The sequence below is a fragment of the Sturnira hondurensis genome, unplaced genomic scaffold, assembly GCF_014824575.4.
Source record: "Sturnira hondurensis isolate 20B ecotype Veracruz unplaced genomic scaffold, ASM1482457v3 Scaffold0019216, whole genome shotgun sequence".
In the NCBI taxonomy this organism is placed as follows: domain Eukaryota; kingdom Metazoa; phylum Chordata; class Mammalia; order Chiroptera; family Phyllostomidae; genus Sturnira; species Sturnira hondurensis.
Genome location: NW_028091847.1, coordinates 904,751 through 1,148,543, shown reverse-complemented (window position 1 = coordinate 1,148,543; position 243,793 = coordinate 904,751). Strand labels below are relative to the sequence as shown.

Here is a 243,793-nt window from a genome sequence, read left to right as displayed (position 1 = left end):
CATAACAAATTATCACAAATTAATGGGTTAAAACAATGCAAATGTGCTACCTTACAACCTGTAGATCAGAAATCCAGCACAGGTCTAACTGGGCTGAAGCCAAGGTGTCTCAGGGCTGTGTCCTGTTCTGGAGGCTCCTGAGGAGAATTTGCTTCCTTGCCTGTTGCAACTTCAGGTAGCCTCCTTCCTCCATCTGCGGGAGCTAGCAAGAGTAAGTCCAGTCCTCACTTTGCCTCTCTCTGACCACAGCTGGGAAAGGTTGGCTCCTTTTAGAGGATTCCTGTGACCACTTTACACCCATCTGGATAATCTCTCCATCTCAAACCCTTAACCTTAATCACATTTGCAAAGTCTCTTTTGTCATGCAAGGTAACACATTCACAGATTCTGGTGAGAAGGGCATGCACATCTTTGGGAGGAATGGGTGATTATATTGCCCATTACAGAGAATCACCAGGAATAGTGAAGGAGCTAAACTAGATACAGAGAACCAGACAAAGAAGAATTGAGATGATCCTAAAATTTCATGTCTAGGACAGAATGAGATAATGTTTGTTAAATGATTAATGCACTAAGTACATAATAAATGGTTTTTGCATTGAAGGCTAATGCTACAAATTACAGACATGTACTAGCTCAGAAGGGAAAGAAGCTTAGGGAGGTAGGGGATGAAAGGGGATGAGGCAGCATGACATTTTGCTGGCAAAGGACAGAATTATGGATCCAAGTTCTCACTTTACATCAGATTGGCAGGTGGTTTAAATGTCAGGAAGCACTAAATTTAATAAGACCTCTGATTCTCCTAAGTCGTAAGAATTGGGGACAGTGGGGGCGATGGGAGACTGCAGCAGAGAAGCAAATTTCTGGCCTTTTTTTCTGGTCATGACCACACAATGTACAGATTCTGAGGGACTGGGGAAAACTTTTATCAAAGGAAGAAAGCAAGACTTTCTGAAGCTCAGAGGACTATTGGTTTTTTGTTTTGTTTTGTTTTCCAGGAACGTATGGGAACAAAATCCCCTCTGAAGCCAAAGCCCAGCCATTAGGGATTATTGAGATTTTTTTCAGGCTTTCCCAATGATCTTCCTTAAATTTGTCTCTTTGAACATGTTGAAATGGACCTTTAAGAAGTTGCTGATCAGCGGTTATCAAGCAGGAGTTAGGTTAACAAGCCCTCCCACCTCCCTCACGGGGTGGTAGCTCCCGAGGCCACAGTCAATGTGTATCTGCACAAACCTGATCCAGCAGCAGCCAGGGAGGGAACAAAGTTTAGTCTGTGAAGAAATAGGTGGCTTGCCGGTAGTTTCCTGCTGTCTGATCAGACTTCAGCTTGCTGTGGTGTGAGTAGTTTTGGTTTTAAAAATTTACAATATTTGAATACAAAAAGGGTAGTAGGAATACATTCCATCTGCCTGGCCCTAAATCTTGTATACTAGACCTACTTTAAAGTTTCGGCATTTCACAAGCAGTTTATGTTAAACGATGAAAAGGAAAAGGCTATGACTTTTTTTAGCAAGTGTTATTCTAAAACAGGTCCTGTGTGCATAAGATGCTTTCTTTTTAATGTCTTTGGTTGGGTGAAGTTGCCTACAGTCGGAAAATGAAAGTGGTAGAGGTCTGGTGCCCAGAGACTGGTGATCTCTGAGCGGGACTTTGCCTTCTCCCTGGTGGTCTTCCAGGCGCGTCTCCTTTGGTGTAGGTTCCTGATCGCAAATATTGAGTAGTCTCTCGGGTAATTCAGCTGAAGCTGAATTACAAGCTGATGTGCAAATAAATGAAATAAATGAGAACAAAGTAGCACTTTAACACTATGTAATAAGACATTCGGGTCCTAGATGTAAGAGCAGCAGAACGTATTCTCAAAGGGAGGAATTTTGTGGAATAGATGGAAATGGCAAGCAACCTTAGAAATTTCACGTAACTTCAGAGAAACCAGTTTTTAAGATGTTGACATATGTACTAATTTTCTAGTAGTACAGTATGTAAAATAATTTCATAATTAGAATTGCTTTATTCCTGTTTGTATCTCTGTGTTGAGATTAGGATTCCAGGAACTACACAAGCACTGACTGACTTTATTGAGTGCAGCTTTGAGAATGTTAAGGTTGCATTTGGTATTGAGAGGTTGGTATTTTCTATTTCCCTTTTGTCACAATGTATTAAAAAAACAACTCCTGGTACTCCACAATTTTATGACTTTGAATATAGAAACAAAGTTTGATGTTGTTAAGATATAAAAATTATAAAGGCTGCCTGTTGGCCAGTAGCTTTTCAAATCAGCTCAGGAAGTTCTGAGGAGAGAGATTGTTTGTGTAGAAGTGCAGTGGATTTCCCCTCCCCTCTGTCTTCGTCTCAGACCTCAGGGACATTCAGTCTATTTCTCTAGCCTGCCTTTTATTCCTGCTGGACTGAGTGGGAGCCCAGATGATGGTGTTGGGCCCCAGCTGACCCTCAATGGAATGGAAGTGCATGGCCCTCGGTCCTAAGCAGGCTTTAGGACTATGTGTGTACGCATGTTTTAATTTATTGATTGTAGAGAGAGAGGACGGGAGAGAGAGAGAAATGTCAATTTGTTGTTCCACTTGGTTATTCATTTATTGACTGATTCTTTCATGTGCCTTAACTGGGGATTGAACCCTCGACCTTGGCATAGGAGGATGGCACTGTAATCAGCTGAGCTACCCAGCCAGGACATCAAGGACTATAATAATGTGAAACTTTATTCATCCTTAGATTGATGCATTTCAGTGATTTTAGGTTCCTGAGCTGATTAACTTCCCCAACTCAATAGCCTCTGCTGGGCTAGACTAGGTTACTCATTCAGTTATTGGTTCATGGGGCAGACGTCGGGGGCTGGGAGTTCTGGGAAAGGAGCCAGCACAGTAGGGGAGACTGCTGCCCTGGAAGCAGCTGTTTCCTAACCAGATTTAAAATATTTCAGAGTTTTAACAACCTGGAAGGCCATACAGGTGTGTACTGGCTGAATCTTAACCAAGACCCTTTCAGATTTTTTTTGAAAACTTCCAATAGTTGCCTCTAACATCCAAACCCTTGTCCATGCCCTTCCGATCATTTGCTTAACATCATTGCCTAGTGTTACCCTCCTCGCTCAGTTTGCTTCAGGTACACAGGTGTTTCGTTGTTTCTGGGGGACATTAAGCTTGTTCCTGCGTCCAGTCCTTCGCTGCCTAGAAACTCTTCCCCTGCATTGTATTTCTCCCTTCCCTCCATTCAGCTCACTACACAAATGCCTCTTCCCTGGAGACACCACTACCCACTTCCACCACATTTTCCTTTTCATTTACCCTGACATACTTCTTTTAAAAAGAAAAATAGCCACCTGACATTATTTAACTTATTTTATTCAATATATGTACAGTCTTCCCCACTAAAATATAATTTCTGTGAGGGTAAGAATTTCTTTGACCAAAATAAAAAATACAATGTTTGCACCATGATCATGGACTATTAAACTCAAAATTGTTAAGATGCCAGTTCTCCCTAAATTAATCTATATATCCAATGCAATCCCCATCAAAATGCCAACAGGAATTTTTGAAGAAACTGTCAAATGATTCTAGAATTTATCTGGAAATGCAACTGATGTGAAATAGCTAAAAGAATCTTGAAAAGAAACAGGTGGGTGATTTGTAATATGTGACTTTAAGACTTAACTGTAAAGCTACAATAATCAAGTGTTGCCCTAAGAAGAGACAGACAGGGCAGTGGAACAGAATGGTGCGTCCAGAAACAGACCCACACATAGATTAACTGATTTTTTTTTATCAAAGTGCCGAATAGATTCAATGGGAAAATAAGTCTTTTTAAACATGTTGTTGGAAAAAGAATGGATTTTCTTATTAAAAAAAAGAATCTTCACACCTTTTTACTTCATACAAAAAATTGAATAGATGTCGATTGTAGATCTAAACACAAAACTGAGGACCAGAAAGCTAGAAAACAAAGAAGAAAATATCTGTGTACTCTCGAGGTATGTGAAGATCTCTTGAGCAGGAGCACTAACCATAAAAGTAAGTCAAATCAAATGAGCTATGTACTTACTGTAAGACTTCTCAAGACTCTTCACATGTTAATATTTCCAGTAAGAGGGTCATGCAGCATTTCCCAGAGTGCATGGCTGTTGCATCCTATTTTTATCTGGAGCATTCAACTAAATGCAGGAGTGAGTATACAATACTTGGAGAAGTGTTGCTTCGGTTGTCTCCTCAAAACATGCCATTTTTGAGAGATGGAATAAGTTAATGACCAGTTTCTCCCTCTTAGTGGGAATTAATGTTATAGCATCCATTTCAACAACTGGAGTAGCCCTGGCTGGTGTAGCTCAGTGGAGGGAGCGTGGGCTGAAACAGAGGATCGTGGTTCGATTCCCAGTCAGGGCACATGCCTGGGTTGCAGGCCAGTTCCCAGCAGGGGATGTACGAGAGCCAACCATACATTGTTATTTCTCTCCCTCTCTCCTTCCCTTCCCCTATACAGATGAATAAATAAAATCTTTAAAAAAAAACAACTGGAGTAAAGAAACCAACTCTTCCAAAAGAATTGTGATCATTCCCCACTCCAGATTGATTGGTCAGCTAGCCAACTGTTGCAGTTGTTACTTACTAGTAGGATCCTAGGCCAGTGTCACATTAGATTGGGATTTGTCATAGTAAGAGGAATAAAGAGTGATTAAAGGTGCAAAGCATTTTGCATTTCCCATGCTGTGGGGTCCAGATACTTGAGAGGCTTGCTCTGCCCTACTCCCCCCATGCTGGTCCAACTCTAAGCCGCTAGCCCCTTGCTTCTCTCAGATTGCTCATCTCTCATAGTTCTCCCAGTTACTAATTGCTTGAATACCTCCTGCTTTTCTTTTTATCCTCACCCAAGGACATGCTTATTAACTTTAGAGAGAGGGGCAGGGAAGGAGTGAGAGAGGGAGAGGGAGAGGGAGAGAAATGTGAGAAACATCCATCAGTTGCCCCTTGCACACACCCCAGGTATGTGGCCTGACCAGGAATTGAACCGTGACCTTTAGGTTTACAAGATGGCACTCCAATAAACTGAGCCACCTGCCAGCGCTGAAGGCCTCTTTTCTGTGGCATTCCTAGCATTCCTAGTCTCTGACTCATAGTTTATTGCCCAAATCAGATTCCTCTTCTTGCTGTTCCTGCCCTCAAACCAATTGTTACAGAATATGAGTTGTCACATGAGAAATAGGAGGGAAAATAACCCAGGAAAAGTGAATGGAAGCTCAAGCCAGAATTCATCTAAACCAGAATTTGGCCCACTTCTCCCGTTCAGATGTTAGGAAGAAGTCAAAATGGTATGTAATACCAGTAGAAATAGATAAAGAAAGCTTAAGGGAGTGTCCCTACATTATCTCTGGGTTGGATTTTAAAAATTGACCTACTGTAATAGATAGTAGTTTCATGAATGTGAAAAGCTGATAACCAGACATGGAAATGTCACCTGAATAGAGCTTCCTAGAAAGACTGTACATGACTAGATGTTACAGGAAGCTTTAATTTTAGATCTTCCACTAATTTGCTTTGTAATAGTATGTAAATGTATTCTTTTAAAGAGAAAAATTGTTGACCTCCCCTCTTTGCAAAGAAAAATGATGCGTGTGTGTCTGTGTGTGTGTGCACACACCTGCATGCACACCGGGCTTTGTCTAGGCACTTTCCCACCCACTGTCTCCCTGAACCCCTCCGTCCACGTCTCACCGTCCCCATCTGGGAGGTGAGAGAACATCTCACCCCGCCTTCCTCACAGGACCACACATGTAGCCATAACCAGATAATGAAATATACTACTTTCAGCATCACTCTAGAATTTAGGGAATAAATCATGAATGCCACATTGAGAGAGGCATAACACTGTTTCCATAGCAACATTATGGGATGGAGCCTGGTAAAATTTATTTCAAAATACTTTTGCAATACAAACTTAGCAGAAACAATTTACACTGGATGTTTCACAGACAGCAAAGACTCCTGGGAAGCATAGAACAACCTTTTTCTCCTTCTCAATAAATGTAACAAAGTAAACACACACTTTGCAGTACTTTGTGGCACACCTTACCAAAGGAAAATGGGCAAGAGAGAGACTGAGACAAATAAATAGGGGCAGGACAATGACAGAGATGAAAATAAAAAGAATTTTACATTAGAAATTCAAAACCATTTTTCAGCCTGTATTAAGATAGGATAAACAGAAGGATGAGAAGTCCTACAGCCAGGTCCCTGGGGCATGGGGGACAAATGGATTGATGCTTCTATAACTCGATTACTCATTAACCTGGATCTGGGAGCTGAAAGACACCTGATGTCTTTTTAAAGCAGCCTGTTCCTTTACTATAACCAGAATGGAAGGTTTGAGAGTCACTGGACCCCACATCTAGATTGTCTTTCCAGTGTTCTTAGAGCTTTCAGAATTTTATAAGGTGATGGAGGTGGGGGCCACTGGCTACCACCTGTCTAGGAAATGACAGGCTTTCCTCCCTGAAGTTCCCTGAAAAAACTGGGGCATCATAAACTGGCAAAGCAACTCAGGAAAGAAAGACCATAAACAGTTACTAGTTGAAAAAGCCTGCCTATATCATCTATTATCTAGAAAAGGATAAGATAAAGTCTAGAGGAACAGACATGAAAAATTTGCTTATGTGCCTGCTTTGAGAAACTAAAAGAGAAAGTAATTTTGCCAGAACTTTCTGCAATTGAAAGGTTTAATAATAATGTGTTCAAACAATACACTTAAGAAATCATTCATGACACACAGTAGAAGCAGTAAGTGGCAAATTGGAAATCACTAGCTTACAGGTGGATGTCAGTAATGCTGGTTCACCAGCTAAAGTAAACGAAAACCTTACAACCCAGTAGCCAAGTTACCTTCACTCAATAACATGGCCCTTATGCCCAAGTGAAGTCTAATATATATAATTTCTAGCATTTTCTTTTGATTCTTTTTTTATTTTTTCCATCTCTGTGGTCAAATTCTCCATTTGGTCCAGTTCCTCTTTTCTACTAGATTTAACAGAGGGTGTCATTGTGGTGGCAGTTACAAGAATCCACATAGCTGAACTGTTTAAAGCAAAAATAGTGACAGTGCACAACAGAGTTAAAAGCATATAAATAAGTAAAACACATAACAAGAGCAAAAAAGCTGGGAATTAAGTTGTATAATACAATGAGGTAGACTGTCATGAGTTAAAGTGACAAAATGTAACATTGGAAACAGTGGTCCTCAGATTGCCGCCTGAGCAGCAGCAACAGCAGCAACACCTGGGCTCTTGCTAGGGGTGAGATGCCCTGGCTCTGCTGCAGACCCCTCTGAATCTGAAACCCTGGGGGTGTGGGCATGGCACAGCAGTCTTTCTGTGATTCTGATGCACACTGAAATTTAAGAACCAGCACTTTAGAGCAAAGGATGGGGAACTTTTCCTGTAAAGGGCCAGATGAGCATTTTAGGCTTTGTGGACCACATGGTCTCTGTAACAATTACTTAACTCTGCCATTGTAGAGTAGCCATGGGCAATACATAGAACACAGTGTGGCTGTCTTCTAATAAAGTGTTATTTATGAAAAAAGCAACAATCTGGATTTAGCCCCTGCGCGGTCATTAGTACTCGCATGCACACATATGTGTACACATTTGCAGCTAAAATGCCCAATGGAAACATAGTGCAATATTAAAAGTATGGACAGTCCTCACTTTGCAGAGTAATGGGGGGCCATAAAAAAGATGTAAGTGGAAATCATGCAAAGCCTTTTTAATATCAAGGGGAGAAATTATGATTTTCCATGACCTTTAAAATATTTTTGTCAACATTTTGGGGGGGAAGGAGGGTGTTGTATTGACTGGTTAGGGTAACCCATGAACTTCCTAGAGTTATAGAAATGTTCTAGGTCTGGCTTGGGGTGGTCACTGCATGGACTTGTAGAGCTGTTGATTCGTTAAACTAAACACTTAAGACCCGTGCATTATGTATGTAAACTATATGTCAATTGAAGTCTTTTTTTTTAAGTACAAAATAATGGTCTGGAATAAAATCTGCCATTCACATTAGGTGATGTCTTTACCGCAGATAAAATCAGGTGAGTTATGGCAAGTAAATATAAATTCTTCAGGAAGAGAGGTGGGGAAGAAAGTCTAGGCGGTGGCAACATTTTAACACCTGGGAGGAGGTATGGGAAAGAGTGAAGTTTGGAACACTGCTCTGTGTGAAGGGAAACTATCAAAAGATTTCATCAGGGAGTGGAAAATCAGACTGTATTTTAGATAGGTCACTCCTATATGAACTGAAGGAGAAAGGTTTGAAACAGGGAGATCTGTTTAGAGGCTGTTGTTACAGTACAGATGGGAGCTGAAAAGAAACTAAGGCAAAGACTCTGGGATTCAGGAGTAGGGAGTAAACTGCAATAACATTTAGGTGGGATCAATTGGATCCGATGACTAGACTTAGTAAAATATTAGCAAACAATTGTAAGCCTGGCACTAATTGTTTGACCTCGTTCACCCTTTACAATAACCACGTGGCTGGGTAGAGTTGATCATCTCCATCTCACAGATAATGCTGGGTCATTTGCCCAACATCATACAGCCTGAAAGTAGCAGAGCCTCGGTTTATAATGTACAATTTCTTAGTAATAAATTGCAGACATTTTAAGATAATTTATGTCCAAAATTGCTAACATAAAAAGAGGAAAACAATAGTGGAAGACTAATTTCATGACCAAGTCAAGAAATACCCAATCCAGCCTCCTGCGTTCCTGCAGCACTGGGTTAAAATTATCCTGGTCCAAAGAGGCTTATCCACATTTAAGAATTTACAGGAAGAAAGTTCTGTAACTTTGTTTAATCAACAAATGTTTCTTGAACAGCTATGGATCTAAGTACTCTGCTAGATGCTGAGGAAACAGGAATGAATATAACACAGTTATTCACTTCAAGCAGCTTAGGATTTTAATGTAGAATACAAACTTATGTCCTTGTTATTACTACTCAGATGTGCCAGAACCATGCACAGGGCGCAGTGGAAACATACAGAAAGGGCCTTCCACAGATTTGAGGGAGTCCACAGGGGCTTCTGAGGAAGGAGTATTTGAACAGAATCTTAAAAGATAAGTAGAGGCAAGGAAGAGGTGACAAGCACTTGAGGGAGAGGCGACAGCAAGGGCAGACACCCCGCAGGTTAGGAGAACAAGCAGTTCACTTTGAGAAGAGCCTGGAGCAAGGGCTGGCAGGAAATGAGGGCAGAGAAGTGGGTGGATCACAGCAGAATGGCTTTATGTGCCAACCTAAGGAGTTGTACTTTGCCCTGAGGGTTACAGGGCACTTCCCTACACATTTCAGGGCTTACGTACATGAGTGAGTATCCGCTCCTCTTATAAGGATACTAGTCATCAGATCAGGGCCCACCATATCCAGTATGACCTCATATTAACTTAATTACTTCTACTAAGACCCTATTTCTAAATAAGATCACCTTCCTAGGTTACAGCTGGTTATGAATTTTGAGGGAATGCAATAGTGGGTCACGGTGGGTGTTCCCCACAAAATTCACATTTACCTGGAACTTCAGAAGGTGACCTTATTTGGAAATAGGGTCTTTGTAGATGTAATTACTTACGTTAATATGAGGTCGTGCTGGATAGGGCGTGTTCTGAATCCAATGCCTGGTGTCCTTGTAAGAAGAGGAGAGGACACGCAGAGAGCTACATAGAGAACAAGGCCAGGATTATATACATAGAGACAGAGGCAGGGACTGGTGTGAAGCAGGTGCAAGCCAAGAAGTGCCAAGAACTGTCAGAAAACACTGGAAATAAAAAAGAGGCAAAGAAGGATTCTTCCCTAGAGCCTTCAGAGGGAGAATGGCCCTATTGACACCTTGACTTTGGACTTCTAGTCTCAAGAACTGTGAGGGAATAAATTTCTGTTGCTGTAAGCCACCCAGTTTACATAATTTGTTACAGTAGCCTGAGGAAACTAGTGCAATATTTAAACCACATTCTGCTTTCTGTATGTTAAGCCCATTGTAGTGGTTTTAAGATATGTCTACAAATTTTTTTATTCTTCCCCCCAAGAGGTAGAGACTAATTCCTCCCCCCTGGAGTACTGACTGACTTCTGGTGAGTAGCATGTAGGGGAAATGAGGGCAAGCAGCTTTGGAGACCAGGCAGGGGCTGGCAAACTACAATCTGTGGTCTGACTGCCTGTTTTTATAAATAAAATTGTATTGGAACATACCATGCTCATTTGTTTACATATTTATTGTACATGACTGTTTTTGCACTGAAACAACTGAGGTGAGTAGCATGCAAGCCTTTATTGACATGGAAAGCCATTATTTGTGATCTAGCCCTTTAAGTAAGTTTGCAGATCCCTGAACTAGGTCATAAAATGCACTGCAGGTTTCTGCTTGCTCTTAACTTGCTCTGGGGAAACCCAGCTGCCTTGTCACGAGGAAGCTCAGATGGTCCCGATGAAAGGCCCGCAGGGCAGGGAACTTCGGCCTCCTGCGCACAGCTATGTAAGTGAACACTCTTAGAAGTTAAGCTTTTGGATGACTGCACCCTGGTCAACAGTCTGACCACAGCGTCATGAGAGACCCTGAGCCCACAAGCTGGTCAGTGTGTCTTATCTACGTCACACGCTTTTGCTATTTTAGAAACAGACTGGGAAAGGAGACCTTTATACTCAATATAATGAAACTCCTAGATGACTAGACAAGACTTTTAGGAAACAGAGGATATTGGAAGGCAAGGGCTCTATCTTCTATAGCTTTCATAATTCTCTTTTCTAACATAGCACTGAGTATCATCATTGCCAGTTAGTGCATTGCCAGTGATTTTGACTGTCACTGACAAAATAATTAGGTTTCTAAACCATGCTTATTTGAGTCATCAGGTAGACTGTTTATTTAATAAATACTCATTACTAGTTATTATTATGTTAATCACTATTTTTATATAAAAAAGGAATATTTAAGTATGTCATTATAATCTTTACTAGGTATGCCTCAAGGGTGTTAGTTGCTTTCTATAAAAATGAACCAAATTGAAGCCCTGGCTGGTGTAGCTCAGTGGATTGAACGTGGGCCTGCGAACCACATGACCACGGTTCGATTCCCAGTCAGGGCACATGCCTGGGTTGCAGGCTGGTCCCTGCAGGCTAGTTCCCAGCAGGGGCTGCACGAGAGGCAACCATACATTGATATTTCTCTCCTTCTCTTCTTCCCTTCCCCTCTAAAGATAAATAAATAAATCTTTTAAAAAATGGACCAAATTGTCTCTAATTGGGATGGCGTTATGTTCTGTGGTTGTTCTATTGCTGCATAGCAACAGTATGACAAACTTAGTGGCTTAAAACAACACATATTTACTACCTCAATTTCTGAGGGTTAGGAATCCAAACATGGTCCAGCTGGGCCATCTACCTAGGGCCTTACAAGTTACTCAACAAGGTGCTGGCCAGGGCTAGCCTCTCACCTGGAAGCTCCACTGGGGAGCTCACATGGTTGTTGACAGCATTTGGTTCCTTGTGGTTGTAAGACTGAGAGCATCCATTCTTTTGTTTCTCAGTTGTGTGGCCTATTAGCCAGCGGCTGCACTCAGCTCACAGAGGCCACCCAAATGTCAGTGCCATATGGGGTCCCTCCACATGGCACTCGCTTCCTCGGGCCTGGCAAGGGAGGGACTCCAGTGAGACAGGCACTAGGGGGTTGTACAACATCCTCACATGATCGTGTGCGTATGATCACCTACATCCCAGCCCCTTTATGGTCCTCTGTTGTTTAGAAGCAGCCTCACTCACACTCAAGGGGCTGGGTCACACAGGGTGTGCTCACTGGGAGGTGGGATTACAGGAGCCGCCTCGAGCGTATGTCTGCCACAGGGGTCTTGGAGGTCATGCAGACAGGGTTCTTGGAGACCATGCAAACCCTCTGTGCAGGGTAGAATTAATGCTCTGTCAAAGATTTCTGTAGCTAAAAAGGGGGTATGATGTGTTGTTCTGGGTGGTTTTTCCTCCTCCATAGTGCAAATGCATGACACCCAGGAGGGTGTTGGAAGTATTCCCTTTAGGAATATTGTAATGTCCCCATTCAGGTTTGTTTTAAATAATTACATGATGAAATCTTTATAACTAGATCCTTTTTTGCAAATTTTTGTTTACTTGTTTAGAATAAATTCCTTGAAGCTGAATTTTGGATCAAAGGATGCTCACATTTTAAGACTACTGATACCTTTTGTCAAATGTACTTCAAAAAAGTTACAATCATTATTGAACCTTCAGCAGTGTACAAGAGTGTTTCCCAAACCCGTTCCAGAGCAGTAGATCACAATGTAAAACAGCAGGCTGAGCGCTTTGCAAAGAGAAACTGGTATCTCATTGTGTTGTGATTTGCATTTCTTTGATGCTGACTTGCATGTTTTTATTGGCTATTACATTTTTTGTGTGTGAACTTCTTGTTCACAAAGCTTTTCTCGGCCCCCCTCACTACTGCCATTATCTGTATGTTTATCTCCCTTGATAATTTTAGAACTCACAGTTGTTCAAATTAGTGAAAGTCTATTTTGTACTTCATTGTTCCGGTAGCTCTGAGTTGGGTTTTTCTTGACACAAAGGATAAACTGATTTTTGCACATGAGACAGACTAGAGAAAAAATATATATATAAGATAAAAATGACATGATGTGATATAGAAAATGACCAATGATATATGATAATGATGTCAAACTGTAACTTGACAAAGCCACTTAGTACTGTTCTGTGTAGCTTATTTACTCTCTTTCTGCACCATTTCCTTACTGGTCATCATTCAGGACCCTGGAATAACTGGTAGCTTGATTAAAAATACAGAATAATGACATTGATCTGTCTACTTCTCTGACTTACCAATTATTCTATGACACTTTCTCTTTTAAGTTTTCAAGCTTATTTTTCAAGTGTTCAGTAGGTGGCAGCAGCAGAAAACATTCTTTCCTTTGGCTCAAATGTAATCAGTCGTTTACGGGGGCAGAAGGGGGGTCGGGGGCAGAAGGGGGGTCGATAGCATAAAGCAGGGTTCCCTACCTGTGAAAAGCTTAGTCATGGAGGCTGCTCCAGAAATGGAAATTCAGCATGAAACTTGTGAATATTTATAGCCCAGCTAAGAAGTAAGCTCCAACAAATACTCTTCTTGGGAAAATGGATTTTATTTTTCAAATGTTGCAATGTTCATTAGTCATGGATGTTGTGTGTTTTAGCATTTTTCTGGAATGTTGCGCTCTCCCCCTACCTCATTTTATGTTGGTAGTGAAAGCTACTTCAAGACACCAGCCCCTTTTCCAGAGGATTGGTCTTTCGAATGAGGACCATTTCATACAGGGCCTTCAGTGACTTACCAGACTGAAAAGACATGCTAAGAAAATGTGGCTTTTTGAGACCACCATTTTCATTATGGGTGGTCTTCAATGAGGCTTCATTTTGCTCCTTTTAAAATTCAGGGCCAATACGTATCTCAAGAGTTTTTGTAATAATTGTCTTTAGACCATAATATTCCCTCTAAAGTTGGATAAGCATGGTCTGTAGTCCATTCACAACAGGGTCGAGCACACCTGCTTTTGTTTGCAAACTGCAGTGACTGTTGGGTGGTCTGCACCACAGGCCCGGGGGGAGGCTGTAAGATAGACCTAAGGGTTGTGGGTTTTGAGGGGAAAGGGGAACATTTGCTGCTGGGCCCATTGCAGGCTAGTGATGATTTCGATGACAGGAAGACCAGATTGTTCTGAACAACCAGAGGCTACAGAGAAAACATGAAACTGTGCGCACTGGCTTTCTTTTCTGCCCTTTCTTAGGATTACCTCAGAATGGAGAAGAACAGATTAGGACACAGGAACAGAGTGCAGGTGGTCTGGAGTGGATGTTCCTACTCCAAAGATTAAGGGGTTGGTGGTGGTGGGAGGAGTCTAAAGCGTTCTCTCACCCTCAGTTCCAGCCCAGCTCAAAGTCTGTGTGTGAACATGTATTAAGAAAGGAAAATTGCCAGTGCCAGACTGCATGGTCCTTCAGGGACTATGTGTTTGTCACCAGATCTCAGCTCCGCTCCAGCACACACCGAGTGCCCAGCAGGTTTGTGTGGGTGAATGAATGGAGTTAACTACCTTGTAGTGACCCTCTCCTCTCGTTCTTTCCTTTCACATTTTCCTAAAGCTGTGCTTTCTTCATCTTCTTCACAGCAGGCTGTGTGCCTACAACCAGGCATGCATTACGCCTCCTCTCAACAGGCTACAACAGCTCAGAAGAGGAGTTTCTGCTAGAGGATGGCTGTGCAGACCACCACTAGGGAAGAGAGATCTAGTCGAAAGGCTTTGGGGTGATTTTTAAAAGATTAAAGCATTAAAACTTGCTAGGCTAAAGAAAAAGAAGGAATTTGATGAGAATTAAAAATATACTCCCAGGCCCTGGTAGGTTGACTAGAGCACTTAAACATTGATCCAAGTATTCTCAAACTGTGTGTTCTGAGTTTCCAAAGCACTTGCTATCGGGAAGTGATCTGCTTCCGTAACACTTTTGTGACCATTTCCACTTGAAGGTTATTGGATCTCTGATTGCCTGGGCCTGTTCTTGTGAGGTTGTCCTTAGTTTGATAGCCCCATATACTGGTGCTAGTATTTTCTCTTGTGTTAGATTGCAGATACTTTTGAGACGAAACATGTGATTTTAAAAATTCTTGTTGGCTGTCCTTGAGAACTGAGGACAGTGTTCTGTGCCCAGGCGTCCTGAGTAAATCTTGACTGTGTCACAGAGAGAAAGAGGCAGGGTTCGTGGTCACTGCTGGCGCACGGGTACACAGGATGAGGTCAGACAAACACGCAGGAGACTTGGGACCGAGTCCTAGCTCTGCCGCAAATTCCGAGACTGTGGACAAATCTCTTAACCTCAGTTTCTTCATATGTGAAAAGAAAAGAAGACGGTAGATTTGAATTTTAAGGTTTCTCCCAGGTCCTTGATTCTCAGGGTCAGTATTTCTTCTCAGGATGTCTGAAACAATATTGCTTATTGATCTCATTTAGAAAACAACCAGATACCACCTACCAACAAGGTGTACTAGCTGGGCTACAAACTAGGCAGCAGTAACCGAGTCTCAAAAAAGTTGGTGGCTCACAAAGGGAAGAATGTTATTACAGCCTTCACAGACAGGCCTAACATAGGCAGGTATTCCAGGACAGACGGATAACTCCAATTTTCTAGACCAGCCGAAGCCCAAGGCTATGTCTGTTTTGTTTCTCTGCTATTGCCTGGGGCATGGTCATCTCCTGCCTGCTGGAAGCTGACTCAGCACGGGAAGGAGGAGTGGGAGTCCAGGACAAGCAGCTTCATTTCCAAGGACACTTGGGAGTTTCTGCCATCACTTCCGTTCACATCCCATTGTCTACAACTTAGTCTCATGTCACATCTACAGCCAGGAGAACAGAAAAGTCTTTAGCAGCACGGCATGCACCCACCTAAAGCTTGAAGAGTGAGTAGGGGTAAGGATTCCATAACGAAAAGGAAAGAGAGATTGGATACGGGGGACAGCCTTCGTCACTATGCCTTCTATGATGATTTTAAGTTGCTGAAACAACTTTTACTGTTCCTTATGTTTTCTTATCTAATGGTAGCGCTGAGATCAGGATCTGTAATTTATGCCTATATGTATACCCCATAGCACATATCAAGGCATCTTCAACATAGATGCCACTCAATGACATACGTCTGTTTAATTTATATACTGGCTGTTCAGGGCATCTAAGTAACTAGTATACTCAGCACACTCCCTCCTACTCCCTGCTCTATCTACATATTGTGTGTTCAGTGAATGTTATGGGTAAAACTTTTATTCTCAACCCAGTTGAGGAGACTAGATCAGAACCTATGAAGTAATGGCACTTAAGAATATATATTATAAAGTGACTGATGTGGGGCAGGTTGCGACTCATAGCAGCTACTATCTTTTACTACTACTCGTAGAGGCCTCCTCGGGGGCGGCATCACCGACTGTAACAGAAACCCAAGTGCTTTCCCGTGCGGCAGCATCATTTGGTGTTAAGTGTACTCCCTGGTCATATAATTAATTATATTTATGAGTAAACTTTGAAACAGATCTTCCCCCTAGAGATTTTTGGTTTCTGTCTCTCAGTTTCCTTTTTGGTGTTAATAATACAAAGCCAATGGAGTGCCAAGTGTGAATCTATACAGTATGGGCCTATTTACAAATAGTCACAGGGCTCGTTTTGAAAACAGGCCACAGTTTACTGACTCAGTTTTAACATCGCATCAATTCTGGACCCCAGTTCTTTAGCGGTGGCACACGTACACTGTGACCCGAAACTGGAATGAAGAGCCCTGTATGTGCCTTACCAGTTTTCCATTCGATACAGACAGCCTCCAAAGAATTGTCCTTGACCTCTCACATCCAGTCCCCTTCAAGGTCCAATTCCAGTTTACCTCCTTTCATAACTATACGACTGTAACCACTTAGCCCCAAAGATCATTCTATCAGAAAAAGCAGAAGACTTAATTCAAGCCCTGGGAAGAAGTGAAGCATAAAAACAGGGTGTGTTTGTATAAGGACAAGCCTTTATTCCCCTTACAAACATGCCAACTTGTCACAAACAAGCAAACGGCCAGAACATGCCGTTGGTCATCGGTACCAGGAACAGTGGCTTCCAGCCTGTATTCAGCCTTACCCCACATTCCCGGAGCTATTACTTGTCCTCAATTCCAGGCATCTTTGTTGTTCGTACATTTTTCTCGAAGGAACTTAGATTTTTTTCACTAAGGGACAAGTTTTTTTTCCTGTTAAGGACTTGCTCTTCTCTCTAAATATCAACAGAGGGCAGCAGAGGGCACCACCAGGTAGCCTCACCTGTAGGTCTCAAACTGAGGCAGTCCCCATCCCCTGGTTCCTAGGAAGACAGATGCCTGGGAGATTTTGTTTTAACCTATGACAAAGACAGGAGCTATTACAGGCATGGGGAGTGCTAAACCCTTTGCATTATGTAGAAAAATCCTGTGCAAGGAAGAATGTCCTTACTCCCAGATGTCACAACTTCCTTCTAGTACTGCTGTCCAACCTTAAGTAAAACACTCCTGCCTACCTTGCTCATTCAGCGTTCTCACCGTTTTGTATCCGCCTCACCGATGCTATGATGCCCAGAACTGGCCTCCTCATCTTCATGTTGTCACTTCTTAAATTCACTTTTAATGTGTAGTCTTTGGATGGTTATAGACAGATCTTTAACTGGGGGAGGGCCATGGGTAGTGGGTAGAATTTAAAAGAACAGTAGTTTCCCTTTATCCACAGTTTTGTTTTCTGTGGTTTCAGTTACCTGCAGTTAACTGTGGTCTGAAAATATTAAATGGAAAGTTTCAGAAATAAACAGTTTGTAAGTTCTAAATTGTGCACCATTCTAGGGAGTGTGATGAGATTTCTTGCTGACCAGCTCTCCGTCCTGCCCAGGGCATGAATCATCCTTTTGTCCAGCGTCTCCACCATGTATGCTGCCTGCCCACTGATCACGCAGTAGCTGACTGGGTTATCAGATTGGCTGTCTCGGTGTTGCAGCGCTTGTGTCCAAGTGCCCATCATCTTACCTAATCACGGACCCAAGGCACAAGAGTGTGATGCCGGCAATTCGGAAATGCCAAAGAAAAATCATAAAATGCCTCCTTGTAGTGAAAAGGTGCGTGTGTGCAGGAAAAAACATGGCACACGTAGGGTCTGGCGGTATCTGTGATTTCAGACACCCACGAGGCATCTTGGAACATGTCCCCTGGGCATAAGGGAGGACTGCTGTAGAGTCAGTAGGTGACAGAGTGGGTGACAGAGTGTACACAGAGGTAGATTTGATGCTTCCTGAGTTTGATGTCTCAGCTATAATGTGGAGCTAACACCTACCCTGTTTTAAACTACTTTGCAAATTGTAAAGTGAAATACAAGATTGTCTGCAAAAGTATGTCTAGGACCAGATTTGTTTCCAATCATTATTTCTGGAATTTAGATATCTGAAACTCCAAAAGAACACAACTGGATAAAGAAGACATTTTAGCACAAAAGTCCTGATATATAATATGGGACATAAAAACAATAAGAAACAGATATGTGTTAAATATATATACTATAGAATTTTAAAACTTTTGTACCACGACTCACAGTAAGAAATACAGCTTTCACAGTGTCGCATTACCTACACACATACAGCAAGTTTCCTGAAATGATACACCACCTCACCACACAGGACACACCATTTTCTATTCTGTTCTGTTTAATCTCATTTAGTAAATGATGGTCATGACCCACTAAGTCAATTTCACAGCCCACAAATGGGTAGCAACTGCAGTTTGAAAAGTACTTCCTTAAAAATTGTTTCATGAGCCCTTGCTGGTGTGGCTCAGTGGACTGAGTGCTGGCCTACAAACCAAATGGTTGCGGATTTGATTCCCAGTCAGGGCACATGCCTGGGTTGCGGGCCAGGTCCCCAGTAGGGGACATATGAGAGGCAACCACACACTGATGTTTCTTTCCCTCTCTTTCTTCCTCCCTTCCCTTCTGTAAAAATAAATAAATAAAATATTTTTTAAAAATTGTTTCATGACTTTAGAGTCTACTAAAGATTGTATTTTCTATCATTCTTTTAAGTCTATCAAATTTTTGTTCATCTTAAAATGGAAAAAGTATATTACACAAAGGGATGGGAACACATTTGTTATACTTAATAGTTCTCACACTGAAAATTATTATTTGTGATGCTTAGTCTTTGCACCTTAAAATATCAAAAAGCATCATGCAATAATTCTTAAAAGTATATTAACATTTTTAGATGAATTTGTTCTTTGAACAATTTTAAGCGGCTTTATTGAGGTGAACTTTATATACAATGAGTCTCACATATATAAACTGTATAATTTGATGTGTTTTGCTGTAAGCATATGCCCATACACTCATCACCAAAATCAAGATAACCGACATGGGCAGCACCCAGAAGCTTCTCTGGGCCCTTTGTTTTCCCTCTCTGCCACCAGCCCCTTTGCTGGCCACCGTTCTATGATTTCTGTCACAGTGCATTAGTTTTTATTTCCTAGTGTTTTCTATAGATGGTATCATAGAGTACACACTGTTTTATGTGGCTTTTTTTGCTCAGTGTAATTTCTTTGAGATTCATCAGTGTTGCAGCATGCATCAATAGTACATTCTTTTTCATTGCTGGGGAGTATTTCCACTGTATGGATTTACTGTTTATTCATTCACTTCTGTTTTTCATTTTGGGGCTATTGCAAAGCAAGCTGCTGTGAACATTTGTGTACAAGTCTTCATTTGGGCGCACACTTTCCTTCCCTTTGTGTGAATTATCTAGAAGTGAAATGACCACATCATATGGTAGGTGTATGTTTAACATCTTAAGACACACTGGCTATGCTAAACAGCTTCTGTTGAAGGAGAAGCTGGGACAATTCTTTTGAAAAGACTCACAAGGTCCTTGCCTTCCTACTGCCACACCTCCAGTTCGCCTTGTTCCTGCACACGGTGCCCCTGGAGTGCCTCCTGCTGAGGAGGTGACAGTGGCCTTTGTTCTGCAAATTTATGAAATTATGATGGATTAAAACCCAAGACTAAATTAAGACCTTTATGGCCCCAAATGCTGAAAAAGACCTTTAGCCCAAATATTTAGTCAAAAACATTGAAACGATGCTGAGTATATAATACATATAATGAGGTTTGTTAAATTCTTATTTCCCCCACAGTAACAACTTCTATGCTTTGAAACAAATGCATCAAATCTCTGCCTTTATCAAAAATGAACATTCCAGGTGTCTCCTTTTTCCTGGAGTTCTGCACACATGCGTGGTCTGCCTGGGTGGTCATAAACAATTGAATTTATAAAACAGATTCTAACACACTGCCTTTTCATTTGACTATTGGTGTCCTTTCCACTGTCATAGATCACACTGCCAGGCTGTGCACTTCGCAGAGGCTGTGGGTCATACCCTTAAAATGGCCTCCTCTAATAAGTACTGTAGCATAAGTTTTTAAACAGTGATTATACATATAACTCTGAAAATATATCCAATTGTTTTAATATTTCTTGTGTAACACTCCCAGTTAAATTATCTTTTTTCTTACAAGCAGACTGGTAGAATAAAAGCCTAGGTTCTAGAGACTAAAGACTGCTGCCTTTGTTTAAACTGGTTTTGTAACTTCGAGTTGTTTAGCCTTTTTGTGCCTCACATTCCTCATATTTTTTAAAAATATACTTTATTGATTATACCATTACAGTTGTCCCATTTCCCCTCCTTCATTCCCTTCCACCCTGCCCACCCCTCCCACCCATAATCCCCCCTTTAGTTCATGTCCATGTGTCATAAGTTCTTTAGTTTCTACATTTCCCATACTATTCTTGCCCTCCCCCTGTCTATTTTCTACCTACCATCTATGCTACTTATTCTCTGTACCTTCTCCCCTCTTCTCCTCCTCCCACTCCCCTGTTGCTAACCCTTCATGTGATCTCCATTTCTGTGGTTCTGTTCCTGTTCTCATTGTTTGCTTAGTTTGCTTTTGTTTTAGGTGTGGTTGTTAGTTAATTGTGAGTTTGCTGTCTTTTTACTGTTCATATTTTTCATCTTCTTTTTCTTAGATAAGTCCCTTTAACATTTCATATAATAAGGGTTTGGTAATGATGAACTCCTTGAATTTGACCTTATCTGAGAAGCACTTTATCTGCCCTTCCATTCTAAATGAAAGCTTGGCTGGATAGACCAATCTTGAATGTAGGTCCTTGCCTTTCATGACTTGGAATACTTCTTCCCAGTTCCTTCTTGCCTATAAGGTCTCTTTTGAGAAATTAGTTGACAGTCTAATGGGAACTCCTTCTAAGGTGACTGTCCCCTTATCTCTTGCTGCTTCTAGGATTCTCTCCTTCATTTTTATCTTGGCTAATGTAATTATGATGTGCCTTAGTGTGTTCCTCCTTGGGTCCAACTTCTTTGGGACTCTCTGAGCTTCCTGGATTTCCTGGAAGTCTATTTTCTTTGCCAGATTGGGGAAGTTCTCCTTCATTATTTGTTCAAATACATTTTCCACTTGTTGCTCTTGCTCTTCCCCTTCTGGTACCCCCTATAATTTGGATGTTGAAACATTTAAAGATGTCCTGAAGGTTACTAAGCCCCTCTTCATTTGTTTGAATTCTTGTTTCTTCATTCTTTTCTGTTTGGTTGTTTCTTTCTTCCTGGTCCACTCCATTGATTTGAGTCCCAATTTCCTTCCCATCATTATTGGTTCCCTGCACATTTTCCTTCATTTCACTTAGCGTAGCCTTCATTTTTTCATCTAATTTGCAACCAAAATCAACCAATTCTGTGAGCATCCAGTGCTTTAAACTGTGCATCTGATAGGTTGGCTATCTCTTGGTCACTTAAAAGTATTGGCTCTGGGGCTTTGATCTGTTCTTCTGTTTGAGCCTTTTTTTTGGTCTGGTCACAGCGCTTGTCACATAGTGAGGGGTGGAGCCTTAGGTGTTCACCAGGGTGGGGCAACCCAGTCACTGGGTTGTGATACTGTATGTGAGGACAGGGTCAGAGAGGGAACAATGATGCCTGCTTCGCTCTCTCTCAAATTTCAGTCCCTTCTGCTGCTTCCCACAAGCAAATTGGGCACTTCTGGTACAGGTTTCCAGGTGGTGGACCTGTATACATTCTAGGACCCTGTGGGTCTCTCCAACAAACTCCTGTGAGGCTGGGAGTCTCTCCCGGTGCCTCAACCCCCACAGGTATTTTCAATCAGTATTTTGAGGCTTTATTTCCCAGTTCTGGGGCCCTGGGTTATGCGATCTGTCTCGTTCCCTGTTTTCGCCTAGTTTATCTGCACACAAATGTATGACCATGGTCAGCCAGCTGCCTTGCACACCTCACTGGGTCTACTCATTGCCTTCCCACACTTGGGGTCTGCCAACCAATACCTCCCCGCCCCGGGTCCACCTGCCACTGCTTTTTCCTGCTACGTCCCCTCTCCACCAGCCGCCAACTCTGCCCCTCTTACCGGTCTGGATGAATGGTTGTTGGACTTCTGTACATTTCAATTTTCTGTCAGTTCTGGTTGTTTTTTTGTTTCTAAATCTTTGTTGTCCTTAATTTTGGTTGTGCGAGGAGGCACAGTATGTCTACCTAGGCCTCCATCTTGGCTGGAAGTCCACATTCCTCATATTAAAGAGGGAATTAAAATACCTACCTCAAGTCATTGTGTATGTTAAATGAGATATGTATATAGGGCTCTTAGCACAATGCTTGACATATAGTACAAATAGGTAGCAGTCACTGACTTTAAAATATCAAAGCTAGAGCTTGTTGAAAGTTACTGGCTCTTAAGAATGTTGAAACATTTGAGGATGACAATGACAATAATGATGTATAAACAGTATCTGATATTTAGAAAACAGAATTCAAAAGATAATATACCAATGGATTGAAATTATTAATGTCGGAGAATGAGCTCTCATAGCAATGTGATCGTAGTTGGGGTGTCCTGAACATGATAGAAGAGGATCAGTTAATGACATCGAGTTTACAGGGCTCTTTTGGATGCAAGTTAATGTAACTCTATATCAAACTGGTTTTAGTCCCCTCAAGAGGAAGTTGGAGGGAAGGGATTGATTGGCTTATGTACTTGGCAACTCCAGCAGAGTAACTAGCTTCAGATATTACTGAAATTAGGTGCTCAGTTACTATTGCCAGGAATCTGTCTTTTTCTCTTTATCTGTCAAGTCTGACTTCCTCTTTTCTGTGTAAGGATAAAGTTGGCGGCTCTCTGCTTACATCATACAGAGCATCCTGATTAGGCAGATGTGCTCCCCCACCTCCAACAGTTGTAGCAAACATCCTGGGAATGACTTGGGTAAATCTCATTTGCTGGTTGGGGTCACGTGTCTATCATTTCACTCATCATATGACCAAGCAGGTGAGTTGGCCAGCCTTGGGCCACATGGTCCCTCTTGGAGCCCTAGCTTCAGGTCAGGTTGGCATCATCTGAACCACTTGGAATGCAAGTTGGGGAGAGACAACTTCCCAGATGAAAAAGATGCAGGGGCAGATTGGAAAAAAAAGGGCATATGTCTACTATTCCCATGTTTTGACCCACCAATTATGCTGCCTGCACTCTGAGGCTAAAGTGGAAATGCCAAGTTGTCTCTGGCTAAAGAAGAGGAAAATCAAAGCAGGATCAGAGGAATAGAAATTAGATGGCTTAGTTTTTTTTATGATCTTTCAAAAAGTAGTACAAATTCTATGGGAATGAGTAAAACAATATATAAAGTTTCCTTTTATTCTTTCAATATGTAAAGTGCCTTTATGAACTCAAGATATTATTTTTCGTCTCCCAAAGGTTTAGTTTCTGGTACCATGCCAGCATTTGTATATTATGAGTGGCATATGTCTGGAATGTTAAATATTTTATTAACTGAGAAATCCATTAGCTTTTTATTTGTTTTAGTGCATTTTCATTATTGATCACAGAAGAATTCTTACATCCCTCATTTTTAGTCATTCTTTTGACAGGGATAACACACTAAAACTTCATTAAGCTTAATATTAAGATTTATTCTAAATAATATAAAATACCTCTAAGCAATTGCTTTTCTCCAGCTGACTGTATGTTTTATTATCCTTTGATTTAAAAAATTGAATACTCCTCTTAACCCATGATATTCTTTAAAACTTGCTGTAATTGTGTGTACCATTAGGGTTTTATTTTATCATGAAGGATGATTATATAATTTACCAATGTGAGACTTGTATTTTTTAAAAGTTAGTAGATATATATTTAGTATAGCTTTTTATTTGTAGTCCATCTTTTCAAAAGGGATTTGAAGTGCTTATCAAAAAGTATATGTACAATAAGGCAAACAAAAAGGAAATCAAACCTGAAATAAGGATAAAACAACAAATATACTAAATATACCCCAAATAAATACCCCTAAAATAAAGGATAGATAGATAGATAGACAGACAGGCAGACAAGGATAAAGTTGGCTCTGAACTTCTCAGAAGCAGGGACAAAAAAAGGGAAATTCAGATGACAGTGTTGTCATCTAAAAGGTAGATGTCTAATAAGACATTTTTGTTCTTTTCTTCAAGAACAAAAATCTTTTCCCTGGTAGTAAGTCCTAAAATGAATTCTTCCTGTGAATTTCTTACATGGGAGATATCATGCAGGATAATGGACAACACAGAAGCAGTATGACTGTTCCTTATAACAACTCTTGAAAAAAGCAAACCATGACATTAAGATGTGAGTAACTCAATGTCCGTGGTTCTGCTAAGGGCACTGGGCTAATGGTAGGTAGGTAGCTTGCAGCTGCCTGATGATCTCTCTTGATACAAAGATAGATTTTTAGTGATATTTACAAGAATGTTTTTCTTTAGATGTTTCTGAAAAATCACTTTCTCAGATAGGCATTTCGTAGGAGCTGGACAGCAACACCAACAGAAAATTGAAGTAACAGTCTACTGAGGTCTTTGAATATTGAGGTTTGAATGTTGAATATTGAAACCATTGACTAAGGATCCATATGCTTTGAAAACGGGGGAAGGTAGGGTTAATACTCTGCTATGGAAGTGGGAAATTCTGACCCATGCCCCGTGTTGTAGGTAGTTCTCTATATTAGTTCATATTATTATATACAAACTCCATGTTTACATTGAAAAATTTAGCTTTCTTTTTTATTAATTGATTTGTTTAGTTTTCATAAAGGGAGATTTTGGTCAAGTAGTTTTTCTTGAAGGTTTCCCCCACTCTGCTTCAGAACCTCATAGAGTATTCCTGAACCTCCCACAGAAAATGATTTGGATAAGCTTTTTCTGGGAGGATGTGCCACTAACATGTATTTTTTTTAAATTTCTTGCAAGGATCCGTTTAAGCTTTATTAGAACCAAAATAAAGATGTATTCTCTTCTGTAGCTTTTATTCTTGAATCTGTACAGTTGAACTTTTTCTTGTTGAGAGAGTAGAAGGGCACATAGTGTTTGAATAATAGCAACAAAACAGAAACTGCTACCAGTATCCTTTACTGAGTATCTTCTATATGCAGGTATTATGCTAGACTCTTTACATGTGTTACTTTATTTAACTTTCACAAGTAGGCAGAGCCCATTATTATCCTCACTTTATTTTTTTAAGATTTTATTTGTTTATTTTTAGAGAGGGAGGGAGGGAAGGTGAAAGAGAGGAAGAGAAACATTAATGTGTGGTTGCCTCTCATGCACCCCACCCCCACCAAGGACCTGGCCCACAACACGATCACATGCCCTGACTGGGAATTGAACCAGCGGCCTTTTGGTTCATAGGTCTGCACTCAATCCAGTGAGCCATACCAGCCAGGGCTCCTCATTTTAATAATGAGAAAATGAAACTCAAGTTTCCTTGCACTTATATGACTTACATCAGTATTTGAATGCAAGTCTTTGCGGGCTTTTAACCACACAGTGATGACCGTGAAGGAAATCTGAATCTTAGTGCACTGGCATTTGAGGTCATTATATTATTTCTTTATCCTAGTGCTTCTAACAAAACTCCTACAAGCTCGTAATACTTTGGACTTCTCTTAGATTCTGGTTTAAATAAGTTATTTTTCTTTAAAAAATGACTTTTCTAAAAATAAAATCCCAACCTAGAATAGCCCATATTTTTATAGCAGAATAATTGCACTTTAACTTCTTTTTTTTAATTTATTGATTATGCTATTGCTGTTGTCCCAATTTTCCCCCTCTGCCCTCCTCCACCCAGCACCCACCACTCCCTCAGGCAACCCCCACACCATTGTTCATGTCCACAGGTCCTGTGTATAAGTTCTTTGGCTACTTTATTTCCTATACTGTACTTTATATCCTCACAGCTATTCTGTACTTCTTAATCCCCTCACCTCTTCACCCAATTCCCCTCACTCTCCTCCCATCTGGCAACTGTCAAAATGTTCACCTTATTCATGATTCTGTCTCTGTTTTTCTTATTTGCTTAGTTTGTTTTTTAGATTCAATTGTTGATAGATATGTATTTATTGCCATTTTATTCATAGTTTTTATCTTATTTCTTTTCTTAACTCTCTTTAACATTTCATATAATAATGGTTTGGTGATGATGAACTCCTTTACTTTTTTCTTGTCTGGGAAGCTCTTTATCTGCCCTTCAATTCTAAATGATATCTTTGCTGGGTAGAGCAATCTTGGCTGTAGGTCCTTGCTTTTCATGATGTTGGATATTTCTCACCAATCTCTTCTAGCTTGCAATCAGCCAGGCTAGACTGATTGAGAAATCAGCTAACAGTCTTATAGGACATACCCTGTAGGTAACTAACTTCTTTTGTCTTTCTGCTTTTAAGATCCTCTATCTTTAACCTTTGGCATTTTAATTATAATGAGTCTTAGAGTAGGCCTCTTTGCATCCATCTTGTTTGGACTCTCTGTGCTTTCTGGATTTGCGTGTCTATTTTCTTCACCTAATTAGGGAAGTTTTCTTTCATTATTTTTTCACATAGATTTCTAATTTCTTGCTCTTTCTCTTCTCCTTCACACACCCCATATGATGGGAATGTTGGAATGCTTGAAGTTGTCCCAGAGACTGCTTACACTATCCTCATTTTTTTTCTTATTTCTTCTCATTATTCTTATTGGTGGTTTTTGCTTCTTTACATTTCAAATCATTGATTTCATTCTTGGCTTTATCCACTGTCCTGTTGTTTCCCTGTAAATTGTTCTTTTATTTCAATTAGTGAATCCTTTGTCCTCGCTGTATCTTTTTTATGCTGTTGAGGCCCCCACTAAGTTCCTGGAGCATCCTTCTACCCAGTGTTTTGAAGTATTCATCTGATAGATTGCGTATTTCCATTTTATTTAGCTCTTTTTCTGGAGTTTTGATCTGTCCTTTCATTGGGCCATGTTTCTTTACCTTCTCATTTTGGCAGCCTCTCTTTGTTTCTATGTCTTACACAGAGCTGCTATGACTCTGTGTCTCTGTAGTGTGGCAATGTAGTAGATGTCCTGTATGGTCCAGTGGCACAGCCTACCCTACCACCCGAGGTTGGTACTCAAAATATGCCCTTCATGTGGGCTGAGTGCATCCCCCCTCTTGTAGTTGAGCCTTGTTTGCTGTTGGCATATCAATGGAGAGCTTTACATAGGCCAGCCAGCTGCAGAGACTGGTTGTGACCATGGACAACTAACCTCTACCCTCTGTGGAGGATCAGCAGTGCAGGAGCAGGGTGGTGGTGCTCTGACGTGGTCTGTAGCTGTCCACTGGGTATGTAGGCTCTGGAGTTTCCTGGGTGGTGCAGGCCAAGGTCAGCCCCCACCTGTGTTTCTTCCTGGGCCTCCCTGCCTGGGCCATAAAGCAATCCAAGATGGCTGCCACTTGTGCTGTGCTTGGAGATTTCCAGGCAAAGCCAAGCTGTGTATCTGGGTCGGTTGCTGCTAGTGCCAGGCCTGGGGCCACTTAGCAAGAAATATGGGTCTTGGGGCTCACTAAGGCCAGCCATTGCTTGTTTGATAGGATTTAGGAAGTTGTGAAGCATGAGCCAAAAAACACCATTTATATAGAAAATTCTCTATTGACAGCTTGGGTGGGCCCGTAAATTGGGTGAGACAGAGTCTCAGGGGATCTTCAGGGCAGGGCAAACAGTGTTGGCCCAGTTGACAGAGTGTCAGATATGGCACCACTGCTGGCTCTGTGGCTCTGTGTGGGTGGGGGTTTAAACAAGGGACAGTGGCCTCTGCCTGTCTTTCTGTCTGGGAGATAGCTGTCCCCCAGCTCTTGCCTGGATGTCAGACACTTCAGTTTCTCCTTGTATGCTATTGGTGCCTTTCAGATTGCTACTGTAGTGGTAGAACTCAGAGGGAGTGCGTCTGCGTGAGCTCATGTGTGGGTTTATTAAGGGGAACTACTTGGGACTCCAGAATTCCTTCCACCAATTCAGTTTCTGCTGCTTTTTTGTAGCTAGAAGTTATGGGAACATATCTTCGTGGCACTGAAACCCTGGGTTGGGGGGCCTGGTGTTGTCCTGAAGCTCCTCACTCCTGAGATATCCCTCCTGAATTTTTACTCATTGCACATGGATGTGGAACCAGCCTGTTCCGTATCTTCATCCTTCATACCAGTCTGGATGGGTATGGTTTCTTTAATTCTATTGTCGTTAGACTTCCATTCAATCAATTTCTGATGTTTCTGAGTGATGGCTGTTGTATAATTTAGTTGTAATTTTTGATGTGATTGTGTGAGGAAGTGAGCCGTGTTTACCTATGCCGCCATCTTGACCAGAAGTCCCCTAACTTCTTAGGGATTTTTTTTTCTAATAATGGGTTTTTCTTTAAGATTTTATTTATTTATTTATTTATTTCTAGAGAGTGTCAGGAAGAAAGAGAACAAGAGAGACATCGTTGTGACAAAGGAACATCAGTGGGTTGCCTCTTTCAATGGAGACCAACCTGCAACCCATGCAGGTGCTCCCCACCTGGAATCTAACCGGCAACCCCTTGCTTTGCAGGACAACATCCAACAAACTGAGCCACACTCAGTTTGGTCAGGGCTCTACTATCTTCTTTGGAGTGAGATCGCAGTCATCTTCGAGTCATTATTGAAAATTAAACAGTTTTGTTTGGTTCTTTAAAGGGCTTAGTCACCTTGATAGTGACTTTGTAGTCTTCCACTCTTAGCCTGCCCACATGCTGAAATAAAAAATGGCTTGTGGTGATGAGACTTGGCTTAATATATCTCAAGTTGCTGTGTCCCATATGGTAGCCACCAGCCACATGTGACTATTTATTTTTAACTCTGCATCTGATAGGTTGGCTATCTCTTCATCGCTTAGTTATATTTTTTCTGCCGCTTTGATCTGTTCTTTCATTTGGGCCATATATTTTTGTCTCCTATTTATTTTTAAATTTAAGTTAATTAAAATTAAATGAAATTTAAAATTCAGTTCCTGACACATGCTAGTCAAATGCTAGGTAGCCACATGTGGCTACTCTATTAGACAGTGCAAATAATGGAGCATTTCCATCATCACGGGAAGTTTCCCAGCAGGGCTGCTGTGGAATGTATATTTTCATGGCCCCCTCTCCTTGCCTTCCTCCATCCCTAAAACAGCAACAGCTTCTTCCAAGAATTACTTCTGAAGCTTTTGAAATTTGGAGAGACAACTTACCTTCCCAATGATATTTGACATGGAGAAAGTTTTGTTGGCCCAGGTGTTTCTGCGGTACAGGGAAGCATGCTAAGCAACACTGAGTTCAGCTTACTAAAATGGCAAGTCCATAGAACCAACTAGGTTTTATTTGACAGATTACAGATTGAGTCAATGTTAGGTGGCAGATATTTGAAGCATTTATAGACTGTTTTGTTGATTTGCTTCAGAGACTCCCCTGATCCCTGGTGAACTTATTCTTCCTAATGATGTTGCCATCAAACCTTACAGCAAATGTAAGCTTCTGTAACAGATTAGCCATATTATTGACATGTTCCACAAAGAGGTTACTGCCTTCTATGAGTTAGTGTGTATTATTTTGGAAGAAAAAATATTTTTTGTTAATCTGATTCTTTTAGTATATCCTGGTTGTTTTGAATGCTGTTAAAAGAAACAGAGATGGGTTTTTTTATTGTCTTTTCATTCGTGGGTTCTAAAATAATCTGGGTACATGGACATATTGATATAGGCCACCATGGTACACTCGGGCCTATGAAGAACATACCAGTACTGCATTGGTCTTGAGCTCTCCCATCTTACATGGGTACAATTCTTTGGTCTATTTTTTTCCATTGTAATATTCCACAATAAGGTCCTGTAGAAATTTATTCAATATGTCATTTGCCAATGATATTCTATTGTTTTAGTATATAAAACAGTACACTGAACATATTTGTTCTGTGTGCAATAATCCTGGAAAGTTTTCTTTTTTTCAAATGAGCTAAGCAGTGGGAAATACTTACTAGTGTAGGGTTTGAACTCACCATGAGAAGTGGCAAGTGCTTTTCTTCCCTCAGCTGTACAAATAACTTGACTGAGCGAACAGGTCACTGTTCAGAATGTTCCTGGTCACTGAGCACTTCATATCTGAGGCCTTATGTTAACCACTACTGTTCAATTCTGAAGGACTTAATACCATTTCTCATGTTCAAACATGTTGTGATCAGTATTAGTAAACTATTTTTAATTACAAACCAAAGTGATGGGATACAAGGGCAGTAAATTATATTAATATCCGCTTTTGTATAATTTTGAACTTCTTTAAATAGTAATGTTCTGAGTTCATTGTGTTTGTGCTATTGAGTTGTATGCGTTCCTTATATATTTTAGAAATTCACCCCTTATCAGATACATGGTTTGCAAATATTTCCTCCCTTTGTAGTGCCCTTTTCATTCTGATTGTTTCCTTTGCTGTGCAGAAGCTTTTTACTTTGATGTAGCCCCATGTGTATATATTTGTTTTTGTTGCCTGTGCTTTTGGTGTTACATCAAAAAAAATCACTGCCATGACCAATGTGAAAGATGGGCAAAGAAGTTGAACAGACATTTCTTCAAAGAAGATATACAAATGGCCAACATGTATATGAAAATATGCCCAACATCATTAATTATCAAGAAAATGCAAATCAGCCCTGGCCAGTGTGGCTCATCCGCAAAGTTAAAGGTCACTGGTTTGATTCCCAGTCAGAACACATGCCTATATTGTGGGTTCAGTCCCCAGTCGGGAGGCATACAAGAAGCAAAGATCAATGTTTCTCTCTCACTTCAATGTTTCTCTCCTCCTCTTTCTCCCTCCCTTTTCCTCTCTCTAAAAATAAATATTTTTAAAAATGCAAATCAAAACTACAATAAGATATCACCTCATACTTTTTAGGTTAACTGTTTTTTAAAAATAAAAGATAAGTGTTAGCAAGGCTGTGGAGAAACTGGAACCCTTGTACACCCTTGCTGGCAAGGTTGTTGGAAATGTAAATGGTGTAGCAGCTATGGAAACAGTATGGAGTTTCCTCATAAAATTAAAACTAGAACTGCCATGTGATCCAACTATCTCACTTCTGGGTATATATTCAAAAGAGTTGAATTCGGGATCTTGAAGGGACATCTATACTCCCACATTCATTGCAGCATTATTCCCAATAACTAAGACATGAAAATAACCCCAGTGTCCATGACAGATGATAGATAAAGAAAATGTGGGATATACACACCAAGCAGTATTACTCAGTCTTTAAAAAGAAGGAAATACTGCCATTTGTGACAACATGGATGAACCTGGAAGATATTATGTTAAGTGAAATAAGCCACTCACAAAAAGACAAATACTGCATGATTCTACTTATATGAGAGATTGTAGAGCCGAACTCATAGAAACAGAGAATGCGATAGTGGCTGCCAAGGCCTGGGGAAGAGGAAATGGGGAGTTGTTTGTTACTCAATGGGTGTAAAATTTCAGTTATGCAAGATGAGTAGGTTCTAAAGACATGCTGTACACATAGCGACTGTAGTTGACAATACAATATTGTACTGTGTGCAGTACTTCAAAATTTGCTAAATTTGCTAACGTAGATCTCATATTAGGTGTTCTTACTATCAAAACCAAAACAAAAACCCCCACAAAGGAACAGAAGGAAACACTTGGAGATGTTGGATATGTCCCCTACCTTCACTATGGTGACAGTATCACAGGTGTTTGCATGTCTCCCAACTCATCAAGTTGTACACATTAAACATGTACAGTTCTTTGTATATCAATTACACCTTAAAAAGCTGTTAAAGTTTATTTTAATTTTTAAAAATGTCGTGAGCTCTCTGAGTGAATTTAATACAGTTGTTTTTGCTGTTGATAATAATGCATCTTACTAAAATCAAAATTTTCCCTAAGATTAATTAAGAGCTTTTTGGGAGCTGTGTCTTAGTTTAGTATCAGAAGTTTAATAAACGAATGAGGAAATGCCCTGCCTTATTTAAAGGTAGCAATACATTACTCTTCCACACCCACTTTTGAAGCATTACAAGATCAGCGAGATGATATTGTTCTACAAAACAATTACATTTATGTAATATTGTCTTATTGTTTATTTCCTTCATCACTAGGTTATTTCCTTACTATTTTGTTTTGACAAGTCTTGGTGTGCATGGCAAACCTGTCCCTTGGTCATCAGTTTTGGAAACTATTTCCCTTTGATTAAAAAAAAATCACATCAGATCAGGCACGTTGCTGAACACCAGGAAAAGCATTCAGGAAAACACCTCCAAGGATTAAAGCTGTCATTTCTATGTGCATTTTTGGTAGCACTGATTCCACTGAAATGCTATTTTGGTCCCCTCATTCAATAGCAATAATAATGTTTCGTGACTATAACAGCTTGAAACACACACCCGACTCCCACAGCGCGCGCGCACGCGCCTGCACACACACACACACACACACACCCCACCCCCCACCCCCCCTCTTCTCAAGCTGCCAGCCGGTCGGTCTGGAGGTCGGGGCGGACACCTGATTGGCGGGCTCTGTTTATTCTGTGACCAGATTCCTTCTAAAAGGAGGCAGGCCTTGCCTGCCTCAAGCCTATTGGCCGGAATTGCTCCGGACCCACCCTTTCTTTTTCAAGGCACACACCACAGCGAAGTCTGTGCGGAATCCTAAACCAGCCCAATTTACATCCATTCATGAATCTGTGACGTCAGCAAGCCTCCGGGCTCCTCTGCGGTGGGCTGTTGGATTGTGTGGGTGGAATCCCCCTCCCCCTTATTTTTCTAATCCTGCAAGGCTTTTTAAATTAACCTTTCGTCCTTTCAAAGCAAGAAAATGGAACGGCATGTGTAGGAATTCTTCATTGTTGTGAGTATCGCACTCCTTTTTTCTGTTCCCTCAGCATGTATTTCACTAGGACAGATGGAGAATGTATTTGTGATCTGAGTTGATTAGAAAGCTGGTATTATTGAGGGAGACCAGGTGAGAGAGACAGACAGACAGAAACCTGAAACCCCGTTACAGCTAGGAGCCTCTGGGACTGACAGCTGGTTTTCCTTGGCTTGTCTGCCTGCTAGACGTGGACATTTTTCTTTTATGGTTCTGCACGTTACCCCTGGATGCTGGTCTGACTTTCCTGGAAAGGAGTTTTATTTCTCTGAGAGATGATGATGTGGATTGCATCGGAGGAAACCCCCGGAACTGATACCAGAAAGGTGCTGGGAAAAGCCCAGCCAGCCAGAAGGAGCAGGCTCTATCCTGCCGAGCCCTTGTCTTCCTGCTGTCCTTTCTGTGGTTTCTCACCCTTCACCTTGCTTTTGTTTCGTAATCGTGTGGCAGCCAATACCTTGGGGTTGGGGTTGCAGTTTGGGGGAGATGAATACTTGTCCATCCATTCTCCCCACGAGCTTTTACTATGGGAGCTGTAGAGGTGTAGTTATATGTGTTTGCAGCTCTTCATGTCACTCTGTACACTTTATTTGTATTTTCAAAAACCTGAAAGCCTACGCCAGAGGCAAAACGGGAATTATCCTTAAATTCTGATTTTTATGTCCCCTGAATGAAAACTAAGATGTGGTTTCCTAATACATTCCATAATTATGTAGAAAAGCACGTGACTGTTTTTCTAAGAGAATGAAAATAGTTTATTCTGCAGTGTTTGGGAAACATGGAAAAGTTCTGACATGTTTAGTGTATTAAGTTGGTTTGATAGTTTGCTTGGAGTTTTAACAAAAAGTTAGTGTTTGTGACTGAATTTGTTTTCCAAGGCTCTGGTTTATTCTGGTGAAAATTGTGATAGTAAAGAGGAGAGATGTGACACTGTGACCTGTTCTGCCTCTGGGCAGCTCCTCAACCCACAGTTTAATAGAATTTTCCAACTGCCTCACTTAGAGCGATTTGTGTCCTAGTCTGTAGCATGTATCTGGTTGTACCTTCTAGTGAGGGGGAGCAAAATGCCTGTTATTTCTTATATTTCTTATCATCTAGCTTTGTTGTGCTTACCTTGTATAATCAGTACTTAGTTTTGAGAATTTCATATTTCTAATCTTTTCTCATGAAACCAGGCTTCTACATTATGGCTCTACTGATATCTTTTGAATGTTTTTATTAATGAATTTTCCAACTGTAAACTCATTTCATGTCAAAATTACCTGAGGATTTAGAATTCTCTTTTCTTCCTAATGTTGGCATTTCCCTCACTCATTTTTTTCTGAGTGCATTTAAACTCACTAGTGTTACAGAAAGGAAAACTGCTGCCTGATTCTGAACCAGATCTTTGTCCTATTTCAGCCAACTATGGTTTTACATTTTGCTATTTTTTATGTGCTGGGTTGAACTAATGGCATAGTCCCCTATATTTGTAAAACACCTAGACTTATTTAAATTTTTTTGTGTGTGTATCTTCAGAGACTTTGTTGTGAGTAGCAATTTCAAAGTTATTTTAAATTACTGAAATCTCCTAGATCACTGTTGATCAGACCTGTTTTTTTTATGTACATTTTGCCAAGAGAGAGCTTTATTTCCATGCAAGAAATACAGTCTGCACTATGGATTTAGTAAAGTAAAACTATCCCTTTAAGACCAAGAGTGACTATAGAATCTCCTTCTCTCTCCACTCCTAGTGGCTGTATTCTAGATTATATTTATTTTCATGTATAGTGTACTTGTAGGGGAAAAAACAATAACTCTTAATTGTTTAATATCAAACAATAAAATCCTGTGTATCAGTAACTGTCAATAGATGGCTTTCTGTTTAAAAATTGAAGCTGCTCCAGAAGTAGGAATTAATTTATTTAGTAAACAAAGTCAGTCAAACCAGAGCCATGTCCTGGGGAACTGTCAAAAGAATGGTTCCTAAAGGCCGGAGGCCACATCCACTGGTGTCTGACGAAACAGCCGAGCTTTGGACGGCAGAACCAGTCAGTTTGGTTTGCGAGGCTACCCACCCTCCCTCTAGTGCTACAGCTGAATTAATTACTTGAAGCGTTCACATGTATTGAGATAGACTAGATGATCAGTTCTGCCAGGTGGCAGCCTGACTCTTAAAATTTTAATTAAAATAAACAATGTTCCCCCAACAATACTTTTTGACTTAAAAAAATTAAAGATAACACATTTCTGCTCTGCGTTGGGTATTATTCCTTAAGGAGATGGGGGAGAGAAAGGTTATGATGAGATGCCGTCTTTACCCCTGAGGACTCTAGCAGGGAAGTCACCACACAAGATAATGGTGTTGTGGTTCAGAAGCTGGTGCCTGTACTGTAAATGGACTTTAGAATTACCTGGGGAACAGATGCTAGTTCTCGCTCTCTCTCTTTTTCTCCCTTCCTCCCTCCCTCCCTCCCTCCCTCTTTCTCTCTCTCTCCTCTTCAGTGGTTTTTAGTGTGTTCAGAGTTGTTCAGCCCTCACCACAATCAATTTTAGGACGTTTTCATCACTGCAGGAGGAAAACTATACCCATCAGCGGTCCCTCATTTCCCCTCACCACCCCCAGCCCTAGGCAACCAGTAATCTTTCTTCTCTATACACAGATTTGCCTATTCAGATCATTTCGTATCAGTGAAATCATACAAGATACGGGGTTTTGTGACTAGCTCTCTTCACTTAGTGTGAGGTTTTCAAAGTTCATCCATGTTGTGCAATACATTGGGGCTTCATTCCTCTCTGTCACTGACTAACTCTTATTAATTGTACAAATATACCACATTTTTAAAAAACATTTTTATTTATCTATTTTTACAGATAGGGGAAGAGAAGGAGAAAGAGTGGGAGAGAAACATTAATGTATGGTTGCCTCTCATGTGTCCCCTACTGGGGACCTGGCCTGCAACCCAGGCGTGTGCCCTGACTGGGAATTGAACCAGTGACCCTTTGCTTCACAGGCCCTTGCTCAATCACTGAGCTACACCAGCCAGGGCCAAATATACCACATTTTATTTATCCATTCAACTGATGGACAATGGACATTTGAATTGTTTTCACTTTTGGCTGTTATGAATAATACTGCTATGCAAATTTATGAACACATTTTTGTGTGAAGATATGTTTTTTATTTCTCTTGGTTATATTCCTAGAAGTGGAATTGCTGGGTCATATGATAACTTTATGTTTAACATTTTCAGGAAATTTTCCAAAACCAGCAATGAGGGTTTCCATTTCTCCACATCCTCATCAACATGTTACTATCATTTTGATCAGAGCCATCTCAGTGAATTTGAAGTGGTAACTCCTGTGGCTTTGGTTTACATTTCCCTAATGGCTGATGACACTGAGCATCTTTTCATGTATTTCTTGGCCATCTGTATTTCTTCTTTGAAGAAATGTCCATTAAAAAAAAGAAAGAAAGAAATGTCCATTCACATCTTTTGCCCATGTGAAAACTTAGGTTATTTATCTTTTGAGATTGAGATTAAGTGTACTTTATATAATCTGGATACGAGTTCTTTACCAAATATATGGCTTGCAAATATTTTATTTTGCTCTGCGGGTTGTCTTTTCACTTTCTTGATATTGTTTGCAGCACAAAATTTTTAATTTTCATGAAGTTCAATCTATCTTGTGCTTTTGTTATCTTGTGCTTCTCAGGTCTAAGAAGGCTTTGCCTAAGGCAGGGTTATGAAGATTCACTCCTGGGTTTGTTTGTTTTTTCCTAAGAGTTTTATAGTTTTAACTCTTACATTTGAGTCTATGACCCATTATGAGTTCATTTTTGTTTATGGGTTCAATTTCGTTGAAGGAGTATATCCACTCACTTCCAGCGATATTTGTTGAAAAGACTGGTCTTTCCCCTCCCCATCAATTGAATTGTCTTGTCATCCTATCACAGAACTTAAAAAAAATACTTTATGCTGTGTTCCCACCTCCAGAGATTCCTGTGTAATTGGTCTTTGATGGGCCCAGACATCTGCATTTTTTAAAGCTCCTCAGATGATTCTAATGTGCAGTCAGAGTTAAAAACAATATATGGCCATGGGCTCAATGGATTGACCACCGGTCTGCTATCCAAAAGATCACCGGCTCGATTCCCAGTCAGGGCACCTGCCTGGGTTGCAGGCCAGATCCCCAATGGGGAGCATGGGAGAGGCAACCACACATTCATGTTTCTCCGCCTCTCTTTCTCCATCCCCCTCTCTCTAAAAATAAGTAAATAAAATATTTTTTAAAAACTATTGGTATGGACAAAGGGTTAGTCTTAGAAAAGAAGATAGAGGATGAGTGAAGACATAGAATTCTGATACAGAAATGAGAGGAGAGTTAAGATTCACACCAGAAAGCATGAATTTCCTTACTAAGTAGCTGTTAGTCATTTTCAAAGAGTGGAGGCATCACTGGGAGTTAGTGAAATGTGTTGAATTAAAGGAAGAGAAGGTGCTAACATTTATTAAGCACATTCTACATGCCTATAAATCTGCTAAGAGCTTTCACCTACATTATTTCATTGAAGACATAATCCTCATGAATGTGAAGTAGGAATTCTTACCCCCATTTCACAGATGAGAAAACCGGTTCATAAAGGGTCTGACTCAGCCAAGGATACCAGGTAGTGCATATGATGCCCGATTTTCAAATTCAGCTCTAATTCCTCATCCCATTCGTTTTCTTCTGTTTACCGTGGATATTGAGCATTGAGTTCTACCAAGAATTGTTATTGGTCCAGTCCAGCATGAATCTTAGATCTTCTCTAGCAATGCACTGGACTGGACAAACAGTAAGATAAGTTTGATGGTGGGGGTAATATAGGGATAAATGTTGGCATAGTAGGGACAGTGGAAGAGCGTGGGGGTAAAAGAAGATTATCATGGACACCACCTCATCATGGATCTAACCAAATGTGGCTGTACCCTGCCCAGCAGCTGGCAGGAAAAATTCTAAGAGGTGGAGGGCCAATAGAGTAGGCATGCAATGATAAAAGGGAATGGTTTCCAAACCATGATGGAAAAGAAGATATATCAAGTAGAATTTGCAGGTGTAAAAGTGTTGACACTTATTTCAGCAACAAGTATTTATTGAGCATTTACTATGTGTTTTAGGTACTGGGTACACAGCAGTAGAAAAAACAAAAAAAATTGTTGCCCTCTTGGGCTTATTTTATTGGGGAAGACAAATAATGAATAAGTAAATTATGTATAGACAAGTGATAAATGTTAAGGAGAAAAATGAAAGTGGGAGGGGAATAGAGAGTACGGGGGGGGGGGCAAAGTCCAAACGGGGCTTTTTCATCGTAGGGTCTTTGTACAGATATATCAAGTAGATAAAGAACCCTCCAAGTGAGGGGATGGTTGCTTGACCAAGTCGGGTACTGTGGATACATAGAGTATCTTCTAATTACTAAAACGCCAAGTTAATATTCAGTATTAGCTTTTTATTTACCACTTTATAACCCATGCCTGGCAGAGTAGACACTCAAACATTTGTTTATTGTGTGGTGCCATCTTTTTGGATTAGTGAGTTTTCTGCTGGGTAGAGGCCAGGTCAGGGGCAGTGCTTGGGAGACTTTTTAAACTCTGCTTGCTGCCCTATTCAGGCAGATTTTTCTAAGTACGTGTGTGTGCCTGTGGGGATGTCCTTCATCATGTCACCACTGAGAGGGTCACTGCATAGTGAGTGACAGTTGTCACTAGAACAACTAGAATGAGGAGCATTTGTCTAGTTCCCAGATGAATCGGCAGAGAACCACCAGTATAAGCTATACAGAAGACACTTAAATTTCCTTTGCTTTTTACATGTTAGCAGGAGATTCACATGTACCACCTTTAATAAAGGGTAAAATTATAACAAAGTTTTTAATAATGAAGTTCTATTATGCAAACATTAACCTGCTTTCTTTCTTTACCTACATGTCATCTGTTTACCTTCTGTAAGGCATAATTATGATGCAATGAGAAAAGAATTGGCCTATGACTCTAAGGGGCTATGTAGAAGTCTCAAGTTGGAACACAATTTTCTCAACTTTTAAAAAAATTTTTCTCAGCTTTGGTTTTAAGATATGAAATGAAAAATTTGTTTTTTTAAAGATATTATTTATTTTTTTAAAGAGAGAGGGGAAGGGAGAGAGAAAGAGAGGGAGGGAAACATCATTTGGCTGCCTCTTGCACACCTCCAGCTGGGGACTCGGCCCACAACCCAGGCATGAGTCTTGACAGGTAATCTAACCGGTGACCTTTTGGTTTGCAGTCTGGCACTCAATCCACCGAGCCACACCAGCCAGGGCTGAAAAAATTGTTCTTAATGATCTCAAATATCTTTTCTAACTCCAAAATGGTAGGGTTCCTGGAATCTGGCTATTACCAAGATCAATAGACAAGTGACCATCTCTAAGACAATTTGGTTAAAATCTATCTTTACTCCAGAGTCTTTCATAGTACCTTTGTAGAGGTTCAACCCCCATGGGATGTTGCCATAGTTAATGAGGTGGAGAAAGTGTCAGAAGTGTCGGGAGATATCTGGGTGAGACATAAATAGTTAAATCATTCTCACATTTGAGAATGTGAGAGGGATTTCCTCCTAAGCAGGAAATAGAGTCCTGATGGGGTCTGACCTTGCCATCTTTAAGCATGCCCATTGTAAATGTCATCTGTCTTGGCCATTGTTCTTTGCAGTCAAGAGAAAGCTTTCATTAGATGAGTGATTTGGGAGTCTGGGCTAATGTGTGATGTGGGGACAGATAATTTATCTGATAACATCAGTTTGGTTGTATGCTGTAGCCTCTTCCTTAATAGCACCAATAAAAATGGCTTTTATTGGTGCTATTAAAAAAGAAACAAAATTCATCATATTGACTCTTTCTGTTCATCTTGTATTACTCTGATCATTCTCTACCTCAGGCCAAATCATGGCAAAGGATGCAGTAAATGAGAAAATGAAGACCCATTGAATCCATAAATATGTATAACCAGTGTTTGAAAAAAATAAGATTGTGTTATTTTACGTGAGAGTTGCTAGCTTTGGAAAATTATTCTTTTCAGAATTCTCAAAATAACAATTTGTTGATAAATTGTTATTCTGAGTTTGCAGATTTTGTAAAAGAAAAATATAAATTAAAAAATATCACAAAACAGAAAACTTCTTTTTCAGTTTTGTGTCCATCAGTCTAGAATTTTCCTTATATCCTTTTTTTATTTGTGTAAACAGGCAAGCAGAGAGGGCTAATGCTAGTCCTAACATCTACAATAATTTCATACAGTGGTTCCATTTAGTATTAATACTTACATATATAGCAGTGTGCTAAAAAGCATCTTGCCAAAAGCAATCATGTATTTCAGGGCAATACTAAGAGAATGTGTAGTAACTGTGCAATTTTAACTGTTTAAAAATTTTAAAGAAGAACAATTCAGGACTTCCCACTGACAGACGGTAATTTCCAGTGTGTGTATTTGTACTGTGAATTCTTGGGCTGGTGATAATAGTAGAACTGAACAGTACTGGGAGGATATGTGAGTGAAATTCTAGATTCCCAGGGTGAAGAGCTTAGGAAGTAGTCAAAGACAAAGCACTGGAGAAAGGTGCTGGAAAGAAAGGGAGGCAGAGCCCAGGGAGACTGGCTGCGCTGATGGCTCCCAGGTTCAGGCAGGTGGCAGCCAGGACAGCAGCTTGCACCTTCAACCAAAGAAAGTGGATCTGGGACCCAGACTGAAAAAGACTCTTTTCCAGTCAGTCCTAAGGAGGGCTGTCACAGTTGCTATTACAAAAGAGGGCTCAATTTGCAAAATAAGCCCACTGAGGCTTCTTACTACCCCCGAGGCACTGTGCCTGCATTTCTAGTAGCTGGCCCGCCTGCCTTTGATGGGACACATCAGGCTATTTGCAGGCATGGATAATTGAGATCAAGCCCACCAAAATACAAAGCCAGGATTGCTTTTTCCAGGAAAAATAATCTTTCCATGAAAGTGAGATTAAGCATTTCACTAATTACTGTCCAATTGTTTCCTCTCATATAATAAATTCAAATGCATATGTACACTAAAAAGAAACAGACGTAACATACCTTTGGATATCTCTAAGTCACTACTTTCTAGATCTGAATTACGGCCTCATTAAAAACCTTTGCTAAGCACAGAAGCTCCTGGGAAATACCCACCTGATATTGCAGCTGCTAGGGTCAAGAGCCAATTTGAAAAGCAATTGTACTGTTTTGCCAGGTTCTCCCTCCTCTCCTCTCAGCCTCCCCGCCTATTTCTGGCCATTTTTGAACAGAATTCCTTCCATCTGTTTGTCTAATCAAAAATAACTGAACATTTGCTTTGTACTGCTTGTGTTAATTATCAAAGCAGGGCCCTAATCTCATTCTTAAATATTCTCAGGGACTTGGAGACCAGAGATTTTTTTTTTGAAAAAGAAAAACAATCACATAATCCTTTGTGTTTTCTGTAATGATCTTTTTTCCAATCAGGGCTTCTGGCACAACACATTGAAACAGCATTCACTCCCCATTACCTGTTCTCCTTTGACCAAATGGTTATCTACATTGAGAAATTGATAAGGATTTCTTTAACTGAATTTTATACCTTTGATACTGGCTTTTGTTAGCATCAAACTGCCTTTGCCTCAGCTTGTTTTATAAATAGGCTTTCTCTTTTCCCTGCTGTTTGAAAGGCCACGGAATAGATGTAAAAACAAAAATCAGCTAGCCAACCAAATTCTAAAAGCTTTGGACCAAGTCTGGAAAATAAAGAGACATGACCCAGAGAGCCTCATTATTAATGCAGAGCAAAAGGGTCCCTAAGGTAAGGAAAAGGAGGTCACTATAAAAGAAAATGTCTTATTATTATGAAAATCACTTGCCAAGTTCCTAATGGATATGAACCTTAACATGCTTGACCTGAAATGCATATGATTTGTAGTCAGAAATGTCTTTACTTGGGAAAATAGTTATGCACTGGAATTGACTATGTGCTGGACTGGAAGGTTCAAGGTGAGGAAACTTAGTCTCAAGGCTTCCTCTTCTAAGAGAAATCACCTCCAGTTCATTCCTGGGTGGTCACAGCCAGAGATTTGCCAAAGACCAGGAAACTAAGCTTTGGGGTCTTATTTTGAGACCTATTCTTTCATTGCTGTATATTATCACAGGAAACTGAGCAATTAAAGTAATGAATAAATAAATGTTTCTTTGACACTTTCTACCAAAGCCAGTTCTTCAGATTCTCTTATTTTGTATACAATTCATAAAACCTAACACATTTATGAAAACCTACTCAATAAGAATTTTTTCAGATACCTTAGCAGTAGATTGTTTTATAGAGTATTTCTAAATAGCAAAAGAGAAAACATTTTCCTTTCTCAGTTGACCTATCTCTACTGGCCTCCTCCCTTCCCCAACCATGACTTGGTCCAACAACTCTGACTGGCTAACCTACCTCCATAAAACCTGGCCCTATTCAGTGAGGACTTCTTTTGATAAACTGTATAACTCAATTACTTTTTCCCCTCCCATCTACAAAAAAAAGATGCGTTAGCAGTTTAAAAATATAAATTCTGCGAAAGACCCAGGGACAAGCTTAGGCAGTGATTCTTAAACTGTGATACCGGGACCAGGAGCGCCAGCCTCCCCTAGAGACTGCTCAGAAATGCGAATCCTCAGGTCCCACCTGAGAAGTTCTCCAGGTGGGGCCCAGGCACCTGCTTCAACAAGCTGGCTAGGTGACGCTGATGCACACGAAAGGTTGAATGTGCTTGATTTATAGCAGAGCTTCTCAGACTTGTAATGTACATAGGAAACGCTTGAGGATTTCATTAAAAACCAGATTCTGATTCACTCAGGCTGGGATAATTTTGCCAGCATCTGATTCACTCCCAGGTAGTGAAGATGCTACTGGTCCTCAGACCACACTTTGCAAGGAGCAAGAGTCTGAAGGCTTGGCACAAGGCACTCCGAGAACTACTGCATTAAGTAGGCTCTATCAAAATTCCAACTATCCCAGCCCTGGCTGGTGTGGCTCATGAGCATTGCCCCCTAACCAAAAGGTTGCGGGTTTGATTCCTGATCAGGGCATATACATACATACATACATACATATACATACCTAGGTTGAAGACTCTGTCCCTGGTATGAGATCAATTAATGTTTTTCTCTCGCATCGATGTGTTTCTCTCTCTCTCTTACTGCCTCTCTAAAAAGCAATGAAAAAAAATGCCCTGTCCAAAAATAAATAAATAAAATCTTTTTTAAAAAAAGAAAAGAAAAATAGAATTCCTGTCCACAAACACTCCCAGTCAGCTTAGAGACTGATTCCTACACACACAATGCTATCACAGAACTGTGGTTCTCAATCTTTTTGGTGGCAGGACCAAAAAAGTTATGGAAGGCTCACCCAAGGCCTTTGTTTATATGAGTTGTGTATTCTATATTTACCATAGTCAAAATAAAAACTAAGGAAAATATTAAATACGATTTATGTTTTAATAAAACCATTGCACATTAACATAAAGGACTTTTTAATGAAAAATAACTGTAGTTTCCAAAGCTCAGACTTGAGGAAACAAGCACTAGGAAAAAGGGTTTTTGCAAGTTTCTTCAGTGACTGACACAATAAATTAGATGACAGCTAGATTCTCCTCTCTGCTTCTGCTTTCAATCTATTGTGGCGTCCAGTGGCATATAGTAACCACTGGGAAATTTCAGTGTGTACTTGTGAGAGAGTGTAGAAAAACAGGAAAATAATGTCTTTTGATTTAAAACATTTCTTTGTCTTTTTTTTTCTTTTTCAAATGAGTCTGTTTAACTCCAGACCATACAGAATTCGGGACAGAACAAAGACAGGATTCTGGCCTGGGTTTCTCTGCCCTCACAGCTAAGGTTGAAACAGCAGAGTGAGAAGAACTAAAGAGATGAACCACTGCATGATTATTATTAATATTTTTACAAAAGCATGTTCTTAAATATACGACAGGCTGTAAAACAACACTTCCTTCTAGCTATAGGTGGCAAGAGACAGTGCATCAGGGAATGCGTGTGTTCAAACAGGAGGAATGAAGGGTCACCACTGCCCCAGGCACAAGGAACAGCTCAGTGTTTGCCAGGTTTCTTAATTCCACCATGACCAGGGCCCTTCCCTGCAGCCTTCGCTTTTAGCTTCTCGAGTTTCTTCTGCTCCTCTTTTTGCTTCTGCTCAAATGCCTCATCTTCCTCATCCATTCCTTGGGCTGCCTTGGGGACTTCTTCTTGGCACCTTTGTGGCTGGACATGGCACCTCTGTATTTTTTTTTCAGAAGGATTTTTAAATTAAATTTATTGGGGTGACATTGGTTAATAAGGTCATATAGGTTTAAGTGTGCATTTCTATGGTACATGATCAGTGTATTGCATTGAGTGCTCACCCCCCAAAGTCAAATTAGCCTCTGTCCCTGTGTATTTGGCCCCCATTACCCTCTACTACTCAAACCACCCCCTTCCCTCTGGTCACCACCACAGTTTTCTCCTCTGGGGTCGCTGAGTCACCTGGTAACTCTCATCTTCATTTTCTGAGGAACCTCCATACTGTTTTCCATAGTGGCTGTGCCAGTTTACGTTCCCAGCAGCTGTGAATGAGGGTCCCTTTTTCTCCACAACATCTTATTACAAAAATAGCTCTGACCTCACAGACCCCCTTGAAGGTCCCAGGGACCCCCAGCAGTGCCCAGAGCACTGAGCTCCGCTGCATTGGATGTGAGTGTGAAGAAGATTAGCTAACCTCTGTATTGTGCTCACAGATGACATCTGCCGTTGTGCCAGACACTGTTTGTAGTGATTTGTGTACGCAAACCTCACAACTCTTTGAGGAAGGTGCTGTTAATTCGCCTAATTTGCAGATGACACCAAAGCACAAAGAGGGTAAATTCCTCCAAGCAGAGCCAGCACGTGGTTTCAGATAGTCTGGCTGCGGGGTCGAACTCTGCTCTGCGCCGCTGTGCTGCTTCCCTACCTGGGCACTGAGTTAGATTTCATAGAGAAGACAATGCTTTTCTTCAGGGAGAGGCAGTAGGGGTTCTTTTAGGCAATCTTGGGAGAACACTTCCTGTTGCTAAATATAGAGCAGGATTTTATTATCAGGAAACTTTACAGCCTTCTAGTTTCTTCTCAGGCGCTGTGCATTCAGATTTTTTTCCTTTCTCCCAACTGCATCAACAAGACTGAGCTGTGCACCCCCGGCTGCCCAGGGTTCCAACAGCAGCTGCCAGTTAATGCAGCTTCAAGGCTAACGAACAGGATTTCCCTCCATTTTTATTGTGATAAAACATAAATAACACGAAGTTTACCATTCTAGCCATCTCGCAGCGCACACTCCCGTGGCACTGTGTACGTTTGTGTGGTCCTGCAGCCAGCACGTCATCCACCTCCAGAACCTGGATGTTTTCCCCAACTGAGCTGCTGTCCCCATTGAGAAATACATCTCCGTTCCCCACCCCCTCCCCCAGTCACTGTCAATGAACACTACTTTCTGTCTCTGTGAATTTGACTCTAGGTGCCTCATATTAGTGAAATCATTTGACATTTGTTCTTTTGTGACTGACTTATTTCATTTAGCATAGTGTCTTCAAAGTTCATCCATGTTATGTGTCAAAATCTCCTTTTTAAAGCTGAACAATGAAGTCAAGGCTTTGATGGTTAAGAATAAATCATAAACACATGGTCTAAAGAAATAGTTAATTAAAAGAGAAAAGGAATGTAAAGCACTATAGAATTTAAAGAAAGTAACATAAACCTATAATATATTGCTTTGATGCCTTATTGCAAAGCTATTTTCAACCATTGCCCTAAAAGTCATACTGTTCTCTGGGCAGAAAGAATTCAGGAGGAGATAAGAAAGAGAAAGTGGCCCTGGGCCGGAGCTGGACCGCTGTGTATACTGTAGCCAGGTCTCATGACGGTGGCCTTCCTTCCCTCTCTCCTGCACTCCCTGCTCCCATTCCCTTTGCCCCATCCCAGAGACAGTGAAACAAAACGCTCTTTCTAGGAATGGCCACCTTATGGAACTGTCCACAGTTTCACGAGCAGATGAGTTGAATATTTTACTCCAACTCTGTCACATAAAAGCCCAAAGAAACTGATGTGCACTTTGTTTGAGCCTAACTGGTGCCTCTTTTGTGAGGGAGAGGGTGGGGGAGCGCTTGTGGGTCAGGGTCCTTGAGAGGGGTTTGTAGACGACAGTTTCTGTTGTTATCCTGGGACCATGCAGAGAACTCAGTTTTCAGAATGTTCTCGAATGATGAAAATGTGCCGGAGTGAGCACTGGGTGTAGTGGTGAAGAACCTAGTCATGGCACTGCCTTCACAGAGTGTGCAGACTATAGAGGAGACAGTTAAAGACAGTTGTAATATGGTGATATGTGCTCTTAGGGGAGGGCTGGTTAGGGAGGGTGAAGGAACACAGGCAGCTAGTGGGGGACATAAAACCAAGCATCTAACTCAGACTGGAGGGATCCAAGAAGGCTTCCTGCAGAAAGTGATTGCACACATGAACCCTAACAACAAGCAAGAGTTGGGTGGAAAGAGCTGTGCAGACTGTGTGGCAAGCCCAGAGGACTGCACGTGCTGAATTCCAGAGGTGAGAGAGAGAGAGAGAGCAGTGCATCCAGAGAAGTGAAAAATTCTGGTTGCTGAATTGCAGGGCTGTATCAAACATGAGGCTGGGGAAGCAAAGCATACCTAGAGGGCTTGAACCACTAGGAACCGCTTGAACCACAAGTCCCTGGGACTTGACTCTAGGAGCAGATTTTATAAAGTTGAGCAGTGTGTTCAGAATTACATGCTAGGAAAAGCACTCTGGCTACGGAGAGAATGGGATAGGATGGAGAGACTAGCAATAGGGGATTGCTAAAATAATGGAGACAAAGATAATGAACTGTGTTAGAAAGGATTATTGTGATGGAGAGAAGTGCACAAATTAAACATGTACTCAGAATACTACAGGATGCTTTTTAAAGGATAAAATAATAATTCATACATACAAAATGAGTAGGTGTCCACAATTTTATTTAACTCATTAATTAATGAGGGAACCAGTAAAATGTTATAAGAAAAATTCAGAGAACACATGTATATATAGGCAACAGAGAATGCTGAAATGAATGTGCAAAACCAGTCAGTATCCAGAGGGCATTAATAATTCATGGCGTTTCACCAGATACAATTCATTTGCATTTCTACAGTCAAGAATCAGTTGCATTACTAGTGTATTGCAATTTTCAGAATTGCAAATATCTCGAAAACAAGGAAAGCCTCATATATAGTGGGAATGGTGTGGTAGGCAAGGACGCTCAGCAATCTTTTTTGCCTATTTCAGTCTTCGGCAATATTCCCTGACAAGAAAATATCCACAGGATTTTGGTAATTGGTTGGACGTGGTGGTGGTGAGCATGGAGAAAAAGACAGAAATGTCAACTGTAACCATTCATTCAAGGAAACTGGGGGAACAATTGGCCAAGATTTTGAAGATGAAACAGAAGGGTACAATGGGCAAGTTTTGGAGGGGAGGTATAATAGGAGATGGGGCCAGGGAAGGGATGCACAGATAAATACAGGCTGGCCGCTCTAAACCAGAGATGCTTATATCATGGGCAGTAACAAAGGAGGACAGGAATGTGACGCAAGGTGGGATTAGCTGGAGACCAGGTCTGCAGGGTTATTCCCAGTAGTCCTCTGATCTATAGTGCCAGTGTTAGGGCTCTTCATTTAGCCTGTGTCCCTCTGTGCACGTGTCCCTAACACCTGCTTGCTTGGAGTAAAAGCCTAAAGAATGATGTTGATTAAGAATGCACCTGGCTGGTGTAGCTCAGTGGATTGAGTGCGGGCCTGCGAACCAGACGATCGCGGTTCGATTCCCAGTCAGGGCACATGTCTGGGTTGCAGGCCAGTTCCCTGCAGGGGCTAGTTCCCAGCAGGGGATGCACGAGAAGCAACCATACATTGATGTTTCTCTTCCTCTCTCCTTCCCTTCCCCTTTAAAGATAAATAAATAAAATATAAAAAAAAAAGAATGCAGAAGGTGATTTTGATGTAACTAAATTGTTTTAAAGAAAATACACTCTGAGGGTGGAGAAACCTGTCTTGTGTATCTCTCTATGCCTTGGATACCTAGCATAACTTCAAGTAATTATATTTGATAATGAAAGACTAATGTATTGGATTATGGCCTAAAAGAGTTCACAGGCTTACCCCAAATCATAGAGCTGCCTAAGCAAGGATTCTAGGATTCATACTCAATTCTTCTGACATTAAAGCTCACGTCACGAGGATGACTGACTTACATTACAACATCTTGTGGAATTTTCAGCCTAGCAGTTATTAGGAAAGATGAAAAGGTATCTTTTATTTTTTTTAATTTATCATGTTTCCAGTAACTAAATATAACTGCAAAATTTAGATATACTCTTTCTAAGGAGAGATAACTTTCAAAAAGGACCTAGTTTGAATCAGATGGACTTGACAAGCCATCTACTAACTATATAAACTTGGACAAGTTATTTAACCTCTGTGAGCCTCAGCTTTCTCCTCTATGAAGTGATGATAATATTCACCTCTGTGAAGGTATGAAGATTAATTGAGATGAAGCATATAAAAAAGTATAAGCATAACTGATGCTTTAACAGACACTGGCATTTTTTTTCTTCTAAGGCTTAAAGCTTTTGTACACTCACTTTATCCCAAATCCACCTTTATTTGAACATGACTATATTTAGCACTGAGCTCTTTTGCTTAATTCTTGATCAATCTAAACTTAGCTCTTTGAATATAATTTCTGTAGAAAGATCTTTATTTCTTGATATGTTTATCACCTATTGCAAGTACTTCACTTTTCTCTCTTTCTTCCCAGTATACTGGCTTTACTCTTTCTTCTTAGTTCACTAAGCTTTGCCATTACCCACTTTCTGAGTCACATTGCTGAATTATAACTCAAATTGCTTTTGGTTTGTTACAGTTTTTTAGGTCCCATTTATTATTTCTCAGGTACAACAGGCATTTCTAATTTAACATCTATTTCTAATTCAGCTTTCAAAATACCATTATAATTCAAGATCATTGTGGTTTTCCTTTTTTTAAAGAATTTGCTGAAAGTCCATGCACTATTACATTCCTCTGACATTTCTGGAATATATGCAAATATATTGAAATCATAAATGGAGAGACACATCCTGTCAGACCTCTTGTGGTAACAGTATTTAAGGGAGTTTAAAGTGATACAATAAGGACTTAATCGGTTTCCCACTGTTGAGGAAAGGGAACGTTACTAAATTGTGTTAAACCTGACTTTTCCTCAGAGAAGGGTCAATACCTGCTCAGCCAACCTCACATGGTGATTATGAGACTCAAGTCAGATTAAAATATATGGACTTACTGTGGAAACCCGGTATATAAATGTAAGATAACACAATGGTTATTGTTATTTACACTCTCATTATATGTCCCTAAGAATGCAGGCCAGCAGAGCGCACCACACAGGAAGTGTCTGCGTGCCCCCAACAAAGGACAGCGGATTGTGATTTCTCCCCTCCTTCTGTTCATTTTTCTGACTGGCAATCAGAAGGCTTTCTGTGATGAAACCCTATATGTTCACTTTGCAGTGACTAAAGGCATTCAGACCTTTTCATTGCTGGGTGTTGTGTTTGCAGAGTTATTTACACCACCTAGCAACCTGGCCCAAGACAAACAGTCCCTACCAGCCACACTGTGACTTGCTATACCTGTCATTGCCCTGTTAATGTAACAGCAAACATTTGCTGTATCTAGAAGACGGCGTTGTCCTCCCCCTTGTTCACTGTTACGTTCATTTCTTGACCTGTTTTATGGTCTGTGGAAGTAATCTGTAAAATGAGAAACTCTTACGTAGGAGAAGGCATTTGGTTCAGTCATCTTTACCACAGCAGGAGTCTTATAATCTTTCTGACGGAGAGAGCATTTTCAGTAATGGGAGAGCTAATCAGTTTTGAGGGATCCTTTTCTATTGTTAGACTGTTCTGATTCCTTATAGTCACAGGATGTTTTTTTAGTCATTAAAAAGGACCTTAGGTCTCCAGCTGGGGGACCTAAAGAAATACATCACATCAAAAGAAATACATCGATGTTTCTTTCCCTCTTTCTCTCTCCTTTCCCCTCTCTCTGAATGAATGAATGAAATCTTTTTTTAAAAAAAACAAGGGCCTTAGAAACCATTAGTTTTGCCCTGGCTAGTGTGTCTCAGTGGATTGAGTGCTGGCCTGTGAACCAAAGGATCACGGTTCGATTCCCAGTCAGGGCACACGCCTGAGTTGCAGGGGAGGTCCCAGCAGGGGACACACGAGAGGCAACCATACATTGGTATTTCTCCCCCTCTCTCCTTCCCTTCCCTTCTAAAGATAAATAAAATCATAAAAACAGAAACCTTTAGTTTCTTAGAAACCATTAGTTTCAGTTTGCAGATGAGGAAATTGAGGCCCAGAGAAGTAAGGTGACTTGTCCGCGGCCAAATGGCCCATTTGTGACACAGCTGGGACTCCTGACTCCTGGTAGCTTATTTCTAAGTCATTACACTGCAGAATTACTGAAGTCCAATGTGTTGAATGGCTATTATGCAGTATAGAAATGCTTTAGTGTGCAGCATACTTTAGCCTAGCAAATATTTATGTTGTGTTACGAACTTATTTTTATTTTGGTGGAGAAAATTTAAATCTTTTTTAAAATTATGTACAATTAGCTCCTTAAAACTTCGTGAAAAATACCCTGCTTTAGAAAGTGTTTTTCCTTTGCTTTCCTTCTTTGGGGAGGAAGAAATCATCAGTGTGATTCTTACCATACATCTAAGTCATATGGCCAAAAAGACAAAAACACCTTTTCTGCCTGACATGAGTGAATGAATTTGTGGAGCGGCCTGGAGCCAGAGCTCTTTAATATTCCCGTCAGGCTTTGGTCCCAGGCCTGTCAGTGGCAGCGCAGATGAGACTGGGGTAGAGCCTGCCCATATGCCAGGGGACTTGGAAAGGTCGCCTGGCCTCTGCCTGCCTTCTGGAAGGGCTGCCCTTATAGGGAATCTGGAGCCTTTTGTCTTGTAAAATCGCTTGCTGGAAGCAGTAGGGTCACCCCTTGCCTCGTGTGTGTGTGCATGTGTGCGTGCATGTGTGTCCGAGCGGGGGGAGTAGTGAAGAGGAAGACACCACACTGGTTGGCTATTGGTGGGAGATGCTCAGATGCCGAGCAACTCTGCGAGGGGTTGAGGTGTGTGGGCAGCCGGAGGGGCGGCAGGAGTCTGAATTGGTGCCATCAAGAGAGCTGTCTCTTCTGAGAAAGAACCAAGAGCTTTAGAAAGAAGGCTTGGTACGGCTTTGACCCTGTGATCTGATGGGCTGGGCTTAACATCTTTCAGTTTTAGTTCAATATTTATTTCAGGCTTATCAGAGGCACCAGCAAGAAAGACGTCTTCTCTAAATTTCAGACCTTTGGCCTCTTACCCTTGTAAAGAGATGACCAGACTCCTTTCCCCAAAGCACCAAGCCTCATCAGCTGTTGCCATCTATTTATTAACCTGTGTCCCTATATTATAAGCAGGTATCATTGCTTGTCTGCATTTCTGTTTGTAGCTATCTCCCCTGTTAGACTTGTGTTCTAAGGAACAGGAACTTTATTTAAAAAATCATGACATATGTAAGGCATACCAAAAGATAAAGAGGGTGCCATCTTCATACTTTTATATTTCCGTGTGGCTTCTGAGAAGCACTGCACAGCACCTGGCATGCAGCAGGCGCTCGGGAAAGGTTGTTCAGTTGCAGCACTAACTTCCTTCCTTCCTATACACGTGCAGTCACCCTTTCTTCCTATCCCTGGCAGCCTATGTGGAGCCAAAATCACTTTCTCTGGGGGCCTAAGCCCTTGGGGTCACAGCCCATACACTCTGATATTCATGGAAATGGTAGCTGTTCTGCAAGGCCTTTGGAGCAGTGGTGCCCACACTAGACAGTTCTACTTGTTCATGGCGTTAGAACTCAGGAGTGGCCAAGTGTTCTATTCAGAAGACTTAAATTTGAAATAAAGGGAGGAAACAAAATAATGGTATAAATAGGTAACAGGAATGTGAATGTGGCTTTAAATGGTAGAATTAGTTTGTTATCTGTGTTCGCTGTTGCACCCTTTAGTCATGACTGATTTTCTGAAGAGAAGCAAAAAGTGGCTCCTGGAAGACGGAGGGGTTGGGAGGGAGGGACACTATGGGGACGGGAAAGGACAGGAGGAGGTTATTCGTGCATGTGGGAAGGGAGAGGGGAGGGAACCTGATGGTGGATTCAGAGGGTTGTAAAAGAGACAAAGGAAAACAACAAACATACCCCTTAATAATACTGACCACCAACCTAAGAGTAAAGTAAGTAGGTAAAATGTATAACTCTCCTGATGTGAGTGTAATAACTGAGTGAAACTTTCCCTCACATTTGTCTCCCCAACAACATAGTCCTTTGTCCCAGTTTTAGTGGAACTACTTCCTTATTCCGTTCCAAACCACCTTTCCTGATAGAGTGTATTTGAAACTGGAAACCGCAGCCGGCTCTCTCCCCACTGTGGCTCCCTAGGTGCCCCTGCTCTGCTTCGATTAGTGGTAGCATCTTGTCATCTCCACTGGAAAACTCTCCCCGACCATCACATCCAGTCAGCGACTATATCTGATCAATTCTGCCTTCTATTTCTCAGATTCTTTCCATCCTCTGTATCAAAGCTTTTTTCTGACCTCCATCCATCTATAGTCTATTCTTAGACAGAATTATCTTTCAAATCTAACATGTCACTTCCTTTCACCTCTCCATACTTCTCTACCCATAGCAGCAAAGAAAGTCCTCTAATCTACCTTTCTAGCCCAATTATTTACATCCCTCATCACCTCCTATCAGCTCTGCAGACATTTCTCTCTCTTCCCAAAGAACCACATGATTTCTTTCACACCCCTATGCATTTGTGCAGCATCTTCCTCTTCCTTATACCCCTTTTCTATTCATCCTGGACAGCAATTTCCCCTTCCATGGACTTCAGAAATGTGTACCCATTTCCCCTAGAGAGCTTCTGATACACAGTAATCACTTATTTGTATGTTTCTCCTCTAATAGATTGTGAACTCCTCCAGAGCAGGAGTCCACTGTTTTGTTCATTTTTGCATCATTTTTATTGCTTAACACAGAGCCAGTACTTTTGGAGATTAGTTAAGCATTTATTGAATAAGTGAACAAACTGAATAGAAAATATCTGATAAGCAACCACCTTCCTCACAGATATGGGAGTTTTTAGTCTTGTGATTTCAGTAACACATCGGATGACTGCCTTTCTCACATGGCTGTGGTGGGAACTGGTGTGAGAATTTCTATAAAAGTCTTTGAATATCTAAGAAGATGTGTCAGGCCTAAGCTCTAGGTCTTTAAGCAGCATACAAAAAAAAAAAACCAAACAATTGTTTTAGCTTTTCTGACTTGTATTCTCTTTCTAAGGATAATCCCAGGTGCCCACTAAGGCTCTTCATGTAAAAGCCTCAAAAAGTATCCTAACTGAATTTTCCTTTCAGCTTGTAATTTTCTGACTATTTTTATAAACTTGATCCTCTGCATTGTTTTCCTTCTGAATAGGACCATTCCTGTCTTCTGTCTCCTTTTCACCTGGGTATGCCGTCCTTACAATGCTCACATTTGGAGGAAGCAGCCCAAAGCAGCTAAACTTTCAGTAAGAGGCGAGGAGAGTAAGCAGCCCCTAGGGCAGTGTCTGGGCCGTGCAACTTCACCCAAGCACATGCGTGCCAACTCACACAGCTTCTCGCTAGGTTAACATCTCAGTTTTCATTCTATGGTCAGTAACGTCACCTTTTACTTTTCAAAACATTAAGAATAGATGAAGCAGCTCTAAACCTGTTGTTTGTCCTTTCTTCCTTTTGCCCAGAGCTTCTTGAATCATAATGTCCCTTCTAGTTGCCAATATTTAAAGTGTGAGAATTTTCCCTCAAAGTTCCTGGGTTCAGAAATTGGGTGTGGGGCTTTGGATGCAGGGATGGGGTGGGGTGGCTCCTGAGAGTTCCTTTTGAAAATCTGACAGCAGAGTCCCTCGCCTGGGCTGGAGCTACCCTGTTCCTCTGTCCCTTCTATGGACAGCTGCACTGATAGATGGATTCTCCTAGGGGAGTTTCATGGATCAGCCCTCCGTCCATTACCATGGAGAGGATTATAATTTGCAGCCCAGATGGTGACTGACTACCCCACCACTCCCTATTTATTTTAGTAAAGTGGCAGAGGTATTCACTATTAAATTGCTTCCCTCTTTTTAAAAGAACTGATGTTATTTTCCAAGGGCTCTACATAAAAATAAATACTTATAAAAACACTGAAAAAATAAGTTTCATCAGAATGTGGAAAACATTGCGCATTATTAAAAAAACACATGGTCACACTTATTTTTCTTGGTCTACCTCTGTGTGGAAATGAGGCTTTCAGGCACAAATTCTGGTCAGATTGCTGAGTTTTCATAGGAGAATCTTCACAGGAGGGTGTCAGCATGCCCTTCTTCTTGGTTGACTATGAAAGCTTATGGGTGTACGTCTTACATGCATGCCAGGCTCCTGCCAATAGAACTTAACAATTCTTAGCTACTCAAAATTTTTTGGAAAGCTTGAATGTGATAAATAGTGGTCAAGGAAGATTTCCTGAAGGAGGTGTAGTCCCTGTCCTTCTGGATTAAATCAGACTTTCAAAGAGCTGCTATTTTACTTAGAATCTCTTACTGTAAGTATTTCTTTTCTGGAATATTTGGGAACCTTACCCTGTATGGAGAGGTACTCTAAACACCCTCCTGGGAAAGATGCTACTGTATTTTCTGGGCGGGTATTGTTGAGCCTATTTTACCGTTTTCTATGGTTCAGCAGAAGATACTGGCCTCTCAGGCCTTAGTATGAGTAAAAACTGTTTCTGCTGCGCAATGGGTGTGCTTTTATCTTACTTGAAAATTAATTGTGTCTTTTGGTCCACACGGATTCTGGTCCAAATTTGTAGACCATCTTTAACAGTTGTTGGCATGCAAATTATTTTTGTCCACTGATTTTTACCTTCGGTTTTCTGTTTTGTTTTTGGCATTTTATTCCTATTTTCCCTTTACCTATTTGCCTCTCATACTGTGTGCGTTTTTGTGAACGGCCTCAGGTGCTTTTTAGGACAAAGTCCATGTGTCTGTCTCCTAATATGTATTTGTTTAATGAAATTAATTTAAGAAACTGAGCTTATTATAGTCAGTCTCAAATAAAACCATTATATTATGACTTTTGAATTCTGTGTTTTTGAACCCTTAGTATCTTTAAGAGCTCCGCAATGTGAACTCTGGACGCATTGATTAGACAGGATGTAGAGGCCAGATGACGCCTAGAAGTCTTACTGTGTAATTTAATCCTGGGTGCTGTGTTGTTTGGCTTCGCTGGACACCGAGTGTGCATATGTAATTATGTGCGCATGTGTAAAAAGCCCAACCCTGATAGGAAAGAGAGGGAGGCACATCATTAGCAGAGATTAGATTTGTCTCTCCAGCTGGGCAATGTGACTCTGAATTCCAAGGGCTTCCCCAGTGTAAATTATGAGAGACTCAGCTGCTGTTCAGTTCCCCTCTGGCTGAACTGCTTGTGCTAATGCTGTTAAGCTGTGGCTCAAGAGGCAAAATGTCCTGATATATCTTACAGATATATCTTATTCATATAAAAAGAAAAACCTTTCTCCTTCTCAGATTCACACGAAAGTGATACATAGTCTTCCCAAGTCAAAAATAAAAGGCAAAATGGAAAAAAACACAAACTGCATGGCAAACTTGAGCTGCACATACAGTACTTTGAAAATTGTTAGTAGACTAAATTAATTTCCACTCTGCTAAGGCAAGTAGGAGTAACCTAATCCTAAGAGTTTAATTCGGATCAGTTGAGAGTATCTGACGTTAGGTCTGCTGCTGTCCTGGAATTGGTGAAGTCTAAGCAAATCAACCCCACCTGGCACTCTGAACCAACTCCAGGGTCAGGGCCACAAGAGGGTCTTATCTGAAGTTCTCCAGCAGCAACAGTGCACTGATATGAAAACATGCAGCTTTTTAATATTGCATGAAGACAAGGCTTAGCATGCCATACATATCAATTGGTTGAGTAGCATTCACAGCTACAGTAAATGATCCGTTTCAGTTTTTCTGTTGACATGGCTATGTGTGTGTTGTACTCAAATCCAATTCACAAAGGTGTGGTGTCTTTTATATGATTTTATTGCCTAATATAGCCAACTTGTTGACATAGATAAGCCAAATGGTCAGTTTACCAACTGAATAAATTGGTCAGAGAGAATAAATTAAATGCACAAATAATATAGGAACTGTAATTAAGTGATTGTTTTAAATGTTTTTTTAAGCCATTAACATTTTTTTCTTACTAAGCCTATTAACAAGCAATGAAATTGTCTGACCTAAGTGGAGTTTTCCTTTGCTTTTCCTTTGGAGAATATTTTAATAGGATGGGAAATGGTGCTATTTCCTGTAGAACAGGAAACCAGATAGCAGTGGGGTCATCACCTGTTCAGTCCTCAGGACTGTAAACCTACACAGTACCTAGTCACTCCGTCACCATCAATATCGGCAGCGGCCATAGCAGTTATGCTTACACTCTGCATAAATAGCAGCCCAAGTAATCTATCAATTTAAGATTAAATAATGGATGTGATTGAGAATTTATTACTTATCTCCTATTTGTGAAGATTTTAGGAAGAGGGGAGATTTTATTTTATTTTTTTATTATTTTATTGTTGTTCATGGACAGTCATTTGCATTTACCCCCCATCACTTCCCCCGCCACCCCAGCCATCCCCACCAAGAGGGGAGATTTTAAATACAAAAGATTAAGGAGAGACACCTGCAGTAGAGATGGAGGCATAGGTAGGCACGCTTCGCCTCCTTGTACAACCACAGAAAGAATTACAGCTAGATCTCAAAGCAAATAACACCCAGAACCATCAGAAAAGTGAGCTGTATGGAAGTATGACAACCAAGAATTTAAAGAAGCCACATTCATCCAGATGGGTAGGAGGGGCAGAGTCATAGAGATGGGCAGAGAGGGGAGGAAACATGGAGTGGTGCAGAGAGCTGGTGGCTGCAAAAGAATGGAAGGTCCCACATTTACATGCAGTAGATTAAAATCAGAAAAGATACCGTGGGAGTGAGTGATCCCGGACCACACAGCTCAGAGTTCCAGTGCCAGGAATATAAATCCCCGTAACTTCTAGCTCTAAAAACCAGCGGGAATTGGAGCGGTGGAAGAAACTGCTGGATTTTCAGGAGACTCCATTAAAAGGGACTGCATGGACTTAGAACATATACAAATGCACCCACTCTGGGATTCACCACCAGGGCAACAGCTGGAAGAGTGCCAATGTCATACAGGAAGTGGACGAAGCAACTGGAAACAGGGTGAGCACTGGGAAAAACCTCCAGAAGCCAGACAGCAACAGTCCCTTCTCTAAGCCATCCCCCCACACAGAGCCACGAAGCAGTGAAGTGTGTTGCCCTGCCCTGGCAATTACATAAGGCTCCACCCCACACATTTACAGGTGCCTTTTCTACATAGGCCACGCTACTAAGACAGGGAATCAAAGCAGCTCTACCTAATACACAGAAACAAACAGGGAGGCTACCATTGAGGAGACAAAGAAATATGGCCCAAATGAAAGAACAAGACAAAACCCCAGCAAAAGAGCTAAACAAAATGGAGACAACAAACCTATCAGATGCAAAATTAAAAACACTGATGATCAGGATATTCAAAGAACTCATTGAGTACGGCAACAACAAAGGGAAGAAATGAGGTTTACACTCAGTGAAATAAAGAAAAATCTACAGGGAACTGTCAGTGGAGGGGAGGATGCCAGGATTCAAATCAACAACTTGGAACATAAGGGAGAAGTAAGCATTCAAGCAGAACAGAAAAATGAAATGAGAATTCAGAAAAAATAAGGGTTGTATAAGGACCCTCTGGGACATCTCCAAATGTACCGACATCCAAATCATAGGAATGCCAAAAGGAAAAGAGGAAAAGCAAGAAATTGAAAACTTATTTGAAAAAATAATGAAAGAAAACTTACCTAATTTGGCAAAGGAAATAGACATACAAATCCAAGAAGCACAGAGAGTGCCAAACAAGTTGGACCCAAAGAGGACCACACCAAGACATCATGATTACAATGCCAAAAGTTAAAGAGAAGATCTTAAAAACAGCAAGAGAAAAGGAATTACCTGTGAAGGAGTTCCCATAAGACTAGCAGCTGATTTCTCAAAAGAAACTGTAGGCAAGAAGGGACTGGCAAGAAGTATTCCAGGGGTGTCAAACTCATTTTCACCAGGGGCCATGTCAGCCTCATGGCTGCCTTCAAAGGGCCAAAATAATTTTAGGACTGTATAAATGTAACCACTCCTTAACTGTTAAGGAATTGAAATTATATTCAGCTCTTTGAAGGCAACCACAAGACTGATGTGGCCCCTGGTGAAAATGAATTTGACACCCCTAAGTGGTGAAAAGCAAGGACCTACAACCTAGATTGCTCTTCCCAGCAAAGCTATCACTTAGAATGGAAAGGCAGCCCTGGCTGGTGTAGCTCAGTGGATTGAGCACAGGCCTGCGAACCACATGACCGCGGTTTGATTCCCAGTCAGGGCACATGCCTGGGTTGCAGGCCAGTTCCCTGCAGGCCAACTCCCAGCAGGGGACGGACGAAAGGCAACCATACATTGATGTCTCTCTCCCTCTCTCCTTCCCCTCTAAAGATAAATAAATAAATAATTAATTTTAAAAAAAAATGGAAAGGCAGATTAAGTGCTTCTCAGACAAGGGGAAGCTAAGGGAGTTTGTCATCACCAAGCCATTGTTACATGAAATGTTAAAGGGACTTATTTAAGAAAAAGAAGATCAAAACTATTAAAATTAAAATGGCAATGAATTCACAATTATCAGCAAATGAATCTAAAGAAACAAACTAAGCAAACAACCAAAACAGAAACAGAATCAATAGACATGGAGATCATTTGAAAGGTTATCAGTTGGGAGGGAGAAGGGGGAAAATGGAGGAAGAGGTGCAGGGATTAAGAAGCATAATTGGTGCTGTGGCTCCTGCAGCTCAGTGGATTGAGCGCTGGCCTACGAAACAGAGTCACCGGTTCGATTCCCAGTCAAGGCACATGCCGGGGTTGCAGACCAGGTCCCCAGTAGGGAGAACATGAAAGGCAACCACACATTGATGTTTCTCTCCTTCTCTTTCTCCATCCCTTCCCCTCTCTCTAAAAATAAATAAATAAGCCTTTAAAAAATATATATGTATAGTTTCAAGAAAAGATTAAGGAGAGAGAGCCTGAATTTTCCATGAGCAGAAGAATGGCACTGTAAAAACAGGTGAAAGAGGTAGCACTTCTCTAAAAAGCACTCTCTTCTCATTATCATCGTGAGTGAAGGCAGAAAGGAAACGCACTGGTTGGAATGGGTTAAATTCTGGGGGTAAAATGGTGGAAAAAATTCACATTGGAATGTGAGAAGTGCTTTACACATATCAGACTGTAGAAATTAAGTGGATTATCATTAAAATTTAGTGCTGGTGCCCTAGCCGGGTGTCTCAGTTGGTTGGAGCATTGTCTTGTAACCAAAATGTTGCGGGTTTGATTCATATACGTAGGTTGACAGGGCACATTTGTAGGTTGTTGGTTGATCCTGGTCCTGGTCCTGGTCCTGATCCTGGGGTTGCGGAAATCTACAGCCCCAGTCAGGATGCTCACAACCCCTGGTCCGGGTTGTACAGGAGGCAACCCACCAATGCTTTTCTCTCATCCATGTTTCTCTGTCTTCCTTCCTCTCTCCCTTCCTCTCTCTCCAAAAAGCAATGAAAAAGAGATGTCCTCAGGGGAGAATTTAAGAAGAAAAAAAGAGCTGACAACAAAGCCAGTTTAGTGGGTGTGTAACCTGTGCTGCAGCACAAGATCCTGTGTTGGTTCTAATGCTCTGCTGTCTCTCTCTTGAAATTCTTAACAGTTCTTGAACAAAGGACCTTGTATTTTTATTTCATACTAGGCTTGCACATTTTGTAGCCAGTCCTACTGACAGTATATAAAATTGCCATAAGCCCTCAGATGGTGTTGCCATCACCAGCAATGAATCTCCACCTTTGAGTGTTTCCTGTGGCATGCCCCCTCCGTTTTTTCACTCCTCACCTGAGGATATGGTTTGTTGATTTGATTTTTAAAAAGATGTCTGAAGACTACTTCTCTTGGCTTTTAAAAAAATATTTTTGTATGTTTATTAATTTTAAAGAGAGAGGAAGGGAGATAGAGATGAAAGAAAGAAAGAAAGAGAGAGAGAGAGAGAGAGAAGAAAGAAAGAGAGAGAGAGAGAGAGAAAGAAAAACATCAATTGCCTGCCTCCCATAGCACCCCAACAGGGGACCAAACCTGCAGCCTAGGTGTGTGCCCTGACTGGGGAACTGAACCCACAACCAGTTGGTGTGTGGGACGATGCACCAACCAATTGAGACACAGTGGCTAGGGCTGTTGATTTGATTGTTAGAGAGAGGGGGAGAGAGGGAGAGGGAAACATCCATTGGTTGCTTCCCATACACACACAACCGGGGATGGAACTTGCAACCTTTTTTTTCCCCCTGTAGGCGGGACAATTCTTCCAACTAAGCCACCCAGTCAGAGCAGCATGCCCCTTTAAGCTCAAAGACAAGCATGTTTACTCCACCCGGGGTACTGTTAGATTTGTAGAGTTGGCTCTGAAGAATGTGTTTGTGCCGATCAATGACTTAAGGAAAACTCTGCCTTAATTTTATGCCCCAAACAATGCTATTTTGCTAATAAGATATATATGCATGATTTAATGTAATAGAATGATTTCAGGAACTACATATTCTGCTCATTCCAATAACTGTAATCTTAAACAAGTTTTCTGATCATTGCATAAGTAATGAATAGTTTTTATGAAGCCAAATTCTTCTGCTCGTAGGAAAAAAGAGACCTGTTAGCCCAGCATTCCCACTCTTCCATGATGTGACACCACCCTACAGTCACAGCTGTCCTCATCACTGCCCTCCACGCACCTTATGTTCCAACCACTCCAGACTGCTTGCTGTTTCTGGAAAATGCCATTTTTTCTTGCCTTTCATTCTTTTCTTTTGAAATTATTTTTTATAAATATGGATGCCTTAGTCCAAATACCACCCTTGCCTCCACTGTCCTCCACTCTTTCCCCACTGGTGTGACTCTTGTTGATCCTTCAAGGTCCTGCTTTGTTGCTCAAATGTCTCTCCCTCTATGAGGTTTTCCCCTGATATTCTCAATTACAGTTACTATATTTTGCTGTGCATAATGAGCACCTTTGCCCAAATTTTTGAGGAAAAAATAAGGATGCACATTAAACATGGGTATAATGATTACATACCATGGGTATAATAATCCCGTGTGTAATGCACACAAAAACATGGGTGTGTATTATACACGGCAAAATACAGTAGTTACTGCCCTCTCTCCTCTGCCATGGCTCATGCAGCTCTTAAAGGCTTACTTAATTCTGCTTTGCACTTAGTTCTGTTTACTTGACTGTCTGTTGCGCACTCCTTGAGCACAGGTCTGTCACCCACAGCATCGTTACACAATATCTGGCGCATGCTCAGTGCATGTGTACTGAGTATCTTTGTCTATCATGGCTGCTGTAAGCAAATACCACAGACTGGGTAGCTTATAAACAACAGAAATCTATTGCTCACAGTTCTGGGAGCTGGAAGTCTGACATCAGGGTGCCACCATGGTTGAATGAGGCCTTCTTCTGGGTCTTAGGCTTCTCCTTGTATTCGCACGTAGCAGGAGGGCAAGGGATCTCTCTGGAGCTTCTTTGTATAAGAGCACTAATCCCATTTATAGGGACCCTCTTCTCATGACCGAAGTACCTCTCAAAGACCCCACCTACTGATACCATCCCCTGTGGGGGTTGAGATTTCAACATATGAATTTGGGGGAGACACAAACATTTAGATGATGGCAGTGAGTGGATTGGGCAGTGAGTTAACTAGACAACTCTAGTCATCTTGTATGTTTAAAGAACTTGGTTGTAATTCCCTAAAAGGGAACAACCAGTTAACAGCAGTTGATCTTATTGGAAATAGTTCTGACTTTGAGAATTGTTTGCTGAAGAGAGAAATAATAAAAACAAAGCTGTTACTGGGAATGAGGCCCCCTAGAACTGTGTAACGTTGTGATCCCGGCTGAAGGAGTAGTGAGAGTCCAGTAGCAGCAGAGTTAAGAAAGACTGGAGGGCCCTTGTTTAGTCAGGGAAAATGACCTGAAACAGTTTGCAGTCAGAAAAACAGGAAGCCTAGGGTACCACTTGACTCTCAATTTAGCCATCTTGAGCCAGCAATTTAGCTTTCAAATTTTGTTTTTGTAGCACCTTCCCTTAATTAAATTATAATGCCATGTCAAGAAAAGGTTTGAAAGAAAGCCAGTAGCATGGTAGGCCTATTTAGGAGTATGCCAAATACATTTTCTATTCTTCCACTTTGACTCTGAAATGAAAGCTAGCTACTGAGGAATTTTAGTCTTTTCTTTTGATCCTGCCTAGGCCGTGTGAGCAAAACAGAGAATAAACCAGAGTCAGAATCTGAATCTGCTGGGGTTGAAAAATCGACTTTTGTTTGAGCTTCTCTGTGACCACAGCCAATCATGACTTTAATGTTGTCCCATGGGATTAGTATATGTAAACTGAAGGAAAAGAGTCACCAGTTCCAACCAGTCACTGGTACAGCGGGTGGTCCATCCTAGGGTTACCGCCATTTCAGTGAGTATGAGACCATTTAGTGCCCTGTGTGTAGGGACGGGCCCTGTGATTCCTCAAAGCTAATTAATGATTCATTTTCATATTTTAAATTTTGGTGCTCAATCTGTGTCTAGTGAGGTTGAATGGATGCCCCATTTCAAAACCCACTCTCACTAATGAATCCACTTGTTTTTATGGTGGCAAGTAAAAAAGCACTCTGTGGAAAAATCTGTCAAATAAAAGTTGGAACTTATAGAGTGGGGTGGGATCAACCCAGAAGAGATGTTGGGTATGTTCCCACAAGTTTGTATACAGTAAAATGAAGGTTAAAAATGAATACTGAAAGCATGCCTGGAGAGGAAAGAACATTTTAAATGGTAAGAGAAACACTAGAGATGTTATGAGAAGGGCTCTTTGATGTTCCCCAGTAGGTGAGAGAAAAGATCCATGAGCTGTCATGTGTTTGCAAGCCCTCAGGATACAAGTAATGTTTCGTTCCTTAACCACTTTCAGCCAGCAGACCCTGGACCTTTACCTCAACCTTTAACTCAGCCCTGGTTCTGGCATGAGAACCTCTAGAGATAGCTTGTAGATTCCAAGGATATGTAACCTTGACTGTGCTAAACTCTTACCTCGTTTTATGGGTTGGCCAAAAAGTTTGTTTGGCCCTGGCTGGTGTGGCTCAATAGATTGAACGCTGACCTGCAGACCAAAGGGTTGCCAGTTCAGTTCCCAGTCAGGGCACATGCCGGAGTTGCAGGCCAGGTCCCCAGTACGGGGCACGTGAGAGGCAACCACACATTGATGTTTCTCTCCTTCTCTTTCTCCCTCCCTTCCCCTCTCTCTAAAAAGAAAATAAAACAAAATAAAAATGTTTTAAAAAATAGTAGGTTAAACCTTAAAAGTTTGGGTTTTTTCCTGCACAATGGTTCTAGTAGTGCTTAGGTCTCATTAACTTGGTTTGAAACAATTTTGTTAGTTTCTATTGTGACAGCTTTCATTATCACTGTGCATTTAAAAACATTAAAATTGGTGAATTTTTGTACAGTTGTTTTAATATTGAAGATGGAAGAAAATAAGCAGCATTTTGGCATATTATGCTTTATTATTTCAAGAATGGTAAAAACACAACTGAAAGAGACAAAAAGATTTGTGCAGTGTGTGGAGAAGGTGCTGTGAATGATCAAACGTGTCAAAGTGGTTGTGAAATTTCTTAGTACTATTGACATTTCAGCCAAATAATTCTTTGCTGTGGGGCTGTCTTGTGCATTGGAAAATGTTTAGCAGCACCCCTGGCCTCTACACTCTAGAAGCCAATAGCAGGAGATAACCAACATGCTCAAATATCCAAATCAAAAAGTTATTGGTGAAAATGAAAAATGTGTCTTTTATTTTACGGGAAAAACTAAATGGACTTTTTGGCCAACCCAATATTCTCTAGATTCATGTTTGTTAATTTTCATTTACACACACCCAGAGGTATCTCTGACTCAAAAGCCATTAAGGTTATAAATACAAAATGAATTCCAATGTATACCTAAATGAAATTTTTTATTAGTCAGGTTTTTGTGTTTTTGAATATGTTTTATTGGTTATGCTATTACCATTGTTCCATTTCCCTCTCTTCATTCCCCTCCACCCTGCACACCCTTTCCCACCCACATTCCCCCCTTTAGTTCATGTCCACGTGCTATAAGTTCTTTAGCTTCTACATTTCCCATACTATTCTTGCCCTCCTCCTGTCTATTTTCTACCTGCCATCTATGCTACTTATTCTCTGTACCTTTTCCCCCTCTCTCCTCCTCCCACTCCCCTGCTGCTAACCCTCCATGTGATCTCCATTTCTTTGGTTCTGTTCCTGTTCTCGTTTGCTTAGTTTGTTTTTGTTTTTGTTTTTGTTTGGTGTGGTTGTTAATAATTGTGAGTTTGCTGTCATTTTACTATATATGTTTTTATCTTCTTTTTCTTAGATAAGTCCCTTTAACATTTCATATAATAAGGGCTTGGTGAAGATGAACTCCTTGAACTTGACCTTCTCTGAGAAGCACTTTATCTGCCCTTCCATTCTAAATAAAAGCTTGGCTGGATAGAGCAATCTTGGATGTAGGTCCTTACCTTTCATGATTTGAAATACTTCTTTCCAGCCCCTTCTTGCCTGCAAGGTCCCTTTTGAGAAATCCGCTCACAGTCTGGTGGGAACTCTTTTGTAGGTGACTGTCCCTTTATCTCTTGCTGCTTCTAGGATTCTCTCCTTCATTTTAATCTTGGCTAATGTAATTATGATGTGCCTTGGTGTGTTCCTCCTTGGGTCCAACTTCTTTGGAACTCTATGAACTTCCTGGATTTCCTAGAAGTCTATTTCCTTTGAGAGATTGGGGAAGTTCTCCTTCATTATTTGTTCAAACAAATTTTCCACTTGTTGCTATTCCTCTTCCCCTTCTGGTACCCCTATAATTCAGATGTTGGAACATTTAAAGTTATCCTGGAGGTTCCTAAGCCTCTCCTCACTTTTTTGAATTCTTGTTTCTTCAGTCTTTTCTGTTTGGTTGTTTGTTTCTTCCTTCTGGTCCATTCCATTGATTTGAGTCCCAGTTTTCTTCCCATCACTATTGGTTCCCTGTGCATTTTCCTTCATTTCACTTAGTGTAACCTTCATTTTTTCATCTAATCTGCAACCAAATTCACCAGCGTTTTGAACTCTACATCTGATACGTTGGCTATCATTTTGTTGCTTAGTTGTATTTGCTGTGGAGCTTTGATCTGTTCTTCACTTGGGCCATATTTATTTTGCATCATTGTTCCCTCTCAGACCCCACCCCCACATACAGCATCACAACCCAGTGACTGGGTTGACCTGCCCTGGTGAACACCTGGTGAAGGCTCCACCCCTCACTAGGTAACAGGTGTGACAAGACAAAAAGAAATAAATAAACAAAATTTTTTATCTGTAAATAATGCGGTTACATTTTAACAAAGCGTACCACAACTTAGAGAACTAAATGGGCTTTGTCTTTATCAAGGGCATCCTAGTAAAAGTGTCAGGAAAAGTATCCGTGTTCTTGGAACACTGATAGTTTTGAAAGAGCTGGTCCGAACTTCTAGCCAAGATGGGGGCGTAGGTAGACACACTGTGCCTCCTTGCACAACCAAAATAAAGACAACAACAATTTAGAAACAAAAAAAGAAAAACAACCAATACTGATAGAAAATTGAACTGTATGGAAGGCCAACAACCAAGGAGTTAAAATAGAAACATTCATCTAGACCGGGATTAAACCTGCAACCTTTGTGTATCTGGACGACATTCTCACCAATTGAGTTACCTGACCAAGGCAAAATTTTTCATCAGAATTACTTCAACATTGCTGAGAACATCAACAAGAAATTATTTTCTGGAGACAGCCATTTGCCTGAGAAGAAAAGAGGGGGCTGCCCCGATGAGGGAAGAGAGATCAGAGCTGTGTGAAGGAGATGACCTGACGGCACTAACTCACAAGATGTAGCATCCGCCTTGATCGGCATCACTGGTTCCAAGAATCCATCAGAAGGAAGAAACAGGGAGGTGAGAGGAGAAGAGAAAAGAGAACTGTAACAGATAAAAGTAAGCTCTTCTAGAAAGAATTTTATTGCCAAGTCATTCCCTCGGGGAACGAAGTCTGAGAAGTCTGAAACACACTTTCCTCTTTCCTTCTGTTGTTTTTTTCCTATTCTCTATGAATACAAAAAAATCTGTTAGTTTTGTGTTGAAAACAAAACACATTTCTTTTTCTTGAGTACTCTATAATTGTAGAAGAATGTCTATCATTTGCACCCCACAATTTTGAGAGTATTTTTGAAGACAGCGATATATTCTGGCTCTTTAAGAACAAAACAATTCAATTTAAAAATCACTGAGTGACAGCAATCAAGTTCTGAAGTGATGCAGTTTTCTTCTGCGCACGTTTGAAATGTCATAGCAAACCAACATATAGCGGGTTGTTATGGCAACTGGGGTACCAGAGTTTATAACGTCACTGTAATTAATGTTATCCAAATGTTATTAATCTTTCAACATCACTCACATTCTCTGAAGGGACAGCAAGCAGCCCTGGCTCTCCTAGGATTTTTCAATAGTGTAATCTGTTGCAGCTTTATTCGCATTTACTTTATTTTCAAACAGGTGTTACTTTGACTTTGCTTTAGTGAAATTAGCTACTCCTATCCTTAGTCTATTTTGGCTGCTGTTCTTTGATAAAACTTACAATGAAATTGAAAAAAAGGATTACAGTGAAATAACAGAACAATGCCTAAAGATGAAAAAATTTAAATGTGGAGAACCTAAGAAAATATTAAGGTTTTGCAAACAGAAAAAAAAAGAAGAAAGAGCCTGTCCAGGTCATTCTACCATTGCCTAGGAGAGCCTGAGGACTCTGCCTTCAGAACACCTTTGGCAGATCTCAGTATTAGAGATGGGGGACAAAAAGCTCAGGTTGGTCCCCTGTCCCCCCACCCTGCCTGTGGTAACTGTTGTACTGTTTTCTGTGTTTGCGGTTTTGTCTTTTCTATAAGCAGGTTTCATTCAAATGGAATCATACAGTATGTAGCCTTTGTGTTTGGCATTTTTCTCTTACCATTGCACTTTCAAGAGTCGTCCCTGTTGCTGAGGCTACAACCTTGTAGTCTCACTTGCCTTCTTGCTGTCATGTTAGTGGAAGTTGGTAGGGGAACAGAGGAACCTTGGATAAAATGTTGATGTTCAATCTACCATGTTTAACTAGAAATCTTATTTAACAATTTTAGAAAATAAATCAGCAAATGTTAGTACAGAGTGAAGTCTTCCAATTCTGCAGCTGAAATTAAACTTATTTGAGGTGCCAAGAAGACAGAGAAACCATTAGAAGATTAGGGAGTCTTGTTTATAGTAAACACTCAATAAAATGCCTGTTAGTTTGATTTGAATCTACAACCCCAAAAGAGAGTGTTATGTTATCTCCAGTGTACAAATGAGGTATTTATGTAACTTGTGGAAGACTTCACAGCTGGGACACGGCAGAGTTAGGGCTCAAATCAAAGAGGTCTTTCTGACTTGAAATCCCAGATTCTTTCCCGTAACAACACATCATGAGCATAATGCAATCACCATGGGGGAACAACTATTTATACTGTATTGAGCTTCATTACTGCCAGGTTCACTACAGTTCTGGGAGGAAATTTGGCATAATGGTTGGTTATTCCCAACGAGATTTGCTCAGTACGCTGCGCATGGCCAGCTCACTAACATGTTGGGCATCACCAGAAGGGCTTTCCTCTCTTTAGCCCACAACCAGGGAGCAGTGACATTCAGAGCAAAGTTCTGGGAAAGAGGATCTGAAGTTGGATCAGCAAGAACAACTCAAATGGTTCGAGAGATGTATGTCCTATCTCAGGGGTGCAGCCTGGAACTTTTAAAGACCCACTGGTGTTAAAGGAAAAAGCTGATATATATAAAATTGTTGTGTACAAATTCTGGAGTTCCAGGCTTTAAGAATATCAGATGAAATTTGAAAGTGTTGCAGAATAAACTTTTTTAAATGTTACTTTTAAATTTTGAAAAAGCATTTTTTTTACCTCAGTTCATTAATTGATGGGATTAATGTTGGGTTCCATGCTAGATGTTGGGAGAAACAGCACTAAGATAGTTTCCACCTTCAGCAAGCTTCTCCTCTAGTGACACATGTGCTGTAGAGATAATTTACAAATCAAATGTTGGTGATAAAATAAAGGCATTAAGGTTTAATATAAGTTCAAAACAAGAATAACCCTTTAATGCACTGTGAAGAGAAGCAAGTTATGTTTATGTTATATCCATTCCTTTTGGAAGTAGAAGTTGCAGAAAACAATGATACCCCCTCCAAAGCTATTGTCTGAGGCAGGGTATCACTCCAAGGACCTCTGTCACTTCATAGGTTCTTCAGGTGCAGTTGTCTCTGCTTGTCCTCACTTTAAGGGTATTGTGACTGCAGTTTGCACTATGCTTTTAAAAACAGCCAGACATTATATACATAAACTTGTAAACAGTTATTCAGAACCAGACAATTAGGAGAAAAAACATTCTCACACCACCAGAATAGACATCATAAAGCCCATGTACCCACCCTCAGGGTTCATTTGCGAGAAGATTCTTCAGGCCTTGGTACAAGACCTTTGAACAAGCTTATCTGGTTTCCGAGTCCGGGACAAAGTATAAGGGCATATTCATTATTCAAGCCGATTTACTGACAGATATGAGAAGTGATGGCTAATGAGTCAACTAGTGGCTGTATACCAGACACTGAGACAGAAGGAAATTCAAATTAACTAAACAAGTACAATAATAAAAATTATTAGCATTTCAAAAGGATTTTGCAAACAGATTTATCAGTGTTACTCCAAGTGGTCACTTTTATCAGTGGGAAATTTTAAATGTTAGCTTTTTAAATAATTTATATGCAACTCTTTAGGAACACATGTACTGAAAACTTATGTGCTTGTAATGAGTTACAATTATAATTTCTGAAAGGAAGCAGCTAAATATGTCTTTAAATTCCATCCTCCGTAATAGTAATCTTTTTGTATTGAGATACTCATGCTGTTTTCTATCACAAATAGTTTGTTATTCTGCATTTATTTTTCTTTTTATTAGAACTGTCTTGTACATTTACAGTTTTTAACACTTAGAATAAATATTTAATATTAATTGATGTTCTCTTGTCATCCTCATTTTGGAGTGAAAGGACGTATCAAGGACCCTTTAGTAGTCTGCAAATTTCAGCTGTATATTGGGAGTAGAAATGGAAACTATACCAATGAATAATTAAATAATGGGTTTGGATTACTCTCTAGCACAAAGTCACATTCACATTCCAAAACAGCAACAAGAGGTGAGAAAATTATTGATCTTTGTCAATTTCAAATTCCTATTCTGGGTAAAACTCAAAATGTTCATCATACGTTTTCTAGACTATCATCTTGATTAAATCATTACCTTAAAGAATTAACACTTAGGGCCCTGGCTGATGTGGCTCAGTGGATTGAGTGCTGGCCTGTGAACAAAAGGGTCGCTAGTTTGATTTCCAGTCAGGGCACGTGCCTGGGTTGCAGGCTAGGTCCCCAGAGGCGGACCACACATTGATGTTTCTTTCCTTCTCTTTCTCCTTCCCTTCCCATCTCTCTAAAGATAAATAAAAAGAAAAATACAATTAAATCTTTTTTAAAAAAATTGAAACTTATGGCCCTGGCCAGGTAACTCAGAGCATTGAGGTTTGTCCTGAGAGGCCCAGGTTGTGGGTTTGATCTCCTATCAGGGCACATACAAGAACCATGAATGCACAGATAAGTGGAACAATGAATTGATGTCTCTCTCTCTTTCTCTTTCAAATCAATTAAAAATTATTTTTAAATTAAAACTCAGGACTGCTTCTGTGAACAAAAACAACACTAAGGAGAATTGTAAAAATCTAAAGCAATAGAATCTTTCACTAACATGGTTTTAATCACTTCACTATAAAAATTGGACATTGTATTCAAGCAAAGTGTAACCAGAGACATTGAAATTAAGAACAAACTGACAGTGACCAGAGGGGAGGTGGGGAGGATGATGGGAAGAAAAGGGGGAAAGGTTTTCAGGAACAACTATGAAGGACAGATGGACAAAACCAAGGGCAGGGGGTGGGGTCAAGGGAGGGAGGTGGGGATGACTGGGGTGGAGGGGAGTGATAGGGGAAAAATGCAGACTACTGTACTAAAACAACAATAAAAAATAAAATAAAAATAAAAATTGGACATTGGATCCAGAGTCTAGAGTTCCTTGCTCCTCCTGGAGTTTTCTTCCTGGTTTTCTGTAATATAGTCTTCTCTGGGAAATAACAAGAAGTATTGGTAATTTGGCAGAAAATTCTGGTCCTGTTTCTTCTTTCCTCCATTAGTCTTCCCCTATTTTTTTTAATATATTTTATTGATTATAGCATTACTGTTGTTCTATTGCCCCCCTTCATTCCCCTTCACCCGCATACTCCCTCCCCCACCATTCTCCCCCCCTTAGTTTATAACCACGTGTCTCAAGTTCTTTAGATTTTGTATTTCTCCCACTATTCTCGCCCTCCCCCCTATCTATTTTCTACCTACCATCTATGCTATTTTCTGTGCCTTCTCCCCCCTTCTCTTCCTCCCACCCCCCCGTTGCTAACCCTCCATGTGTTCTTCATTTCTATGGTTCCACTCCTGATCTAGCTGTCCTCTTGGTTTGCTTTTGTTTTAGGTGTGGTTGTTAATAACTGTGTGTTTGCTGTCCTTTCACTGTTAATATTTTTCATCTTCTTTTTCTTATATAAGTCCCTTTAGCATTTCATATAATAAGGGCTTGGTGATGATGAACTCCTTGAACTTGACCTTATCTGAGAAGCACTTTATCTGTCCTTCCATTCTAAATGAAAGTTTTGCTGGATAAAGCAATCTTGGCTGTAGGTCTTTGGATTTCATGACTTGGAATACTTCTTTCCAGCCCCTTCTTGCCTGTAAGGTCTCTTTTGAGAAATCCGCTGACAGTCTGATGGGTACTCCTTTGTAGGTGACTGTCCCCTTATCCCTTGCTGCTTCTAGGATTCTCTCCTTCATTTTGGTCTTGGCTAATGTAATTATGATGTGCCTTGGTGTGTTCCTTCTTGGGTCCAACTTCTTTGGCACTCTCTGAGCTTCCTGGATTTCCTGGAAGTCTATTTCCTTTGCCAGACTGGGGAAGTTCTCCTTTATTATTTGTTCAAATAAGTTTTCCACTCATGGCTGTTTCTTTCCCCCTTCTGGTACCCCTATAATCCGGATGTTGGAACGTTTAAAGATGTCCTGGAGGTTCCTAAGCCTCTCCTCATTTTTTTGAATTCTCATTTCTTCATTCCTTTCTGGTGGGATGTTTTGTTCTTCCTTCTGGTCCATTCCATTGATTTGAGTCCCCATTTCCTTTCCATCGCTATTGGTTTCCTGGACATCTCCCTTCACTTCAATTAGTTTAGCCTTCATATGTTCCTCTAATTTGTGACTATAATCAACCAGTTCTGTGAGCATCCTGATAAATAGTGTCTTGAATTGTGCTTCTGAGAGGCTGGCAATTTCTCGGTTGCTTAGAGTTATTGGCTCTGGGATTTTGAGTTCTTCTTGCGCCCTCTTTTGGGCTGTTCGTGCCTGTTCCATAGCAGGATCAGAGCCCTAAAGTGTTCACTAGAACAGGGCAACTAAGTCGCTGGGTTGTGACAGTGTATGTGAGGGCGGGGTCAAAGAGGGACAATGGCTTCCTGTCTGCCGCCTGCCGCCACGTCCCCCACCAGCGCCGCAGCCACCACCATCACCAGGCCCACGCATTTCATTCCACTGCACGCGAGTGTGCCACCGCTGTCAGCCCTCCACTACTGGGTTCGCCCCCTGGGGCCTGCGTGGTCCGTCTCACTGTGCGCAAATGTGCGACCGCGGTCAATCTGCCCCACACCCCGACTGGTTCCTGGCTGCCTGCGTGCCTAGGTCGGGAGATCTGTCCCGCCCGACCCTGCTCCGCTGCTGGCTCCGCCTCTCTTACCGTCCCCATTGAACGGTTCGTAGTTGTCAGACTTCCGTATAATTCAGTTTTCTGGTCTTTGGGTGTGTCCTTGTTCTCCAAACCTTTGTTGTATTCAAACTTGGTTGTGGGAGAAGGCACAGTGTTTCCACCTATGCTTCCATCTTGGCGGAAGTCCTTCTCTTCCCCTAGTTTTTTTGCCTTTCACCTACACTAAGACTGTGATTAGGAGCTTCAAGGAAGTATAATTGTGAGCATAGCAAAAATCCAATTGCAGTTTAAAAATTCTCCATAAACAACTGTTAAAACTACTTAGGTATTTGAAAATCATTCCTTAGGCTCTTTCTGATGATTTTAGGTACCTGGTGATAGCCCCTTGGAAAATCCTTTTTTAAAAATCACTGTTTTACCTGGCTGGTGTGACTCAGTGGGTTGAGTGCCGACCTGTGAACCAAAGGGTCACCTGTTCAATTCCCAGTCAGGGCACCTTCCTGGGTTGTGGACCAGGTCCCCAGAAGGGGGTGCACGGGAAGCAGCCATACATTTATGTTTCTCTCCCTCTCTTTCTGCTTCCCTTCCCATCTCTAAAAGTAAATAAATAAAATCTCTGCTTTAATTTGGTCCTGACAGACCATCATTAGAATGAGCTGTGCTTAAATCATTTCATCTACAGGCATTACTGAAATTTGGTACTAGTAAACTTGTTAGTTTAAAGGAGGCTATGAAGCTCTAGGCATTTAGCTCTTCCCCACGTACAAAGGGAAGCCACCGTTTTTATTAATCTTCACAGCAACAAAAAATGTGTTGATATGAATAAAGCAAGTACAGCTGTGTTGTCCAAAAGGACTTTATCTAATGATGGAAAGGTTGTACTGTGCCCTGCCCAGTATGTTTGCCACTAGCCACACGTGGCTACAGCGCACTTGAAGCATACTGGTGCATCTGAGAAACTGAATTTTTTATTTTGTTCAATGTTAATTAATTTTAACTTACAAAGTCACCTATGACTAGAAGTTACCATATTGGACAATCTAGGTATAGGGTTTAATGTTAAAACAGAGTGAAGTAAAACCTACAAAAAGCAGGCATATTTTAGAATTCTCCACGTATTTTTATTTGTTGCTAGGAATTTTTACTTTTTATCCTAAGTATAGAACTGAAGTTCAAGGTAAGATGTGAGCCTAGTCCATATTTTTCTTAGACCTTTCTTAATTAAGTGGAAGCCCATTATAATACTGACCGTAGAGTGTTGTGACCGAGAGTCCTGGCTGGGACTTAGCCTCAGCCTCTGGAAGGGGAGTGGAACTGGGTTCAACTCCTGTCTTTACCACTGAGGAGTTGTAGGCCAGTTATTTAAACTCTGTACCCCAATTTCTTTAGTAATCAGGGGTAATAATAGTGCCTTCTCAAAGGAATGGTATGAGGATTAGAGAAGTTACATAAGAAAAGTGTTACATTACAGCAGTGAGTGGCAATAATGTCAGTAAATGTTAGCCATGTTATTTATGTGTTCCTTATCACATTGCTGTGTGTGTGGCACACACATGTAAAATTCTCCCATCCAAAAAGTAGATTGCTTCATATTATATCAGGTCCCGTACTAGGTGCTGAGGCAGGATAGGAAGGAAAAGAAGAGGGATAAGAGGTTCAGAGATAAATAATAGTTGGATTCTACTCCTAGTAAATTTATAAACTCATGAGAACGAGTTATTTCTCTTGAAATATAGAAGTCAGGACTCACTCCTTGCTCCTTCCCATTCTAACAATCTATAATTCCTTCACTCCTAAGCAACACCTGAAAAAACCATGCAAGATGGCTGAAGGACCCTTGGTACCTACTTGCTTGCAAAGTACATGTAGGACTTGCCCAGGAACAGTCTAGGCTATGCAGCTTTGTGGGAAATTCCAGATATATCACTGGAAGTCTGTTACTGATGCTCTTCAGTAGCTCTATTATACTAAGCTGGCAATGAATTACTTGGTTTTAATGTATGTAGTATATAACATAAGTGCAGAATAGATTCTATTCATATCTCTACTTGAGTAATATTTTACCATCCAACTCCATAATCCAAATACTGACAATTAATTTAATGGGGGAAAAAAAACTTCCATAACATAACTTCATTCAAAACTATTTTCACTGCTCTCTCATTTACTTAGAGTTATGAACAGTACAGAGTCACCCAATTCTGCTTAAGAAGTATGCTTACATCATCACCTCATGGCAGGCATATATTTTAATAGTAATAGTTAGCATCAAGATACTACATCATAGCTTAAAAAGCACTTTCACATCAATTAGCTCATTGAACACTCACATGAATCTCATGCGGAAACCCATTTTTCAGAACCCATGTGTGGCACGCTGCCTCCACACAAGTATGTAATCATAATATGGATGTCACTTACTTTTCATTGCTGAGCTGCTTTTTTGCAACATATTACATGATATTGATGACCTCATGGATGACCTAAGTGTAATAAACAGTACTTTAAATATTCAGGGGGAAAATATTCCCCCATATTTCAGCCTAGGCAAAAAGAACAGATTGTCCAATGGATACCAAACTGCTAGAGAACCTATGACAGACACCAGACTTCAAGTTTTCTTACCAAACCCAGAAATCCAGAAGCCAGAAATAGACCTCTTAGCAGCTGAGGCTCAGCTCTGCAGTTGCATTTCCAGATTCAGCCGTTACGTCTCTGCCTTCAGCAGCAGGATCTCCACGGGTGGAGTGCTTAGGGCCAGGTCCACTTTCTGGCTCTTCCTCTGTCGTGAGTTTCATTCTCTTAGCCATGATTGTTCCACCACTTTTCCTGTGTGAATATGGTTCTTACTAGTAGAAAAGATAAAAGCAAAATAGGAGTCAATGTTTGTTTCCTCATTATCATCTGGTTTTTATTCATTTTTCTTTTCATTTTGAATTTATAATCATTCTTAAACATGTTTGCAAACCTCAGCACACACTGATAATTAGGTTTTCCAACAATATCCTTAACATCTCATATCATTTGCAAATGCAAATGCAGGTATATATGCAAATGCAGGTAAATTGGCTCATTAGTATATATGTTTAAAACAAAGATTTGGATCAAAAATTTCTGATTAAATAAGTAGTACATACTAATAAGAGAAATTTAGGAAAATAGACAAAATTTAAAAGAACAGTAATAACCATTGTTGACCATTTAAACTAGTTTTTCTATTTTCTTATAGTGCTTATATAATTATTTTTATACTTATTAATATTTGTATATATAAGTGCAATATGTCTGTATTTTATTTTTTAAGACATTTTTTTAAAAGATTTTATTTATTTATCTTAGAGGGGAAGGGAAGGAGAGAGAGAGAGACAAATATCAATGTATGGTTGCATCTCATGCATCCCCTGCCGGGAACCAGAAACTGGCCTGCAACCCAGGCATGTGCCCAAACTGGGAATCGAATCATGATCGTGAGGTTCAAAGGCCCGCGCTCAATCCACTGAGCTACACCAGCCAGGGCTTTTAAGACATTTTAAGTGAATTTATTTAGTTACCAACTTTCTTCATATGGCAAGTCAGACATTGGTCAGGAAATGTTGATTCTGTTCTGGAATATTAACACTAAAAGTAGTTCACAGCATGGGGCAGAAATAGGTTTACACTTGTTCCTATATAAAATAACACAATAATTAACAAATAATAATAATACAAAAATAAACTTTGTGTTTCACGTACTTGCAACTGTAAGCCTACTTTTGTCCCACTATGTATATTATTTATTGTAGGTTAACCTTTATTTATAGAGGTTATAGAGAAATCATTTCCTTGGTCAAGAAATATGTTTAGCCTTTGATATAAGTCATATTTGAAGCCTCACAAGTTTCTATTTCTTGATAAGCTTATAGTTAAAACTCTTAAAATGAAGCATCTTTACTTTATTTTAAAGCCTACATTTTAAACTTACTTTAATTTTAATCATGGTTGTATTTATTTATAAGTATCAGTACTCAGAAGGTGATCCATCAACAAGGAGAATTTGCCTTTTTGTCATTTTTATTTTTTGCTGGCTCCAGTTTACTTCAGTATTATTAAACATTCATAGTCTTAAACAAAAATATAGTTATATGGTAAGCACTGAATCAACATTTTTGAATGAATGATTGTTGAGTGAAATGTTATAAAAATATGAGATGAGATAGGCAAGTGGATTTGGTTGATGTGAGGTTATTATTATCCTTTTTAAAAAAAAGATTTTACTTATATATATTTTAGAGAGAAGGGAAGGGAGAAAGAGAGGAAGAGAAACATGTATGTACTTATCACACACCCCCAACTGGGGACTTTGCCCACAACCCAGGCATGTGCCCTGGCTGGGGATTCAACCAACGACCTTTGGTTTGCAGGCCAGTGCTCAGCGCACTGAGCCACACCAGCCAGGGCATTACGCTTTCAAATAGAAGTGTTAGCAGATGCCTCAGAGTTATGAGAGCCGGTTAGGGGTAAAAGAGTGACTGTAGGCCATTCTCTTGATCTGATTTTAAATCATGTACAGTACTTATAACTTAATTTCATTAAAAAGCTATCGATTTTTTTCAAAATTCAAATCAAGATCTCGTGACAGACTCAATCCTGGAAAGATAATTTTGTGTTATTACTATGAACAAGTAACTTAATCCTAGTTTTAAGATGGGAGTGATGCTCTAATGGCAGAAATCTTTACTGTGCTCTAAGTACTACTGTAAGAATTTTAAAGAAATGACCAAAAGATTAGTGTGGCAGGGCTATGTTTATTTTAAGGCAAGAACATCCCAAATGAAGAGAAGACACCTTGGCCCTGGCTGGTGTGGCTCAGTTGGTTGGAGCATCGTCCCATAGACCTAAGGAGCACAGGTTTGATTCCCGGTCAGGGCACATACCCAGGTTGTGTGTTCTGTCCTCCTCTGGGACATGTGTGAGAAGGCCGCCAACCAATGACTGTCTCTCTCTCCCTCTCTCTCCCCCTCCCCCCTCCTTCTCTCTTTCTAAAAAAAAAGCAATAAAAATAAGTCCTCAGGTGAGGATTAAAAAAAAAGAAGACAGCTTGGGAAGCACCTATCATCAATCAAGAAATCTTAGCAATAATGCTTAAGTTAACATTTTATTTCATTTTAATCATACTGAAAAGTTTATCTAGGGGGGGAATTTTCCAAAATTCTTGATTTACTCATGTTTCTAATATAATCTATTATAAAATTATTCTCAATTAGCAATATTGGAAATTTGTGTTACATGATAAACACAAGAATTTGAAGGCCATATGGCCACACTGCCTCTGCCATTCCTCTTTCTCTCTGTGCCGATCCATCTTGGCACGAAGCCCAGGTAATTTCCAGAATTTGGCAGTGCCCTGGCAAGTGCACAGCTGCTGCTGTCTCCAACTCTTGCCTACTAATTTTGCATACGCCACTTCCTCCTCTTGGTGCTGAGAAAGTCACAGGGTGTGGGGGGTGAGCCTAGAGGGCAGATCCTGTGGTCTGGGCAGGTTTGGAGCCCCTGGGGTGGTGAGGAGAGGTGGGCAGCAGGTCACCACACCTGCAGCCCTGCCCACCTTGCCTCTTTACCCCTCTGCTCTTCCTCATCTTTTTCCATTTGATTCTCAATGTTTAAAAAGTTTGCCTCATCCCCTTTTTGTCCCCTCCTAATAAATACTGGCTTTGAATCTTCATGAATTAAAAGATCCAGTCAGCGCCCCTGAGGGTACCAGAGCTAAATGTGGGCAGGGAGAGAGGACCTGAAAGGGCAGAGACAGGCAGTGGTGGGGGGGCTGCTTGCCTTCCCTTGGCTCCCACGTGCCAGCTCCTTCACTGTGCAGTGGCGGAGTGGGTGTGCGCCACACGCAGGTAAAATCGAGATATTTTTATCCTCCCGCACTCTTCTTAAATGAGGCATCAGCAGATCATATTTGAATATAGTCATGGTGATGATTTCTTTTCTTTTGTTTTGATGTCTCTCCATCTCCCTGCCTTTGTTGGTTGAGAGTGACTTGGTGCTCCCTGAGCAGAGGCAAGCCTCTTTATGCACACCCCGAGGGGTCCCTCGCCTCCGCCCACTTCTGGAGGAGGGCTCAGTCACCAGTGGCCGTGTGGCCTTCCGCTGCTCTGTCGACAGGGGCAGGGTCACCCCTCTGGGTAGGTGAGTGCCCCTGCTTCCTGGGGAGGAGCTTTAGTTCTAGAGTAACACTGTGAATTACTGTTGCTTTTGTCATCAGTGGTCAGGTTATCGTGGCTATTTGTTTCTCTTATCTGAGTAAATGATCAGACTAGGGGGAGAACGTGGGGTGAGGAAGAAAACTCATCCCAGATCTGCCACTAAGTAGTTGTTATATTGAGCAAGCCTGTACTATCTCTGAGATTTGCTTCTTATATGTAAAACAAGCCAGTTGCATTTTATTCCTTGAAGGTCCTGTTATTCCTTGATCTCTTCAATGTCAAATTGAAAGTGATGACCATGCTGAAGCTCTCTTCTTCGGACTCATTCCCAGGCCCAATGGGAACAGGTCCACTTTGTGTGCAGCTCTTAGAAATGGGAAGAGATTACAAAACAAACACATGTTTTTCTAGCTTTTTGTGTATGAGCTCATTCCAATATGATGTCATCAGGGAGAAACTCAGGATAAAAATGAACAGAAATTTACCAAGAATTCATATAAAGTCCTACAGTTTGATTCAAAGAAACAAATTGCACAAATAGGTGTTTGGCTGAAATTCACATATACATTTGGGTATTTGCATTATCCTCAGGTCTACTGTGAGCCAAGAGCATAATGGACGCCCTGTGCCGTATAGGATAACCACGAGTCCCCACGGCAAAGGCAGACTGGAAGGAACTGCTGAGGCAGTGGCCAGGCCAGACAGTCTGATGTCAGCAGTCTTCAGAGAGATCAAAGGCAGAGCAAGGTTGGAGAGGCCAAAGGCAAGACACAGCTCAAGGTTGTGGCAGGAGATCAGCAAGAAAGCAAAATGAGGGAGTTGGTAACGTCAAAGCTTAGAGATAAACACAAATGATGGAAGTGGGGAGGGTGGGGCCAGAGGAATGGGGGTCCATTCCGCAAACAGGTATTGCTGTACCAGATGAATCCAGTTTTTCTTTTTCTTTCTTTCTTTCCCCTTTTTACCAACCTTATATTCCCAGGCAGCTGTGCCGTCCCTAAATTTCTCCTTGACGCAGAATTTAAGTTACTTAACCCCTTACATGGCCTGGTTGTTTCTGCTTTTCCACCTCTCCGCTTCTGCTAACGAATGCTCTTTCTTGTTCCTCCCTGACTTCCTTCTTTCCCTCTGAAACATACCTTTTTTTTAAAGGTTCATCTTAAGTCTTGCTTCTTTCCTTCAGCCCAAGTTAACTACTCCTACCTCCATTATTGATTCTCTTCTTATGGCTCTATGTAACAGAACGTGGCACATTTCTCACGGTCGGGGGGCGGGGCGGGGGGAGGCTGGCGGCAGTCAGGAGGTGATGCCCTGGGTGTAATTATTAACTCCTTAACTAGTTTGTAAGCATTGAGAGGAATGAGCTGTGTCTTACACACTCTGCGTGGTACATGAGAGAATTGGGGAATAAGCAAAAATAGCCTGGCCTTCAACCCTGGCTGGGTAGTGTTTAGCACATACCTGTCTGTAGGCCTTCGAGTCCTTCCCTGAAAAACAGGATAATGGTTCCATGCTCTGGCTTCCACACACAGGGGAGCAAACGTCTAGATCAAGATCAGAGATAACAGTACTTTTTAACCTATGAAGCACTCTAGGAAAGGAACAGGTTATTGTAAGAGGTGCCATCATGTTGTCTCCTGGGAGTAGATGCTCTCCTACAGCATGACTTGTCATCGCTACAGGGCAGCGCGCCACGTGCATACCCACGGCTGTTTACGCCATTGCTGCAGCGCTTTCATGATCACAAACAGGAGCGCAGTAGTGCTATGACTGCGGAAAGGGTGATCTCACGTCCTCCTCCTGTCTCCCCAGGTTTCCGAGCCCTGTCCCACGTCAGATCTCCGTTCGAATAGTGCTCTGAGTGCCGTCTCAGCACCACGGGCACACTCATGGCACAATGGCCGGCCCTCAGGAGCACCTGAGCTGCTCCTCCTCCCCGCGCGGGCCCCTGAGTGAAAGCAAAACCTTCAGTGGACCACGAGATGAGCTCGCCCCGGTGGGGAGCCACCCGTCGCCCAAGCTCCCTAAGGACCAGCCAGAGAAGGGGGCGGCGCAAACAGAGCTAGCGGAGGGCGTGCACAGCCCCGCGGCCACCACAGTGTTGACAAGCGTGAGCGAGGACTCCAGGGACCAGTTTGAGAACAGCGTCCTTCAGCTGAGGGAACAAGATGAATCCGACGTGGCTGTGTCGCAGGGGAACGGCAACACTGCAGGTGGAGAGGCCATGAGCGGAACCGATGACGTCAAGATTCAGTTCAGCAGCTCCAGCAGTGGCGGCGGTGGCGGGTTTCTTGAAGGCCTGTTCGGATGCTTAAAGCCGGTGTGGAATATCATTGGGAAGGCATATTCCACTGATTACAAGTTACAGCAGCAAGGTAAGCGATAGCATGAACCCGACGATACTTCTTGGACGAGCATGCCATCGTCTTTAACTGAATGACCTTTGACCTCTGGGGGAAAATGAATACCTGCATCAATTTCCCATAGACCTTCTGAGTGGAACAGATGCATATCCAGTTGGGGTGGTTTTGGTCGAAGCCCACGTTTTATGGTTATCCAGTCCAGCGGTGTCCAAAGTAGAATACAGATAAGACAAATCCATGCTGTTATAAGGAAGAAAATGTTGGAGCTTCTGTTTCTTTTATACCATCATTTTAAATTTCTATTTTTGTGCATATTTTATATATAGCTGGTATTTTAATAAAGTCATGTAAATATTCTCTAATTAATAAATCACATAATATTTGCAATTTAAAATTTTTTCTAATTGAATGTTTATATAATCAAAAACTCTGATGGCCTCCAGGCTAACCCAAAACCAGGCAGAAGCCACGTGGTACTGCCCAGTGATTGCAGGCCTGCCTTGGGTTGCAGGGAAAGGGGTTTTTTCTTACAGTCAAAGCGCAGAAAGTTCACATTTTGAGGAAAGACAAAGTATCTTACCATTCTGGAGGAGTATTATTATTTTTAGGTCCCACTGCTTTTAAAAAAGTAAATTTTTAACTCTCATCATTGTGTAACTGTAAATTTCTATATCCCAATTCAAGCATTGTGATTTTGAAGTAACAAGAACACCACAGGGCCCTACTGTTCTTTCTAACTTCATTTATATTCTTTAAAAAAAGTTTTACTTCTGAAAACAAAAGTAATATACGTAGAAAATTTGGAAAATATAGGTAAGTCCCTCCAAAAAAGTTAAAATAATCTGTGATCTCCAGTGTCCTGAGAAAAACCACCATTCATGTTTTTGGTATATATCATGTTAGTTTCTTTGTATGTATACGTGTGCCCTTAAAGAAGTCATACTGTTTTCCACTTCATAATATGAATATTTCCCATATCCTCAAATATACTTCATCAGCATCCTTTGTAATGGCTGCATAGTATTAAATTGTGTGAACAGGCCAGTATTTATTTAAGGAATCTTCTGTTTCTCCACAATCTGTTGGTTGTGTGTAGTGATTATAAGCCACACTTCAGTGAACATCTGTCTGTTACTTAATTTCTGCTCAGACCTTTGCTTATCCCTTTGGGTAAATTCCGAGGAGACGGATGCTTGGGTTCACAGGGTTTGTTGCTGGTAAGGCCTTTGATCTTTGTAGCCTTGTGAAAGGGAATCAGTTGTTATGAGAGCTCTCACTTTTTAATTTTGGAAAGGAAAAATATGGGCCAGAAGTAAGGTTCTGTTTTATTTATTTTATAACTGAATGTTGGACTCCATAGCCCTCCCTTAAAAATATATTTATCTCTTTTTATCAGGACCATTCACACTTCTCCACCACAGCCAGTCGACACTGGTTACCATTAACCACTTTCTCATACATTCTGTTTTCCCATTTGTGAAATACTTACCCTAAACCAATACCACCCTCTCCCTCTATACCTCTTATCCAAAGGTACATTGGGATTCACTGGTGGATATCTGCCAATTCCAGGTGTACTTTTCAGGATTTGTCAGCCACGGTGTCCCTTCCAGCTACACGCAGAAATTCTTTGTCAGTACCTGTACTTTGCCTGTCTGCCTCTCCATCTGGTTCTCTCTTTTTCACACACATACACCCATATACTCTGCACATCCCACCTTTTCTCCACTTCCATGATCTTAAGGCTTCAAGGGAATTAAAAATTATTCCTTGTCACACAAAGCTTGAGGACTCCTATATTGAGCAGTCTTATTATTTCTTGAACTGGGAATAAAGATAAGCATAAAGCGGAAAATAAAAATGACTTGTCATCCCACAATCCAGAGATAACCACCCTTAATTTATTATTTTTTAAAAGTTCCCTCTTCTCTGCTTAGACACAAAACCTACACATATCTGCTTATGTGATAAACTACATTTGGTTTTTAGGATCTTAACTTGTCCAGTCTGTCAACTATTTTGGTGGTAATTTGAAGGTCTCAGGATCTAAACACAGCATTGAGGTTCGGACACATAAAAGGAGTAAAAGACATGTTCTGTGTTTGTGAAAAGGAGCCTTGAAATTTTTATATTGTTCTATAAACTCCTATTTGATTTGTCTTGCATTCAGCTGTGTGACTTGCAGAAAGGCTTGTTGCAAGAATAAAAAAGCGACAGGCCTGGTCAGCGCAAGCTTACAAGGATGCAACAGCAGCAGCTTAATTCTTCAGCAGGCGACAAGACATCCCATTGTGGGCTGGTGCTGTGTGGGCTGTAAAGGAGATTTGCTCGCAGCCAGAACCTAGGTGTGGATTTTTCCTTGTCAGCTCTGGGATCAGGGAGATAATCTTTAATCCTGGATTACAGTCAACCAAAGGATAGCACATGTAGCAGATGTACCCCAGCATTTAGTATTTATGAGGAAATGTCACTAGATTTAAAAAATTTTTAAGGTCTTCATCTCCCATTTGGTTTGTTGGTAGTAAAGTCGTAAAGTAAAATAGTACTATGTGTAACTGAGATCTTTTGTCTCCAAATAGTTCCCAGTCTCAAAGCAAACGTCAACATTGGCATGTTTGAATAAACAAAGGAGAATTTATGCATTATAGCGGGTAGGCATGTGGCTCTTTCATCATCTTAAGAATCATGGTGGATATTGGAATTAAGATAGTAGTCATAGTGATGAATCAGAGAGAAGCTAGAAGCTGGGGAGGAGTACCAATGGGACAGATGTAAGAGCAGCAGAAAGTCTGGGACTAACCCTGGAGGGAACACAGCCAGTTGTCACTATTATGAGGTTAATGATCTCATTCATCAATTTCTCCTAATTCTTTGGTCCTCAGGCCAGCACTCAACCCACTGAGCCACACCAGCCAGGGCTCTCATAATTCTTATTGCTGTTTATTTTTCCCTGCCATTTTTCTGATCCTTGACTCCTTACTAGATATTGACAGGGACATTGGGACAGGACGAGAAAATGAAATCGCATCCATCAGCTTTACTTCTGGTAATCAGTTCTAGTAACAAGGTTGATTCAAAGGTGGTGGAAGTATTACTTTATTTTATACTGTGTTTTTGCATTACCAGTGCTATCCCCTGTGTTTTTGCATAGATAATTATGACTTGGTCAAGTAACACAGGTAGGAGCTGCTGTTGGCAGAGGACTATTTCATTCCTTATATCCTCAACCTTTGGTTTCCGAGTGCCAAATTTGTGTTTTAATAATTCATTTATTTCTCATTTTATGAAAACACTTAATAAATGGCATTGTTTATTTAAAATATAGTAAATTGCAATGTAAGCATTATTAAATGACAGGAAAAGAAAGGGTTATTTAACAAATTTTTGTAATCACTAAATAGCAATATGGAAAAAATTAATTTAAATCAGTTCTCACATCATACACCAAAATAAACTCAAGATGGATGTAAAGGCTAATTTTTTTTAAAAATCAACTATAGATCAACTCTTAGAAGATAGAGTAGCCAGTAGAAGAAATTACAAAGGAAATTTCAGCAACCACAAAAATATTTTTTTTTAAAAATAATAAAATTAAAAGAAAAAATCTTTTTTAAAAAAGAAATACTCTTCATATTTTCAAATAGAAAGGAACCTCCTTCAAATTTGTGAGAACTACAAGACTCTACTGGAAAAGTAGACAACAGATAAATTTGACAATTTATACAAAGCAGATGTGAGCATTAAACAAATGTAAAGAAAATATTCTTCATCACTGGCAATTAAAGTAGTACAAACTTATAAAACATTGTTTTATACCTGGATAAATTAGCCCAAAAAAATAATTGGCAATATTCACGGCTGGCAAAGTTGCTATAAAAGAGACACACACACACACACACACACACACACTGCTGCTGTCAGCAAAAACTGGCGGAAACCTTTTGAATAACAATGCAGCATACCTACCCAGAGCCAGGAAGCTGAACTCTTAAACCTAAAGATTGAGTTTGAGGAAATAATATAAAGAAAGAAAAAGTATTTAAACTTCAAATTTAAATTACCAGACAAAAAGATAGAAACACATAAGTACCAAAAAATGATACAGTAAACAATTAGTAAAGCTTATAACAAAAACTATATAAATACACGAGGAATACATAATGCATGAAAAAGAAAAATTATACATCACATGCAACTTTTACATAACTGTAGACATATGAACAAAGACTAAAAGAGAAGATAAAACTGAGTTTGGGAAGGGATATCAGATAAAATGAGTGTTTTTCTGATATTTTCTAATGTTTCTAGTATTTAACAGTAAGTAAAGATTGAGTAGATAAGGAAAAAAGACACCCAAAGATTGTGTAATTTTAATAGTTATTGTTATAAAAATTGGGGTAACTTGGACTACTATGAAGTTATTCAGAGAAATATTACCACTTATATTCTTACATTTTTATTTTGTTTTAGAGAGGGGGAAGGGAAGAAAAAAAGAGAGGCAGAGAAACTTTGATTGGTTGCCTTCTGCCTTCCCCAGTCAGGGCGCCCCGGGCATATACCCTGACCAGGAATCGACCTGCAACGTCTTGGCTTGTGGGACACCGTCCAACCAACTGAGCTATGCTAACTGGGGTGACCCAGTTGTGTTCTTGCCCCACATCCTGTAATAGTACCTTATTCCACCCTCGGAGTGGTCAAAATGACACTGTGTTGAGCTCTTCACTGGACCCCGAATAGTAAACTCTCTTGGCATATGCCATCAGTGTCTGCACCCTGTGTGTGCAGACGAATAAGCCCAGGGGGACGAAAGGGAGACTGCCTGAGACACTTAATGCTTGTCAGTCATTAGAAGCCATAAAGATACTGAAAACAGTCAAGTCTACAACATACTGCTTCCTCCCATATCTCACTGGATATTACTTGTTTCTCTGGTGATTTCTTTTTCATGAGTTATTTGTACTTTAGAGAGATTTTCTTTGATAGAGCATATAATCCCTTTCAGTAGAGCAGAAACCTTTAATACTGCTGAATGGGATGAATGTCATGATATAAATGACCCTCACTATCATTTTTTCTGCTCTATGTGGTTATATTTTGAAGGTTGTGTTTTAACCATTGTGATGACAAGCCACATCTTATTAAGAGTCTACAGAATTTCTTTTAAAGTAGAGAAAATTAAAGAAGAGGGAAATGTAGTTCCCTTCTAAATACTGCTGAACTCTTTCTGCCCTTACTTCATGTGGTAAATGGTGAGTTGAAGCTACCTCAAATCTACCTTGTGCAGTGTTCTGCAAATACCAGATCCAGCAAGAATTTCTCATAACCTTTAACATTGTTATCATCTGCTCCTCATTCCACAGGGCTCCTAGCTCTTTGATGTTCATTTCTTACCAGTTTAGTGATAATGCACGGCTGAAAGGGGGACAAGGAAAAGGATCAGTGGATTATATTCTTCTTTCTTAAGTTTCACAAGGTCAAAGCACATATTGATTGAATTTTTGAAGTGCTTTATTTTAAATAGCATGTAATTCATTAGAAAAGTAATATACATGTATGGTTAAAAATTTTAAAAACAGAAAAGGATAAAGAGCAATATGAATCACTAATAAAACCACCACTTAGAAATGACCTGTTACATTTTTGGTACAAAAAAGGAGTCAAACTCTAAAAGAAAGAGAAACTGGAAAATATTGGATCTGGATGAGTAAATGCATCATGACTAATGACATTACCCATTAATTCAGGAGAGGCAATGTGGTATAGTGGAGAAAGTGCTGTCCCTGGAATCAGCTATTTCTGGAGTTCTGCCACTTACCATCTATATGGCCTTGGGTAACTTACCTAACCACCCTGTGTCTCAGTTTTGTCATCATTAAGTAAACATAGTAAGGCTGAACTTGTAGGGTTGTCGTAAGGATTAAACACATGAGACATGTAAAGCACTATGCTAGCATCTGGCATATAATAACTAATAAATAAAAGGTAAATACTAATACAGGTGTTATGCATAATTAGGTACTCTGGGAGAGTGTCATTGCAAATTCATTCAGCAAGGATTAATTGACCATCTGATGACAAATTCAAAGAAAAACAGAACAACATCTACCATGGGTGACGGGGCAGGAGAGTGGTGTAGAGACCAATAGGGGAATCAAGTGGATGTGCAAGCTTGAAGCGAGGAGGTGGGTGTGTCAGTATATGTTTTGTTTGGAGGAGAGTATACTGGAGATCTCTGATCTGCTTGATTTTACTGGCTAAAAATTGATACAAACTAATACATGGGCATACCTGATCTACAGAACCAAGGCCCACAGAAAGGGTCTGTCTTTTGATGAGTTACAGGTAGGAAACAAAGGGTAGAGGTCATTTGGGGTGATGTGAAGTTGGTACCTTCAGAGTGGCCTTGTAGAGTGATCCCTAAGCAAATACCAAGACCCTTTTAAGCTTGTTTCTCACTTGTGTGCCTAGATACTTGGGAAGTGCCATTTGAGGAGATCTCAGAGCTGCAGTGGCTGGGTAGTGGAGCCCAGGGAGCTGTCTTCCTGGGCAAGTTCCGAGCGGAGGAGGTGGCCATCAAGAAAGTGAGAGAGCAGAATGAGACGGATATCAAGCATTTGAGGAAGTTGAAGCACCCTAACATCATCGCTTTCAAGTAGGTCAAGGCTTTTTTTTTAAGAAATAGATTTTCTTTCCCTTAATAAATACAGATAAATTCCTGCTTTGAAAGACATGTTAAGAACATGCTATATACTAAGGACTGTGCTAGGTGCTTTGGTAGGATACCAAAGAACTATTAAATTAGAATCATGTCTTAAGAGTTTATAGTCTAGAAGTTCTTTTTCAACCAGAGGATGCCCTGCTTGGAAGGGATGCAGATGGGACAGAGAGGGGGAAAGTGGATTCCTGCCAAGCAGTCAGATCTGCTGCGTCAACCTTATTTACCAGTAAGATGACAAAGGTCACCTCCAGGTAACCTGAACATCTTAAAATCCGGTTAAGGAAACAAAGCTAACATCTAAGTGATCAGAGAACAATTAGTCCCTGTGTCATAGACATGCTTTTTATCAGCTCTATTAGCATCCCTTCTTAAATATAAGCTTGTAATAACAGGTACCTTCAAAATATTTCTCCCTGCCTCATTGTTTGCTAGGTCATTTTTCAAGTGATTGCAAACACTCAGCTTTCTAGATGTAATGATACAGGGTTATCGATGATAGTAAGTTATGTGCTAATTTATTTCACAAAGTAGTCATTTTCAAGATCTTTATAGTTTAGAGTATTATTTTCACAATATTGGTGGAGTTCCCTAGCAAAAGGGGGCACACTCAAAGGTAAATTTTGGAGTCACCAGATTTGGCAGTGCTGAGCTCTTAATGTGTGCAATCTTTTTTTTTAATTTAATTCTTGTTCAAGTACAGTTTTCTGTCTTATATTGCCAGCCCTGCCCCCACGCCCAGTGCTCCCCACCTCCCTCCCATTTCCGCCCCCCACCTTAGTTATTGTCCATGTGTCCTTTATACTTGTTCATGTGAGTCCTTCTCCTTTTCCCCTGTGACTCTCTCCCCTCTCCCCAAATGTGTGCAATCTTTACTGTTGTGATTCCCCTCTCTTACCAGCCTTCACATTTGCTCTGGGCTTGAACAAATGAATGGTGAGTGGCATTAGGGAATGGAAGAACAGGAAAGATAGTCTTTAGGTAGGATGAGGGTGTAGAAACTAGTACTTCTTTATGTATATATACAGCATGACCAGTAAGGCTACAGTTATAAGTGGAATAACTTACAAATCCCCCTCTCTAAATTGGAAGGAACTTCTCCCAGCCCCCAAGAGGAGATCCTTTCTTAATAAAATGCTCATTATAAACCTAATGTGTAATGTGATCATTTTTCATTGGAACCACATCCCCAAAGTAAGGAATAGAAATCTTAGGTACAGATTTTATAGAATGAGTTTAAATGAGTATTAAGGCTAGGTCTTGATTCCTAAGCAAGACCCCTCATGGAAAGAGAAAGAAGAGAAGCATTTAACTGGGAGGCTAAACGAAATGCTGGGATTTATTTCCTTTGGGAGGAACATCCTCGCAGAGCAGGTGGGACAGACTGTCAGCTGCCGTAGGGGCTCCATCCCTGGTTGCCCTGCTTGGGCCAAGAGGATGTGAGGCTAAAACAAATGCTCCAGAGGCCAATTCTGATCTTTCCAAAGATGATCATTTCAGAAGGCAATAGGAGGGTTATTTTTAAGCAGACTACCAGACACTCACTGCTTTCTCTCATTTTACCCCCCTGAGAGGATCTTCACTCCCTGTATGCTACACTGTCCTAAATGGAAGGAAGGGCCATCCACTTAACTTTCATTTAGTTACCACTTCCATTTTGAAGCTTCAATCACTAGGCTGCTGGGTTGGAGACACAGAACATTCCACAGCTTAGCCTGGCCTTTTGGCCTCCTGACATGAAACAGGCTGTCTCTCAGGTCAGAGGGCTTCCCAGGTAGAATTGTGTCCTCAAAGGATGGGTATGAGATGCTTTATTTTTCCTTCCTTTCTTTCGCTTCTCCATTTTTCTTTGCAGTCCTTTCCCCTACCTCACCCTCTGACCCACCTGCCTGCATATGCCCTTTTCAGCATATTGGACAAATATTGCCATGTTGGCGCCCAACTCTTAGGCTGCAGATGCTTGAATAGTCTTTACCTCTACATGGAAAACAATAGTGATACTGTGTCCCTGGCCCATCACACCACACTCTTGGCCATTGTGCAGTGTTGTGTTTGCAGCCATCTGTGCCATGTGTTGCTTGGCCAATGAATCATTCAGGACCGTCTGGAAGACATAAAGGCAAGATTAGATTATAGTACGTCTCTCTGTATACTGCTTGTTTGTGCTTACAGCTTCTTTTGAAGTAAGAACCATGTGCAAAGGGAAAGAGCAAGGAAAGAATACTGTATTCTTTTTTCTTCCAATTTTTAAGCAATCTTTTAAGAAAGCTCAGCCTGACTCTTCCTAATGGAATTGAGTGCCAAGGGGAAGAAAAGGTAGCAATTAGAAGTGATTATGGAGTTGTTATTTATAGCTAGTAAGAAGTCTTGTCATAGTACGGGGCTGATGGAATGATTGCTCCTCATTCATCAGTCAGAGAGGATGAAAAGTGCCTAACATGTCACTGCTAGACCCCTTCTGCCCATATTTGTGTGACAAGTTAAGACATACTAGAACAGGATACTGAATAGCTTCAAACAAATATTTATTTTTATATTCTTAAGCATATTACATTATTCCTGCCTTACTCACTGTTTCTCTGTAATGAAAATTAACTTGTCTCTGCTGTTGCCAGACACTCGTGCTCCACTGAGGTTTCCTGAAAGTCAAGTAACAGAAAACCTGAAAAAAGTTTTTCAGTAAAAACCAAGATGAGAATTCTAAGTAGCTTAGAAAATGAGGAAGAGTAATAGAAAGAGCTTCATAGCATTTGACAGGCACATCAAAGCAGGAAAAATGAAGGCTAGTTATTTGATTTCTTTATAACCTGCTAGTGTGATAAGATTTGCACATGATCACAAGCCATCATGGCCTCATCACTTACACCAGCCCAAGAGATGAAGGCCATGAAGTGAGAGCTGACTAAAGGACTTTAGCTGGGTGTCTTGTAGGTAGACAACTCTAAAAGTTTTATAGGAAGGCATACATACCATTAAGGATGTCACACAGAGAATTGCATATGGCCATTTTTCTTCTCTTTGCTCATTCTCAGAAACAAACTGTCAATTAGAGTTAATATGGTTATTCCCACTTTATAAGGTAACAGTATTAATGTAGGAATTCCCAACATGCTTGTCTATACTGATGTTAAAGAGGTAAAAGAGAGGTGGTGTGGGGTACTGAGTGGAGAGAGCATGGCTTTGAAGTTAAACGTACTAGATTTGAATACCAGTTCTATCACTAATTAGCAATCTGATCTAGAGCAAGTCACTACCCCTCTCTGAACATTACCTGTGAAAATGAAAAAGGAAATATTTATCTTACAGTGGTTTGGAGCAGACTAAATCAGACAAATAAACATGTCAATATTCCTGGCAAATAGAAGATGTTCTATCATGTTACTGCCCCTTCTCCTACCCTTGGCTTCTGCACATGTTCGTAGGAAGGCTTTATCAGCAAAAGAAAGTGAAGGTGAAGTTAAGAACCGTTTATCATGGACTTGCTGGGAACATCCGGGCCTTGTGGTAGATAAAAAAGAACGTGAAGACCTCTCCCTTCGAGGAGCCTGTAATCTGTATCAAAAGGGAAAAATCACATATAAGAAGCTGATGGCTGCTATGTAGCACTGACCTGTAGAGAAGAGAAAGACATTTTGGACTGGAATAATCAGGACAGGCTACGTGCAAGATGTAGGAACTGATGGAAACACAGGCTGCATAGATATATAACACACTGTGTCATGTTGTTTTTATTCTAAACAGCAGTGTTTTTTAAAGACTATATAATATAGAAGTTTCTATCTTTGATCCTGAGTCGTTAGTTGTCTTAAATTTGAGGAATATAAAAGTTAACAAAGAAAGAGTAATGCAAATAAAGAGTAGCAAAAAAGAGTAATATTTTATTTAAATTCTCTCTTTCTGCACGCTATGTTAAAACCCTCTATTTAATTCTAAAAGGAAGATATTTATAGTATTATTAACAATCTAAAACAACATAATATCCAGCCAATACAGAGCCTCATGAAAGGACGTTCTTTGTCTCAGGATGGAACGGTCCCACGGAAAAAGCACCAGATACAGCATTAGCATATGAATACCTAAAGTGAGCAAAACAAACCAAAATGGTCTATATGTATAATAGAAAAACCTGTAGACAAGAGGGTTTTTAATGCTAATTTAAGAATCAGAAGTGAACACACAGTAAAATATACAGATGATGTGTCACAGAATTATGTACCTTAAACTTATGTAATTTTATTAGCCAATGTCATCCCAATAAATACAATTTAAAAAATTATGTCATCAAAAAGAATCAGGAAAGATGATCTCTCTATATATTTTAAATAATTTCAATAGAGAATTGGTCCTGATTAAATTTATGAAGTATTCCTAAAATATAACTACGTATACACGTATGTTTGTTTCTGTGTGTGGACTGCATTTACAGTCACGTTTGTGTCTCCCTGACAGGGGTGTGTGTACTCAGGCCCCGTGCTATTGCATCATCATGGAGTACTGCGCCCACGGGCAGCTCTACGAGGTGTTACGGGCTGGCAGGAAGGTCACGCCTCGATTGCTAGTGGACTGGTCCACGGGAATTGCAAGTGGAATGAATTATTTGCACCTTCACAAAATTATTCATCGTGATCTCAAGTCACCCAAGTGAGTAATGGAGCTAATTTTTCAGCCACTTTGTTTTATTGCTTTGAAATAAGGAATTCCATCGCCCACAGCTGAGGTTTTCAGACATTGTACTTTTGGTTCAGTTTAAATCAGCACAATGGGTGGTGCTATTCACATACCTTTTGGATTATTGCGACCTACGTACTTATCTGTATGGCAGATATGTTCAGGCACCTGACACTGGTTTTCCCATTTTGTTGCTTTTTAATTGTGCAATTATGAAACAATTCACTATCTGGAGCACTCACCTTCTATCATTTTGAATGATTAATGCCAAGTTTCCTCACTTCAAGCCTCATCGATTTGTTGTTTTCCTATGTGTTTAAAAAAAAGCCATTTTTAATAAATGAATATCAGAAATATATTTAATACAATCAGATAAAAGTGAATAAATAAACAAACAGAGAAAATAAAAATATTAAAACTAAAACTTCACAAAATATATGACTCTGTATTGTTGTTAGAGGTAGACTATATAGTTGTCTTCAGAGTTTTTAGGGTCTAAACAAAGAGGAAGGAAGGAAGGAAAGAAGGAAGGGAGGGAGGGAGGGAAGGAAGGAAGGAAGAGAGAGAGAAAGAGAGGAAGGAAGACTTACAAGGTTCATAGTGTCCATAAGAAAAATACAAACTGATTATTTAAGAGAAGCAAGCTGTTTCTAGTAATCTCTGTTATCAAAATAATTCCTTGGCTACTAATAACCACTTTAAGAAGAGTGTTTATTCAGGTCCTCAAATTGTACAAAGAAAAGAAAGGAGTTGATAAAATGGTATATTTCATCCCTGACTTGTGTGGCTCAGTGGATTGAGTGCTGTGAACCCAAAGGTCACCAGTTCGATTCCCAGTCAGGGTACATGCTTGGGTTACAGGCTGGGTTCCTGGTTGGGGTTGTTTCTCTCTCCTTCTCCCTCCCTTACCCCCTAAAAGTAAATAAATAAACTCTTTTAAAAAATTGTTTATTTCAATGTAGCTCCTATTTTTAAACATTATTTTTATTATTTCTCATCACATTTGGTTTGGAGAACCAGAAAATAATTAATCTTTTCTCAAAAATATATTTACATGTGCTTTTATGATTTACGGCATATTTTTATATCCATTATCACACCTGCTTTGATCTTGGTGAAAACTGTATGGAATAGATGTGGCAAGTATTATTACTCTTATTTTACATAGAAAAACTAGGGCTCAGAGCCTAAAGTCATGGAGCTAAAACTGAACTCAGAACTTTGAGACCAAAGACCACTGCTTCCTATACCATTGTGTGAAGGCGAGGGATTCACAAGGAGTCCTGCCTCTTCTCCATGGAAGACACAAATCAATCCTTGATCATAAACTTCAGTGAGTTCTTATTTATCACCGTAGTTCTCAATGATGTTTATTATAATCAGCAGCTCACTGAGCAGCCTCCCTCTTGCTTTACTTGCAAATGACTTTATTATATAGTGTCTATTCCTTCTGTCTACAGTCTTAACCCAACCTGTTGCTTTTATCATCCACTATGTATACATAAAATACTTGCCAAAGGCCTCTTTGAATGCTCTTCTTTTTTTTATTTTTTCTAAGATTTTATTTATTTATCTTTAGAGAGGAAGAGAAGGAGAGAAATATCAAGGTATGGTTGCCTCTTGTGAGTCCCCTGCTTGGACCTGGCCTACAACCCAGGCATGTGCCCTGACTGGGAATCAAACTGCAATCACGTGATTCACAGGCCCGAGCTCAATCCACTGAGCTACACCAGCCAGGGCATGAATGCTCTTCTTTTGAATCACTTTATTCTCCTTGAGAACTAATTGTAGAGGAAGACATCAGGAGATTTTAGAGGTGTAGAAGTCCCGTGCTACTCTCTTTAACTCCTGTCTTGGAGAGAATAGAAGTTGGTTACCCAGTGAGCTTCTCCCTCTGTTATCAATACCCGCCCGAACCCCAGGCAGGCTGGTTCTCCCTGGGTTCCCAGCTAACTGGGAAAAAACAAAGATTAGTCTGGCTTGCTGTGGAGAGAGATTTTATTACCTACATGAAATATTTAAGCCATATGATCTTTGTCTCAGAGAAGATTTCAGAAAAGTTCTAACATCATGTCTCCTCTAGTCTGCTCCCATGTCCGCTCCCTCATGTCATGCCCACGGGTCCCACAGTGAGCAGCACCGGAGACGCAGGAGGGAACGTTCCAGTGGTTTTTTTTCCTCTACGGGCTTATCACCTTTTCTGAATGTCATAGTTTATGATACCATCAGTTCTCCAATTATCTCAAATTCCTCATAATATTTTAATCCTCATGCATTTTCGCCAAGACTAACACCATTAAATCAAAATTCCTAAATTGTGTGAATTTTAATAACAGGTGCAAAACCAGGGCCTGGATGTGGATGAAGGTGTTCTAACGCAATTGTAAACACTGAGCTGTTTGGTAAACAGCTATTTGACGTTGGCGGGAGGGAAGTCTCTGGTTCAAACAAGAAGGGAGGAGACAGACTGGGAAGTTTCCTATTTTCTCACTGCCTTGATTCTGATACTACTGGAATATTAAGACTTCTTCTTGTTGAAAGTAGGTCTCTAGATCATTAAGCCTCTGAAACCCTAAAGCAGTGACATTCTGAAGTTCTAAATAGCCTGTTTCAAGAGAAGTCCGTCTAGTGTGTGAGGATGTTAACTTGTTGGATTTGACTGGTTCCAGGGTGTATTCATCTTTAAAGCTAGTTTGTCCCCAGTCACATTTCAGATAACGTCCGTGAAAATTAAAACGTAAGTTGTGTGGAATCTGCTTAAGGTTAAATTTATTCCTGCTTGTCCTCATCAACATTACTGGAATCCTAAGATACTTATCGCCTTTTAATGTAACGACTCCTGAGTATCACGGTCCCATGCATGATTTCAGCTGGGCATCATTTAAACAGCGTTTTTTCCAAAATGTTTTCCTAGTGGGTTGTCTGAGGCTGGCAGGGTGGAAACCAATATTTATTGAGCATGGGTGTTTTACTTATCTCGTTAATTCAAACAAAAATTCTACGAGGCCATTATTACAGGCGCATATCCCTTATCCAAAACTCTTGGAGTCAGGTGATTTCAAGAAGGTAACTGGGTATTACCTTACACACCCCCAGCAAAGACCAGGGCACACCCTATAATCAGCTGCATTCATGTGTCTGTAGCAAAACCTATGATGGTCATACAAAGTTGATAAATAAAGTCAGTTTGCTTTATACATATAAAAAGTTTGTATACACTGTTTTCAGAGCATTTTGCAATTTTGAATTGTGGATGAGATGGTATGAACTGAATTGTCTCCATCTTATAGATGAGAAAATTAGCTTAGAAGAAGTGAGTTGGTAAAGCTCACACAATGGTGGAGCAGGACAAAACCAGGTGTAAAAGCCTACTGTTCTGTGCTGCCTCATGAGTATGAATGGTGATGTTTCTAGTGTGTTGCTAATGTCCTAGTAATATGGGAACTGGTGAGCTGAATTCTACCAGGTAGGGGGCAGCAAACTCTTCGGTTGCCAATTTGAGTCATGTGTTTTCATTAATACTAACGACCTGGATATTCTCTTATTTCTTTTTAAAGTGTTTTAGTGACTCACACAGATGCAGTAAAGATTTCAGATTTTGGTACCTCTAAGGAACTCAGCGATAAAAGTACCAAGATGTCCTTCGCTGGCACAGTCGCATGGATGGCACCAGAGGTGATACGAAATGAACCCGTCTCGGAAAAAGTCGATATATGGTGAGCAGCACCATCTGTGCAAAGTAGAAAGTCTGTTCCCTCTATCAACACCTCTACTCCCTCGAATATTCTTTCTTGTTACTCACTTCTGGGTGATTGCAGTCTCCCATTAGCTGAGGTGCTACCCAGTACAATGATAACCTGGTGAGAAGGGTTGAGATAGGAATTAGGGTGACTGTCCATTCGGCAAATCTTCAGTTTTGGGGACCCTCAGAGACCATGTTGAACTTTCTGGAAAATAGAAAGTTTACTTTAAGTAACCATCTAGTATAAAAGTTTTCCTGAAATACATTATATAATTCTCACCTCCTTAAAGAAAATACTTTAAACAAAGTTCACCTGTCCTTGGTAACTCAGACCATCGTTGGTACATCAGTGACTTACTGATGTGATCCACTTATGTGCTTCAGACCTGTTACAGCTGTACAGTACGGTTTGCCCTTTTATTGAACAGCCCCATGGGCTGTGCTTTGTGGTTGTCGTTGTCATCGTCATTGTTGTTGTTATTGACCTTTTTTAATCTGTATCTATTTTTCCTCCAAATATTTGCTATGAACAGTGTATTTTTCTGTAGCTCGCTTTTCTTACATTCTTAAAATTGACTACCAATAACTTTAGGCTTAAAATCAAAATAGTAGCATATATTAAAGTTTCGTGTGACACCAAAATAAATAAGATAAAGAAGAAATGTGGGATCTACTTTTGATTTGGGTGATTATTACAAATGTGCCCTCTTTAGGGATTATGCCAATTTATGTTCCCAACAGAAATACGTAGTTCTCAGTTTCCCAACAAACTTTTAGATTTTAGAACTTTTAGATTTTTGCCAACCATGTAGGTAAAAAAAAGCTATCTTTGGTGAAATTTAACCTTAAATTACTTTTCTTACAAGTAGCGTTGTTATTTTTCATGTTTACAAACCATTTGTAATTTCTTATTTGTGAACTGTTCTTATTCTTTGCTAAGTTTTCTGATCTCTACCATTATCAATTATAAAAGTATATTATATATTGAGAAGATTAGCTTTTCTGTATTTGAATTACAGATACCTTTTACATTTTGTTATTTTGCTTATGGTGGAGATTTTTTCTATGCCTAATTTTTTTAATACAGTTTAGCTTATCATTCTCATCTTTTAAGCCTTCTGTATTTCATAATTTAAAATACCTTCAACACTCTAAGGATTTTTTAAAATTTTCCATGTATTTTTTCAGGATTTTTATGGTTTCATTTTTTATATCTAAACCTTTTTTATATTTAAATCTTTGATTCATTGGGAATTCATCTTTATATAGATGACATATACATTTAACTGTCTGCTCAGTTGTCCCAAGAACATTTATTGAATAATCAATTTCTCCCCACTGGTTTGAGATGTCACTTTTGTCAAAGACACAGTTCCTGTGTGTATTTGTTTTATTCCTGGATTTCTGTTTCATTCCATTAGTCTGGCTGTCTCTCCATGCACCAGCGTTAACTACGGCAGCCTTATAAAATGTCTTAATGTTTAGTAGGTATTGTTGGTTACCTGTCATTGACTTCCTTTTTTAGAGTTTTCCTGGCTGTTTCCGTTTTTCTTATAGCAGTATTAGAATTTTAAAACTGGGTACATTTGATTAAAAATTAATAAAGAACTACAATACAAACCAGTCATTCTGAAATGCCCTCTGTGGTGTTCCCGGCACCGCCGCAGGTCCTTCGGTGTGGTGCTGTGGGAGTTGCTGACCGGAGAGATCCCCTACAAAGATGTAGACTCTTCAGCCATCATTTGGGGTGTCGGGAGCAACAGTCTGCACCTTCCGGTTCCTTCCACTTGCCCTGATGGATTCAAAATCCTTATGAAACAAACATGGTAAGAAATGCATTTCTCCCAATATTCTCTTTTACTTTCCTCCCCAAAACTATATTCGAAACTTCTCTAAAACTGCAGAGAAGTCTCCCATGTGTATTGGGAGTGAATCACCTGGTAGCATAAAGACAAGGAGTCTTGGAATTATTTATAAATGAAGAATGTAGTACTCCTCAAAATAGTAGACCTTAGTAAATGATAGCTATTATTACTTTACCAGTCCTAAGGGATTATTGTCAAACAGGTCACTGATCCTAGAGATTTTTATTTCATCAGCACTGCCTGAGCTATAGCCACACATGGAGTCAAAAATGTTTTTCACAAAGTAGAATGAAGCCCTGGCCAGGTAGCTCAGTTGGTTAGAGCATCATCCCTATACACTAAGGTTGCGGTTCTGATCCCAGGTCAGGGAACACACAAGAAAGCAACCAATGAATACATAAGTAAGTGGAACAACAAAGTAATGTTTCCCTCTTTAAAATCAATGAAAAAATAAATAAAGTAGAATAAAATCTTTATCCTCCTGGATATAACTTCTGAAATTCACAAGCTGCCTCTTTTTACTTTTAGGCAAAGTAAACCTCGCAACCGACCTTCGTTTCGGCAGACGCTCATGCATTTAGACATCGCGTCCGCAGATGTCCTTGCCACGCCACAGGAAACTTACTTCAAGTCTCAGGTAAGTCTGGAAACTCTCTACCAGGTGCCGCTGAACAGACAGACAGGGAACTCTCTCTGAGAAAAGGTAATTCTTAGAAGAGGGCAATTCTGATTCTTATAACAATTATATAATTCCTTTCATTGTGAAACGATAACTATGATATCTCATGCATATGACATTTTGGAGTTTTTGAGCACATACACTATTATCTCATTTGAAAAGCACATGTATCAGAATCTGATCTTTATGTGGGTTCTGGTGAAACTGTTGAGAGGAAAAGAAGATATGAAAACACTATAATGTACACATACTTGAATTAGAATTATTATTGAACTTCATGAAAATATTAGTCTTTGAAGTAGAAAAACTAAAGTACAGAGTAGGGAAGTTAAATACCAGAAAGGGCCCATGATGGAATTAGGCCCAGAGAGAATTTTTTCTCTAACTTTATATGTCAGTAGTACTGATTAAAATGTTATTTAATGTATCTGTTAGCTTGTACTGCATGACAAACCAATCTAAAACGTATGGCTTAAAGCAATAAGCTTTTGTTGAGCTCACAATTTAGTGAGTTGGGAATTCAGGCAAAGTGGTTCTTCTGCTGGCTCTGGGCTCACTCACATGTCTGCAGTCAGTCGCCAGGTCAGCTGGGAGGCTGTCAGGTTCCAGATGGCCTCGTTCACAAGTCTGCCTGGCTGGTAGCTAGAGCACCTCAGTCCTCCTCCACATGGCCTGGCCAACCCAGATGGAGAAACAGACATCACCTCTTTATGAGACAATCTACCATAGCAGATTGTAAGCTTGGGTGCAGAGAAAGAAAGAAGAGGTGACTGTTAAATTAAAATACTATGAATTGTCATAAGGATTGGTGGTCCAGTCCTGGTTGGTGTGGCTCAGTGGGTTGGAGTATCATTCTGTTAACTGGAAGGGCCCCGATTAGATTCCAGGTCAGGGCACATGCTTAGGTTTAAGGTTTGATTCCCAGTCAGGGCGTATGTGGGGAAGCAGCCAATGTTTCTCTCACTCATCCATCACTGGTTTCTCTCTCTCTCTCTCTCTCTCTCTCTTCCTTCCCCTCTGTTTCAAATGAGAATAAAATTAAAACCTTTTCAAAATTATTTTAAAGAGGTTGTGGGTCCCACAAACATCAATATGGACTGGGAGCTGTGGGAGATAGATGTATGTGAGGCCCATATTCCTGCCAGACCCAGCAACAGCAGAAGGAGGTAAATGGGATGAAACTATGGCTTTTGAAGTAAATGTGATGATCCTGAATTATAGCTTTGTGCCTGCAAGATTTCACAATAGTATTACCTAATTGCTCATCACATAGCTTTGTCTCACTCATGTTACTGTGCTTCTAAATGAATTTTTTTAAGATGAATTGCATCTCCACATTATTTTCCCATGTCACTTTAAAGATTAATCCTCAGAGAAGACATTTTATTACCAATTGGTGTTTCAGTCTCCTTACATAGCCCCCCATCTGTGGTGGGTGATGAGTTTACCTACCAGGAAAGTCTGTGTTGGGAAGAGGACTGAACTGGGGAGGGAATTATCCTGGAAGTTAAACAAGTCCTCCAATATGCTTTAGTGCCGGTCTCGACCCAAGGCTCAGAGAACGGGCTTCACAGGGATCTGATAAACATTGAGACGCTCTGCCCGTCGACACTGGGAATATCTACAAAGCCCCATGGTTCTGGCAGTGTCTGGAGAATGATGTATCAGAGACTGCTGATACATCAGCAGTGTCGCCCGAAGCTCCAGCGTGCTTTCTGTGAGCCACAGCCTTATCTCTCCCCACAGCTGTGTCTTTAGATATTTAGTCAGACTTGCCCTTATAGTTTTTAGTGTTTCTGAGGAATTACTATGTAAGTAGTAAAGTGTTTGATCTTAGAGGAAATAAGAGGATGTAGGGGGCTAACTTCATACCATTTCCTGTGTTCTTTGATATACATTCAGAAAACTCCCTTTGAGCTATTAAAACTATTGCCTAACTATTCAAATACATGTAGGTATGGTACCAGAGAAGAAATCTCAAATAACTTCTGTTAGTATTCAGAAAAAAACCTAGGTTCTTTTGTGACATCAGAGAGAATAACAGTGAGTACTCTCTAGGAAATCTTTCAAACCATAGGATGTGGCTGCAATCACAGCTTTGCTTCCTTTACAATGAAATACACATATCACAATTTTGAAAGGTAGTTTTTATGAGCATACTAAGTCACAGCTATTGAGATAGTATAACTATATATACTTAGAAAACTGAAGTTCTAAGCAGATTTTACTTGAGTGCTCCCAGAGTGTCACTTCTTAGCCAGCACATGTCCTGAGCCCCCACCACATACGAAGCACTATATAGTGCAACTAAGCACACACGGTCAGTATCCTCCTTGTACACATTCCTTTTTTAAAAAAATATTTATTTATTTTCAGAGAGAGGAGAAGGGAAGGAGAAAGGGAGGGAGAGACTGGAGAGACCCAGTGTGTGGTTGCTTCTCTCATGGCCCACACTGGGGACCTGGCCTGCATCCCAGGCATGTACCCTGACTGGGAATCGAACCAGCAACCCTTTGGTTTATAACCTGCACTTAGCCCACTGAGCTACACCAGCCAGGGCTTCACACTCACTTTTATCAACACATGCAGTACTGAAACTGAACTCAGAAAAGGTTCTTTCAGAGGAAGAATATGAAAGGGAGCAGAAGGGAAGAAAGAGAGGGGAAACACTTAGTACATTGGACATCTTCTAATAATCATTAAGTTTTCCACATTTTTCTCCCAAAGTAAAATTTTACCCCTCCTTGAATAGCCCCAAATCTGCTATCTTCGATAGTTACTAGAATTAGATCTTGAGTCCAAACCCCTGTCCTGTGATCGTGGATAACACGAAATTCTCTAAACCTCAGCTTACTCATCTAAACAATGAAGATAATCACATCTTTCCTTCCTTGTGGATCAAGTGAGACAATAAAAATGCAAGTGTGAATGCAACTTCCGGTCGAGATGAAGGTGAACACAACTCGCCTCCTCGCACGACCACAGCTAAATCGCAGAGCAAATATCACTCAGAACTCTAAGAAAATCAAGATGTATGGAAGCCCGACAACAAAGAAATTAAAGAAACCACATTCATCCGGACAGGTAGCAGGGACGAAGGGACAGAGGGGCGGAGAGGTAGAGATGTGCAACCAGCTGATCCCAAACTCTCCTGTGGCAGATACAAAACAGAGGTGTATCTCAGAGGCAAGAGATCCCAGCCCCACACCAGACCAACCAGCCCAGGGTTTCAGTGCCAGGAAGATAAGTCCCCAAAACTTCTGGCTATAAAAACCAGTGGGGGTTGAGTTTGTGGAATAAACTGCAGGATTCTCAGGCCTCTCTCTTAAAGAGCCTTTCACTGCACACAGACATACTCAGACTCACTCCCTCTGGGCTCCAGCACCAGGACAGCACCTTGAAGGACACCAGTGGCATACAGGGGTGAACTAAAGTGTCTGGCATCAGGGCAACGGTTGGGGGACAGCCTCCTCACAGACAGAACTGCAGACAGTAGCCATTATAGCTTTTCTGAGCTCTCCCCCACATAGAGTCACAGTGCTGCAGCACCATATCCGAATCTCCATCAACCTGGCTCCCATGGTAAGCCCCACCCTATTACCGAAGGGTCCACCCCATCCAACTCACGGGCCTACCCAAGCTGGTAACAGTCCTTTTCCATATGAAGGGCTGGGATAGAAATAGGCTTCAGATATTCCTAAATCCACTCAAACAAGCAATAGCAGAGCCAAGCCCCCATACCTCTTATTGAGTAGCCCCAGGCCCGGACTAGAAGCTGTCTGCAGATCACTTTATAATTTATGCCAAAAGGCCCCAGTCAGAACACAAGTGGAGGCTGACCTTGCCCGGCACCACCCAGGAAACTCCAGAGCCTGAACCCCTGGTAGACAGTTACAGACCACACTGGAGCATCACTCAATTACCTCCATAAGCCATGGAGGGAGGTGGTTGCTGGCCAGGGATCAGAGTTAGTCCTATAGCTGTCTTTACTGGATAAATCCCTTGCATTGACCTGCTGGCAGCAATCAAGACTCATCTACATGAGAAGAGAGTACTCAGTCCACATGGAGGGTACACCTAGAGTACACAGCTTGGGAGATGGGGAGGCTGTGCCACTGGCCCCTGCTACATTAGGCCACACTACCAAGACACAGAGTCAAAGCAGCTCTAGCTAATACACAGAAACAAACACAGGGAGGCTGCCAAAATAAGACAGTAACATGGCCCAAGTGGAAGAACAGATCAAAACTCCATAAATAGAACTAAACAAAATGGAGATAATCAATCCATCAAATGCAGAATTTAAAACACTGGTTATGAGGATATTCAAGGAACTCAGTGAATACTTCAACAGCATAAAAAAAGGCCCAGGCAGAAATGAAGAATATACTAATTGAAATAAAGAACAGCCCTGGCTGCTGTGGCTCAGCAGATTGAGTGCAGGCCTGAGAACCGAAGGGTCACAGTTCGATTCCCAATCAGGGTACGTGCCTGGCTTGCAGGCCAGGTACCCAGGTGGGGGTGTGGGAGAGGCAACCACACATTGATGTTTCTCTCCCTGTCTTTCTCCTTCCCTTCCCCCCTCTCTCTAAAAATATATAAATAAAATCTTTTTTAAAAAGAAGGAAAGAAAGAACAATTAGGGAATCAACAGTGAAGTGGATTAAGCCAAGAATCAAATCAATGACTTGGAATATAAGGAAGAAAAAGACATCCAATCAGTACAGCAAGAAGAAAAAAGGATCCAAAAAATTGAGGATAATGTAAGGAGCCTCAAGGACAACTTCAAACATTCCAACATTTGCATCATAAGAGTGCCAGAAGGAGAAGAAAAAGAGCAAGAAATTGGAAATTTATTTGAAAAAAACAATAAAAGAAAACTTTCCTAATTTGGTGAAAGAAATAGACATGCAAGTTCAGGAATCAGAGAGAGTCCCAAATAAGTTGGGCCCAAAGAGGATCACACCAAGACACATCATAATTAAAATGCCAAAGGTAAAAAAGAAAGACAGAATCTTAAAAGCAACAAGAGAAAAACAGATAATTATCTACAAAGGAGTTTCCATCACACTGTCAGCTGATTTCACAAAAGAAACTTTGCAGGCAAAAAGATACTGGCAAGAAGTATTCAAAGTGATGAAAAGCAAGAACCTACAACCTAGCTCATTCTATCCAAAAAGGTATCATTTAGAATCAAAGGGCTTCCCAGACAAGGTAAAGCTAAAGGAGTTCATCATCATTAGTATATGAGATGTTAAAGGATATATAAGAAAAAGAAGAAGATCAAAACTATGAACACTAAAATGCAGTAAACATATAACTATCAACAACTGAATCTAAAAAATGAAATAATCAAATAAGCAGAACAGAAACAGAATCATAAATATAGAGAACATTAGGATGGTGACCAGTGTAGGGGGGTCTGGAGAAATGGGGGAAAAGGTAAAGGGATTAAGAAGTACAAATTAGCAGTTACAGGATAGGCAGGGGGGTGTTAAGAGCAAGTATAGGAAACGGAGTTGCCAAAGAACCTATATGCACACCCCACGAATGTGAACTTAGGAGGGGGGTCCCTGGAGGGAGTCGAGGGTGCTGGGTGGAGGAGGGCAAAGGGGGAAAATTGAGACAACTGTAATGGCATAAGCAATAAAAAAATGCAAGTGTATTGTAAACTGTAGAGAACTTCCCACAAAGCTACAAAAATTAAGCTGCCTTTGGCTCTGGCTGGTATGGCTCAGTGGATTGAGCACTAGCCTGTGAACTGAAGGGTCACTGGTTCAATCCCAGTCAGGACATATGACTGGGTTACAGGCCAGGTCCCCAGTATGGGGTGCATGACAGGCAACCACACACTGATGTTTCTCTCTCCCCTCCCCTCTCTCTAAAAGTAGATAAATTTTTAGAAAATTTTTGAGCCTCCTCTGGGTTGTTAACATTCTAGGTGATTTTTCTGGCGAACTCCTGAGATGTATAAGATACAGCTAGGGAATAACTCCTAATCATTGTGGTTTGACTTTATGCCACCCAGGGGGAAAAGAACTGGTCATTTAGCACATGGTTTAGCTTTGCTATAGCTGAGTCGTACACCTGAGGCCTCTCACCTCCTCCTGCTGCCGACAAAAATCTTCTCAGCATCAGTTATCAATCAATGTTTGCTGGACACTGGCCTCCACCTCCCACCAAAACTGTCAGTCAGGAGGGCTGCCCAAGCCCAGCCTCAGAGAAAAGCTTCATGCATCTGTCTCTCACCAACAGCACATGTGTAAAGATGCAGCATATATAGCACAGGTGAACAAAGCAACCAATTTCGGTACAGTGTGAGATTCTGCCAAAGCTCTTGCTTCCCTCTTAGACAGTAACCCAGTTCTCCAAGTAGGCAATTATCGCTCCTGATATTCAATTACATTTAATACAAGTCTTTAGAAACCATTTCATTTTTTTATCTTTATTATGTTTTTTTCCATTTCCATTTAAGTCCTCTTATACTCCTCTTGCCGCCTCCCACCCCTCAGCAATCACCACACTGTTGTCCATGTCCATCAGTCCTTTTTTATTTGGGGATGGAGGGACCAAGCAGAAAAGGAAATAGGAACCATTTTAGCTTGGTCACAGACCCCAGCTGCTAGGTGGGTTATGTAACTTTCCAGAATTCTAGTTCTCTTTTGAGTGCCTCTGACCACCCAGAAATTCGGGGCAGTTGCAGGCACTAAGCTCACTGTAGGGGTGGACTGTGCTGCCTCGGGAGAACCTGGTCATGAGCAGGTAGGTGCTCCGGCAGAGGCTGGGCACTTGCCTGGGAGACAGGAAACAGGACTCTGTGCCAATCGAGAGTCGGGCTTATAACATCAATCTTTTCTGACCCCAAATCTATGATTTACTGCTACTTAGTCCCCAAAACTGAGCTTTTTCCTCAAGCAAGGCTGGAACTCACTCTTTTTTTTTAAGTAAAATATATATAATATAAAATTTGCCATTTAACCATCTTAAGTGTACAGTACAGTAGCATTAATTACATTCACAATGTTATGAAACTACACTATATTTTAAAATTTTTTGTCACCCCATTAAGCAATAACTTCTCATTCCCTCCTCCCCACAGTTCCTAGTGATCTGTTCTGCTTTCTGCCTCTATGTCAGAACTTCATATGACTGAACACTATTCTGTTGAATGAGTATACCTGCATTTTGTTTGTTTGTTTTTTAAGATTTTATTTATTTATTTATCTTTAGAGAGAAGGGAAGGAGAGAAGGAGAGAGATATCAATGTATGGTTGCCTCTCATGAGTCTCCTGCTGGGAACTGGCCTGCAACCCAGGCATGTGCCCTGACTGGGAATCGAACCGCAATCGTGTGGTTCGCAGGCCCGCACTCAATCACTGAGCTACACCAGCCAGGGCATATACCCACATTTTGTTTATCCATTCTTCTGTTAATTCAACTTCACTTCAACACCTATATATATTTCTTAATTTTACTTATTTATCTTTAGAGAGAGGGGAAGGGAGGAAGAAAGAGAGGGAGAGAAACATCAATGTGTGGTTGCCTCTTGCACAGCCCCTACTGGGGACCTGGCCCTAAACCCAGGCATGTGCCCTCACTGGGAATTAAACATGCGACCCTTTGGTTCACAGCCCATGCTCAATCCACTGAGCTACACCAGCCAGGGCTTATTTTGACACCTATAATATGGGAGAAAAAGGAAGCGAGGTTTGGGTACTAGAGCTTCAATTCTACTGACTGAATAACTGGAAGGCTGGAGAAGACAAAAACCTAAGTCCTTACCTGGGACTTAAAGAGGATCTCATTAGTGGTGGTAACTCAAGTTTCACTGGATTTTCCCCTTACCTGCCTACACAGGATGTAAGTACCTTGTGAAAGTACCGCTACTTCCTCCTTCCCCTCCCCACATGTATTTTGAGGGAAATCCCCATAAACAGTAGGGTCTCAGCCTCAAATTAACAACATCTGCTCTGCTTTCCACTGACTCTGCTAGACACAGCAGTCGCCCGCCTGGCATCTGTTGGGTGTTACTTTATTGAATGGCACTGTCTTCTAAAAGCCTGCAGTCCCCAGATGTCATCCACTGGGTGCTGCCTGTCCTGAAGGCACCCACTGGGAGCCGTCATTTCCTGCTGTAACCAAAGCTCTGGACTTCACTCGATTCCAAAGCTGCATGTTGTTCTGTTGGCATGATGAACTCTTCCTTTCCCCGTTGAGTTACACTTCATTAAAGTAACAGAGCAGCGCTGCTTATGGCAACACATTACAGCACGTGTGACAAACACAAGGCCCAAGGGCCGAATGTGGCCCTCCACCTTGTTTTATCTGGCCCGGCACCTTGTTTCCACCAGCAGCAGTGCTGAGCTCTCGCTTAACTGTTAGGGAGTAGTTAGTTATATTTATACAGTCCTAAAATTACATTTGGCCCTTTGACGGCAACTGTGAGGCTGACGTAGCCCCCCGTGAAAATGAGTTTGACACCCCTGTGTTTCAGGTATTTTAGTGAAACAATGGAAAATGCCTCTCCTCTCCGATGATGGTCAAGTTCATGCAGGACTCCTCCTTCCTGTGTGACTGTGTTCTCCCAGAGGTTCTTCAGTCTCTGAGCAGATTGGCTTCAGATATGCCCACACATGTCTGAATTGCAGATTAAGTGCCATTTGGGACTCCTATTACGTAAAGAGTCTATGTGATGGAACTCCAAAATTAACATCTACCAGTAACACGATACCTTTGGGGAAAACATTATTAATCAGTACCTGCTGCTTTCCCACACATCCTGTTCCCTCTTCACAGGAGGGAACTTCTTTTTGGAAATTCATTTTCTTAATAGGTTTCAATCATCAGAAGGCTCTCTCTGAGTTTCCCAAACCGGTAAGCTAAATATTAGGAGGTTTATTTCCCCCAGAATTAAAAAAAAAAATCCCTGATATTTGATTTCTCACCACCAGAGGGAGTTATTCCTTTTCCTGATTCCTTTAAATATTGCCCTGAAATCCAGAGTTTCTTTGTGCAAAAGAGGACACTTTAAGACCCAAATTTGACCTTCCTGCTTACCTTTTTTTTTTGGTCTAAAACTCTTTTTTTTTCCCTAAAGATTTTATTTATTTATCTTTAGAGGGGAAGGAGAGAGGGAGAGAAACATCAATGTATGGTTGCCTTTCGTGCGCCCCCTGCTGGGAGTTGGCCTGCAAGGAACTGGCCTGCAACCCAGGCATGTGCCCTGACTGGGAATCGAACCACTATCCTCTGGTTCACAGGCTTGTGCTCAATCCACTGAGCTAAACCAGCCAGGGCTTGGTCTAACAACTCTTGAGTGTCAGTCTTTAACCTCTTGAAGCTCAATACTCTTCCTCCTTCATGACTTTGATCTAACGACTGAAAGAACAGCATTGCCTGGGGCTCAAAGGCTCAGACCCTGTTGCAGACTCAACAATGGGCACCACACCCCAGATCTCTGCCTTCTGACTCGCTGTGTGGCAGGGCTGGTGCCCGGAAGTCAGCTGATGACAGAAATGTTTCTCCAATGGTCAGTCAACAGATATATATGTGAAAATGGATAAGCAGGATAATCACTTTCTAAATAATTACAATTTCCCCTACAGAAATAAATGAGAAATGGCCCTGGCTGGTGTGGCTCAGTGGATTGAGTGCCCACCCATAAACCAAAAGGTCCCCAGTTCTATTCCCAGTCAGAGCACATGCCTGGCTTGTAGGCCAGGTCCCCAGTTGGGGGTGTGAGAGAGGCACGTGTATGTTTCTCTCCCTTTCTTTCTCCCTCCCTCCCCCTATCTCTAAAAGCAAATAAAACTTTTTTTAAAAAAGTAAAATAAATTAGAAATGGCAAATTTGGAGAGAAACCTTCTGTAATTTCACAATTACCTAAGAGTAACTTCTTCAATGATCTAGAGAGATCATTTTCAACAGGAATCTAAATGTAATAGAATAGCTCAGAGAAAGATCGTACAATTAGAAACATTTAATGACAGATCTAGCCTTTGCTGGGTTAATTACATTAATCTCATTAGCTCCCTGAGATGGTAGTCGGTACGTAATTTGAGGAAATATATCCTTTAGCTTTTTTCTAGGGACTACCTATATGGACTACCTTCCTGCAGATGTTTTCCTGTCCCCTAAAATTTTGATAAAATTCTTCTTGAAATTCCATGCCCTGTGGAAAGACCAGTGTCATAACACTCCTGTGAATTACTACAGATTTCAAATTTCAAGGCCACACCAGCTCTGCCTTCCTCAAATGCTTGGCCCCTGTCCCTGCCATGCTGCGGTTGTCCCCTTACTGATGTCCTGTCATTGACCCAAACATGCAGTTCGGCACCTATCCTTGATTTCTAAGAAAGCAAGGACACTCATCCAAAGTCAGAGTGAATGTCAAGAGACTTAACTAAAGCTTTAGAAAACCGGAAGAGCCTTACAGTTTGAACAACTTAAATCACATATTAGACATCTTTTCTGTCCCGAGAATTTTGTCAGCCTCTAAATTATTCAGCCGTGCTACTTGTCTTCCTCCTCCTTCTTCTCTCTTTGTGTCCATTCCCTCATTCCCAAACCCACGAATAATTCCCTGTATTTTTATTTCCATCACCTGCTATACATATTGCTTGGGGTCTTCTACTCCAAATATTTCTTCAAGATATTTTCATATACAAAACCTAAGAGGAATCAGTTGTAAAGATATTCTCACTGGCACGTACTTGTACCACATGGGTATCAGAGCCAGGCGTTCTCAGACACCAGCCTGACTTCCAGAGGTGGTAGCTGGTGTGCTGGCCGTGATGTTTCTGGTAGCCTGTACTGCAAGGAAACTGGAAAAGAGGCAGCATCCCATGTTGGACCAAATACAGAAAATGGGGTGTGCAGATACATCTTCATAAGATATTTTGCTATCGAGTAGTATTAATTGAATATCTATTCTAGAAATTTCTTCAGAAGAAGTATGCAGAAGAAAAAAAGTCTCGTACATGATCCTGTGGCTATATCAGGGATTGAAAGTCCTAGATTATTAACGAAGTCTGATTTGTGCTCACTCAGGCTGAATGGAGAGAAGAAGTAAAGAAACACTTTGAGAAGATCAAAAGTGAAGGGACTTGCATACACCGATTAGATGAAGAACTGATTAGAAGGCGCAGAGAAGAGCTCAGGTCAGCTGACCTCTCCCCCACCGCTCCTCCTGCCCAGGTCCTCAGAGGTTAGCCGGAGCTGAATCACCGGCTCACTTCCCACACCCCTTTCACTGTGCCGTTCATTGTTGTTCTCTTTAAAATTTACCCTGAGATTTAGCCCTCTTTTTTATTACTGTCTTACCCTCTCCCCCCAACTCCGTTATCCTCCTTTATTATATCTCTGCAACAGAGATTTCCGGTGCAATGCTGTTTGTTCATTTGGCCCCTGTTCAAGGTGACACAGATGGCCAGATATTGATAAGATGTAGTCCCTGGTCTCGAGATGCTTTCGATCTTTTAAGGGATACAGACGTGTCCATAGATAAGCCCTATAATCACACAGGACCCGTGCCGTGCGTAAGGATAACGGAGTGATTGTGGCGTCAGCTCTAACCACATATTTCCATTAACAGTGAGTTGTCCTGTGTTCTTCTTAAGGCATTGCCAACACCACGCAAAGGCTACAAATTATACTCCATTCGTAGTCACATTTTATCTGTGACCCTCCTGGCTGTTCTGTATGGCTGGATATGGCCTTGTAGGATAAACCAGATGAAAAGCTTAAACTTTCCATCTCCCACTCCAGCTTGGCTTAGTCCTTGCATGGACCAGGGAGCCTTTCACCTAGAGAGCCCTCGGGCAAATGCTTTTGAGATAAGCCATCCGGTTCTCATTTCCTTAGAGCTGCTGACTTCAGTCGATTTCACCGATCCTGTGTTTTCTTTGCCAGGCATGCTTTGGATATCCGCGAACACTACGAGAGAAAACTTGAGCGGGCTAATAATTTATACATGGAGCTGAGCGCCATCCTGCTGCAGCTGGAAATGCGGGAGAAGGAGCTCATCAGGTGCGTATCCAGACCACCGTCTGCCCGTGTCGATGTAGTCTCCGCGCCGGCATGTCGCTGCTGCCCAGAACTTGCGGATGTTTTATTCATTCACCCAACATGCCTCCGGGGATGTGCCCCCCACGCGTCCCTGCCCCTGGGGAGGAGTTGCCACGGAGCTGGTTCTCGGGGAACATCACTTGAGAGATACTTGCAGCTTCACCCTGCTGAATGGCTCAGAGAAAGAGTCCTCATTTCATGAACAGCTTGATGTAGATGCGTGGGGGCTAATCCCCCCTGGGGAAGTGAGGTGGCTTCTGCAAGTGGTTTAAGGTATTCCTGAGAATGGCAAGAAAATTGCAGGGACTTGGCCGAAACAGCAGCTACTGAATTAAGTAGGACTCCCACGCCGCTCATGTGGTGTGTTGCGGAAGGGGAGTCGGTCTCTGAGTGCATCTGTGAGCTTCAGGGGAAAATACGGTTATGTTAGTTTCAATTTAGTATCTTTTTTTCCCCTTTTTAACCTGGATGGCAGCCTTGTTATTCAAATAGCCAGTGTCTGGTAAGTGTGGCCAGAGTCTGTGGGTGGAATCAGCCTGTGAAACAGTCTGCCCATCTTTTCTGAATGTGGTGACTGAGATGGCCTGTTCCTCTCATTCCGCAGACGTGAGCAAGCAGTGGAAAAGAAGTATCCTGGGACCTACAAACGGCACCCTGTCCGTCCAATAATCCACCCCAATGCCATGGAGAAGCTCATGAAAAGGAAAGGCGTGCCTCACAAACCGGGGATGCAGACCAAACGGTGAGACGCTTGTGCTGACCCGATACTTCCATAAATGGGAAAAATTCCCCCTGAAAATAGCCAATCAGATGACAGTGGGTGTGGCCTCTCTATCTGGTCATGAGCACACTTGCCTCTGGGTAAAACAAAGTGGGAAGGTGAGAGAAAGTGTGTCGTGGACCCTAGAAATCCCTGTTTTACTGTCTAAGGCATAGACATTTAGTACCTTAGCATGAAATAGTGAGAAGAGAAATAAACCAGGAGCCAGCAGACCTGGGTTTAAGTCCTGGCTCTGCCGGCGATGAGCTGTGTGTTTCGGGTCCTGTCACTTGTCCTCTTTTCACCCCATGAGTAAAATGGTACAAGTATAGCACACGAGATTCCTTTTTCTTTTTTTAACCCCTAATGCACAGAATTGGGTTACTTATAATTCTTGATTCATGCAACATTGGTCCGTGCATGAGCCACTTTTATTTATTCATTTAGCTCTTCTTAATAATGTGCCTATAAATCTACCACTGAAAATGAAAGCAGAGACTGTAGAGGCTTTTTGTTTGTTTTTTTGTTTCCTTTCTGCTTCGCGAAGTTGCATGACATCCTTGTGCAGGAGCCGTGCTCATCTCCGACTGTTCCGACTTCAGTGTACATGCTGCCGAAGCGAGCGCCAAAGCCAGGACTTTGACAGTGACCTATATACATGGTTCCCCTCATTCCACTCTTGCATGGGCCTCGTGTGAGGTTTAAATAAGACAGTATATGAAATCACCTTATACAGGCTCAAGAAGTGGGGGTTTTTAATAGTCTTTTTTTATTATAACACATTTTCCTACATAGTTGCCCCTCCCTTGAACAACATGGAGATTAGGGGTGCTGACCACCTGCTCAGTGGGAAATCCATGTGTAACCTACTTCAGCCCACTGCCAACTCGGATTCTCCACCACAGATCTGAAGCACTGTGTAACCTTAAATGCTCTTCCAATCATTACAAGTTCTGCAAGAGCCCCATTCCTCTCCAATAATGGACAGTTGACTCTCTCCTAGTTAAATTAAGGTAAAGGGAAAAAAATGCCCCTACATCAGAATTCCAGTGCCCTCTGGGGAGATCAGAGGAGAGAAACTGTCCGCCATCCCCGCCTACACTGCAGTGTGTGTTTGCTTAAGCCCTGGAAAGAAGAGAGTCCAGTTACAGGCCTGCCAAACGCATCACAGCTGAGTGTAGGCCAGCAAGATACTCTAAGAGAAGCATCTTCGCATAAGAGAAGCTTGGAATGGGGAAAGAACTGCTCCTTGGTGTCTTAAGACTTAGAGTCAGTTTATGAGTTCTGCCCTTTACTTGCTTTGTGGTGAACACAAGACAACCAACCTCTCTGATTCTTTGACACCTTTCTCTGTAAAATGGATATAGTGTAGTGGGAAACAAGTGGTTTGTATACTGCCTAGAGCAGGGGTGTCAAACTCATTTTCACCAGGGGCCACATCAGTCTTGCGGTTGCCTTCAAAGGGCTGACTGTAATGTTAGGACTGTATGAATGTAACCACTCCATAACAGTTAAGTGAGAGCTTGGCGCTGCCCCTGGGTAGAAACAAGGTGCCCGGCCGGATAAAACAAGGTGGAAGGCCGGATTTGGCCCACAGGCCTTGTGTCTGCCACCTGTGATTTAGGAACAGGATGGTACAGGGTCATACCTCCTGAGACCTTCTCTTGCTGGCTCTGCTCCCCGCCTGGGCTCTCTCCTGTTTTCCTGTCCTCTGGCCCCACCCCTGTGTCTCCCTGTCCCTGAAACTCTGAGTCCCGAGCATGATCAAGACCCCCTGTTAGTGTTCTTCACATACAAAGGTGAACGTGACGTAGTCCCAGCCCTCAGTAAGACTATGTCTACCCCGAACTCTTTCCTTTGTGATGTCTTGAATCCAGTTCCGTCATCAGACAGACTTCTGACCTCGCTGGCTTACTGGCACCAAGCTGAGAGTTGATACTATGAGGAAGAGATCAAGAAACCTGTAGGGCAGAATTAGAATTTCGAGGGGATTCGGTACCTCAGCCAATGAGGCACAGGATGAAATCCAGAAGGTGTAAAGGGAATCTTCTATCAGTGGACTTCTAGGTTGTTTAAATTCCTGCTATTCTGAGCAACACAGTATCTTCAAACATAGATTTTTGTGGACATCCATTATCTTTATTGGATGAATCCCTGTATATGACCACAGACTGAAATGGTGTGTGTATTTTAAGGCTTGTGATATAGTTCCCCAAACTTTAATATGTTTTTGCATGTTTAAAACTAACCTGTCTGTTTGCACAGGCCAGATCTGTTGAGGTCTGAAGGTATCCCCAGCATGGAGGTGGCTCCCATTGCATCCCCTCTGTCTGGAAGCCCCAAAACGTCCACCTCAAGCAGCAAGAGCCGATACCGGAGCAAACCACGCCACCGCCGAGGGAATAGCAGGGGCAGCCATAATGACTTCGCAGCAATCTTGAAAAACCAGCCAGCCCAGGAAAACTCACCCCACCCCACTCATCTACACCAAGCTCAGTCCCAACTCCCTGCTCTGCAGCAGCAATACCAGCAACCCCCTCCTGCAACTTCTCAGAGCCACCACCCCAGGCTCAATACGCACGGACAGGACATCGCAACCTGCGCCAACAACCTGAGGTATTTTGGCCCCGCGGCAGCCCTGCGGAGCCCCCTCAGCAACCATGCTCAAAGACAGATGCCCGGCTCTAGCCCTGACCTCATCTCCACCGCCATGGCAGCAGATTGCTGGAGAAGCTCTGAGCCGGACAAGGGCCAGGCCGGCCCCTGGGGCTGTTGTCAGGCTGACCCTTATGACCCCTGCGCACATTGCAGGCCAGAACAGTGTGGGTCCTCGGACGTTCCCTTTGCTGAGCCAGCGGGGAGGAGCCCCGACCTTTTCAAGTCACCAGCACACAGTCTCCTCTCAGAAAATGCCCAAGGTTCTGAGAAAATGGAAGAAAACGAATTCAATGGCCGTAGGTCTGCTTCATCCCTTGGTGTCCCTCATCATGTCACCCCGCCAGTGCTACCTCGAAAAGCAAGGCCCCTTCAAAAGGTAGGCAGTCATGGCAGCGGTGTGCACCGCTGCCTTCGTGGCTGTCAGAGTCCATCATGGGATGCGCTCTATCCAACGGACATGGGAGTGTACGGTTTGTAAAAGGATGAGCTCACAGAAGCTTAAACAGACGCTTCTTTTATTTCAAACACTTGCTTTTCACACTGCTTAAGTGGTGAACTTATGAATACCCTTGGGGAACTACCAAACCAATGGACTGATTGGCATGTACGTAACTTGTAAGTAGATAAATAACCACGTGTTAGGAACATGCAATCAGAATAGTTTGAAAACCACTACTCTGACCTAGTCCTGAGGGGTGTTGCAAGAAGAAAGGGTCCCACCATGAAATAGGTTTGGTCAACACAGTATTCTCTCCCCCTTCTGGGAGGTTCTTAGTGTTCATTAACAAATGCTAGACTCTGAGGAACCGTGTAGTAACCTTGTTTAATCCAGCAACTCCCTCACCTGTTCGACCGTTCTGCCTTTTAAAGATATCCATCCATCTCCCATAGAACTAACTTTCTTCACAATGTATTTTGGAAAACATTGTCTTAATTAATAACCATCAGGAGCTAGTAAGTTCTCAGTCACTGAAACCTTTTCCTCGCCTGCTTGCCCACTGGCCGCCTGGGGCCTCTTAGCTGCAGGGCAGTCCACCACCGTGGTTATGCCCACCAGCTTGGGAGTCAGACAGACCTGAGTTCAAAGCTTAGTTCAAAGGCTTTTCCACTTAGCACTTCTACAAACGTTAGTGTCCTTGCCCCTAAAATGGGCTGCTAACAGTGGGCCCTGCCTCACTGGCCGTTGTGAGGATTAAATGAGTTAATACACATGAAGCATTTAGAACAGGGCCTGGTGCATAGCAAACTTTTAAGAAACGTGAGCTCATCTTGCTAGTGAGTTAAAAATAAGATTGTGCATGAAAAGTATTTAGCACGCGGTAGATAACCACTCAATTCTAAGTATTGCTTCATGTCATCATCATTATTCAGCAGGTGTTTATTTGAAGGCATGAAAGCGTTTAGAATGTAATTGAGGATGTTTTGGTCAACTAGACGTTGAACAGAAAAGACGTTGACGCTGAGGGCTACTGTCTTGGAACTGTATTTCCTCCGCCACAAAAAGTGCTGCTGCTGACTGAGTGGTCGGAAAATCGAGTTGTGTTTCGGGGGGCGCACTGGATCTGGGCTAATCCAGTCTCTGCGCCCCCCGACCCATGTGACCGGTAACATGGATATTTTTGGTAACAATGTCATTGAGATGTAATTCACATACCAAACAGTTCTTCCATTAAATTATACAACTCAGTTCTTTTTATTCAGACTTGTACAACCTTTACCACAACTAATTTTAGAGGATTTTTGTCAGCCTAGAAAGAAACCCTGCACCCCTTAGCAATCACCCATTCCCTGGTCCCTCCCAAGTAACATGTATCTTTGAACCATTCTGATTCCATTTTGATGCCACTGATGGGTCTGCAGGCCACAGAGCACACACCTTCCATATCTGGTCTCGTTGGACCCGTCCTCCCGGAGAGCAGGCCACCTTCTCTCCACTGGCCTGTACTCCCACGTGTACTTCTGGGGGGAGGGGCTCATCTCAGCAGTCAGGCTGTCTCCATCCCTGTCTTTGCTACTCAGAAAGCACGTCAGGATACAAAGTGGGTAAGAGTGAAGGTGTTTTAGAACTGACTTTCAAAGTAAATTATCCTCAATCTTTGCTACAGTTACTTGGACTCAATCACCCACCTCATAAGGGATTGTAGCAATCCAGTGCATCGAGGCACTGTGGTTAAGGACGGTGGGTCCCAATGGGGCTGTTCCCGGGCACTTGAAGAAAAACAGAATCTTCCCTGTGAGGGAAGATCATCTGCTCAGCCGAGACACTTACCCAGGCTTCCAGACTAACCATAGTGTCCCGACAATCACAAGGCCTCAGCTGTCCCTTACCCCGCCAACCCGCTGACTCAGTAATGCACTAAACACCCACTTTGTATGCAGCGTCGTATTAATGGCAGAGTGAAGCGTGCAATACAGCACAATACAGGCTGATGGTCAAATGATGTATGTCTTAGTAGTGGAGATGGTACAAAGGTAATAACTGTATCAGTGAAAAAGTGATTGGTACATAAAAGAGCTTTGAACAATTGAAAGATCCATTCTTGGTGCAGTTTCTATGACAAAGCCTGGAACTATTAGTGACAATGGTTACCTGAGACTGCCCCAGTGTCCAGGACCTCTTCCCCCACTTCCCCTCCCTGTCACTCACCTCCCTGAGGGAGAAGATCATGTTTATTTCAGTTCTATATGTCTTCCAGCATCAAGTGCAGGGCCTGTCATCATGGACACCCAAGAAAAGTTGCTAAAGAGCGAGTAGAGATGCATATATTTAACGGTGACACTCAGGAAGCCACTATGCAGTGCCTTTTGATGATTTCATCTTTGCAAGGACTGTGTGTGTGTGAGAGAGAGAGAGGAATGAAACTCTTTTCTCCTGTTTTCCTTAGAGTGGAGATGAGTCCTCAGAAGAGGAAGAAGGGGAAGTGGACAGTGAAGTTGAGTTTCCACGAAGACAGAGGTAAAACCATCAAACACACGCGATTGCTCTCAGTGTAATCGGGAAACCCAGTTTGCCGCACTTCCTGTTACACTGCATGTCACTTTCGAACAGCCACCTTGGAAGGAAACTTGAACTCACCTTGTTTATGGTTTCCCTTGCTGCTGTGCACAGCCAGGCCCAGCTTATCAGAATTCACTCCGTGGGAATTTCAAGATGAGCATAAATGCAGATTCATGGTTATAACTGAGAATACAGTGGGCAGTTTATGAGGGAGGGCCATGTGTTTTATGGATAATTTTATTGGTTTCTAGTGTGCCTCTCTGAATTAATTTGCTCAGGCTGCCATAACAAAATACCATAGACTAGGTGGCTTAAACAATACAAATTTATTTATCACAGTTCTGGAGGCTGGGAAGCCCAAGATCAAGGTTCTTGGTGAGAACTCTCTTCCTGGCTTGCAGAGAACAGTCTTCTTAATGTGTCCTTACATGTTTGGGAGGGGGAGGGGATAAGGAGGAATAAAAGAGATATCTTCTTCTTTTTTTAATTATATTTTATTGATCATGCTATTACAGTTGTCCTGATTTTTCTCCTTTTGCCCCCCCCCAGGGCCCCCAGCTCCCTCAGGCAATCCCCACACCTTGTTCATGTCCATGGGTCACCAGTGTGAGGTCTTTGGCTACTCCATTTCCTAAACTGAACTTGACGTCCCTATGGCTATTCTGTAACTACTGATTTGTACTTCTTTTTTTTAAAGATTTTATTTATTTATCTTTAGAGGGGAAGGGAGGGAGAGAGGGAGAGAAATGTCAATGTATGGTTGCTTCTCATGTGTCCCCTGCTGGGAACTGGCCTACAACCCAGGCATGTGCCCTGACTGGGAATTGAACCGCAATACTCTGGTTCTCAGGCTGGTGCTCAATCCACTGAGCTACACCAGCCAGGGCTATACTTCTTTTTTGAATCTTTTTAAAAATATATTTTATTGATTATGCCATTACAGTTGTCCCATTTCCCCCCTTCATTTCCCTCCACCCTGCACACCCCCTCCCTCCACCATTCACCCCCTTTAGTTTATGTCCACGTGTCACAAGTTCTTTAGATTCTCTATTTCCCACACTATTCTTGTCCTGCCCCCTATTTTCTACCTACCATCTATGCTACTTATTCTCTGTACCTTCTCCCCCCTTCTCCTCCTCCCACTCCCCTGTTGCTAACCCTCCATGTGATCTCCATTTCTATGGTTCTGCTCCTGATCTAACTGTCCTCTTAGTTTGCTTTTGTTCTAGGTGTGATTGTTAATAACTGTGAGTTTTCTGTCCTTTCACTGTTCATATTTTTTGTTTTCTTTTTCTTAAATAAGTCCCTCTAACATTTTATATAATAAGGGCTTGGTGATGATGAACTCCTTCAGTTTTACCTTGACTGGGAAGCACTTTATCTGCCCTTCCATTCTAAATGAAAGCTTTGCTGGATAGAGCAATCTTGGATGTAGGTCTTTGGATTTCATGACTTGGAATACTTCTTTCCAGCCCCTTCTTGTCTGTAAGGTCTCTTTTGAGAAATCCGCTGACAGTCTGATGGGAACTCCTTTGTAGGTGACTGTCCCCTTATCTCTTGCTGCTTCTAGGATTCTCTCCTTCATTCTTATCTTGGCTAATATAATTATGATGTGCCTTGGTGTGTTTCTCCTTGGGTCCAACTTCTTTGGCACTCTCTGAGCTTCCTGGACTTCCTGGAAGTCTATTTCCTTTGCCAGATTCAGGAAGTTCTCCTTTATTATTTGTTCAAATAAGTTTTCCACTTGCTCTTCCTCTTCCCCTTCTGGTACTCCTATAATTCAGATGTTGGAGGGTTTAAAGATATCCTGGAGGTTCCTAAGCCTCTCCTCATTTTCTTGAATTCTTGTTTCTTCATTCTTTTCTGTTTGGTCATTTTTTTTCTTCCTTTTGGTCCACTCCCTTGATTTGAGTCCCAGTTTCCTTTCCATCACTATTGGTTTCCTGTGCATTTCCCTTCATTTCAATTAGTTTAGCCTTCATTTGTTCCTCTAATTTGTGACTAAAATCTACCAGTTCTGTGAGCATCCTGATCACCAGTATTTTGAACTGTGCATCTGATAGGTTGGCTATTTCTTGGTCGCTTAGAGTTATCGGCTCTGAGGCTTTGAGTTCTTGAGCCATATTTTGGACTGTTCGCACCTGTTACGTATGAGGGGCAGAGCCCTAGGTGTTCACCAGGGCAGGGCAACTCAGTTGCTGGGTTGTGACGCTATATGTGGGAGCGGGGTCAGAGAGGGGCAACGGTGGTCCCCTCTGCTGCTTCCCGCTGCTGGGGCCTGTGCAGTCTGTCTCACTGCTTGCTCCTTCACTGGTTTATCTGCGTGCATTTGCTATGTGACCGTGGTCAGTCTGCTGCCTTGCGCCCTCACTGGGTCCGCCTGTTGCTACCCCACACCTGGGATCCACCCACGGCTGCCTGTGCACCTGGGTAGGGAGATCTTTCTTGCCCGACCCTGCTCCACTGCTGGCTCCACCCCTCTTACCGGTCTGGTTGAATAGTTCATTGTTGTCGGACTTCTGTATAGTTCAATTTTCTGTGTTTTGGCTGCTGAAACTTTGTTGACTTTAAACTTGGTTGTGCAAGGGGGCACAGTGTTTCCACCGATGCCTCCATCTTGGCAGAAGTCTGATTTGTACTTCTTAATCCCCTCACCTCTTCACCCGTTCTCCCCACACCCCCTGCATCTGTCAACCATCTGGTAACTAACTTCTTGCTGCTTGTAAGAGTCTCTCTTTATCTTTATCTGTCAGTCCCTGGCACTCAGTCCCTTTGGCCTTTTAATTATGGTGTGTCTTGGAATGGCCCTCTTTTCATCTGTCATAGTTGGGAGTCTCTGTTTCCTGGATTTTCATGTCTATTTCTTTTGCCAAATTACAGAAGTTTTCTTTCACTGATTTTTCAGATAGACTTTCAATTTCTTGCTCTTTCTCTTCTCCTTCTGGCACCCCTATGAGGCATGTGTTGGACCTCTTGAAGCTATCCCAGGGCTGTTTATACTGTCCTCATTTGGGGGTCTTGTTATTCTGATTAGCTGTTTTTTGCTTTCTTGTGCTCAAAATCATTAATTTGATTCTCAGCTTCATCCACTCTACTGTTGTTTCCCTGTAAATGTTCTTTATTTTAATTAGTGTATCCTTTCTTTCTGACAGGGTCTTTTTTATGCTCCTGAGGTCCTCACTAGGTTCCTTGAGCATCCCTATAACCAGTGTTTTAAACTCTGCATCTGAGAGATTGCTTACCTCCATTTCCTTTAGCTCTTTTTCTGGAGTTTTGATCTGTTCTTTCATTTGGGCCATGTTTCTCCTCATTTTGGCAGCCTCCCTATGTCTGCTTCTACGTATTAGGTAGAGCATCTTTGACTCCACGTCTTGTTAGTGTGGCCTAATGTAGTAGGTGTGTCCTGTAGGGTCCAGCGGCACAGCCTCCTGTATCACCCAAGCTGGTTACTCTCGAGTTGTGCCCTTTATGTGTTCTGAGTACACCTTCCTTTTGTAGGTGAGCCTTGGTTGCTGTCGGCAGGTCAGTGGGAGAGATTTGCCCAGGCCAGTCAGCTGCAAGGACTGGCTGTGACCACTTACCTCTAACCTCTCCCCTCCATGGAGGACCAGCTGTGCAGGGGCAGGGTGGTGGTGCTCTGACGTGGTCTGTAGCTGCCCACTGAGTGTGCTGGCCCTGAAATTTCCTGGTTGTTGGAAGCCAAAGTTAACCCCCATCTTAGTTTTGCCTGGGGCACCCTGCCTGAGCTTAAAGCAACCTGAGATGGCTGCTACTTGTGCTGGGCTTGGAGATTCCCAGGTGAAGCCAAGCTGTGAATCTATCTGGCTGCTGCTAGGACTCACCAAAGCCAGCTGTTACTTGTTTGATAGGATTTAGGAGCCAAAACCAGCCATTCTTCTGGAAAAGCAGCTTGTGTGGGATAAGTTGAGTGGGTTAGAGCCTTTGGAGATCTCCAGGGTGGGTCACACAGTGTCCACCATGTTGATGGAGTCTCAGATATGGCGCCATCTTACCAGCTCTGTGCGGGAGGTGGTTTAGCAAAGGGACAGTGGCTTTTGCTCACCTTGATGCCAGACACCAGTTTCTCCCTGTGTACCACTGGTGCCTTTCAAGCTGCTACCCCAGTACTAGAGCTCAGAGGGAGTGAGTCTGAGTAGGTCAGTCCGTGTGTGGGCTCTTTAAGAGGAACTACTTGGGGCTTTAGCAGTTTCTTCCACCGACTCAATCCCTGCTGGCTTTACAGCCAGAAGTTATTATGGGGACTTATCTTCCTGGCACTGGAACCCTGGGCTGGGGGGCCTGGTATGGAGCTGGGACTCCTTGCTCCTGAGATAACCTCCCCAAGTTTTTATCCACGTGTGTATGGGACGAGCCTGTTCTGTCTGTGCCCCTCCTATCGGTCTGGGTGGATGTTTCTTTAATGCCATAGTTGTCAGACTTCCATTCAGCTTGATTTGTGATGGTCCTGACTCATGGTTGTTCTATATTTTAGTTGTAATTTTAATGTGGTTATTCGAAGAGGCAAGACATGTCTGTCTATGCCTCTATCTTCTTGTCTTGCCCCTCTTCTTTTTATAAGGCCAGATCCTATAGGATTAGGGCCCCACCTATGGGATCTCAACCTTAATTACCTCCTAAAGACCCTGTCTCCAGATTTAGTCACATTGGAGCTTAGGGTTTCAACATATGAATTGGGGTGGGGGTACCCAGGTCAGTCCCTGGCACTCTCCATGCCTTGGACTTATACCTCAAATTAATTACAGTGAGATTAGATGAGTCGAGTCCCCCTTCAGCCTTAGGAGGGGCTTCCTGCTGAATCAGCAATAGCAATTTTCTTGTAGGATTGAAGAGCTAATCCTATGTAGGAGTAGGGAAGGTAGTTTTCCTCCCAAGAGGCCTTTTCTGCTAATAAGCATTTCATTCTTTAAGAGTAGAGCCGTAGGAAGGTTTGTATACCTGCTGGGAAACAGAAATCCCTGCAAACCAAAGGACTCCTAGTCCTCTGGTAAACTGTACTCTGGGTCCCCATGCAATGCACAAAATCAAAATCTGTTCGCATCCCCTGAGCCACTCCTGCCATGAAGCCCTTGCCGTCTCCTCGGACACTGTTTTCTCCTGTGCATCCGGACTGAGCCTGAGTGAAAGGAACGTGGTTCTACTGGCATCACAACGATGTTACTTCCTGCTTTGGTTCCTATGACACACGATGAACTCAGCCCACCCACTGGCTTCCCACCTTTCTTTAGTGGCTGGGATGCAAATTATATGTATGTTTTTACCACATAGTTTTGCTTTTTATGTTATAACATTCCCCCATCTTCCTTCTGGATTACCATCTTTGAGGAGTTGTGTGAATCTTATGTCCACTTCTGGTTCCCACATCTACTCATGTGACCTTGACCCCCCTCCCCCAGCCCACCACCTGGCCAGTCATCACCCTGGCTCAGATCCTGTGCCATTGAAATCACTTTGTACTAAGAAATACAGAGAGATCAGACAATGCCAGAGAAAGGGCAGTCTTTATTATTTGTTATGTTTTGTTTTTTTTTTAAGATTTTATTTATTTAGGGAGGAAGGAAAGGAGAAAGGGAGAGAAATATCAATGTATGGTTGCCTCTCCTGGGTCCCCTGCCAGGAACTGGCCTGCAATCCAGGCATGTGCCCTGACTGGGAATCGAACTGCAATTGTCTGGTTTGCAGGCCCGCGCTCAATCCACTGAACTATACCAAGCAGGGCTGTTATGTTTTGTTTTTATACCAGTATAAGCATGAGGAACTTTCACAAATTCTTCCCCCCGCCCCAAACTTTGCCTTGTCAGAGCAAAACCCAGATGTTGACTGCAATGAGCCACTGATGGGCTGGGCATTGCCCACAGCTGCACAGTGAATGTCCCTTCCAAGCTCATTTCTCTTGGGGAGGGGTTGACAGGGTGGTGAAGGCCGTCTTTCCAGGGCTGCCATGTCAGTGGGCAGTGCACCCGGGGTGGAGTGAGGTAGAAAAAGACACTGAGTGGGTGTAAACAGACCTACCCAAGCCGCAGCTCTGCCTTTGCTGATGGCGACCTTGAACAAATCACTTCCCTTCTCTGGCCCTAGTTTTCTGATCTGGGGAAGAGTTAGACCAGAAAATCTCCAAAGTCGCTTTCACCTGTGGGAATCTGGGACCCTGTGAATAAGAAGCATAATTTCATTTTGAACATTTCCATACCATGCACAGGTATACACAGTATGATTAGCAAGGCTGACTTTTTTCAAGGCCAGTGGTAGCCATCAGCTTTGGCGTTTAGCCACATAAACATATTAATTTTTCTCTCGGTTGCTTTAAAATGAAATAGTTTCAACCTATCTGAATTTGAATCTCCCTGAAGGACAGGGAAAAAATTAGGTGACCTCCCACCAGGGCTAAGATTGACAGACACGGCAAGGCAAGGAGCTGTTCTGGTGACTGAGTTCCTCTGGTTCTTTGTGGTTCCAGGCCCCATCGCTGTATCAGAAGCTGCCAGTCATATTCAACCTTTAGCTCTGAGAATTTCTCAGTGTCTGATGGAGAGGAAGGAAATACCAGTGACCACTCAAACAGTCCTGATGAGTTGGTTGATAAACTGGAAGACCGCCTGGCAGAGAAGCTAGATGACCTGCTGTCCCAGACGCCAGAGATTCCCATTGAGATATCCTCGCACTCAGATGGGCTCTCCGACAAGGAGTGTGCCGTGCGCCGCGTGAAGACTCAGATGTCTCTGGGCAAGCTGTGTGTGGAAGAACGTGGCTATGAGGTGGGGCCTCTCCCTCCTTCCCCTCTCATCACGGTTCCCTTCCTGTCGCTCTTTTGAGTTACAACATGCTCCAGTCCCGTGGTCCTTTACAAACATCATTTAGTACATGACGCACAGCTGCCCCCACGAAGTGAGTGAAAGCACGCAGACCAGCAGAGCTCCCCAGAACGAGCACAGTTCTCCCAAAGGAGGCACCAGCGTTGAACTACTCAGGAACCCTTCTTTCCAAGATTTAACTCAAACATCACCTCCTCCCGGCCCCACCTCCCAGTCGGGTTAAGGGTAGGAGCCTCCCCCTTCCATGTCCCCACTGTCCCCTGCTGATGCTGTTAGAGCACATGCAACACTTTAGCTCATATCTAGGACTGCCTTTCGAGAGGCAGGGTAACACCGTGGTTGAAACTGTGCACCCAGGAGTCTGACTGGCCAGATACAAACCCCGGCCTTTGCACTTACTGTGTGATGTTGGGCAAGCCACTTCACTTTTCCGAAGGTCAGTTTTCTCCTGGGTAAACTGGGCACGGTAACAGCCTCTGTGTCACAGGGGTGTGGTCTGGGTTAAGTGGATTAGTAGAGGTCAAGCACTTACAGCACTGCCTAGAGCGGAGTAAGCTCCACGTAAAAGGGCCATGGCGGCGCTGCTATGACTGTCATCATCCTTGTTGTTGGCACGATCACCTTCTTTAGGTCTTTTTTCTCCGTAAGCCCCACAAGGACGGGACTTGGTCTCTTCCGTCTCTGTAGTCCCCTTCCCCACCCCGCCAGCCCAGTGGCTGTCATGTGGGAGGTATTCCATGTACATGTTTGCTGAGCAACTGCAGAAATGACTTACAGTTTTATTCTGTCTTGAATTCGCAGAATCCTATGCAGTTTGAAGACTCGGACTGTGACTCCTCAGATGGGGGGTGTTCCGACGCCACAGTGAGGACCAGCAAGCACTACGGCTCTGCCACGTGGTAGGGGGGTCGCCACTCTGAAGGTGTCCGGATACCACTGGGTCGCAGACCCGCCCGCCCCCGCCCCCTCCCGCCCCCTCCCTGCTCTGCTGGTCTGGGAAGGGAGCCGCCCCGTCCTTCTTGTCCCTAGAAATGAGCTGCAATAACAGGAACATGAGACTCCGCAAATCTCTGGGAAAAAATATCCACATGAGATTAAGTCTCGCTGAACATTTCAATCCAGAATGGCAGGGATCTACTTTACTGAATATTCTAGCTACTGTAACATGGATATTTATTTTTGTTTGACATTTTAACACTTTGTACTGTAAAGATTGAACTGTATATGATATATAGAAAGAGACACAATAATTTCTTGCAAAAAAGAGAAAGAAAGGAAAAAAAGAAAAGAAAGAAGTGGAATTTAGGAGCTACATTCTTGGGAATATGTGGGGCCAAGATGTATTATTGCTACTCGAACAGGGGACCAGTTCTTTTGACCAGAGTGACTGAAGAAGAGCCAGAGCAAGACGTGTTGAGCATTTTAGAAAACAAAGAACAGCAAGGGAAAAGCCATCCCAGGTACCTGTGATCCGACCACAGTAGGTTTGACCAGCTCGTCCAATGGGCGACAGAAAGGACCTAGACGAGTCTGGTGACCATATATTGCACCCAAGGTCTTTGAGGCCATGTGCTGCCTGCAGGTGGGAAAGAAAACTGTGTATGTGAGAACTGGTTTCATTTTTTCAAACTTTTAAGCAGCATTTGGTTGCGAGACTTACAGCTAGAGTCAAACCTTCCTAGACAAATACTTACCCTTTACATGCTGTCATTGTCATTACCTTGACAAACATGTCACCTTGATCAATGTGCCATTTTCTTGTAGCCATTTCCTTTTCACCCACTGACCACTTTGATCAGGAAAGGGGGGCGCCGTGGAGGAGAGAGGGATGAGCGAAAATGGAAACTGACAGCAGCGTCAGAGAAGCGTGTGCGAAGTCTGTGCCGGTCGTTGTCGGGCTGCCTCTGTCCAGCTTCTGGGGAAGCTGGAGTCGCCCCTCTCTGGAACCAGGTGGCTTGTCTCCTAGAATCATATTGATTTAAACAGGAGAACAGACTTCGAAGGCAGCTAGGACGTGTGTGAGTCTCCCTGGTGTCCAGTCCCAAACCATCCCCTGGCTTTACTCATTAACCCCTTCTACCCTGTGAGCTTTAGTGCCTGTCTACCACTATCAGAATAAAAGCAAAATAAGCAACTTGCAAAAGGCAGCACTGTCCCCCCGCACCACAATAGCATTTTTTGTTAAATGCTATTTGTAAAATATATTTTACTTCTCTTTGGGTCAGTGCAGTTTTAAATAATTGGATTTGGCATTTTGTGGAAAGAACAGCTGATGCTGAGCAGCAATTAGGAAGATTTCACCTGGCCCAAGGCATGAGCTCCTTCCTGTCCAGGGTCCTGGGCTCTGAAAAGCATCCCAAAGTACTCCACGGTACCTCAGCTTTAAGCTAATTTTTCTGTAGAATTTTACACAAAAAACAGGTGTTGGCCTGGTTCCTGTCTCTGTCAAACAACGTCTCCAGGCTCAGATCTGCTGAAGGTGGACGCACTCTGACACAGCAGCACTCTCGCCCTTAGGAAAGACTGCGTGTGCAGGGATGGACCCTTCCCCGTGCGGACGGGGCACTGCCCTGCCTGGCGTCACTGACTGCATCAGCCCAACAGGAAAGGCAGGAGGGAATTTAGAGCAGTTCCTTTTGCTTATTTGACCCCTCCTTTTGTTTACAATTTATGTTGAGATATTAATTTAAAAGTCAGTGTCTATAATTTATAGATCTTAGGTAAATGAAGGAAAAATGTTTAACTTATACAGAGAGCAGTATTGTTTGCATTAAATTATTCCATTTTGTATAAATTCTGTAGCTGGACTACATGAAAGATCTTAAGTTATGGCATTATTATCATTGTTATTTTATTTTATAATAATTATTCTCATTTTCTGTCGATCAGAAGGTGTGGTTTACAATGTAGCACAATGATTGTGTTTATTGCTAACCATGAGTTATCATGAATTTTTATGATTTTTATGAAAATGGAACTGCCCCTTGGGAGCTCTCCCGTGTTCACCTTAGGCGCCCCCCCCCTCTTCCCCGCCTCGTTCTGTGTTCAGCAACAATCACCGGAGGACGTGTGTTCTGCCCCAGAGCCCAGTTGGTAGGTGGTGATTCTGACTTACCCGACAGCGCCTGGGCGGGCCGATGAATGAGTCGATGGACAAATAGTTCAAAAGCTGTAACCTTTCTCAAGTTTCTTAAGAAATAAAATCATGAGACTACACTAGAAGCCAAAAGAGAGTTATTTAATGTCCTATGAGGAACAGACACAGAGGATTTCCGCGTGGGGCCCGCGGGCTCGGTATCCCAGCACCTGTTAGCAGAGCTGGTCATCTTGCCCCTGCCAGATTCCACAACACCAACCTGTTTTCTCCTAGTTGGGGGTAGCAGGGAAACTAAAAGGAAAATATATACATACTTTTGGCATCATCCTATAACAAGACTAGAGATATTTTAGAGAAGCCTGGCCACTTAGACACTCACAGGGCTGGAAAAGTGCTGCCCAAAGAGCCCTGTTTTCTGACGGCACGATGCCATGAGCCTCTCTGGTTTGGCATTTCTGGGACAGAGGGGCTGCAACTCTGAGCTCTCTCTCCATCCGATGTGACACGCTGACGCTTCAGCCAGCCCGGTTCTTGCCCCCCTAGGTTGGCAAAAAGAGAAATGTGACACCTTTCGGTCACGATCTTCCTAGAAAACCCGACCCGACACCTACTTCTGATAAGTTTTGATTCCCCATGGTCACTATTGGCATGGCAATGCCGTACACCTGTCTGGACACGCAGTTGTGAGCATGCTGGGGGAGTGCACAGCGTTGAATCTTTAGTCATTCGCCGTATCAGCAAGCGCTGAACGAAGTTCCACACTGAACATTTTCATTGACTTGTTAGTAGGAGTGACCAAAGGCTTCAGGGAAGAACGATGTCTTTAGGTTAACAAGAGAGATGCCCTCTCTGTCCCGCCCTGCCCTTTCCTGCCTGCCCAAGGTCACCAGGACAGTAGTGAATTGGTGTGTTTGAGGACTCCACAGTCACCCAAAGAGCCTGGAATCAGGAGCTCGGGGAATTTAAGAGCAAATTCTTCAGTCCCAATGCATGAGCAACAGTGCTTTAAGGAATGCCACGGGGCTGTGGTTTGAAGCTTCATGACCAAAAGTTTAACCCCTTTGGGATAAATGTCCCTATTCATTTTGCATGTTTTTGACTGACTGCAAGACAACTGAGTTTTCATTTGTGTTGCAGGTAGACCTTTGTTTCTGATTTCCATCTATTTCTAGATTATGTACGCTGAATAACAATTCCTCTTAAACATTGCCTAGCAAACACACTGAGAAGCCTGCATTCACTTGAAATGATAATGGAGCTTGAAGTTTAGAACTGTTTGCAAGATGGCGGGGAGCACCTGTGGAGAGAGGTGGAGATGCTGGCTCTGCAGTAAGATGACCTGGTCTGGCCTGCTGAGGTTCAGATAGTTTAAAACTTTAGCATCAACAAATCCATCCTTCAAGAATAAAGGATATTGCCCTGGCTGGTGTAGTTCAGTGGATTCAGCGCAGGCCTACGAACCAAAAGATGGTGGTTCAATTCCCAGTCAGGGCACATGCCTGGGTTGCAGGCCAGTTCCCAGCAGGACACCCACAAGGCAACCGTACATTGATATTTCCCTCCTTCTCTCCTTCCCTTCCCCTCTAAAGATAAATAAATTTTTAAAATCTTTTAAAAAAAGAATGAAGGATATTTTTAGTAGAATTCAATTAGTACTGGACATCCATTTCGGGGCCTCTTTTTGCTAAATTTCCCTTGTACCCAAAGTAATAGATTTGATGGCTTTGGTTTTTCCTGGTACCAACCCAATTTTATTTTATTTTATTTTAAGATTTTATTTTTTCATCTTTAGAGGGGAAGGAAAGGGAAGGAGAGAGGGAAACATCAATGTATGGCTGCCTCTCGTGGGTCTCCTGCTGGCAACTGGCCTGCAACCCAGGCATGTGCCCTGACTGGGAATCGAACTGCAGTTGTTTGGTTCACAGGCCTGCACTCAATCCACTGAGCTACACCAGCCAGGGCCCAACCCAATTTTAAATGCCCTCCCCCAGGGTGGAGCATGGACATCCTTTCGGTGTACATGTGTCCTTATTGGTCAAATACTCTTTTTCCCCATCCCCTACGTCTCCCATTTTCCCCTTTAAATGTTCCTACTTGAAGTTCCTGGAACTGAATTCTCCAAAATTGAACACAATACTTGGAAACCTAGTGATTCTGCCTCTGCTCTTAGAGATTATATACATATATACATATATATATATATATATGTGTGTGTGTGTGTGGGTGTGTGTGTGTGTGCGCGTGTGTGTGCGTGTGTGTATTTATTTATTTATATATTTTAAAATATATATTTATATATTTATACATATATTTATATATTTATATTTTGCCACTAAGCCAGAAACCAAAATGCCACCACATACAACCATCAGCAACCTATACTCCAAACACTGGAGACCAGCGTTACTTATTGGTCACCATATTCTTTCCTGCTGAGCCTGGGCACAGCCTCAGAACCTCTCAACACAGCCCCAGCTTAGAGCCACAACTACCACAGCTTAGGATTGGTGTGCTCACAATTAACTTCCAGAAGGTGGTTTGAGTTCTGGAGTCAGCCCCCGTGGAAAATGACAGGATCACACCCCCGGTTCTCCTGCTCTCAGCGGGCGGCACCACTTGACCCCACCCACTGCTCTCTTGGATGACAATTCCAACTGAATAATCTCCAATCACTAACACATTGAACTCCAAAAAGTGTCTCTTCATTTACATCATCCCACTGCGTTAAAGAGGCATGTTCTTCCCTCACCTTCTATAAACAGAAAGTTAACACAGTATGAACAAAGTTAACACATTGTCCCGGTTACTTGCTTTTTCCTTCAACTTTGTGAGACTAATGTACCAAAACAATGCAACATTCTTTTTTTAAGACCTTGACTTGTACTGTCAGTGTGAATTCAGTGACTTGCCGGGCAGCAAGATTTTCTTTTTTGATTTCACAGAATAAATGCCCCAGTGTATCCACACCCCCAGTGTTCCCCACCTCTCACACCAGCATGCGAGAGTCCATAGTCCGCTTGTTTGCATGTTACAGCCAGTGCTCCAGGCCCCCGAGTAGAGGACCCCACGCACCCTGGAACGCTTCTGAGGGACAGGTGGCAGGAGAGGGGAGCTCTGAGGAAGAGGGTTGTTATCCCAAAGGAGTTCAGGCTTCGATGAACTGTTGTGTGACCAGAGTGTGATGGCAGGATTTCCCATGGAGCCAACCCCCAAGCAAATGCAAGGCATCTGCATAGAAACTTGCAGAGTCAGACCTACTCACGACAGCCACTTCACAGGGCCCAAGGGGATGGTGGCCCCTGGCCACTGCCCCATGACCAGGCTGACGGGGCCCTTTGGAGCTTGCGTCAGAAAGTGCCAGCTACAAGGAAGACGTGCCTCACTGAGGTATCACCTGGGGAGCTTTTTACCTCCAATGACCCTTTCTCAGGCTCCTGAAAGGGGAAGACTCACTTCAATTCTTTATTGCAATAATTTGAATTCCCTATCAATTTGGAGCACAATAATTTCATTTTTGTGGTAAAGTCTCAAAATGCCCTCCCTCATCTGGGTCCCCTGTGGTCTCCGAACTGACAGGTCCCCTGCACTGTGTTGGTCTCTACTGCCAACTCCCCTTGTCAAACAACCGACTATACAACAATGGGAGCAGAGTGACTACCAAAGCAAATGTGTGGAATTCAACAAAAGGTGTTCTTCACTGGTTTTTTGTTCACCTTTTATTAAGATTTTGTTTCTTTTTAGACAGTGAGGAAAGGAGGGAGAAGAGAGAAATATTAATGCGGGGTTGCCTCCTGCACACCCCACACTGGGGACCTGGCCTGCAACCCAGGCATGGGCCCTGACTGGGGATTGAACCTGCGATCCTTTGGTTCACAGGCCCCTGATCAATCCACTGAGCTACACCAGCCAGGGTTGTTCATCTTTTCTTAAAGGCACTGGTTGTGTCCTGGGAGCTGCCTTCACAAATCTCAGCATGTGTCAGGACTTTAGGGAAAAGAAGACTTTACATGACTGGTTTTCCTGCAGCCAGGAAAAAACAGGTGCTGGCAAGCCATTCCTGTGGCTCTTTCATTAGACACACACCCAAAAGGAAGAGACCACCGTTGTTACACTTTGTTTTAGTCTCCTCCTGACTATTCGGGTACGGCCTAGGTGAGCGCTCCACTCCTCGCCTACGGCTTTCCTAGTGCCCACCTCATAGCTCTTAGGCATTGTTCGCAACCCCACTATAAAGCAAGCATAGAGAGGGAAAAGGTTGAAGTTAAAATCTGGCTTCTGAAAAATAATATTTAGCCTGGAAGAGCTAAAACACCATTTTGGAGTGTCTGACTTTCAGCAGAACCAGATTACCACTGGCAAGGGGAACTGAAAGTTAGCAACGTGTACAGTACAAACACATACCACACAGAACATTTACATCCATTTATTTGGGAAATTGCTTTGCCTGTAAACTCACAACTGCTAAGGCACATTGTTGCAAGGTTATGAGGGGTGCGGTGGACAGACCAACCTCAGGACCCCAGTAAAGGGCAAAGTACGGAGAGCTTCCTTGTTTCTCCCTCCCTTCCCCCACTCCAGGAACGCACAGCCACGGACTCCAAAGTCCGGATTCCAAAGTCCAGTTGGCCTCCTCTTCAATCCCACCCTGTTATCAAACTTCTTTGAAAGCAACACTTCTTTGTGGTGGTTTTGTTGTAGTTTTTGTTGTTTTGGATCATACGAGTCCCAAACACAATGCTTGGGAATTCCTTCTCAAGAACTGATGTTGAACACGTGCCCTAGATTAAAAAGCCTTGGCAAGATTCTTGGCCAAGCCAAATCAAAAACCCAGCAGATCGTGCCCAAGGGCAAAGTCTGGTGAGAACGGAGTTACTCCTGTAGGGGACAGGATCCCAGAGCCGCTCGGTTTAGGTGTGGAGGGCCTCCCGCCTGGGGAGCACCGACCCAGGTCTGTGCCAATGCAATACTCCTGCTACAGGAAGCAACGACGGCTACAGGTAACTGAAATACTACAGAACAAAGTGACCCCAAACCAAGTTTTCCTCTTAGAATGAAAAGATAAAGTACAATTATTCCTCAAGTTATTCTTGGCAAATGACAAACTGAAAAACACTCGAAGGGTACACGGGCTAATGCCTGAGTGTACTGAATCCATTCCCCGGGCAGGGCGCAGAAGGGCTTGCCACCCAGAAGAAACACATTAGAAAATCTACTGATGGTCACTCGGTCCGGGGGAGTCGAGGGCCCCGCACTGTCAGTGGACAGGAATTTCTCCCAGCCATATCCATAAAATACAGTTTGCTCCACTCACATTTAATAGTCTGTCTGCGGTCACCGGGATTGTCAAGACATGCCACCGAGAGGGAACACAACACACAGGGGAACACCAGTGCCTGAACACAACGGGCGTCACAGAGGTCACTGCGTCCGAGCTGCACGCGCAAGTGCGAAGCAGTTTGGCGGCGCCTTCCCCTTGGTTTACGGAAGAGGTAGGTCGTCAGCAAAAAAGTGCAGAAACACTCCTCACGGGACTAAGATGATGAAGAGTGAGGTCGTGACACGGGTTCACGGGCCACAGTTGACACTAGTAACAAACACCAGGGACTTACCAGAACACCTGTCACAACAGCCTATCACGTTGCAAATGAGGCACTCTGGACGCGGAGGGTCGGCATGCTCGCCAAGGCAGCTCAGGGCTTGGCAAGCGGCAAATACAGCGGACCACCCCGACGTCCTTGTCAATCAAACATAGACTGGGTTGTCTAAGAGGCCATCCATCTGACAGAGTGTCTTACTACGCCGGATATAATTCACCTTCTAGAGCAGTGTCCTTTGTGACAAGACACTGCACGCAGACGAACAGTGTCCAACCACCTGTTGAGGGTGACCAAAAAACACTGACGGGCTGTCGAGGACCGCACCCACTACACCCACGGGCAACGGAGTCCAGGCACCCAGGACCAAACCCCGGATCACTCGCCCTTTCTGTTACTTAGATGATTGGAGTTGCTTGTTTCAGTCAAATGCAGGTCTTTCTGACTGAATTTTTTAATGAGGGTTCCAGGAACTAAAGCCACCAGAGCGATGGCCAACAGCTTGAGGACAGTCTCCCACGAGAAAAGAGCATCCAGAGAGGAGAGGGTTGACAGGATGGAGCCTGTCTGCACGCAGATGAAGTTGTAGGGGACCAAACCTGGAAGGAGGAAAAGGAAACAGCCTGTTACCAGAGGGGTGGGAAGAGGAAGAACGGGGACCCTTCAGACATGCCACCAGGAACTCACAGCAGGCACCCCAGGTCTGGCTTTCTCCCCAGCTCCTAATCCCTAACCCTACTACCTCTTTCTCTCCTTCTTCTCCACGTTTCCCCTCCTTTCTTCACTTCCCATATCACCTGCTTCAAGATGGTTTACAAAAATACATACACTACAGTAAGATTAAAAAGATTTTAACAGGGAACACAAAAGGAGTGAAGACTACAATAAGGGAGTACAGTTAGAACAAAAATGCGTGAGGCCCGCCCATGGGCTGGCGTGGGTCCCAGATTTGCTGTGAGCACCCCAGAGCCAAGTCAGGAGGAGCTCCAGCATTGAGATTTTCAGCTGAACATGAGAACAAATAGCTTCCACAGAAGTGCCACTTTTCACGTTCGGTGCTGATTCTAACAGGCCATCAGAACCCTCCCCCACCCCCCACACCCCCCACCCCCGGAACCGCAGAAGGCTGAGGGGTGGCCAGACAGGCTGGGGGCGTGACCGCCCTCGGGCTCCACCCCGAGACTGGTCACCCGAGTCTAGTAGAGCTTCGGGGCCCTGCATTTTTTTCTTTTCTCACAAATTTATCATTTTTTCTTTCCAATTACAGTTAACATGTTATTATATTAGTTTCAGGTATACACACCAATGATTAGATATTACATAACTTACTAAGTGACCATCCCGATAAATCGCGCACCCAGCAGGCACCACAGTCATTAGAATGTTGCTGACCAGACCCCGTGATGTACTTCACATCCCCATGGCTGTTCTGTAACAGCCCATTTGTCCTTTTTAATCCCCCCAACCCCCTCCCATCTGGCAACCGTCAAATCGTTCTTGCACCTATAAGTCTGTTTCTGTTCCACTTGTTCGTTTTTTTTTATTCAGTTTTCAACCAGTGTGTGTCTACTGCCATTTTATTGTTCATATTTTTCATTCTTTCTTCATCCTCTTGAAGAAGACCCTCCCACCAGAACCTGCATTTTAAAAGCCTCCCCCCTGCCCACTCTGATTGGAATGGGACCCCCAGACAGTCCACCCCTCTTCTGCAGATGGTGCCTCAAGACCACAGACCACTCAACACTGCACAGCTTGTCAGAGAGGGACCGGCGCCCTGGTGTCCAGGGGCTTTCCAAGCTTTGTGCCGCCTAGGTTATTACAGGCTGCTAACGGAGGCACTCTGCATGAAACCTGGTATGACCAGAATCAACCATCAACCGTGTAGACTTTGGTTCGTTTTAAGATCTCAATTTCTCTCAAGAATTCCCTCTTAATAGCAGCTGCTCAACCGCAGATTTGTTACGTTTGACATAAAAGCCCTGATTATTCTTCCCCTCCCTGCTAGCCCCTCATCTGGCCAAGTGGCCACTGAGAATAACTGGCTCGCTCTAGGTCACACAACTGTCAAAAGGTAAGAGGAACTTCAGTGTTACCAGCTCTTCCTAAGGCAGATCTTATTAAAAGAGGGGCCAAACTCACACAGGAAGTCCTTTGCTCTGTTCCTTTCTTTTGTCCCTGCCATCTCTTCTGTCCACATACCCTTATTCCAACCCTGAACTTCCTGCTGGTGTTCACTGAGCACCTACCATGGGCCAAGTCCTATGCTTTAGATTGTCCCCCTAATCCCAGCGCCTAGCACGGTGCCTGGCACACAGCAGGTACTAACAAAGGGGTGGAGTAAACAGTCCTACTTTTTCTGAAGGTAGTCAGGTAAGGTTTCTTGTTGAAGCCTGAGTAGACTGAAATCGGGGTTTCAGCCAGTAAGGTTTGAAGACGTTCCTCCTGAGCCGCTGCCCTCAGAGGCAGGCACACTCGGCGCGGCTGGGAACCCAGGGCAGTGCCCTGGCACGGCCACGCGAAGATTCACACACACGCCATCAGCCTCTTACCGATAAGAACAGAGAAGAAGAACTGCCCGATGGGGATGTTCAGAATCGGGGCTGAGAGATTCAAGAACCAGTTTGGTGTCATGGGGAAAAGTCTCAAAAACAGTAGGAAAAAAAACAAGCTGTTTCTGTTCTCCTCCACCTGCAGCCAAAGAAGACAAGGCCATTAGGAAGCAGAAAGAGTCCCTAGGTACTGAAGCCTGCTGGTGCCGGGCACTCTCCTGGACACTCTACGTGCCCTGTCCCCAACTTCCCAACGACCCTCTGGGGTAGAGACCGTTTTCCTTGTTTTTAAAACAGAGATACCTAAGGTTCAGAGATATCAGGAATTTGCCTAAAGTCACAGAACGGGTAATGACAGAGCTGGGATTTGATCCCACGTCTGTGCCTCTTGGAGCCATTAAAAGAACCCCTAGGGCTTCTAGAAGCAGAGGGGAGGAACACTGGGAAATCCCTGCCCCTCACCACCTTCAGGGCCATGGGGCGACTCTACAGGGGTCCAGCACCCCCAGAGGTGCTGCTGCTTCCACTTACCTTCCTCTGCAGTGGGGCCACTTTCTCAGGGAAGTAGGAGACCACCAGCTGTTTGCCAAACATACTGGAAAGCAGGTAGCAGCACGTGGCACCCACCGATGTCAATACACAGCACAGCAGAAGCCCTAGCCATGGCCCAAACAAAGCACCGGCTAAAACGTTCTGCAAAGAAAACAAACCCTCAGCCACGAGAACATCTGGCAGCTGCCAGACACCTCATCTTGGAAGTCAAGAGTCACCGGTTCTGGGAGGATAAATGGTGACAGAAAAAGACTCGACTTGGCGTGGTAAACACAATGCAACACACGGATGATGTCTTGTAGAACTGTATACTTGAAACCTGTTTAATTTTATTAACCAATGTCACTCCAATAAATTCAATTTAAAAAACAGAAGAGTCGCCCTGGCCAGGGCACATACCTAGGCTGCAGGTTTGATCCCCGTGCGGGAGGCAGCCAATCCATGTTTCTCTTATGTCAGTGTTTCTCTCTTTCTCTTTCTTTCTCTCCCTCTCTCCCTCTCTATCTCTCTAAAACCAATAAACACACCTTCAGGTGAGGATTTTAAAAAAAGAGCCATAGGTTCCCTTCACCCTCCTGGCCAAAACCCAGCCCTCACTTTAAAGAATGAAAAGTACTCCACGAGCTGAGAACTACCACCCTGGCTTTGCTCTCTTCACCTATAAAACAGGGATGAGGATTAAAACCTCAGAGGGCAGGAGAGAATCAAATGAGAAAACAGGAACACACAGTGCCCCGCTTGCTGTGTGGGCTGCGGTACGTCCTGCAAACACGGGTGTTCGAGGAGGCAGAACTGAAACTCATAAGGTATTTTTACCATTTTAAGTGAACACAAACCATGGATTTTCTCTCAGTAAGACCACACAAACTATACATAAAATGTCTTGTTTCTGCCCAGACTGGTGTGGTGCACTTGCTTGGGCATCGTTCCATAAAGCTAAAGGTTGCCGGTTCGATTCCTGGTCAGGGCACATGTCTGGGTTGTGTGTTCAGTCCCCAGTCAGAAACCAGGTTGCATATGAGAGGCAACCCTTTGATGTTCCTCTCTCACATCAATATTTCTCTTCCTCTCTTTCTCCCTTCCTTCCCTCTCTAAAAATAAATAAATACAATCTTTAAAAATAGATAAATAAAATATCTTCTGTCTTTGCTTTGTGCTGGAATTACATCTATGTGGTATGCTAATGATGAGGGTTTTGTGTTGACCAGAGACCTAGGTGACATTCAAAAAAGCCTTACATTAACAAAAATGACAAAGTGAGCCAATGCTTCCTAAATGCAATTTGGCTGGTTAACATCATTCTGCCAAAGGTGGGACCCTTCTTCAATCTTCTCCATTACCCTGTGTCATAACTATCCTTACTCTGTTCTACAGGTGAGGGATTAAGTACCGTGCCCAAGCCCACACTAGGCGGAGATGAGGTTCACCTCTAGGTGGCAGCTGGCTGTTTGCTCTAAACAGGGATCAGCTCAGGTGGGGAGGCAGGACCTGAGGAGCCAGCCCCCGACCTCAAACACCACACACCTCGCCTTTCTCTCTTGGCATGGCCACATTTGCTTCTTTCAGTTTCCAACAAAGAAACTGCTTAAGCAGATCCAGCCTAAGCCTGCAGTAGAGAAAAGATGCTGGGGCAGAAGACAGAAGCAGGATTTCCTGTTCCTTATTCATTCGACAAGTGCTTGGGGACCACTGTGTGCCAGGCACTGTCACCATGCCAGCCACTCGACTCCCAGGTCTCGAGTGGACATTTAATTGTCCCACACAACAACCCTAGAGGGTTTCATATGAGGAAACAGGGTTGGAGAAGTTAAAAGGCTTGCCCCTGGTTACACAGCTGGGATTCAAAGCCGCCCCGTGCCCTAGCATACACATCCTCATACATTTACGTGAACCAGTTCACAGTGCTGCTGGGAAAACAGCACCGATTATTCTGTGTAACCTGCAACAGCAACTGACGAGTAGCATCCAACAGCCAGAGAACAAGCTCAGGTCTGACACTTGGCTCCAGAGGGGCCACCTGGAAAATCAGAATGACTTGTTCTCTCCACACCAGGGAAATTTCTCGATCCTCTACAGCTTAACACTACCACGAACAACTTGCATTTGTTCATCAGACACTTATGAAGGCACCTCACTGTGCCAGGCAAAGGAATACAAGGGCTGAGAGTAAGAAGCAGGCCCTACCTTCAAGGAACTCAGGAACCCAAAAACTAATGAAGAAAACAGATTTTTTGAGGGGGGCCCTCAATCAGAAGGAGCTGGGCTCCCTAAACACAGATTTTTCCCCTGGCTGTTCCTTTAACGTGTTTGCTTCTTCATCTAAAACAGTGCCACCCTGGCTGGTGTAGCTCAGTGGATTGAGCACGGGCCTGCGAACCAGACGATCGCGGTTCAATTCCCAGTCAGAACACATGCCTGGGTTGCAGGCCGGTTCCCGGTGGGGGATGCACAAGAGGCAACTGTGCCTTGATGTTTCTCTCCCTCTTTCCTTCCTTTCCCCTCTATAGATAAATAAATAAAATCTTTAATAAAAAATAAATAAAGCAGTGCCAAAATGCACAACATCACAGGAGCTCTGAGGGGGAAGAGCTGACCCAGCACAGGGCACACATGTGTTTCTCTGAAGAACAGTGCTCCATGCTCTCAGTACCTTGGAAACAAAAGCAGCATATCTGAGGGGAAAGGCAGACTCCGGGGCTGGGTGGAAGTGGGTTCTGACGCCAGCTCCCCCCTCCTCACCTTGTCCCCTGGGGCAGTTACTCAACCTCTGCCTACGTTATAAGGCTGTTGGGAGCATTAAATAAGGTCATGCAGCTGAAACAACTAGGGCAATGCCTACCACTTGGGAAGCTGTCAAACGATGGTAGTCACAGTAGTCTGTCCCTGCTAAGGGACTCTCTACAAAGACAGAAGGTGGCTTCCTGACGGGCACAGAGGGAGGAAGGGGCACTGACCAGGAAGCTGGAGCCAGGGATGGCAAAGCACTGCTTGTAAAGGTAGGCACTGCAGAAGAGCAGGAACACATAGGCCTGGTGCTCCTTCCGGTAGTCTCGAAGGACCTCAGAGAGCTCCCGCAACTCGGCCAGGTCAGAGGGGAACCACAGTGACCTGGGGATTTGGAAAAGCAGATAGAAACATAAGTCCAGACCAACCTAGTACCTATGAAAATCACTTGTGGTGTGGTCTTTCCACAGCAGATAAATGCACTCATCATCTGGTCTTCTGGAAATACGCACACAACGGGTGCCCCAAATGATGGGCGACCAGATACAACACAGCAAAAACAGACAGAAGAGCCCTGGTTTGGACGCGAGAGACCTGGGTTAGCATCTGAACTCTGCTACTATCCAGCTGCGTGATCTTGGCCTAGTCCCTGGGCCTCAGTCTCCTTATCTGAAAAATGAGTGTTGGTGTTGGGTAATCACTAAGGTCCTGTTCAGCTCTCAGGTTTTATAATCTATTTTTAAGAAGCAAATGGATTAATTACCAGGCAAGTACTTAACTTCCTAAATTGCCTTCCTTTCAAGGAGTGTCCCCTCCCCCACAAACTTGAGGCCAAGGACAATTCAAACTTCACTCTGCTCTTGGGTTTCTAGGTAAAACGGCTGTTTTATCAGACAGTAACAAACAAATTAAAGGCTCTCTGGGAAAGTATATTTGTCCAGCACCATAAACATACCTCTTGATAATATGTGAAGCTTGAAACTAACCCTTTCCAATTGCCTGCTTTCTCGCCCTGCTCTTTATCTGGTCCTCACTGTACTCTGAGTCCCGTACAAGGGTTGCAGTGTAAAGGCTGCTTTGTCTCTCCTATCCGAACAACCCTTGAATCCATCTGTGATCAATAGGCAAACCCTCCTAGTTCTCATCAAAATGTTTCTCTTAGCATATCTGACACCCACAGCAAAGCCTTCCCAGCTAGAGCAAAAAAATACAGTAACTGAAACAATTGTCCTAATATTCAAATATCAGTAACATCCTTGACGCGATGCTTGCCAGGCATACTCCCATGAACTTTACAAACAGCAGAGCACTCACAACAAACCAGCCTGGTAGGTATTACTGCCTCACCCAGTCTGTAATAATAAGGGGAAAGGTAGAGACAGCCAGGAAGATGGGCAGACCCTAAAATTAATTCCTGAATAATTTAAAGTTGGCCATCAAACGTTTCACCTTAAGACCAGCTGCCTTAAAGTCCCAAGGGCAGACCTAAGTGAGGTGAGGTAGAGAGGACGATGGAGGGAAGCTGACAGCAGTCATGAAGAAGGGGCTGCAGGTCCAAACAGGGGCGGGGGTCATCTGCAAATAGGAGTTAGGGCGGAGCCTGGGAAAGCGATGAGAACGCGAAGGGCAGGTGAAGCCACCGCGCGACCAGAAGCGTGCAAGCAGCCTCCGCCTGGCGTAAAGTGCCGCGTTTCCTTGAGCAAATCGCCACTTCAAAGGAACCGGCCAAGGCTCCAGGCCCCTATCGCCTGTCCTAAAACTGAACCCCAATTCTCAGCTCTGTCACCCCCGATCCAGGAACCCATATCTCCGATTCCCAGGCTCCATCCTCGAAACTGGCTCCTTTCCTGTGACCCGAACCCGGGTCCATGCCACTTACCTGCCTTCAGTCTCCTCGGCGGAGCCCCGTGTCGGTACGCGGGGCAGTCGAGTCGACAGCAAGTACAAGGTGAAGGTGCAGCCAACGAAGACCAGGAACAGACAGAGGAGGGAGCGCATCTCGGCGCCCGGCCGGGACCCGCCAGGCCGCGGAGGAGCCTGGAGCCAGCTCCAAAGACCACACCGCGCGGCCGAAGCCCGGGGAACGCGTTCGCAGACGGACCGGGGCGGGACCCGCGCCAAGCCCCGCCCCAGATCCAGGCCCCGCCCCGGCCCAGACAAACTCCGCCCGCCTGCCCCGGGCTGGAATTCCGGTGGAAACCTTTCTTCTGGACCTCCTTGCCTGTCTGACCTTATTTAGGCTTTTTTTTTTTTTTTTTTACGTTTATTTCCGTCTTTTTCTCCAGGTATTTGTAAGCTCTCTGCCAGGCGCTGGGAGATCCAGAGGCAAATCACCAGTTCTGTCCTCAACGCGCTTGCAGTCTAGTGGTCAAGACAGCCTTGTCCACAACCAGCTGTAACACCAACCAAATGCAGCCAGTGTAGAAGCAGGGGCTCCGCCCAGTGCGGCGAGTTGGCAAGAAAATGACTAGTTGTTTAGTACGTTGATTTTGAGAAGTCAACGGAATACAGAAAGTGAATGTGAAACCAGTGTTATTGAGCTTGTGTCAGCAGTGTGCTGGGGCAAGGAACGAAATAGTGAACAGGAAGGCAAGGCTCCTGCTCTTAAGGATNAGGCTTTTTTTTTTTTTTACGTTTATTTCCGTCTTTTTCTCCAGGTATTTGTAAGCTCTCTGCCAGGCGCTGGGAGATCCAGAGGCAAATCACCAGTTCTGTCCACAACGCGCTTGCAGTCTAGTGGTCAAGACAGCCTTGTCCACAACCGGCTGTAACACCAACCAAATGCAGCCAGTGTAGAAGCAGGGGCTCCGCCCAGTGCGGCGAGTTGGCAAGAAAATGACTAGTTGTTTGGTACGTTGATTTTGAGAAGTCAACGGAATACAGAAAGTGAATGTGAAACCAGTGTTATTGAGCTTGTGTCAGCAGTGTGCTGGGGCAAGGAACGAAATAGTGAACAGGAAGGCAAGGCTCCTGCTCTTAAGGATTTTACTTTCCTTTAGTTGAGGGAGAGCATGGAGAAAGATATAATTCCAGAACATGGTAAGTGCCATGGAGGGAACAGACATACCAAAGCTTATTCCACTCCAGAGAAGCAAGTACCATTATCCCACTTACGGATGAGTAGGTGAGCAGTGTTCAGATGAAGTCACTTTGAGAGCCCAGAGCTGGGAGTGCTGAACAGGGCTCAGCCCTTGTCTGCCCCTCCTGAGCCCATGTACTTCCCTCTGCTCTGTGCTGCCTCTCAACAGACAGGTAAAAATTCGCAGCTCAGACTGAACATCAGATTTGGACAGCAGCTGCCTCTAGAGGAGAGAGTTGAAATGAGGGGAGGGGAGAAGTGATGGCAGCTGACATTCACTGAGTACTTCACACACTCAAGACGTCACAGTAAGCATTTTACATGCAGAAATGTGTTTATTCCCTATAATATGAAGCAAGGACTCTTAACAGCCCTCACTTTACAGTTTAGGAAATGGGAGCTTAGGAAGAGTGAAGTCAGCAGAGGTCAAACACCAGCAAGCAGAGCATCTAGTCTCTTGCCCTCGTGTACCTTTGTGAGAGAAGACTGAGGTCAGAAGCCAGGTCAGTAAATAGTGGAACCAGTGAAAGAGAACCAGGTGGTTCATTCAAGGATGTTGGATGAGAAATGGAAGTGGGCAGGAGAGGTGCCCTCAGAGCCAAAGCAAGACTATGAGGAAAAGGACCAGTGCTCAGTGTCAGAGCCCATGGAAAAATCCAGCAAGGAGACCTGAACAAAGGTTGTGGGATTTGGCCAACAGGAGGTGGTAAAGAACCTGTGACAGAGCTATTTCGAGAAATGCAAAATTCCCTACAGCCTCACGACCCAAGCCTCTGATTGCTGTCCCTGACTTACCACCCCTCACCCCAACTCCTGTTCTGGTTCCTCCTGCCCAACTTGTCTGCTTGGGAAGGAAGCCCTGGACTGTGCTCCCCACTCCCAACCTGCCTCCACTCTGACCTCAGTCTCTCCATTTCTCCTGGCCCCCAACCCAACACCTGCAGAGCCAACTCTAACCAGCCAGTGCACCGCCTTCAGGCTGCACCAGTCTCCATTAAGGCCATTTGTTTATAGTACATGCCTAGGCATCCTGACAAAGGACAGTTTCACCCCCAACAAGGTACACATGCTGGACTGGGAAGCAGGAGGGCTCAGAGAAGTACAAGGCAAGAAAAGGCAAGAGGCTCCAGTAAGAGTGAATTAGCCAGGCACTTACCATGGCTGTTTGTCAATAGCAACCTCCTTTTCTGGCTTAATCAGCTCTGCACAGAGCAATTGAAAAGAGCAGCTCTGAGGACCACGTGATTTTGCTTCCCCACACGTCTCCAACCGGTAACTGCTGAGAACAAGAAGGCCACCTTCCCCAAGAGGATCCAGTTCCTCTCCCTGAACTTTGGGATCAGGCCACCTAATGAGTGGCTGAGGACCCCATGGTCTCAGGGATCCCAGTGGTCTAGCTGCCCTGTGGTGAGAGCCGAGCTGAGTCAGAGAGACTCATGGCAGAGCACCAGGGTTAATAAAGGCCCACGAACTCTTGCACTGAAGGCTACGGGCTGCCCCAATCCCTTCCCTTGCTGAGGTCTGATGGTTCAGCTCTTCCTAGTTTCTACGAGTAATCTCTTTAATAAAATTTGGGCTAGTACAGGTGGATTTCTGTCGCTGGCATCCCAGATCTCCTTGGCCAAGATGGGCTTTTGCAGGACTGAGAGCACAGGGCAAGAGTCCAAAGGTGGACGCTTCTAAGTTTAGGGTTTGGGGCCAAATGGTTGTGTGTTGATATCTAAATCACAGTGGTTGGGACCTCCCCTTCAAGTCCCAAGGTTGAGTCCACTCTGTTCTGTTCAACAAACATTTAATGAGCACCTACCTTGTGCCTGATGTGGTGCTAAGTGCTGTGGCAGCCAAGGGAAATGAATAGCTGCCACTCTTGGGACACTCACAGTCCAGGAGGGGCCACAGACACAGAAACATATACATCACAGCATAATAAAGACGGTAACGGATGCACATACAAAGTCGGTGGGATAGAAGGTGGTGGAAGGGCATGGTGGGAAAACAAGCAAGGCCATCTTTGAACCATAGCTCGGAGTCATCCGGGAATGCTGAAGGCCCTGGAGGGTTTTGGCAAGGCACTAAAACGGGGGAGAGCAAAATCTCCCAGGCTTCAGGCTTGTAGGGATGCTCAAGAATGGCACTGGGAACCTTTGGGAAGTTCAAAGAGGAGTGGGAAAGCAAGCCAATCTCTCTTTTTCTCAGGGCGCCTGGGAAGTAGGCTAAAAGCCTCCAGAGATGATGAAGACAATAATAACAAAGGCGCCTGAGGGAGAAGTCAAAGGAAAAGAAAGGTGAGCGCCTCCAGGGACATGCCCTCTGGCTTCGGGAGAGGAGGCCTTGACTTACAACTGAACTTGGTTCCACAGGCTCACAAGATAATGGAGAGTGTTCATTTAATCACTGTGTCCCGAGTGTGGGTACCACTCTGGCACACAGCTCCTGCCTCGCAGAGGGATCTAGTGAAGAAAAGTAGATAGTAAACAAATAATCACACAAATAATGCATAAAATACAACTTAAATAGTGTTACACAGGGGAAGTCCATTGTGCTGGTGGAGAAAGGTCCGAGCAGACTTCCCCTAAAGATGTGATAACTGAGCTAAGATCCACACTATCTTCCACAGAAGATAATTGGTGATTATAGTTGGGAAGAGGGTAGCTTGGGTTTGGGATTCTGACAGATACACTGACCAAGAGAAAGGAGGAGAGGGGTAAGGATAACAAGAGACAGAGTCCAAAGTTCCAGGGGCCTTGGGAGAAAGATTCTGAGAAGAGCAGTCACACCTAGGACTGTTATATGAAACTCACTGAAATGCATCTCCATCCCAGTGAGCAAACTCCCCCCACCTTCCTCTACTCATTTACCCACTCACTCATCCATCCAACCGATCCTGTGGGCAAGGCACCAAGCTAGGAGACTCCAGCTGAAGCTGAGGGGGACTTGCTGGCCCGAGGAATTTATACACGATAGAAATGCTATTCCTGACAATTTCTTGCTATTGTGCCCCGTTGCCTACCAGGCAAGGAAAGAAGGATGAAGAAGTGACTGTGCTAAGCCACAAAAGGAAGAACAAATGAAAATCTGAAACAAATCCGGGCCAATAGCGTATTTATAGCTCCATCCACAATGGTTGAGGAAAAGTGGGAAGGAGGAAGAGGGGTGACGAAATGTCCAGGTGGGCAGGACCGTCGCTGAGACACTTCTTTCAGAGTTCAGTCATTCACTGCAGGCATCCCTCACTTAAGTGACAGACTGTATTACATATATAAAAATGTGCCACACAGAGCCCTGGCTGGCGTAGCTCAGTGGATTGAGCAGAGGCCTGTGAACCAGAGGATCACGGTTCAATTCCCAGTCAGGGCACATGCCTGGGTTGCAGGCTAATTCCCTGCAGGCCAACTCCCAGCAGGGGATGCCCGAAAGGCAACCATACATTGATGCTTCTCTCCCTCTCTCCTCCCCCTCTAAAGATAAATAAATAAATAAAATCTTTTAAAAAAATGTGCCACACAGAAATATATCCACAAGATTCTATAATTTATAGAATAGAGAGGTCATTTCTTTAAAACAAGGGCTGCTCTTACAGAAAACAGTAGGACAATCACTTGGATGAGGACGTCACCAGGACTGTGACACTCAGGGATCCCAGCACTCCCTGCAGTGGCCACGGCTGTGGAACACGGAAGGTTCACCCCTTTGTCTCTGACCCCGTGCTGGGCATCTGGCCCCACGGAGGGCCCTTCCCTGGTTCTGGCCTCTTCGCCCTCAGCCCTCTGGGCCTCTTGGCTTGGCTGCTGCAGTCCTTCCAGATCCGTGGATTGCACACAGTTCAGGGAAGCCTAAGAATTCCTCAGACTGGAGGCTTCCAGTGCTCCAAGAAAAAAACCGGTCTATGCTTTGAGTTCACATGTTGGCAACACACGTTATTTAGCATTATTCCAAAAGGTTAATATTAATTACCCCTAAGAGGTGGGATTGTGTACAGCATATATTTATTTTGCATCTATGCATTTTCTAAATTTCCTTTAATGATTATGGGTCACATTAGTAATAAGGAAAAATAAACATTTTTCCCACTTTAGAGAAGGTCGGAAGCCAGGGGTGTGGCTAACTTGCCTTCCCAGAGCACACAGCCCAAGAAAGAAGCTGGTGTTGATAAAAAGTAGATCTCTTATTGCGTATTAGATAAGCCATATCAAAATAAATAAAATCACATTCACATTTATCAAACTACTCACAGATGTGACACCCATGGGGTTTCAAAGAACCCTTCACACACTTGCCTCCCAGCCCCACACAGCAGCCCTGTGAGGTAGGTCAGTCTCCATTCCCTTCCGTATGTGGGGGCCTGGAGGAACTGGCATAGGGACAGTGGAGTGGAGTCCGAAGTGAGGTCTTCAGCCAGTCCTTCCCTTTGAGATGCTTGTCGGGCTGAACTGCCCAAGTGAGAGGCAGCGGAATCACAAGGTGGAAAAAACGAGGCCGCAGGACACAGCCAGACGAGGCGATGGGCTGCCTGGAGCCTGGCTATTTCTGACTTGCCCTACTTAAGAAAGGGCTCCCTTCCCAGGACCGCTCTATAATCCAAAGCCATGTGACATTTTGCAATGTGACATCCATAGGACACTGCTGGAAAAATCCCTCGTTTCTCCATACTTTTTGTGCCTTGAGGAAAAGGTGCAGTGAAGCTTTTTAAAAGCCTGTCATAGCTTTCTTGATGTTACTGGTGCTCATGGGTCCTGGCAACATTTACATCTGCAACTTTGGGCAAAGAATTGGCCGGAACACTGTTTCGGTGTTTTCCATCAGGACAAGATCGTACCGACACAGCTGGGGCCTATGAGAAGAGGGTAACATATTCTTGTCAATAAAATAATACAAACACCCTCATCTAGCAAAATAAATTGTATTACATCCTTAGCATATCAAATGAGTTAGCAATTATTTCTAATGTTAAAGGGAAGTGCTTCTGGTAAATAAGCAAAGTAACATCAACACCAAGAAGAAAGTAGGATGTAACATTTTATTTGACACATGACTTCAACTATGTTTAAAAACAGTAATAGAAAGCAGATTAGAAAGAAATAACCAAAAATATTAACAGTGGTCACCTCTGAATAAGGACATCATGTGGGGTGTTTCTCTGTTTCCCGACACTTTTTGTACTTTCCAAATTTTTTAAATGAAAACGTATTCCTTTGGTAATCGTGGAAAAAAGTATTAAGAAATCCTATCATTTTAAGATGTAATGACTATTTTTCTCTTGGGAGAAACTTATATTATTAAATGTATCAGGGTAGTCTAAACCTCCAGGAAAAAGGAATTTATAAAGTACGGACTGTCCACGTCACTTCCTGACTTGCTCCATCTGTGGACCGGATGCCAGGGCCACGTGTGGCATTAGTAACAGAGCAAACGTGCCATCACAGCCTGTCTCCTCCCCTTTGTTGCTGTTTCTCTCTCTACACACACACACACACACACACACACACACACACACTTGCTTACTGTTTTGAACCAACTGAGAACAGGTCATTTACCACTTAATTCTTTTTTTTTAACACTTTTGTGTTGGCCACTTAATTCTTTAGTGTGTATTTTCTAAGAACAACAATATTCTCAGTGCAATTATCAAAATTAACATTGATATGGTACTTTCATATTGTATCAATGGAAGACAATCTTCCAATTTTTCTGGACAAGTCCCTGTTCTATCAGTTTGCCAAATTATATGAGGTTTTCTTTTTCACAACAAATTATCAGCTTGCAAAGCAGTGTGGTTAGAGTGGTTAGGGAGGAACTGTATAACTCTAAACATATAACAACATTATTTCCTTAGGTTATCAGCTCATTTATCCTTAAGTATGTAACAGTAAAATTCTCTTGGATTACTGGACTAATTGTTTTTATCAAGTCTGTTCTTGGCATAACTCTAGGGCTTCCAGCCAAGATGGAGGCGTAGGTAGATAGATACACTTCTCTTCCTTGCACAACCAAAGAAGGATAACAACAAATATAAAAACCAAAAATAACCAGAGCTGCCAGGAAGTCAAACTGCATGAAGTCCTACAACCAAAGAATTAAAGAAGAAAGACTCATCCAGACTGGTAGGAGGGGTGGAGACGCACAGCCGGGGCGGAGAGGATGTGCAGCAGAGTGGCAGCTGGCAGACTGGGGAGTCCCACACTTGCATGCAGATAAACTGGGAGAAACAACTGGGGAGCAAGACAGACCATGCAACCCAGGGCTCCAGCATGGGAAAATAAAACTTCAGACTCTCTGACTGTAAAAACCTGTGGGGGTTGCAGCAGTGGGAGAAACTGCTGGTCTCACAGGAGATTCCGTGGGAAGGGTCCATGGGGTCCTGCAATGTGCACAAGCCCTCCCACCTGGTAATCAGCACCAGGGCAGCACCTGAAAGGGCACAATTCACTTGTGGGAAGTGGAGGAAGTGACTGAAAGCAGGGCGAGAGCTGAGCAAGTGGCATTGTTCCCTCTCAGACCCCTTCCCCACATAGAGTGCCACAACTCAGAGAAGTCAGTTGCCCTACACTGGCAATTACTTAAGGCTCCACCCCTTATAGTGTAACAGGTGTACCAAGACAAAGAAATATGGCCCAGATAAAAGAACAGATCAAAACCCCAGAAAAAGAACTAAATAACTAAGAGGTAGCCAACCTATCAGATGCAGAGTTCAAAACACCAGTGACCAGGATGCTCACAGAAATGGTTGAGTACAGACACAAAATAAAGGAAGGAGTAAAGGCTATGCAAAGTGACATAAAGAAAAATATACAGGGAACCAACAGTGAAAGGAAAGAAACTGGAACTCAAATCAACAATTTGGAACAAAAGTTAGAAATAAACATTCAACCAGAATAGAATGAAAAAACAAGAATTTTAAAAAAATGAGTAGAGGCTTAGGAACCTCTGGGACAACTTTAAATGTTCCAATATCTGAGTCATAGGAGTGCCAGAAGGAAAAGAGAAAAAGTGAGAAATTGAAAGTTTATTTGAACAGATAATGAAAGAAAACTTCCCCAATCTGGTAAAGGAAATAGATATGCAAGTCCAGGAAGCACAGAGAGTCCCAAAGAAGTTGGACCCATGGAGGAACACACCAAAGCACACCATAATAACATTACCCAAGATTAAAGAGAAGGAGAGAATCATAAAAGCAGCAAGAGAAAAGCAAAGCGTTACCTACAAAGGAGTTCCCATCAGACTATCAGCTGACATCTCAAAATAAACCTTACAGGCAAGAAAGGGCTGGAAAGAAGTATTCCAGATCATGAAAAGCAAAGACCTACATCCAAGATTGCTCTATCCAGCAAAGCTCTCATTTAGAATGGAAGGGCAGATGAAGTGTTTCCCATATACAGTAAAGTTAAAGGAGTTCATCATCACCAAGCCCTTATTATATGAAATGTTAAAAGGACTTATTTGAGAAAAAAGATCAAAACTATGAACAGTAAAATGACAAGAAACTCACAACTATCAACAACTGAACCTAAAAAACAAAAACAACAGTAAGCAAACAACTGGAACAGAAACAGAATCACAGAAATGGAGATCACAGGGAGGATGATCAGTAGACAGTGGGAGGGAGAAAATTGGGGAATAGGTAACATAATTGGTAGGTACAAAATAGACAGGGGGAGGTTAAGAACAGTATAAGAAGTGGAGAGGCCAAAGAACTTACATGTATGGCCCATGGACATGAACTAAGATGGGGGATGCTGGATGGAATGGGGGCACTGGGTGGAGGAGGATAAAGGAAGAGAAAAAAGGGGACAACTATAATAGCATAATTAATAAAATATACTTTTAAATAAAGGTCTATTCTTAGAAAACCCCTCATTTCCTTCATTGTGATTAGACCAAGCAGACTGGACCAGAACCAACAGCATCTTTGGAAAGCAGGAGCTGGTCAACCCCAGCCCATCTATCTGTGGCTCACCTCTCTGGATGGGCAAGTGACCTTAACTTCATTCGGAGAATCCTGAGCTTGTACGCCGGGCCTATTATAGATCCTGTAGAGAAAACCAAGGAAATGGCTGCCACTTTCTCCAGATCTTGATTAAATCTTGCAAGCAAACTCACTTGGTGGTATTTCTGAAATGCTGCCGGTTCACTAGAGGGAAGAAATAATATTTTTTTAATGGATATAGATTGCCAGCGAAAGAAAACACTTTTGAAGCTTACAAATCACAAGTGAGCGGCAGCCATTCGAGTCCATAGCCTGCAGTGGCCGACGACTGTGGGCAAAGCCCACTGGATTCCAAAGGACTGTGTGAGTGAAGCTGCTGCCCCCAGGACTGAGGAGATGCTATGACTCCAGAAAGGTGTGTACTGCCTACTATATGCCAGGTAACTCTTGACATATATCTCCAATCCCCTTAAAAATTCGGCTAGGAGAGTATTATTATCTTTTACAGACAAGGAAACAGGTGTTTTTAAAGGATAAATTTTAGCGCTGGCTGGTGTGACTCAGTGGCTTGAATGATGGCCTGTGACCCAGAAGGCTGTTGATTCAGTCCCTGGTCAGGGCCCATGCCTGGGTTGTGGGCGAGGTCTCTGGTTGGGGGTGTAGTGAGAGGCAGCTGATCCATCTTTCATGCACAGATGTTTCTCTCCCTCTCTTTATACATCCCTTCCCCTCTCACTAAAAATAAATAGGTAAAAAATTTTTAAAGATTTTATTTATTTATTCTTAGAGAAAAGAAGGGAGAAAGAAAGGGAGAGAAATATCAATGCGTAGTTGCCTCTCATGCACACCCAGCTGAAGACCCACCCACAACCCAGGCACGTGCCCTGACTGGGAATCGAAACAGCTACCCTTGGTTTGCAGGCTGGCAGTTAATCCACTGAGCCGCACCAGCCAGGGCAATAGGTAAAATCTTAAAAAAATAATAAAGAGCCCTTAAAAATAATAAAGAGTGGACTGAGCACGTGCCTGCAAACCAAACAACCGCAATTTGATTCCCAGTCAGGGCACATACCTGGGTTGCAGGCCAGTTCCCAGGAGGGGATGCATGAGAGGCAACTGTTGATATTTCTCTCCCTCTCTCCTTCCCTTCCCCTCTAAAGATAAATAAATAAAATCTTTTTAAAAAAAGAATGGACATTTTAAAAAAATGAAAAAATAAAGAATGAGAAAAAACCAACTGTACTTGAACAACAATTAAAATAAATTTAAAAAAGAAAAGAGTAAAAGCAGGAATGTACTTGAACAATTAAAATAAATTTAAAAAGAAAACAAACAAACAAAAAAGGATAAATTTTATAGTCTGTGAATTATATCTCAGTATTTTTAAAGGTTAAAAAAGAAATACATTTAAAGCATGAATATAGGGAGCGTCATCAGGCAGACCTTGAATGTGACTCCATTTGTACCCACAGTCTGGTAAGACTGGTAAATTCCAAGTACGTACTATCATTTCCTTTACCTTAAATTGTGAAAATAATATTAAAATGTTAAAGTTTGCCTTGCAAAAAGAAGTAGCCATTATCTCCCACGTAGTAGAACATGTATTTCCTTTTCCCCCCATATACTCTCTGATTGGTTATGACTTTTTCACAAACATGACTAGAATGAGAATGACTAACCATGACTAAAATAAAGATGTTAAGGCCTCTGTCGAATGTATTCAAGACAAAAACCTCCAGATAAATTTAGGAGTTCATCCTTGGAAGAAATTTGCTATGTAAAATTAAAACTTCTAAGACATGTAAAGCAGTTATTGGCACGAACACTCAGATTTTGCTGGGTGAACACTTCCCATTATATAACCGCGCAATCTGCCCTGCTATTCCTTAGAACCTCCAGATGAGGTCTCTGCCTGGCTTCGTCACTGAAGGTGGCAGTGCATAAACCACCTGAGGCCGATTCCTCAAGGTGTGCTATAGCTAGAGGTGCTCTCCCTGAAAATGCTGCCCCACTGCGGGTTTGAGAATATTGACACTGTAGTGAGGTCTATGAAACAGAGCCATGAATAACCCTAAAAAAAACCCCACACTACTCACAACCTTAAGTGTGGTGGGTGGAGGGAGCAATACTGCTCAGTGGGAAGAATGTAATGTAGTAATTAAAGCTATGGGCTTTAGGGTTGGACAGACCTGCCTCTGATTTTACCTAATTCGCCCTGATCAGCCAGCTATGTGATATTGGCCACATTACTTGACCTTTCTGAGCCTCAGTTTCCTTATTCATAAAATAGAGACAGTAATACTACCTCACAGGGTTCTAGTGAGAATTTCATTAGCCAATGTGTGTGACGTGCTTCCTTCAGTAAACAAAGGCTATTATTATTATCCAAGGATGCATTTTTAAAAGTTACCTCTAAACCACCCACCCCACACTTTCTAGACCTGCACAGTTAACCCGTAAGGTGCTTGCCAGTTTCAGATGACATTCTACTCAGTCCCTTATGGCCGACGTTGGGGAAACGACCCAAATGCCTCACAGTCAGCAGGACCCAGGAAACCTTTCCTGAGTAAACAGATAAAATGAGCCTCAAGGTCCTTTGCTTAAAGTACAGAGTTTTTAAGTTTTTAAGTTTTAAGTTTTTTTCTTTTTCTCAAATGTAGAAGTAATAGATGAAAAATTATTAATTTTAAAACATATATAAATATATAAATATACAAATATAAATATATATTACATGCACACAATAGATAAAAAATTGAAATAGTAAAGAGAAGCTGAAAAAAAGCACTCACATTTCTACCACCCAAAGGGAAATCTAATATTTTGTCATGTTTCTATTTCACTTTTCTAATATTGCTAAGTTAAAACTTAATATATAGCCCTGGCTGGTGTAGCTCAGTGGATTGAGTTCAGGCTACGAACCAAAGGGTCACCAGTTCCATTCCCAGTCAGGGCACATGCCTGGGTTGCAGACCAGTTTCCAGCAGGGGACGCACAAGAGGCAACCATACATTGATATTTCCCTCCCTCTCTCCTTCCCTTCCCCTCTAAAGATAAATGAATAAAAATTAAAAAACATATATAGAGAATACATTGTTAAGTTTTATACTTAATATAACTTTATATCCTGAAGCTTTCACTTTGCATATTATAAGCATTTTATTTAGTGTTTCCTAAAAACCTCAATGTATGAATAGTATTCAATTATATGGGAATATTTAAATTAACCATTTCCTCATCATGGGAAATTTAAGGTGTTCCCAATTTTCTATTACAAGTTATATTCTCTGAGTTTCACATACACATGTGTATGTGTGCATATGTATATATGTACATATATACGTGTGTGTGTGTGGTGAGCCCATAAAAGAATAGAAACGTACACACATGGGGGTGGGTGTCTGTCGGGGTGGGGTTGTTGGGATGGACCAAGAAGTTGCACTTCTGTTTTGCATAGTCCTTTACTGTTTAAGTCTTTTACAGCAAGAGAAGATAACTTTTGTAATTAAATGTTTAAGTAAAGGAAGGAAGGAGGTGAGGGAGAACAGGAAGGAGGGGAAAGAGAGAGAGTGAGAGAAGGAGGGGGAGGGGCAGAGGGGAGGGAAGGGAGAAGGAAGGGCAGCAGAGCTAATCCTTGCACCAATTCCATTGGTAAAGAGCCTGGGAGATCAACAGCCCTGGGAAGCAATTACACAATAGGTCCTCTTATATCTTTTGTAGAACAAAGAAAAGTACGGATGTAAAATAAGAATAGGTATATCTGAGACTTAATGTCTCTGAGCAAAAAGGAAAATAGCAAACTGCAAACTAACCCAACCCACTTACTGGTTGATTTTGGATTCTGTGGTGTTTCCAGCTTTGTCTCTCAATTTGATGGTAATGGAGCCTCTTCTTATGTTCTTGTTCCAAGTTATAATATCCACAAAGTAATGATATACTGCAAAACCAGGGGAAAACATGGTAAGAGAGAGGTATTCCCAACTGCTCCCCTAAAATGTCAGTTCCTAAAAACCCAACCTCCCTAATAACTGAGTCTCTCTTTTAATTCCTTTCTAGTTTCTCTGTAAATATCCAGGGCAGGATTTTCTAATACTCCCTTCTGTTCTCTTTGGTAATGATGGCTTGAGTGACAGAATTCAACAGCATCCAGTCACCATGTTTAGGCAGCACCATTGAATCATTGTTCCCACCTTATTGACCGAGGTCTCATGGCCTGCTGCTGACCGTGACCGGTTCACTTCAATCCCTGCCCATTTCAGAATAAACCAGCAAGGTGGCCACGTAGAGACCCTCCACAGCTAACAAGGTCTTCCACAGCCAGGGCCATGTCCACCAGCCTATGCAGCCTCCCTCATCACCTCCTCGGTCACGCCACACCACCTGCACTGCCAAGCCCCCTCTTGCTCCTGGGTCTTCCCCTCACCTGAACATTCCTTTTTAAAAATTTTTTAAAATACTTTATTTATCTATGTTTAGACAGAGGGGAAGGGAGTGAGAAAGAGAGGGAGAGAAACCTTAATGTGTGGTTGCCTCTCACGTGACCCCCACTGGGGACCTGGTCCACAACCCAAGTGTGTGCCTTGCCTTGAAACTGAACCAGAGACCCCTTGGACCTGAACATTCTTACTCTGCTGCCTTTGCCAACTCATCTATCGGGATTTGGTTTAATGTCATTTCCTCCAGGAGGTCTTCATCGACCCTCAGACTAAGTCAGATCTACCTCTTGGAGTTCCTCTCATGCTCTGGGATTCCCTTATCACTAGCACACTTTATTTGAAAAAAGTCAGAAAAAATGATAATCAAAAAAATGGTAAATATTTGAGTGGCTACATCCACACAAATATTGCCTGAATAATGTCTTATGGGGTTACAAAAAAGGATAAATGTACTATAGCAATAACTGGGAAAGAACAAAGGGATGACTACTACTCTTTGTGATTTCAGCAGTAACACCTTAGAGGCACCCGCTAAGTTCCCGTTCAGGTAAATGAGAGTACATGATGTGTTCAGAGGACTCTTCTTCCTCTCTGCTCTTTGCTCCCTAAGGTCAAGGATGCTTTGGGGAAAATTGCGATCCCACCACAATATTCTGATTTGCTATCTCTTGGTCAGAGTTGCAGAGAAAGGGAAAGAGGCTCAGGGAGATGGCTGTCACTGAAGGAGGGACAAAGGAGGGAGGGAGGTGAGCTCTGGAGGTGAGCAAAGGAGGTGAGCTCCTTTGCCTCTCACAAAGGAGGGAGGGAGGTGAGCTCTGGAGTGGCCATTTCATGACCGGTTATTGCTCAAGGGCTTGCCCCATTTGGCCCTGGCAGACACAAAACCCTGGGCTGCCACACATGGCTCTAAAGAGGAGGGACACCCAGGGATCTGCAGCCTCTTTTACAAGGGTTGCCTCCAAGAAAAGTGAAAAGGGAGACAAGATTACCAGACATACACCTGCACAGGAAACCCCCTAGTGGCTTCCCTGGGCATTGCATCTGCTACCCCATTTAGCCCCCTTCTGGAATACCCAACCTCTCAATGTCTTCAGCAGCTCATCATGGCTGCTCTGCAGCTGGAACTGACTCATCAATGTGGCTGACACCTGATTTTCCCCAGCCCCAATCTCATGTCTCTTAGGGACCAAGGAATTTTCTGATCCCCAGTGGTTAGATGAAGCTAACCACTATGATATGTTGAGATTTTAACCCTTCTAACCCAGAAGATAGGCATTTTTATCCCCATTTCACCTATCAGGACATTGAGACTCAGAGAGGTCAAGTGTCTTAACCAAGGCCTCACAGCTAGTATGTGGTAGAGTCAGGATTAGACCCAGGCCTTTCCAGCACCAAAGCCCAGGATTCACCAAGGCCTTCATTTGCTAAAAAGTCGCCAGGAGCTGAGACTCAGCCATTCCAAAAATAAAAGGATTGGGAGAAGGCAAACAACCACATTCACCACTCACTGCAGAATGGTTTCTCCTCAGCCGTGTCAAAGAATGCTTTGGTCATAGGAGGATCCTTCTCCCTTAGATAGTCTTTCCAAGCATCAGCATAATACCCTATAAAACAAGCAGGAAAAGTGTAACACTCACGTGTGTCATGTAAATGTAAGAGCGGCTGGGGAGGTACAGAGAACAGCGAGTCACACACACACACACACACACACACACAGAGTCACCACTGAGGTAGTCTCCCTCACAACCCCCTCACGCTGAGGACCCAGAGAGCCTCTGGCAGTGCCTGCCCAGCTCCTGCCACACCTGNCTCCTCAGCCGTGTCAAAGAATGCTTTGGTCATAGGAGGATCCTTCTCCCTTAGATAGTCTTTCCAAGCATCAGCATAATACCCTATAAAACAAGCAGGAAAAGTGTAACACTCACGTGTGTCATGTAAATGTAAGAGCGGCTGGGGAGGTACAGAGAACAGCGAGTCTCACACACACACACACACACACACACACACACACACACACACACACGGTCACCACTGAGGTAGTCTCCCTCACGAGGACCCAGAGAGCCTCCGGCAGTGCCTGCCCAGCTCCCGCCACACCTGCTCTGTGTCCTGTTCCTAAGAGCTGGGGCGTGAAGAAAGGACCCTGCAGCGCCTTCCCCCTCTTTCTACTGACATCACATCACCCAACCTTGGTTCTCAGTAGCGGAGGTGGGGAACTGGAGCAGACTAAAAATAGCACTGATATTTTCAGTAATACATTCACTTTATAGTTAACACAGATTCAGGTTTATACCTAGAATAGCGTCGCTTGTGCAAAGCAATGTGCTCTCTTGAACTACATTTGGGCCCCTGCTTTGTGGCACTATAAACGGGCCTCTAAATTGCACAGAACCTGGGTTTGCCACGTGGCTATGTCATTAAGCAGATAAATGTCCTCCTTCATGTCTGGACCTGCAGAAAAGAGTGGGGCCCACCTCTCTCTCCTCTGCCCCACTCCCAGCGAATGGCCTCTGCCTTCTGACTTAAACGATCCGGGGCAGGACCGAGGCATCAGTAACTTTAAAAAGCTCTCTCAGTGATTGCAGTGCATAACTGAGACTGAGGAACCCTTGTCTATAGCATGCCCTAATGTTAATTTAGATTTTTCTTTTGGGAGCAATTAGAAAATTCTCATGACCGTCTGGTTCCAAAGTCCTCACCACCTGAACTGTTTCAATTACCCCTGAGCAAACATCCAATCAGCACCGACACTATCTATCACACTGCCCCACCCCACCCCCGAGCAATGCACACCAGAGCCGGAGTGCACGACGGTACTTATAGACACAACTTATTGGAAGGGATCATTCTGCAAGGCCCACTTGACAGAAGGGGTCATGGTGACTTCCCCCAGCAGAGAGAGGTTGTGTGCAAGGAGAGGGTGTTCCTGTCCCCACGGGAGCAGGCTATATAAGGTGACTATGCCTGGATGGGCTTAGAAACTCTTCTAGAACCTTCTTTTTCATCCTAGAATAGAGTGTCCAGAGAGTTTGTACTGCCTTCTGGATGAAATCCTAAACAGATGGCTTTTCTGACACAGGTTAGGAGACTCCAGAGGACTTCGTGCAACAAACTGGCTAGGAAAGTTTTCAAAAAGAACGCAATTTTGAGGCTCAGTTCTAGATACTAAAATGGCACTGGGGTTCCTTCCAAAGACTCACTCGTGGTTAACCAGAGGGGAGACTGCTCGTTGGACTCACCAGGAACTGGACAGGGCTCCTGCTGCGGGGCACCACAGCTGACACACTTGCCATTCCTATAGTCTCGGTAGGAGTCGCAGGGATATGCAGTGACGGCACATTCCTCTCTCAGGGAGGAGAGGTACAGGTACACGGACCTCTGGTGGTCACACTTAAAGTATTGAATTCCTAAAGTTGTGAAAGGAATGGTTAAAGAATGGAGCAGTCGCCCTGGCTGGGCAGCTCAGCTGGTTACAGTGTCATCCTGATATGCCAAGGTTGCAGGTTTGATCTCTGGTCAGGGCACATTCGGGAATCAACCAATGAATGCATAAATAAAGTAGAACAACCAATAGATGTCTCTCTCCCTCCCTCTCTCTCTCTCTCCTTTTCTATCTCTCTCTCTCAAATCAATAAATAAAAACAAAAATAAAAGAATAGAGCAGCTGTAGCATTTAATATTATATCACATATGATATGCACACACACACAATTTATCATGTCTCCTATATACCAGGCACTGTACTAACAACTTTGACATATTCTATTACACTTACTTATAAAAACCCATAGATCAGGAATCAGGCTGGCGAGTGACAGGAGGGAAAAAGAAGATAGGCATGACTGTCCCCATTTGACCTAACAGGACATTGAGACTCAGAGAGGTTAAATGACTTGTTCAAGGTTACACAGGTAGAACCCTTTGTCAAGTGAAACGGAGGAGAAAAGTTCAGTGGCAGAGATTCCCCGGAGGTTTCCAGCAGAAGACCAGAACACTTAAATGAAGACATCAAAGAGAGAAGCCATGGTGGGGGAGGGGGAGGGTGGTTGAGAAAGATCCCAAGGAAGGCAAGCAGAGGAGATAGCTTTGAAAAAGGATGGTGGGAGATGCCACCCTGGGTCCGGATGAAGTTACTTAGACAAGGTTCCAAAGATGACTAATCAGTGAGGGTAAGAATCTGAACAGGAAACAGTGAACACAATGAATGGGGAGCCATGTCTGTGAGCGAGTGGTTTGGACAGCTGTGGATGCTGGAGTCAGATCAATGTTCCTCTTTCTTCAAAGTTTCTACTTAGGCCCACTTAAGAAGCCAATATTTATTTACTGTGTCTGGGTCTTCCACTTGCAAAAGCAATGAGTAACAATACAGAGGATGTCCTTTATAAGCAGAGCATATTATCTTTGTCTGCTTGTGGATGTGAGACAGAATTGCTTACCATTCATGGTACCATGTGGTTGGCCCTATTATGCCATTTCATTGGAGTCATTTTCAAACAGCACATCCTTCCGTGAGGCCATATAAACTGCCATTTTGTAACAAGATCATCTTTTTCTAGAATTATTTCCAGGACCATCTAACTTTCTCTGGCAATGGTGAAATACAAATTTAGAGCACTTGTAGAGGAGTGGGTTTTCAATTCAGTCCCCCATACCCCTTTTCTGTTGTCTTCCAATTATCCATTTTCTTTATCCTCACCTGAGGGCATTTTTCCATTGCTTTTGGAGAGGAAGAGAGAGAAAGAGAAACGTCAATGTGAGAGAGAAACATCAATCAGTTCCTCCCATATATGCCATGACCAGGGATCAAACCTGCAGCCCAGGCGTGTGTCCTGACTAGGAATCAAACCAGCAACCATTCAGTTTATAGGATAATGCTCCAACCAACTGAGCCACAATGCCCAGGGCCAAACATCCACTTTTGTTTTGTGAGCTTTTTTTTCTCATTATAAAGTAATATGGGAGGTGTATCCAGGAAAAGTCCAGCCATTGTTAATACAATGAGAACAGTTTGCACAACATCAAGGAAACCTGGAAGACAAGGAGAGTGTTCATGTGCAGGTGTGAACAATGACAGTCAGTGGGGGCAGTAGACACCATTGAGTGAGTATGTGTACTGTGTGGCCATAGCATTCAAAATGACTGAGCAGTACAGCAATGATTCTGCATCAGGTTTTGCATTAAGCATGAACATTTCTCCGTGGAAACTTCGGATGATTCTGAAGGCCATAGCTATGGGCAATGGATGATTAGCAGCTTCGTCACGACAAGGCATCTGCTCATGAATGACGTCTCATGCAAAGTTTTTTGGAGAAACATCAAATCACCCAGGTGACTCAGCTGCACTAAACCCCAGATTTGGCACCCCACAACTTCTGGCTTTTCCCAAAACTAAAATCAACAATGAAAGGAAAGAAATTTCAGACCATCAGTGAGACTCAGGGAAATACATCAGGACAGCTGATGGTGATTGAGAGAACTGTGTTAGGTCTCAAGGTCCCTACTTCAAAGCCAACTGGGGCATCACTGTCCTGTGTACAAAGTTTCTTGTATCTTGTATCTTCTTCAGTAAATGTCTCTATCTTTCCTATTATATGGCTGGGCACCTTCTGGACAGACCTCGTATGCTCATTAAGAAAATAAAAAATAATAGAAAATAATGATGGAAAAATCACATAGAAGTCTAATATTCATTGATCACTTTGTAATTGTTTGGAGCATTTATATTTAGTCTTCTTTTCTGTACTTACACACATATAAATACACACTTAAAATAAACGGGGATCATACTGTACAGTTTGTGTCTTTTTCCTTTAATATCACACTGTAAGCATTCTCATTAATCTCTGAAAATAATATTTTTAACAATTATATTCCTTTTTGTGGGTGTACCACATTCATTTAATAATCTTCCTATGTTGGACATTTAGATTACTTCTAAAAATCTAGCTACAGGGTCTGGCACAAAAAACACCCCCTTTTTATTACAAAATCATAAGCATGTAATTCTGTAATGTAACAATATCACACACATTCAAGCACACCATATGACATTTTAGATGAAATGTTCAAATTTCTGTCCATCTCATGCGAGATGTGTGTATCCTTCCAACCACATTCAAGCAGGTGTTACTTCTGCCGGACCTTGTGTTATAAATGACACCGTGTTCTCTAATTTTTGTCTGTATTTCCTGTTATTTCTCTAGAAGAAATTTCCAGATGTGAAATTTTTAGGTCAAAGACACACCTTTCCAAGAGAGACAAATAATTCATAATAGCTTTTAATTATTATTATTTTTAAAGACTTTATTTATTTATCTTTTTAGAGAGGAAGGGAAGGAGAGAGGGAGAGAAGTATCAATGTATGGTTGCCTCTCATGAGTTCCCTGCTGGGAACTGGCCTGCAACCCAGGCATGTGCCCTGACTGGGAATCGAATCGCGATCATGTGATTCGCAGACCCATGCTCAATCCACTGAGCTACGCCAGCCAGGGCAGCTTTTAATTATTTAGTTATGGTTATTAAAAGTAGTATATTTGAAAGCCCTGGCTGGTGTAGCTCAGTGAATTGAGCGCGGGCCTGCGAACCAGACGATCGCGGTTCGATTCCCAGTCAGGGCCTGGGTTGCAAGCCGGTTCCTTGCAGGCTAACTACCAGCAGGGGATGCACAAAAGGCAACCATACATTGATGTTTCTCTCCCTCTCTCCTTCCCCTCTAAAATAAATAAATAAATAAAATCTTTTTTTAAAAAAAAAAAGTAGTATATTTGAGCCCTGACCAGGTTGGGCATCATCCTGCAAACCAAAATGTCACCAGTTCCACTCTCAGGGCACACGCCTGGGTTGTGGGTTCGGTTCTTGGTCCCAATCAATGTTTCTCTCTCTCTTTCTCCCTCCCTCTCCTCTCTCTAAAAATAAATAAATAAAATCTTTATTTTAGAAAGTATATAAATAACAGTTTTTAATTTATAATTTATATTTATACCACCTCTACCTTCTCAGGAATATTTTTTTAAAGATTTATTTATTTAACCCCCCACTGGGGACCTGGCCCACAACCCACGCATGTGCCCTGACTGGGAATTGAACCGGTGACCCTTTGGTTCACAAGTTGGCACTCAGTCCACTGAGCCACACCAGCCAGAGCTCAGGGATATTTTTTATTAAAAACTATACCACATAGAATATTAAAATTTTTAAAATATATCTTTTTAAAGACAGAAAATATAAAGTATTTGCACTTACCTCCAAAGATTGTTTTGGGACAACCAGGTTGATCCACTCCTCCATTTGGGTAGAAGTCTATGTTTCCTAATGGTTCCCTGTAGCCCAGTGCTAAAAGAGAGCATACTGTGCTTTAGACTGCTCTGAACTGTTCACATCTCATAGCTCATTTGCCTGCAGGATTTGGACAAGGGTTGTATTATTATTATTATTATTATATTTATTTCTGCTTAAATATTTTCCCAAAGTTACCCAGCTATTTAGAAAGTATTATTGCTGTACATACATATTCATGCAATAAATAAGAGACTATGAAGACAGTGATGGAGTTTATTTCTGATATTTCTAAAGACCTAAGAGAGTTTGGTCCCTCATTCACTGCAAAGCTGATAAAAGGATAGTTTTCTTCATTACATTTCTCTGGAGCCCTCTATTTTCTGGGTGCTTCTTGAGCCTCTACTTGTATCTGTGTAAATCTTTAATGAATAAGAAACAGAGAAGAATAAATTTTTACTTAGTAGAAAAAAATGTTTAAAATTTTGGGATCTAGTATAGTAAAGAGATTGGAAAATCTTCTAGAAAACAGGGACCTAAAAAAGTATACATAGATTTAATAATTGCCTATTCTCTTTACCCTTGCAACCCCAAATAATCAGTAAAATGCTTGATTAGAAAGATTATTTATATATGTACAATGGGGGACCCAAAAATGGAATTAGCTTCTGGAGGGCAGGCACCTCATAGTACAAGTTTCCCTGGCTAGGCCAGTGTTCTAGGAACCCATCTGTAACAGTGTAGTAGCTGGTGTTGTTGGGAGAGGCTGTAGTTGGCTTCGGTGAACTTTTTTTAAAGACTCTTTCAACATGTTTGCCCATGTCATAATGGGTGAATTACAAGTGCACCTACCTGCCTGCACTGCAATGAGTGTTCAGCAGTATTTGACCAAAAATGGCATGACCCCCACGTCCCACCCTCCCTATTCACCTGATCTCACCTAAGTGACTATTTTTTGTTTCCTCACATGAAAAAAAGTCCTCAGAGGGAAATATTTGCTGACATAGAAGAAGTAAAACAAATAAAAGGCAGAAGCACTAAAAGGCATCAAAATTGATAAGTTCAAAAACTTTTGGAAAAAAAATGTCTTTAGGTGTATTGCATCGAGTTGAGAGTACTTTGGAGGTGACTGAAGTTTAGGAACTTCTGGCCAAGATGGAGGCTTTGCTTCCTCACACAAACAAAAGAAGGGCAACAACCAGTTAAAAAAACAGAAGCAACTAGAACTGCCAGAAAACTTAATTGTGTGGAAGTCTGACAACCAAGAAGTTAAAGAAGAAACATCCATCCAGACCAGTAGGAGGGATAGAGATGGGCAGCTGGGGCATGTGGCATGGCTACAGCTGGCAGACTGGGAACATGAGGCAGCGGCTGGCAGAGCGGGAGGTCCCACATTTGTGTGCAGATAAACTGGGAGGAACAATTGGGGAGCGAGACAGACCACACAACTCAGGGATCCAGCTCAGGGAAATAAAGCCTCAAAACCTTTGACTGAAAAACCCTGTGGGTGTTGCCGCAGCAGGAGAAACTCCCAGCCTCACAAGAGAGTTCGTTGGAGAGACCCACAGGGTCCTAGAAGGTACACCCAGAAATCAGTACCAGAAGGGCCCAATTTACTTTGGGTAGTGGGGGAAGTAACTGAAAGCAGGGTGAGAGCCAAGCAAGTGGCATTGTTCCCTTTCGGACCCCTGCCCCACATATAGTGCCACAATGCAGAGACGTGGGTTGCCCCACCTGGAGAATACCTAAGACTCTGCCCCTTACTATGTAACAGGTGCACCAAGACAAAGAAATATAGCCCAGATGAAAGAACAGATCAAAACTCCAGAAAAAGAACTAAACAACAAGAAGATAGCCAATTCTATTAGATGCAGAGTTCAAAACACTGGTAATCAAGATTCTCACAGAAGCACTGGCTGGTGTAGCTCAGTGGATTGAGCTCAGGCCTGCCAACCAGAAGATCACGGTTCAATTCCCAGTCAGGGCACATGCCTGGATTGCATGCCAGTTCCCAGTGGGGGACACATGAGAGGCAACAATACATTGATGTTTCTCTCCCTCTCTCCTTCCCTTACCTTCTAAAGATAAATAAATAAAATAAAATAAAAAGATGCTCACAGAAATAACTGAGTATGTCCGCAAAATAAAGGAAGGAGTGAAATAACAGGAGGAAGTAAAAGGAAGAAGTTAAAGAACAAAGAGAAATAAAAAAATATATATGGGGAACCAACAGTCAAGGGAAGGAAATGCGAACTCAAATCAATGGTTTGGAGCAGAAGGATGAAATAAACATTTAACCAGAACAGAAATAAGAATTCAAAAAAATAAGAAAAGACTTAGGAATTTTTCCAACATCTTAAAACGTTTCAACATTTGAATCATAGGTTGCCAGAAGCAGAAAAGGAAGAGCAAGAGGAAGACCAAATTGATAACTTATTTGAACAAATAATAAAGAAAAACTTCCCCAGTCTGGCTAAGAAAATAAACTTCCAGGAAGTCCAGGAAGCTCAGAGAGTCCCAAAAAAGTTGTACCCAGGGAAGTACACAAGACACATAATTAAATTACCCAAGATTAAAGAGGAGAGACTCATAAAAGCAGCAAGAGAAAAGCAAAGTGTTACCTATAAAGGAGTTCCCATCAGGCTATCAGCTGATTTCTCAAAAGAAACCTTACAGGCAAGAAGGCACTGGAAAGAAGTATTCTAAGTCATAAAAGGTAAGGGCCTACACCCAAGATTATGCTATCCAGCAAAGCTCTCATTTAGAATGGAAGGGCAAATGAAGTGCTTCCCAGATACAGTAAAGTTAAAGGAGTTTATCATCACCAAGCCCTTATTATATGAAATGTTAAAGGGACTTATCTAAGGAAAAGAAGAAAATCAAAACTATGATGAGTAAAATGACAATAAGCTCACAACTATCAACAACTGAACACAAGAAACAAAAACAAACTAAGCAAACAACTAGAACGTGAACAGAATCACAGAAATGGAGATTACATGGAGGGAGATTAGTGGGGAGGGGGAGCGATGGGGGAAAGGTACAGGGAATAAGAAGCATAAATAGTAGGTACAAAATAGACATGGCGAGGTTAAGAACAGTCTAGGAAATGGAGAAGCCAAGAACTTATATGTATGACTCATGGACATGAACTAAGGAGGGGGGAATGCTAGAGGGAGGGGGTACAGAGTGGAGGGGGATATAGAGGAAAAATAGGGACAACTGTAATAGCATAATTAATAAAACATATTAAAAATTAAAAAAACATGAAAAAGAAGGTGACTGAAGTTTAAACACATAAGAGTAAATACACAATTTTTTGTAAATAAATTCCATTTGGGGGATACCCCTTGTACACATAGTTTATACATCATCAGAATAATAATAGTTATATATCGAGAACCTATACATGTTTGTGAGCATGATGCTAGATGCTTTACACACCGTCTAGTTTCACTATGTCTGCAAAGTAGCCATTGGTAAATTGAGGAGAAGTAACTGAGAAAATACTGAGGCTCAGAGGACTTTAGGAACAGACACAATCCACTAGAAAGAACAAAGTCAGGGACTCGAGTCCATCTCTGCCTACTGAAAAGTTTATATATCAGTACTTTCTATCCTGGCTTCGTGGGTTGAGCACCAGCCTGTGAATCGAAAGGCTGCTGGTTTGGCCCAGTTAGGGGCATGAGAGAGGCAACTGATCAATGTTCCTCTCCCTCACTTTCTCCCTCCTCCCCTCCCCTCTAAAAAGACAAATAAGATCTTTAAAAAAAGTTTATAAACTTTCCTTCAAAGTTTACTTTCTCTCCAAGAATAAAAAATAAACTGCTCTATTCCATCAAGCATTAAAATGTCAGTGAGGTACTGCACTTAAGGAAGAAAAGACTTTGCAACAACACATGAAGAATTCAGCCGTTTCTCAGGGACCTTTTTCTAAGGCAAACAATTGCTGAACACCGCACCAAAGTACCCAGAACAGGTGGTCAAGGGTTTGTTTTTTTCTCCTTAGGTGGTTATATCACAAAGAGAGTGTACGATTAGATGATCACTCTGCTCCGTCCCCTCAGCCCTCCCCAAATTCCTACTCCCGCTCTTCTCCCAGACATCTGGATATAAAGACCTGTCCTTAACATCACCAAACCCCATGACGTGTACCCAATTCCAGTTAGGAAATCGGCACCAACAGAGACAGAAATGGCCAGGAAGATCCACAGAGATGTGGCAGTTCGAGTCAATCACTCTGCATACAGACATACACACTTGACCATGTATTTCTGCTTTAGGAAAGAATGAGAAAGAACCAACAAAAACAAAAAATCATGCATCAGGATCCAGTTGTACATATGGAAACACCTGTCCACAAGGTGTGGCGACCAGCCTGTGGTCGACTGGTCAGGATGGTCACTGTGAAAACAAGAAGAGACCCTGGGAAAAGCACCGCCACTCCAGCAAGAGATCCTGGGTGCCTGCATCAAACCAGCTTCCCATCAAAATTTCTGTGGGTTTGGAACCTTGCCTCAAAAGGAGGAATCTGGAGAAAACAGATCTGCCCCTGCATGACAGTCCGTCCGTCACCCGCTGCTCTCCACCCCCGCCACCCCCGCCAGGAGAGGATTCCATGGGAGTCTGGGGGGTCGCTGACACACAAGGACAGGAATCTTACCGTCAATGTCGGAATGGATGACATCAACGAACTGTGCGTCACTGGGATCTAATCTGTCCTCAGGCGGCCTCCCGTTGAATAAAGGGCCAGCAGGGTCGAGACCTGGAAGGAAAACAGAGTGGGTCTGGCAGCCCCACGCCATGAGTCACCTGCAGCTGAGCCTTTGATCCCCACCCCCTTGAGGATGGCTCACAGGCTGCAGGGCACCCTCAGGTGGGCAAACGCTCACATTCCCATCCTGCTCCGTCAGGCTACTTTCCACAGCCCTGTAGCCTTTTCCCACAGTAGAGATAGTTCCCTGGCAGTGACCGATGAGAACAGCGTCCCAACTCCCTCAGGAGGCATATCTGTGCTCAGCTCAACAGCAGAGTATACAGATGTGTAGGGAGCAGGGGTGTGGAGATAAACTGGTTCCTCAGGAAAAAGCACCTAAGGGTGCAGGTAAAAAACAGACGCTATACTTATCTTTATCCCATTTTAATAGTTTCCATTTTTATTATATATACTAGCTCATAAGCTCCACATCACAAGCCTGAGGGAAGCAGGGTAGTTATTACCATTCCCATTTTACAGATGAATGAACTGAGCTACAGAGAAATCACATGTCTTTACCAGGGCCACAGACTCACACTGCAATCACCACTCAGTGTGGAAAGCTCAGCAGCAAAGAGTGAAACTCTCTGGTCAGAAGAGGTACTTAAGAGGAAAATAAAGTGGGTGTCGATTCCTATGGAGTTGACTCAGCCCATAAATGCCTGAACTGATTTCTTGCTCTTGGTCAATGCTAGCTGGGCGTTCCTCACCATCCTTGTGAAACAGCTGTAAAAACAAGACAGCAGCTCCCATGATGCTGTAACCACAAAATAAAAACTTTGAACTAAAAAATAAAAACAAAACATGGGAGGTTCGAATGGGCCCTGCTCACTAGAAACCTAAGGGAAGGTTTCAAGGGACACAGCAGATTTGAAGATTTTACCTATGAACTTCATTTTAAATAACACTTCCCCATTTCCTGGCGTTTTGTACAAAACCCAAGATAGCATCTTTGTCTCAGCTTTCCTGGTTCCAGCCTCAATCTCTCATTTCTCTTCTCCCATCACTCTCGCTTCCCGGAGGCTTGTCTGTATCGGCTTCACTTCCTCATCTCCTTCCTCCTCTGACACCGGAAGCCTTTCTTATTCCCCTGTCTGCTCCCAACTGAAACTGATGGGGGAGGAGATGGATGAACACCCAGGCAACTGAGTTCACAAGATATTCTCAACAACAACAACAATAAAGAGCAACTCATAACTTTGGAAAGAGTAAGCCTCCTCTGCACACGAGACAGCACCTTCTGGTGTAAGAAAATGGACAGAGAAACAGCGAGAGCCCGGTTCATAGCAGCCCCCAGATCCATGGTGGTAAACTGGCTGGCTACATAAAGTCCAAACCAGGGCAATTTTAAGAGTGATGAGGGTGCTATTAATAATTACGCTGGGACCAAGGCACAAATGAGGACTGTTACAATACCCTTGGACATAATGGTCTCTTTAGGGATAAGCCATAACAAATGATCAGTTTGTAATGTCAGCCAGAAATCACAGTTAAGCTGCCCTAAAAAGTTGTGTCGAATAGGTGTGATATGGAGCCCCAAGCCTAACACCGGCCAGCTGTGTGACCTTGGGCAGGTTACTATATTTCTATGAACCTCAGTTTCTGTATCGGCAAAATGGAGGTAGAATTAATAGCTACTTCAGAGAACTTTAAAAAGGACTCCTGGATCTGAATCCAGAACATTTTGAGATTAGAAACAAAATGGGGGGGAAATGGAGCTTTTCTTGTTGCTCTAAGATCACCAGAAAAGTGTCTAGTGATCCCTGTCCTCTGCTGCAGCATTAACTGGTTTGAGAATTCGAGGACATCAAACATTCTGCATGCAGTTTCTGGAGCCTCTTCCTATCATCTCCAAGGTCACAAGGAATTCTCTAAGGCAGTGCTGTCCAAGAAAAATATAATGGGAGCCACATATATAATTTAAAAATTTCAAGCAGCCAATAAAAAAAGGAAAAATCAAACAAGGAAAATTAATTTTAATAATGCATTCTATTTAACCCAATATATCTAAAATACTATTCAGGCATGTAATCAGTATTAAAAACTTGAGATTTTTAAACATATTTTGTACTTAGTCTTCAATACCCAGTGTGTATTTTGTACTTACAGCCCCTCCCGATTTCCCTTGGCAACATTTCCAGAGATCAACAGCCACATGTGGCTAGTGACTACTGTATGGGGCAGCCCAGCTCTGCGGTCGCTTTTCAAGATATAGTGTTCAGACCCCCTGCATCTTTTGATTGAAAGAATACACTCCTGTCCCGACCAGGTAGTTCAGTTGGCTGGAGTGTCATCCCAATACACCAAAGTTTTGGGTTTGATCCCCGGTCAGGGCACATACAAGAAGCAACCAATGGATCCATAAATAAGTGGAACAATAAATCAGTGTTTAAAAAATGAAAACAAAAGAGTACACACTCCTGGACCCTAACCCCAGAGATTCCGATTCAGCAAGCTGGCATTGTATCAGCACCCCAAGGTAATTTTCACACACATTAAAGTCGAGAATTAAATTTAATGTATTATCAAGTGATGTAGGGACTTGAGATAGATTAAAATCTGTTCGTGTTCTGCCATCTTCTGTTGAAGAAGTTAATGAGAAGTAAATCCAGGAGCTGTGCCTGGACAGGAAAAGCAAAAGGAAGAGCAGAAGAAAGAGAGAGACATGGAAGAGATGAAGCAGCCATTGAAGCCTAGATAATTAACAAGCAGAAACATCCAATAATACTTGGGAGGCAGGAGTGAATGGTGTCCTTTGGGGAATGGGCCAAATTCCCACCTCATAATCCAGTGAGCCCACTCTGCCAAAGCAGTGGGAGGAGAGTAGAAAAGAGAGATAAATGCTTGACCCCTGACACTGCTCTCAGGGACAGCTTGTAACAGTGGAAAATTGTAATGGTGGGAAATTGTGACCCCCCCACTCTTCTTTTGACATTGTTTCTGTAAGCTCTGGCTCTGACTAATATGAAGCTTGCAGATGAACAGCATGTTTGTATAAGAATCCTAGGAACTAGTTGCAAAAGATACAGACTCTGACCTTCAGGCATCCCAGCTCTGGGAGATTTGCTGACCTTCATCCACGGAGCCAGGACGCCGGAGGTCAGAATGATTAAACCAGGATTCTGCACACCAGACGGGCACTTGCCTTATCGGAGTGGACTGTGTTCATCCGTACTAAGAGAACTTTCAACCCCCTCCCTTAATCTCTTTGTTCTGTCCCTCTCTCCTTCCTTACAAAAACCTCTGCCTCCACTGAGATGGGAAGATGGGCTCTGAGACAGGAGCCCACCATCTTCCAAGTGGCCCGCATCTGCAAATAAATCACTATCTTTTCAGCATCTGCTTCTTGAGTATTGGCTTTCATAGCAGCAGGCAGCCGGACCTTCGTTAGGTTACAAACTGAGATTGAACTTCGGGCTCAGAGAGGATGAGGAATCAGGAGAACGTGGGGGAGTCAGTGGAGAAAGAAAGTTGAGCTGTGGACCAGTGGCTGAATCCAGCTCACAGATCCAGGCCACGTGGGCCGGGAGTCAGAGGAAGGCAGGTTGGGGAAATTTCCATAGTCAGAGGCCAGGTTACATTGGATTCACATTCAAAGTAGTTGTGGAACCGGTTTGCTGGGAGGCTGAAGAACAAAACAGGTTGGGTGGGGGGAGTGTTAAGTAGAACAAGGAGGTGGTCTGGAACTAGTACTGGAGAGCAGATTTGCTCATCTTTCCCCAAACTTTGTGGTCAGTGATGTCAGGTTGCTAGTTTGAATTCAGCCACAGTAGGGGTATGTATACACCATGGAAATCAGCAAACATTACAAATCAGGGCTTTTGCTTCCTTCCTTCTTTTTAAGGGGCACAAGCAAATCGAAGTTATCTGTCCTTTGTACACATAAGGGAAAATGAATTTTTTTTTAAAGTAAGAACATGTTGCTTTCTAAAACATAACACTAAATTTATTTTATTTTATTATTTTTTAAGAGAGGGAAAGAAACATCAATGTGTGGTTGCCTCTCATGTGTCCCCACTGGGGACCTGGCTCTGCAACCCAGGTATGTGCCCTGACTGGGAATCAAACCGGCGACCCTTTGGTTCACAGCCTGCGCTCAGTACACTGAGCTACACCAGCCAGGGCAACATAACACTAATTTTAAAAATTGTAAAGAACTTTCCCTAGGAAAGCAGGTAAACAAGAATATGAGGGCAGGCTTGGCCTTTGGGATGAAATCGAGAAACAAAACAGCCAGGAAAAAGAATGTGATCTCGAATACGTACAAATGGTGTGTGTGAGAGAGAGAGAGAAGGAGAAAATGAGAATGACTTGCCCTGGGCTACCTGTCCAGGTAAGCAGCATATTCAGACCTGTAGCCTTAAAATTTTATCTCCAATGTAGTTGGTTTGCATTGTTTACCTCTTCCCTCCTTCCTTCTTCTACCTTCCAGATTCCCTAAATTAAAATAGCTCTTTCACGTGAGGATGGATTCTGGGAAAGATATGAATGGAAGAAGGCTTAAGTCTCTGAAAGAGAAAGCCTCTCTGAGTCCTTCATTTGCAGCAAAGGAAAGTTTCTGGAGCTCTAGGCAAGAGAACCCAGCACGAGTTTGTTTGGGATTTGACCTGCTGTGTTGCTGAGTGTTTTTATTCGGTTTTAGCTTGCAAGCTGATATTCAGAGAGCAAGCCCCAGCCATCAAAGTTCCCAGCTCAATTTCCTATGATGAAACTCCTGCTGTGCCTGGGGACAGACACTTATTAAGTATGTAGTTCAAGCTATTCTGAATAAAATAAAAGGAAGAAAGATATCTGGTTGAGGCACAGAAATCAAATCCCCGTAGACCATAAGAGAAATAGAGTAACCACTAATCTTTTCTATGGCATATACAATTTACAAAGTGCTCTGCACGTATCTTATTAAATAATAACCTGTGGTCAACATTAGTATGGTGTTCCTTTTGCACAAGAGGACACACTCTCAGAGATGTTACATAACCGGAAGAGCTGGCTTCCAACCCAGGGACTTGCATTGCCCACATCGAGCTCCCCCAGGGAACACCCTGCCCAGACCATCCCCTGCCTGTTCAGAGGAAGCCTTACCTGTAATTCTCCCCAGCTGCCCACTGTACTCCTTTCCAACAAACCCGGATATATGGGCTCCTAGACTTACTCCAATCATGTAAATGTCGTCAAGAAAAGCTCCTTCTGCCTGGAATTTCAAGAAGTGCATCATTATAAATTGTGCGGATCAAGGAATGGACAACATTTGGAGAAATGTCCTATCCGTTGATTTGGGGGAACCATTTCTAACCATCTCGTATCCATGATCTCATTTAAATGTCACAGTACCCCTACAAAGTTAATACTATTCTTCTGATTACACAAATGGGGAAACTGAGACCCAGAGTTGAAGTGATCTGCCCAAGGTTAGGCCATGGGGAGAGGTCAGAGTAGGGTTCATACCGGTCTGCCCACTTCCAAACTTATGCCTTAACCTCTAGGCCACAGTATTTCCATTTCATGCCTCTTCTAGAACTCCAGCCAAGACATCTTTAAAACCTTCTCAATTGGGAAGTGAGGCAACAATACATTTTGATGAACTTTTTTTTTCATCTTCATGCTGGCCCAGTTATATAAATTCACCACTGAGAGGGAAGGAAAGGAGGAAAGTAGGGTGGGAATGGGTCACATTGACCACAGTCTGCTGAGATAGCTTGTCATGAGTCATTTTAATATTTACTTTTCCAGGCCTGGCTGGTGTGGTTTGGTGGATCAAGTGCCAGCCTGCAGACTGAAAGGCTCACCAGTTCTATTCCCAGTCAGGGCGCATGCCTGGGGTGCAGACCAGGCCCCCAGTTGGGGAGTGTGAGTGGCAACTGATCATCTCTTGGACTTCGTTGTTTCTCCCCCTCTCTTTCTCCCTCCCTTCCCCTCTCTCTGAAAATAAATACATAAAGTCTTTCAAAAATTTACTTTTTCAGGGCCATGGCTTAGGTGGGCAGCTCTTGTAAAACTTGGGCCACTGCTGCCACAGTGACTCTGCGAAATAGTCGTGGTACCAAGTCACTTTAAAAAAAATAAAAGTGGCAATTCATGAGATCACTAAGTAAAGTTTAAGATTTATTTAATCTTTGTAAGTCTTCTAAAGACATAAATCATACATACACAAAAATCGCTCATCAGACCATGCGTATCAGTTTTGGTTTTGGACAACATGGTCACTAAACGTTTGCCATTTTGAGGAAAAGGAACAGCTATAGAAGTTAAGGAAGCTCTAGTCATTGAAGCCAGGAAACCCATAGACAGAACCTCTCCTACCCATAGGACACCTTTATGTGAGTTCGAAAAATATGCCTCTTCCTCAGGACACTTTGCTGTTATTTGCTGGAAAATTATCTTAGTAAACATGTAAATCTACCACGTTTACACGGACAGTAATGCTCCCTTAGACGGGTGCCTGGTACAGGGAACAACCTGCATGACCACAGGCACGGGTGGTCCCTCCAGCATGTCCCTCCACCTTCCCTGGGGCTCACTTGGATCTGCAAAAGAGTCCCCTGGTTCACTGCAGCTCTGTATGTCTGGGCTTTAACTCTTCAGAAAATGGACCAATTTCAATTTAGCCCTGAATCATCTGAGAGAATTCTCCCTTACCAACATGTGGTCGATAAATTCCTTCAAGACTGCTGCTACATTTTTGGTCTTACTAGAAGCATGGTTATATATTATAGTTGTAGCTCCTCGATTCCAGTCGACAACAACCACGTTCATGTCTTCTACAAAGAGCAAACCCTCTACTAAGTCTCCTATCCAAACTGGAGGGGAGCCTGTTGGCCTGAATCCATGGACAATGAAGGTGGTTTTCCTGGTTACGTTCAAGTTCCCCAAAAATGTGGAGTTGACAATTTGTGCGCAGGTCAAGTTTCTCCTTGTGTAGAGCATCAGCTTCACATTTAGTCCCGTACCAACCACTGCACTGTAGAAGCTCAGTTTGGTGAATGAAGGACATGTTTCATCCATACCTGAAAACAAAAATTAGATGACATCGTGACAGTTCTTTCCTGAGCTGGGCATCATGTCCTACACTCCATGGAGTTCTATGTGCCTTACTTACAGCATCTAGTGAGGGGCAAGATCTAGTTGCATGAAGTTGCAAAGTCATACCTGATTCAGAGTTCATACATAGTGACTTTTTCAACAGGAAAACCGTCTTTTCAAATTCTACCTCTTTCAAGATCTAACCCCAAAAGTCACCTCAGTGAAGCCTTCTCCCAGCTTTAAGAACAGTCCCTCATCCCAAAACTCCCCAAACCTCTTTATGGGCCTCATTGACAGCACAATGAAAATACTTTCAGGGGTGTACTATGGGTATTTAGGTACATGTATGTCTGTCCTGTTAGACCACAGTCTCCTTGGAATGGTGTCTTATCATCTTCTGTGCCCGTCACTGATCCCAGCATGCAGTAGAGGACTCACTAACTGAAACTATGTGGTCCAAGTGCCTCTCCCTGTCCAGAGCACCTGCCTGATATGGCAGTGGAGAATGTGATGCACCTGCCATGAGCCGTCCAGTTGCATCTGAAACTGTTGACCACAATGGCGTTTTGGGACCCTGTCCTTCTTTGCTACTCAAAGCACCACCTTCAAACATTCCTCCTTCTAAAAAGGCTCTAAGGATGGCCTTAGAACAGAAGTTAGGGATGGGGAGGGGATAGCACAGATGAGCCTGGAGCATCTTGTCACTGCAGAAAGTAAGGAAATATTTAAAAACATGTCCCAAGGATACAGGAGCCAGCTTGAAGGGGTTTCCGCACTCCAGATTTGGGATAATTTAATAACTAAGAACATTAGTGAAGTATATAAGCCTTTGGAAAAAATTAGGAATCCATATTCCAAATAAATAGGCAAGAGGAGGACTCTTACTTCTAGAACAGTGCTGGATGCCAACTGGTAAATGTGGAGTGAAAGCTGGAGTTGCTAGTAATCATTACTCTCTCTCTAAAAGTCAATAAATAAAAAATTTTAAAGTATCATTGAAATATTGCTTTAAAATATCATGAGAAATAAAACATCATTTTTATTGCATTAAAATTATAAGTATACATCATTTATCTTACTGTCCCTTCCCTCTTAAGTTCCATACCCTGTGAGTGCCTCGCTTGCCCCACACTAACCCAGGCCTCCTGCCAGGACTGTTGTGAGAGTGAGAGATGTCTATGAATTATCTAAACCGTTACCTGGAACGCAGTAAATGCTAAAAAATTAGTAATTGGTCCTGGCTGCTGTGGCTCAGTGGATTGAACACCAACCTGGGAACCAAGAGGTCACTGGTTCAATTCCCAGTCAGGGCACATGTCTGGGTTGAGGGCCAGGCCCCCAGTTGGGGGCATGAAGAGGAAACTGACTGATGTATCTCTTGCACATCAACATTTCTCTCCCTCTCTTTCTCCCTCCCTTCTCCTCTCTCTAAAAATAAAATAAATAAAATCTTTCAAAAACTGTAGGGGACTGGTTTGTCTTGGCCTGGCAAATGTGACTCAGCTCTGTATGGAAAACCTACAGATGGCCAGGGTCTGCAACAAAAAGCATAAAGATTAGTTAGGCAAGAATCCTCAATGGATACTGAACCAAAAGGGGGTGAGTTCTGAGGAGGAGCATATGTGTATGGGCTTAAACAGTCTCCCACAGATTGCTTACCAGTGATTAGGAAAATCAGTAATGTGTGGTAGAGAAACTGAACAACAGCTTGACTAGGTTATCCAAACGAGCACCACCAGTGAGGGGCAGATGGATAGCATGCGCCTCTAGCTATAACGCACGGAGAAGGCCATGGCCTCACGGGTGCAGTGTTTCAGCCCCGTGCACAACCCAAATCTAACCACGAGGAGAAAGCCAGACAAACACAAAACAAGGAATAATCTATTTCTTAACAAAGGTCAATGCCATGAATGACAAACAAAGGCTGGGATAATGTTTAGATTCAAGGAGACTAAAGAGAGAGGATAAATAAGTGCAATATCTGGCCTTAGACTGCATCCTGTAATGGAAGTGGAAAATACAGTAAAAGAAATTATTGGATCATTGACAAAATTGGGATATGGACACTAAATTAGATAGAAGTTTGGTGTAATGTTAAATTAACTGAGGTTGAAAATCATATATGGTTAGATAAGAGAAAAATTCTAATTCTTAGGAAATACAACTGAAGTATTTATAAGTAAATGTCCAACTTAGTCTCAAATAGTTCAGAAAAATACATTGGAGGTGGAGAGATAACAAATGATAAAGCATATGTAGTAAAATACTAACAATGGGTAAATCTGCGCAAAGCATTATTGGTGTTCTGTATATGTACTCTTGTAGCTTTTCTGCAAGTTTAAAATTATTTCCAAATAAAAAGCTTAAATTACAGGGGACAGGACCATATCAGCAACACATGTATTCACATAAAGTGAGAGGGAGACTCTGATTCTGATACCAGAAAACGAAAGTAGGTAAGAATGCTAAAGACATCTGCTTGAAAGGGAATAAGGAGTTAGAAATAAACTAAAGATCATGTTGCAGTACAAAAGAGGTGGTGGAAGGAAAGGCTTAGGAGTCCATAGGTAATGAGACAGTGTTACTTCTCCAAAGTTATATAAAGCATTGGTCAAGAACCACAATCAAATAACAGTTAAAAATAAACCTCTGCTCAACATTAGTAATAACACAGCGATATAATGATTGGAAAGGCTGTGTTGTATTTTTAATTGTAAGAATTATTTTAAACTGTGTTGTGACCTACTTTCCCACACGCTGCTTGGCTGAGAGAAAAACAGCCAAGTGGGACGTGAAGTGGAGCAACGAACAATCCCTGGCTGCAAGCTGGAGATGGTCCTTCAGGACATTCAGGAGCATGGACAGAGGTCTGTGATGGCCATTCTCAGGGAGGGGACAGGAAGGGAAGACTGTTCACTTGCAACTGGCCAACAGAAGACAAGAGCGCCTGGGGGAACGTCTGTTCTGACTTCCTCCAACAGGAATTCGGAAACCACTTGCCTTGGGCCCCTATTCCCAGTGGAGCTGCAGTTGCACAGAAATTGCTGCACCTGATTCTGAGCCTCAGCGTGGCCCTTCTCCTGGGGTCTATGCCCTTTCTTAATTGCCTGGATCCACTCACCTACACTTTTATCTGAAACTTCTTGCAAAGGCTCTAGTACTCAGGAGTCAGTGAAGCTCTAAAATAGAATGAGCTAAAACTCAAACAGAAGATTAAAAAATTAAGGAAGCTCGGAAATTCCTGACCCTAGAAAATAGTGAGCCCCACACTCACACATTCCTCCTTTTACTCTACACTGTCAAGTAGCATGTGCAGTGGGGCGTGCTCATAATATACTGGCTTTACCCCCCAGCTTTATTAATATATAATTGACAGATAATATTGTGTAAGTTTAAGGTGTACAGCGTGATGATTTTACATATATATACACACATGTGTATATATATATATCATACATATACATAATATAGTGAAATGATTACCACATTAAGGCCTTGTGTTAACACATCCTTCACCTCACATGTTTACCTCTGTGTGTGTGTGTCTGTGTGGTGATGAGTTAAGATCTACTCTCTTAGCAAAGTTCAAGTATACAATACAGTTTTGTTAACTACAGACACTGTTCTGGGCATTAGATGTCAGAACTAATCCATCTACGTGAATATGTTCTCCATCTGCTGGCCCCTTTTGTTCTCTCTTCCCACGGATTGCAGGCTCCCGGAGAGCATGGACTGAAACTTGTGGTGCTTGTAGAGCAAGACCCTGAGTAACTAATTGACTGTGTAGTCACTTTATTGAACAGGAGGTGTCGCAGGGAAGGTAGGGCTGAGCCCCTGGGTCATCGCCATCAGTAAACCTGGGTTTTGTTCCAGGTTGTGGGGCTGACTCACCAGACCCTGGGGGAATTATGTTATCTTTCACTTACTGTCTACTGGCCAAGAGAGGAATGCAGTGGAGATAATTATGAATGGATTCTTACTGGGGAAAAGAGAAATTCCCTTGCAGAGAAGGGAGCTGTTTATTATGTCTGTTTATTTTGAGGTGAATGAGTAATATTGAGCCAGTGTGTCTAAAGGCACACATCCGAGTCCTTGGAAGACTCAGAGAAGACTCGTGAAGTTTGGGCCTGAGCTATTTACCAGCAGCAGATGCCAACTTTCACGTCTAGGGAACGGCTCAAGCAACCTCCTTGACTTGCTGAGTCTTTATTAGAAGTCCTTAAAAATACAAAGTTAGTGAAAGGTAGAGAGCAGTAAAATCAATTTTTATTTTTCATTTGAAAGAACCACTCAAATTTCACATATTTTTAAGTGTCCTAGTTATTTATATAATGGCACTGTGTTCTGGAAAAGTCCATTGCAAATACTGGGTAAAAAACAGATTTTCCCAGTTCCTCTCTTCAGTGCTAAATGTTACCACAGCTTGACATGCATTATCTCCCATCCTTGGAGGACACGTACAGTCCATTCAACAAGAGTCTGCTCCATGCTAAGTTCTGCGTCAGGTGGCATTCCCAAGGGGGACTCAGGCATTAGTGCAATAAAACACACAAATAAGTAAAAAACTGCAACCTGCGACACAAGCCATGTAAGAGAGCTATGGTGTAAAACGAGAATTGAAATAGGGAGTGTGGCCTGGTTTGGGGAACAGGAATGCTGTGGTCTCATCACCCAGAAATAACGCATCTGAATACCAACAAGGGAGCGTTTCCTTTGCAAAGTATAACACCACACTGAGGGGCAAATTCAAGTTCCCCGCACTATTACATTTCAGTGTCACAGGTTTTTACTTTTATTACCTACACATAATGTTTCTGGAATTATATCCTTTTTTGTTATGTGTTTTACTTGCCTTGAATTCCACCCAATAACAGTAAAGCTGTAACTTGGCTTTTCCTTATTGTTAGCATTTGCCCAGCATGTTTTTATCCTTTTAAAACCTTGGAATCCCTTTAGGAGGTCTTACATATAGCATCTAGCTAGGTTTTATTTCATGACCCAATCTGAGAGCCTATAAAAAAATAGATGAGTTCACATTCACTGGCATAACAGATACAGCTGGTGTGAAGGCCACAAAAGGGCCTGACTCGGCTCTGCCTTCAAGAGACCTCCTCCATGGAGCGCAGTGAAGTTGACTGTGCCTCCAGGATGGTCCACGTTCGCACTGAAGCCAGCGCTGCCCTGAGCTGCTCCCAGCTGGTGATTGACCACCATGGGGTGCTGAAGCCAGGCAGACCATTCCTGCCTCATGTAGGATTCCCATAACAGGTGACTTTGGCTCAGGGACTCCCCATCAGCCTAGCTGAAACAGTCTCAGAACTGGGCTGAAGATCGTCCTACCCAACCCCACTCCTTTCTCGGATGTCAGACCTGTATCATTGTGGGAAGACTCTCTCTGCCTCCTCCTTCCCGCCCCACCCCCCACCTTTCATCCTTCAGGTGCATTTCCTGCGGTAAATCCTTCACATGCCCTATTCGATCTTGGTGTCCGCTTCCTGGAGGACCCAAACTGACACAACTGGATTTAATACTGTAATGCTGCACTTTTTCATTTTAGTGCTTTCTTGGTTTCGACAGCTATCTTCTGCTATAGGGATTGCCAGTTTCATTTATGTATTCTTTCTCATACTGGGAAATGTATAGCCTGCTTTAATTCTTTTGGTATTAACCTTTATAACTTTGTATGAGATTTTTATATTTCAGTTTCGTTTAATGTAAATGTGTGGACTGCTGGCCACAAGTAGACTATGCAGAACTGCTCCCAACTTAGGTATATTGATTCTGACTTAATCATCCACCCATGTGAACCCCTAGCAACGATTTGTGGGGCATCAGGAAACCCTGTCCCAGACTGTTTAGAGCATATTGCCGACTTCTGCCATGCGTCCTGCTGCTGACCTTTGTCAAAACACTTTATTTCCTCAACTCCGCTCCATCCCTTGCTTTAGTCGCTTGAAACAATATCTAGTGATTCTCTGTTACACATGATGAGGGCATTAGCACACTCAATATTTGTCCTCACTGACCTGACCTCACTACCTCCTGAATTTTATTAGTTGTAAAATTATTTTTAGCTCATCTGGCGATTCTTTTTTTAGTTTAACAATAAATACTTAGGCTTCTGTAATGATGTATCAATCACAGAGAGATACAACTGAATCTGTTGTACCAAGAAAGATGAGAAAATTAAGGCACTTAAACTGTCACATAATCGCCTCAACACCTTCCTGCCTTACACACACTCACACAAATATGCTTTTTGTTCCAATTGTCAAAATACAGTCAATCCTCTTTGTGGATTTCGTATTTATAAAATTGCCTACTCACTAAAATTTACTTGTACACCCTGAAATCAATACTCGAAGTGCTTTTGTAGATATTCACAGACATCTGCAAAGTGGCAAAAACTTTGAGTTGCTCCACACTTCCACTCTCAGCTGAGGTCAAACATGACAACACTCCGCCTTCTTATTTCAACCCTCATAAAAAACACCTTTTTCACCGTCTACCTATTGCTACATGTTTTTGCTTCTTGTGCTTTTTCTAACTGGTTTTTCTTTTTCAAGATTTTATTTATTTACTTTTAGAAAGAGGGGGAGGAAGGGAGAGAGGGATAGAAACATCAATGTGTGAGCGATATACTGATAAGTTGTCTCTTGCACACCCCCAACCACACCCCCAACTGGGGACCTGGCCGACAACCTAGGCATGTGATGCCCTGACTGGGAATCAAACTGGTGACTTCTCGGTTTGCAGGCCAGCACTCAATCCACCGAGCCACACCAGCCAGGGCTGACTTTTCTGTTTTAAATGGCTGCCAAGCCTAATCCTTACATGCTGTCTAATGTTTGTTTGTTCGGGTTATTTTTTTTTCGGTGTGGTATTCTTAAACTCAAGAAGGCTGCGGTGTGCCTTACAGAAAAAATACAGGCTAGATATACTTTGTTCAAGCATGAGTTGTAGTGTTATAGACTGTGAGATCAATGCTTATGAATCAAAATATATATTAAATTAGGTGTCTTTAAACAGAAATGCACATAAAATAAGATTATGTATTGATCAGTCAACAAAAACATAACCAGAAGCTCCTGGAAAGATAGCTCTGTATTTCCCCTAGGAACCAAGGTCCAGTATTCCCTAACTCAGTGTTTGCAGTGGATTTTAGAACATAACTACCATGAATAATGAGAATGAACTGTGCATAAAAATTATCTTTGGGAATCATACATAATTCCCCGGTTATGCAGTTTTGCTATGATGTACACAACCACTGCTTACAGTGAGTCCCTTTCCTAGCCTTCATTTGCCCCTGGGTGAAAAGCTCTTGCTCTCTCTTCAAGAAGAGCTAATAGTGAATAATATATTTCCTAAGTTCATTCATATCTGCAGATGAATTCCTTGGCCTAAATGATGACCTGACTTTGAACAATATTCTTTCCCCCAGGATTTATAGACATTATTCTACTTTCTTCTTGTACTGAATTACACTTGAGAGTTTCACCTTAAATGTTACTGGCTTTTCTCATGCCACATACCTGAAGCATTCTTTCCTTATTCTAAAATAATTTCCCCCTCTAGCACAGAAGCTCCAAGATAAATGATCTCTTTGTCTGTTTCTCCATTGTTGTGTTCCATTGTTGTATTGCCAAGAACAGGGCCTGGCTCAGAGTTGGCATTAATAAATGTTTCCTGAATAAATATCAGCTTGTTAACATACTTAACCATTCAGAATGACCCATATAAATACTGAAAACAGTGTATGATGTGATATTTATAAAATAAATGGCCCTAGCTGTTATGGCTCAGTGGATTGAGTGCTGGCCTGTAAACCAGGGGGTCACCAGTTCAATTCCCAGTCAGGACACATGTCTGGGTTGTGGGCCAGGCCCCCAGTAGGAGGGGGGCCAATGAGATGCAACCACACATTGATGTTCTCTCCCTCTCTTCCTCCCTTCCTCTCTCTCTAAAAATAAATAAGTAAAATCTTTACAAAAAATAAATTAAATTAAATTAATGGAGTATGAAATGACATATGCATTATGACAAAGCAGGTGAAAATATACCTGCAAAAATATATATCTGCAGATGACAGGCTTGGAAAATAATATGCAAACAAAACTGGGGTATGCATTCTATTTCTGCTCCTCTTAGTTTAAAATTGCTTAGGATTATTAACCCTTTCATGTCAGAATAACATTTTAAGGAAACATGAAATTTACCTTATTTGGGGCCCTGTTACAAATTAGTTTAAGCTCCTTGAAGGCAGGAACTGTATTATTTTTTTGTCCAGTTTTCCCAGCACCTCGCATAGGAATTTGTCTTGTTGAATCCTAATTCCCAGGTAATTTGGAGAGCGTGCAAGAACTAAATATTTGGGAATAGCAAATGTGTTAAATTGCTTCACTCTCATAAATACAGTTTTTAAGTTCTCCTTTATGTTGGTATTACTAAAATGATTAACTATTTGTATGCCTTTAGAAAGCAAACCTCCTTTTGGTTCTTTTTTTGTTTTGTTAAAGTCATTTTGCTAAGGGTTAGCATCAACAGAGCCAAACTGAGTAAACACAGAACATGTTAAACTGGTTTCTAAAGCTTCACCTCTCTATCAGAGTTTGTGTGAAACAGGAGAAACTTTGCCTTTCCTTTTCAGACTACTTTGAAATTCAATCACTCTGAAATGCCATTTCCTGTTGACAAGTGAGTGGAAAATTACAATGGGGTGGGTGATGTCTCCCATCCAATGGGGAATTCAGACTGCTATGTAGATCAGGCCTGATTAGCATTTATTGTCTTCCTCTGTTACACTGAATGAAATATATCCAAGTTAGGATATCAGGGACACTTGGCCATAACATCTTCAAAGAGAACATATTTGTGCCTGAGATGTTTTGTTAAAATCAAATGCACGGTCACCCATGGGCCGAATCCTAGCCATGCCCATTTGTGTACTGCCTTCAGCTGCTCCCTTACTATTAGGCAGAGCTGAGGGACTAATGGCCCATGAAGCTGAAAATAGTTACTATCTGCCTACTTCCAGAAAAAGGGTCTAATGTCTTAAACAAAAATGCAACATGATTTTAGAAAGAGCACGGGTTTTGGAGTCAGACCTAGGTCTGAGGTCCAATTCCATTGCCCACTGGCTATGCAACCTCTAGTGATTTAATTACCTAACCCATCTGGGCTTCAGTTTCCCATGTGTAAAATCATCATAATAATGACAATCTGTTACACGGCATTTCCAGAGGCAAACTGAGCTGGAAGCAAAAGAAGAACACTATATATATATATATATATATATATATATATATATATACACACACATACATACATACATACATACATATATACATATATATCCTCCTATGTTTTCAAACAAGTGTGAAAAGTTTTTAAAAGCTCTAAAATAAGTAAATAAATGAAGACTGCAGATATACTCCTTCTCACTATTCAATCTGTTCATACACCATTGTCAACTCCCATAAACCATCTGGCAAGGAAATGAAGGTGGCATGGGCTCAGCAATGGCTGTTGATTAGAAAGGGTTTTTCCTAATGCATGACAACACAAAACTTTGTGTTGTAAAACAAAGTCTATATTTATAATTTTGATATTTTGTCCATTATGGACTTATTTGCATTGATTTTCATCTTTTAAAAATGTTGCATTGGGGTGGGGGTGGTCTCTGTGGCTCCAGGAGTAGCCAATGAGTGAAGACGACGGCCGCAGAGGCCACCAGCTGCATCATGGAGGTCTTTTGTGGCCAAGCAGAAAGCAGCAAGAAGCCCAGCGCTGAAGATGTGGCGTCCAAAGATTACTACATTGACTTCTACGCCCACGAGGGCGTAATGGATGCTGAAAGACAAGGTGCACACCCTCACCGACCGCAGCTCCATGTTTCACAACCGGCACCTCTTCAAGGACAAGGATGTGGGCTCAGGCAAGGGGATTCTCCGCATGTTTGCTACCAAGGCCCGGCCCACAAGGTCATCCGGATCAAGCATTCCAATGCCTCTGAAGATCGTCAAAGCCGACAAGTTAGACCATGTGGTGACCATCATCAAGGGGAAGGTACAGGAGGTGGAGCCTCTGGTGAAGAAGGTTGACGTCATCATCAGTGAGTGGATGGGCCACTGTCTCCTCTATGTGCCAATGCTCAACACCATGCTCTAGGCCCATGACAAATGGCTGGCGCATCTTCCAATGGCCTCATCTTCCCCGTTGGAACCACGCTGTAGAACAGTGTACACGACAGCCATCGAGGACCAGCAATACAAGGAATTCAAGATCCACTGGTAGGAGAACATGTATAGCTTTAACATGTCTTGCATCAAAGACATGGCCATCAAGGAGCTCCTGGTAGATGTGGTGGACCCCAAGCACCTGGTCATCAAGGCCTGCCTCATAAAGGAGGTGGACATCTGCACTGTGCAGGTAGAAGACCTGACTTCACCTCTCTCTTCTCCCTGCAAGTGAAGTGGAATGACTACATGCATGCCCTGGTGGCCTACTTTAACATGGAGTTCACCCATTGCCACAAGAGGCCCAGCTTCTCCACCAGCCCTGAGTCCCCATACACGCACTGGAAGCAGATGGTGGTCTACCTGGAGGACTACCTGGCAGTGAAGACCTGTGAGGAGGTCTTTGGCACCACTGGCATGCGGCCCAGTGCCAATAAGAGGGGCCTGGACTTCACCACTGACCTGGATTTCAGGGCCCAGCTGTGCAAACTGTCCTGCTCCACCAACTACCAGACGTGTTGAGATGGTGCCTGGTTTCTCCCACCCCAGCCGGGCGGACCCTACACAGACCCAGGAGCTGTGGTCTTCTTAGGAGGTTTGGGGGCTCCCCTTGCTCTCCCTGCCTTAGAAAAGGGTCTTGGGGGCCGGGGCCTGGGCCTGGAATGGGGAGGTTGACGGGGAGGCCACATGGTGACTGTATTTTTCATAACTTATGCTTTTTAAAAAAAAATTTTTAATTTATTTATTTTGAGGGAGAGAGGAAGGGAGGGAGAAAAAGAGGGAGAAAAACATCAATGTGTGGTCGCCTCTCATGTGGCCCCCACTGGGGGACCTGGCCTGTAACCCAGGCACGTGCCCCAACTGGGAATCGAACTGGTGACCACTTGGCTCGCAGTCCATGCTCAATTCACTGAGCCACACCAGCCAGGGCATAACTTATGCTTTTATATGGTTACATTTATGCCAATAAATTCTCATCTGGGAAATAAGTAGATAAAAATATTGTGTTAGAATATTATTTATGCATATAATTTATTATGCTTTATTAGAATAATGCATTTTACTATGCCTTAATAATATGCACATTATCATTACATTAAAGTATTAAATTATATTAAGGTATCATTTAGGTCCTGGCTGAGTAGCTCAGTTGGTTAGAGCCTTTCAAAACACTAAGTTTGTGGGTCTCATCCCCTATCAGGGCACATACAAGAATCAATCAATGGCTCTGGCTGGTGTGGCTCAGTTGGTTGAAGCATTCTCCCATGAACTGAAAGGTCACAGTTTTGATTCCTGGCCAGGCCACATACCTAGGTATCCCTCTCTCCCTCCCTCCCTCTCTCTCTAAAATCAATAAGCATGTCCTCAGGTGAGAATTAAAAAATAAATTTAAAAACAATCAATCAACAAATGCATAAATGAGTGGAACAACAAATTGATGCCTTTCTCTCACTAAAAATCAATAAATAAATAATTTTAAAAGTATCATTCAAATATTGCCTTAAAATATCATGAGAAATAATAAATAAATCATTTTAATTACATTAAAATTGCATTATTATTTAATCAAATAATAAATCATTTTTATTGCACTAAAGTTATAAATATACATACTTTATCTTGCCACCCCTTCCCTCTTAAGTTCCATACCCTGTGAGTGCCTCACTTGCCCCACACTAACCCAGACCTCCTGCCAGGGTTGTTGTGAGAGTGAGAGGTGTCTATGAATTATCTAAACCGTTACCTGGAACACAGTAAATGCTAAAAAATTAGTAATTGTTGATGATGTTAACAATCAATTGTGTTATTGATAGTATTGATCTTCATAGGGTTATGAAGACTAAATGAAATAATATAAGCAAAATCGCCTAGTGTGGGATTTGATATAAAGCAAGTGCTCAGTAAGTATTAATTTCTTTTCTTCCATCATTATGGAAGGACTTTGGAAAAGGGGGAATTGTACTGGCCAGTATATGGATGGCAGTTTCAACCTGGCCATTGAACTGGACTTGCTTCTGGCTCTGTCATGAACAAGGTGAGACAAATAGCCTGTTTGAACCATCAGTTTTCTCATATTAAAGCGAGAGGTGGGTTCCTCACTCCTTAGAGACTTAGTTAAGCTCAAGCATTCCTTTTGGACACAAAATTCTAAGATCTGCAAGCCAGCTGATTGGAAAAGATGAAGAGGCACCTATTCAGGTAAACAAATTTCCAATTTGGTTGTCTTATAAGAAAAGACAACCTAGTCCTGGCTGGTGTAGCTCAGTGGATTGAGCGCAGACCTGCGAACCACACGATTGCAGTTCGATTCCCAGTCAGGGCACATGCCTGGGTTGCAGGCCAGTTCCCAGCAGGGAACTCACAAGAGGCAACCATACACTGATATTTCTCTCCTTCTGTCCTTCCCTTCCCCTCTAAGGATAAATAAATAAAATCTTAAAAAAAAACTCCTTTAAAAAAAAAGAACCCAAATCCAAAAAAATAAATATAGGAAGAAATTAAAATTTCTTTTAATTTCAATTAAATGACCTGAAAAGAACCATTCTTTGTCTTATAATTAGAATGTTGACCAGACAGGTGTTTTGTTGCTGTTATTACAAGCAGAATTTTTTTTCTTTCTTTTCTTTTTTTTTTTTTTTTGCTATTTAAAGATCCTTTAGTTAACAAATATGGTTCCATATGCCACAAGAAGGATAAATCCTTTTTTAAAAAGATTTTATTTATTTATTTTTAGGGATAGGGTAAGGGAGGGAGAAAGAGAGGGAGAGATCATCAGTGTGTAGTTGCCTCTTGCATACTCCCTACCGGGGGCTCAGCCTGCAACCCAGGCATGTGCCCTGACCAGGAATCAAACCAGCAACTCTTTGGTCCACAGGCTAGCACTCAATACACTGAGTCACACCAGCCATGGCCAAGAAGCATAAATCTTGAAAACAATTTGATAAGTGAAAGTCAGTCGCACACATGCATGAACACACAAAACACATATTATGTGATTCAATTCACACGACATGTTTAGAATAGTTAAATCCACACAGACAAGAAGCAAACTAGTGGTTGCACAGGGCTGGGGTGTGGGAAGAGATAGGAAGATCAGGGTGCAATAGTTAAGGGTACTGGGTTCCAATTGAAGTCATAAAATGTTCTAAAATTGGTGATGTAAATATACAACAAAAGCCCCATTGAATTGTACATTTTAAATGGGTGAATTGAAAGTTATGTGAATTATAGCTCAATAAAAACAAACAAATAAAAATTGTTCCTATAATTTCATATTTTCATGGAAAGATCGGGGTGAAAAAAATGAAAAGTCTTTTGAAAGTGACTGGGCAGAAATGTTACTTTTTCTGTCCAAATCAAAACAGGCTTTCAATTTTCTAATTTGTTTTCTTTCCCTTTGGAGACTGAGGTTGACGGACTTCCATTTCTTTCACTGGAAGGGTAAATAAAGCCCCACACCATGCTCACTCTGTTTGGGGGGCAGGGGAGGTTTGTACCTATTCATGCAAAAATAAATTACTACTTTCTTTCTCAGGTTTAGTGGCTAAGTAAAATTGTTATTTTGTTTTCTCTTTGCCAGAGAAAATTGGGTTGGATGGACAAAATGGCCTCTTGATTGGAAGGACATCTCCGCTTTTAACCGCCAGCTATATTTCTCTAGAAGACAACCCAGCAAAGAGACCACTGTTTCCCGAGGTTGATTTATTTCACGAGTCTTAGGTGGACAGATGGTCCCTGAGATGAGACTAAGCACTGACGACCCTGGATGGACCCTCCAAAGGAGCTTTGCTCTGTCTTCACAGACACACCGCCTGCCCGGACACTGAACAAAGCTGCACGTGCTGTCTCAGTGTCACACTCAGTCCTGGCCTTCTTGTTTCTACCAGCTTTTGGAAGAACTGATAACATTCCCCATATTTCTTTTTTTAAATATTTTATTTATTGATTTTTAGAGATAGTGGAGAGGAGGGAGAAAGAGAGGGAGAGAAACACCCATGTGTGGTTGACTCTCACATGGCCCCCATTGGGGACCTGGCCTGCATCCCAGGCATTTGTCTTGACTGGGAATTGAACAAGCAACCCTTTGGTTCGCAGCCCACGATCAATCCACTGAGCTACACCAACCCGGGCCCCACATTTCTGATTGGGGGTAAACTTCTACGGAAAGAGGAAACACCTCATTCACATCCAGGAAGGTGATGGAGTTGCAGTCAGAAATAACCCACTGATGAAGCAAGTGTTGAGTATGTGCAAGAAGAGAGAAAGTTCTGACACTCTATGAGAGTCAATGAGCAAAGGTAGGTTCATTTTATACCACCCAAGTGGCTGAGTCAAGTTATTAAAATTGAAAATATCAGTTTCTCTCAGACCCACAGTTGGTCACCTTTAGTCCACTAACTTCCAAACCCAACCGACAGCCATGAAATTCCACCTAATTTAACCTTGATGCACAGTCTCCAGACAGGAAGTAAAGAAAGCATGGTTCTGGCTCACACTTTCTTAGTTCAAGTTTTGGGTTCCAAGGTGTGCTCGAGCTAGCTATCATTTCCCACCACCCCCAAATATGACGCGGATGTGTGTTAATACCTTCTTTAGAAGAGAAGTCCGAGGTCAGGTATACCAGCTCAATGCTGCCTGAAAATATTTACTGAGATTCAGACCAAGATTAAGAGATGCTTTGTCCTGTATTCTACATGCTGGGCAATGAATGCTAGTCAGTGTTTAGGACACAGTTCACCAATGTTAATTGATGGAGGCGAGATGTTTCTAGTAACCCACACTGAGCACACTCATGCTTGCCTGAAAACACTTTTCTGAAGGAATTTTTTAAAGTTTCAGAAATAAAAATCTCTTTAGGTGAGAAAGTTTGCGTTGGAGAAATTAGAAAGTAAGTTGGATTTCTTTTTTTAAGAGAAATTAGAAGGGGGAGGTGACATGTCACTGCCATGAAATTCTACCTGATTTTTTAAATGTGAAAAGAAGCCCTAGCTGGTGTGGCTCAGTGGATTGATTGAGTGTAGGCCTGCAAACCTAAGGGTTGCTGGTTTGATCCCTAGTCAGGGCACACGCCTGGGTCACAAGCTGGGTCTCCAATTGGGGACATGCAAAAGGCAACCGATCTATGTGTCTCTCACACATCAGTGTTTCTCTCTCTCTCTTTCTCTTTCCCTTTCCCTCTCTCTAAAAATAAAAGTTAAAAAAATAACTCAGTGTACATTTTTGTGCAGAAGACCACCTGAATCTGGCGTTAAAAACCTGTCCTGAACTAGAATGTGAAGCATTTATTGCTGGCCAGGAAATATCAATTGTTTCTCTTCCTCCCCTGCACCCCACCTGAACCCCACAGGAACAAGGGGTGGGGGTGGTGGGGGGTGCAGGCAAGCAAGAAGCTTATGGGCAAAATGCCATCTTGGCTGGAGTGATATCTCTACTTTTTACCCCTGGCTTGTATTTCTTTAGGATACAATTTAGAAAACAAATCAGATGCCAGGTTTCTTCACTCTCATCTCTTAATCATATGCAAAGTATGTGCATTCACACCCCACCCCCTCACTCACCTATGCTTTTGTGTTTGAGAAGGATGAATCACACACACGGAATTATAAATCACTTGGAAAGGATTTCCAGTATCCTAGGAAATATTCTCCATGTTTAGCACTAAGCTATTTTCTCTAGGAAAATATCTACTTAGTTTTACACAAATTACCATAGGCCAAAGACTGATAACATAGTAACTTTAAAAAATATTTAGGGCAATGGCCTTAATTTAAAACAGTATTTATCAGCTGTGTTCTTCGGACCACCTGTTGCTGAAAAACCTTGAGGGTTTACTAAAGATGCATACTGTAGAATCTCACACCAGACCCCTGGATCCTGGATGTCTGGGGGGAGAGTCTCTGCTTTTCTAACAAATTTCCCAGAAATTTCTGGTGTGCTTTAGAGTTTGCTGTGTACACTGGTAAGATTATGGCCAACATTCCCATGATGGTTTTATAGAGGCTAGAATAACAGAGCACAAATCTCCCAAATTTAAAGACTTGTATCCTTGGGATTTCTGAATCACATCCTAACACTTCTAATTTTTGGTATACAAGGCAAACAAGGCAAAAGCAAAAAGTGACTAATAATTTCTGCTATCAGATACATATTATTCAGTTCACTCCCCCATGGAATTTCCAAGTTCATGGTTTTGCAAACACTGAGAAGTCCAGATTTAGCTTACAGCTATAACTGTACTTTTTTCTTCTAGCTACAGAAGTATATTGTGTATCACTGTCTGTGTAGATTCTATCATGCAGTGGTGAGTCTTAGAATCTATTTAAAACAAGACTTTACTAATGAGGTAATTAAGTAAAAAGGCAGGTCACAAAAAAATCAAATTCCGCCCTGGCTGGTGTAGCTCAGTGGATTGAGCATGGGCCTGCAAACCCAACAACTGCGGTTCGATTCCCAGTCAGGGCACATGCCTGGGTTGCAGGCCAGTTCCCAGCAGGGGATGCACAAGAGGCAACCACACATTGGTATTTCTCTCCCCCTCTCCTTCTCATCCCCTTTAAAGATAAATAAATAAAATATTTTTAAAAAATCAAATTCCTACTTTGTAAATAGAAATATATGATGGGAGACTAGAAGAAGTAACCACAAATCATCATCAGGTTTTTGTGTTATGGTTAGATCTCTCTCCTTAAGCTACCCTTAAATTTATGTTCATTTTTAAAATTAAAAAAATGATGAACACATTTTCAAATGTTTATTCTCAGTTAAAAATATCATCACTAGTAAAATTTTCATTTACTGTTAAATCAACTTCAAAAGCACAAAGTAAGAAATATTTATTTCTTGACCCAGTGATTCCACAATATATCCAAAGAAACCTGAAACGCTATTCGAAAGAATATGTGCACCCATGTGTTCTTTACAACATTTTTTACAATAGCCAAGATTTGGAAGCAGCCCAAGTGCCCATCAGTAGATGAGTGGATACAGAACCTATGGTACATTTACACAATGGAATACTACTCATCTATAAAAAATAAGGAAATCTTACCGTTTGTGACAGGGAGCATTATGCTAAGTGAAATAAGCCAGTCAGAGAAAGACAAGTACCATATAATTTCACTCATATGTGAAATCTGATTCACAAAACGAACTAATAAGCAAACTAGAAACAGACTCAGAGAGAGCAGGCTGACAGCTGGAGGGGAAGGGAATAGGTCGGGAGGCTGCGATTGGAGAGGTGGAGGGATTGAGCAAACAACACATTTATTTCTAAGCCTGAAATTCTAATACAACTATTTTAATTTTTCTACTTCCCATCTAAACTTTATTTACAGGTATACATACATGATTTTAACATTGTTAAAGTTTTAGTTTTACTTAACCCATTCCTGTATGTAGGTACACTTCTGCTGTATGTAGTTTCAAGGTATTATAAATAACAGAATCATCTTTATTTTTAAGCTCTTTCTCTTTTAAAAGTTGTTTTACTGCTTCAAAGGGCATGAACATTTTTATGAATCCTAAAATATATTTTCCTTCATAAAAATTGCACCACAGTATCATAACCTATGTGAAAAAGAACTGGATTTCTAAAAATACTGAGAGATGTTGAGTTTTTTAAAAAGCTTTTTGCCCTGACTGGTGTAGCTCAGTGGATTGAGCACATGCTGGGAACCAAAGGGTCACCAGTTTGATTCCCAATCAGGGCACATGCCTGGGTTGCGGGCCAGGTCCCTGGTGGGGTCACACGAGAAGCAACCACACATTGATGTTTCTCTCCCTCTCTTTCTCCCTCCCTTTCCCACTCTCTAAAAATAAATAAATAAAATCTTTTTTTAAAAAAAGGTTTTCACTTTATTTTTGTTCCTGTTTTAATTTTTATTTCTTAATTATGATTAATAATTTTAAGCTATCTATATGCCAAGCACCATTCTAAGGGGTTTGCATATATAAAAATTATGTTTTTCTGTAGGAACAATTTAAATAAACCCTCATTGCACAAATGCTATAAAAACCTGTTCTTTATATATTAGATCTTCTAATAAAATAAAATTTTAAATTTCCAGAAAATAAATAATTTTATTTTATAGAGGTGCAAAGGCAAAGAAATTAACTATGAAGAACATTATTCTAGATTCTTCAACATATTTAATTTTTGTACCTCAGAGGGACAAATTAATTCAAAGAAATAAGAGTTTCTTTTATTGCTGAGAAAAAATAATTTTTTTCAGAATTACAAAATTTATTTAATCCTTATCTTTTTCCTTAAAAATGACTGGTTGAAACTTAAAACTACATTAAGAAACTGGGATGATAACATGCAAAATGACATTAATACTAGTAATGTTTTTTGAAAAATTAAGGAAACCATTCAATAAATGACTTACCTGATCTCACCAGGCACAACAAACTGATGAAGAAGTACAATCCCAGCATGGGGAAACTGGAGAGAGTGTGTGTCACACTCACAAGAGTGATTTCTTTCACAGAGCCTTCGAGTTTCAACTGAGAGCTTTGCTCTGAGACAGATCAGATAACTAATGCAGAGGTGTGGTGACAGCAGGAAGTTCCGGAGGGACTGCAGGCAAGTCCCAGCCCTTTCAGGATACTGGACTCCTCCTCTTTTCAATAAAAGGTCAGATATGTCTCCACCTTACGCAATTTCAAGCATATCTTAATATAATAGTACATATTTGCAGAATGACGAGTTCAAAATAGGTTCATTCTTTGTGGGCGGTTTATTAGTTCTTTGGCTTGGGTGTTGAAATCAAGTGTGATTTGAGATACTTTCCTCACATGTTTTCTTGTGAATGAAACAAATTCAGTTAGTGTTCTGTTGGCCTGTGTATACAAAGCTACTTTTTATGTTAACTCACACTCTTATTCTTCATAGAGCAATCTTTAGATTTTATTAAGAACATTTCATTAAGTCTAATCATATACCTACATTTGCCAAAATATGCTTCAGATTAAAGGAAACCTTTCTGTGGTATTATGTATCTTTATTTTTATTTCTTCTTACCCAGAGTTACCATCTAGCTACTTGTTCTCCTTCTCCTCCTTTTTCTTCTTTTAAAGGAAAGGTAAATGCAAAGACTTCAGAGAACTCTGTCAGAATCCAGCCACCTCACTGCAGGAAGTAACTAAACGTGCTCCATAGCTACAGGTAAGTTAGCAGTAATTCCCTTTCTGGTAGAGTGCTTGCAACACTTAGACTTCTGGTGGTCTGATGAGCTTGAAAATAATAAGTAAAGACACAAACAATTTAAGAATAGATTTTCATTCAGAGAAGCAGGCAAAAGCCACTAGTCACAGATAGCATCGTCTATCTGAAGCACACGCTTATGAAGTAAAAGCATCTCTGGTCTGTTCATAAGTTATCAGCACCCCAATTTGCAGGGAATTCCTTATAGAAAGTAGATTCTAGCAATGCATCCCCAGGAATCAGTGTATCAGAATTACTAGGGTGGGGGCGGGGCGGGGGAAAGAGGTGGGTGGCTTTAAACAGCATTCTGTATACATTTTTGTGTCACACCTCAGACCTAATGAATGCCAAGACTTTCTAGCACTGGTCACCTGACGTGGTTTCCAATTTCACCCCTTCCAGTCACTAGCTGTGCAGCTTTAAGGAAAATATTTCAGTCCTCTAAGGCTTAGTGTTCTCAACTGTAAAATGAAGATAATAGGGCATCTCACAGGGTTATTTTATGGAGTAAACGGAAGTTCTCGGCATAGTGCTGACTACCAAAGTAAGTGCACCCAGAATCGGTAACTACTGTTATCACCCAGCTGGTCTGCACCTTTCCTGCCCCTTGAAAGGTGGGCCACACAATACTGAGCAGAGGGATCTTGTGGAGAATCTCTGAAATTTTAGGAATGGAAAGTGGGTTATAGTGTGATGTTTCAGGTTAGTGGCTTCAGTCTGAGACACTTTAGGTCTATTTTTGTGTTTTGTCTGCAGCTTGGAGAAGTAATTAGGGATACATAAACAGGAAAAGCAAATAGGTGACCTGCTAGCTTTTTTACTGTTCTAGTTGCAAAAAAAGCTTTACTAATTTGAAAACAGCTGTCCTCTGGAACAAATGGAGAGTTGCCTCACGTTCTCTTAGGAACTGGCTGTGGAATGCATTGCTCCCTGTTGGATAAATACTTGCTGAACACTTATCAGTTTTAGTACCATGCCAGGTGTTTTATCTACACAGAGCCAACGAGCCAACGTATATTTTCCTGGAAACTAACCAATACAAAGAATAAAAATCATTTCCGTGAGTAGGCTTTGTGTCACTTTTAACATCTTTGGGTTACTATTAGTGATTTTCCCACTGGTGGGCATAGAAGTTTCCCTTAACTTCCTAGACCCATGCTCCTTTCTATTTCCAGCGTTCAAAACAGCACAAGAATCAATAGGAAAACCCATCTCCTTTTGGGGGGTTAGTGAGAAATATCATATATTAAAAAATAAATAAATAAAACATTTAAAAGGACGCAAGAGGAAGGGAAGACCTGAAAATGGGTGTGATTACAAAGAGGCAGTGCAAGGAATCTTTGAAGTGGAGTAATTCCATATCTTAATTGTGGTGGTGGTTACGAGAACCTACACCTATGATTAAGATCACACACACACACACGCACACACACACAAATGAGTGTGTGTAAAACTGGTAAAATCTAAATAAGGTATGTGGATTATAGCAAAGTCAATTTTCTGGTTTCGATAGTGCATCCTAGCTACATGTTGAAATTGGGGGAAACTTTGTAAGGCGACATGGGAAATCCCTGTACAATTTTTGCAGCTTCCTGTGAACCTATATTTATTTCCAAATAAAAATTCTCTGCCCTGGCTGGTGTGGCTCAGTGGATTCTGCTCTGGCCTGCAAACCAAGGGGTCACCAGTTCCACTCCCAGTCAGGGCACATGCCTCGGTTGCAGGCTGGGTCCCCAATGAGGGTTACGTTAGAGGCAACCGCACATTGATGTTTCTCTCCTTCTCTTTCTCCCTCCCTTCTCTTCTTTCTAAAAATCAATAAATAAAATCTCTAAAAAAGTTTTTCTGATGATGGCCAACTCATAACCATTTGAATGTTAACACTTTGTGAAAGGTATTCTGAGGAAAACCATTCTCTCATTTTTCATCAGATAGTCAAGAATGAATAATGGCCAATTTTCTCAATACTCTGACCCTGATAAATGACTCAAGAAAACTCAAGAATATCACAATTTTCCTCATTTCCAATCTAGTGTTATGTACTAGATTTCTTTTTTAAAAAATATTTTTATTTATTTATTTTCAGAGAGAGAGGAAAGGAGGGAGAAAGAGAGAGAGAGAGACATCAATGTGTGGTTGCCTCTTTCACACCACTACTGGGAATGTGGCCTGCAATCCAGGCATGTACCCTGACTGGGAACCAAACCGGCGACACTTTAGTTAGCAGGCCAGCACTCAACCCACTGAGCAACACCAGCCAGAACTAGATTTCTTTAAAAACCTAAAAATCACTTGCTACAGAGAGGAGGGTAAAGGAAGTAGGCCAGTTTCCAAAAGCAGGAAAAACAGGTATGGAACTGCAGGAAGATGGTTTTATCATTCTTATTGGCTTCAAGAGTCAAGAAAGGTGACCTATGTCCCCTCCTGCCCTGGCCTAGGGCTCCAAGCTGGTATATGATTCACTATAGCTTCCTTTTAGCTTCTCATTCACCTGAGTGAGCCTGCCACCTCTCACTTGTGATCCAAGTTTAGAAAGATAAGCCTGTTTCCCTGATTACTATTCTACAAGGAGATCAGGGTGACTTTCCCCAAATTCATATATTTATTTTATTTTTCATTCTATCATTTATTGAGCATTTCTTGAGCTTCCATTTTAAAAATAATAAGGGAACCCTGGCTGGTGTGCAAGAGGGAACCACACATCAATGTTTGTCTCCCTCTCTTTCTCCCTCCCTTCCCCTCTCTCTAAAATAAATAAAATCTAAATAATAATGATAATAATGGAAAAATGGGAGATGGTTCCTTCCCTCAAGGACACAGACACATTAATGAAGAGAGATGCCACTGAAAAAGCTCCACATAGGAGGTACCTCTTGATCTGGGTTCCATAGACTGGGTAGGAGCTTGTGGGGTGAAGAAGGTAGAGGAACAGCATTCCAGGCAGAAGGAATAGACCTGAAAGCATAAAAGAAGTGTGGATTGAGAGTTTGGCATGTGGGAATAGGGGGATGATAAAGTAATTTGAAGACAGGCTGTAAAGAACTTGGTATGCCACTCCTAGGGTATTGGGTTGTACCTTCAAGGGAAAGGGAACCTAACTTTCTTCTTGTTCACTTAGTTATACTGTACAATTTTATGTACTAACATAACATATACCAACATTGTATATGTTAGTATATTACTATTACGTAATAACAAAAATGAATATAATAAATAACATAAATATATAAGATAATATACTTATGTTAACATTACTATGTGAATAATTTATGAGGATAGTTTATTACAAAACAAGAGGAAAATGCCTGCATACTACTTTTCAGGCCCAAGAAGTATTTTTTAATGTTTAGTATGTTTTTAAAAATGTTTTTAATTATTGATTTTTAGAGAGAGTGGAAGAAAGAAAGAAAAAAGTCGACTATTTTTTCCACTAACTTATGCATTTATTGGTTGATTCTTCTATGTGCCCTGACTGGGGATAGAATGGCAACCTTGGTGTATCAGGATGATGCTCTAACCAACTGAGCTACCCAGCTAGAGCAAGAAGTATTTTTCATGGAATAGAACTACTTTGTTCTAGAAACCATGACTTCCTTACAAGCACTGTATTACACAAAATCAATGTAGGTCCAGTGCTTCCAGTAACTGCTTATATTCAGAGTGCTGCACAGAACGTTTTGAAGAGAGACTGCCTTCTCAAGGCCAGTATGCACACTGGCAAGACAAAGGCAAAATGCTTTTACTTACTACAAGTTCTAAAAAAAATTGTTGTGAGTAAGGGAGCATCCCTGAAAGGAGTCACTCACATGTGTCTTTTCACCATGCCGGGTTTATCAGGGGAGACTCCTTAATAAGCCCATGGACTCACAGGCAGGTTACACATAGAGAGGGGAAGCTCATGTGACAGAAGGGAGCAGAGAGAACATCTGGGGTGAAATCCTGTCACTGGCAGCATCCAGAGGTGGCGAGCCTGACTCTCAAGCCAAGTTATAGGAGTAGCACGTGTCTGGTGGAGTAGAAGTCCAGCAGGGCTCTGAGTTTGACCGGTGGTAGAGCTAAGCTTGCACATTGGGTGGTGGGAGCTGTGAGTTTTTACAGCCCACAAGAGGTAGAGGTCTCACTCATATTGGTGTCCAGATGGAGTTTTTAACCAAATGTCTAAACTTGTGGTTTTGGGCGTTTTGGCCTCCCACAAGTATATTCCCATCACACCTGATTACCCTGTTACCTCAGTCTTGACATAGCACTTGACATAACTGTCATGGCTGGCAGTGACTCCATATTCAATTATCACAGGTGTCCAAAAAGTTTGCTCTGCTCTTGCATTATAAAAAATCAACAAAAATTCGGGGGCAATGAGCAATATTTAATGTCCATCACCACAATGTATCTTAGATTTATTTGGATCTTAAGCTATTGTTTTAAAATAGTTATTAGAACAAGAATTCTGCTTTTACTTTAAATTAGCTGGTTTCTCAAGGCTTTTCTTGAGAACTCTGTACCTGCAATTAGACAATGATTCCCTGGAGCACACACAGAGCTATCCATGAGAAATGACAACATGGAAAACCCCACCCCTGTAATTTGGAAGGTCTATCCTTATGACTTCTGCCTTAGGCCCCCATTTGGAGCCAACTATCACAAACTATTTGGGGATGAAAAAGACCAAAAGTTCTGCCTTTTGGAATATTACCTTTTTTAATTTCAATATATTTTATTGATTATGCTATTACAGTTGTCCCATTTTTTCCCCCTTTATTCCCCTCTGCCCTGAACTGTCCCTCCCACCAGCATTCCTGCCCTTTAGTTCACATCCATGAGTCATACATTAAGTTCTTTGGCTTCTCCATTTCCTGTACTATTCTTAACCTCGCCCTGTCTATTTTGTACCTACCATTCATGTTTCTTATTCCTTATACCTTTTCCCCGTTCTCCCTACTCCCCCTCCCCACTGATAACCCTCCGTGTAATCTTCCCTTCTGTGATTCTGTTCGTGTTCTAGTTGTTTGGTTAGTTAGTTTTTGCTTTTTTAGGTTTGGTTGTTGATAGTTGTAAATTTGTTGTCATTTTACTGTTCATATTTTTTATCTTCTTCTTTTTCTTAGATAAGTCCCTTTAACATTTGCTATAATAAGGGTTTGGTGATGATGAATTCCTTTAATTTGATCTTATCTGGGAAGGCCTTTATCTGGCCTTCCATTCTACAAGATAGCTTTGCTGGATAGAGTAAAGCTATAGATCTAGATGTATTAGATCTTAGATGTAGATCTTTGCCTTTCATGATTTCGAATACTTCTTGCCAGCCCCTTCTTTCCCATAAGGTTTCTTTTGAGAAATCAGCTGATAGTTTCTTGGATTTTTTTTTGAGATTTTTATTTATTTATCTTTAGAAGGGGAGGGAGGAGAGAGGAAGAGAAATATCAATGTATGGTTGCCTCTCGTGTGTCCCTTGCTGGGAACTGGCCTGCAATCCAGGCATGTGCCCTGACTGGGAATCGAACCACGATCCTTTGGTTCACAGGCCTATGCTCAATCCACTGAGCTATGCCAGCCAGGGTAAGGATATTGATTTTTAAGGTGGTTATTAAGAAAAGACTCAGAGCAGCCCTGGCCAGTTAGCTCAGTTGGTTAGAGCATCATCCCAAAAGCCAAGGTTGTAGATTGGATCCCCAATTAGGGTACATACAAATAGCCACCAAGGAATATATAAATAAAAGGAACAATAAATGGATGTTTCTCTCTCTCTCTCTCTCTCTCTCTCTCTCTCTATATATATATATATATATATATCCCTTCTCTCTCTCTAAAATCAATTAATTAAAAAAATTAAAGCCCTGGCTGGTATAGCTCATTGGATTGAGTGCAGGCCTGTGAAGCAAAGGGTTACTGGTTCGATTCCCGGTCAGAGCACATGCCTGGGTTGCAGGCTGGGTACCCAGTAGGGGACACGCACATTGATGAGAGGCAACCACACATTGATGTTTCTCTCCCACTCTTTCTCCTTCCCTTCCCCTCTCTCTAAAAATAAATAAATAAATAAATATTTTAAAAAATTAAAAAACATCGCTGCAATTATTATTATTTTAAATCTTTTGTAATTCTGGGATTACCAAACAGGAAGTTTACTTTACCCATAGGTCTTTTTTTTTTTTTAAGATTTTACTTATTTATTTTTAGGGAGAGGGGAAGGGAGGAAGAAAGAGAGAGAGAGAAATATCAACATGTGGTTGCCTCTTGCATGCCTACTACTGGGGACCTGGCCTGCAGCCCAGGGATGTGCCCTGACTGGGAATCAAACCAGCGACCCTTTGGCTCACAGGCCTATACTCAAACCACTGAGCTATACCAGCCAGGTTGGCTGCAATTATTTTTTTAAATATTTTTTTAAAAGACACAGAAAGAATCTTTGACACTCCCCTCTTTCCTGTCTGAGAGACTCACCTATCCCAGGAAGAAAATCTTAGGATGTTCATTTTAGCAGTCTAACTTGAATTAGTTGGGTGGATGGGAGGGTGTCAAACAGGGGCCTGTTTTCTAGATTACCCCATCTCATTGTTTCTCCGTTGCCTTGCAAAAACTTACATGCTATGAACACACATGTTCAGTTCTTCCTCAGCTACCTATGAATTTCCCATTCTCACTTTTAAAATCTCAGACCCCTACCCCTGACTTTTATCCTTTGTCCAAAATTACATATTCACAATTTTACCTCTCTGTGTTTGGAATTTCAATGCTTATGTGAATTTCCCAAGTGCATGTGTTAAAAATTGGATTTTGTGCCCTTAATATTTCTCTGATAATTTGATTATTAGCCCAGCCAGAAGAATTTAGAAGGGGAAAGATGTATATATTTATATATTTAGCCCCAAAAGGGGTTCCTGCTAACTCAGCAAGGTCTTTCGTGCCTCTTCTGGCTGCACCTCAATTTCAGCTGCTCCTGGAGCTACTTGCTTCTCTTTTTGAGGTTCTCACTAGGACTATCCAAGAAAAATTTAGGGTTGCCCATATTTAAGTCAGACCACTATTATCAGAAAGCCAATATTTTTCCTAGGGCCAGCCAGTCTGCATGCATTGGCCCAAAAGAATGCACAAGGAGTTTACAGTATAGGAAAAAATCATTTTATATTCAAACTGGCCAATTCAGAGATGGAAACCTAATGTGCTAAAGATCCAACTTCCCACTAGTGTGTAGGTTACAGATTATACAGGGCAAAATTACAAAATACTGTGGGTTATTGGGTTTGGGGTAGTACAGAAGCTGATTGGTCAGAGGTGAGATAAGGGTAATGAGTCATTTCTTCAGATCTTGAGGACAGCTCTGAGGTCTTTCCAGGCATCCCTTGGTCTGGTCTCATGAGAAAGTAGCCAGAGGGAACTGAAACAAGTGGGTCAAGATATTTTCTTTAGCCTGCCAGAAGCTCAGACCTTGTAACCAATAGTGAGGTCTCCACTACCGTGTTCTGCTGCCTTGGAGGTTTCTGATTATCCAGGGGAAAGGCTAAGTCTTTGAAGGGTAGAGAGAGAAAGACAGGATACGATTTCTAGAGGTAAAATTTAAAACTAAACTTAATCAAAGTTATAAGGACCCTAAGTTTCACCATTCCAAACAAATCTCTGGAATTCGGTGTAAATCAATCCAACCAATTTTAGTTATTCAGTAATAACAGAAATAATTTACTGTCCTTACTAAATGAGAACAACAGTCTAAAATTACCTTCCTTAACAAAAGGCAACAAAAAAGGAAAAAAAACCCACCAGAAAACAAGAACAATCACCTTGAAAATAGCATAGAAGAGGGCAGGATGGTATGAGAAATGATCGGGCCCTGAATGGATGCAGCTCTTTGGGTTTGGAGCGGGGAAAGGACTGGTCTGAGGAAAATGTAGGATGCAGAATTGGCAAGTTAAATGATTTGTTAGAAGGGAGGTGGAATAAGAAAAACATTAAGCACTTAGCTATGCTGGGCCTTCACATATATAAACACCATTAATTAGCCCATAGGTTTGAATAAGCTTAGGTAGGGCCTGATGCTAGCTATTATTTCTCCACACGAAACAGAGCAAGTCATTTGTAGTCAACGTGAGCAAATTTTATAATAAAATCTAGGACAAGAAAGAACTACACTTGCTTTTGGATAATAAGGCCAAGGTTATTATTACGACAGATTGAATAAGATCGAAGTTATGTTATAAGGACATATTTTTCTTGAGCCTCAGGGAAGTTGGTTTCCAGAAGGAAATGAATCTTCAGGTTGGTGAACTATGTTAGCTTTTACGTACATTAGAACGAAACCAACGTCTCATCTGTGGCCTCCTTCCCCCTTCCATCAGAAGGCCCACAGCTCCAACCTGACAAGGATCAGCAAAAACAAAGGTGAGAGTTAATCTTTTAACACTCTGAGAATGTTGACAAAGGGGAAATTTGCAAGACTAAAGACTGGATTGGAGGGCTGGGTCTACATTGCTCTGCAGAGGAGAGGTAGGGTTTAAGGAAGATGGGGGCTGGGGCTTGGAAAGGCTTGAAGGTGAGGCTCTCAGCCAGAGCAAGACAAACATCTTTTTGGAAAACTGGGGTAACCTTTTAGGATACCCAACGGAAACTTAAGTAATGAGCTTATGCTCTTCTGGCACTACAAGAGTGCAAATTATCCAAAGCAAGGGCAGAAATCTCATTGTTCTTGTTATTTCACATGGCGTTGGGATTCTTCTCTGGCCCCCAGCTAAAGAGTTTCTGGGTCCAGGAATGGCAGTGGCAGTGGTGGGATTGGGGTTGGGGGTAAGGATAATCTCACTCCTTGACCAATGGATGGACAGTGGCTTATGTCCCTATTATGGACGACAGGACAGCAAAGGCATCAACCAGCAGAGAAGTCCCAGGCGGCAGCAATGGTAAGGCTGAGTCCCCTTCTTTCCTCTGTTTCTGAGGTCAACTAGAGACATTAAGAGGACACAGAGCGGGTGTACGTTTCCCGAGGTAGGGGCTGGCACACTTAGGAACTGTTTGCTGATTAGGCCGGGGATTCAGACTGAGGTTTCCACCTTTCATGGTGGGTGACCCACATTTCAGTATTGGGTATGTGCAGGTGCTACCGATAAGGCAGAAAAAGAAGAAAAAAAATGTGTTGTGTTGTACTAGAGTGCTCTGAGACTTGATGCTCACATTTTTTAAATCTTGGCGGCCAGAACATGGGAGAATTTGCTATTCTAAAGCAGCTTGTAGTTTTCGGATTTATTTTTTTGAATGAAAACTGCTCTTTTGTTTTGGGGAATCTCTTCCCAATACTTGAGTGGTGTTCTTAGTTTGGCAAAAACAAAGACCATCTCTTAAAGTGGAATGGATATTTGGCACACAGCTAGACTAGCTAAACTGCTCTGCATAATAATACCAACAATAGTCTTAACTAGTGGTCCTGCCTGAAATGAGTAGGGGTCAAGATAGAGGGGAAATTCTTTTCTACTAGTGGTTTGTAAAAGATGCTGAGAAGAGTAGGAAAAGTTGAAAAGGAGAGGCCTCTTGGGAGTCAATGGACTATATGACTCTGTACTTGTGATAGCCACTTGTAAATCTTCTAGGCTTTGTAATCTTCCTATTACACTATTCTCAAACTTTCAGTAACATCTTGATGCTAGCTGTGTTTGGGTGAGTTAAGGGAGGGGGGCCTATGTCCACACTTAGGATTTGCTTCCATCCTTTAGGAACTGCATCCTGCCCCCAAGCTGGAGTGGTAGTAGCCACAGGTGGGTAGCTAGTGGTTCTGGAACTCTAAGGGGTAGTTTGCAGCAGAATTCTGGAATACTGATTATTGAACAAAGGATGAGGCTATAATGGGGAGTGCCTGTGTTGAAGTTAAAGCAAGTCTTGAAGTCTGGCCTTAACTGCCGAATCACAGGTAAGGATCAAGCGCAGTTTGGGGGGAACTTGGGTATGAAAACCTGTGAAGATTCCCAGCACTGGGGGTGGGGATTGGATTTTTTTAAAATCACTGAGTAGGGTGGTACTTTTCCTGTTGTTGATAATTAACCAGAAATGTGACTTCTAGATACTAGAGAGTAATTAACAGCACTCCCTGCCCGCCCAGGGGAGGGGACTAGTAGCTACTAGTAGGCCACCGGTACCTTTTAATTCTTAAACTTCTGTGAAGCCTTCCTGGAGTTCGGCCCTTTACTTTTCCCCTGCATATGGTTTTCCTTTCTCTGGCGCCTACTGCACTTTGAATACACCTTTATCACAGCAGCCAGTTGTCTTGTAATTTGTAATCTTGTCTCTACCAGTAGATCTCCAGGGCTGGTGATTGGCGCTGGTGATAGGGCTGGTTCTCAGACCCCGGTTCAAATTCCAACTAAGCTACTAGCTAGCTGGCTTTGTGACTTTAGGCAAATTACTTAACCGCTCTAGTTCTTGATTTCCTTATTAATTAAAAATGGGCACAAGACTCCATTGCCTGTGGTTGCTGAGAGAAATGAAGATTACAGTTCACGTCAAGTACAAGGTATAATCAAAATAGAGAACTCCTAGCATGGGAAACACTTGTCAATTAACCTGACCTACCTTTATTTTGTGTATTCAAACATTTCCTCAGTACCAACTATATTTCAGGCCCTCGGAGCACTCCCTCACTGATGTAGAAGCCTCACATGTAGCCGGTGGGCCTTGTCCCGCGAGCCGTCTCAGGATTGGCTCCACCAAAGGGAAAACCCCGCCCACATCGCTTCCCGTCTCTTCAATGATTGGACTGGGAACTTCCCGCAGGAGGTGGGTTCTAGGTTGCGCTTGCGTAGATTGAGGAAGAAGATGTCTTCCCGTGGGGCGGGAGGGGGTGACGTCAAGAGCGGTGGCAGGCGGGGTCCTCCCGTAGCCCTGGGTACGTTGTATCTGTGGGCCTTCAGATCGCGTCACAAGTCGGCGACTGGACCTTGGCTGTGGTGGCTGAGACGGCGAAGGCGGCAGCGGCGGCGACAACTCTGGGGTTTGTGTCTCGGGGTGTGTCGGCCGCCGCTGCTGCTTGGGCTTGGTATGTACAAATGGCTGGTTAGGATTCTCGGCACCATTTTTCGCTTCTGTGACCGGCCGGTGCCCCCACCCCGGGCCCTCCTGAAGAGGCGGCGCTCGAACAGGTGAGCCGGGAGAGGACCGAGTGCGGGCCTGTCTGTCGCCGCCGCCCTCCCCCATCCCTGGCTCCGCGGAGTGCGCTGATCCAGCCAGGCAGGCCCGGTTTAGTCTAAACTCAGCCCAGATGCGTAGCTGGGCCTCAGTGTTAGAGGTGCCGGTCGCGGGTGTCCCAGTGACGTAGTAGCTCCCTTCATCCTGCGCGGATGCTGCTCCTGATGATGGAAGGAGCTAGTTGCCTGTGGAGTGGCAGGTAATGATTAGGATTTTTGATGTTCTTGTCGGAGTCCATGCTGCTTCCTGTCAATAAATGGGGCTTTATCATACTTTGCAGCTCTTAGGTTGAGAACTAAAAATTTGTTTTGGCTCACTGCTTACAAAGCACACTCCCATATGTCATCTGGGCAATAACTGCAGTTAAAGGAAATTAGATTGCTAGCTTGCCCAAGGCCGTTTGGGCTGCAAATACTGTCCTCTTAGAACGGAGACAGTAGCCGTCTTGTTCTGAAATAGCTGTCCAACTGTGTGTGTGTGTTTGGGGAACGAGGTAGGGAGACTGGTTCTTTGCTTTAGAATTAGTGTATGAGGGGTGAAAAGGTACTTCATTCCTTTAAAAAGATCACTTCTATATTTGAAGTTAAAATTTGGGGGAAACCAAAAACTGTTCTTCCTTACATTTATTCTTTAGTTTGTCCCATTATTTATAGTGTGAGCCCCCTTCCTTAAGAATTAATTGAGAGACTAAAATACCATACTAATTCTATACACCGCCCCGCAGGCTTTTAGATCAAAATTTTTTATTAAGCCTCAAGATCATTGATGGGTAGTTTCTTGGAATTTGAGAGAATAAGATGATTAATATATGAATCTGAGAATGCAGATTATTGATGAAATAGACTATTGGACCCTGGCTGGCTGGCTCAGTTGATTGAAGCATCCTCCTGTACATCAAAAGGGTTCCATTCCCAGTGGGGTCTCCCTCTCTCCCCCTCTTTCTCTCTCTTCCTCTCCCTCTAAAGTCAATATATTCTCCAATGAGGATTTTTTTAAAATGCAGTAGACTGTTGATGTGTTCCAGAGCAAGGTTTCAACTTAATCTTCCTTTCTACCTTTCAGTAAGGTTGATGTAAGGATCATTTGAGAACATTTTATTTTATAACAGAATAACACTTACTATATATGCGTAGTATTTAGAGGGCCTTGTGCAGAGGTTGGTACATGATACATAGTTGATACATATTTGCTAAATAAAGGAATGTGAGTTTGCTCTCCCCTGTCCTCTCTCTTTTTGCTTTGAATCCCCTGCTAGTCAAGGAAACTTTAGTTTGGAGGTGAAAACCCTCTTCTTACCACACATCCTTAATGAAAAACAACTCTTCTCAAGGTAAGCCATTTTTCAGTCAAAATTAAGCCAGGAGGTCTTGTTGGGATGTTTAAAATAATGACCTGAATGGTATATTCCTATATACCAATCCCTAAATAGGGATTTATTCTGCTCATTTTTTGTAAGTAAGACCAATCACAGTTGTCTTTAGGAAGGTGATTATGGGTGGAGACGGGCAAATGAGGACATCTGTAATAGTGTCAGTAAAAAAATAAAAAGGTGATTATTAGTGTACCATGAACCTTTAACATTGAGTTATAGTTCCAATAACTTTTGTGAATTTTCAAATTTTTCCTACCACAATTTCCCCCAAATGCAGTTAAATATATAACAGTTTTTCTGGCTGAGAACTATCTTTCAAGATGTCTTCTTTTTTAAAAACTTTTTTATTTATTTATTGATTTTTAGAGAAGGGGCATCAATTTATTGTTCCACTTACTTATACATTCATTGGTTGATTCTTTTTTTTTTTTTAAAGATTTTATTTATTTATTTATTTATCTTTCAAGTGGAAGGAGAGAGAGAGAGAAATATCAATGTATGGTTGCCTTTCGTGAGTCCCCTGCTGGGAGTTGGCCTGCAGGGAACTGGCCTGCAACCCAGGCATGTGCCCTGACTGGGAATCGAACCGCGATCCTCTGGTTCACAGGCCTGTGCTCAATCCACTGAGCTACACCAGCCAGGGCCATTGGTTGATTCTTGTATGTGCCCTGACTGGGGATTGAACCCACAAGCTTGGTACATTGGGATGATGCTCTAAACAACTGGGCTATTCTGGGCAGGGCTCGGGGGGGGGGGTATTATCATCTTTCAAAAGGAAATTTGTTGTTGTTGCTGTTTTAAAGATTTTATTTATTTATCTTTAGAGGGGGAGGGTAGGAGAGAGGGAGAGAAATGTCAGTGTATGGTTGCCTCTCATGTGTCCCCTGCTGGGAACTGGCCTGCAACCCAGGCATGTGCCCTGACTGGGAATCAAACCTCTATCCTTTGGTCCACAGGCCTGTATTTGTTGTTTTTAAGTCATTGTCTGAGAGAAGAACCTGGGCCCTTACTAAGAACTCTATTCACTTCTAAGCCAAATGATTTCTGGCCAGTTTCAAGTTCGTACTTTAGCCAGATTACAGATTACTACTATATAGTACAGAATTTTGTGCTTTCTCAAACAATTGAAACAATAGGGTTAAGTCCTACCATGGAGTAGCATTCTCTTTTAAAACCTCAGTTTGATCTCATTTTATGGCAAAGTGGATAGAGACACTAAGCTTACTTATAGAAATGTGTGTGTGTGTGTGTGTGTGTGCACATATATACATTTTTTATTTCTTCTTTTTTTTTTAGCACTTCGTTATCCACAGTGGACACTGATGAAATACCAGCCAAAAGACCAAAATTAGGTATTGAATATTAATTTTAAAAATTAGTGTTGTAGCAGCAGTTCATTGGTTTCACCACTTGCCACCTCGTCCCCATGTAAAAATTAGTATTTTAATAGGAAAACTATATGCATGTAGCAGAATTCAAAAGGTAAAAAGTATATGAAGTAAAAGTAAGTCTCTTTCCTGTTCTTTATCTACTCAGTTATCTTTTCTGGAGGTAACCACTTTTACCAGGGGATTACGTGTCTTTCCAGATAGATAAGCCTTATAGGTTGAATATACATTTTCTTTTTTTTTTTAAAGATTTTATTGATTTAACTTTACAGGGGAAGGGAAGGAGGGAGAGAAATATCAATGTATGGTTGCCTCTCGTGTGTCCCCTGCTGGGAACTGACCTGCAACCCAGGCATGTGCCCTGACTGGGAATCGAACCGTGATACTCTGGTTCGCAGGCCCACGCTCAATCCACTGAGCTACACCAGCCAGGTTGAATATACATTTTCTTTAAAGCTCCTTTTAAAAATGTACATTCTAATATTCTAAATCTTCCTAAAAAGAAAAGTTGCTTTTTTAATTTGAGGAGAAAAACATTGTAAAAACTACTTCAAACTGTTATTTGGTTCAGATTCGCTGAGTGAAACAATCTCATTAATGTGTTGCCCCAAATTGTTTACTTCCTTCTTCCTTATAATCTGAAGGGCTAGACATCATTTGATAGAGGAGAGTAAAATTATAGTAAAGGGCAAAGGCACAGTGCAATACTATATTTTCCTCTTTTCAAAAATGCACGTGAATTTGGATGTACCTCCAGATGTGGTAGTGAAGAGTGGGCACATCTGTGTTAAGATTCCATTTAAATCTAATGAGGGCTTACTGAGCATGTCTTACTGGTAAGTGCTGACTTAGGTTCTACAGGAAATACAAAAATGAGAAGATAGGATCTCTATTTTAAAACTTTATAGTTATAAGGGTATATGATTATATAGTGGGGCATATAAGATAAGCACATAAATAGTTCCAATGTCAATGATGCTATGATAATGAGATAAGAAAGGTAATAACAAAATATTGTCCAATTTTCAGCTAGTTAATAGTCTCAGTGAATATTTGATGAAGGAGCTAGTATGTGAGATGGACCTTGAAGGATGGATAGGATGTCAGCAGAGAGCAATGGGAAGGAAAAGCTTTCTAGGGAGAGGGAAGGGATTGGGAAGTTATGCTAGTCAGGCACTAGTGAAGAGAACTTAGGGGGAAAAGTTAGAGAAAGAGGTCAAATTGTGCAACACTTTGAATGCCAGGAATATCCAAATTCATTAGGATGATATTTCCCAAAGCACAGGATAAATACCAGTCAGGAAATGATTTAGGAGGTACGATGTTCATAATATTAAGTAACATTTGAATTATGTACTAAAAAGTTATAATCTTTTCGGTTGTTTTAAATTTCTGATTATTTTAAGGAGAAAATCTTGGTTGAATGCATAGTTGGTCTTCAGAACTTGTCTAACACAGTTGACCTTTGAACAACATTGAGGGTTAGAGGAATCAACTGCCCCAGGAAGTTGAAAATCCATGTGTAACTCTGGACTTCCCCAGAATAATTTAGCCATTTATGTTGATTGAAAGCCTTACTGATAAATAGTTGATTAACATAATCTATTTTATAATATACATTACATGCTGTATTCTTACAATAAGGTAAGCTAAAGAAAAGAAAATCATGAGGAAAACACATTTACAGTATTGAAAAAATCTGCGTGTAAGTTGACCTACATGGTTCGTACCTTTGTTATTCAAGGGTCAACTAGAATATAATCTGTTTTGTTTTCATTTCTTTTCAAGATTTTATTTATTTCTCTTTAGAGGGGAAGGGAAGGAGAGGGGGAGAGAAATATCAGTGTATGGTTGCCTCTTATGCATCCCCTGCTGGGAACTGGCCCACAACCCAGGCATATGCTGTGACTGGGAATCGAACCGCGGTTCTTTGGTTCACAGGCCCATGCTCAATCCACTGAGCTACACCAGCCAGTGCTTCTTTCCTTTTTTGTTTAATTCTTCACCTGAGAACATTTTTTCATTGCTTTTATTTTTAGTTTTTTAAAATATTTTATCTTCATAGTGGGGAAGGGAGAAAGAGGGAGAGAAACATCAATGTGTGGTTGCCTCTAGTGTCCTCCCTCCAGCCCCCCGGACCTGGCCCGCAACCCAGGCATGTGTCCCTACCAGGAATTGAACCAGTGACCCCCTGGTTTGCAGGCTGCCACTCAGTCCACTGATCCATACCAGCCAGGGCACATTTTTTCATTGTTTTTAGAGAGAGAGGGTGAAGGAGATAGAGAGAAAGAGAAACATTGATGTGAGAGAGAAACATACATCAGTTGCCTCTTGCATGTACCCCCAACCAGGGGACCTAGGTATGTGCCCTGACCTGGAATCAAACCCACAACTTTTTGGTTTATGGAATGATGCTCCAACCAACTGAGCCACACAGGCTAAGGCAGTGTTTTCAAGGGAAATAATGTTGTTTTACATTCACAGTAGTAATATAAAATTACCTTTCAGTATCCAAAGGAATCCAAAGCTCAAAAGAATATATATACTCCTATATTCATTGCAGCATTATATATAGTAGCCAAGATATGGAAGTAGCCCAAATGTCCCTCAGTAGCCAAGTGGATAAAAAAAGCTATGGTACATTTACATGGTGGAATATTACTTAGCCATAAAAAATGAAATCTTAACATTTGTGACAGCATGGATGGACCTAGAGGGTATTGTGCTAAGTGAAATAAGGTACACAGAGAAGGACAAATACAGTATGGTTTCACTTATGTGGACTCTAAAGAACAAAATAAACAAAATAGAAACAGACTCATAGATACAGAGAAGAGACTGATTGTTGCCAGAGAGGAGGGAGGTTAGGGGACTGGGTGAAAAAGGCAGAGGGATTGAGATCTACAAATTGACCCTGGCAAGTGTGGCTCAGTTGTTTGGATCAGCATCCTATAGGCTGAGGGCACACGACTGGGTTGTGGGTTTGGTCCCCAGCGGGGTGCATGCGGGAGGCAACTGAGTGATGTTTCTCTCTCCCTGCCTCTGTCCTTCCCTCCCCCTCTCTAAGCAAGTGCAAATTGGTAGTTACAAAATAGTCACAGAGATGTAAATTAAATTATAGCGTAAGGAATATATATCTTAATAACTGTGTGTGGGGCCAGGTGGTTACTTGAAATATCAGGGACTAACTCTGTAAACTACACACTTTTAAGACCACTATGCTGTGCATGTGAAACTAATACAGAAGGATAATGAATGTAAACTGTAATAGAAACTTTAAAAAAGTTGCCTTTCAAATACATTTTTTTAGCAAAAAAAAAGTGAGTCAGTTTTATGGAAAAATATAAATAAAGGAATATGATTTAAAAAATTGACAGTGAAATTACAGGAGTATCTTAAAATAATTTTGGCAATCATCCATTTTGTAGACTTCTATGTTAAAGGTCTCTTCCTCCATGATTTCCATGAGTAGAAAGCTAGAAGGGAACCTAAGCCTCAGGGGAAGCAGTGAGTAGCAGAGGTAATACTTACTGGCAGAATTTGTAAATGTTTATAGTAATGCCCTCCAACTGAACTGGGTGCCATGATGGCTTCTGAGCACTTGAAGCGGGGTTAGTGTGACCTAGAAACTGAATTTAATTTTAGTTAACTTGAAACTTAGGTAGCTTACATGTGGCTGCTGGCTACTGTAACAAGCAGTACAACTCTTGGTTGCTTTTTAGGAAGGGTAAAAGAAAAGAAGGGAGGGCCTTAGAGTTTCGGGCTCAAGATTTATAGAAGAACAGGATTTTATGAAATCCACTTTGTTTAGTCTCAGGAAAATAAGTGGTCTTATCCCCACTTTACAGATGAGGTAACCCCCTGCCTTTTTACCCAGTCAGTGAGAACTTTTGACATAATATTGGGTATACTCAGATTTTCACAAAATTTAAAGGAAAATAAACAATACATTACTTTTTAGTGTCCAGTATTTAACTATGTTGCTAAGAGGAGTACCTAAGCGGAGTACCTAAGCCCTGGCTGGTGTAGCTCAGTGGATTGAGCATGGGCCTGTGAACTACACAATTGAGGTTTGATTCCCAGTCAGGGCACATGCCTGGGTTGCAGGCCAGTTCCCAGCAGGGGACTCATGAGAGGCAACCACACATTGATATCTCTCTCCTTCTCTCCTTCTTCCCTTCCTCTCTAAAGATAAAAAAAAAAGAGGAGTACCTCTTTTCCTCTGGCTTTGGATGACTGTCTGGATTAAGCATCAATCTTTAAAGCTCTTTTTCTCCCATGTAAAGCTCAACATTGTTAGAGGGATAACCCAGAATTCTTTCTAATTCCTAAAATAAAAAAACAGGTTATTTGCAAACTTTCATTCTTTTAACTATTCTCTAGTTACAGATTACTTCAGATTGGATTCTGCTTTACCCAGCTATCACCTCCTTGCTGTTTAAGTTATTCCCTTTCTGTAAAGTATTTTGTCTTATATGTTCTAGAGTGCTTGTTGCTTAAAAGCCATCATTTCAACTTCAGACTACTTTTCTCTAAAGCAGAGTGTCGCTGAAGTGCTGATCTTTTTAACTGGTGCTTTAGAATACCCTTAATTAGGACATAGAAAGGAAATTGCAGAAAATAAATGATCAGTGTAGGAAGTAAGAAAGGGACAGTGAGAAAAGAAGGAATTTGGGCCCCTCCCCGTGTTTATTTCTTTATTTTTTAAAAGATTTTATTTATCTCCTTTAGAGAGAGGGTAAAGGAGGGAAAAAAGAGAGAGAAACATCAGTGTGTGAGAGGCACATCCATCTGTTGCCTCTCACACACCCCCAACTAGAGACCTGGCCCACAACTCGGGTGTGTGCCCTAACTGGAAATTGAACTGGCAGCCTTTGGGTTCATGGGCCAGTGTTCAGTCCCTTGAGCCACACCATCCAGGACTGTTTACTTACTTTGTAAACTTTATATTTGATTGGTAGGGGGCGGGTGAATCTGAGATCTTCCAACACATCTCCCGTAGAAGGATAGCTTTGTTTTATCATAGGTGTTTAAGAATTATATATCTTAATACTTCACTAATTTCTGCCCTGGGTATAGCCAAGATACAATAGGCACTTAACTTAGTAAGTAGTTGTTTAGGACAACTGTATTGTTACCTGCCTTGGAAGGAAGGACAGACCAGGGAGTACGTGGTATTTCCTGTAGGACTCTGCCATACATAGTGACTATAAGCCCCATGTTGCTAAATTATGCCCCTGTGTCTTGGGTATAGATTTCTTTTTGTATATTCAGGAAAACTCATTGCTTGAGAGTTTTTGTTTCAGGATTTTTCTCTGTGTGAATCAGTGTGTGATTTGTTAAACTGATTGTTTCATATTTTTGTAGCTTCACAGATATTTTACTAAAAAAAAAATCGCAGTGCTGAGCCCTGGCTGGCATGGTTCAGTGGATTGAGTCCTGGTCTGTGCCCAAAGGGTCGCTGATTCAATTCCCAGTCAGGGCATATGCCTGGGTTTCAGGCCAGGACCCCAGTGAGGGGTACATGAGAGGCAACCACACATTGATGTTTCTCTCTCTCTCTCTCTCTCCCTCCCTTCCCCTCTTTTAAAATAAATAAAATCTTTCAAAAAATCACAGTGCTGGAATTCAAGTTATTCAGGGAGAAGAAAAACTTTTTTACAGATCCCTTTTTATTTCAATGACTGAAAATAGGACTCCTAATAAAAATTGAAAGACCTTTTTACAGATACAATCTTACGTTTTGCCAGAAGTTTAATACTTTGTACTTACATGTACATGTAATTTGTATGTGATCTATATTACACTTTCTAGATTGCTTTATTCACCAAGTGAAAAACAGTCTCTATAATGCTGCCAGCTTACTCGGAATCCCACTCCAGCTGACCACAAAGCCCATGGTAACTTCTGCTTGTAACGGAACACGGAATGCAGCCCCTTCAGGAGAGGTCAGTGGGGCTGGGGCTTTGTTGGGATTACTGACTTTTGTGCTTAATCATTAAAATAAAATTTGGAAAATGCTCTCATTTTAGGAATTCATGTGTACAATGTCTTCTTTCCAGAAATGTTCATGTCTTTATTAGTCTTGGCATAAAGGGTAAAATATTAGAAGTTAAGAAATTACATACTTAAAAAATGTGTATAAAGAGCCTAACTACTAAAAAGTATATTTGAAGACCTTGGAATTGTTATTTTTTTACATCATTTGTGAGTTTTTGCAAATTAAATCTCGGGTTTTATTGATGTTACTTCTTTTCTGTGAGCTGGCTAAATAATCAATAGAATGGCTTGTTTTCTATTAGAAACTTAAATTATAAAATTATGTACTACAGAGATCATTCTATTTGATTTTAAGGTATTTTCGAACTCTTCATCTTGTGAACTGACAGGTTCTGGATCCTGGAACAACATGCTGAAACTGGGTGAGGTGGTCCAGAATGCTTCTGTTTCCCCTATCTTCTCCTACTTCTTTTTTCTGAGTTTTGAGAAAATGAAAGGAAAACACTGATTTGGGTTGGGATGAGAACACAGGCATTTTATCATTCTAAAAAACAAATAGCTTTCCTTTAGAATTGTCTTTGAATTTACTGTGTTTTCTATTTGTATTATCAGTGTCCTTAATGTGACTTAGATCAAGTTTCATTCATTACAAAACAAAATAAAACAAGAAACACAAACATTTTCTGAGAGTTTACTCTGTGGCAGGCACTGTGCTGTTATCAGAAACAATAAAATAATAAAACCTTTAATAACAAAAGAAATAGCAACAATAAAAATAGTAAAACTCTGCCTTTGAGGGACATCATCTGACTGAGGAGAAATCTTAGGTTCCCAGTTCTCATAGTTTTATGGATTAGGAACCTCTATGTCATCCATACCCCAGAATTTAAATGTAATTATTGAATGTACTGTACACGATGCTATGGTACGGGAATAGGAAGAAGTCAGAGTCCTGAAAATGGTGTGATCTCTGCCAGGCAGGTGGATTTGTAAAGTTTGAGAGGAAGGGGGAAAAGAGCTTTAGAGAAGTTGTGGGTTCAGAAGTTGAAAGTGGAAGAAGCTAAGGAAATGATAAAAACCTTAGAGCAATGCTTCTCAAACAAACTTTTAAAGTGAAGTACCTCTGGTGGCAGAGAAGAGAGAAGGAAAGGAAATGTGTACCCTCAAGTCTGAGAATCTGGTTCCAGGGGACCTGGGACAAAGATGATACATTTTGGCTTTGCTTTTTAAATAGTCTTTTCATCTATTCTTTTTAAAAAATATTTTATTTATTTTTTTATTTTTAGAGAGAGGGGAAGGGAAGGAGAAAGAGTGGAAGAGAAACATCAGTGTGCGGTTGCCTCTCATGTGTCCTCTACTGGGGACCTGGCCTACAACCCAGGCATGTGCCCTGACTGGGAATCGAACCAGAGGCCCTTTGCTTCACTGGCCCATGCTCAATCCCCTGAGCTATACCAGCCAGGGCTAAAGATGATACGTTTTTAAAGTCTTTAATCTTATTTTAAAAGTTAATGCAAATTAAATTTCTTAATCTTGATATTGTTTGAATATATAAATGTTTAAAATTATTTGCCATTAAAGTTGATATATGGAAGAGATGGTAGATTTTATCTTGTGCCTGAGGTACTGGCACTATATTTCTATAAGTTTGTATAGTGTCGTCAGAGAAGCACAGTTATTTCTAGGGCAGGTTTCTTACAGAAAGAAGTCCGCAGTCTCTGATATGAAACCCTTAGAAATGTGTTTGGGGGTTTTGAATTTATCCTATTTTAGATATATTGTTTTTATTGACTTATTTAAAAATATCCATTGGGATTAAACGTTGGCTCTACTCAAGTTTTGTAAACAAATGGATTCAGGTTAGTTTATGTTTTGCTGCTACTGACTTACGACAAAATTTTCAGTTTTTTCTGTTGCATTTTGGAGTCCTCAGGGACTCCAAACCCCTATAAATGGCTCCAGCAGAAAATGTGGCTGATGAAAATTTGGTTACTATTTTCTGAAGTATAGTAGCCATATAACAGGTATTAGAAGCTTCCAGTGAAATGTAGTAACATATGGCAGGTTTTCATTTAAAAATACTTACGTTTTCTTGGGAAAAAGACATAATTTGACAAATTTACTCAGTTTGATTAGATTATCAGGCTGGGGGAGGGGGTTGTAATCATTGAGTTCTTCATGCCTCTTATTGGTCCCAGCAAGCAAAACTAGAAAAGTTTGCGTGTGTATTGTTTATCTGAGATCAAAGACAAACTAAACACTATTGCTTTTCCTTAACTTTACGAAGTTTGTGCTGGACCTCTGGGCTGTTTAGTAATATCATTTGAAAAAATCAGACATGTAGTTCTCTACAATATAGACTGATCACACAGTGGTTTTTTGTAATGCAGGCCGTGGATAAGTGTTTTGTTTTTATTTATTTGCTTTTTTACAATTACAAATGCATTTTTAAAATAGGTAATAAGTCTCCGAATGGAATAAGTGACTATCCAAAGATCAGAGTGACAGTAACTCGCGATCATCCTCGAAGAGTCCTGCCTTCCTTTGGGTAAGTGTTCAACTCTGCCTTCTTTAAGTGGGTACTTGGCACTTATTAGGGGCTCACTCTTGCTAGTGAGGCATACTTACTCTTACTCTATTATGTAATCTCGTTGAGTACTCTGAGGTTAGTGGCTTACTGAATATCGTAACAGCTAGTGAGAAACTTGTACTTGTTCCTTTTTCTGCCATTTTATATGCTCATTACATCTGATTTTGAAAACCTTATTTATTTATCTTTAGAGGGGAAGAGAAGGAGAGAGGGAGAGAATGTCAATGTATGGTTGCCTCTCATGGGTCCCCTGCTGGGAACTGGCCTGCAACCCAGGCATGTGCCATCCTGCCCTGTCTGGGAATTGAACCACGATTCTGGTTCGCAGGCCTGCACTCAATCCACTGAGCGACACCGGCCATGGCATAAACTTTTATTAAAGTATAGTATGCATGCAGAAATCATGTGTCTAGCCTGATGAATTTTCATACACTGACCTGTTCTTATTTTATTAGTAATTCTCTTCTCCTTTTTGTGTTTTCACTTTTCTACAATTTCTACTGTTTGGATATTGGACCTTTTGGATTGATCTAATTTTTAAGCATATTCTCTTTTTGTTGTTGTCTTTGCCCTTTTAAGAAAATCTTTTACTGATTTTTTTGGCAGGGAGGTGCTTTATAGCTTTTAAGTTGTAAGCATCCTCCCACTCCCTACTCCCGATGGTTTTTCTTTCTCTAGGTATCTTGTTCTTATTGTAAGGATGCGCCATCTTTTATTATTTCTCTAAAGCTGTTAATTATTTTAAAATTTCTTCTCTATTTTACTTCCTCTGAATTCCCTCCCCCCTTTGGTTTATTTTTGGTCTTACTTTCATATTACTTTATTCAAATACCTGGTGATCCTTGGCTGTCCACTCATATTTGAGGATGGGATACTCACTAAAACCTAGGGCTTTCTGGAGTTGGATAAATGGTTGATCGTACAACCAGGAAAGAAAATGCAAAGTGTGTTCGGAACATCCTATGCCAGAAATTAAAGGAGTGCTCAAAAGCTGGGGACGTGTCATCACAAAACAGGAGGAAACTTGAAGGGGCTTCCACTGGCCACATTGGGGACAATTTAAGCATTAAAATAAAGAAGAATACAGATGCTGATAAGCGTGTACTGTGGGAGGGAAAGATCTTTATAGTAGGTTGCCGCTAGTAAGTGTAGCGGGAATGGTAGAATTAGAAGATCTCCATTTTGTAACTATCATGGTAGTAATTGATACATACAGGAATTAATTGAGCTCAAGTTACTAAGTAGAAGTTTGAGGAGGTATGTGGTATTTACATAAATGCAAAATGTCTCCTCACAAATTACTTGTTAATTACAAAGGGAAAGAAAGTAACTTTAAAGAAACCTGCTTGATACCACCTTAACCAAAGGAACAAAGTTAAAGGCAAACCCACAGTGAGACAAACGGACATCACGGCCTCCAGATTTATTGCATTGAGAAGGACATCATCAGTTAGTTCATATTCCTGCAAAGTCAATAATATAAATCTAAAAATTAAGAAAACTGATTAAACTATATTCTTCATTATAAAGGTGAGGAAAGGCTGAAAACCAGTTTCAGTTCAAAGGAAACTAAAGATACACGACAACAACCAATGCAGTATGGGCTCCTGCACTGGATTTAGGATAGGGGAAAATTGATGTGGAGGGTATCTTTAATATCTTCGGAGAAATTTAAATATGGCCTACATGTTACTTACATGTTGCATTACTGCTAAAGTGCCTGCATTTGATGATTATCTTGTGGTTATGTAAAAGATGCTCTGGTATTTGGGACACACGTATTTAAATATTTGAACTTCTCTAAGCATTTAATGCTAAAATTGTTTTCTATAAGCATTGCTTTAGCTGCATCCCACACATTTTGAAATAATTGGTTTTAATTTTTATTCAATCTAAAAATATTTTCTAATTTCTGTTTTACTTTCTCTTTAACCAGTGATTCTGAAGTATAGAAGTCTGTTGTTTAATATCCAAATATTTGGGACTTCCCAGAGAATGAAACTAAATAATTATAAACTAAACAGTCTTTCTGTTATTCAGTTTAATTCCATTATGGTCAGAGAGTATGCTTGGTATGGTTTCTGGTCTTTTAAATTATAACATGTTTCATGACTTAGAATATGGTCTATATGGGTCATATCCAGTGTGCACTTGAAAAAAATGTGTATTTTGCTTTTGTTGAGTGTTATAAATGTCAGCTCAAGTTTGTGGTATTTTACAGGTCTTAAAGGTTTTCTGTCTACTTTTTTATTGATTAATGAACAAGGGGTATTGATATTTTCTACTGTAATTGTGGACTTGTTTATTTTTTTTGCCCAGTTGTATCAGTTTTTGCTTTGTGTGTTTGTCTTCACTTGACCCAGATTCACCAGCTGTTACCATTTTGCTGATTTCTGTATTATTTTCTGTCATACATACATAATATTCTTTTCTGAACCATTTGAGAGTCTTAGATTTAAGACATTTCAATTGTAAGTACTTGAGTGTGTTTGTGTTTATTTCTTGAGAATAAGGATATTTAACCCTGGGTGGTGTGGCTTGGTGAATTGGGTACTGACCTACTACGGACCAAGGGGTCACTAGTTCAGTTCCCAGTTGGGGCATATGCCTGGGTTGTGGGCTGGGTCCCCTGTTGGGGACATGTGAGGGGCAACCACACATTGATGTTTCTCTCCTTCTCTTTCCTCTCTCTCCAAAAATAAATAAATAAAATTTAAAAAAAGAAAGGATATGTACTTATATAATCATAGATTATAAAAATCAGAAATTTCATATAATGCTATTTTATAATCTTACTCAAATTTATCCATAATAGCAATTACTGTTTTTTTCTGGTCCACAGTTCAGTGCAGGATCATGTATTACATTTAATTTTCATGTCTTGTTAATCTCCTTTAATCTGGAACAACTCCTCAGACTGTCTTTGTCTTCAATAGCGTGGATATTTCTAAAGGGTACAGGATGGGGCAAAAGTAGATGTGCAGTTGTTCCTATGGAAAATAATACAGTAACTACATTAATAATTATACAAGAATAAACTGTTGCATATACTCAGACTATAAATCTATTTTTGCCCCACCCTGTATAAAATATTTGTAGAATGTTCTTAAATTTTGTCTGATGTTTATTCATTATTTGTTTTAGATTATGCAACTTTCTTTTATAAAGATTTTATTTTATTTATTTTTAGAGAGAGGAGGGGGGAGGGAGAAAGAGGGAGAGAATCATCAATGTGTGAGAGAAACATTGTTCAGTTGGTTACCTCCCCATTCCCCCTACTGGGGACCTGGCCTGAAACCCAGGCGTGTGCCCTGATTGGGAATTGAACCAGTGACCTTTCAGTTCACAGGTCATGCTCAGTCCACTGAGGCATACCAGCCAGGGCTAGATTATGCAACTTCTTTTGTAAAAATATTATATATGTAGCATATCCTTTTTCAAACATCAGTCCAGGAGGTATAGTGTCAGTGTATCCCACTATTTGTAATGGTAGGAGAGACAGGCTTTTAATTTACATTCATTAACTTAGCATTCAGCAGATATTGAGTGCCTTTCCACGTAGATCATGTGCTAGGATATAGTGATGAAAGGATATAGTCCCTGGCCCTGGCTGGTGTAGCTCAGTGGATTGAGCACCGGCCTGCGAACCAGAGGATCGCGGTTCGATTCCCAGTCAGGGCACATGCCTGGGTTGCAGGCAGGTTCCCTGCAGGCCAACTCCCAGCAGGGGACGCACAAAAGGCAACCATACATTGATGTTTCTCTCCCTCTCTCCTTCCCCTCTAAAGATACATACATACATAAATAAATAAATAAAAAACCTCAAGTTTAAAAAAAAAAAAAGGGATATAGTCCCTGTCTTCATGGAATTTAAAGTTTCGTGTGGGATATAGACATCAGTCACACCAATAATTCTGAGTGAGTGAAGGACAAGTGCAGTACTAGGGAGGGTGGGTGCAGTAGGGGAGCTAATTCCAGAGCTGGGGTTAGAAAGTTGAACGTGAGGAAGAAGGCAGAGGCTTTTATGTGGCAGCCCTGGTGCCTGGAAATCGACGTTCTTCAGTGCAGTTCTGGGGTGCCCTCTACTCTAGAGATGCATCTAACTTGTGTGAATGCTAGTTGTCTGATTTGCCAGGAGCAAGCTTAATCTGGGAAACGTAATCACAGAATGGTCTGAGGCTTAGATGCCAGCAATTCGAGCAGTTTGGTGATGAATTAAAAAATTCTTTTCTGCCTCTCAGTTTTACTTTGAACTCAGAAGGCTATAATAGAAGACCAGGTGGCCGCCGCCATAGCAGAAGCAATCTAGAGAGTTCCCTAACTTGGAAACCTCAGGAACAGGTCACAACAGACATGATTACCGAAGAGGGTGGCAAAGGTCTAAGGCGTCCCCATTGTACTGTGGAGGAGGTAAGCCTTTCTAGCCTGATCTCTTTTGAAAACTATTTTATGAATTTCTAGGGGGGTAAGTAATGTATGTACTATGGCACAAAAGGTTGTACTGTGACTATGAACTTCACAGTCTCACTTCCGTACCAGGCTCTGCCACCCTGTTTAAAACTTGTATGTATCCTTCTAAGATATTCTATAGATAGGTGATTCAGTCAATTTCTAGAATATTTTCACTGTAAGAAATAAAAAGGAGTCATGTTAGGAAGAGATAAGATTATAGATTCTGTTTGGGTGCCTGAATTGTTCTAACTTGTTTCTTTTTACACTGTAATAACTGACTAAGTAAGAGAAGTCAAATAGTGCACTTGGTTGCTCTTTCCTTCCCTTTTCAGGGCACTTAGCATATCTTCATCAACGAGCTTCTCTTCACTTTCCTCTTGACATCTTCACTTAGTTGAGGAGCATTTAGAATTATTCCTGCATCTGGCATTTTCCAGGACCATCACCTGTGGTTTTCTCAGCCACTTGGTTTTGCTCATCCTAGAAATGCTCATTTGGGTGCCTGTGGTCAGCAGTTTGCATTGAATAAAATATGGTTCTGTCCTCTAGGATCTTACACATAAGTAGTTGTACTGAACAAACAGAGGCAGGCAGAGGGAGGCATGGAGGGGGTTTAAGGAGAGGTGTCATAAAGTAGGCTTCAGTGCCTCTTAGATGAGAAGTAAGAGATGAGACTAAGCACGTAAAGGGTATACACAGGATATATTCTCAAAATACTAAAAGGTAATATTAGCAAGGACATATTCATTGTTTAAGCATAATATAAAGTTAGCAGGAAGAGCCTGAGGCCCAGATTTCAATCTTGGATAAATGTGTGCCACTGACCAAGATACCCTGGGTGTTTAGGGGGAAGTTATAGTGACTTCAGTTTTGCACATTGTTTAAAGTACATGTGGAACATGCAAAGTGACCTGGCCCATAGAGTTTTGAGAGGAAGGCAGGGTTAGAGAAACATTCCTGAATCTTCTGCTTATTGGTCTTATATAAATCGAGGGGGCTGAGATATTTAGGGAGAGCGTGTAGTGTAAGAAGAGATAATGGGTAGGACCATTGGCATTTTGGGTAGGCAGAAGAAGAAATAATCTGTAGTGGAGACTGAGAAGGTATGAAATCAGGAGAGTGTATTGTCCAGAAAGGCAAGGAGCAGTCACCAGGGTGAGATGCTGAAGAGAGGGTCAAGTAACACAAAGGCTGAAAAAGTATCTGTTGCATCTGGCCATACAACATCATCTGTGACTTTGGCAAGACCATTTACATTTTGGAAGCTGAATGTTCTGAGTATACACGTGGATTATCTCTACTGAGTTGTTTTATGGTTAACCTAGTTCTGCTGTCAAAAACTCAGATGCATTCAAGGTCTAGGAGATAATGTAAATGAGTGATGTGGGCTGGAGTGAGTGGCCCATCTAAAGGAATAGCCCTTCCTAGCTCTAGATTGTTGATTCAGTTTTTCAAAAGGCCAGATTTTGGGAATTTTCTTTTCAATTTACAAAGTTAGTAATTAATTTAAAGAAATTTAAAACACTGTGCTGAGAAATGAAACACACCTATAACCTATTAAGTCTTTGCTTATGACTTAATTATATGTTTAATGTGCCAGAAGTTATCCAACATGCTTTCTTTTATTTAGGGTGTTCAAAAAGAGGAAAGAGAGAAGTACCGAAGGTTATTGGAACGACTTAAAGAAGGTGTTCATGGAAACCCTGTTCCTCCTGTGATGTCACCTCATCACAGGTAAAGATGAGCTGACAAGAGCAGTGCTTTGCCAGACATCTTTTCTCTTGTTTTTGGAGAGGAAATTGGTAGGAATATTACCTATTCCTACCAATAGGTAGGAAGGGTTTTGTGGGGAAAAAGATTAACATTGAGAGAACTAGCCCTGTAATTTGTCTGAACAAATTGTATCTACTAATGAATTATATAGAATAGTGCTTATGCAAAGTATAATTTTGTTAGCTTTCAAATTCTTTGTTCAAGTGTATTCTTACTTGACACTGATACAGAAAAGTGAAACCACTGGTTGAAATCAGGAAGCAGGGAGTTTTTGCAACCTCCCTATGTACACATGTCCTGTAATCTCTGTCTCTCCGCCTCTTTCTCCCTGCTCTCCTCTCCTGTTTGCTCCTCCCTCCTCCCCTCCCCTCCGTCTCTTGTACACGCAAAGCTCCTGAGGCATCTTAGTGGATGCATCTTAAGCACAATTGGAAATCTTCCACTCTAGAGATAAGATCAAAGTTGCCCAGGTCATTAAGAAGTTTTTCTTAGAAGACTCCTTGTTAATTAAATACGCTAATAATTTGAGCAAGTAGGTGAGAATGACAGAAGGAGTTGATGTCTGGCTTTGTATTCAGTTGTAAAAAGGGGACAAAAAGTATGTGAGGTCAGGATTGAGGTACACTGATTATTTCAGTAAGTGAGAATACACGGAGTGGTGTCCCAGAAATTATGTAACAGCAAATTGAAGGTGAAAAAGTCACAAGACTATCTACCTTGTTGAATGAAGAAATAACAAAGGAATATTTGGGAATTTTTTAAAAGTTTTTTATATTTTATTTATTTATTTATCTTTAGAGGGGAAGGGAAGGAGAGAGAGAGAAATATCAATGTATGGTTGCCTCTCGTGCGTCCCATTCTGGGAACTGTCCTGCAACCCAGGCATGTGCCCTGACTGGGAATCGAACCACGATCATGTGGTTTGCAGGCCTGCACTCAATGCACTGAGCTACACCAGCCAGGGCTAGCATTCCTGCTTTTAATGTGTTGTTTAAAGATCCATTTCAGTGTATTATGTAAAATTTTCCATCTTTTAACCTGAGTTTTATCACACACGGTTTTTCAGTCAAGGTGTTGCTGAGGATTGAGAACATGCAGTTTTACAAATAGAATTGGAGGTTAGTAACTTGGCTGAAATATTAGAATCAGTATTAGACTCCTTTTATCCTTGTGTCAGTTGATGCTGTGTTGCATCCTCTCATAATTTTGTTTAAAGAGTTTATTTATGTATTTTTAGAGAGAGGGGAAGGGAGGGAGAAAGAGGGCGAGAAACATCGGCACCCAACCAACTGAGCCACACTGGTCAGGGCACATCCTCTTGTAATTTGATGATTCAGGATAATCAGTAACTCCTGTTTGGAGAAACTTGTCAGGTAATGAATATTTATGGTAGATTTTTATTTTGTATCTGAATGTCTTCATTTTTTGTATTTCCAAGTTCTCCAAGATGTCACATGGATACACTAAAGACCAAAGGCTGGGGGGACGATCAGAGTTATGGAGTCAGAACAACTCAGTTTGTTCCAAAACAATGTGAGTTTCCCGATTTAGCCCTATCTTAATATACTGAACTTAGTTCAAGTGCATATGAAATTGAAAAATGATATACTTGTGAAAGATGGTATACCAGACCTTAACACTTTATCAGACCCCAGGGCATTGACTACTTTACCCAGTACCAGTAGGTTAGTAAAAAAGTTATTTTAAGATGAAGCAGATTTATAGAATACTACTTGGTTATTATTCCCAGCTTCTATATATAGTAGTAGCTCATATTTTGTAAACCTAAAATTAATTTCTTTATATTTGTTATATTAATTTCCTTGCATTTATCTACTTGCTGTCCACTAAATTGTAGTTTACCAAGTGAGCAGATATCAGTCAGTTTACACTAAAGATTATATTTAAAGAAGAAAGCAATTTATGTATTTTTAAGCAACTTGATTTGTAAGGAGGCTAGTGTTTGGAAATTGTTTTAACATTTCAATGTAAGTTAATGTCTTGATATTTTGGAAACTAAGTTGAAATTCTAGCTATATATTGATTAATAAAGAAGAGACTTTATTTTTTCTTTACTGTCCTCACAGATAGAGTTGTTGAAACAAGGGGGCCTCTATGTCCAATAAGGAGTGAAAAGAGGTACTTGGTTCAGTTTATTCTAAGTTTTCATTTGACATTATTTTCTCACTTTATAAGCTGTATTTATGAGTAACAATGTCTAAGGAATTGTGAACTGTCCTCAACTCTGGGAGCTGGTCAGCATATATGGGTACATAGGTAGCCTTTGTGTCAGATGCCCACTGTAACTTGGGAGATGCCTTTGTCTCCTTAGGCATTGGGGGTTGGGAGATGCAAGTGCCATTTAGAGAAGTGTGGGTGTGGTGGACACCTCTGGTACATGAACAGTGAAGGCAGTTCTGCATGCTTTAGGACGATTGTTAGTTATAGCATAGGTTGGTTGGTAAAATATGGCCTATGGGCCAAATTTGGTCCCCCTGCCTGTTTTTTTGTTTTTTTAACTAAAGTTTTATTGAAACACAGCCTTGCCCATTCATTTGCTTACTATGCATGGCTGCTTTTAAACTCTACTGGAAGTTGAAAAGATTTAACAAACCACAGGACATGCATACTGTCTGATCCTTTTAATAAAAATTTTGCTGACCCTTGCTTTAGAGGACTATATTAAACTCAAGACAGTTTTTGTTTGCAAATTATTATATGTTATTTTTACAGCTAGTCTAACATGTACGTTAAAATCATCCAGCCAGTAATCTCTATTGTTACTCCCTCAGGTATTCAAAGGGGAAAATTTTGGATACAGAGAAGACAGTTGGAATCAGACTTGAAAATGAAGGTGTAAGTAGGAACACTAGCTAAAATTTATATCTTTTTACTCTTTCACCTGACTTATTAATAATATTTTGGTGCCCAGGAAAAATAAGAAAGATGACATGTTAATTTGATTCCTAATTCTGTTTTCTTTGAAAAAGCAGGTATTGAAGAGAAACAACTTTAGCTTCCTTCTGAGTTGCTGGATTTCTGTCTCTGCATTACAGCCACCTTTGTTTGTAAGGGAGATCAGTGTGTCTCCCTCCCTGCCCTTATGTGTGCTGCCTGGCTTCTTGTAGAGGGTATTTGAAGTCCATACATCTCTAGGAGAGATACATGCTCAAGACCTTATTTTTCAGAGTCAGGATTTTAGATTTACTTGAAAATAGCATCAATCTTTTGCTTACTTAGGCTTTTTTCTATTAAGTATTAGAATAAGAAGTGTCCTAGCCATGACTGGTGTGTAGCTTAGTGGGTTGGGTCTTGTCCCACCTAACGAAAGGTCATCTGTTAGGGCATGTGCCTAGGTTTTGAGCTAGGTCCCTGATTGCTGGTATGTGAGGAGCAACTAACTGATCAATGTTTCTTTCTCCCTCCCTTCCCCTCTTTCTAAAAAAAATAAATAAAATCTTTTTAAAAAAGTGTTCCAATGATTTCCATAGCAACACCAACATCTTTAACAACGATGGCATAGCTGAAAGAAATACATTGCTAAATTAAATGTAAACTTGAAGTTTTAGATTATTTCACATCTTAGCTACATACAAATACCAAAGTGTACAGGACTTTGTGTTAAGTGTACTGTATCAGTTTGATCAAATTTCTCTTCTCCCATTAGATTTCTTCATAACAATTAGTCTTAAGGGTAAAGTTACAGTCTTAAGCCATGGTCTTAAGTCATAAGTCTTAGAACATTACCTTCTCTAATTTCCTGGTTCCCAGTGATTCAGAGTGAAGCTTTTGTGTTTAATTATCATTTATTAGTTGTGGAACAAAGACTGAAAGAAGTGGGGGGACTAAGTCTTGAGAGAGGATTGATGGTGTGGGGGTGGGGTGGTAATGTCTGTAATAATGTGTTACCTGGCTGAAGACTACATCCTGCTTCTATCTCTGCTGAACCTGGAGGCTTTACTGTCTGTGACCATAGGAAGGCTCAGCAGCTACTGGTTTCCTGAGACTGGTATATTTGGCAGTTAGCTAGTGAAGAGTATTGGCTAAGTGTGTGGAGAGTGTGGTTCTAGTCCAAAGCTCTATATCTAAATAAATTTCCTAATTTTAAAATAGCTTGCCTACCAGATTAATTCAGTATTAAGGGTTACATGGGGTCATGATAAGGAAGGGTCATATCAAAGTTTCTGGGTTCCTTTAGAATTATACTTGTTGACCTGAATGGTGATTACATTGGTGTTAATTTTGTAATTTATATTTTGTGCATTGTTCTATAATTTATAATTACATTTTTTAAAAAAGATGAAATATAACAACTTTACATAGTATAAGGATAGCAGTGGTTTATTCTGAGCAATGGGATTTGCATTACATTTTTTGCTGTTTTAAAACTTTAAAAAATTTTTTAACTAAATTTTTAAAAATTCAGGTAAGAGAACTGAATTTGCTTGTTTTATCGTCAGGGAAAACGATGTGTGTTGTGTTCCGTGGCTTTGTAATCCAGGTGTTCTGTGAGTCTCAATGCTTGAACGCTTTTTGGTCCCTTCTGTAGGAACAGTTATGCTAAATGTGCTGCTCATTTGAGGATTTGCTAATTCTCTATTCTTTCAAGAGGATGTCACTTTTCCATTTCATGTGTTGTATATGTTTATATGTACAGTCATTAAACAAGCCAATAGAATGTGGAAACTTTTTTGATCAGAGGAGAGGACACCAGCTGGAACCTGACCTGTCCGAAGAAGTATCAGCCCGACTCCGCCTGGGCAGTGGAAGCAATGGCTTATTCAGGAGGAAAATGTCAATACTTGAGACAAGAGAAAAAAATTGCTCAAGCAAAGAGAGGGATAAAAGAATGGATGATCTTCTTGAACTTACAGAGGTATTATTTCTTATGTTGATCAGAATAAGAGATGTGTTTTTAAATAACCTTACTTATTCAAGACTTGAGTGGCAGTTTTGAAGAGTCTCTCCAGGCTAAGGGTAAATGTAGGAGAGAAATCAGTCCTAAGGGCTATCCAGTCACCGGCTACATTGATCATTATGATCTGTGAAGGTGGTTTGAGGGATAAGATTACTACTGTTTAACAAATGTGGCTAGACATAATTGTCACATATCTTGGAATATAACGAATTCTTTGTATTTTTCTAACCTTAAAATATTTTGGTTACATAGGATGGGTTTGGCGTGAGGAATGAATTCATTGCAGTTTTAAGTGATTATGGTTTACTGAAATTTCCCTTCTGTTGATTATTGCATTTGAAAATAGTAAAAATGTATAGAAAACAAGAAAATGAAGGTAGTTGAAAACTCGTTTTAAGGCGAGCCCACATCTTGGCTCTGTCTTCAATGTTGTCTTAGTAGGTGGTAGTCAGCCCTGTTCAGTGAATCTCTCTCTTTTTTAAAAAAGTTTTTATTTACTTATTTTTAGAGAGAGGGGAAGGGAGGGAGAAAAAGCAAAAGCGGCCCCTTGCACGTGCTCCATCCAGGGACTTGGCTGCAACCCAGGCATGTGCCTTGACCAGAAATCAAACCTTTCACTTAATGGGGTGATGCTCAATCAACTGAGCCACACCAGTCAGGGCTGTCTTTTTGTTTGTGTTTGTTTGTTTGTTTGTTTGTTTGTTGATTTGAGAGAGAGAGAGAGAGAGGAATATCAGTTTGATGTTCCACTTTTTAATGCATTCATTGGTTGATTCTTATAGGTGCCCTGACTGGAGATCAAACCCACAACCCTGGTGTATTGGAAGGATGCTCTAACCAACTGAGCTACCTGGCCAGGGCCAGCGAATATCTCTTGAGCACTTGTTATACGTTGGGCATGCAGGTGGAGAGAGAAAGTCATAAAATTACAAAATTATGTGCAGTTGGGAGGAAGCAGTATTAAAATTTGGCTGAAATATTTTCTGTTGGGTTTATAGATTCAGTCTGGTAGCTTAAATGTGCATTTATCTACATAATTCTGTAGATGAAGCTGTCTATTCAGTAAAGACATGGTCTTTAGGCTGCTGCCTAGTTTCCCTGTTAACTGCCTGTTGGCTTACTCTCCTCATGTTCAAAATGGACAATATGATCTCTTCAGTGTCATTTATTACTTTGATGTGTTTAATGAAAAGTTGGGAGGAAAATAAGGAAAGTATGAAGATACTTTTGATAAAGTATTCTGAGAGGAGCAAAGGCTAATAAGTTAGCCACTCCTAGGTTCAAGTCTTGGCTCTGCCTTGTAACAATTTTATGACTTTGAGCATGTAACCTGAATTCTCCGAGTGTTACCTCTTCTATAAAATGGTGATATTTTCCCCACAATCAAGGATTAAGGATGTGCTTCAGGCATCTGGCACCATAGTGTTCAGTAAATGGTAGTGGGAAATTGAGATTATACCTTAAATATAAATATTATTACCAAGTTATTTTCAGAAGCAAATAATTTAGCGTTTTTTATAATTCTTAGACTGCTTTGTAGTCTTAAGTTTAAATCTTTTCATACTTTAATTCAGTAGATCTTTGATGATGTATTTTTCTCAAGGGTCAGGTGTTAAAGAGGTGGAATTGGCTTTTTACAGTCTCAGACTTTTAGTGCCTGATAGTGGTTTTATATTAAAGTAGCAACCTCTGGACTTTGTAATTCAGGACATGGAAAAGGAAATCGGTAATGCATTAGGTCATGGCCCACAGGATGAGATCCTCAGTAGTGCTTTCAAATTGCGAATCACTCGAGGAGATATCCAGACCTTGAGGAACTATCACTGGCTCAATGATGAAGTAAGTTGTCTCCACCCACCCAATGTCATTGTGCTTAACCGTCTACTATCCATAACCAAAGCAATATTTAACCGTAAGGGTTGGTAAAGCAGCTTTTGTTATATCTAAAAAGAAAACATCTTGAACTTCAGAAAGACTGTCTGGTTATTTGCTGCCTTTAATTAGCATTGTTTCCCTCCTTTGCATTTGTGCTTCATTTCATCCACCACTTCATTTACTGATCTTCGGGGCCAATTTTATAAACCCTGGATGCAGGGGACAAATGGAAGAAAGCAGCAGTTTGTTTTAGATGAATTCTTAGAGAAGCCATTGTATTATTTAAAATAAAGGGATATACTGATCACTATATACATATATATATGAAACATCTTTTTGTTTATTTCATTTGAGTGATAATTGCAAAAATTGGCCTAATTGTCATCTTATATCCTTGCATATTTAACTAAAGCCAGCTTTTTAGTTATTGCCAGTTTTCCAGTTAGTCCTTTATCCAACTGCTCAGTCACTGCATTTTCTTTCTTTTCCTTCCTTCCTGCCCCACCCCCATGAGTAGCAGCATATAGACACATTCTTATATAACTCGTATGTAAGTGTAATATATCTATTACATAAAATTTAGAGAGAACAGGAAAAGTTAAAGAACTGTTCAAAAGTGCTACCACTAAATTAATAAAATTTTAATGTTTTGGTATATTTCCTTCCAATTAATTTTTTAATTGAGGTTTTATTTATTTATATTTATTTGTTTGTTTATAGGTTTATTTTATTTTTATTATCTTTAGAGGGGGAGGGAAGGAGAAAGGGAGAGAAATATCAATGTATGGTTGCCTCTCGTGCATCCCCTGCTGGGAGTTGGCCTGCAGGGAACTGGCCTGCAACCCAGGCATGTGCCCTGACTGGGAATTGAACTGCGATCCTTTAGTTCGCAGGCCGGTGCTCAATCCACTGAGCTACACCAGCCAGGGCGTATAATTTATATATAGTAAAATTTACTTCCAATTATTGTTTCTGCATTTTTTGTGTGGGGGGTGGTTACATACACCTTTTCATTATTGCAGACTTCCTCCTTCAGTTCCTTCTCTTGACTCTTATCAATGTGCTTCAGAAGGACAATTTCATTCCTTCTTAATTCTTCCCATTTTGTGGTGATCATTTTTATTTTCCATCCTCCACCACAGAGTCCTTTTGTCCCCTTCTCTAGTATCTTCCCTTCTTTCTGCTTATCATCTAATGAATCCTAATTCAGTTAGGTTAAAAATTCAGTTTTGATAATGTACTTGCCATGTTCTGATGTTTACTCTCTTGGTATTATAGGTCATTAATTTTTACATGAATCTTCTGGTAGAAAGAAATAGAAAACAAGGCTATCCACTACTTCATGCATTCAGTACTTTCTTCTATCCCAAATTAAAGTCTGGAGGTTACCAAGCAGTGAAAAGATGGACCAAAGGGGTCAATCTCTTTGAACAGGAACTAATTCTGGTGCCCATTCATCGGAAGGTACATTGGAGCCTGGTGGTGAGTTGAGAGGGTTAATTTTTGGAGTTTGGATAATGACCATTTTCTTTCTTTCTTTTCTTAAGATTTTATTTATTTATTTTAGAGAGAGGGGAAGAGGGGAGAGAGAGAAGCATCAATGGTTGCCTCTTGCATACTCCCTACTGGGGACCTGGCCTGCAACCCAAGCATGTGCCCTGACTGGGAATTGAACCAGCAGCGACCCTTTGGTTTGTAGGCTGGCACTCAATCCACTGAGCTACACCAGCCAGGCCTGGATAATGACCATTTTCTTAAACCAAGCCTACCCTATTCTGTCCATTGAAAGGCCTTACTAAATGTTAAAGGCATATTCCAGAGTCCCTTAGTTCTTGAGTCGAACAACTTAGAAAGATAGAAGAGAGTTGCTGTACCTTTCACTTTTAACAAGAAAGAGTTTTAGTAAACCTATAAATAACACAAAGGTTATTTATAAGTTTTGTTAGTACAGGTTACTTGTAGAGAAGTAAAAGTATAAAGAAAAAAGCAAAAAGAAGTCTCGTGACTCTGAGAAGGACCCCTGATGTTTTGGGGATTGAGTTGCTAAGCCTTTCTGTAGGAATGAGTGTAACAGGTATACATTTTACAGAAATGAGGGTCAGATCATCTGCTATTTTATGAAAACTGTCTTAGAAATCCATTCATGTTGATACATATATTGATTTTTTTAAAGATGCTTTTCCTTTTTAGATATAAAATTTCACTCCTATGGTGATTGTTTCTGGATGTTGCATTTTTCCATTGTAGGTGATAGACCTAAGAAAAAAGTGTCTTAAATATCTGGATTCTATGGGACAAAAGGGCAGCAGGATCTGTGAGATTCTCCTGTAAGTAAAAGTTAAAAGACTTCACTGTTACCTCACTGTACCCTTGTTAGGTCTTCTAACTGTGGCGGGCGGTCTAAAATGTAATGAGGACTGTCTTCCCAGTGGTTCAGGACTTGACTTGAATCCATCTTTTTGTTTAAAAATAACCAAATATCTGATCTCTGAGAAGTCTTGTTTGGTAGCATCATTGAAAGCAAGTTTGTTATATGTTATAAGGTAAAATATATCTTATTTAGATTTCTTTGGGATTGACACATTATTCTGAATGTTCTAGAACTCTTAGCTAGCAAGTATTATTTCTCTGAATTCTTTTTTAAAAATATTTTACTGTTAGAGAGACAGGAAGGGAGGGAGAAGCAGAGGGAGAGAAATAGCAATGTGTGGTTGCCTCTCAGGTGGCCCCCATTGGAGACCTGGCCCACAACCCAGGCATGTGCCCTGACTGGGAATTGAACCGGTGACCCCGTGGCTTGCAGCCTGCGCTCAGTCCACTGAGCTACACTGGCCAGGGCGGTTTCTCTGAATTCTTAAAGCCACTCATGTCTCTGTGCTTTCCATGATGGTTGAGTTCATCTCTTAGAACCCAGAGGTGATTTTTAAGTTAGAGTGTATGATTTGTAGGCAACTATTTCAAATAGTAATTGCTAGAAACCTGGCTTCAAAGCATAGCTGTGTAAAGTGGTGACATGAATCTCACAGTGAGGAAGCTAATCCATAAGACAAGTCTGTTTTGAACCTCTGCTGTTCACTGGAAGCCAATGCAGGTTACTGTTTTTAATTTTAGTAAGCATACTTAGATGATTCTAATAAGGATACTTCAGTAAGGAACTTGTTAAATGAATGATATGAAAAGTTACTAAGTAGTTCAATTCTTTCTTTTTTCAATGTTTTAATTATTATTTTCATTTATAGATGTTTATCTTGAATAAAAATTCTAGAGAAATTTTTTAAAATCCTAAAATACACCAAATTGTTTATAAAGCAGTGATGTACATACCTATGTGTGCACATATACATATATATATATATATATATATATATGTGCGCGCATGCACAGAAACATTCTCATGGGAATAATACAGCAAGATAGGTATGGTGTTTATAACAGGATATTAAAAAAACCCATACTTTTATGACATTTATACTTTTGAATTTTTTAAAAAGGTTTTATTTATTTATTTTTAGAGAGAGGGGGAGGGAGGGAGAAGGAGAGGAGAAAAACATCGATGTGCAAGACAAACATCTACCTGTTGCCTCTCACACACCCCCAACTGGGGACCCGGCCTGCACTCAGGTGTGTGCCCTGACCGGGAATTGAACTGGTGGCCTTTCGGTCTGCTGGATGATGCCCAACACACTGAGCCACACCAGGCAGGGCTTGAATATTTTCAGAGTATGAAGGGTTTGACTCCTGTGGTTGTATCTGAAGCCCACTCCCTTTTCTGATAACCCCATTCCACCTTTTCTCAACTTTGTACTTTACTGTTACCTCCCTACCCCATCCTCATCCCCACCCCAAGAAAAATTTAGTTTGTGCATTACATGAGAAAATAACATTAAGGAATAAGACTTTTTGTTTGTTGATTTGAGCTTTAGAAAGCGACAAGCCATGGAAATACCTGATTTTTTCCTTCTGAGATCTGGTTTTCACCCCTGGGGGTGATGCTGCTGTTCCCATTGAAAGTGTACGTCCTCCTATAAAGCAGGTTTACCTTCTGTGAGATGTTGGGGTTACATCTGAAACCCCCCTGCAGATTCGTGTAAAATTAATCACCCGATACCTAAGTATATGTCTTCTGAGAATAAGGAAATTATCTTAAGTAACCACAACGTCATTATCACACTTAAGAAAATCAGTAATCAGCGGTATGTAATGTATGGCTCAAATGGTTCATGTTCTGATTTTTTTTTTAAGATTTTATTTATTTATCTTTAGAGAGGAAGGGAAGGAGAGAAATATCAATGTATGGTTGCTTCTTGTGAGTCTTCTGCTGGGAACTGGCCTGCAACCCAGGCATGTGCCCTGACTGGGAATCAAACCGCGATCGTGTGGTTCGCAGGCCCATGCTCAATCCACTGAGCTACACCAGCCAGGGCTGATTTTTTTCTTATCCAGGAAGCCAGTTAGGGTTCATGCATATATTTTATGTCTTCAGTCTTCTTTCATTTAAGATAGTCTTCCTGCCTCTCTGAGTTTTTCATGGTAACAGCTTTTTTCTTTTTTAAGAGTCTAAGCCACTTGTCTTGTTTAATATCTGTTTTTAAGTGAGATAAAAGTTGTAAATGAAGTCCTTTTTTTATAGAACAAAATGTGTTTTTAAATTGTATATACAATAGTGGAGTAGAGAAATAGAGGAATACACAGCAAAATATTACTATTACTTCTGGGGTGATTATTATGAGGTCTTTTGCATTTTACATTTATATGTTTTAATTTTTTTAAAGCATGTGTAATTTCTATAAGCATACTGAAAATTAAAATTTAAAACTAAAACTTACGGAGATGAATTTAAGAATGGCATATGTTAAACATCACAGTGTTCTTTGTAATTATAATGTCTTCACAAGGTTTCATCAATATATTCTTTCTTTGTTTTTTTCAGTCAGTATTTACAGGATGAAAGTAAGACCAAAAGAAATATTGATCTGAATCTTTCCGAGTGGACGGACTACAGCATGAAGCCACATGTATGTGACCATCATCTGTGTTCCAAATACTTTGTTGCATTTACTGTCAGAGGAATACTACTTAGACCTTCCTTCCTCCCCCACACACTCATCCTTAGGCATACATTCTCCTGAAGTGTATTGTGTGTATATCTTAAGAATGATCCACTTCTCAATCTTTTAACCAAGATGTTTGTTTCTTAGCCTTTATCTTATTGGTTAAATTATAAATGTTAAAAAACTCATTAAGTTCAGGTCAGCTACTTTTCTTGGTTGGCCCTAATGAAAATTTGAAATTCTTGTTCAAAATTTATCTAGGGAGGACAAAGGGTAGGAGAAAAAAAACTTACTTGGAAATTTTATATATTTAGCTCTTCATTTGTAAAGTATAATTTATTGTTTATGCTTTACAGTTGTCCCAATTTTTCCTCCTTTACCCCCTTCTTCCCAGTACCCCCTTCCTCCAGCATCCCTCTGCCTTAGTCCATATCCGTGGGTCATGGATATAAGTTCTTTGGGTCCTCCATTTCCTATACTATTCTTAACATGTCCCTGTGTATTTTGTGCCTACCAATATGTACTTAATCCCTGCACATTTCCCCCCATTCTTCTTCCCCCTCCCAGTTGGTAATACTCCAAATGATCTCCATATGTATGATTCTGTTCCTATTCTAGTTGTTTGTTTATTTTGCTTAGTTTGTTTTTGTTTTTTAGGTTCAATTGTTGTTGTTGATAGTTGAGAGTTTGTTGTCATTTTAATGTTCATAGTTTTGATCTTTTTCTTAAGTCCTTTTAACATTTCATGTAATAATGGCTTTATGGTGAGGAACTCCTCTAGTTTTTTGTTGTCTGGGAAGCACTTTATCTGCCCTCTCATTCTAAATGATAGCTTTGCTTGGTAGAGTAATCTTGGATGTAGGTCCTTGCTTTTCATCATTTTGAGTACTTCTTACCAGCCGCTTCTTGCTTACAAAATTTCTTTTGAGAAATCAACTGCTAGTCTCATAGGAACTTCTTTGTAGGTAACTATCTTCTTTACTCTTGCTGCTTTTAAGATTCTCTCCTTGTCTTTAATCTTGGGTAATGTTATTATGATGTGCCTTGGTGTGTGCTTCCTTGGGCCCAACTTCTTTGGGACTCTCTGAGCTTCCTGAACTTCCTGGAAGTCTATTTCCTTTGCCAGATTGGGGAAGTTCTCCTTCATTATTTTTTCAAATAAGTTTTCAATTTCTTGCCCCTCCTCTTCTCCTTCTGTCATCCCTCTGGTTCAGATGTCAGAATGTTTAAAGTTGTCCCAGAGGTTCCTAAGCCTCTCTTCATTTGTTTGAATTCTTGTTTCTTCCTTCTGGTTGAATGTTTATTTCTTTCTTTTATTCCAAATTACTGATTTCAGTCTCAGCTTTCTCCTTTTCACTGTTGGTTCCCTGTGTATTTTCCTTTATTTCGCTTACTGTAACCTTCATTTCTTCCTTTATTTTATTGCCATACTCGATGAGTTCATTCTTATCACCAGTGTTTTGAACTCTGATAGATTACTTACCTCCATTTGATTTAGTTCTTTTTCTGGGGTTTGTTCTGTTCCCATGGCCACATTTCTTAGCCTCCTCAATTTGGCAGCCTCCCTGTGTTTGTTTCAGTATATTAGGTAGAGATGCTCTTACTCCTTGTTTTAGTAGCGTGGCCTATGTAGAAAAGGCACCTGTAAATTGTGTGGGGTGGAGCCTTAGGTATTTGCCAGAGTGGGGCAACACACTTCACTGCTTAGTGGCTCGGTGTGTGGGGAGGGGTGGCCCAGAGAGGGGACATTGCCACTGCCTGGCTTCTGGAGGCCTGCCTAGAACTCACCTGGCTTCCAGTCACCTCACCCACCTCCCATATGTGATTGGCGCCTTTCCAGCTGCTCCCATGTTGTTTGAGTAGGGGACATTCTAAGTCCATGTGGGCCCTTTAAGTGGCAAAAATCAGCAGTTTCTTTCACCTCCCCAAGCCTCACTGGTTTTTACAGCCAGAGGTACTGGGGGTTTATCTTCTCAGTGTTGGAACCCTGGGCTGTGTAGTCTGGCCTGGTGTGGGTATTGCTCACTCCCAAGGTATCCCTCCTGACTTTTATCTACCACATGTGAATGTGAGGCTGTCCATGCTGCCTGTGCTGCCCCTGTCACTGCCTCTCCGTGCCCCACCACCTTTCTGCCCCTTCTCCACAAACTCTGCCCCTCCTACTCATCCAGATGAATGTGACTTCTTCAAATCCTTTTTCGTCAGACTTCCATACAATTTGATTTTTCTGATGGTTCTGGGTGTTATTTGATTTTGAGATCTGGTTGTAATTGTTTCTATGGTTGCGCAAGGAGGCAAAGCATGTCTACACCTCCATCTTGACCAGAAGTCTATAACTATCTCTTAAGGGTCCCATGCCATGCGTCCTCAAGAGTCAAGTGTGCTATTTGTGACTGTGCTTTGGATCTTGCCAGATTTGAATCTCATTAGGGGTTGAAAATGCATGCATCTTTGAGTCCTAATGGCTTCTTTTTAAAGTAAGCTACATGAATTGGTTTTAGCCCTAACCTGTGTCCATCTAGCCAAAAGCATTTTTGTTTCTAAGTGGAATAATTAGACCAGTAAGCTTTGGAATTTGCTCAGGAGAGCACAGATATAAGAAGAGTATGTTAGGCCCTGACTGGTGTGGCTCAGTTGGTTTGGCATCATCCCACAATGCAAAGGGATTCTGGTTAGATTCCCAGTCAGGGCACGTGCCTAGACTGTGGAGTGCAAGAGGCAGCCCGTCGCTGCTTCTCTTTCCCCTTACTCCCACTCTCTTTTCTCTAAATAAGTAAAAGTATTTTTTTTAAAGAGGAAAAGAGTTTGTTAGGATGAATACTATGTTCTAGGAAATGTAAAAAGGAAAATAGCCCTGCCTGGTGGCTCAGTGGATTGAGCACCAGTCTGAAGGTCCCCCTTGCCAGTTGAGGTCCAGACACAGGCCACTGGGGTGTGGGCCAGGTCCTGGTTGGAGGTGTGGCAAGAGGCTACCGATTGATGTTTCTCTCACGCCTTGTTTCTCTTCCTCTGTTTCTCCCTTCCCCCTCTCTAAAAATAAATAAATAAATAAATAAATAATTTTAAAGGGAAAAAACCCAAATTCTCTTTATTTGTATATTGGCGTCTATACTTCTCTCCCACATGTAAGAGATGCTGGGCTTGGACAAAGAGGTCCTACCATATATATATATATATATGGGTGGTATGCATGTTTAAACAATCTCTTTTTTTTTAATATAAATCATCGTAAGTTTTTTCAAAAAAAATTGAGTATGTTTTCCAGCCATGGAATCAAACTATCTTATACTCTCATTACCTTGTGCTCAAGGGAACTGAGCCAAAGTGTGTGAGGGGCAGTCGCAGATTAGTGCTTTTGGCCTGGGGAATGTGTGCATTTGGAATCCGCTGACTTGGGCTTTTGATGCACTTTTGCCTCAGGACAGAACTGAGCAATCAAGGCAAGATATCCTAATTGGTGAAAGCCTCTCAAGAAGCTTTCTGGGTGTCCAAAGCAGTGGTCTTGTCCTGGCTAGGGAAGAGGCAAATTCTTGTCTTTCCTTCTGAGACATTTTCTGTGGGGTCACACACTCTATGTCATAGTTAGGATTTTTTTTTTAAGATTTTATTTATTTATCTTTAGAGGGGAAGGGAAAGAGAGAAGGAGAGAAATATCAATGTATGGTTGCCTCTTGTGAGTCCCCTGCTGGGAACTGGCCTGCAACCCAGGCATGTGCGCTGACTGGGAATCGAACTGCGATCATGTGGTTCACAGGCCCGCACTCAATCCACTGAGCTACACCAGCCAGGCATAGTTAGGATTTTTAATGCCACATAAAGACTAATTGTGTAATGCCACACTTAACATTTACTTTATAATATTGTTGATCCACAGTTATATTTAGAAAAAGTCAGAGTAATTTGCATTTGTTGAAATTTTACCTCTTCTTCTCATCTTTTTTTTTTGTAATTTCAGGAGATTCCTCAACAGTTGAACGGGAGTGATTGTGGAATGTTTACTTGTAAATATGCAGATTATATGTCTAGGGACAAACCTATCACATTTACTCAGGTGAGTGAAGACCCTTCCTCATCCACTTGCTACTAAACAAGATAAACTTAGGCCTGGCACATGTGGAGATGCTGATAACGGTAGCCGTGCTCCTGCCGCTGCCATAAGCCTTGGCTGAGCCCCACTCACACGGGTGTGAGGGCTTGTCACTGCATCTGCTCTCAGGTTTATCCTCCCTGATCATTCGTGGCTATTGGGTCAGTTTGCTCTCTTTCCGATCCAGTGCGCATTGGTTTGTCTCAGTGTTACTGATATTTTTTCTGAAGGAGGCAGGTCAGAATATGTAACAGCCAGGGAAAATTAGGCTTTGTGAGAACCTAAGCCACAAGTGTAAGACATAACTATGAATACTGCTTTTCCCTTTTGTTCTAGTTATTACTGGTTTTCCATTGCTCTGTATTTGAGTGAACATTAAAATATGTTGGGAGCTCATGAGAATTTGTGTTTGTAATAGAGGATTCTCAATGGTTTTACAACCAAGGCTGATCTCCTTTAAAAATACTTTTCTTAAAGAGACCTCATTTTGATGTAGATGTCTACCAAACTGTACTTACAGAATAAAGAGTAGGACTGGGAACCCCCTTCTGAGCTTCAGAGCAACGTGAAATAACTAGGGCTCCCACGCGGAATGAATATAATTCCAGTGTAAAATAAGGACACTTATTGGTTACTTTCAGAATAAATGTACAGTTTTTGACTACATGTTTTGAGCTATTTAAAATGCACAAATCCAGGTATGAAGACTTTCTAGGCCCCTCCCGGTAGGAAATCACTTTGTAGGAACGTGTGTCCGGCTGTTTATAATGAGACACCAGGACAACCTCAAAGTCACAAACTTCTGGTGTCATCAAAAAGAGGACTAGTTGAATTATAGGTGAATTTGGATTTATCATGTGTGTTTGCTGGTTTGAAATTGCCTCTATAGTGATTATCAGTTAAAGCAGAAAAACATTAAACAAAGCATCTCATTCTTTGATGCTTCTAAATAACAGCCAGTTATTTTTTCTGAGCCCGATGACATGAGACTTGAGGGGGAGAAGTTGCTACTTGAGCAGTACTGGTGATGTACCTACCACATTTCATAGAGCAGAAAGAAATCTGTGGATTTGGCTTTATTTTCCTTACTTAAATAGAATTCATGCTTTTATTAAAAAGCAGAATATGTAATTTAAGTAGAAAAGATATCTTTCGTGCTGCCACTTGGATATTCCCATTTTTGGTGTGCATTTTTGTTATCAGGCTGTTGGACTCTGTTGTATAATTCTGTACCCTGCTTTGATTTTCCTTAACATGTAAAACACTAATGTACACTCTAGTAGACATTATAAACCTTTCTTACGGCTTCATAAGTCTGTGCCAGGATGTAAACAGTCAAGGCTTTTGCTAAAGGATATAAGCACCCTGCTGTGTTTACGTGACTGCACCCAGAGGCTGTTGAGGCTGTGCAAGGAAATGTTAACATCTGTGTTGTCGGTGGATTCTTTGCAGCACCAGATGCCTCTCTTCCGGAAGAAGATGGTGTGGGAAATCCTCCATCAGCAGTTGCTGTGAGAACGCCCTACCCAGTCCCTTAGCTGCTGGTGGTTCTTTCTCGGAGGGACATTTTCATATACCTCATGCATTGTGGGTTAAAAAGTCCCTGCATCACCTGTTCTGTCACAGGTACTGACAAGCATGAAGGCCCTGCACCCTAGTGCCCTGACTTGGTATGCGGAGGGCTGCCTGCAACCGTGTTTGAAAGGATATGCTTGCTCAGAGCCCTGGACTCTTCAACCCACATAGGAACAAACGCTAATTAATACTTTGTTTTAAAGATTTTCCCCCCTGTGAATGTGTAAAATGCAGGATTTATTCTATGAGTTGTTTTTTTCTGTGTTTGTTCACGTGTATTCATTCTCTGACTCATCTGCAAACGTAATGGGCAGTGGCTGTTTCTGCTGCTCTTTTACAGTTAACTTGGAATTACTTGTTTGAACTATTTATTTCTGAAAAGAATGTTAATCAAGCTTCCAGTGCCTGCTGAAGATGGGGCAGGAACTCACTGGGGGGAGGAAGGAAGGAAGGAAGGAAGGGAGGGTTAATTAACTCTAGTGCTGGAGCAGTAACTGCCAACTTGGAGCTCGAGATATTTTTTTTGAGGCTTGAAAATGCCGGGAGAAGCGCCGCAGTGTAGAGCTCTGATTGCTTTTCAGAGGAAGCCTGAGACCCACGCGGCATTGGCACTGTGTCATGGAAAAGCAGAACTGTGGCCAAGGCACTCTGGCTATCCAGGCATCTTCAGAAGAGCGTCATGGTCATCCTACAGAGACTTTCCTTTCTGGAAATGAGGTGATTGCTCTCAAAACTGGATTCGAAGTAACCGTAAACCCTAAATTTTCATTTTCATCCCAGATCTGGTAGAGTATAAACCTCAGAATTGTAAGGGCTGGCCTGAGCTGTTTATTTCAAAAGATGCTATTCAATTTAAAGCTATTTTTCCTCAAAGTTTTTTTTTTCTATATAGAAAGCTAAAATTAAGTTTTGTACTTATTAGGATTTAAACACCCCACTCCACTCCTACTGAAGTTTGTGGAAGAAAATTTAGTACTTGGCTCTGAGGTTACCAGTTATACAGTAATCTATTTTGCATATGAAAGTTTGTATTTAACATTTTTGTTCTTTAAAAACTTTACAGTGGTTATGCATTTTTAATTTCAGAAAGTTTAGAGTTCATCAGAACTTATCTTGCAAGATCTAGTGCCTAGTGTTGCTTTTCCGATGTAATAAAAGGTTGCCTGGCAGAACCTGAAAAGTATATGCTGAAGTGATTTCTAACCCTTTCCCAAAATAAACTCCTGAACTTGTCCTGCCTGGTACACAAAAGCAAGAGGTAGAACCGGAAAACGGCATGTGTTAGCTATGAATCAGCATGTCTGCCATCTGGAGGGCCCCAGGCTGCTGGCCACATAGGCATGCTGTTGCAGCCAGTTTTCCCTGAGACATGTGGGTTGTGGGCCCTGGCGCCTGCAATGTGGATTGGAACTGCTGTCCCTATTTGATGGCCAAACCAGAGGACATGTGCTCAGGTGATGATTGAAGAATGAGCCAGTGTTACTACCTTTCCCTCAAGCTTAGGCTGCACAGAGAACCCTTCCTGCAGCTGCAGGAGTGAGACCAGTGAATCCTGGGACCAGGCAGCCAATACTAAAAACCTGGTTCCCACCAGGCAATGGTAGGTCTCATCTGAGAACGTAGCACCTTGGTTAACATTTGTTCCCTGTGGGGGAAATCCTGCCAGGAATGGCAGTTTGTGTTCTGGCCATGTGAGTGAGGCTAGGGGTTGATGTGTTTGTACTGCATTTGAGGGGCTTCATAGAGCAGCTCTCACTGGGTGTTCCCCTCGTGTGTGCTCCTCAGCGTAGCTCCTCACAGTCTCCCAGGACGTGATGACATTGCTGAGAGCAGGGAGCTGAGTTAGGAATGGCATTCTACCTAACCCCGAATTCCTGAGTTTGCTTAGCCTGTGCTGCTGCTTTAGGCACCGGTGTGTGTCTCCTGGTGCAGAGAAACTGGTTGGTAATAGAATTTTTGTATCTAAACAGTTTATGAGAAAAGCAGTCACATGATTTAAAACAGGTATTGATTTTGTCAACATTATGTATCAGTACATAGCAATATCGAAAACATCAACATTAAAGCCAGTGAGACATATAATATAGGGATATGGCACAAATAATGCCCCTTTCTAATGAAAAACTCCTAAGCATGTAATTCTTTAACATAATATCACACTCCAACATACCATACGACATTTTAGGCTAAATGTTCAAATTAAAACTAAATTATTACACCCATATTATTCCCTACCAACCACATTCAAGTAGGCCTTACTTCTGCCATAGCCCTGTATTTTATAGTTTGGGGGTTCTAAAAAAAGGTGGAGTGAACCATTGATCCTTTTTAGTAGGCAATCTCTCCTAAAGATGGATTAAAATGAAAAAAGAGACCGTTGGTGAGCAAAAAAGTCTTTCTTGTGTTTGACCTTGTGCCAGAGTCAGGATGCCGGTGGGAGGGAAACAGGCTCAGGCCTTGTAGAAGATGTTCTGGAGAGCCCTGTATTTCTACCTCAGCTACTAAGGCTGTTTGAGCTTCTGGTCTTGACTCCTCCGAAAGGCGAAGCACAACGCGGGGCAGCCCTGTCCGACGGCAGGTGTCTGCCTGCACTGCGAGGAGTTGCGTGGTGCCGGGACCAAGGTGTGGGTGTGGGGAGAGTGTGCGCATGAGATACACTGAAGCTGTGATACAAATAAGTGAAGTAGAGAAATTTAATAACCTTGGTACTGTAGTTCAGCCACATTGTTTAAATTGGCTTTTGTGAACTAATTGGCAGCCTAATTTCTTTATGATAGTTTCTTTGAGAAAACCTCTAAGGACCCATTAAACAAACGTTTGGTACTTGTTTGTAAGTTGGGGATCTAGTTGGCTGTATTGCTTTGATATTTTTTTCTTTAAATTTTCCTAATATATACAAGGAAAGGGTTTGGGTGTTTGAAATAGGTGTCAATTTTATCTATCAATAAATCCATCTCTTTAATTCAGTGGCTTTCAGTTTTCTTTTGATTGCAACTCAATAATAAGTGCATTTCATAAATATTGTGACCAATACAGACATGCAAATAACGTACACAAAAGTTTTGCCAAAGCATTACTTGCTCCCCTCTGAATTGTATTTTGGTATTTAAGATAAAGTACATTGTGACCACGTTGATTTCTAAACCCACTAGTGGTTGGGAATCTAGTTTGAAAAACACTGCTCTAAATGAACTGACAGCAAGATGCGGATTATGTTCAAAACTAAAGCTTGAGACTCCAAAGATATGATAAATGTGGGGCTGTTTTGAGATGAATCAATCTAGGACAACAGGCCAGAAGCTCAGCAGAAATACGTGGTATAGAACCCTTATTTTTCAGGGTTTTACATTGACATTTCCTGAAGTATGTTAAGCAAAAGTCCTGTTATTTTCTAAGACAAAACAAAGGGTTCTGTGACCCAGTGAATGTGTGTCAAGTGATGCATAGTAAACATAATGTGTTGCTGTTAATCTAGCAATGCTGAAACTTGGACATAAGCCCTTCTCTGTGATCTGTGGAGCTGTTGTACGGAAACACTTTGGAAAATGTCAAGAGAAGCAACAGAATTCTTGGGAGCATGCACCTCAAATATATATCCAGGGAGCACCCTCCCCTACCCCACCTCCAAGCACGCATATTGCCTCCTTAAGATCATGTGGTAAACTCGTCTGTGGTTCCCACTTATATTTTCTCTGTAAATTTTTAAAAATCGTTTTATTAGCCCTGGCTGGTGTAGCTCGGTGGATTGAGCACGGGCCTGCAACTCAGACGATCGCGGTTCAATTCCTAGTCAGGGCACATGCCTGGGTTGCAGGCCAGTTCCCTGCAGGCCAACTCCCAGCAGGGGACGCACGAAAGGCAACCATACATTGATGTTTCTCTCCCTCTCTCCTTCCCTTCCCCTCTAAAGATAAATAAATAAAATCTTTAAAAAAAAATTGTTTTACTAGCTTTCTCCCAGTTTTTCCTGTTGCCCTCCCCTGCTTCGCTCATCCACATTTTCTTTAATTCTACCTATAATAGGTGTTTATAGTAGAAAAATAAAATAATGCTAAAAGGTAAAGAATAAGAATTTCGCACACTCACCACCCAGAGTTCATAACTCTTACTGATAATTTGGTATAAGTCCTGGTCTTTGATATGTACTCCTTCATATATGTATGAGTATGTGTTGTGTGTGCTTGTGCATGTATTTGTTATTAATATGGACTGATACATATTAATACTGATTAATATGTATTAATACTGATTAATACTGATACTGATTAACATGGACTGATATAAGGCTATATAACCCTTTCCACTTAATTGATTTTGACTATAATTTCCTGTCAATATTGACATTTAAAATTTTTTAAAAAGATTTTATTTATCTTTTAGAGGGGAAGGGAAGGAGAGAGGGAGAGAAATATCAATGGTTGCCTCTGGTGTGTCCCCTGCTGGGAACTGGCCTGCAACCCAGGCATGTGCCCTGACTGGGAATCGAACCACCATGTGGTTCACAGGCCGGTGCTCAATCCACTGAGCTACACCAGCCAGGGCAATATTGACATTTTTAAAGTATATTTGATTGATTATGCTATTACAGTTCTCCCAATTTTCCCCCCTTGCCATCCTCCGCCTGGCACCCTCATTCCTTCCAGCATCCCCCCACTTAGTTTATGTCCGTGGGTCATACATATAAGTTCTTTGGCTCCTTCATTTCCTATACTGTTCTTAACCTCGCCCTATTTTGTACCTATCATTTATGCTACTTATTCCCTGAACCTTTTCCCCGTTCTCTCCTTCCCTGCAAATGATCTCCGTATCTATGATTTTGTTCCTGTTCTAGTTGTTTGCTTAGTTTGGTTTTGTTTTTCAGATTCAGTTGCTGATAGTTGTGAGTTTGTTGTCATTTTAATGTTCATAGTTTTTATCTTTTTCTTAATTTAAGTCCCTTTAACATTTCACACAATAAGGGCTTGGTGATGATGAACTCCTTTAACTTGACCTTATCTGTGAAGCACTTTATCTGCCCTTCCATTCTAAATGAAAGCTTTGCTAGATAGAGCAATCTTGGATGTAGGTCCTTGTATTTCATGACTTGGAGTACTTCTTTCCAGCCCCTTCTTGCCTTTAAAGTCTCTTTTGAGAAATCAGCTGCTAGTCTCATGGGAACTCCTTTGTAGGTGACTGCCTTTTTCTCTTCCTGCTTTTAAGATTCTTTAATTTTTACCATTTTAGTTATGATGTATCTTGGTGTGGTCCTCTTTTGAGCCCAATTTGTTTGGGATTCTATGTGCTTCCT

The 243,793-nt window shown here is 41.7% G+C and overlaps 5 protein-coding genes and 2 long non-coding RNA genes across 16 annotated transcripts; 4 read left to right on the top strand and 3 right to left on the bottom strand.

Moving 5' to 3' along the window:
* The first annotated feature begins 1,247 nt into the window (after positions 1-1,247).
* On the top strand, positions 1,248-127,032 carry MAP3K13 (mitogen-activated protein kinase kinase kinase 13). 3 transcript variants are annotated; one of them, XM_037027635.1, is made up of 14 exons: positions 1,248-1,340; positions 80,285-80,847; positions 87,304-87,487; positions 92,000-92,191; positions 95,776-95,934; positions 97,628-97,786; positions 98,354-98,462; positions 109,554-109,663; positions 110,415-110,531; positions 111,175-111,312; positions 113,596-114,364; positions 116,874-116,944; positions 123,462-123,759; positions 124,618-127,032. In XM_037027635.1, the coding sequence occupies exons 2-14, from the start codon at positions 80,370-80,372 to the stop codon at positions 124,717-124,719; spliced, it is 2,886 nt and encodes a 961-aa protein (XP_036883530.1). In that variant the 5' UTR covers positions 1,248-1,340; positions 80,285-80,369; the 3' UTR covers positions 124,720-127,032. The 3 variants fall into 3 exon arrangements, with proteins under 3 accessions (XP_036883530.1, XP_036883529.1, XP_036883531.1); XM_037027634.1 differs by lacking the exon at positions 1,248-1,340 and adding an exon at positions 32,553-32,865; XM_037027636.1 differs by lacking the exon at positions 1,248-1,340 and adding an exon at positions 67,431-67,441.
* Positions 43,704-57,343, bottom strand: LOC118974260 (uncharacterized). The gene is made up of 3 exons (XR_005063834.1): positions 57,270-57,343; positions 46,655-46,660; positions 43,704-43,715 (listed from the first exon to the last, which is right to left on the bottom strand). It is a non-coding gene; the product is annotated as an uncharacterized LOC118974260 (long non-coding RNA).
* Positions 127,033-131,321: 4,289 nt separating the features above from the next.
* On the bottom strand, positions 131,322-140,753 carry TMEM41A (transmembrane protein 41A). 3 transcript variants are annotated; one of them, XM_037070982.1, is made up of 6 exons: positions 140,212-140,753; positions 138,563-138,716; positions 137,548-137,625; positions 135,588-135,749; positions 135,057-135,195; positions 131,322-133,106 (listed from the first exon to the last, which is right to left on the bottom strand). In XM_037070982.1, the coding sequence occupies exons 1-6, from the start codon at positions 140,328-140,330 to the stop codon at positions 132,886-132,888; spliced, it is 873 nt and encodes a 290-aa protein (XP_036926877.1). In that variant the 5' UTR covers positions 140,331-140,753; the 3' UTR covers positions 131,322-132,885. The 3 variants fall into 3 exon arrangements, with proteins under 3 accessions (XP_036926877.1, XP_036926878.1, XP_036926879.1); XM_037070983.1 differs by lacking the exon at positions 137,548-137,625 and having other exon boundaries at positions 140,212-140,745; XM_037070984.1 differs by lacking the exons at positions 137,548-137,625; positions 138,563-138,716; positions 140,212-140,753 and adding an exon at positions 137,133-137,537.
* Positions 140,754-145,411: 4,658 nt separating this feature from the next.
* On the bottom strand, positions 145,412-191,606 carry LIPH (lipase H). Its single transcript, XM_037070985.1, has 10 exons — positions 191,448-191,606; positions 172,439-172,806; positions 170,885-170,993; positions 165,710-165,811; positions 161,014-161,103; positions 157,011-157,178; positions 155,280-155,375; positions 153,161-153,272; positions 149,366-149,539; positions 145,412-146,242 (listed from the first exon to the last, which is right to left on the bottom strand). The coding sequence occupies exons 1-10, from the start codon at positions 191,494-191,496 to the stop codon at positions 146,155-146,157; spliced, it is 1,356 nt and encodes a 451-aa protein (XP_036926880.1). The 5' UTR covers positions 191,497-191,606; the 3' UTR covers positions 145,412-146,154.
* Positions 178,277-187,039, top strand: LOC119004241 (uncharacterized). The gene is made up of 3 exons (XR_005070154.1): positions 178,277-178,592; positions 184,890-184,961; positions 186,641-187,039. It is a non-coding gene; the product is annotated as an uncharacterized LOC119004241 (long non-coding RNA).
* Positions 182,521-183,624, top strand: LOC119004237 (protein arginine N-methyltransferase 1-like). The gene is given in 3 exon segments (XM_037070981.1): positions 182,521-182,669; positions 182,671-183,263; positions 183,266-183,624. Coding segments are annotated over 3 exon segments (1,014 nt in total). The 5' UTR covers positions 182,521-182,565; the 3' UTR covers positions 183,583-183,624.
* Positions 191,607-203,109: 11,503 nt separating the features above from the next.
* On the top strand, positions 203,110-240,882 carry SENP2 (SUMO specific peptidase 2). 6 transcript variants are annotated; one of them, XM_037070959.1, is made up of 17 exons: positions 203,113-203,379; positions 206,094-206,149; positions 212,000-212,133; positions 212,541-212,607; positions 214,643-214,733; positions 219,017-219,185; positions 220,858-220,961; positions 222,439-222,533; positions 223,088-223,139; positions 223,793-223,856; positions 225,700-225,876; positions 227,626-227,757; positions 229,072-229,275; positions 230,041-230,120; positions 232,724-232,808; positions 236,800-236,895; positions 238,558-240,882. In XM_037070959.1, exons 1-17 carry the CDS (start codon positions 203,279-203,281, stop codon positions 238,675-238,677), a joined length of 1,827 nt encoding a protein of 608 aa, XP_036926854.1. In that variant the 5' UTR covers positions 203,113-203,278; the 3' UTR covers positions 238,678-240,882. The 6 variants fall into 6 exon arrangements, with proteins under 6 accessions (XP_036926857.1, XP_036926854.1, XP_036926853.1 ...); XM_037070958.1 differs by having other exon boundaries at positions 225,658-225,876; XM_037070961.1 differs by having other exon boundaries at positions 203,114-203,379; positions 238,384-240,882.
* The last annotated feature ends 2,911 nt before the right edge of the window (positions 240,883-243,793 follow it).

What these genes read in the sequence shown, in the direction of transcription:
- TMEM41A (XM_037070982.1), bottom strand. Translation starts at nt 140,330, where the DNA reads ATGCGCTCCCTCCTCTGTCTGTTCCTGGTCTTCGTTGGCTGCACCTTC. An exon ending in GCCGAGGAGACTGAAGGCAG is followed by an intron (nt 138,717 to 140,211) that starts GTAAGTGGCATG and finishes CCAAATCCCCAG; the next exon opens with GTCACTGTGGTTCCCCTCTG. An exon ending in CTTCTTCTCTGTTCTTATCG is followed by an intron (nt 133,107 to 135,056) that starts GTAAGAGGCTGA and finishes TCCTCCTTCCAG; the next exon opens with GTTTGGTCCCCTACAACTTC.
- MAP3K13 (XM_037027635.1), top strand. Translation starts at nt 80,370, where the DNA reads ATGGCCGGCCCTCAGGAGCACCTGAGCTGCTCCTCCTCCCCGCGCGGG. An exon ending in ATCCTTATGAAACAAACATG is followed by an intron (nt 97,787 to 98,353) that starts GTAAGAAATGCA and finishes TTTTACTTTTAG; the next exon opens with GCAAAGTAAACCTCGCAACC. An exon ending in CCGGGGATGCAGACCAAACG is followed by an intron (nt 111,313 to 113,595) that starts GTGAGACGCTTG and finishes CTGTTTGCACAG; the next exon opens with GCCAGATCTGTTGAGGTCTG.
- SENP2 (XM_037070958.1), top strand. Translation starts at nt 203,279, where the DNA reads ATGTACAAATGGCTGGTTAGGATTCTCGGCACCATTTTTCGCTTCTGT. An exon ending in CCAATAAGGAGTGAAAAGAG is followed by an intron (nt 223,140 to 223,792) that starts GTACTTGGTTCA and finishes TTACTCCCTCAG; the next exon opens with GTATTCAAAGGGGAAAATTT. An exon ending in AGGATCTGTGAGATTCTCCT is followed by an intron (nt 230,121 to 232,723) that starts GTAAGTAAAAGT and finishes TGTTTTTTTCAG; the next exon opens with TCAGTATTTACAGGATGAAA.
- LIPH (XM_037070985.1), bottom strand. Translation starts at nt 191,496, where the DNA reads ATGCTGGGATTGTACTTCTTCATCAGTTTGTTGTGCCTGGTGAGATCA. An exon ending in GCAGCTGGGGAGAATTACAG is followed by an intron (nt 165,812 to 170,884) that starts GTAAGGCTTCCT and finishes TTTTCCTTCCAG; the next exon opens with GTCTCGACCCTGCTGGCCCT. An exon ending in ACAGAATCCAAAATCAACCA is followed by an intron (nt 149,540 to 153,160) that starts GTAAGTGGGTTG and finishes TCTTCCCTCTAG; the next exon opens with TGAACCGGCAGCATTTCAGA.